The sequence below is a fragment of the Colletotrichum karsti genome (genome assembly GCF_011947395.1).
Source record: "Colletotrichum karsti strain CkLH20 chromosome Unknown Scaffold6, whole genome shotgun sequence".
NCBI lineage: Eukaryota > Fungi > Ascomycota > Sordariomycetes > Glomerellales > Glomerellaceae > Colletotrichum > Colletotrichum karsti.
Window position 1 is genome coordinate 105,771 of NW_024065906.1, and position 269,508 is coordinate 375,278.

A 269,508-nucleotide genomic window follows, 5' to 3' on the forward strand; every position below is an offset into this window, starting at 1 on the left:
CGTCCGTGTGTCTTATTTCGAATCTCTCCCAGCAAAACGCCTGAATGATGATAAGCATTATTCCATCAAGCAAATACTGCAACGATAACATCCTTTACAATGTAGATAGGAAGACTGCCTCGTTGTGTTATCAAGAACCAAGTGTAACCCTCCAGGATGTCTGTTGTATTCAATGGACATCGAACAACGCACCTTCGACAATAGTAGGGATCCCCCAGGTTTCCCCATCATGTTTCGATATCCCGCGACTATGACGTGAGTCGCGAGAGCCTTGAGCAAACCGCCGCAAGGAACAAGGCCCGAGATAACAACAACGATCAAGCCGGGGGCCCGTGTGGATGTTTCAAAACGTGGCCGAACCGGATGAACAACACGCTAGAAGCCCCCAAGGACCATCGTGCCTCCGGACTGCACAGACAACAGCCTGACCCCAGAGGCTCGGACAGACGCGCTCTCTGTCTCTCGCGCGCGTAGCTTGAGCCGCCTGCACGTGTCCCGCATGTACGAAATGAATGTGCGCGCGTGTCTTGTTTGTTTGTGTGTATTTTCATTCAATTGTGTATGAGCTAGCCCAGAATGATCCTTCTATGGATCATCTTGTTTTGGCAATTTCTTTTTGATGCCAGTACTGTACAGAGAAAGCGTGGATTCACCCACGCCGCAATCGCACGATGCAGCTTCCAAGCTTGCAGAGCTCTCCCCAAAAAATACGCCAATGCTACAAGGCATTCCCGAGCAACTGCTTTTCTTCCGCCGTAGCTTTTCCACTTCTCTCTCGCGCTGTTCTGTCCCAGCTACTCCTACAATGTACACGGGAGGTGAAGGTCCTCCAACAAGCTCGGCCACTGACGGTCCGTGAGGCGTTGTTTTGATAAAAAATGTAAAGGGAATGGTGAGGTCTGTGAGTGTGTTGTGCCATCCGATGACAAGGATGTCGGGTATTCGGCGTTTGGATAGAAAGTTTTGGTATCAGGTGAAGGGTCAAGTGACCAGACAAAGGGAATCGAGAAAACAAAAAGAACAGTCCACCGAGCATGGTCCGAAATACTCCCGGATATAGGTGGGAGACCAACAGACCGGACCGAGATGACATAGCGAAATGCTCCCGAGCCCGGAGCTGCGGAGACACGACCGTCGCGATAGACCGCGCTGTGTCGTGTGCGTCGAGACCAACTCCCTCGGTGGACGTCATCCGACCATGTCGTGTCGGATGATGCAGAAATTCTGACAAAGGAAACCAAGGACAATGCTGTAAATGCCGACAGGAGCCACCGCGAGATGCCAGATCCAAGATGGACTCCGAACAACCATGTTGTGGCGATGCGGGACAATATGCCAATGCGTCTAGTGCCGGTTGTTGTGTTGTTGTATGTTCAGGTTGTAGAACAAAGCTCATAACGAGTTCTATTAGCGTAATAGTGAATTCATCGCGGCCGTAAGCGTCAAGCTGCTTTTGGGGTCGGATTCGTAAGGCGGAATTTTGACGGTCGAAGAATAGGGTAGACATGTGCAGAGAAGAGGCGCGTAAAATCGACAATCAGGTTGCTGTGGATCGCCCTATTAAGGATGCCAGGAAGTGGTCGAGGGGGACTGCTTCATTCCTCCAGACGAGGAATGCTCCTCCAGTGTGCAGCAGACAGTTGGAGGAGCATGTGAGGGGTTCTAGTAAGAGGCCATGCGTCTTGCATGGCAGCGTTCGCCCAGGATCGGAGAGTTGCCGATCATGGTGCTGGGATCTTGTCGGAAGCTGATGCTGGGTCTGAGAAGGCTAGGTCTCGAGGGCGCGGTGGGCGACTGGTCCACGCAAGGTTCGCGCTCGCCAAAGGCAAACGTCTGAGCCCTGCCGAAGCCCTTGCGGGGGTTCTTGAGGCGGCCGAGTTCGCGTTCGCAGGTGCGCTGGTGGGCTTCGTCGGACATCTCAACGTAGTTTTGGGGGTAGCACCGGCAGCGGTGCTCGTTGAAGAAGGCGCTGTAGCCTCCTTCGAGAATATACACGTCAGGGTAGGTAAGATGCGGGTAGTGCTCGGCGTTCACGGTTCGGTCCTCGGAGCGAACGTGGCGAGCCATCATCGGGGCGCGGTGGGCTGAGTACTCGCAGTGGAAGATGAGAATGGTTCGTCCCTGCATGGGATGCTGGAACAGTTGGGAGGCGAGGAGGTCCTTGCTGTTGTAGTTGACGGCGCCATCGATGTGGCCACCCTCATACTCGTACTCGAATCGGCAGTCAATGACCATCTTCTGGTCGAACTTGTCACTGTACTTTCCGTCCAAGAGGTCAACCATGGTTTCTCTCGTGATCCGGGGGATGGTGTCGGTGGGGTCGTCGGCCAGGAAGTGAGGCAGGAGAGGCTCTTGGATCTCGTCGTCCATGCCGTGGTGGGATTCGGGAGTCGTGGGAGACGAGTCACCGCCCTCTGACTTGGACTTGACGACATCGCCGGGGTGTTCGAACATGCTCAGAGAGCGGCGGAACTGCTTGCGGGGACGCATGAAGGGATTGTTGGGCCGGCGGTTGTGCTGGCTGCCAAAGGGACTGCTGCGGTTACCGGAGAGGCTGGAGAACTGAGGACGAGAACGAATGGCACCAGGCACGGCGGGAGTAGGGCTGTTGGCTGTCTGAGGTCGACGTTCTTGAGGCGGAGAAGTGGTCTCGAAACATTCGTCGAGGGACAGAGCACTGCTCATATGTGTCAATCGGTTCTCACCAAATCGGAAAGTGGGTAGCTGGTTGTCTGTGTTGGATCGACCGGGGACGCCACTAGTGGAATATCCTTTGGTTCGAGTCAAGGAGGGACGGCGCAGGCCCGGCTTTCTTCGTCTACCCCTGAGTTAGCCACGACCCCTTGAGCTAGAAGGAATGTGGCAATCAAACTTACTCAACTCCCAGTGGCTTGGGTGGCTCCAACGACGCCTGCCGAGGAATGGGGGCCGGCGAATCCAACATCATCTCGTCGTCCTCTCCGGTAGGAGTCGATCCCGGCGTCGGTGACGTTATCTCGATCTGGGCCATGAACGGCATCTTGTGCGGAAGAGGCGAGACATCCATCATCTCGTTGAGAGGAGCGGGCGAAGACTCGGGCAGAGGAGGAGTCGTGAGGACATATTCTAGTCACTTTCATCAGCACCACCACTCTTCCACTGAACGCCAGGTCAATGCTAACCGCGGGTCTCTCCGTCACCCATCATGTTGGAAGTGAACAGGGCACGACGAGGCGTGGGGAACTTGGGACTGCAGGAGATGAGGTCAGCGGATTGGTCCCAAGATATTCATGGGAGATGCCATCCCACCTCGCTTCACAATCCAGACGGAAGTTCTGGGAGAGGTCGGCAGCCAGGCTGGCAGCCGGAGACGAGCCGTGCACATCCTTAATGCTGAAGTAGTCGTTGGACCGGTGAATCTGTTCGCGCAGGCTGCTTCCGCCGGTGTAGTGAGGACGAGGACGGAAGAGATCCTTGTTGCCCCACGAAGGGACGGCCATAGGGCGGTGCATCGCCGCCAAGGGTGAAGTCTCCATGATTGCAAGCTCGGGGTGGGTGTTCCGAAGAGTGCAGTAGCGAGAGTATTACTGGTTGGAGGGTTATGTTTGTGGTGTTAGTGGTAGTATTGTTTCGCGGTAGTGAGCGCTGCGTCCAAGACGATACTCGATATGTCGTGACGTTGTGGTGTAAAATGAGAGTTCGATCGTTGGCGGGCCGCGAGTAAACGAATGCTGCGACTCTTTTCTAAAGATTTTTCTTCTGATCCTTGCCACTCAATGGGGGAACAAGACGACGTCGGGACGGAGGGGAGAAATGTCGAGTATCGCGGGGGTGGGTTGCTGCGAGCAAGACTTCGATCTCGAGTCGAGGACTGAAATTTGCTTGGCGAGATGCGAAATCGTGGCGGGGATGGTTCGGGCGGTAGGCTCGCTGTATCGAAGATCTGGGACGAGGGGCCGTTCGTTATTGGACAGTTGCAAGCAACATGGGAGGCCGGGAACTCGAAAATTGGTGGTGTCCGTTTTCCTTCAAATCGGTGACTTCGTTGATGTGCGTCTCGGGAGTGTGGCTGTCTCGTCGTCCAAGATCGAAGTCGTCGTCTCGTTAGGGAAGAGAGCGGCGAGTCGAGGGGAGGCGAGAAAGGCCGTTCCACGATGCCCTTGGTGTAAAAGGGCAGGTAGAATTGTCGAGGCGGGAGCGGTGCCGCTTTTGTTGCATGGAAGGTCACGACGAACAATCGAAGACTGCGAGGTGACAATGACGGTCTTTCCGGAGGTTTGGGGGAAGCTGGTAGCTAGTCGGGAGCCAGGAACCAGGAGCAGGCGCAAAACGGTGCGGGTGTGCGGTGCGAGGCGGTGCGGTGCAGCAGTGCAGAGTCGGTGCCGTGGTCGATGGTGCGGTTCGGAGGCCCAATGCTACTTCCTCGCTTTTTTTGTGTGTTCCTTTTAGTCTCGCTCGAGCTACGCTTCGGTGGCCGAGCAGAGAGTTGAAGATGATGGGTAAGATGGTGAGGGGATCCGAGACCGAGAGTAGGTGCAGGTGCAGGTGCGGCAGAAAAAAAAGACAGAGCAAAAGTGCGTCTAAGCCTTTGATTCCTTCTCTACCTTTTTGCTACGGGTTTCCTTCTCGTCCTTTTTTTTCTCTTTCTTTCCGTTCCGTGCCCGCTGGGAAAAACGTCACGCTAAAAACGAAGGTGTGGTGGTGGACTCGCCAGCACACGTAAAAAAGCAGTTCTTGATATTTCGTGGATTGATATGGTACTGGGGTACTGGCGGCAAGGTTGGGTTTTTTTTTCTTCCGGTATGGGAGAGGCTGGACCTTCAAATCTGTTCCTGGACCAAGAGACCGAACAACGACAAAAAGGCAATCAACCGTATATCCGTAAAGCAAAAAAAACCTACCGTACCGTCGGACCGTTGGTGGTTTGGTCGGGGATGAGGGGGTAGAGAGAGAGAGAGGGAGGGAAGTGTTCGGGAAGAAGAGGAGACTAGAGGTTTTTGAATGATGGTGAGCGACGACTGGGACGGGAAGCAGAAACATGGAAAGACCAGGCTCGAGATGGATGGTAACCAGCTCACACCAGACAAGACTTCACAGTATGGTACATAGTATCGTAGTAGCGCGAACAGGAACAGGAACAGGAACAGGCATGGGCGTCCCTTGGGGAAGAGGGTGTGTGGATGAGAAGATGAACCAGGTCCAGGTCCTGGTGGGTTGAGACTTGCCGGGATGGGGGCATGTCACTGTCAGTGTTTAGCCTGGGGCTGGCAAGCCGGTAAAGGGAAGGGAACCTTGGGATACTCCGTAGACGTGGATGGATGGATGGATGGATTGAGATGGGATCAGTTCTGATGGCTGGGCCGTTGCCGTTGCCGTTGCCGTCGCCGTCGCCGTCGTCGCCCGTTGGCAGGAGAAGACGTGAGACCACACACAAGCACGGTACCTTGGTCAGTACTAGGCGCGCAAAGAGACAATTCGACTCTCGATCATCAGAGTCCAGGTCCAGATCCAGTTTCTAGGTCGAATGGCACATCAACCAGATTCAAAACCAGCGCCAGTCGCTCCAGTGAGCAGGGAAGCGCCAAACAGGGGGGTGTGAGGTGTGACGGCGTCGTCCCGTTGTCCACCAGACCAGACTTCTCACTTCACGCCCTACTTGAGTACTGCTGCTATGTGAATGTCCGACTTTCTGGGTGGTGTTTCTTGTCTCGGTCGTGGACTGTCCAGCGCAGCACTAAAACCGGTACGTAGACCTTACGTAGTAGTGTGTTAAAAGTGCGGATAAGGTAGCCAAAGTGGGCGGTGGGCGCTTCAAGGAGAAACGACGAGCAAGGAAAGGAAAGAAGAATCCAGTGATACATGAAAAGAAGTACCCAGCAGTACGGTGCAGGTGCAGGTGCAGGCTCAGCATCAGCAGGCCCTGGCCTGGTGATCTTCCCTTTTCCTTCCCCTCTGACGACAGGAGGGGCACCCAATAGCCTCAAAGATGGAAGGTTGTCAGGGCGACTTTGGTTGCTGCTGCAGCTACGGGGCCTTTCTGCGGCCATATGATGCAGCTTCTGGCCCTTGTGGACGAGGGCGACGAGGGCGAGGGCGAGGGCGAGGGTGAGGACTGGGATACAGGATGGATCGAATGCGAAGGCCCTGTTTGGTGGTTGCTTCCTGCTTGCCTTTCTCGGGTTGACGCTGTGCGAAGATACAGAGTACATGTACCAAGATATGGCGATAATGCACCAAGCACCTGCAGATGCAAGAAGCAGACGCAGACGCAGACGCAGATAGATGCAAGTGCAAGTGGGATGGATGCACTTGCCTTGCGCATAACGTTAGCGCGATGCCATGTTTCCTGCATTGGGAGAGGTACGTACCCTATGCCTTACCTAACAGAGATCGAGTACGTACTCTCGTCGAGTCCCGCCAATGGCATGACAGGAATACCTTTCCCAGGTCGGGTGTGTTTCTGGCCTTCACACAGTTCTCACAGGGCCGACCCGGTCTGCATCTTCCTCTTCTCTATGCCCGGCCAAGGAATTGTCAATGACACACTGCTAGTGCCATCTTGTGTCTTTTCATCTTATCTTGTTTCTTACCATCGCATCGTCGCCAACAACAACAATAACACGCATCACAATGGTCGGCGCTTCTACAAGTTCCAAGGCAAGGCAAGGCACAGCGCTGTCCAAGTGCAGCGACCAGACAGGAGCACGTGTCGGGAAAGGATACGTACCCACGGCCTTATCTTGCTTTAGCTGCATCTCGAGAGAGAGCGAGGTGTGCTGTGCATCAAACCCGACATCGAACAACATCGTGCCAATCGTACAATTGCGCAGCCCAGTGCCAATGCGCCCTCGGATCCAGCTCCAGCTCCCTATGCAAAGCACAGCACAGCAAGCAAGCAAGTCAGGCACAGCACAAGCCGAATGGACGAGGCCCTGAGGTGGGCAATCGCCCCTAAGGCAGGAACTGACTCTCATCGCCCACTGTTCATGTCGGTAATGCTGAACCGCCCACATGAGCCCTGCCCTGCCCTGCCCTTCCACTTGGATCCAATCCGTCCCGTCTGACTCTGGATTGCTTCTAGGTACCGCGTACGATGCCAACGCCGTAATTGGCCCCCTAGAGAGTACTTTCGCCTTACGTCCCTCGTCCGTCGCCAGGGCGTTACAGGGGCAGACGTTGACACCGGTCCCCTGGAAGGCTTTTCCCTCACAGGCGGTTGCCGCAACGATTAACGATTCCGTTACCGTGACCTTACCATTTGGATTTCCACCCCCGCTGGCTTGCAGGTGACGGTGCTGACGGCTCCGGATGAGGCGTTCAGGGGCTGTCTTCTGGGATGCAAGACAGCTGCCTACCGTACCTTATGGCGTCCAGTTCAAACGGGAGGCACTTTGGCTCTAAGGCAGGTAGTAAGCTGACTTTACTTACGGCTGGTCTTGTACGTATTTCTCCGACCAGTGCACTAGGAAACTCCAGGTGCACGTACTGCGCCGTATCTCGCCTCGTGGTCCCGTCTACCTCAGTAGTCCCGCTCGTCCGGTCTGGTCTTCTGTTCTGAACTCCGTACTAAGAAGAAGAAAAGAAGAAAAAATCATCCTCGACCCTCACGTCGCCCACCCGACCGGCCTTCCCTTCACCCTGACTGGCGTTATCTGCATGCACCTCAAGTACATGCCCGCAGCCCGCAGTGGTCTGTGAGGTGAGAGCTCCAGGTCTGTGGTCCGTGGTCGCTGGAGCGCCGAGCCGTCGCTGTGGCAGCTCTCCTTTTGCGGTCCACGGGTCCCCTAAAAGTCGGGTACAGTGTCAAATGTGTGCCCCGAAGAGCGGGCGGAGGTGGAGCCCATGCCGAACTTCTGTCCGTACCCGGGCCTCATTGCGGCCCTCTGTGCCTGTAGAAGCGAACTTTTTCCTTCCACATCCCCGCCTGTTGCTCTTCAGTTGCGAGGTGGAAAAATTTGGAAATGGAAAAGGAACACGGGTTGCTCAGTGTAAGGGGTTCGGTCGTCCAGACTCCAGACCTGGGGACGTGGACCTCACCTCACCTCCGTACCTTACCTGACCTAGCATCTTAAGGCAAGGAAGGGACCGGGAGGGCGTGTGATTGAGGCTCCCCAGGCTCATTCGTGCCTTCCGCAGGGAGAGAACACCGAAGCAACGAAGGAAAGAAGAAGAAGAAAAAAAAACGTCGCCTAGCGGGGACCAGACCCAGCAGCTACACTACCTACCTTACTGCTAAATGCGTATTCGATATCCGTTGCGGCGGATTCGCATTGTGCTTTCCATTTTTCTTTCATACCTTATCCAAATCACAAAGACCGCTGATCAATTATCAAACACCGCCTTTGTGTGCTTTGTGCTATGTCTGCACTCGCCTTACCTGCCGACCTTATTCTTCCCAGCTGGCATTGGCATGTCCTAATTCCCGTCACAGACAAAGCTGCCTCTGCCGCACCTCCGCCGCATCGCCTTTCCACGAATACACGCCCGACTTTGTTCGCTAGCTTCTGCCTCTCCCTCTCTCCAGCATTAGCCATTGGGCCCAGCCGGCGGTCCTTGACTTGGCTGATTGGTGCGACGTACGGAAACCAGTCCGAAGAGGACATCTCCATGCCCCGACAGCCACCAACAACGACGGCCCAACGTCAGACGAGACGTCCGCCAAACAACACCGCCAAGATGGGGGCCATGGAGGCGCACGGAGGGGCCCAACGAACCGCACGACTCGTCGTCCGCAGCTATCACAAGCCATCCTGAGTGCTTTTTTACTTTACCCAACGGCTCTATCTATCTCGCACACTCCAGCTGCCCCTCCCCCAGGTCACACGGTTGACCAGCAAGCACCAGGGTCTGTCTCTGCCTCTGTCTCTTGTCGCCGGCCGCGGAATACTTCGTATGGCGCCATCATCTCGGTGGCTGAGGGATCGCTAGGCAATCCGGGAAACTAAGCGCCCTCCATGTCCGATCAGAGTCAACCCAGAGCCTACGAGGGTCCATCGCCCAGAGCAAAAGATGACCAGGTCGTCAGTCCAAATGCCTCCATCAACACTAGCGAGTAGCGACAACGCCTTGGTAAAACTGGGCCTAGCCGCGACGCTTACATCATTGCTCCGCGCCGTCCACCATCCGCCTCACCTTTCCCATCTTCGGCCTAGCTACCATCAGAAAGGATATCCAACTTGTCCGTACCTGACCTCCGGCAGAGCCTTTACGCATGCTGGAAATCAGTCAAGTGCCAGCCCAGCGACAACCGCGCCTAGAAAGGAGCGGTGAGTTGGTCTAGCTATCGCCCTACCGCCGCCCCCTGTCCTCAGTCAGTTCTGACTTGAGGTACGGATACGCTCGTCAGTCGAGACAGACATTGGAGATTACTACAACACAACAACAACGTCTGTCTTGTCTCTCCTGTCTGTCAGTGTCTGTCACCTCACTAACTCCTTGCTTAGCCAACCCGTCCGCGGCCTACCGCAGCACAGAAACACGGCATCAGCCACTTACGCCGTACGCCGCCTTGCCTATTGTGTCACCAGCATCTGCACCTTAATCGTGCCGTTTCCACCTTTATGCCTCCGGACCCCTGACCAGAAACATCCTTTTTCACAACTTCGTCTTCGACACAAGGTTGGCAAGGCTACCTCGAGGCGCAGAAACGGAAACGCGTGATTGCTACCAACAGGGCTCCCAGACCTTGATCTCCGAAATCTTGCCCGTCTCGTCATCCTTTCAGCTCGGCGCCAGCGGGGTTCAGGCCACCGGGCACACCAAGCTCCCTTCTTGGACTGCTTGTTCTGAGTGACACCTGCGGAACGCGGATACACACAATCACAATATGATGCCAGATGCAGCTGTTCACACGCGAACGACACTTGGTGACGAGAATTGAAAATCCTGAGACTTCAGGGCCCAGGCCGTAAGCCCACTGCATTCTTCGGTTGCCGGGACGTCGACTGCGGCGAGGGTCTTGAGACACGTCTGGCACAAAATGGCGTGTTGGCTTTCGAGAGTCATGCTGGGTGTTGCTGTTTGGATGCCAGTTAACAGCCTTCTGCCGGTTATTCGTGGCACTTGCCGTGGTCGCTATCAAATCATCAACCGAATAACAATTAGAATTGTTTGGCCGATTTAGGCCACCGATGCTTGGCTGCAACGCTTTCTGAGGCGCATCGAGCATTCCTGGCACTGCAGACACAGGACCAACTTCATTCCTTCGACATAACGCGGCCGGCCCGTGACTTTACTTGGTCAAGGTCACAGAGATCTCAGTCATAATATGACCGTCCTGGGCCTCCTCCGTCTGCCGAAGTTGATTCTGCTTTTCAAACTTGACGCACCCGGGGCGCTGATTGTCGGACTAGCACTCCGGCCAACCAACGGGGCTTGAACCTCGGGGTAAAAAACCAGTTCTGCCGAAGTGTTCGGCCTAGGCCGCCCGCGGACACAAAAAACGGATAACACACGGCGTCCGTGTCGGTTTGCATACTTGAGCACTGCACATATGTCTTCGAGACTATTCACGTCCTCCACCGTCGCAGATTGCGGAGCTACGAAGCATTGGAACAGTAACGAACGACAGGAGATTCCGGACCGCCGCGGGAGAAAAATGACAGAAAAAAAGAAGACGACGACGACCCAGTAACCCCCCATCGTCATCTTCTCCCCACAGCAACCAACGGGGCCAGCCCTGGGCTGAAGACGTGGGATTTGCTAGGATGTGAAGGGCTTCGACTGGGGACGTGACTGGGATATCGGCAGCTCACAGGGCTTCATCTCCATTTACGCCATCGCGACTGGCCAGAGCTCTCGGCCACTCTCCCTCACTTTCTCTGCCAAGACCCAACCCAATCCCTCGCTTCCCCCCGCTCATCGGACCTGGCCATGATCCTGGTCCTGGTCCTGGCTCTCTTTCTGTTGCCTCGCGAGCGTCTTAGGCGATGCGAGTGCGTGCTGAACCGGGATCCGTTACCCTTGCCCACACCACCTCACGTTGCTTATCGCTACATCGTCCCGCGCAAACTACACTGAGAGCAACCTCGAATAAATAACCGGCAGCTGCCACAGCTCATCTGTGGCTTGATTTTGCGTGCAATTGGCTGTTTGCCGCTTACTGCTGACAGCAGAATCCCAGGTTTGGCAGCGGCTGAGACAAACCCTTGCAGCTTTGGCTTCAGGGCATCTTGTTTCGGAAGGCAAGTGGGCACTGAAGATGGAGCTTTTGTCTCTATCCGCTCGTAAAAAAAAAGTACGGATACAGCACGGCGGTACGCTACACAAAAGTAGCTTCTCTGGAGCTCTCGGGAGCTCTTGGGGGCTTGCAGTTGGAGAACTGGAGCTCCAGCTCGCTCGAGCTACTCCGTACACTAGACCGGAACCCGGAGCTGGGACACCACCAGGCGACAGACCCGAGATGATGACTGACAGAGCAACAGAGCTTCAACTCCCATGACGTCTCCATCAAGCACGGTCTGGGCCCTTAAGCCTTGGCCTTGGCCTGTCTGGCTTGCCCGGCGGCGAACAGACGGTCAAATGCCAGCCTGTTCATTCATCAACCAGCCCTGCCTTCATCAGCGGCGCTGGACAAGCATTCGAATGATGCGAAATTGACGGCGCGACGTCTGAGTTCAAGCGCACGGGAACTGAGAGCTGCCAGGTGCCAGTCAAAGTCTGTCTAAGACCAGCCGGCGGTGAATCGGCAAGCTCAGTTGTTCATCTCCACAATTTATTCCGTGCGTCCATCGAACGAAGCCAAAATCGATGGACCTGTTCTTATTTTCCATGTAGCTACACAGATACGGTCTTACCGTGCCGGCACGTGTATCTGGTTCAGTGGCCGGTCAGCCCGGAGCCCAGTCCCGGATCCCAGGAGCCGGCGGCTGGGGAGATGATGCGAGAAGAAAGCATCACATCAGTCTCGGTCGTGATCGCCGCGACCGGCCGCTGTTTATTGGGGCGACTACTCAAGTTGAAATCTCAAAGATTTGTTCCACGGGGCAACAGAAGCAACGGAGTCGAACAAGAACCAGACGCTAACCCACCTGTTCCCCCGCCCACCGCGCGGCCAGCTGCAGCTATGCTGCACATTGATGCGAGTATGCGAGCTCGGGTTGCAGAAACACAAGTGGATTTGTCGATGGGATGGGGACGAGACGGATGCCGAGCTGCGGTTTTACAGTTGCGGGCAGTCGGCCTTGCTGCATGGAGCTGCAGCAGCTACTGCAGTACCGCCATGTTTCTGAGCTCCGCCATGATGTTGGTGCTGGCCCGAGTTGTCTGCAGTAACAGGAGAGCTTTCCCCGGCGACGGAGGGTCATTAACGATGCGAAGCTCCAGCTTCCCACGGCAACGGGTTTGCGGCGACGGGGCACAGCGGGGTCCTGAGGAGCTCGACGGCGGCATCTCGTGCCTCTCGCCGACTCTGGAACGATATGACAACATCATGAGCATCGTCGGCGACCCCAGCTGTAGCTCCGCTCCACTCGGCATAACACGGTTCAAGGTCATGTTTGTCATGTTCCCGTGTGCACAGAGCTCCGAGCCAGAGAACACCCCTCGTCGCATGCAGCATCCCCAGCTTCCTCGAGACGCCCAGCGTCTTAGGGGACCATTTGTTTACTTTTGTCGATTTTCGGAAAGCTCTTCCCCTCCCTCGGTCGGCAGCTCGATCGACAATCCGATGTCCAGCCTTGATCAGGATTCAGGAACCTGCTCAAGGAGAAGACGAGGGTGGCTCCCTTGTTCGTCTCAAAATAGCCTTGAAGAATTCCTTCCGGTCCGGGATTATGCAACAATGAATGAGGCTCTCTTCGAGAATGAAAGAAACGGGCAGCACAAAGATGTTCAGCTTCGCTTAATTGCTTGCCGTCGTCAACCCTGTTGATATTGACCGGCCCACCCTGTCTCGTTCCGACTGCAATCTGCGGTTGCTTGGTGAGGGAAGAAAAAAAACGGCTAAAAAGCTACGGGAGCGCGCGTACCCAGTTCACCCAACTGAGAGGCCCTTGGCCCTTGAACCCCGCGACGATGAGTGACAGCCCACCTCATCCTAACGATTTTCGCTTCACCCAAGCCACGGTCTGTCTGCCATGCCATTGGCTCACTAACGATGATAACGACTCTCGTCGGTTTGGCGCCGAAGGGGTCTCCGTATGGACGTGATTGCCAACCGACGGCGTCAAGTCCGAGCGGTTAACACAGACAATTGCGCACTTGCACGCGCAAGTCGTGACAGCGGACGGGAAGGTCAAATGACCTGACTACTCACTGACAGCGACTACGCAGACAAGTCTTGATTTGACTTGCCGTATCAAGGGTCATGGTCCTTCGACTTGCGCCTCAAAACCTTGATTGTTGGCGAAGCCGATCTCAGCTGGAAACTATTGCATCTAGTTGCGTCTAAGCCAACCTTACGACCATTCCAACAGATCCCCTGGTTGTTCAAAATGACTCCTTTCGCGTTGCTATATCAATCGCACGAACCTCACACCAACAGCCAGGGTTCGACGGTGTGCCAGCGGGACTGCCTCCTGAACTCCCTTGCAGCTTAATGAAGATGCTCAAACGGCAAAATCCCACTGTCCGTCCAACAGCGCCCGATCACAGGCCAGGCCGACGAGGCGACCGAGACCCCCAATATCGTTGCTCGTCAAAGCGGCCCGGAGATTTACTGACATAAGCTCAACGACAACGACACATTTACCGAATATTGGTGTTGATGTCTGATATTGGTGTCTCCCTGGTTGAATGAGGGTTGAGTCATCAAACGCGACGAACAAATTTTCGACGCGGAGCACTGTCCAACACAACAAAAAATTAAAATAAAAATTCGCAACCAGGCATCTTCCCATGTTGATGATGGACGAGCATGGTCTCACCCGGCACTTGAGCGAGTGAGCCAAAACAAGGTCTCGCCATGCTCAAATGGGGACGAAATTGAGGCGGAACGGTGGACGAACTACGCAGAGGGAGGGCGGTACGAGGAAATCCCATCTCGATGCCAGAATCCTCGATCACTCACACCGGCCCCGATCACTCGCGGCGGCCTAGTCCGGCTCTAAAACAGACGTCATCCTCTCGGAGTCGAGCATGGCAAGTGATCGTCACGGTTCAAGACCCCCGGAGCGCCGCCTGACCCTCCTTTCGCTCCGCGAGAGGGCAGAGGCAAGGCAGAGGTCTCGTCTCTCCATATGTATCGAGATCCTGCTCGCTGGCTCGTTATTTTCATGCCGTCACGGACGGGGCAGAACCATTTCTGGAGCACTCGCACGAATCCGAAGCGTCGATGCCGATGCCATGCCAGTGACCTCAACCGAGCGCCTTCTGCCAGATGTGGCCATGGGCCGCAGAACCGGCCGTGCTACCTGTCAGTCAACCCAAAACATGAAGCGCATAACCAACGCACGCCGCGTCGGTCAGAGGGCGACACCGAGAAATCGGATTGGCTGCTCAGCTTCGAGTGTTGTTTGTTTATCGCGCATGCGTACGGAGACTGGAGCTTGGCTTATCATGGGCGCTACGAATCACGATGAGCGCCCGACGCTGCCTTGAATTGATGAGCCCATCTCACGCTATTGAGGACTGCCTGCATGAGGGGAGATGGCACAGGCGTCACACACAATCCAATGAGGAGGCTCAGCCGCATCTGGAGGTGTATTTCAAGCCGGAGCTTCAGCTCTCAACGGGCCGGTCGGACAGCAAGTCCAAGCCATGCCATGCATCGACGGATCCCGCGTGACGGAGGGAGCTGCGATGGCGTTTTGCTTCCCTCGCCCTCGTCTTCCTCCGACCTTCCGTGCCCCTCCAGAGACACACGCCCTCTGCGCGCACAGAGGTTTTGCAGCTCTACGTTTCCCCTCTTTTCAACTTTCCCCCTTGCCTCGATCAAACGCATGGCAGACTTTTCAGGACCGTTACGGCGCAACTCGGCGGACGGTTCGATTCCGCATGACTCTGCTTCACATTTGAGCGTTTGAGGGACGCTTGAGCCCTGAACTAGGACAGGCGATTGACAAGTGGGAGAAACGGCAGCCGTTGTGGGAATTCTTTCTCTTTGTCCCCTCCACCAACAGTGGAAAAGGGGAAGCAATGGTGAAGCAGCAAGCGGGTGCCGGCGGCGGCGCGCGTGTTGGCGTGTTGCACTGCGGGTGGGAAAAGCCACGGGCACCATCCAGTCCAGCTCCAGCGTGTTCTTTCTACCCCTCGATTTTCGGTCTCGACGCTGGCGGATATCGCCCTTTGGGATGGGACCCCTTATTTCAGCGCGGGTTTTCGCAGGCTACGGCGCGAGTCTTGCTGCACTGTATATTGTTTACAAACTGCGGATACGCGACTCATGTAAACAATGGGCCCCTGCAAACCCTGTTCGCCATGTCTCCGAACCCCTTGTCGGTTCGCGAAGTCACGTGAAGCATCGTGGCCGGGGGAAAGGTGTGCCGAGGGTGTGGGAATCTCAGAATCTGCCTTCGGACGGGACAGCCTACCTAGGACAGGGATGTCACGATGTCACGACAAAAAGTGACGTCCTTTCTTAGCCGCCCGTCATGTCGACATTTTGGCAGCTGCTGACAGGGGACGTGCCCGGGAAGAGAAGGAGGGGCAGAAAACCAAGTTGTGCACGTCCGTCCCACACTCGATCCATTCCTTGAGACCGAAGGTTGGAGCAACAATTCTCTCTCTCTGTTCTCTCGAGCGCCGACCGGCCGGGAACGATAGGAAACACTGCCCGGGAACCGCACGAGAATGAGGCAAGCAGAGTTCGATCCAAAGCTAGGCTGGGCTCCGCCTACCTCGGCATAGGCAACAGGTTCCGTTTACCGCACGAACTCCTCCCTCCTTACCGCACGAACTCCCAATCTGACGGCATCACTCCATTGGAGTGTTGGTCCGATGTTTGGCTGAACCCACCCTCGAAAAGCAAGGAATCCAAACCCGGCTCCAGCTGAATCTGCTGATGGTTTCGTGATGGCAAGGCTGCGAGGATGGAAGAGGGGCCCTCTGATGTCAGCCCAGGGGTTCGCAAAGCTCACCATCTTTTCCCCTCACCTCGACAGAGTATCCGTAGCTATTTCTAGCCCCCCGGAACCTCTGGGTGTTGCTGCTGACGATGATGCCCGCTGCGGCTGCTGCTTGGAACTTTGGCAGACAATGGAAGACTGGGTTCCCCGCTTCGCAGCCAGGGGCTTGCGGCGCGGCGCAGCTCCATCCCGCAGCAGCTTCGAAGCTTGCCGTTTCCATCACGACAGACACCACGGCGATACGAGTGACGATCCGCCAAAATGCTGGGTCGAAACATGCAGAAGCACAGACCGGGGCTGTTGGACGGTTTCTCATTGATTACCTAGGTATCTGGAGGAGACGTGCAGAGCCACGGCTTTCTTTGCTACAGAACCAATCCCTACGACGACAAGACCTGTGTCTTCCCGCTTCGGCAGCAGCGTAACCCGCACCGGTGTCTGAAACGACACGATATCACCCGGTGTGAACTCCCGCTGTCCGCCCCATCCGTTGCCATTGGCACCGCCGCAACGGCAACAATCTGTAGCAGCTGCTTTCCCGCTTCCGAATTGTTTACTTGGCCGTCTCTTGAGTCTGCCGACCGAGGCACCTGACTGGTTGAACTCCATCATCTGCATCGCGTCGTACTAACGGCGGGATTTCAGCATCAGTAGCTAGCACGAACTCAAGTGCCGGATCTCATCCCAAACCATCCGACCTATTCGCATACGAAAGGAACACAATGCCTTGAATGATGTTCGCATGTCCAAACACCTCAAACGGCAGCTCTGTCCGAGACTCGCCTATACTCGCTTGGCCTGCGATCGGCCGCGCCCATGTCTGGCGAGAAGGCAACCCCCTCCCCCAGCCGCAGCATCGCGACAAGCGAGCAAAGAATGCCCCGATGCGCCGCAACGGCTTCAGGAGTTTCAGGGTCCTGCTGATTTCTGTCCGCTTCGCATGTGCCTCGTTGCCCCCTCCCCCACATCCCCGACACCGCGGCGGCCAGATTGGGCGAAACCGCCACGGCGGCTTACACACCGGCCGACGTCCGTCGCCGGCGCCTTTTTCGACCGGCCGGTTTAATCCCCGTGGCATTCCTCCTCCGTCCCGTCGTCCACTCGGACGGCGTGCGGCGCCTGCAGAGTAGTCGTAGCTGTTAAAGGCGTTCAGCCGCCAGACGATGGGGGCGGGCGCCCGTGTTTCTTTGTCTGTTTCATGGGATTTTTTGGAATACAGAGTTTAGGATCGCATAGCGTCCCCGCTGATGGACGACAAAGACGCCACGAGATGCGTTTCTGGTGGCGGTCCAGAGCCGCCGAGTCTCGGGGTGGGAAATGCTCAGCGCCTCCGGGCTAAAACATCAAACATTCCAACCCGCGCCGGATAGAGGTGCGTGACAAAGAGAGGTGGCCCGCACCACGGAGTCGTTTCCGAGCCTAACCTCGTCTCTCCTGAACTAACACGATGCCCCAGATCCGACGGGCAGGGCGTTCGCGTTGGAACGTTCCTAGCTCCCGTTCTTGATCGCCCGTCCGGCTGTAACATGCTCAAGCTTCGTGCGATGATGGTAGAGATGGTCTCCTCTTTGGAGGCTCTCGTAGTAAGGGATAGCGTGGTGTCGGGAGAAAGCCTCCCGTCCATCACAACCCGTCGACCAACGGCTCCGCCTCGTCGAAAACGGCCTCGTACCAGCGTTTGAGGTCGCCACACCCCGCCCGCGAGGTCAACCCGCAGTTGGCCTCGAAGACGGTGTCCCACATCGCCCTCTCGACGTCGAACCCGCTGTCCTTGATCACCTTCTTGTGCAAGCCCCAGAGCCGGCCGAGCCTGCCCTTCTCGTCCAGGCGGAACATGGGATCCGACGAGGCGCCGATCTTGAAGAGGTTCACCTTGAACAGGTTGTGGTGGATGAATAGGGGCTTCGCCTTCCTCGCGGCGGGGGGCTCCTTGGCGTGGTCCGCCGTGAGGTCGGCGCCGGGGCCGGTGGACTGCAGACGGTAGTCCTCGGCCGGGTCGGCCTGGAGCATGGCCGCGGTCTCGTAGGACCCGTTGATCCACCGCCCGACCACGTCGTCCGGCGTCCAGACGTCGTAGAAGGGCTCCGAGAGCGCCAGCGCCGCCTGCACGAAGGTCTCCTTGTCGCCCTCCCCCGGGGCGTGCTGGGAGAGCAGCGGGTAGAAGCAGCCCGGGCCGTACCAGTTGTAGAAAGTCGCGAGCAGCAGGCTCCGCGCGTGGGACCTCTTGTCGTACAGCAGGATGCCCGACTCGGAGGTGCGGCGCTTCAGCAGCGGGGGCGCCTCGAAGCCCGCGACCTCGTTGAAGTGGGGGGACATGGTCGACAGCCAGAAGTCGGGCCAGGTGATGAGGCCGTAGGAGGCGAAGGGCTCCGTGGCGAAGAGGTGGTCCGGCGACAGGATCGGCCAGGCGTCCGAGTCGAGGTAGAGCACCCGCTCGAAGGGGGACAGCAGGATCGAGAGGACCTTGTACTGGTAGTGGCTCACGCCGTCGGCGGGCCGCAGGACGGACGAGAAGAGCAGGCACTCGGCGCCTAGCTTCGGCAGCACCACGCCGCACAGGTGCGGGTCGTAGTCGGCCGGGGAGTCGAGGAAGAGGTGCACCGGCAGGGCGGACCCGGCGCGGCGGAGCATCAGGATCGAGGTCCACGCCGTGCCGAGGTACCCGCCGCCCGCGGTCATGACGATCCCCGCGGACCCCTCCCATGTGGGCAGGCGCCTGGCGAGGGACTTGAGGCCGAAGACGTAGGTCGCGTGGGCGGATTTCAGGGCCTTGAGGGCGGACTCGGACACGGGGGTCACGTCGGGGCGCGGGAGGGTCTCGTCGACGAGTTCGTCTTGGGTCGGGTCGCGGGTCGATTTCAGGGGCTCGATGGAGGGGTCGGACGCGGCCAGGAGGGAGTGCAGGTCGGACCAGTATTTCTGGATCGCCGGGGAGAGAAGGTGTGTAGTTGCGTTCGGCTGGGCGAGGGGTTGAGCAGGTCGCGGGTGGTGGAAGAGGGAGGGAAGGGAGGGGCGGATGTAGAGGAGTGTTAGGAGGATTGGGATCGTGAGGAGGAGGTAGGGCGGTCGGCGGCGGGGGTTGGGGAAGAGCATCGTGTCGAGGGTGGTGGTTTTGGGTGTTGGGGTTCTTTGTGCTGGTCGTCGATATCGCAAGGTTGGCGGACTCGTGGAGATGTCTCCCGAGTCGAATCCGGCTGTTCTTTGGCGGAGAGATTTCTCTTCTTTTCTTCGGGGGGGAGAGAGTCGTGGGCGAGTATCTGGTGATCTCGAGCCTGGATGAACCAAGATGCGGCGCTCGGGGGGAGTGAGTGCTCAGTATCGAGACTTATCTCATCCCTTTCGCCCCTTTTTCTGTTCAAAGTTCGTGTTTGCGAGAGGGGTTTTCGTTTCGCAATGGGTATGTTTCTCAGGTGCGGATATATATATGGTCCCTTAAAAGCTTGTTGTACTGGTATGCAAAGGGATGACGAGAAAGGGGGTATCGTCACGGTTGTCCCTCTCTCGCGTTCCTGCTGATATGCGGTGGCGTTGTACTTGATTTTGCAAGGGAGGAACAGCAATTGGGGAATTTTCGGTGGTTTTGGTGTTCCCGTATGAGTCTGGATCGGTTTTGATGCTCCTCGATTCTTGTCAGGGGAATGTTGGTTGGCTTTCAAGGGCGGGCCCTTCTCTTTCCTTTCAAAGAATGAGGCAGGGTAGAGAAGACGAGGAATAGTCAGGGCGAGATACTGCCGTCTTTACGGTTCTGGATACGTCTTGTTCGGGGTATTGAAGGGGCGGGTTTTGTGAAGAATTCCGTATGACGCTGCGATGGTTGGGTGAGGTGGTGGTGCTTGGGGGGCGATGGAGTTGTTGGTGCCAAGGATCGCGAGATGGGTGCTATTGGCCTCCCCTGTTGAGACTCAGGTCGCCGTGAGGATGTTTGGAGCAGGTCGATAACAGGATTGTGTTGTTATCTCCTTCTTTTGATTCTTGTCAAACGCTGAGAGAGGAGGACGGCGCAAGAACCCTTGCCTTGTGTTCAGAGGAGACGAAGGAGTAGGGGGTTTCTTGATGTCAGCGTGTTGCTGACGTATCCGCGGAGGCGGTGATAGGCAGAAGGAGTCAGAAGCTGGTAGGGCATGCCGCTTGGTCAGAAGGCCCGGAAAGGGTCGGGATATTGATGGGCATGTCGAGCGGGCTTCTTGTCTATTGTTATATAAAGGATACCTTCTACTACTACAGAAGAACGAGGATGGGGATCACTACGGGCATGCGTCCAACCCTGTCCCGTAACGCGGCCAGTTCCCTGGGAATTTGTGCCCTTTTCTCATTGCGTGGCACGGCGTGGGAGATGTGACGATGGGATGGATACACACGAGGGAGGGGCATCAAATGGACAATGAGATGATGGGCCGGACTGGTGGGAGGAGGAGACGGATGTGAATCAATTTACGATTGTCACAGGGGCGTGTCGTACTGGTCGAATCGATTGACGGGCAAACGAGGCGATGAAAGGAACACGAGGTGATGTGGTATCAGACAGTTTTGTGTGAGCAGAGCGGTGGTCTTTGGGATGCGGTTTGTGGCACGGCGCGGGCGATCTTCGTGACCCATGTTTCTGGCTCGTGTACACCTCGTATTTGAGTGTTTAGTGAATTCAGCCGCCCCAAACGGCCAGGCTTGAAGACTTCAACGGTGAGAGGTTGTGCCGATGGTGCGACGCCTGCTTGCCTGGCGTGGCTGCTCATCGTGCATTGTTAGAGCCATGCGGGCTGACAGCTCAACCGTCGCCTCCGATGGCGTTTGATAGGATGGAGGTGGGTGATCAAGCATTAGCGGGGCGGTAGTTGAGAAGGAGCTTTCTGCGCAGCTTTTGTCTACTTCATGTCTCCTAAGCTCAACAACGATACGAGCAGCTGGGTTTCTGGGGAGGGACGACGTTGGTGACAGGTTTCGTTTGTTCCACCACAAAGATATTAAATTGGATTCAGAGACAAATCGGTTTCTGGGGAGGAGCACAGACGACGAAACAACGGACGACGGCGTCTGGACTCTTCTTCGTCTTGGGACGGGAGATATTAGAGGAATACTTGGGATGAAAGCGAAGGCATGCGGGAGTTCGCGGTATTCACTTAGCGGGGAATTAAGCAGTGGATCGCCTGCGCGGGTAGAAGTGGGTCGCACAGGGATCCCCCACCGTCGGTAGCGGGGCACGCTGATGGGGCGAGTGCTGCAACGGGGCGCCGGGGCGGTGATGCACGGCAGAACCTTTTTTTCCGCAACTTTTTGGAGAGGAAGGTCCATCAGTGCGCCATCTGCTGTAGAAACGAAACCGCCTTCGCGGAAAAAAGAAAGAAAATATTGCTGTTATAGCATCTTTCCGAGATCAATTGGAACGAGCATCAAACACAGAAACAGAAGGCAAGCATGACGAAGACGGCGAGCGCGAAGCGCAAGCGCGCCGAGAGGGAAGCCCTCAAGGCCGCGGACCAAGCCAACAAACGCGCAAAGACGACGACGACCACCACCGACGATACGACCAACGACAACACCCCTCGAGCGAACCTGCCCAAGGCCGTCCTCGAAAAGAAGCTCTTCGTCGAGAACTCCACCGGAAAGGACCGCGTGCGCGAGGCCAAGCTGTACGACCTCCTCAGCAGCGAGAACGAGACGGACCGCATCGAGGCTGCCGGCGCCATCATCTCCAGCCTCCTCGACGGCGAGGGCGCCGCCGAGGCCGTCCTCGAGAGGCATCTCGACTGGCGCCTCTTCCGCGGCCTCGCGAGCGGCCGCGCCGCCTCCAGGCTGGGCTACAGCCTCGTCCTCACCGAGATCCTGAGCCAGCTGCTCGGCCCGCCGCGGGACCTCGCCAAGGAGCGCTACCCGGGCCTGACGTTCGACAAGGTGCTGGGCATGCTGCTGGAGAGGACGCACGTGGGCGGGAACATCCCGGGGCAGGAGGAGAGGGATCTGTTCTTCGGGCGGCTGTTCGGGCTGGAGTGCTTCGTGCGCGCGCGGGTGCTGTTCGTGGAGGGCGAGGGGCCGGAGAGGTGGAACGAGATCCTCAGGTTGCTGGTGAGGCTGGGCGACGAGAAGGTCTGGCTGCGGCCGCAGTGCGGATGGGTCGTCGCGCAGGCGCTGGCGCGGCTGGAGCGCGGCCACGTCGAGATGGTCCTGCAGCAGCTCGTCGAGCTCGGCTGGGCCAAGACGCCCGAGGGGGTGGGCATCTGGCTGATCGCGCTGGAGCAGTGCCCCGAGCTGCGGAGCGACGAGAAGTCGGGCGAGAAGAAGCAGCAGCAGCAGCAGCATCACCCGCTGTCGTCGAGGAACCTCGGCGAGCTGGCGGCGATATTGAAGGAGAGCAGCGCGAACGAGGAGCAGGCGGAGAAGGAGAAGCAGAGGCAGCAGCAGAGGGGGAGCAAGAATAAGCAGGCCAACTGGTCGCCGACGCTGCACTTTGTGTGGGATCTCATCGTCGCGCACTTCTCCCGGCTGGGGAGCGAGCATGTGGATGAGTTTCGGACTTTCTGGCAACGGGTTGTCGACGGTGGGTTTTCTGTGCTTGCTCAAGTAGTCAAGGTCGGTTGCTAACCAACGGTACAGATAACTTCTTCGCCAAGGCGGCGACCGAGGGCCAGAAGTTCCGCGGCTTCCTGATCTTCCAGAAGATGCTGCAGGCGTTCGTCAACAACGACGAGTTCCTCGACATCCTCTTCAGCCGGAACTTCATGACCTGCCTGATGAACCAAGCCTCCCAGGTGGACCGGTACCTGCACCGCGCGGCGCTCAAGACGCTCAAGACCATCGAGGAGGCGTCCGCGGCGCACCCCGAGGCCACCGGCATCATTCTTGACAACCTGATCGGCAACAACGGCATGTACAGGTTCGACGTCATGACCAAGACCAAGACCGTCGACAAGATCCTCCAGCACGTCCAGCCTGAGACGGGCGAGGATGTCATCCAGGTGCTTAGCGGGCCCGTCATGAAGACTTGCACGAAAGGGTTCGTCCATCCCTCATTTCTTGTGGTACTTTGGTGGCGATGATGATGCTGACAATTCCACAGAAAGGACATCAACACGGTCAAACAGGACCTGCGTGTTTACATCGAGTACATCTTCCGCTTGAGCACCGCCGCACCCGAGTACGCGCTCCAGGAGTTGACGTCCCTCGCCTACGCCAAGCTGGTGTGGATCCCGGAGAACGCAAACGCCCTCGTGAAGGAGCTCAGCCGGAACCGTCTCCAGTCGGCGTTCGCCAAGCTCTCGCGCAAGGCCGAGGACTCCAACTACCTCTGCACGGCGGTCCAGTCCATCAACCCGGACTACATCCGCATGGAGGGCGACATGAAGAAGGAGGTCAACGCGGCGCGGAAGAGGCTGGAGAAGCTCATGAAGAAGGGCGGCGCGGAGGCGGCTGGTGAGGACGCGTCGGACGACGTCAAGATCGCGCAGGGGCTCGCGCTGTTGCACGCCATCGCCATCTTCCAGCTGTACAACGAAGAGCCGGACGCGTTCCAGCTCCTGGGCGACCTGAAGGAGTACCAGACCCGGTTGCAGGAGGACGAGGAGGGCGCGGCGGAGTTCCTGGTGGAGATCCTCCTCGCGCTCGTCTCGCAGCAGTCGGCGCTCATGCGCGAGATTTCCCAGCGCGTGTTCGGGTACTTCAGCAGCCGCGTCTCGCCCAAGGCTCTCGAGCTTCTCCTCGACGTCCTCGCCGCGGACGAGAGCGCCAAGGGTCAGCAGTCTCTGTTTGACATCGACAACGACGATGATGTCGAGGAGATGGAGGAAGACGATGAGGATGAGGAGGACGACGAGGACGAGCTCGGTTCAGACTTTGAGATTGACTCGGATGTGGAGTTCGTCAACCTCGACATCGGCGACGGCGAAGACGCAGAAGAGGACGAGGAAGAGGAAGAAGAAGACGAGGAAGGCTCCGGCTCCGACGAAGCAGACGACGAGGAGGCTAACAACCTCGAAGCCCTCGACGACGCCCTCGGCAAGATCCTCAACAGCCACCGCCTCGACAAGGACCAGGAGGCAGAAGAGTCCGACAACGACGCCGACATGAGCGACTCGGACATGCTCGAGCTCGACAACAAGCTCGCCGAGGTCTTCAAGCAGCGCGCCAAGGCCGCCCCCAGCAAGAAGAAGGAGCGCAAGGCCGCCAAGGAGTCCGTCGTCAACTTCAAGCGCCGCGTCCTCGACCTCCTCGCCACCCTCGTCCGCAACGAGGCCGCCAGCCCGCACACCCTCGCCGTCCTCCGGCCCCTCCTCGAGCTCGTCCGCACCACCACCATCAAGACCCTCGCCGACCGCGCCTTCGAGCTCATCAAGGACTACCAGAAGCGTCTCCGCAAGGCGAGGTCGGGCAGCAAGGGTGTCAAGATCGACAAGGCGCAGGCGCTCGAGGTGCTCGAGGGCGTGTACGAGGAGCTCAAGGCCGGCGAGACCAAGGCGCACGCCAAGGCCGCGGTGCCGGCCTGCCTCATCGCCGCGTCGAGCGTGTTCCACGCGCACGGGGGAGACCGGGCTGTCGTTGACGGTGTTGTCGGGGATGTGAAGAAGGACGCTTCCGCGGCGCAGGTGGACTTGAAGAAGGCCTGGGACGAGTGGTGCCGGAATCACGAGGCGCTGAAGAAGGCCGGTGCTGGGAAGAAGTAGACGGATGTCGGTGCATTAGAATTCTTTCCAGGGCGTTTTTGGCATGTTGGGGAAAAAAGAATGTCGTTTTCTGTTGATATCACAGGGGCACGAAAGACCTCGAGGTCGTCAAAAGTTACGGTAGAGCATCGTCATAGATTCCTTTGGTAATGTCTAGATGGGGTTACCTTCTATTCTCTACATGTGGTATTGGAACTCATGTTTCTAAGCGTGATTGCTGTCTAATCTCAACTAACTCTTACAAAAGGGGGGGGTATCATATCTTCCCATCATTGCCTTGAGAACAAACCGCCGATCCGCGCCGCCGGAGGCTACTAGGCATCGTCGGCGGCGTAGCGGGTACCGCGCGGAGCAGGTCTCCTACGAAGAGTCTGGGAGTTTTCGAACGCCTCTTCGTAGTCCGACTCCTTGGCATTGAGGATGTAAGCGTAGACTGCTGGCTTTTGGGTCATGGGCACCGGGAGGTTTGGGAAGCGCGCGGGACCGCTGATTGCGGTAACACGGCGCCGGTAGGACATTGACGAAAATACGGGTGGTTGTTCAATATCCTGGACATTCTGAGAGTCCTGATCCTGGGTGTCATGAGTGTCGTGAGTGTCGTGAGTGTCATGAGTGTCATGAGTAAGCTGCTCATCAAGAAACACGCCGATGAGCGGCATACCGTGCATCGTAGTTCTACGACTAGAAGCTTCATCCCCAAGGACAAGTGGCTGGAAGACAACAGAGATCCTATTTTGGTCCGCATATCCATCTTCCTCCGCGTCTCCACGCTCGTTCTCCAGAATCTCTTCCACGTAATACTCAACTCGCTGGGTCTCGCCGTCCGAACATCTACTTGTTCGGCGCCAGACCACGTACGAGGTCGGGTGCATGCCCAGCGGATCCTCGTGCCCCAGGTCTGCCATGATTTTGGCCATGAACTCCTCATCCGACATCTCCGGCTGCGTCGTGCGCATCCTGCCGCGGGCTGTAGGCTGAGGATCGGACGGGACCTCGATGGGCGAACGGCGCCGGCTGAGGGCGTTGAGGGCCTTGCGGACGAGGCGGCGGAGGCTACTTTCCATTGTTCTTGGTGTTTGTTGGTGGTGTTGGTGCTGTGTGGTGATGATCAATGTTGCTGTGCGTTGATGATTAAAATCGGTGTTCTGTCAAAGGCTTGAAAACACCGGTATCTATATATAACAGTACTCTCTCGATGGATGCAAGTTGTCTGGGAGGCATTTCTCTTCGGTCGTTGGCTCACTGGCAGGCTTGATAGTAAGTGAGGTTGGCCATGTTTGAAACTGGGCCCCCGGTGTTGGACAATGACGCTGTTCACGAGGTTGGTGGGATTCATTGTTGTTCGAAGACCCGGCGGCCCTGGACCGGTGGCAATGTGACGGATGTCAAGAACAATCCATTATTGGTCTTCTCATGGGCTTCGGAAGTTTTCTTGGTCTATCTTTTGCTGCTGTTTGGTTCGGGGACGGAAGGCCAACCGTATCGTGACCTTCGGGGCCGTGGCCCGGGCTTCGGTCGCCTCCCACTTTGTGTGGTCGTTATATTGAGATGAGATCTCATATGACAAAGATTTGTGCATCTTAGGGATGATACTCACGTTGCCCGCACACAGCCTCAGAAGAGCTTCTGTGCCTTGGGTTTAGTGACAACAGGTGGTGTATAACGAAGAACGGAGAGGAAGAGATAGCCCGCAACTTATTGCTACTTTGTTCAACTCGTAGGAACTGTATATTGCTATTTAGCAGAGTGATGATTATTTTTGTGCTGCTTGAATTGGATATGTATCTCGTAGGACATGAAGCGGCCGGTCCCGCCTATGTCGGCGAAGGCGGTGCTTTTACTTCACATATGGCGATGACTTGAGCGCCCGGGGACACCTAGATATACTCACAAGTCATTGATTTATGTATGCTACCCAGGGTCTTTCGTAAACGAAGCACGAGATTCATGATCAAACCTGGACATGAGTTCAATTGATCATGCGCCTCACCAGGCGGGCGCCTTGCGTATAGCTTCCAACTGGGATCGGCGGCTAATCATCCAGTATATACCTGGGAAGATAACTCTCGAGAGACATAAAGCATCAAAAGATCCAGTAATATTTCACTTGATCGGATTTTAATGATAAGCAATCAAGGCATTCTCAACGGTGGATTCAACACAAAAATAGTCAAAGGTCCAAGACCAAGGGGTCAGATGCGGTGGCTAAGGTCAAGCATTGGACTGCTGAGCTTGAGAGAATTTGGCATCGTGATGACGGGGTTTCAATTAGTATAGAGAGCTTCGGACTGTTTTCAAGTACTCTTCGAGGAAAGACAGGTGATTCTTTTACGCAGTACTGCAGCTGTCGCAAAAAGACGCTCACCTCAACTACAAGAGGACATAGCCCGTTGAGGTGGGTGGCAGAAACAAACTGGTAAGTAACCTGGAGCTCTTCATTCATCCACAGACTTGGAGAAGAATGGGTCATTCATTGACTATTGCGCTCTGGTACTGACAAGAGGAAGTTAAAGCCGCAACCAGCTCCGGCTTTTAGAGCAGAGGTTTTCTAAATACAGAACAAATTCCTTCAATACTGGATTCTTTGACGATAAAGAGAGAATCACCCACAAAGGCCCTTTTCCAACTTTGAACAATAGCCTGATTCGACGGTGTTGGCTTTGCCTATTCTCCTTTGATAATCTCGAGAAGGAATCGGTCTCTTTATGAGTCGTTTGCCCGTGTAACATGACTGATATCCTCGGCGGCCATATATTCAACCAGGCCTCCATCCATCACAAGAAGAGTTTCTGTTGGATATTCACGCCGCATCATAATCCAGCTACCCAGCCCAAACATCGCACAAAATACCTGCCAGCAAATATCTTCTTTTCGCACATCAGAGTTTCAATATATCAGTACCATAAAAATGTGTATCCAGCTATGGCGCAGATATATCTGCCCCAGAGCCAGAAACCCTCAACCGCTGCAACAGCCAGCTGCTGGCTGGAGAGCCACGCATCCCAGACCAAAGCCTGGCGTGTTCGATCATCATCTGGTGTTCCAAGAGGACAACATCTTCAGGGAAAACGTGCACGACCCCAACGACAGAATCCAGGATGACATGCAGATCCACTGGATCAAGAACATCATCCGCTGCGCCCACCCGCACTACATCCAATGCCACAACCTCGCCGAGCCGATCGGGAAGATCCAGTACATCAACGGCTCCTGCCCGTCCTGCACCGGCAGCATCGACGTCCACGTCGAACAGCACACCCACGTCCTGCAGGAGTGGGACGTACACCCGAGGATCCCCAAGGTGGGCGAGGAGGACATGGACATAAGGTTCAACATGATGTTCGAGGGTTACAAGGAGTACTACCTCCTCGAGCTCATGAAGCTTATCATGTCGGTCCTCAAGAAGCCTTATCCCATCAACCACATCCAGGGAGCCCAATGGCAGGCAATGATCGAGAATTGCTGGCCAGAGACCTTTTGCAAGGTAAAACACAGTCACCTCGGGGACGCCATAGACAGATGCGAGTGCATACAGACCAAGGAGGAGTGGCGCGTCAACATGTCGACTTCGATGCGCAAGAACGAAGCGAATGCCGTGCTGAGCAGGGGCGACCTGAACGCCGCTGGCAGCCTCGACCAGTACTATGCCGACGTATTCTGGGCGCCGTCAGCTAGTAATCCAACTGTCCTGAAGCAATACTGGCAAACAACGGCAAGGGCGGATGCTCTCTACCAGGACTTCCCCCCGGTCGACTTCCCCGACTATCAAATGGCTTTTGTCAATATCCACAGTATCGTCTACGCTCACCGCTACGCCAGGCTCCAGAAGCTTTCATCCGACTGCCGCAGAGCGCTCTCGGAGAGGGGCGCGCATCGGTCACAGAGATACCCGGATCCGCAAAGCTACACCAGGAGGCACATCCGGTGGTTCGGCATAGACGACTGGGACGCCAGCCTCGGCCGCCGCCACGTCTTCCTCGACTGGATCTACCGCTTCCTCGCCCTCGACGCGGGCCTCGACGAGGAGCTGATGATGTACCTCGCCGGCGGCCTCCTCGCCGTCCTGAACCCCTGGCCGGACGTGTGGTGGAAGCCGCTGCCGTCGCACCCGGAGCCCGAGGTCCTCGACACGGAGCTGGCGGCCTACGACCTCATCCAGGAGAGCGTGTACGAGCTCGAGTACCACTGGCCGCTGGACGGCAACAAGTACACCGCGCACAACCTCATCGCCTCCCTGGACTCCGCGTCCAAATTGTACAACGTGATCGACCGCAACCGCAAGATCGTGATAGCGGACGCCGCGGCGCGTAACAGCGCCGCCGACAACGGGCTCCTGAGGGCGCAGGGAGACGCGCGGGTCGCCGAGCAGAACGGCGACGTCAAGTGTGTGATGTGTCTCGACCCGTGGGACGCCACGCCGAACCACGAGCCCGTCAGGATGCAGTGCTGCGGTAATCCCGTCGGGAAGCGGTGCGTGAAGGAGTTGTTGGCCAAGATGCCGATCCGGACGGCGGGTCGGGAGGCGGAGAACCGGAACACGTGGGCGATCGGCTGGAGGTGTCCGATTTGCCGTGGTGATCTGGGGGCGCAGTTCAAGCCTCTGATTACGTATCTTCACGGTCCGGTTGATGTTGAAATGCCTGGGTTGCACGAGAGGATGGAGAGTCGCCCACAGCATCCGAGTTACTGGACCACGCGCCACAGGGAGCGGAATCGGCTTAATGGTGGTAGGAGCTGAATGGAACGTTGTGGATTGCTGGGTATGTAAGAGTATGGTTGATATGTGATGTACTTTATCTTGGTTTTGCGAAATGATAGCAAGAGGGGTCGAGCAGGTCTCGCTTTATACCCTCATGAGTCGGAGTCTTTCTGGTAGAGGAGTTGAAGCGGTTAAAAATACACAAACAGCAATCCAGTCTTTGCTTACAGTTGCGGTCTTAGGCTTCAGTTCGTGTTTTCCCCCAGTCAAACTGTGAGTTTCTAAAAATCCCCATACGTCACTGAGTGCAGAGAAACTAAATGGTTCATTTCACTTTCAGAATTGCTCGTTTCCATTAAATAACAGGGTAGGAGCCGGCTTTCTTTGGAGCAAGCCGGTCTGACTGAGCATCGTACTAGATGAGAGCCCATCTTCAGTGAACAGTAATTGGGATGGAGACTATTACAACATCTGTTGATGCTTCTCTTCAGTCAACTAAGCAGGAAAGTTCAAAACATCAAACCAACTGACCAGTTTCTGTTCTGTGAGTTGAAAGTGAGTTCAGAAAAAGGGTCGACCCCTGGACAGCAATATGCAGCGAGAGCAACAAGACTCTCAATCCTTCTATCAAGCAAAAGACTCTGAGAATTGGAGAGGTCTGTAGATGACTTCTACGATCTGCTATGTAGTGTTTCTCATAAGACTTGAGTTGAGGTTCTCATGAAGACTCACAACGTTGACTGAGTTGAGTTTACCCCAGCAGAGAGCTGCGTGCTTCCAGGTGCCTTACATAAGACATATCCTGCACAATTAAGGGAGCGAGATCTGGATCATTCTAGGCCCAAGAGGGACTGGTGCGATTCGTGACGGTGCAATGATCCCTGCCCGGAACCTTCTCCTTTCGCAAACGGGAGTCCCCTGGGTCCAGTGAGCGAGCGACCCTTTGCGCTTTGGAGTCTCCCCCCCGGTTGAAGGCAAAAAAGTTCCCTTGTCCAACGGGAAATTCCATCTCCTTTGAGATTCTCCCCAAAGAGACCACATTTCCCATTCGCAATCTCTGGGAAAATTTTCCTTTTTTCCTCTAGAATCCCGGGATCTGGCTCTCAGCAAACGGTTTGGTAGGGAGACAAGCTTGTCAACCTTTTTGGAGGATACAGAAAAAAAAGAGGAACAGAGGTACGTTTCATTCATTGGGGCTTGTTGCTTCGCTGGCAGCTCCATGCCACATGCTCCCCACGTCCCCAATTGGAAGCTAAAGCTAATAACACCTGGCATCCTCAGCATCTCGACACCGAGACTGTCCCATACTTCGGCCGATTTCGCGCGCCGTTTTCCGTCAACTCTAGGGAAATTGATTTGGATCTGGTTATGCAAGAATGAGGTTCAGCATTCTGTCTGTTGGCCTCTTGGCCCTGTCGCCGTTGACCGCGGCCTGGAGCAAAGAAGGTAAGCAACAAACAACATGCAACAACACCACGCGTGGTGCGACAGTAGGCTGACAAGACGCAATCAAACAGATCGCGAGATCTTCCGCATCCGTGATGAGATCAAGGCGCACGAGCCGAACCCCGACATGACCTTCTACGACCTCATGGGCATCAAGAACAGCGCCTCCATCGACGACATCACAAAGGCCTACCGCAAGATCTCCCGCTCCCTTCACCCCGACAAGGTGCGCCAGCAGCTCATCGCCGAGCGCGCCAAGGCCAAGAAGGACAAGAAGAAGAACCCCGGCGTCAACGTCAACAAGCCCCCCACCCAGAAGGAGATCAAGGCCGCCGTCAAGATCGCCTCGGAGCGCCAGGCCCGTCTCGGTCTCGTCCGCAACATCCTCAGCGGGCCCGACCGCGACCGCTACGACCACTTCCTCCGCAACGGCTTCCCCGCCTGGAAGGGCACCAACTACTACTACAACCGCTACCGCCCCGGCCTCGGCACCGTCCTGTTCGGCGTCTTCCTCGTCGCCGGCGGCGCCTTCCACTACATCGCCCTGTACATGTCGTGGAAGCGCCAGAGGGACTTCGTCGAGCGCTACATCAAGTTCGCTCGCAATGCTGCCTGGGGCGACAACCTGAACATCCCCGGCATCGACGACGCCCCGGCCCCCGCGCCCGCTCCGGCCGCCGATGAGGACTCAGACGCCCCTCCCGTCCCGAGGAACCGCAAGGAGCGCCGCATGCAAGAGCAGGCTGCCCGCAGAGGCGCCGCCAAGGAGGGCAGGTCGCGCGGCCGCAAGCCCGCCGGCAGCGGCACCGCCACTCCCCGCGAGGCCGCCGTCGTCCAGTCCTCCGGCCCTACTGGATCCAAGAAGCGCGTCGTCGCCGAGAACGGCAAGATTCTGGTTGTTGACTCCGTTGGCGACGTCTACCTCGAGGAAGAGAACGAGGACGGCGAGGTGGAGCAGTTCTTGCTTGATGTAAGTTTTACCACCATTCTTTAAAATGTCGAGCTAGAGCTTGACAAGCACTCAATCCCGAGCTGCGCAAAACCCATGTGTCGGGCGATACTAACTCGAAGTAGCCCAACGAGCTCCCTCAGCCCACCATCCGAGACACCGCGCTCGTCCGCCTCCCCATCTGGGCCTACAACCGCACCGTCGGCCGCGCCCTCAACAAGAACACCGACGAGGTTGACTTCGAAACGGAGGAGCTCGACTCCGACGACGGCGAGGTCCAGAACACCCCCAGCTCCGACTCGGCCGCCGACGACTTTGAGCTCCTGGAAAAGTCCACTGATTCCCTCGGCAAGGCCAAGGCCAGCGGAGCGCAGACCGGCAAGGCCAACAAGCGCAAGAACAAGAAGAGGTGATAGGGACACCGAGGAGAAGGGGCACTGGAACGCAGCCAGACTGCATCTCTGTCTGGCTCTCGAGCACATGGCGGGCTCGGGTGAGCCTCTATTTGCCGCGAGTGTCAGACAGTATGCTGGGAAAGGCTGCATGACGCATTTTGGAGCCATTGTCCTCTCACTCCTGAAAAATATACAAGTAGATTATCCATTCAATGCATATTCACGTTTGCTTTACGCAAGGCCCTTTTCTTGGGCTGCTTCATGCTTGGCTGTCGCTCACGGGTGATGGCGGCATTTGCACGCGGCTGGGCTGCAAGTGCTCGGGCTGACAGCAAGCAACGGGATCATTCCTTTCCGCGCTTCCCGTCCTGCGAGTCTCGGGTCGGAGGTTTAGGGGGCGAGCGCTGCGGCTCCGACAATCCATTCCAAGCAGTGGTGCATGGCAGGCAGGCAGAACAGCCCTGCGTCAAAGTTGAGTTGCCTGAGACCGTTTCCTGCCGCGTCTGCAACGCTCAACTCTGTTCCGTCCCTTTCTTCTCACCTTGGAATTCTCCCGCCATCTCAGATGCCGCAGTATGGTTCGTCCCCCTCGTCTCCACACGTTTTGACGAACTTTGCGTGGCCCGTTGATGATTGACGTCAAAAAAGCAGCATCGATCGAACTGCGAGACATCGTAATTCAGTCAAAGTCAACCTTCAACACGAAGAGGAAGTATCCCGCCCTGCATTATCCCCTCCCCCCCGCGAACTGTCGCCCTGAAACAAGCAAGGGAGCTAGACGTCCACTTGATGCCAAAAACAGGCACTGCCGTTCCTGGGCCTTATCCAAAAGAAACAAAACGAACCCGCTGCTCGACCCCGATCTCTGGTTCTTAGTCCAAAGGAGGAAAAAGGGCGGCTTGAGCGCGCGAACGAAGAAGACAAGCAAGCCCGCCGCCGCACGCACGCACGCACGGCAACGACAGCAGCAGCAGCAGCAGCAGCAGCAGCATCACACAAATCAATCACGCTCGAGCCGCATGGTCGCCCGGTTTACATAGCCTCCGCCGCTGCTGGCGTGTACCTGACGCCTTTCCTCGCTCGTTCTACTGCAGGCTCGGGGTGCGACCTCTAGCGTCTGTTCGCCGACGTCGTCCGCCCACCGCCACACGCCAGCTCACCCGCTAGCTTGGAAACCCTATCTCAATCGAGAAACGCGGCCTGCGCTACTTGTCCATCGTCATTGGCGGGATGGTGTTCCTCGCGTAGTAGTGCCGTTGGAGGTGTAAGGGGTGGTGGGAGGGACGGAAGAGACACACCAAGAAAATAGGGACGGGACGTACTCTTTTCTCCTCCCCTTACACGCCTGGACCGATGTGTGTGTGTGTGTCGAGGCTATTGGACGCGTTCTCCCATAGACTTCGCGACCTGACTCCCTTCGTCGGTGGGATGTTTCTTCGGGGAAGGGGGGCCGTCGGAGATTGGGACGGGTCCTCTGGGCGGACGAGCGAACGACGTTCTCCCGCCACAGTCCACCTTCTTCGTCCGGTCAGGTCTTGGTCTGGGTCATTCGTTCCTTGCCCCCCGGCTCGGCTTCCAGACAAACGGACTAAGGACCGTCAGCACACCGACGGCCTCCCATCGAGATATCAGACCAGAACCTGAACTACCCCTAAATGCTAGGCCGAGCGTGGCTCCCATCCTCTCCCGCGGATTCAATGATATGTATATCCAGGAATAGCCCCCCATGACCCTGACGGGTCTTGTCTCCCCCCCTTCTTATCCCGCTCTCTACCACCCCGGTTCTCCATCCCGCCAACCCGGATCACACTCTGCGCATCTCACGTGTGTCGCTTAATCTCCCGACGATCATATGTCATTTCTCGTCATGATGTATAGGTGAACCAGGAAGAAGCAAGGAAACCAAAACGACGTCGACTGCTCGTCGAGAAAGATCGTAGGGGGCTGGCTGGCCGTCGAAGTGGATGATATTGGCATAATGGAGGATCGCAGCGGGCAAGTTCTGGCCGTCGCGGTCCTCTTCTTCGTGGTGTGCTGGGTCGTTGTTGCGGCAAGGATATACACTCGTGGATGGATCATACGCTCCTTTGGCGTCGACGACAAGTTGATGATTGCCCTCATGGTTCGTCCAGCCTCCTTTCGTCATATGCCCAAATCTCACTAACACCACTCACAGCTCCTCTTCACCGTCTACCTCATAACCCAGATCCAAGGTGTACGACACGGCACCGGCAGACACAGATCCGACCTCACCCCAGAAGACAACCGCGATGCCCTCATGGTAACCACACCTCCTCCCCGGTGTCTCTCGTTCTCACTAACACACCCCGCAGTACTGGTATATCTGCGAACTCCTCTACATAATCTCGACCTGCCTCCTCAAGATCTCCGTCGGCTACTTCCTCCTCCGCGTCTCCATCCGCCGCTCCCACGTCTGGATCCTCCGCATCCTCATGCTCGGCACCGTCCTCTTCGGCACCACCTACTTCTTCATGGTCACCTTCCAGTGCGTCCCCGTCAACACCTTCTGGGACCAGTCCCCCCGCGTCCAGGGAAAGTGCTTCAACGACCGCGTCGTCGTCATCATGACCCTCACCGCCTCCATCATCAACTGCCTCGCCGACTGGTCCTTCGGCATCCTCCCCCTCTTCATCGTCTGGTCCCTCTCCCTCCCCAAACGCACCCGCCTCCTCGCCTTCGCCATCCTCTCCTTCGCCGCCATCGGCTCCGCCGCCACCGTCGTCCGCTCCGTCTACATCCCCACCCTCCTCAACGGCGACGACTTCCTCTGGGCCACCACCGACGTCGCCCTCTGGAGCACCGTCGAGCCCGGCATCGGCATCACCGCCGCCTCCCTCGCCACACTGCGGCCCCTCTGGCAGCTCGTCTGGTATCGCGCCGGCGTCAAGTCCCAGGCGCCCCGCGCCATCGCCTGGCGCGAGCGCCTGCAGGCCAAGCCGAGCTACGTGCAGAGCGACGAGTCCGGCGGCGGCGGCCGCCGGCACCCCCACGCGCGCTTCCGCTTGTCGGACGACGACCCCCTGGGCGATATCGACAGCGGGATCGAGGCGGAATTCGAGGCCGCGGAGCTGCCGCGCATTAACCACCCCGGCGGAGCAGGCGAGGCGGCGACCTCGAGCGCGCCCTCGCGACGGAGCGGGCTGAGCAAGACCTTCGACATAACCTACCCGAGGAAACGCGACGAGGAGGAGGGCGACGTCCTCGTGACGCCCCGTGACGACGGCAGCGGCGGGCAATACCTCGCCGCGACGCCGACCCGCGCTGTAAATTACCACCCCTACCTCCCTTTTCTCCTTTCGCATGTATACTAACAAGTCTTCTTAGGAACACGAAAACCACGAACCAGACCTCGAAGACGGCCTCCACCTCGCCCCGATCATCCCCTCCGCCGCGCCGACCGTGAACTGGGTCTCCCCGCGCATGTCCGCCCTCTCGATGGGCTTCTCGGGCGAGACGCCCCCGCACTCCGCGAACCGGCACAGCCACGACAACAGAGCCTCCGCGCTGTCCTCCACGTCGACGTGGGGATGCCTCAACGACCCCCGCGCGAGCAGGGTGAGCAGCCTCACGGCCACGACTGCCGCCAACAACCGCGACACCTTGCGAGAAAGCAGGATCGCGGCGGCCCCGACGACGACTACGACGGGGAACAGACACAGCCGGTACGAGCGGTACAGCCGGACGACGAGGACGAGCAGCTACCACAGCCGGTTCCTGGCGCCGCCGAGCCCCGGGGACATGCCGCTGCCCAGCCCGCCGCCCGTGTGGCAGGTCAACGTGCCGGGCGGGATGGACTCGGCGCAGTGGCTTTCGAGCCGTATGACGGAGCACCCCGGGAACCCCGGCGGACGGCTGTGATTGGGAGACGAGGAGGCAGTGGCGATGAAAGTCACAGCGTAAGGAATTCGCCTCACACTGTTGTGGTGTTTGGATGTTTCCAGTCACGGTCGTTGAAATATGTCAAAAATCTTCCAGTGTTTGAAGGACGGCACGACGGGGCTCGTGTCTCGTTTAACGGCTGAACGCTCAGTTCATAACATGCCGACAGCGTCTCGACACTCTAATCTAAATATCTCTCGGCAGCTGTTTGATGGCCTTTTGAGCCTAGTATAACTGGGACAAGGACGGGAATGAGAGATGAGGATGACGGAGGACGAAACCTCACGATTGCAGATGGAATAACCACGCAAAAACTACTATTATGAAGGACATATACCCGGGATACCACTTTACGAGGACATTTCACATTAACAAAAAATTAAGTCTAATGGGAGGCAAAGGAGAAGCGGCGTACTAAGGTAATTCATTAGGCGAATAGGGGCTCGCAAAACGCGGCTAGCATGTTATCGTTTACTGATCGGCTAAAATCTTATGCAAAGGCTTCGGCGTAACGAAAAGGGGCGAAACGGGAACGGGCCATATAGACGACAGAAAAGGACACAATCAGTGCATTCAACTATTAATTGATATCATTTTTTCTCAATTTTCGCTGTTCATTCCTCATGTCCTAATGGTATACGTCCAATGCCTATTCATAAAGTGACCAACGAAAGAAAAGCCCACAACGAGGCATTGGAATAGTTGCCTCTTCCGTGCGTGCCCGATCCGTCATGCAGTCTAACTGGTATCTGCCGCTGCTATGCCGAAAACAAAAACAAGGTATGTACTCAAAAACGCTTACAACATCTCCATGTCCATGCTCTCCGTCGCGCCGCCCCAAGCCTGGAAGGCGCCGTACTGGTTCTCCATCTGCATCTGCTGCTCCCGGGCCCAGTCGTCGCCGAAGCCCTTGTAGACGGGGTCGGTGGCGGGCTTGTATGACGAGCCGACGGCGGAACCGTAGTGGGAGTAGTTGTTGCCCGAGGAGCGGAGGAGCTCGGCTTGTTCGCGCTCTCGTTGCTCTCGGTCACGTTGCTCGCGCTCCTGCTCGCGGCGCATCATCTCCTCGTAGCCGGACATCATGTAGGGCTCGACTTGGTGGGAGATGGAGTCGGCGAGCCAGCGGCCATCGCTGGACTGAACCTGGGTTCCGTCCAGGCTCATCATAGCCTGTTGCTGTTGTTGCTGCTGCTGCTCAGCCTCCATGCGCTCCCACCGAATCTGCGCCAGCTGCTCCTCTTGCTCGAGGGTAGTGCTCGTCCATCCCAGGGAGGGGTTGTCGTTGGTCGAGGTGGGCGGGGCGGCGCGCCAGATCTTAATCAAGCGTAGCTGGTGGGATTCCTCGGAAATCCGGAAGAGGTTGATCTGAGCAGGGGAGAGAACGGAGGGGTCGACACCGTGCTGAATGAGGACCGTCTCAGGAGTGACTTGCTCGGTCTGGGGAGGCTCAGAGGATGGGCGCTGGATTTCTTGGAATTCTTGTTGAGGCTCTTGTTGCTGTTGGCGAATGATGTGTGCCGAGTGGTTGTAGTGCTGGGTGATGGAGTAAATGATGGGAGCCGCCGCGGCCGGAGCTGGTGCGGCGTTGGTGGGGGCGGGGTCCGGAGTCTGCTTGAGCTCTTCCTCCACCTTGGGTGGCGTCTGGCTCTCAGGGTGGAAGGTTAGATTGCGGGAAAAGAGCGCAGCAAGGTCATCTTGGGCCTGCATGGTCGGCGGAAAGGAAACCATTGTTCTGCAAATTTGTTAGTCTTCATTTCCTTCACTCATTGATATGCCAACTCGTGATGTCGACGCTTGGTCATCTCCGACAAAACCCCGGCGGGGTTCCGAAAGCCGGCACAGTCATGTCGTAGACGGCCAAGCTGAAAGATGAGGGGAAGGAAACTTGCCTTGTTGGAATTTGCACAATATTGGCCGTAACGCCAAAAGTGATCGTTCGGTCTGAAGCTATTTGCTGTGAAAGTAAAACTGCTGTCGGAGCAGGAGAGGCAGTGATATACTGTCTTGTTCTTGGGGGTGATCGGCTCGGGTGGCTGTAGACAGCTGCGGTAGGAAAACAAAAGCGTTTTATATTGGCTATGCTATTTACTCGAGCGAGATGGTGTTTCTTAGAGGATGGGCTTGTTCTTCTTTTGTTTAAATCAGAAACAGAGCAAGAAAATCGGTAGACGGAAAGAAAAGCGACAGTGGTCACAGGAAGCAACGGTCGGGGGGTCTGGTTCGGTCTCGATCTCCTCTTGGGCAGGAAGACAGCAGTACGGTGGAGGGTTGGGTCAGCGGTGCGATGCAGTGGGTTGATTTTGGTGGGGTGAGTTTTCTCTCAAAGTCGCATGGGACGTGTCGGCCACGGAGGGTAATATCGGTCGGTTCGGTAAGGTGGTCGTCGGGAGGTTTGTCTTCTCGAAGCAGTAGCCAACGGTAGTTGAATTTAAAGAATCCAAAAAATGTGATGTCGTTGAGGGCGGCTTGTATCTTATATTGGAAGAAAGAGTCAACCCTTTTCGGCTTTGTAGGGGAAGGAGGGGAGAGGGAACCTGGAAGTGGAGGGCACGGGAGGGGGAAGGGAGGGACGCCGGGCGTGGCCTGGCAGGGGAAATTAGGAAGGAGGGGCAGCTAGCAGGCAAGGTCATGACGCAGACAGGGCAATGTGACGCAGATTCACGCTCACAGCTGGCCGCTACAAGTCGACCAGCAGGTAAAAACCAGTGGGAAAATACGCTGAGCGCTTTGGCTTTTGGCCAGTTAGCACTGATGAGATGCATTCCCGTACCTGCCCGACCTGCCGGTGCGGCGTGCCAGGTGCCAGACTAGCATCCACACATCACCACCTAATCATTCATCATCACCACCAACACACCACTAACGCCCAATCGCCTGTCTCGTTAGGCCGGAATGCCTGCCTGAAGCCATGCGAACCCTGGCTTTCTGCCTGTTGATGGTCGGGATATAGCTCATTATTGCAATCTGCCGTCGAGATTGACATGAACAGGAGTACCTGATCGTCAGACAAACCGTGAATCCGGTGCCTGGACAAATGCCAGCTAGTCGCAGGCAATATCTGCGACCACATTAGCTGAGATGAAGAGGCCAGGCAGGCCAGCCGGCAGGACATGTCGACTTGAAACATATCCTCTTCCAGATCCGCGCGTGTCGCCCAATCGATCGGTGACACGACCAGTCCACCCAGCTTCTGGCAGACACGGAGGTGTCAAACGAGTTTCCCGTGACACACACAAGTCCACCCGGCATCATACGCACATTCTGTACTCCGGCCATTTTTTTCTACGTGCGCATATACAAATAAAAAACGATGATGGCATCCCTCGGACTCGCTCCAAATCGGCCGTTCCAAAGTCTATCAAGTCTTTGGCGGCAAATCTTCGTTCCACAAGAGGGCTCAACAAGAACCTACCTACAGGTCATGTTTGCCCGGTATCTGGACTTTCCCATACCCAGTCCGGCGCTTCCACACCGCTCCTCAAAATCCCAGTCCCAACATGTTTCGCCGAACCCATCCGGGCCTGGACTTCAAGCATCCGGACTGTCGGTGTCAAGGGATTGAGACAAGCGCATCATGGAAATCTGTCGACACTTTGACGCTGGCAACGAGCTCATAATGATGAGAGACAAAGGAGGGAAAAGCAAAGTAATCGTTTAGATGATTCTGGTCAAGAAATAATTCAGTTGGCGCACTTCGCGATGTGCCTGCCGTGAATCACAAATGCCCCTCCATCTCCAGCGCTGGCAGCTGCGACCCACTGCAGGTTCCAGTGCGGGATGGTGGGGAAATTAAGGCCCCTGTCACCGAACCCGACGGGAAATTCCATCTTCAATGCTGACATAATCGAGGCTCAAGCCTCAATGTACGCCACAGGTGGCTGCTTCCTGTTCTGTTGCTCTCACCCCTCCCAGGAAGCTCCCTTCCCACCCCCAGCTTCCTCCGGCCTGAGGCACCCCTGCCTCTAGCCTCGCCGGCCAGCGTCGACCTCGCGCAGCAACACGCAGCTCTCAGGTTGCCTGAAGCTCAGATCCCAAGGCTCCAGATTCCCCAATTCCAACGTCCCGCATCGTCATTCACCACCACAACCGCCAAATCCCACGAACGACCATCCACGACCTGCCACCTCACGAACCTCGCTCCACGAAACGACCGGCTGCTCCTCCACACGAAATCGAAATCGACAAGACTTCCCAATACCTCAGAACACCCCCCCTCACTAATTCACAATGGTAAGCTTTCCCTTGCTGGGTCCCGGTCCCCGAACCGGGATGTCGAGAAGCTATCACCAATCCCACCTACAACCCCCGACACACTCCATTGACACAGATGAGCTGACCTCTTTCTCTCTCTCCTCGAACAACAGACGTCGATAGGCACAGGCTACGACCTGAGCAACTCCATCTTCTCCCCCGACGGCCGCAACTTCCAGGTCGAGTACGCCGTCAAGGCTGTCGAGAACGGCGGCACATCCATCGGCATCCGCTGCAAGGGCGGCGTCGTCCTCGCCGTCGAGAAGATCATCACCTCCAAGCTATGGAAGCCCAACGCCAACAAGCGCATCGCCACTATTGACAAACATCTCGGTGTTGTAAGTCTGACCCCTTCTTCCAGTCCCTCATACCCATCCATCTCCCCTCGGCAAACAATCCAAGAACTGCCCCTCCCTCGCCTATTACCGATGGTCAGCTAACACCTTACCCCCCAAAGGTCTACTCAGGCATGGTCCCCGACGGCCGCCACTTCGTCGACCGCGCCCGCGAAGAAGCCCGCGCCTGGCGCGACACCTTCAAGACCCCCATCTCCACCGCCGACCTCGCTGCCCGCATGGGCGGCTACCTCCAAGCCTACACCCTCTACTCCTCCGTCCGCCCCTTCGGCATCACCGCCATCGTCGGCGGCTTCGACCCCTCCACCGAGTCCCCCGTCGACGGCGAGGTCGGCTCCGGCCCCAAGGTCGGCGCCGGCGGCAAGGACGCCAACAAGACCCACGGCGGCCCCTTCCTCTACATGATCGAGCCCTCCGGCCTCTACTGGGGCTACTACGGCGCCGCCACCGGCAAGGGCCGCCAGGCCGCAAAGGCCGAGCTCGAGAAGCTCGACCTCGCCGAGGGCGGCCTCTCCCTCAAGGACGCCGTCAAGGAGGCCGCGCGCATCATCTACGTCGCCCACGACGACAACAAGGACAAGGAGTTCGAGCTGGAGATGAGCTGGATCAGCGACGTCGACGGCCCCACCAAGGGTCGTCACGAGGAGGTGCCCAAGGAGCTGCGCGAGGAGGCGGAGCGGTTAGCCAAGAAGGCGCTCGAGGGAGACGATGACGATGAAGAGGAGAAGAAGGACGATGACAAGATGGAGGAGTAAGGAGGCTCGGTCGTAGGCTAAAGCGAGGCGGGGTTTATCACGACACACAGAGAGTGAGAGAGAGAGAGACAAATCAAAACAAAAAAGAGAAGAGATCTTTCTGACGACGGAGCTGCTGCCGAAGGGAGTTCAGACGGGCACTCGAAAGACCTTTTGTGTACTTTGTAAAAACACCATGATGAGGGCTATGGCGGCTGGATCATAGACTAATCAGATCTGATTCGGGTCACGCTATCGTTCCGGCTCGGCGCCCGTGTCCGTGTTGCCGTGGTACGTCTCACACGTCTGGGGGCAGGTCCCTACGCAAGTAAAGTGCATGAGACTCGTTTCCGCTCTCTGTGTAGATACATGTGTTCTAATGGAAAACGCGCACTGCATTTGAGATGGCAACCGGGCTGCGGCTGGTGACGAGGGGTTCTCCTTCCTTCGTGGTTGTGTGTTCTAAAATCGAAAAGCTTGGATGAGATTGTAATACCCCAACCCGGGCAGATGAATACTCGGACGACGACGACGATGGACGATGCCGACAACGGAGACAACGACAATGACGAAGACATCAACGACAACAACGACAACGACGAAGACAACAACGAAAGCGACGACGACTAGGATGATCACCAATGAAGAACAATATCACAGGCCACTATGCACCATACAAGCTCATTCATAACACGTTGATTCTAAGTAACGTCAAGTCAAACTACCAGGTAATCAATCCCGTTCATCGCGCCCCGGACATTATGTCGCTTTCCATAAGTTTCCGTACTGCTTAAATCAAAATTGCCGCTCGCCATATCCCGTTCCCGCGTCCCGAGCTCAAGCCTTGACGATCCTGCACACCAGGTCCGAGCCGTCGACGGAGTCGCCCTCCTTGACCTGGAGGGTGGAGACCTTTCCGTTGTGCGGCGCAGAGATGACCATTTCCTGGGGAAAGAGTTAGTAAAGAGAGCAGTAACTGAGGGAAAGTGCAATAGACTTACCATCTTCATGGCGCTGAGAACAGCAATAGGGTCACCCTTCTTGACATCGGATCCGTCCTTGACACGGAGCTCGACCAAGACACCGGCCATGGGTGCGCCGACCTGGCTCGAGTCGGAGGGGTCGGCCTTGGGCCGGCTGACGTTCTCAACCGACGCCTTGTTGTCGTCGACGGTGACCTGTCTGACTTCACCGTTCATCTCGTAGAACACCTCGCGCTGGCCGGTGTTCTCGCTCAGGGGGCCGATGGCCAGGAGCTTCAGGATGAGGACCTTGCCCTTCTCGAGCTCGACGTGGAACTCCTCACCGATCTCGGGGCGAGACAGGAAGTACTTGGTCGGCAGCACGGAGAGATCACCGTACTTCTGGATGAACTTCTTGTAGTCCTCGAAGACCTTGGGGTACATGACGTACGCCGCAATGTCACACTCGGTGATGGGGCCACCGAACTTCTTGTGGAGGTCGCGCTTGACCTTGGCGAAGTCGACAGGGTCAAGGAACAGACCAGGGCGCTTGTCGAGCTTCCTGCGGCCACGGAGAGCATCAGAGCGGAGAGGCTCAGGGAATCCGCCGTACGGCTGACCCATCATACCCTCAAGGAACTCAAGGACGGAGCCAGGGAAATCGAGCTCGGAAGCACGGGCCTTGACGTCGTCCTCGGTAAGCTTGTTGGAGACCATGAACTGAGCCAGGTCACCAACAACCTTGGAGGTGGGCGTAACCTTGACAATGTCGCCAAGGAGGTCATTGGCGTGCTCATAAGCCTTCTTGGTCTCGGCCCACTGCGTACCAAGACCCAGTTGAGCAGCTTGGAACATCATGTTGGTGAGCTGACCACCGGGGATCTCGTGCTCATACACCTCAGGGTCAGGGCCGGCGAGATGAGCCTCGAAGGGGGAGTATAGCAGACGCAGTTGCTGCCAGTAGGTGTCCAGAGCGCGGACATGAGCAGGGTTCAGTCCAGTGTCGTGCTCGCTGCCCTCCAGGGAGGCAATGATGGCGTTGATACTTGGCTGAGAGGTCATGCCAGACAAGCTATCGGTGGCAGCGTCGACGGCATCGGCACCGGCCTTGGCGCAAGCGACCATAGAAGCAACACCCGTACCGGCAGAGTCGTGAGTGTGCACGTGAATGGGGAGATCGGGGTACTTCTTGCGAATCGCGCCGATCAGAAGCGTGGCAGCGTGGGGCTTGAGCACGCCAGCCATGTCCTTGATACCAAGAACGTGAATGTCCAGCGCAACGAGCTTGTCGACCAAGTCGAGGTAGTACTCGAGGTTGTACTTCTTCTTGGGGTTCTGGAGAGGTATTATTAGTTCGAATACTCACAAGACGATGAAAGACGACGAAGACGACGAAGACGACGACGAAGACGACGAAGACGACGAAGACGACGAAGACGACGAAGACGACGAAGACGACGAAGACGACGAAGACGACGAAGACGACGAAGACGACGAAGACGACGAAGACGACGGAAACGACAACAACAGGAGAGACTGAGAAAACAAACTTACTAGCATGTCGCCACTATAGCACACTGTTCCTTCAACGACACCGCCAGCCTTGTGGACAGCCTTGATACCAACCTCAAGCTGGTCGATGTCGTTCAGAGCATCGAAGACACGGAAGATATCGACTCCGTTCTTCTTGGCCTGCTCGACGAAGTGGTCGATGGCGTTGTCGGGAAGCGAGGCATACGCAACACCGTTGGCACCACGAAGCAGCATCTGGAACGGAATGTTGGGAACAGCTTTCCTCATGCGACGGAGACGGTCCCAGGGGTCCTCGTAGAGGAAGCGGTAAGCGACATCGAAGGTGGCACCTCCCCAGCACTCCAGACTGTAGAGGTTGGACAGAGCGTGGCTGGTCTCCTTGGAGATGTTCAGGAGATCAACTGTTCGCACTCTCGTCGCAAGGAGAGACTGATGGGCGTCACGCCATGTTGTATCCATGAGCAGCGTACCTCTTGGGACTTGGTTAGCACACAGACTACTGACAGAAGCAGTGGCAGTAACTTACTTGTACTGGCGAATGGCCTTGGCGAATGCCTTCGGGCCCTCGTCGAGAATGATTTGCCTCCAGCCCTTCTTGCAAGTCTGAGAAACGTCGAGCTTGGAGCCATCGTCGTTGAGAAGCTCAGGCAGGATAATATCGCCCTTGAACTTGGGCTCGCCGATCTGACCCTTGATGCTGCTGCCGTTGACGGCAACATCACCGAGGTAAGCAAGGAGCTTCTGCGCACGGTTCTGGCTGCCAATGAGGTCGAAAAGCTGGGGAGTGTCGTCGATGAAGGTGGTCCAGCAGTTGCCATCGATGAAAGTAGGGTGGGTGAGCAGAGAAGCCAGGAAAGGAATGTTGGTCTTGACACCGCGGATACGGAACTCAACCAGAGCACGAAGGATCTTCCTGCGGGCAATCTCGTATGTTGAACCGTGGCAAGTGCACTTGACCAACATGGAGTCGTAGTAGGGAGTAATGACTGCACCGGCGAAACCGTTACCACCGTCGAGACGGACACCGTTACCACCAGCAGAGCGGTAGACCTCGATCTTGCCAGTGTCAGGCGAGAAGCCCTTTGCGGGGTCCTCAGTGGTGATTCTGCACTGGATGGCGAAACCTCTGGTGGAAATGCGGTCTTGCGTCAGACCAAGCTGCTGCAGAGTAGCGCCGGCAGCAATCTGGATCTGGGCAGCCACGATGTCGATACCGGTGATCTCCTCGGTAATGGTGTGCTCGACTTGGATACGGGGGTTGATCTCGATGAAGTAGTACCTGTTCTGCTGGTCGACCAGGAACTCGGCGGTACCGGCGTTGCGGTAGTTGACGGACTTGGCCAGCTTGACGGCGTCGTTGAGGATGGCATCGCGAGTTTCGGTGGGGAGATCCTTGGCCGGTGCGATTTCGACGACCTTCTGGTGGCGACGCTGGACGGAGCAGTCACGCTCGTACAGGTGGACAATGTTGCCGTGGTTGTCACCGAGGAGCTGAACCTCAATGTGCTTGGGCTTGTCGAGGAATCTCTCGACGAAGACGGTGCCGTTGCCGAAGGCAGACTTGGCCTCGGATGTAGCTCTCTCGAAAGACTCCTTCAAGCTCTCCTGCTCGCGCACGACACGCATACCACGACCACCACCGCCATAAGCGGCCTTGATGATGATCGGGAAACCATATTCATCGGTGAAGGACTTGACCTCCTCAAAGGTGGCAACGGCGCCTTCGGTACCAGGGACGACGGGGACATCGGCAGCGATAGCGAGCTTTCGGGCAGAGACCTTGTCGCCGAGCGAGTCAATGACATCGGCAGTAGGTCCGACAAACTAAAATGGATGCCGAGTCAGCGTGTTGTCGGATTTTAGGGGGGCTGCAGGATCTCTTACAATCAAGCCGGCCTTCTCGACGTTGCGCGCGAACTCGGCGTTTTCGGACAGGAAGCCGTAGCCTTTGGTGGGGGATTAGCACATGTCAAAAAGAAGGCATTTTGGAGCTCCTACCTGGGTGAATCATTTGGGCGCCATGCTCGACGGCAATCTTGATGATCTCATCTCCAGCGAGATAAGCACCGACCGGGGTGTATTGGCCGCGCTTGCCAATGACGTATGCCTCGTCGGCCTCTGTGGAACAATGGTTAGAGGGGAATGAAGTAGAAGAGGAGCTGCGAAATCAACGTACTTTGTCTGTGCATGGAGAGACGGTCCTCATAACTGCGAGTTTTAGTAGGCGGACATCAATTTGAGCGCAGACGATGTACCTGAAGACTGCAATGGTGTGCAGTGAGAGTTCGTGGGCCTACAGAGAGTCAGCGATGGGTCCCCAGACACAACAGCACAGCGGCGGCTTTAGGAGAGGACTTACGGTTCTGAAGATCTACAAACGCGGACAAGTGAGCATTACAATTCTAAAGCGATACTTTGAGCAGCGAGGACATTCAACATACCCGAATGGCTGGGCGTTGGTTAGCTTGTGTGCATCAGGAGTCGGACGAACGGATGGACTTACGAATTTCACCACGGTTGGCAACTATAGGCATAGAAGACGCAGATTAGCACAGTTCTTGAGTGGAAGCGTCCCGAGGCCTCTCGGAGGCTCCGAACACGGCCTTGGAGCTTCGAACTCACCCAGAATCTTCTTCAGGTGCATGATGCTCGAGTTGGCGCGAATGTGGTGGATGGTCTGGGGGTCCTTGGGGACCTCCTCGACGTCGCCCTCCTCGAAGACATCGTTGAACGTGGGCTGCGTTTGGGCCATGATGGGCAACTGTGCAGCGGGTGTGAAGGTGTGAGAAGGAGGATGTAGTTGGAGAGAGGAACAGCTACGGCCCAATTTGAAGGGGACCGAGGTGTATGGGCAGCTGTTGAGGTCTCAGGTACGAGACAATTGCGTCGGCTGTCGGTTGGCGGGGTGGTTTGGTATGGTTTGGGTCCGGTATGGCTTGGTGGGGGTATCTCCCAGGTTCCCAATCCCAAGCTTTCTTTGGATGCAGCAAGCTTGTCGGAGGTGCCGCTTGTTGCTTGTGGTCTGGTGTCTGGCCGGCTTTCTTTCAAGTGCAGATCAGGCGCAGCAACAGAAAGATGCGGCGGCGGGTACAAGGGCCAGGGGGTGAGCTGAGTCCAGATGAGCCGAAGCACCGAAGTAGAGAGGCGCGCCGTTTGGTGGGCTGAGAAGTTGAGCCGACAGGATTCGATTCGACGGGATGAAGGAAGACTTGAGACTTGAGAGCCGAGGGGTAGCTGTGGAAGCTTGGATGCTCTTTGCCGGGGTTCTGGTAGAGAGCTTCAAGGACAAGCGAGCGCAGCTCTTCTTCTCTAATTCTCTCTTTCCGCTATTACAGCCGTCCGACCGAAGGGAACGGGAGTGGATGTCGATGGTGGTGGGGTAGGTATGACGGTGGTGGATGCGAATAAGCAGTGGTATCTGGGGGAGCACAAACGACGAAGTATGTACGCAACAGCTATTACAAGCAGCAGCCGGCGAACAGAGGACAGGAGACAGAGGACGGGAAGAGAAAGAAGGAGGAGGGACGGGATGAACACGAAGCTCGTGGGATGAGGGGATTTATTGTATCTGAGTTGGTGCCAAAAGTCAAGGTGAGAGTTCCAGTCAGTCATTCTTTCCTCGCGTCCGGTCGTCAGGGCATCTCTCCTGGTAGGTACATCCCGGCCCAAACGGAAAAGACCAGACCAGATCCATCTGAGAGGGCCATGTCCATCCATCCAGGGCAGTTCAGACCAACCTAAAGCTGGGACTGATGCCCGTGAGGTGAGATGAGTACTCTCAGTAAAGCTGGTGGTGGATGGACATGGACCTGGATGAGTATGTGACTGGTGAGAAACCGACTGGCGACGGCAAAACACCTCCCTCCCCTGTCACCCCTCGTCGTCATGAAGGAGGGGACCTTGTCTCCAGCTGCTAGCGCGAAGTAAAAGGCACTCAGTAGGTAGCCAGGGCAGACAAGTATCCGGGTACTTCCATGCGAAGAGCGAGATGCGGCGAGATGAGCTGCGTGGCTGTTGTCCAGGTGCATCAGATGGGAGTTGCAGGCGGGAAGAGGGACCCAGAGGAGGGGGAGGGGTAGAGGGGTGAGACAGTGGACTGCGTACCGCGGTACATCCAAAAAGATACGTACCGCCCCTCCAGCTGGCAGCGGAACCTTCACCTCTGATGGAGCTTAGGCCACCCTGCGATAGCAGCTGCCCACTCAAAACATGTCCAGTCCAGTCCAGTCGCTTTGTCGCGGCAGGAAGAGAAAAATAAAAGATTCATTGCATTGGCATGTCTCGCCGGCATTCGGCGTTGGTCAATATCCCACCTGACGACGATGATCACGCTGCCGTATCCCATACATCACAGCGACCGTCCATTACCGCAAGAGGCAATCCAGTTAGTCAATCTTTCAATAGACTCCCTCTGGCCTCACAGAAACCCCCCAGAACCCAGAACCCAGTACGTGTAGCGTAGCGTGAGGTGCGGATACATGTGAATCCCAACCTGAGATGGTGATACCTCTTGGCTTTGCAATGCCCCGAGGACAGCCCTGAGAATAGCAGCAACCCCCCGCCCATCCCTGGCCGAGAGATACAGCGCGTGTTTCTACCACCTCCAATCCTCTCAGCACGATCGCCTTGACCGCAGCTCCTGAGACAGTTGGCGAGAATGCCCAGAGATCTGCAATCAACAAGAACGAAACAAAACACCCCGTCACCGAGAGACACACCTTGATATCTTTAGATCTTATTGTACAGAGACAGACAGGTCCACGAAGAGACGAGGGTTGAGACATGATCAAACACCATCTGGAAATAATAATTCTAAAAGTAAATGGAAAGGCAACGGCGGGGTCGCAAAACACCGCTAAACCCCCCAAGCAATTGACCAACCAAAACCCGCCGATACAAAACAGCTTTCCTCCGGTTTGACTAACACTCAGCCATCCTGGAAGGAAGGAAGCCAATGGAGGATTAGTGACAACAACAATTGCAGAATGCCAGAGATTGAAGGAAACAGCAACTGGAAGGCACTTGATAGATGCGGTTAATACCTTAGACTCCGGTTATTGGGAAAGGGCAAGCACGTAAAATGTAGATCAGGCTGGTACCTGACTTGTGAAGCCAAATTGCGAGACACGGCAGGTACCTGTCTGCTGCACCTGCCGTAGAATTACATTCTGCAAGAGGTGGCGTGCCTGTCACAAGCAGCCCGTTGCATCGAGACCTCTCTAGCGGCATCATCGTACATCATTTTACTGCGACACACACTCTTCACAACCAAGATGCCGACAGAATCTCCCCAATCCCGAGCCAAACGCAACCAACTCGGCAATCTTCGCAATCTCACGAGGTCTTCACGGGATTCCCCAGATTCCCAGAAGCCTGTAAGGGCTCTTCCGGGCGCCATCACTACCGAAGCCGAGGATAACACGGTTGTCCACCCGATTCAACGGCCACGAATTCGGACGTCCGCCTCGTCCACCCGGCCGCCAGCCAGCTCTTTGTTGCTTCGGGACAACTCGACGCGATATCAGCCATCGCGAACATGAGCTCGGCACCTCGTTCCTGACCTTTTTCGCCCCGCGGTCCAGCTTCCCTCGACCGTCCCAGAATGCGGGGTGACTTTCGCAGGGTTCTGTCTTTTGTTTACCCCTTTGACGTCTTTTTCTTATTCCATCCAGGTCAGAGAATATCCGAATTATCGTCAACCTCGGCCTCTTGCACCGAGGGGCATGCTGCCACACAGACGAGTACCGGCTCCCCTTCCGTTCCAAGACCAATCCCGCCCTGGGCTGAGAGGCAGGCCACGCCGACCTTGGCCCGGACTGGCTACTGGAACCGCCGACTGCCGCCGCCCACCTCACCACACTGGATCACGACTGACCACATGCAACTACAACACGACAGCCATGAAGCCACTCATCAGAAGCGCACCACCCCAGACAGAGAAGCCAGCCCGTCCAGGTTCCTCCGTCAATGGAAGACAAAACCGCGCAGCCCCCATATAACTCGAAAGTTATTCCCGGTCCACTGACTCTTGGGGCGAAATCCCCGGACCGCGCTGGACCTTGGCTGGGTCTGTCCCGTGTTCCTCAAGTGGGAGTGTCGACGTTGAACGGAATGGGGCCGCTTCAACGGCTTTCATCCGGTGCATCAGATGCGACTGCAACTCCTCGCATCAAGCCATCTCGAGTCGTTACACCGCCAAGGTGCCTCTCTGCATCTTGCCTGGGCTGCAAGTCTACGGACACCTCGGCCAGATTATTCTGCGCAACTAAAACCCATACCTTTGGGACGCTACCAAGACTCTTGGCCCCCCATCGAACAAGAGGAGGGCTTTCTGTCGTTTCCTCTTTTTCGTTCCCAGATCAATCGCGCCGATATCCAAGCGGCATTGGCAAAAAGGAGCCAGAAAAATTTGACATCTCAGCCTAAACCCACCATGACACCAATTTCGTGATGATGGCTCCCCGGCCAGATCTGGGTACTCCGACGTCGGCTCTACCGGCATCTGCTTTCTCAGCCCCCCATTCTGTCGAGATAATGCGCAAAGCAAATACCGCGACACGGTGTATCTCCAGTCCGCCACGCCAGCAAGGCTGGTTGTCGATGGTAATAAGAATTAGCCACGACTTCACCAACACTATGCGACATTTATTTCAGCCCGGCCCCCCCAGCTCTGCCTGCCCCCGTCTCCCTGTCACCTTGCGTGATCGTCTGCCGTGTGTGACTCTTTCGAATCGACGGATATCAGAGGTTATTTGAGGCATACGGCGTCTTCGTACCCGCCCTGCACCCCACGATCAATAACGCCGGGCTCCAGCGGCGCATGCGCGGCGGTTCCAAGGGACCAAGGACCAAGGTTGATGGATCTGCACTCGGCCGGCCGTCCGGCGAGATCTGCCCAGCTGCCAACATCGACAGGTGGGGGTCATGTCGGTGCTCTCGCAGTTTCGGAGAGACACCCACTGCAACTGTTAGACCGACCACGTTCGACGAACCTGTGGATGAGATGAGACGACGATACCTATTTTTGACTCATCGAATCTTTGAGAGCTTCGCTCGCTCACCAGAGCAGAGTCCTTGGCCCCCCCTCGACCTCCTGTCTCTGGCCCCGGCCCTTGAAACAAAGCGCGAATCGCCCGAAATAGGAGGGCTCCGCTCCGCTCCGTCCAGCTGTCATGGCACCGACTTGCGCGCAAAAAAAGAGTCTCACGGGGAAACCTTTCCAGACTTCCATAGTTCGGATCAAGGCCCCGAGAACGGCGATCCACCATCACAGCACCGCCGCTCGACCATCATTGCAACCTGCTACCCACCCTATTCAGTTCCAGACCGCCTGGCCAAGACATTCTCATCACTCACTCAACGCTTTTGGCTTTCTACTTCTCACGGTTTAAGCTGGCACGTCTCCAAAGATCCCAGAAACAGTTTCGCTTTTCTATGATACGAAATAACGGGCCCAAGACGAGAGGCCCGCGCCCTTGGATGTTTGCTCCGGGGAATCAGGGGTCCCGTTTCCGAGAAAACACAAAAAAAGGATGACAACAATGCAAAGGTGGTGATGGTACAGGTAACCCCAGCTACCACCCACATCTCGCGCCGCGGCCTTATCAAGGGGCCGTTAACACACTTCACACGCCGTGACCTGTCGGACGGGGATTTCTCCTTTCACGTCCTCATTCACAGCAACCCGCGGACGAAGGACTCGTAGCATCCCTCCCGGGCGCTCCAAGACCTTCGAAACCAGCAGCCAACAACGACTGCAATGTAGGATAAACATCCATCCCTAGCCACCGCACATGTCCCGTCTCTCTCCTCCCCGTCATGTCAAAAGGGCACGGCAGTTTATTTGCTGATGGCCTCCTTGACCTTGGCCTCGACCTTGGCCTCAGCAGCGGCAGCCTTGTCCTTGGCGCCCTCGAGGGCTCCCTTGGCGGTCAGGGCCTCCTTTCCGCCCCAGTAGTTGTACTGCATGTATCGGTAACCCTGGGTGAGCTGGGCGCCCTCGTTGATGAAGTGGCAGAGGAAGAGGAGGTAGTTCTTGGGCGAGACGGCGAGGGAGTAGCGCATGAAGGTGGCAGAGTAGATGCAGAGCGCACCGGTCATCTGGCCAGAGATCCTGTTGTCACCGGCGTATCAGTATACCTGGTCCTTATCGGGGGTTGGGACGTCATCGGTCTCGCGGCGAAGGGAGAGCCGGAGCGGACGGGACCGGGGCGGGACGTACAAGTCGGGGGACTTCTGGGTGTCCATGACGGCCGCCAGAGGGATACCGAAGTTGGAGACGGGTCCCCAGAAGTCTGATTGCGCAAATGATGTCAGCTATCATCTCATCTCATCTTGACTCATTGCGAAGCTATCGCGACAGCTCCTCTCCGGCCGGCACCGGAGCCGCAGCCGGACGACGTCGCGGGGTCATTGACGTCCCAATCAATACGGACAAGCATTAAACACTCGTTCCGGAGCTTCTCAACGCCCCGCGACGGCATCATCGAGCTTTGCAGAGCTTCCTTTCCTCCCTTCCGCGATATCGGATAATCCCCGCTAACTCCGGCCGCGGAGCAAGGCCAGTAAAAAAAGTGCACACGTACGGGTAGAGCAGACATAGTCCGTCACAGGGTTGGACCTGATCTTTGCGTTGATCGCCTTGACGAGAGCGGCCATTTTGTCAAGCTTGTCGGGGATTCGGGGGTTCTGACGGGGGCAAGCGAGCGAGGGACGACAGATGTGGTGTCGGGGACCTTTTTTCTGTTGAGGTTTTTGGCGAAGCTACAGAGGAGGCACGGCGGCTCCGAAATTTCGCGCGCGCGGGCTGTCATTGCGCTCCCTCCCTCTGTGCTGTCCGGGAATAAAAACGGAAAAAGCGGAGGTCGGGAATTACGCGGGAAGTGATTGGTTGGAGCGGTATGGTCACGTGAGGGGCATTGTGTGTACGACAATGGGCATCCGAGGGATGTTGTCGACAAACAATGTCGGAATTGATCTCGACAATTTGACAGAAGCCTTTAGAAAGGAGGGTTTTAGGAGAAGAACTTTTCTTCGAGGAGGACGCAACTAGTGGCAGTTAACCTAGGTCTTTGTCGACTGTTGAAGAGGGACTCCCAGACTTTCATTGTCCCGGCTTGTGGAGGCCTTGCAGATTCAACGGCCGGCTACCGCATCTGGCATTAGACGGATCTCTCACCCCGCGGGCCGTGGTCAAACTTCCTCCAACATGACTAACTAAGATCGAAAATGGAACAATCTTTTTCCCCTTCACGTGTCGTCAATTCAAACTTCCCGAGGGAGGCCCTCGTAGTCGTCGGGACCGGGGGTTGCTGTGTAGATGTGGATATGGCCGGGTCGATGCGGGACGGGGGTTCCCGAGGGCTTGGAAGTTCCGAAGTGGTGGTTTGGCTGCATCCCCCATACCCCCCGATTTCGATTTTTTTGCTCCCCCGGGCCAGGCCGCTTTCTTGCGTAAGTGGGATTTCGGGGATGGATAGGTTCACGCCTGTGGAGATGGGAGGGAGGGATGTTTGAGGGTGTCTTTTGTGTTTTGGGAGGCTCGTGTGCTTGACTTCTGGATATGGGTTAATTCTTATCCTCTGGTCTGGGTCTGGGTCTGGGTCTGGAGCTGGGACTGGGGACGAGGAGAGATTGGAGCTTCGTATGCGGATGAAGTATGACCGGTTTGTTCATGACTTCCTCCTTCTGACGAGTCCAATGGTCGGAGACTTACATGGTTGTGAGCTCGTGGCTGGAGTCCAGGACCATACTGACCATCTACACGACACACGTCACGGTCCTAGCCTTGGGTACGTTTTCATCCATGCTTCGGGGGGTAATCTTCTATTTAAGAAACCAGGTCAGTTCTATGCCCACAGGAAACGCACGAACAGACAGAATTATCGGTCGATATTCCCCCGTCACTAGTAGCCTCTTATGCTGCTCTTCATCGTGGAGGCAAGCGGGCTATGTAACCCAGAGCAGCATAAGGAACGGCGCCCTCTCACGTCTTCTGTTCTTCAGTGTCTCTCGTCGAGTATTCCGAGTTCGAAGATCATAGGAGGCGTTGAATGTGCAGGCCGGGCCTGTGCCTGCAGTACCTGTCACCGCTCACTAGGAAGATGACACATTGATATCGATTTATCGTCGAAAGCGGACGCGAACCGAGGAACTACAGGCGCTGCTTGTTTTGAGCAAATACTTCCGATAGATCGTCGATCTTAAATAGAGACTCCTCAACGGAGTCGATGCTAAGATAACGCCAGAATATACTTTTCACGGTTGACCGCAGTCAGCTTTCATGCTCATCCCCAGACAAAGTAGCAACTGGGACTGGTATTTAAGCTTACATTTTAGTTAGCTGTGGTATGGGCCAAACGATATGTCCTACGTTTGGACTTGTGCACCTTTCCAGGCTGCTTCGGATTCTCTGATGGCACATCAGTTTTCTCTTTGAATGCAAACGGAGCCGGGGGGGACGGCGAATGCAGACTTTCTCTGTCTTTCATCCCCTCTCGGCGGTTATTCTGGGTTTGATTTTCTGGGCTTGATTATCCTGGGTTTAAGAATTGTTGGATTAGCCAGATGTGTAGGATAACACCCTTAGATACAGGCAAGGTAGGCGGCTTGCATGGTACTTGGTGGTTGTGTGGCAGATTGCACTCTGTGTGTTACAGCGTAAACTCCGCTCAGTGAATTGCTTTTATAGACCTCAAATGAATAGACTTGGCAAGGGATTCTATCTTGAAGCACATCATACTCTGTGGCCGCAGTCTTCTATCTGTGCCCTGTCGTTCCGTATCATCTCTACCTGATTATTCGGTCTCAATACGAAGTCCTCATCTCCAGACGTCTACTTTGCTGAGATCAGACGCAGCCTCGGATGCACCCACGAGGCAGGCCCTCAGTATAGTCAAGGAATCGGCCATCTCATTACGCATAATGCGGGACGTTCCACTCAGTGGATTCGGCTTCTATGGCGGACTTCATAAACTGGTATACCAGGTCCTAAGATGTGTGCAGGATGAACTTGTTTTATAGATTGGGCTGGTTGTCTTAGCTTGACGGTCTGGATTCCCCTATCCGCCCTACATACCTCTTGAAGTTGGCAACTACTATTGGTTCGAAAGGTTCTGCTTGGTGACGCTACTCGTCGCAAGAGCCAGGAGCTCGGCGGCGCCATGGCAGAGCTAGATGTGCATAAGGTCCAGAGAATAGTGGTGGTGCCAAAGGTCTTCTTGTTACCCAAGTGCTGCCGTTCCCCATCGCCTCTCGGCGATTATTCCAATAAGAGACTTACCTCGACGGCTCATGGACACGTACATCTGAGATTTCGACGTTGGATCGATGGGGATAACACCGAGCTTTGTGGTGCTTCCCGCCGCCCACTTGAAAGAAGACCTGGGGTATCTACGCGTTGCTTCTGGAAAAGGGCAGACGTACGATTTCTATGCCATATATATGTTCGAGATGAACACAGCTGAAAGAATGAAGCGCCAGACATGTAGGCTCAACCTTAAAGAGATTACGCGGAAGCTAGTGTTGGAGAGGGCTTTTTGTTCTCTTGTAAAGTCATGCTGGGCCGGGTATGGCAGTACAGAGAGCCCGCATAGTCAATGCTTTTCCTCCAATTTAGTCCTTACAGAAGATAGACTGAACTGAGATCTGGCGCGGTGGGCTTCGCGTCCGTCCTCACTACTTCCCGTGTATTTGATCCTGTATCCTCCTGTATCCTCGTCGTGTATGATGGAGCCAGGCGACAAGATGGATGTCGCCACCGAGAAGGCCTTCATCGTCTCACCTGGGAGATATTGTAACAGATGCCCCCGACAAGTAGATAAATCCGGTCTTGAAAGTTCGATTAGGTACCAACGACGCTTTTTATAACGCCAGCATCTGGTCTTCACTCTCCCATGCCGCTTCACTTCTCCTCGCTCTGCGGCCCCCCAAGCTGCCTTCCATCGAGTTCTTCCGGCCCCTGGCTGCGCCGCCCACATGAAATACGATTATGCCACACAATGTGTGCTACGTGAAGCCAACTAACAGTCAATTCTCGCAGTATATTCTCATTCGAGCTGTGGTTTTCTTGGTCTACCGGCCGATATCCTCTTTTCTCATATATAATTAGTTTGAGATGATCACTGGTACGTGGATATCGCGGCGCGAAATGGCATGTGCCTCGTCAAGAATGATCCAGGGTGGATCTGTGTGTTTGTGATCTGAACGCATGCTTGACGCAGTGTGATATTCAGCCTTCATCTTCATCATTTCCAACCAAAACTCGCTGGAGCCTGTTCTTCCTACTTAACCATCATCAAAGTACTCCCCAGGTATGCGATGAATAGGACAAGGGCAAGGATACCGGACGCCGGACGTGGTGCGAAGTGCCGTTGAAAGCTACGTCATGGCGATTTCGTGGCCTAGATTCGCTTGCTCTCCAATGCTCATAGGCTCGCTCAACAAGGAAGATCGACAAACCCCTACATGGTGCTGTGCTCGGAGCGGCTGTACTGAGAAAACTATGCTATGACTTTTATATCATCTCACTGTCTGGTGTGTGTCAAAGATTCTGACAGATGGAGCTGTGTATGGGCTAAAGACGTGTACTGTCCCCTTGCAGTCCATCGGTTGAAGAGAAACCAAACGCTTTCCCAAGAGGAGCACCAGTACCAACGACTGTCCTTATACTGCATCCGAGCTATCGACGCCAGATGTGTACTGCGTTGGTGTTCACTGATCTCCATCATCGTCTGTGACGTATTACTAACGTATTTACGACCAGGCATACGTGTCGGGGCGTTTTGAGAAAGTTGACTTCGTGGACAGCGCCCTACGACGAAGGAGAAGAGATGATGACCAGGCAGACAACAAATGGCAACTTTGTCCCCGAAAGAAATGCTGTGTCGATGCGAAGACGCTGGTTATAAGGAGTACATTGGGCGGAGAAATTCTCACTCGACGACAGTCCAGCCACCAGCGCCGGAATTGGGTGAGCTGGGTTTCACTACTGGGTATGTCGTGCTCGATGTGAATCTACCTTCGATCTGTTCTCTTGAGAGATATAAGAACTTTTTTCCTTCGTGAGGCGCTTGGTCTCAACACCAACGGAATGTCAGGACTTCCATTGTCTCCTGGCAGCGGTGAACTGACGTCGGAATCCTCGATTTCGCCGCAGCGTAGATCGCATCAAACCGGAGTGGATCTTCTTGTACCGAAACGCACTCGAATCAACGCGAATTGTTCCGTCTTCAATACTTGGGAAGCAGTAGAGAAGAAGAAAAGAACTTAATGATGATTACCTCATTTACTGGAGTACGAGTCGAATTATTCCGGCCACATCAGTATGCGTTGGCTGCACCACTAGACACCTCTGACTCTTCCCACAAGATGACTTCCATCCATCCCCAGTCATACTTTTATCAAAAGACCAACCGGTCTCACTAACGTTTATAGACATTCCTTTCGTTGACGGGCTCCGGTTGGCCATATCTTCGTCAGATCGTCAAGGGAATGAGACAGCGGAGAACCTCCAAGCAACCTGCAAGCCTCGATCGTAACAGACATACGCTTCAGCATGTGTCCAAAATTTGTGCATCTCCATCTCTGAGTGGATTCTGGGCGGACAAGGCACGTCGTCTCGCTCCAGTGGATCGTAGACGTCTAGGACTCGCACAACGCGTAGCCATCTATCATGATTCATGGACGCAAATCCTCATTGATGTTCGGCTGATCACCAGCGATGCAGTTGGTGGAGGGATAGTGATGATGCCGGCTCAAGATGACACGGTTAAGCTCCCACGTCGAGCGGAGCCGCGAAGGGACGCAGAACGGCCTATATAATTGAAGACTGCAAGATAGCGAAGCTCATCAACCAATCTATCATCGAGTTTTGGGTGCTTAAAGTGCTGATCCCACGAAGTTCAGAGAGTATTTAAAGCCAGGCGGGATGACTCTCCCTATACTCATGTCTCGATGCGGTGCTTCAGGACATATCATTGTTGTCATCCGTCATCCTCACGGGTTTATTTGGTGGAATACGCGGTTGAAGATATCTCATGGGTACCCCCTCCCTCCAAAAGGTAGGAGAAACGAGGTGTTCGGGTCCATGAAGCCTGAAAGAATCGAAAAACACGTTTCAGAAGAGACCTAGAGATGTGCTTAGATCGACATCAGAGCTCTCCGTGTTGTTTTATATCGGCCAAGAAACCCCAACTTGTTGCTTTGACACCGGTTGATTCTCGCTAGGAACGGATACAATGGACCTGGCTGACTTCTCTGATTCATGATTATTTGTACACATGTATAAACGTTGAACGCTCTTCCTGGAAATCCAGTCTTGCCACGGAATGCTCACCTGCCACCTCACAACTTGGTGGCTCCAGCATTGCCGTCCACCTCTCCGAATAAATGCATGAATGCGCCGTGAACCTCATCCGTGAGATCACTCGCCTGCAGACTGCGTCCCTTCTTGATGAAGGCTCTCCTCGAACATTCCTGATTTCCAAGTTAGCGTCAATCACTCACAGATCCCGCCAACACAACTTACCCTCGTGATAGCACTACCGCCAAAAGCAGCCAACCTCACAAGCTCATCCTCCGGGATCTTCTTGTCACCCGTGTCCCAGAGTCCATCCAGATACGCCTTCCTCCAACCCAAGAACGTCGCAATCGACCCGGTGAGAGTATCACCCTGTCCACCGCTTCTCTTGAGCCCGCCCTCCAAATCAACGATCAGCGTATCCTTGCCATTCGTAATAAAATCCTTCGCGCCCTTCTGTATAATCGTGACACCGTCCAAAGCCTTGGCCAGCGCCTCGACCTTTGCCGTCTCCTTCTCGTCGCCGCCCGATGCGCCCTCCTTCGCCTTCGCCTCATCGATACCGAGCGCCTTGCACAATCGAGAGAACTCAACAACGTTTGGCGTAAGAACAGCAAGCGCGTACCCCTTCACCAGCTCCGGCTCCTTCTGCACGATTTGAAGAGCATCAGCGTCAAGTACCAGCGGAATCGAACGCTCCCGGGCGGCGCGGATGACACGGGTAACGGTGTCCTGCATCAGCGGGTCGCGGCCGAGACCGGGTCCGATGACGAGGACGTGCAGGCGGGAGAGCATCTCAATGATGGGGCCGGAGATCTTGTCCGGGTCCGTGTGGGCGTCTTTGGTGCCGCTAGGGGCCTCGTCGGAGGGGGACTGCCGCATTAGAGGGTGAACCATGAGGTTTGGCGAGTAGGTCTTGATCGTGGCGGCGGCGCCGGGAGTGCAGATGACGTGGGACTGTCGGTGTTAGCGATCTGTTCTATGAGACCTGCTTCATGACTCACCATATCGCATCCTAGCCTGGCGCTCGCCATGGCTGAGAAGTAAGGAGCGCCCGTGTAGTCTACGCTACCACCGAGCACGGCGACGCGGCCCAACTGTCCTGTGTTGATCGTGAGCATCATGAGTAGCACCCCGTAGTAGTTTCACAGACGGAACATGACGACTTACCCTTATGGAACTTTTCCAGCATAGGCGGAATCATCCGCTGTACGCGGCCGAGGATCTCCTTCGTTGCGGAAGACATGGCTAGTGTGGATTCAGATGGCATCGCAAGAGTGAGCAGCCTATGATGGATCGAAAGGACGAGCTAGGGGTGAAGATTAAATAACGCAGTGAGATGCGCAGGAGGCTATGATTGAAAAGTGACGCCGATCGTGGGTTCAATGCAAAATTGCTGAAATGCGAGTGGTTACGAGACCTTGACGTTTGAATTGGGTTGTTGTTCGGTGCGAGTGGCAGGTGTTTGAGAGGGGAGTTAGGATCAGGAGCTCTGACTGGCGGATGATGTCACTTGCCGACAACCCAATTGCAGCTTCCAGTTCCACACCAGCATCTCAGTCCACATAAGATTATGATTGTATCAGCCACAAGAAGCTGATCAAACTCGCCCAAGCTACCTATCTAGATTAATGCTGCTCCTGCCGCTATTATGACTTGCTGCTGTTGCCATTGCCCTTGTACCTGTCGCTGCCGTTGCCTTTGAATCTTACAAGTATTCATATCCTAGTATAATGCCCTCGCAACGCTATCACATGAAGGATTCACGCCGCGATTAAACATAAGGGTCATGGTATTGAAGGACAAAAGGAATCGAGGGCGTTAATTGAGTCTTGAGCTCTATTTTACAAGTGGTTCGACTGGAGATCCTCCCCCAGATCGCGTCCCCTGGTGCTTCCCTCGGACCGGCGCAAACCCTCGAGATTTCCTCACGCCTCTAGAGAAACAGAAAACTTCGGTATAGACAGCTACATCAACCCCATGCGCTCCCAGTCGGACCATTTATTACGTCAGATTTGACTTAAATTTAGCCCAGGAAGCTCTTGGTGAAGTTGTTGACAACGTCCTTGAGGCGGCCCTCAAGCTCCTTGCTGAGAGCACCCTCCTTGTCGATGGTGGCGAGAAGGTCAGACTCGTTGGTCCTGAGGTGGGCCAGGAAGTCGGCCTCCCACTGGAGAACCTTGCTGACGGGGACGGAGTCGAGCTGACCGTTGACACCGGCGAAGATGAGAGGAACCATCTCGTTGACGGCCATGGGGGAGTACTGCTTCTGCTTGAGGAGCTCGGTCAACTGCGGAGTGTCAGATTAATTCAAATTGCAGGAGTGGATGGGTCGCAACTTACGCGTTCACCTCTGCTGAGGGTCTGCTTGGTGGCGGCATCAAGATCGGAACCGAACTGGGCGAAGGCAGCGACCTCACGGTACTGAGCCAAGAAAAGCTTCAGGGAACCAGCGACTTGCTTCATGGCCTTAAGCTGGGCGGCGGAACCGACACGAGAGACGGAAAGACCGACGTTGATGGCGGGACGGACACCCTTGTAGAACAGCTCGGACTCCAAGAAGATCTGACCGTCGGTAATGGAAATGACGTTGGTGGGAATGTAGGCGGAAACGTCACCACCCTGGGTCTCAATGACGGGCAGGGCAGTCATGGAACCACCGCCGTGCTTGTCGCTCATCTTGGCGGCACGCTCGAGGAGACGGGAGTGCAGGTAGAAAACGTCACCGGGGTAAGCCTCACGTCCGGGGGGACGACGGAGCAGCAGAGACATTTGACGGTAAGCGACGGCCTGCTTGGAAAGATCGTCGTAGATGACGAGAGAGTGCTTTCCATTGTCTCTGAACCATTCTCCGATCGATGCTTCATACAAATATTAGCACGGAACACATTCAGAGTTGATCTGAAGTTGTTTGGTGATGTTTTGGTGAAGTTTGGGTGATGGTGTTGTTCGGGCGGCGGCCGACCGGGCAATCGCCGGAAAAGTGGAGACTCCGAACTTTAACCGGCGAATACTCGGGGGACAGGGACGGGACAAAGAGGCAACGACAGCGGCAGGGACAGGGATAAAAACGGCAGCAGGGACGGGGACAGAGAAGGAGCCAGGGAGGGATGGGAGTGTAAACATACCACCGGTGAAGGGAGCAATGTACTGCAGAGGGGCGGCCTCAGAGGCAGTGGCGGCAACAACGATGGAGTACTTCATGGCGTCGTTCTCCTCGAGGGTCTTGACGAGCTGGGCGACGGTGGAACGCTTCTGGCCGACGGCGACGTAGACGCAGTAGAGCTTCTTGGTCTCGTCGTTGGAGGAGTTCCAGCGCTTCTGGTTAAGCATGGCGTCGAGGGCGACGGCAGTCTTTCCGGTCTGACGGTCACCAATGATCAACTCACGCTGACCACGGCCGATGGGAACCATGGCGTCGATGGACTTGAGACCGGTCTGGACCGGCTGGTTGACGGACTTGCGGGGCAGGATACCGGGGGCCTTGAGCTGGGCACGGCGCTTCTCCTTGGTGTTGAGGGGGCCCTTGCCGTCGATGGGGTTACCGAGAGCGTCGACGACACGGCCGAGAAGCTCGGGACCGACGGGAACGTCGACCTATCATGCATGGTCAGCTGTCGTCCGGGTTGGCGGCTACCAGTGGTTCAACTCACAATCTCTCCGGTACGCTTGACGGTCTCGCCCTCCTTGACCAGACGGTCAGAACCGAAAAGCACAACACCGACCTGGCCGGCCTCGAGGTTCATGCACATGCCCTTGACGCCAGAGGCGAACCTGGAGATGGGTTAGACACGGGAGCATCCTAGGGCGGATAAAAGGGCGCTTAACGTACTCGACAAGCTCCTCAGCCTGGACGTTGGCCATGCCGTGAACACGGGCGATACCATCACTATTTACCAGCCGATCGTCAGCAAAAAAAGTTTTTCCCAGTCGTCGGCCATGTTGACATGCGAGTCCTCGTGCAAGCTGATGATGCAATGAAGCTTTTCCGATGGTTGCTCGCGATGCCGAGATGTGCCGCCTAAACGTACCCGACGGAGAGGACGCGGCCGGTCTCGGCGAGACCAGCCTCCTCCTGGACACCACGAATTCTCTGCTCGAGGATGGAAGAAACCTCGGTCGGGGAAGCCTTGTCGGCGTATGAGCGAGACTGCATCGACGTGGCAGTGAAGGCGGCGGGTGCGGCATTTCGGGCCTGAGGGTGGAAAAAACAGGTTAGCCGAAGCCCGAAAATGTTATGGGCTGTCCCCTCCCAAAACAGCAACGCATCCCCCAAGGGAGCTCGATGAAAAGCTCTTCCACGGCAGCACCGCGCGTTCCGCGTCGTCAAAACAGCTCGAGGTGGTGTAATTGACCCATGCAGAAGCGATTGATGATGTTTTTGGATGGAATTGACGTCGGTTCGGTGATGGGGAGGTTGGCGGATGGTTGAGCCGGGACTGGACTTACGGCAGCGACTCTGCCGGCAGCAGAGACGGCGCCGACGGCGCGCGTCGACTGTCGGAGGGCGTTGCGGAACATATTAGGAGATCTTGGACACTGTCTAGATCGAAGGAGAATCAATTGCAACAGATGCAATTGAGTGGAGGGGAGATTGGGGTTGATGAAGGTGCCTTTGAAGGAGTGCAAATCGAGTCTTTTTTGGAAGAAGCCCAGTGGAGGGAAAAGAGAGTGAGGAATGGGTGGACCCGGAGCTGTGCTGACCGGCCAATCACGGTCGGTGATCGAGTTTTGCCTCAGTCCAAACCCGAGATCACCCTAACGCCTCTTAACAATTTCCGACGAACAGTACGCAGTCCCGTAACCCCGTGAATTGCCTTGCTCAGGTGTATTACATAAGACGCTGAGCGCTGTAGCGCCCGGCTGTCAGTGTCGCTGATGGATCTCATCTCAACCGAAAATTTGTGTCAATCTGGCTTTCCAGCGCGCATCGTGCCCATTGAGTTTGCGGCTAATCGCTGCGCAGGTGCACTACCACCAGCTCACTCCCGTCTGCTCGGTCGACAACCATGAAAAACGGGCCAGAAATATGAGTTTATGTTGTCGCGATAGCTTCACAGAGCCGGCGTTCAACTTATAATAAATCGCATGCACGTTGCGGTTAGCCTGCTTCCTGGCAATTGCCCCCTTCCCCGGCTTTACAGCGCAGAGCTCTCCACTGTGGCATTCCCACCCAACCAACTCTTCAAGGGAGGTGTTTTTGTGCACGCGTTGAGAACCTGGACGTCAATTGCATCCGCTGTGGGAACATGTCTCCGGCCGGCCGGGAACACCGAGCCTGAGCGCCTCGGAGGAATCCTGAAAACCGAGTCTCTTTAAGCTGCCGGCCGCAACGGTAAGGTACTGAACCCCACAATCTTACCCCAGCAAGTCGCACTCGCGACAATGATTTCCCGTCGCACAGTGCGAGCGCGACAGCAGGGGACACTGCATTTTACACCCACAAAATTGCAATCACGATTTGATGCGAAATTGTAGAGAAATTGATAAGCTTTATTGAGCCGATAAGCTAGCTAAACCACCAACGCCAAAAGTATCTACCATAACTCCGTTCTCACGAGGTCATACTACGCGACGTCATCACAGCATGTAGAAGATTGTGGTAAGCCGGCATGGGCGCCGGTCGGTCTCTGAGGCCGCAGCAAGACTGAATTTTGATCAAGTCAAGCCTGTCTTATCTGACGATACCAACTGCTGGAAGAGTACATTCCCTTTTTTCCATGTCCCGTTTTCGCCAAATGTCCGTAAACCCGAGCCGTCCCAGTGTCCGTTTTGTGATCATCGTAGAGGTGGTTGACGCATTTATCGGACAATGCCGTCGAAGCGCTGCTTGAACCACTTGACGGTCTCCTCGCGCTTGATCTTGTGGTTGGTGCCGACGCGGCTCTTGGCGCGGTGACGGGTAGCGACGCGCTCACCCTTGCGGGTCATGCAGACGTAGAAGTCCATGCCGTAGATACCGATGGAGGGGTCGTACTTGATACCAAGGTCGATGTGCTCGCTGATACCGAAACCGAAGTTGCCAGTCTCGGAGAAGTTGCGCTTGCGGAGCTCGTACTCCTTGACCTTGAGGCCACGCTCGAGAATCTCCTCAGCCTGTTCCATCGGGTCAGTCCTGCGTTTGCCGTGATTGGAAGTTTGCGAATTGCTGTTATCGTACCTTGGGGCCACGGACGGTGACGTGGACGGAGATCTTCTCGTTACGGCGGATACCGAAGGTACGGACGGTGTAACGAGCCTTGCCTGAAACGTTGGTTAGTCGGCTGTTCCATTGCGTCGGTGAAGGATCATGTTGACTTACTGTAGACGGGGGTCTGACCGGAAAGCTGCTCCAAGACCTTCGCGGCACGGGTCAGTCTGTCACCAGACTCGCCAACAGCTATAGAGATATTAGCGAAGAACGAGAGACTGCTGATACGAGAAGAACGGACAGATGTTCAAAGTCAGCTTGCGGAGGTGCAGCTCGCGCATGGGGTTCTGGCTCTTGTCGGCGGACATGTTGGCGGTTAGTATTGTCGGTGACCGTTGGTGATGTTTTCGGGTGGTGCGAGGTGTAAGAGGGGAAAAAAAGTTCGGGCACTGTAAGTGAACGCAAAAAGTACCTGGGCTTAGCAGCCCTTCCAGCAGGGTTGGCGACGAATGCTAGCCGAGACGGGTCTTAGCGCCGTTGGTTGTGGACCGCTACCTATCCTGTAGCTTACCTAAGGCCATCGACTGGGTTGGCCTCAGCTCAGCCTTCCTCAGCCTCCTCCACCGAAATTTGTCTGGAGAGGCCATACCCACTCTGACCTTGTCTGAAGCTCTGCCTACAGCAAGTATCCAAGGTCGCGCCGAAGTCTATCAAGCTTCGTCACAAAACAAGATCAATTTTTGAAGATCTCGAGAAGCTACGCAAGTAGCATCTCAACTACACATCCGCCAAGATGTCGAACAAACAGGGCAAGATGGTTAGTGCTCCTCACCTTCGTTTCCAAAAGTTTGAAGGTTGACAATACAGGCTGACACGATATGACTTCTCTCTAGGCCGGTTACGTATGTAACGATCCTCGATCACTCCCCGAGCCGTCGACGGCACGGTCGCGCGCAACATTCACTAACTTGTCTCCGTAGATCAACTACCGGATGAGAGTCACCCTCAACGATGGCCGCCAGATGACCGGACAGATGCTGGCTTTTGACAAGGTGCGAAGCACAACCCCCTAATCGCGTGTCTACGCCTTCGCTAACTGTCTCTGCAGCACATGAACCTCGTGCTCGCCGACACCGAAGAATTCCGACGCGTCAAGATCAAGCAGAATAAGCCTGCTGCCCCCGGAAGCTCTGGCTCGAGCCAGACCATCGAGAAGGAAGAAAAGCGCACGCTCGGTCTGACTATCGTTCGTGGCGCCCACATCGTGTCGCTGTCTGTCGAGTCGGAGCCTCCCGCAGACCCCAGCGCGAGACTCGGCAAGAGCGCGCCGGGAGGAATCTCGTCGACTCTTGCTGCCGGTCCTGGTGTCGCAAGACCCGCCGGCAGAGGCGCTGCCCCTGTGCCTCCCTCTTTGGCCGTATGCATACTCAACACCTCATCGCACGAACTCCATGCTAACGTTTCTCGCAGGGCCCTGCTGCCGGCGTTGGAGGCGGCGCTCCCCCCGGATTCCCTGGTTTCCCTGGTGCCCCGCCCTTTGGTGGACGTGGAGGTGAGTTCTCAAGACCATTTAATCCGCGATTTAGATTCTCACACCTTCCAGCGCCCCCTCCAGGCTTCCCTGGCGCGTTCCCGCCCCCGGGTTTCCCTCAGAACGCCTTCCCTCCTCCGGGCTTCAACCCCGGCCCTCCTGGTGGAGCCCCTGGCTTCAACCCTCCCCCCCGAAGATAAGCTACGAACGAATAAGTCGGCGCCTCACATGCTTTACAGTCGGCGGTTGGTTCACGGATACCATTGGCGTTTGGGGATGAATGTCGAGATTACGAACAAACGGGCACAACAAGCGTGTTGATTAGGCCCCCTGAACAAATCACCAAGTCAGCCTGCCAGTCTATAAGTTGGATTGCGGAGAGGAGAGTGGCAGCACGAACTTGAACAAAAGTGTTTCCTGTTGGTTGGAAGCCTGTTTGCAGCTACAGAAGTCAATGACGGGCTGTTTCGCGGTGCAGTATAGACTGAGTTGATCAAAATCAAAGAAGTTTCTCGTAAGCAGCCTACATCTGTTTTCTGTTATCACATGTCATGTGGGTTTTATGCGTACTTCGCAAAATGTTTTGGTGGTTTTGACCTCAGAAGCCTGTCGTGATCTACGTCGTATCAGGCCAAGCATAAGTGCAACAACTGCGGGCAAAGAAGCGATTCTGTTTGATTCGAAGGTTTCCAAGGTAGTAAAACATAATGAAAGAGAAGCCACCCAAGATAGAAGCTGATTGGCATCGTGAGGGGCATTGATGTGAAAGTATGCATAGTCACCGGCCAGCCGCAGATGTGATTGTTTTGCATCTCTGTCATTGGATTGAAGTTTGCAGACATCTAGCAAACACGCTGCATAATACTCCGCATATGGCAATGCAAACGCATCAACTGGAAGGGAGAGTAGTATTGCTCTTAACGAATTCGGCAGGCACCGGCAGCGATTTTGAGTTGATAAAGAGGACCACTGCGCCTGCCTCATTCGTTCGACTCTCTTCACTTCCGACTTCCCAGGCGGGCAATCCTCTCCCACCCGAATTCAGGGAGACTTTGCTACTTTCTTCGCACCAACGATCGAGCCAACTCCTCACACATCGAAAGTTGATACCTCAATCAACATGGGTCGCTGGGGTTTCCGTACAGTCTCCCATTCTCCCACCACCATCACGCCGGTGCTGACATCGTTCCAACAGGTCTCTTCGAGGGCGACGTCGACCTCGACTTCGCCGTCGCGATCAACGAAGACTTTCCCATCAAGGACTTCGCCCTCAGCAAGATGGTCCACCAGACGGACCAAATGGCGGGCCCGGATATGCTAAAGTTCTACAAGTCCGACGAGTACCGCAAGGAACTGAAGGGACAAGTCGCCAACGTCCGCAAGCAGCTCGACGCGGGCCTCTGCGACAAGATCTTCGAGAAGTACCGGCCGCTCGAGCACGAGAAGGACGGCCAGTTCCGCGTCATCCTCGTCGGCGCCCTGATGATGCGCGCTGGGGCCAAGATCAAGCAGGACGACCTGGACCACCTGAAGGAGCTCGCCGATGGCATGGAGGGTGAGCACGGATTCAGTTACGGCAGGGCTTTCGATATCCTTCATCAGGATGAGAAGAGCCCGCTTCGTTATCCCGGGAAGGTGCAGTTCCTCACTGCGCTGGAGAACTACAAGGCCGGAGTCCCGCGAGACTTTGGCGAGCCGAGGTATGTCGGACCCGATGTCTGCGGTTGGATTGATCTCGGCTGCTGACATGGGAATCAGCTGCTTCAACTGCGGTAAGATCGAGGCTGATCTTGGAGCGGTGCCCAAGAAGTGTGGAAAGTGTGGAGTGGCCTGGTTTTGCAATGTCGTGAGTGCCGGACCCAGCATGTCCCAGGGGATTGACGGTCATCTAACAATATCATAGGATTGCCAGAAGGAGGCTTGGAAGAACCACAAGCTGGTGTGCAAGACAAGGAGTGAGAAAAATGGAATGATCAATGTCTAAGATGTGGTCCGGAGAATAAGGGTCGACGACTTGGCTTGCAGTACAGCTCCCTCCGAAATACTGGCATTTGTTCTAGAAGACGTTTACACGGCCGTTAGGATGTGTTTCGAGATGGAGTGTGCGAGGTGTAATGAGATACTTCGCATTTGACCATGGTCTGATGAAAGTGAGATTGGTCATGATGCCACAATGCTGCCTGAACTTCCAACCCCGCCAACGAATGATACATTCGGTAGAGTGATGGTCTAGATGGATCTTTGATCATGACTGGTAAGTCATCAACTTTTGGACACGCATGGCTTCGAGCTGTAAGCTTTGTTTCCTGCGTGGCCAAGAGGCAGCTCACCAACAAAGAAGTTAGAAACATTCACAGATAACCACGGGTTTTTCATCGCGCACCAGGGCCTCCCCCTGTGGCATTTCATAGGGATCAAACCTCAAGTCCTTTTATTCGGACTGTTGTCTCGTATTTCTAGACCACGTTGTCGTGTCAACTTCAACGGTGATCCAATTCAGGTTTCCTTCGACTGGACGAACTGTGATTTCAAATTTTCCAATGAAGACACTGTTGGCGTCCTCGCGATGGATCTAGTTCGCAAACTGACACATATGGCAAAGGAAGGTTTCGTATCTCGACTGATGGATGTTCTGAATACTGAACAAGTTTCAAGGATGGAGCGTAGGTACTTGTGGGTGGCCTCGTTAAAAAGCGTCAAGCTTGGACAGATTTTAGACCAGCAGGACTTGTTGTATTTGTATTTTTTCTTGCTGCAAATCCCTCGCGAGCACCTCACTGCGCAGACCCGCATGGGAATGGTTCTCTGAATACCTTAGCTAGCTTCCTGCACATTGGGGTTGAGCGCCATACCGGTTCTGGTCTTCGTCCTGATCCTTGTGTTATTCAAGCCACGAATTCCATACCCGAGCACAATCTTCAGGTGTTACAGCGAGCCTTTCGTTCTTGTGAGGGCTGTTATCATATTGGGCATCTTGGTAGCCACTCGCGTAACCTACAGATCTAATCAGCGTACATGAAGACCAGACAAGTTGTCGTGCTGTGTGTAGACCACGCAGCGGGCTGTTCAGTGAAGCACATATAATGCCGAAACACTGCCGTTGCCGTCACAGCTGCGCTCAGCCAGGCAATGCGCCTCATGTATCGGTAATCAGCCACGAAGGAGGAGCGTTCTTCATGCTTGTACACTTCGCAGATTCGTGATATACTCGGGGCCTGATATAAAAGACCGATCTTTCAACCTATCTCAGGACCAGAAGCCACAATCAGGCTTTTGTGTGTGATTCCATGAAGATTGTAGGGTGAAATGCAATAACACTCTCTCTTCTATTCTATTCAGTAGCACTCACAGTTCTAGTTCATCTTCGCTCCCTACCTGAAGCCTGTAAGATTGATAAGTCCGCCTCTTATTCACGCGTTCTCGGGCTTGGATACTCCCGCGAGAACAGAGATGACGGATCCCGTAACGTTGATCTGGTTAACGACATTCTGGTGGGCATTTGGAGGTTGATACTCATGCAACTGTAGGGTCTGCTTCAGAAGTCATCTGCTTGAAAATGCAGCAAAAGCCACGGCGCTGGCGCTGCGGAAGATAACTCTACTGTAGAGACATCACTTATACGAGTCGACCTTCACCAACACGTGAACTTCATCGCGCTTACGGGGCTATCAACATTCGAGAGCAGTTCTATGTCAACCTCGGCGACGACGCGCTTTCCTTCGTTCATTCCCCATGGTCGTGGGTGGCACTTCAACAACGTCATCGACTAGTGTTCTCCAACTGACTTGTATTAAGCCCATTCAACCCAAATGAGACCTAGGTACACAACCACGGCTTTAGAGTAAAGATCGACTGTGGTGATGAGGTTTAGCAAGACACCTACGGATGTCAAGCATGTGCTGATGTGGACGTGAAAAGACCAAACCAAAGCCCCGGGGACGACACATCAACCATCTTATTCCGAGACTTTGACCTCAATACTCCGGGAAGGACAGAGATGACGGAGCCCTCTCCGGTTGTGCTCCGTTTGAACCCTAAGGGAGTTGATTAACGTTTCAGCGGTCTATAGCGTTTCCTCCTCCGTACGAAGGGGAACTCGACTCAGTCGATCGCCGTGACGATGGGATTCGATGACGGATTCACCGACGTGGCCTGAACAAGGTCTAGACGAACAAACACTAATCTAATATACTAGACCGATCAAGTCCCAAAACGGGGCCCGAATGTACTGCTTTGGCTAGTTCCAGTACCGATTGCATTTCCTCGCATACTGTCGTACTGGCTGTGTGTCGAAACACCTTGGACCAGACATCCATACTTTATATATAGAGTATCAACGGTGACTACGATCTCGAAACCCCCCAACCGTACTCGGTGTGTCCTCGTCTACTCACTGGAACTAGAGTGGAAGATGCTGCAGCGGTAGCATGTCCCCGTTTGAAAGTCCCAGGCTGCACCGGCTGGCTTGACAATAACCCAGCACTCGAGCCCCCTCCCCTATTCTTCTCTTCCTGTCTCTGTCGGTCTGAGCTTATTAGGATGGTCATAAACAAATCACTGGAACCTAGAACCTATACAAGACCGACGAAACGCTGGCTGCTGGAGGTTCCGTTCGGGGAGGAACGATGAATTTGATAGCGATTGAGTACTTCAAGCACCCCTTACAATGCGGCCGGTGAGCTGATCGCTGGTCATTAAGGTCCTGATCAGACACAAACCGTTCACGAGCACCCTCTATATAGGGACCCGGAGCAACGTCGCAGTCCTTACTACGCAGTAGCCTCTCGACTTCCCTTCTGGGAGCTCATTATGTGGACGAAATATTGTGGAAGATGCGTCTTAAAGATCGACATGTGGCGGCCCAACTCCCACGAAGACTTTGACTCTCCGTAGACCCCTTCCAAAAAGTCGCCTTTCTCGTGAAGTCAACTATCATATCAATCTCCTTCTGAATTCGATTCCTCGTAGCACGCTATCAACGATGTAACATCCAGTACTTTCTACCCACATAATTAACCCTCTATCCACACACTTCTCAGAGCGACTGACCAAACACATCCTCCATCACAACTTCTCACCTCAAACCTCCCACGCCCAACTTTCACGCCATCCAAATACACCAATCTCACAAAGCAAACCAAACCCTCCTCACCTTCCAAACCAAGTACCCCATCCCACTAGCTCCCTCACCCTCACCACCGGCTCATCTTCCCCTAGCCCCAACTCCCGTGCGTCCCGGACGCCTCCATCCTACACCGGTCCAGATTCCCGCACGTCCCTCGGAGCCGTCGCGGAAGATAAGAAACCCTCAGACCTCCGAACTACCTTGGACCATCGCAGTAGCACCAAGAGTCCTAGCACTAGCATCCTGCCAATGACATGTCCCGCCAGGCACTTGACGTCGCCGCAGATCTCCACGCCGTTCGCGCGCTTGCATCGGAGGCCCCTGGAGCCAGTGAGCCTCACGATCCAATCACGATGCTCGACTTCAGGAACAACTCCAGAGGACATGGATGATGGAAAGGCACGATATCACCATTCTCCCACCCGTCGTCTCACCAACACCCACGGCCCTTTCACTCCTCACACAGCCGCGTTTCCGCGTCTCTAACAGCTAGCAAAGAACGCGGACGAAAAACACCAGCTACCCTAAAGCCCTAGCCATCAAATGAAGACACCACCTCCATCACGAACTCACATCCCAACTCCGACATCATACTCCAACCCAAGCCTCACCTATCCCAAAAAGCAAAAACGTGCGTGCGTAAAGTACGCCTTCTGGGACCAAAAGACGGACGATTACCATGCAATGCAACACGCACACCTTCCTACCTGCATGTCTAAACCAGTCCAGTCCAGTCTAGAGTAAGGCACAGGCACAAGGCACCCAGATAAGACACTGACAAGCAAACTCCAAAGGCCATCATCCCATCATCATCATCATCATCCCGCCGTCGCACTCAACCAATGCGACAACAACCCAGATTACTCCCACTCAAATTTCCCAGTGTCGTAGCGTCTGTCCCCAGTCGAAAGAAACCCGCTGCCCACCACCCGGAACCTTTTCCCCTAGTAGGTAAGGGAGGTGCTCCAACCCCAAGAGCATGCAACACTAACGCAAGTAATCCTCACCCAAAAAAAAAAAAACCACTCACTTGGCGCAAGCGAAGGACCCAACACAACGGCAACGACGGGAAAGATATATTACAACATAAGCACCTTACGTACGTACGCCACCCCAGGCAACCCCTTGCAAAATGCCATGCGAGCGAGAGCGAACCACCACCACCACCACGACCCGGATCCCCCACCCCCACCCGACCAGCGTCGCGGGAGGTTTCAACAGGGTTCCCCGGCCGCCGCCGGCCTGCGGCTCGCCCGCCCGCTCGCTCGCTCCAGGTTCTTGTCAGATTTTCGATCGAACCCATCTTGCGCGCTCTCGACTATGATATGTACCAAGGAAGTTTGGTATCGCGGAACGGGGTCTACCCCTGAGGTTGATGCGGCGCTGACAGCTCAGCCTCCCACGACTCACGACGTAAGTGTATTCGAGGCGGGGTCGAGTTGCAACTGCTTTACTTAGTCTCTCTTGGAAAAAACCAAGGTTAGTGCGAAATAGATCGGATCAAGGTGGCATTGGCAGTGAGTGTGCTATTTGGGGTCGGTTGAGCACCGGTAAAGCCGGACCAGGTCGGGTTTCATGACGCATGCACGAGCGCCGAGAATACCAGCGCATGAAGGTGGGAGACAGATTGAGGAATCGTGATGCTTTTTTCCATTCATTACGGACATGTCCGTCAAGCAGCTATGTAGCGTAGTCCGTTGACAGACCGCCAGTCCTCCAAGATCCTCATCATCAACGTGAGCCACGCCTCCGTGACGCGCCTCTCCAGTCCACCACTACCACTACCATCCACGTAAAGTCCAGAAATTTGGTGTCCGAACAAAGAACACCTGGATCGTCATGAAGGACGATAAACTAGTCTCTCTTGAGCTAAATGACGAAGCCGATGTCGTGAATAAAAAAAGACGACGCTCTCCATGTGGTATCATATCGAAGAAACCCGAATCGCAATAGAATGTAAATCCTGACAAAGAAAAGGTGAAAGAATGAAGAGTCGTTGATCATGTGTGGTTTGTTCCACTTTTGCGTATGGCATAAATCGGAAAAACAATCGTAGCTGCAGGGTGCTGTTGCAGGCGCGTCAGGCATGTATGTAGCCTCTGTTGTTGTGATGTGATTTACTCTTCCTCATCCGCGAGTGTCTGAAGAGTCATGGGATCCCGTAAGCGTCTCGTCTTGTGAATGGCGACGAGGTAGTCGACAAGGCCCTCAGCATCGGCCCGGAGAGCCTCCAGTTCTTCCTTGGTGCATCCGGCCGTGGGAGAGTCCTTGCTGGGGTAGCGGTAGGCGGCGAAGACGACTCCGCGGTCGTTTTGAGTAATGTCGTGAGAGCCCGAGTTGCGAGGGCTGGAGTTGGCTGATCCTCTGCGTCCGACGGAAGTGTGGAAAGCGTGGCCATAACCCCGGGCGAATTCGCCAACCTGCGCATCATCGCTGCGATATTCCATCCATCCCTCTTGCTTCAAAATCTTGGATTGCACCGTTGCTGAGATACGGAAAGGGCTGTTGAGATTCGAGAGCCCGTATGCTGCAAGCAGACGTCCGGTCATACCCGGTGCCGTTTCCACAGTCGGTCCATCCATCGGCGCCATGAGCGAGTTCCTCATGCTGGCGGGCCGCGAAGACAAGTCCAGCGAGGCACGGTACGGTGAAGCGGGAAAGTCGGATGCATGCTCGGGCCACAGGTTTACGATGTAGACCAGATCGAAGTTGTGCTTGGCGGCGATCTGAGCGACTTGCAGAGCACCCTCTTTGGCCACGTCGTCGGCGTAGATGGAAGAAGTCCGCCGCGAGGGACGAGGTGAGGACATCGAAGACGGCGTCGGCGGGGATGGAGGGGTTCTGAGAGGAGCAGGGATGATCGGCGTGTCCAGCTCATCCTCTAATTCGGGCTCCTCCAAGATGTCGTCGTCGGAGAGAGCGAAAAAGTCCCCAACGTCTCCGCCCTTGAGAATCTGGCTTGGTGATGTGACGGACCGGTGAGGTCTTGACTGGCCTTGAGGACGGCGCAGCAAAGCGGCCTTCTCTTCTCTCCTGCGGCGTGTTGCGGCGGCAGCGGCTTTCCTCTTGGCCAAACTGAGCTCCGCCGAATCCCTAGATCTCTTGTCGTGTACTGGCTTCATCTCGGGTGATGCGGCTGGTGTGGGCAGGTCGCTGCTCATGGAAGAAGAGGGTCGGCCATACTGGGAGCTCTTTATGCTTGAGTCGTCTTCGTTGTCGGAGGAGGGCGGGGTGCTGGCTCTCAGAGGTAGGATGACGGAGCTGTGGCGGTGCTCGAGGGAAGGTTTATGCGCTGCGGGTAAAGTTTTGGACGAAGCGCACGCGGGCGAAGCCGGCAAGCGGCCTGTGGGAGGAGCAGGAAAATCGAATCCACCCAAACTTGCCACCGGCTGACTGTCCCGACGTTGATTGAGCGACAAGGAGCGGACCGGGAGGGCGAGAGTGGTGGTGCTTCCGGTGCTCGAGTAAGAAGAGAGGTTGATAGAGAGGCGCTCGGACGCGTTCTCGGGGAGGCTATGAGCGCGCCTCTCATTCTGAGCAGCAACTATGCGCTCGTCTCTGGCCTTCATCCGAGAAACACGTGGGCGAATGAACGAGGGTGATGGGAAGCGTTGGTCCAGGTTGACAGTTTTGGGTCCTGAGAGATCTAAAGGTGCCGGCTTGGTGTCAATCGTGAGGTCCTTTCTCTTAGAAAAGAGCCTCTCGAGGCGATCGAAACTGTTAGGCATGGTGACTGAGGTCTCACTCCAGTTATTATTGGTGTCAGGTATCTGTGCGTATAAGTGTTGGTCAGTTTTTCTCATGCAAAGCGCAGAAGGAATTCAGCGGAACGGAATGCGCATACCAGTCGAGAGTATTATAAGTTAAGAGGAGAATGGTCGATAGGTAAAGGTGCGACGAAGGAAGAAGGGAGTAGGAAATATATTTTGTGTGAGGGAAAGTTTGTGGAAGTCCAGGTGAGAGGGAAGGAGCGAGGCAGAGGCCTCGGCCGAAGTGTTGGGATGCCGGCTGATGTGAGGTGACAGTGAGACAAGAAGTCAGCTACCACGACGGAAGGTAAGAAGACCCGGGTAGGATTGATTGCCGTCCGGGAAGGAGTCGAAGTAGAGTCGAAGATTTGGAGTGAGTCGAGTCTCACTGAATCGGTTGGAGGAATCCAGAAGGCCCAATGGTGACGCGAGGGCAAGAGGGTAATAAGGCGAGGTGCCGAGGACAAGGCAAGCTGACTTTTTAGTCTGCGCGACGTCGGTTGAGGGTGAGGGTGGTCGAGGATGATGAGCCGAAGGATGGGTGACACTAAGACCCTGATCGAGAAAGGCGCGGGGTGACTGGCCGATGGAGTTGGTTGTGCGATGAAGGTTGTATGACCTCTCGGCGAGACACTGGTCGAGGTGAGATGGATCGCAATATATATGAGAGGCTCCGTCTGTGTTCTGAGATGGGTAGGTGCGAGTCGACCGAAGGCTGGGTGGCTCGATGGGTTTTAAGAGAGATGGTGAATTGAGGAGGGGAGCAAGACACTAAAGCAAGGTGAAGGTGAAGCCGATGATGAAAAAAGAAAGGAAAAAAGTGGAAAGAAGCGCGTGCTGTGCTGTGTGCGTCGCCGTCGGGAGCAGACAGGATGAAGCCGATCTGTAAGGGCCGAAGGGTTAAGAATTAAGGTAAGGTATGATACCCCGGAGTCTTGTGATTAATTAGAGAATTAAGAATTGACCGAAGATCAGCAAAGAGCCGAAGGAGGAACACGGTCATGAAAGGGTCTGGAGAAGTGAAGGCTTTAAGATACTCGAGGCTTGAAACCAAGAGACAGCCAGTGCTGAAGAGGGGTGTGTGTGAAGGACGTCAACCTCGATTCCTCGAGTGGCCCACGGAGTGAGGAAAAAAAAAGACGGGAGAGAGAGAGACAGAGAGAGAGACAAGGGGGTGTGTGCTCAGATCCAGGTCGGGTCAGAGTTGGAGTTCTGGGTCCAGAGCCAGGCCCAGGTCCATGTCGAGCTGCCAGGTACTCCGTAGAGGCAGCGGACGGGAGCTGCACTTCTGAGATGTATGTGGCTTGCTGTCTTGGGCGTTTTCTGAGTCTTGGAGGTGTCTCTGATGTAAGGTGGTTTTGCTCTGAAGTTTTGGGTGTGGGCGTGGGAACGGGAGCGGAAGCAGTGTGAGCGGGAGTGGACTGGTGTGAAGGCGTACGATGGAAGTACACGCTACGATACGGCATTAGGAGTAGCGAGGTCGAGTTATTAGTGTCGTGCGTTAGGTTAAAGATGAGAAGGGAGGAGACTGCAGTTGGGCAAAGTCCAGTGTCGTAGAGAAGCTGGGGCAGGAGACTGGATTGGATCACGGACGAAGCTAAGGTGAGGTGCGGATACCTCACAAAGATACGTACCCGGGTCCCAGTGCCACATGCATGTCCGTTCCAGGAAAGGCGCCGACCGGGGGTTAGTCCGCGGACGGGAGAGGCGACACTGACACTGACTGGACACTGAGGTAGTGGGGGCGCCAAAATCCGTGATGGAGTCGGGTCGTCGACTTTCCATTTGCCAATGACTGCAAGTGGATGCAAAAGAGACAGGGGTGCTTGGAGACGCACTCAAGCTCTCATGGCTGGGCAGGGATCGTGAAGGGCTCACGGACGTTGTAACTGGCCATGTTTCTTGAGGGCAGTGGCACTGACGCGCTCCATCGTCAATTGCAAGGGAAGGAGCAAGTCCCGTCTCGAGTCTTCCTTCTAAAATTCTCGGGCACGGCAACCACAGAAGACGCTGCAGTGGTGACTGTGACTGGCAGGAGGCACTGCCAATTGACCCAACTTCAGGCATAGGCGAACCAAGATAAGGTGCCTGCTTCTGTCCCTAAATGGCAGCAAGCAGTATCAAAACGCAATGCCCCTCACCAAGTACGACTCTAGAGTTTCCCGTCTCGAGGAAATCAGGGAAAAATCACACGAAGGCATTGAACGTTGGTGAAGAGAGGATTCATGAGATGATTCATGTCTTTGCAGATAGACGTGAACCGCGAACAGGGGTCCTTCCGAGGTGAGGAAGGAACGAGCTTTGAATAAAGTGAGGCAGGAGATACGCAGGAGTCAGGAAGGAGCCGATGCCAGAAGCAGGAGCAAAAGGCAGGAGGCAGGAGGCAGGAGGCAGGAGGCAGACGAGCACGAGGCACGAACCAGGAGGTCTGGTAAGGCAAGGTAGGTACGAAGTACATTGCATTTTACTCTGTACCTTACAGCAAAAAGTGGGAAGGTGCAGCAGCAGCAGAGCAACAGCAACAGCAACGGCAACGGCAGCTGCAAGGCAAGTGACGACCCAGCTCTGACCAGCTCCTGCCCCCAATCACGTCGCTCATTTTTTCTCTCATTTTCGGGCGCTTCTGTCATTTCGCCCAGACCACCCGGCTCCTTTCCCGCAGCGCCTCGCATGCATGCCATATGCCTCGCTGACCATCTTATCACAAAATGTTTCGTTTCGTTTCTTTTTCATCGTCCGCACAACTCGAAATGATTTAGAAGGTTTTTTTTTTCTTTCATCCCTCTCGCTTCGTTTTTTCTCCCCAGCAGGATCCTGCTCCGTCCGTCCCCTCTCTTTGCGGGACGCCGGACTGGGCCTCGGAGGTCAAAGCAAAGAAAAATCACGGAAAATGCTACCGAAGCCTCCATATCCAAGAACCCGATCCAATCTGGATGCAATGTTGGAAACAGCGCCGCTTCCCTCGGGCCTCGAGCCTCGACTAATTGACGTGAGCCCAAACTCCAATCCGTCCATCGTCAATCTGGCCAATCCGAGCCGAGACGCCTGGCCTTGCGGTTGCTTCTTCGCCTTGCTCAATTTTTGTGCAACACCCGTGTACCTTGTCAACCGGCACTGTCAGTGGAGGATGACACCCACCCGCCGCTCCTGACATCAACCACCATCGTCAAATTTTCCGCTGTCTTGCAAGCAGACCCCGGGTTCGACCGCCAAAGACTTGCCGTCGCCGGGGCCACGGAATAAACAACCGGAATAAAGTCAACGAAGAGCTTCCCGACAGCACTATGCGAGAACGTATCCGGCAGCTTCTCCATTCGGTCTCCCGACACGCCATGTACGACATATTTTCTGGTTCTCGCTGATGAGCAAGAGCTGTCGAGTCGGCCAAACCCCCGGAATCAGGAATGGTTCGGGCACTCACTGCACGAGTTGGACAAAATGACTGGATGATCGACCTTCGACCCCGGTTCCTGATCAGTGAAGCCGAAGCTTTGACATAACGGCTTCTCTTATTGACAGCACCACCCAAAGCACCAAAGCACCTCTCGCTTGCATGCAACCGGGCTCGAGCGTCGTCTTCAACGCTGGTGCCACGATGCAATGGTCCTTACATCCCGTCGTGCCGATTGACACGACTCGCCTCATCGTCAGGGCGCAGGGGAACAAGCTGTGAATGCTGCAAATGCCCAACACCATAGCCCAGGGTAAAACCACTCTCGGTGCGCCTTTTACATCAAGTTGGTTGCTCTCCAGGGCCAAGACTGCCAGATACCTTGCCCTCCAAGGCATTGATCGCCGCCACTAATGCGAACATACAATCTTGTCAACAACATCAGACGAGTTTTTCTCCCGGGGGGGTTCATCGCAGCCATTGCAGCCACCATCTCGTGGCGCTGTTTCCAGCACGGAACCTCAACTCAATTTCGTCCTCACATGCCGCCGACGGGCCCAATCTACCGGTCGGCCCTGCCCCGATTCACGATTTACCTACTGGACAGCTTAACCTAAACGCACCAACTCGAGTTGATACAGTCACACGCGACACATCCGGCCATCATCCACTTTCGTCCCTTTGCCGACGCTGCATCGTAATCCTGCGGTAACCGAGCGAGCGTCGAGGCCTTCTTTTTGTCTCCAATTGCAATATTCTGTCAGCAAAAGCCCACCAGGTTGCTACGTTGCCTAGCTTCGGAGCACCTCATTTCTGCCCGTACGTAATTACACGCTGGGCCCTGGAAAACTCCGACTGGTCCTGACAAATTGGACCCTTGACCAGAAAGTCTCCATATCAATCTTCGCCGTGCGAGAGGCTCCGCTTTACCAAAACGGCCACTGCTGCTGCCGAACGCAGTCACGAACCTTCGTTTGAGTCGTCTACCTGGTCCAGCCACCAATGGCTTGGTTCTTGTGACGAGATGACACTACCGTACGGCCGCGAAACGTCCCCCGATGCAGGGTCCAGACTTCAGATTTTAGACCTTCATCGGTTTCGACCAACGCCGTCTGCTCGGGAGCCTAGAGCCCATGTCGATCCCTGCGCGGTCTGGTCCCTTGTGCCGCCCGACGTCAACTCAGACGACCAGCGGCTCTTGCCACACCCGGAGCGTCTCTTCTCTCAACGTTCGCTCGTGCGGCCCAAAGTCACCCCAGCTCGAAGGGAGAGCTGCGTCAAAACTCATCACGAACGGCGAAGCCATCTCCATGTTGCTGCGCGATAAGGGTGTGCCCATGAAGGACACCACAATGCGAGGGACTAGCCAGCTTGACCGGCTTCTTACGCAAGGGGGTCGCTGATGCTGATATCAGAGCCTCAAAATGACCATACACAGAGCTCGAACAGCCATTTGCGGGATACTGCAAGACCCAGAGACACTTACACGGTTACTGTCACTTGCGCTGCAAGGGATATGACAGCACACTAGAAGCACAGGTCGAGCCAGGATTTCCTCTCGTCATAGCCGTTGCATTTGCCTCCCGTTCGCTGGATGCCTCATTCACGCTGCAATACTTTGGCATGGTTGCATCACGCCTCTTATTTCGACAAGATCTTGGAGTCCGCTTAGATGTGTTCGGCTTGTTTGTGGCAATTTCAAATGAATCTCCGCCCTCGCGACCCCGTTGAAGAGTCTAATCAGTGCGGCTCGGGATCACGTCAGTTTCACAGAACCTAGTCACATCGCCGTCCATGATAGGCAGACTTTCTCCCATCTGACGCCAAATCGTAACCTAAAGCCTCGTAGCTCAACGGGTACCTCTAGTCAAATCCCCATGGCGATGTGGCTGTTTTCAGGGTCCTTGCACGGCCCAGAGACGGAAACATCAAAGCTGACGACTGAGACGGCAGCTCCGGACGCTGCGATCACTGCTTCCGAATGCATGCAAGTCGAGGTCCGCCACATTCGAATCGAGGGGACTAAGAGAGCCGACCAATCCGATCCAGGCTTTTTCATCGGGGTGGCTGTCTGATTGGGCCGGCCTGCTCTCGCAGTGTTCGCATAGATGCCGCACGCTTCGAGCCTCTCAACATCATCAACTGAGAGTACACCTCGGTCCGAATTGCTTTTTCTTCCGAATGAAGCAGCCGACCAGCAGAAATACTTTCCAACCACTGACTTTGCCGACACCTACGTTCATGGTGCCCGCAGGCTTCTCGCCCCCTCTCCCTGCGCTTAGATACCTGCCGTCCTGTTCGAGACAGCCAAGTAAAGGGAGGTCGGGCTCATCCACCGATTGCAGTGGATCTTCTCCGGAGCCGAGTGCTTGTGCGGCCCCTGATGGCCGGAGACTGGCCAGCAACTCAAGTTATTGGATCCCGGTGACATCGTTGCTCTTCCGTCCGACCTCCCTCCAGCTGAGATGCAGACGCTGGTCCAATGATAAAGCCTCGATTCAGCCACCCGATGGCGCCAGTATTACCCAATTGGCAGTCGCAAAGTCTACGATGAAACCTGAGGCCTGGCGCGCGAAGGAGAGAAACTGGCTGTGGCGGGAGCTCTCGCGGCCTCATCGTTGTGCATCCGGTGGTTTCTGTGTCTCTACCAGCGCAGCTAAAATCGAGACCTGCATGACGAGGAAGGCGCAGGCAAAGAAAAAGCAATACACCAACCACACTGCACTGTACATTCTAAGGACAGGTTTTGCGACTTCCCACGGATCTCAACTGTCTACCTACAGAAGCGTGTCTCCGCTCACAATCAAAGTAGCCGAGAATGATTGCTGTTTTCACAAGCAAATCACCGTCGACGAAGTCTTTCCGATGCTTCATGGTCTCACGTGGTTATGCGAATGCGTATGGAGCCAAGGCCTATTTACAACTTCGAAGTCAGGTCTGCCTAAGCTGCCGCCAAATGCATCCGTAAGTGGTCTATCGGGTGAGCTGAAACATGACCTTGGCCTTCCTAGAGAAAAAGCAGTTCGATGACCCGCTAGAACCGTTGAGGGAATATCATGATTCAACATGGTCCCTGGAAAAAGGAAGCTTTGGCAGAACATGAGTCTGGACTTGCACCTCGCCTTCTTCCTAGAGGGTTTGCGTCATTTGCATTTTCTTCTTCTTTCGCGAGTTCGAACTGCGACTATCAGCTCCTGAACCTGAATACCAATTGTCGTGCGTATCATAGTTGAAAGGATCGACTCGGCTGTCGCTCACCCCGGATTTTCGCGACCTCGAGGCTTGTTTCGTTGCCGTCTTTTCTCTCAAGTCGATCCGACTTTGTTACCCAAGATGCACGGGTCCTTACGGGCGGCCGTAAGTACAATGTTGCACTGGGTTCACGTCCCACGACAACTCCTCAGCCAATTTCAGGTGCTATTTCCATCCGATCTTCTAACCGTCGTCGATGTTACTCTGGTCCTTATTTGATTACAGATGCAGCTTCCCGAGCTGCATCATTGGTTGGCTCATCCAGCCGCAGACGGTTTTGAGCTAAGAAGCCACACACCCTCACCAGCCAGACCCAAGCCATCGCCGTTTTCAGCACATAGAGATTTACTCAGCAGGTACCCTGAGCGGCAAACTGATACCCCCGTGGGTTGCATCGTGATGCTGAGCGACCATCGTCAACCCCGAGGGCCACGCGGAGGCCTTGCACATTTGCGGCCGTTGATCTTCCATCAGCAAGACCGCAAGGAGAGACATCAAAACGTATGTGTTTCCTCTTGGCCTATGCGAGAGCCTATCATCAAAAGCAAGGAAACTGCACATCACTTTGTGAGGACGAATCATCGACAGCGAATCAATGATTATGACGGTGTTGGTGCTGTCAAGAGAAGCCGACGATGCAAGGGGCACGATACGAAGCATCCGACGTGGGATCACAGAGACGTACTGACGGACCGGCCCAGGCGAAGCACTCCCTCCTCAAGATGACACCGGGTACTCACAGCGCAGTAGCCGGAAGCGAATGGCGGCGCCAAATGGCGGACTACACCCCACATGGATGCAGCCAGCATACTGACAAATTGCTTCTTTCCATCGCAGTAGTGCCTGTCGCTTGTACGGCCGAATGCTGGCCGCTACTTCTGTACTGCGGCTTTCGGATCAGCTTCTTCCATGGACTCGGGCAGGTCGGGGTGGCCTTCGCCGCAAAGATCGGAGTTTGGAAAACTACTAGGCTTCACAGTACGTCGGCCGTACTGCCAAAGCCACATCTATCCAGATCTCTGCAAATCGAAGCCACGTTGTGGCCTTGTGGCTTTTCAAGCTCATTACGGTCCAGGACATTCGATAACCAACACCTTGCTGAGCTAAGACATTGCGATCTTGGACCTTCAGTTACTCAGAATCGGGGGAGCTCATTATCGAAGATGCAGGGAGGCCGTTATCCATGCCTCCTCGTGGGGTCGTATTCGCGCACATGGCATATGAGGAAGCTCGAGAAGCCTCGACAACCGAGATGTCTTTATCTCCACGCGACCACTACGCAAAGACTATTGATTCCTGTGCGCGGGAGACCCTGCAAGGCAAGACAAGCCAACCGGAGCGCAGTTCAACAGGCTTTCCGTGGAACAAAATCAGAGACAATCATCTTCTAGGTTGCAAAGACATCAATGTGGAAATGAGACGAGGTAGCCCGTTGAGGAGCCAATGCAAGGGATTTAACCTGCGACCAGCTGTGCCGCTTCGTTATACGGCGGCTTAAGGCCACGTTGGGAACGGTTGGGTCTCAGACAAATGACCTTCGACCAGTTCCAAGGGTAATTATTCCTACACTCTCAGTTAACGAAGCTGAAAGAGTCTTCAGAACAGTATTCGGCAGCTGACATAGGCTCACCGGCTGCTCAATTGTCTCCTTACTGGCGTCAAAGTGCCGCAAGAGATCGCAGCGCCGCCCCAATCTCCCAGTCACAGGCGTTATATCACCAAGGGTCTGGCCATCTGCGTACTTGCTGTAGCCGGTAGTGAATGGCATCATCGGCGGGCAGCCTCCCAATGCCGATGGACTACTAGGACCACATAGCAGTTTGCGTTCTTCGGAGACGGAAACCAAGTTCAGTTCATGGTAAAATGCTGGCAGAGTACCGTCTTAACTGGAAACATTCACCAACAGTAATCAGCGTTGGTGCATGAGTTGAGAGGCTATACCAAGCCATCAGGAGTCTCATACTGTCGTGTTTGCGAAAGAGATTGAGGGGAGTTCCCTCCAAGCCTAATCAACCAACTTTCAGGGGGAGTGTCGCAGCTTTCTCAGCTGAACCGCCATGCAGTCTGCCTTCCGCGAAGAATGAGCCAAGTGGCCCTTCTTACTGGAATGCGCCGCCGTCTCTTGCTGAAACAGGCGATGCAGGCCCATCAACGGTCCGAAATGGTCAAGCTGAAGTCGCGAGATCATGACACCGGCCGCGCATGGGTGCGTAGCCGCCCGATGGAACCCCGGCCGGGTGGATAGGTTGAGGCCCACTTCGCCGGCCGTCTCCTGTTTGAAGTTAACGCCGCGCGCCGCACCCGCCCGCTGGCGTCGAACAGCCCTCAGCCGTTGCAGCATTCTTGTCGGTGCTTCTGCGGCCGACCGCGCCGAGAAACACTCTCACCGCTGGAATGAAGTCCAATTTCAGCTTGGAGCATCGGCATTCGCGGCGCGCAATTGGGTTTGATTGCCAGCCCGCTCTGGTCGCATGACAATGCAACGGGGGCGCGCTTCGGCCATGCCGCCGGACACATTGCGGAGCGACGAGTCGTGGAATATGTGGGGAGTTCTTCGATCCCTAGGCCGATGATCCCCCAACGACGGATCCGATCACGCAACGTTTGGGAGTCTGTCGGATATCTCGGGATGGATACCCTTGGGTCGCAGCACGCCGTTCTCTGGGTTTTCCCACTAAACATGCGGTCTGGAAGCGTATGCGGCGGCACTTGCAACTGCCAAATCTGGGAATAATCTGAGAATAAGCATTCGTCCCAACGTTGTGGGGAGCCCGCTCTGCAGGGCGAACCCGCGACGTCATGACAGGAGATCCCTTCGTCGGCGCAAATTGGGACGAATGCGCGAGCCAAGTCGTTGCGGGAAAGCCACGGAATGCCGGCCACCGGAATGGGGCGTCGCTCAATTTCAACCACCGATGCCCCGGGCGCTGATAAGCTGACGGGGGGTTCGTCTCACTCAGCTCAGCCCTCAGCCTGTCGAATACATTTTAACCGTATTTCAGCCCAGCCCGACTCTTTTTCTCCTCTTCTTATCTCTGTGTAACTCAAAGAACACAAAACGAACTCTTCGCCAGCATGACGACCGTGAAACACCAGCCCTTGTTATCGGGGGAGGTGAGCGACGAGATGGATTGCCATCCGTTCAAGACACTCCCGCTCGAGCTGCGACTTCTCATTTGGGAGACTTTCGGTTCCGAACCACGAACGTTCGAATACAAAGAAGACACGGGCCTCATCAGACCGTCCCGCGAATACCGCCACCCACGCCGCGTCGGACTAGCCGTCTGCGCGGAGTCGCGGAAAGCAATTCAAGCTCTCCTGAAGCCCTTCGAGCACCCCCACGACCTGGACAAGCGCAGCGTCCTCCCAGCACCGCTCCAACACATCCCGGCGGAAGACCTCTTCTACCTCCCGCCGCTGGTGTACCGCAGCCGCATCCAGGCCTGGGACTCCCTCTGGACGACGAAGCCGGGCGTCAGAAACGTCGGAGTCCACTGGTCCGTCCTCTGCGACGAGCGGCGCATCGCGGAGGCTCTGAAGGCTCTGAGGAGGTGCTTTGTGCACATGCAGAGGCTGGTGGTGTTTGTTGAGTTCAAGGCGCTGCCGGAGCCCGAGGAGGACGCGTGTGCTGGCGGGATCGTGCGGGTGATGGGACCCGTGGAGGATGAGTACAAGCTGCCGTCACTGTTTTCGGAGGCCCATGGGTTGACGGATGAGTTTTGGACCTGGGGAGAGATGAGGTTGGCGATTGAGCGCGTTAGGAGGGGGATCGTTGGCGCGGCGGACGTCGAGGGGGTGCTTTATTGCAGAGAGGTCGAGGACGGACCGGATTTTTGAAGGTGAGAGGATCTGCTCGCGAAGACTTTTCTGGTTTTGGGGATCTGAGAAGGAGGGCTGGGCGACGGATTAGATGGAGACGGACGACGAGGTAATCGATGGCAAAGGGGAAACTGGCTGTAATGATTCATGATACCACGAAGCGCATATATAATAGTATTATCATTATAAGTCCTGCTCTCCGTTGAGGGCATCTTGGATGTTCTCGGACGAAAGTCGCCGTCATGACTTAGTACCGGTCGTATAAAACAGTTAAAATCACGTCCGAATCATCCACCGACCCTGATTCGCCGTGTCCCCAACCATGACGTTGCCCTGCTTGGCTGTCCATCAACAAAAGCACCTATACAATATACAACTCTTGCAGGATAGAGCTTGAGTATCTCGGTGCCCCCAACTTTGTACGGATCCTCCTCCATGTGTTGCTTGATCTGCCTGGGTGAGCAGCGTGTCGAGGACATGTTGCCGCTGGAAGACCGACCGACTTCTCGGAAAACCCAATCTCGGGAAGTGCTCTTGGGCAAAAGCAAGACGTAGAACGTTCCAACCCACAACTCCAGGAGTCTTTCATCTGTACATGCTAAAGACCCATGTAGAGTCCACCTCCTTCCGCGAGGAAGAGGGGGCGCTCCAGCCAGCATGCGATGCGTCCGGGTAACATCTTGGACCAAAAGCTCGGTTGAAGCTTTCAATTTCCATCCATCTTGTCCGTATTAAAACATACTATCAAATTCGTCAGTATTCTCCCATGAAGTCTTCTATCAACCCTTAACTCACCCACACTACTTCCCTTTTCCCTCCGTCCGACGTGCGACTATCCCTGGTCAACCGACCCTGCGATGACACCGGTGCTGCTGTTCGAGCTCCGCTCTTTCTTCAGGGATATGACCCATTCGATTTCGAAGTTGTTCGCGTACCCCATCAACGGCCGCTCCGCCTGCGTGCTGGGTTGCGGGCTGCTGAGGGTTTCTCGGGGCGATTTGGGGACGCTTTGGGCTGGGCTGTTTGATGTGGTTGTGAGTTGTTTGAGTGTTGTTGTAGACGGGGATTGAGACATTAGGGATCTATCTTCTCGTTCGCGGGATGAAGAGGCTGCAATAGCATGGAGTTGACTTTTCGGAGAGCATCTCGAGGAGCTTCGGGGCATGTAATCCTCCTTTATTATTTAGAGCTACCTGGCGTTCGATGTGTTCCACAACATGACATTTCTCGCTATCTTCGAAGGGTCGAAGAATGAATACCAGCATATACCCAAACCGGCAAACCCCAAGGCCAAACTCCAGAAGCCGCCGCCGGTCAGGCACAAACCGGCGGCGATCGGTGTGCGCGGTCCGACGTAAGGCTGATGGAGACGGGCCGCCGCAGCACGACACACGCTGAGTCCTCACCCCTCATTCCGAGATGAAAGAAGTTGTAGCAGGACACACCGCATGTGATGACACGTCCACTCGGCCGACATATGGAGGCGCGAGATATGGATGAACGCCCGCCAGTTCAAGACTCATCGCATAACGATTACCACGTGTAAATCTTATATTTCTAGCGCTTATCCAAGAATATGGTCATCGAGCCGGGCGATGGCGCACAGATGATGTTTGTCGTGCCCTCTCAACGGCATGTCCGCCCGGCCCGGCCCCATTTTCCCCGCAAGATCGGCGTCCATCCGGGGAAGCGCCGAGTGGGGCGCCTCGGTAGGCGTTCTTGCTTTCGTCCCGAACGACGAGTGTGTATAGGAATTCCAATGAGGCTCCTCGGCGCGGCCGAGTTGGGCCAGCCTTACAGGGCTTGAAAAGGCGGGGGATTGAACTGGTTGTACGAGCCGTCGTGCTACGCTGCGCGTCATCGATGCCGTGGATTGATTGCGGCATGCTCACGAGGATGGGTCTTTTTGGGGGTTGAGACTCGTATAGAGGGGGGGATGGTGTCTCCTGTTGGACGGGAAAACGCATTGGATGTCATGTTTCACGGCATTTTGTGGTTCAATTGAGGCTCAAGTGGCGGAGATGGTATTGTGAGATCGAGAGAGATATTGAGTCTATGATGGGCGGGTGCAGACGGAGCAAGATGATCGCGATGCCGTGGAATCGTCCCCCATGGCTAACCCGTACGCCGCAAGCGCGGCTCACCTAGACCCGATGACTCTCCCCCCCCCCCCTCCTACCAAAGCTCACACGTGGGTTTCTGAATCGGACAGTTGAACGCCCTCCTGAACTCCCTCGAATTATCCAGCGGGCCCTTGATGCGTGCGAAGCCGGGCGAGTGGACGTCGCTGCCGAGCAGGAAGACGTCGTACGCCTTGGACGCCGAGACGTCGCACCACGACTGCGCCCACTTGACGAAGAAGAGCTGGTCGTGCGAGAAGCGCTCGAGGCCCGGCAGGTCGAAGTCCTGGACCTTGCCGTCGGCCTGGGCGCGCTTCCACGCGGCGTACGAGGTGGCCACGCCGCCCGCGTCGGCGATGTTCTCGCCGAGCGTGAAGTTGCCCCGGACCGGCACCATGGTGCCGTTGGGGGCGAGGAGGGTGAAGTTCTGGTACTGGTCGACGAAGCACTTCGTGCGCTCGTCGAAGGCCTTGATGCTGCTGTTGTCCCACCAGTTGGTGAGGGACCCGTTGGGGGCGTAGTTGTGGCCCGAGTTGTCGAAGCCGTGGGTGAGCTCGTGGCCGAGGACGGAGCCGAGGGCGCCGTAGTTGAGGTAGGAGGGATAGCCGACGGCGTAGAGCGGCTTCTGCTGGATGCCGGCGAGGATGACGATGTCGTTGTACGTGGGGAAGTAGTACGCGTTGACCTGGGACGGGGTGCTGAGCCAGAGGGCCTTGTCGGCGGGCTTGCTGAGGTAGGCCCAGGTGCGGTTCGTGGAGAGGGCGGCGAGCGAGAGGGTGTTTTCGAAGAAATCGCTGTTGATGGTGGCGCCCTTGTAGTGGTCCGAGAGACTCTTCGGGTTGATCGTCTCTGGCGAGGAGTCGGGGTAGCCGATCTTCTTGGAGATGGCGTTGACCTTTTCCTCGGCGACCTTCTTGACGGCTGCGGAGAGCCAGACTTTGTCGCCGAGGCGCGCGATGAAGGTGTTTTGGATGGAGCCCATGAGGCTTGTTGTTAGCTCGCGGGCTTCTCTAGAGTAAGCCTTGTCGAGGAAGAAGCGGCTGAGGATCCAGCCGAGGCCGGCGGGGAAATTGGTCCACGTCGGACCGGCGTCGACGTGGCTTACGCACCGCTCCCAGCGGGGCTGCTTCCCGATTGCGACGGGATCCAAGCCGCGAAGGGTCGATCTCATATCATTTAGACGTGTCGTCACGTCGGCCTCGACGTAAGACGAGAGCGTGGTGGTCGCTTTCCATACGAAGAAGGTCTGAACTGTTTCTGCAGAGGTGTTGGCGAGGAGCTGGGAGAGGTTGCCGAAGTAAGCAGGCGAGAAGACGAGCTGTTCTGGGGTGTAGTCCGGGGGTGCCAGGGCCTTGATGAGGGAGCCGTGATCCAGTTCTGGAGCGACTTTGGTGACGTCCTCTAGCTTGAACTTTCTTGCTGGTTTCTGGACGAGTGTTAGTGCTGCGACTTTGAAAACGTGCTCGGTTGGTGATCCCAACTTACGTCCTCAGACGGGCGGCTGTCGTCTGTTTGTCTTAGCTTCTGAAGGTCTTTCTCGAACTTTGTCACCGCCAACGCAAGTCTCTGCGAGTCGGCCATGGAAAGATTTGCTGGATGAACTGCCTGGAGGACTGACGACATGACGCGCTGGTACTGCGCAACGGTGTCGTTATCTTCTCTGCCGGTAAGAATAGGGGTTCCACCGGGAAGAATTGAGATGATGGTTTTATTCTGAAATTTTGTTAGCTCAGTATCATCTGCTCGGTTTGAAAGCATCTCACGGTGTCTTGGTCGTCCCAGTCCACACCAACCGATTCGAATGTGTTGATGCCGTACTGGGTGAAGAGCATCAACGTCTTGCCCATCTCCGGAGTGTCATCCTTGCTGATCATCCGCTGAGGGTCTTTTCCCCCGTTCGTCACCGGGAAGGCTTGGGCGATCCGGTCAATGAAACTCATCAGGGGCTTCAGCCCCGCGGCTTCGACAGCGGTACTGTTGACGCAGGCATTGTACGAATCCACAATCAACTTGAAGTTATCCCGATCCGTGGGAATCTGATCCTGAGGTAGGGAAGCCGTGATGTACCCGGCGTTGGCTCCCGATTGGTAGGACCCTTCGAGGATGTTCTTCAGAACCACCGACACCTCCTTGCTGACATCCCCCAACGATGAAGCCTTCCCTTGGCCGGCCGCCGGAGCATGACTACCCTTGTATCCGGCGCATGCCACTGCCAAGAAAGTGTGTTAGCAAGCCGAGAGTCATGTCGTTTCGCCGACGAGCTCATTGGGGGTCGAAGACGAGGGAAACGGTAGCAGGGATTTGGAAGCATGGGGCGCGGGGTAGCTGCGGCTGCACATAATGCGGGCGGGGGAGAAAACAAACGCAAACTTGAGTCGAAGACGTACGTTTGTCAAAGTCTGTGCATGGATCGATGTCGGTGTAGTTGGGAGCGAGGTTCGACAGAATGTCCGAGGCGATCTCAAGACAAACTGGAGTAGTGCAGAAGCTGCCACTGCCACTGGCGTTCACGGCGGTCGGTGCCATCTTGGGCTTCGAGCTCTCTTGTTGGAAAACCTGCCGGCCGTGAGTAGGTGTAGATAGAAAAATGAAAAGTAAACGGACAATTCAGAGAACCCGGGACTTACGCGGCTGGCCCTAAAGGTAGTGGGAGGGAAAACTTCTCTTGCCTCTCAGGGTTCGAGGCCCAGAAATACCTCACTCTTCGACAGACGCGGACGGCAGGTGACGATGGTGAAAGACCGTTCATCCAGTGTCAGCGCGACTAGGAGTTGGCATGGTCTTTATATCGACGAGGACCATGGGCGAGAAATGCAGAAGCGCCGGTTATTTCAGCACACCGGGCACTTCTCCATCATTCCGATACCTTACCCAACTCAGGGCTGCCTCCCAAGACCAGGTTTCGTGAACCTAGACCAATCCAGATTGACCCGTCAATCAGAACTCTGTACGATGACGAAGTAGACTCGGGCGAAGTCTAAGAGTGCATGCGACGAGGTCAGCGTTGTGGGGAAGCTGGGAAACAAAAGTCCCGTCCGCCAAGTGCTGTTGTTGACCCAAGTTCCGGATCTCCCGCCGCATATTCGCTTGATTGGCGGGCCCAGCGGGATACTGCTGATCATGCTTCCCTTCCTTCTTAAGCAGGTACAAGGTAGAATGGTGTTGTGGTCAGGCTTCTTGTGATGGTGACGGGAGGCCGTGGTTTGATTTGCCAAGCCGCCCCATTCCAACGGGTGCATGGTTGAGGTTAACCTTGTGTTGGTGGCAGGGGACCAGGTCTGATCTCAAAAACAGTGAAAAAAGCATGTTTGTTGTTGTGTTTGAAGTAGGTAATTTGGCCGACTCGCAACGCTTCCAGCAAAGTAAAGACGCTTATTCTCGCGTGCCAATCGTTGAGGCGACTCGCGGGGTCGTAAGCATGGTGTTGGTGCCGATGAACTTATGTTGTAATAATGAGTTGTAATAAGCATAATTTTGAATTGGTCGACACAATTTGATCGCCGGCTGGGATGTTTTCTTCGGCTACCCGCATACAACTGTCCAATGCGAATGCGAAGAAGTGGCTGGGGTAGGACGATGGTAAGCTTCGGCTTCTTGGTAATGGTAGTGAGGTGGTACGGACGGAAGCCATCGGTCGGAGAGCTGCTGCATGTATCCGTATTCTCGTCCACCATCCAAACTGGGTAATTTTACGTTCGAAAAGCCCCCTCTTGTCTTTAGAACACCGTCTTAGAACACCGCCATGCTTTGCGACAGCTGGAGAGCGAATGTGCCTTGCGGAGTTCCTGAACCTTGGAATGAGTCGCCTGGCCACCTCATTGAGTATTCCAATGACAAAATGATCTTCTAGAAGAGGCCGTGCTGAGCCCCCTTTCATGAACTTACCCAGATGACTCGGGCTAATGAGTTAGACTGCCATACCTCACAAGTCTAAATGAGCACAGACAAAGCCTCAGGGGCAATCCAACGGTCGTATTGAACTTGCTCGTATGTCAGTATCACAGTAAGTGTCTTGAATCCCTGCGGTTGCTGATCTCACTGGCTTTCGTTTCCAGTTAACTCGAATGCAAGAAAATGGCGCCGAATATTGCTTCATGCTGACAGCTTGGCTCGCAGTCCTTCGTCATTGGGAGCCGTGCCGTCTCATATCCAGACCTATGTCTTTGTACATGCGGCTTTTCATATTCCGCAACGCCGAGAAACCGAGAACACCAGATGGAAGTATGCGATAGATGGGCGAAAGGACTTTGTGTGCGGCAAGTTGCCCGACCACCTAAGACCTAGGGAAAAAGCAAGTTGCCATAATAGCCGAAGCTTCGGCAATGGATCGTCTGTTGCTGCCTGACTTTGAACACCATCATTGAGTCTTCAGGCTGAAGATTCCAGAAGATCAGGCGATCGAGAGATGGACCGCACGCGCATCTCATCTATTGAAGATGTTGCAAGGCGTGGAATAAACCTGCGAAGTGAGACGAGGTGTTCAGCTGAGGAGTTAGACGTGGAACGGACTGCGGGAGGTGGGGACGCAACAAGCTGATGACAGTTGGTCCGTGCAGGCTGACAAAGCTCCCGAGGTCAAGCACGGACCAGGCGTCAGGCTCACAGGTGCCCCGCTGGAAGGTGGATACATGGACCGGGCCCCGCACTCCGATCAAGCCACGTTTCCCAAGTTTCATGCGCCACATGACGTTGACGTCAGTCACGGCAGGTCCCTTGGGAGGCGACTGGCGCAAGCAATACATAGTACTTGATCACCTGGTCGGCTACAGCCTAACTTTGCAGTCTTTCTACCTGTTTACCACCTTTCAGCCATCTAGACTTGAACCTAAGGAATTTCTTTCCGTACTGTTACTCAAGATGGCGAATGCCGGCACTCCTCCCAACTACTGTAAGTGTTCCAGATAACCCCACCATAGCTCCAGGCCAGACCTAACACGGCGCCGCAGATGCGATCCTAGAGATCACCGAGGCGGCCACGACCCAGCAAGTTCGAGATGCGTACAAGAAGTAAGCTCAAGAGACGACATCAACCTCAAAACCGCACTAACATCTAATAGGGCCGCCCTAAAGACGCATCCCGACAGAGTCCCCGCCGGTTCACCAGAGCGAGCATCGCGAACTCGCAAGTTCCAGCTCGTCAACGATGCATACTACACCCTATCCGACACCACAAGAAGACGCGAATACGATGCCCAGCGCAAGATGTTCGGCGCCTCATCCGCCTACGCAGCCAACGACCCCTTCGATGACCCCGAGGAAGAGGTTCCACCGCAAGCCGGACCAAACCCCACAAACGCCTACTCATGGGCCTGGAACTTCTTCACGGGTGGCGGCCAGGCAAACAACGAACAGCAACGCGAGAGGGCAAACAACCAGCAGTTCGGCGATGTGTTCGAGGAGATGCTGCGTGAGGAAGGCATGGCCGAGGAGGGTACCAACCGCCCGACAAGTTCCTTCTGGGGTACCATCGGTGGCGTGAGCGGCGCGGCCCTTGGGTTCATCGTCGGAAACATGCCTGGCGCGTTCGCTGGTGGTGTTGCCGGAAACCGCCTCGGCGCGGTTCGAGATGCGAAGGGAAAGAGCGTCTACGCGGTGTTCCAGGTTAGTGCGAATCTGGAGATATCTACCGGGTAGATCCAGTTAGACTCTCTCTTGTTCGATTATCCTCGAGAGCTTGACTAACAGTATACAGGATCTGCCACAGGGAGACCGTGCGAGGCTGCTCACGCAGTTGGCTGCGAAGGTTTTCAGCCACACTGTTGGAGTTTAGTCTACTTGTAAGACTACTTGGGTTGGGTTTTGGGTCACATTACTTGGTCAGCTTGGAGTTTGGGACGGATTCGAAAGGTTAGGCGCCTCAACATCGATAGGCCACCGAGGCATCGTTATAGTGATATCAATAGATAGTTGCTTTCCAGCACAAAAAAGTCCCGCAACTGGTGATGATTAGCGACTGTACGACATACGAACTGCTTCACAACATGCGTCCGGGCCATGGCAACATTTCAGATCCTCGACAAACTCGGTACGACACACATCTTGATACAAAGACTTCACCAAACTACCACTCCCTTTTGCACGACAGCAAAGCGCATCCGTGCGGCCTGATGGACCTACTTAAACAACCTGAAGAGAGCGTTCTCTTCCGGCAGCAACAACGCTACCACCCAGATAGATCACCATGTTCGCAGTAGTCAGCCCCTCTTCAGCTTTGCTTCTTACTGTCCTCGCTACCGGAGCCCTGGCCAACTTCCTCGAAGAATGCGACTTTCTCAGCTTCAGCCGCGGTGCCAACAGCAAAGACCCCTTCTTGCATTACTCATGCCCCATCAATGCGCCGCCGTACGTTTGGTGCTCGAAGTTGATGCTAAGTGACTGCATCGTCAACGACAAGGGCGTCCTCCGCGGACGTGAGAGGTTAGAACCAGCCTTCCACTAACATCCGATACTTGCTGATTGGAAGGTTACTACAGGGGCAACTTCGGACCTACTTGTGATAAGTGTCAATACAATGAAAAGACTGGCAAGCTGTCGTGCTGGTGCGGTGATGGGGAAGGCAGAATTCATTGGAACTCGGTCAACCTCAGTAAGTCTGCATACCTTTCATGAGAGAACATGTCTGACATCTTCCGAAGAGGATTTCGTCTGGCTTTCAGGCTCAAAGATTGGATGTTACGGGATGAAGTCTGGGAGTACTTGTAGTAGCTGAGGCTGATTCCTGACTGATGTTGAAAACACAAGTCCAAGAAGTTGCCTGTTTCGACTTCGAACTGTGGATATCGCCAAGCCATTTATTACTACCGTCGTACTCGGTTGATGAGGCCCTCGACGATGTTGCAATAGGCTGCACCTGCACCCAATATCAGTGCCATCCATAAAAGTGTTCTTCGTAATTGGAATCATATTGAAATCATGAGAGACTGACATCTCCAACTTATCAATGTGATCATGCCTGAGCCTTGATGACTTTCATTTTTATGGATGCTAGGACGAAGGATTCTCATCCTTGAAGGTCTCAGACTGAGAACAGTGTAAGACGCCAAGATCTACATACCTAAAAAGAGGCGCAGTGAAAAAGGCTTAGTTGAAGGGCCCTAGTAAAATAGGCTGAAGCAGAACCCAGCACTTGCCATGACTCGCAAAAGGACGCTATCGTCGTGAACCTCATCCCCTACACACTGGACAACTCAATTCACGCTCATCGACCACCATGGTTCGACACACGCGCGCCTCGGCTGGTCTCATCAATTCGAATGTCGCGGAAATTGCGAATGTTGAGACTTCAAAGACTCGACGTTCTCATAGAAAGTCCCGCAAGGGTTGCACCGAATGCAAGCGTCGCCATATCCGCTGCGACGAGCGACAACCATCGTGCGCAAACTGCGAGATTGCTGAGCGCACTTGCGTCTTCCCGCCGCCAAAGGTTGGCAAGCAGAAACGGAAGCTGAGACAGAGTCGGAATGAAGAGCAACAATCACAACAAGCAACAGCTGCGTCAACTCCCGACTCCCAAGTGAGCAGTCAAACCAATACCAATAACATCGACAATGCGGGAGGACTCGACGCCAATTCTCACCAGATTCCATCTCCGGCCTCACCTTTACAGCCAGGCGAGGAGCACACTCCACCCGCCGACTGCTGTCCGGGCTTATCAAGTATACCGGGCTTCGTAACCACCAAGGCCATCTTCACGTCTGAACACATGGTTCTGCTGCAACACGCTGATAAAGTGCCAAACTTCACCGGTCCCAACCGCAGCGTAGTTGACATCGCCGTCCGTCGCGCCGTCGACTCACCCTACCTCCTCGATGAGGTCCTCGCCTTCACAGCCTTTCACATGGCTTACCTGTATCCCGGATCAGCCATACAACTCCGCCATCTCGCGACGGAACTCCAGACCCGTGCTCTCGCCTCCTTTACTCGCCTCACGGAAACGGTTCCCAATGACGACAAGGCTACTGCAGTCCCTCGCTTCCTCTTTTCGGGCATCTTGGGCAGACACGTCCTTGCTGACACGCTCACCCACTATCGCTCTGATTTTCACTCATTCATCGACCGCTTCGTTGAATGTTTCAATCTTAATCGCGGCATCAGAGCCGTCACACCACCGGCTCGGCACTTTCTGAACAACTCCGAAATGAAGCCCTTCCTCGACGTTGTACTCAAGGCACATGCAAGAATTACTTCGCCGGGAAACGAGTGCGATCCTCTCAACCAACTCATGGATCGCTCTGATCTCAGCGAGACCAGCACACAAGCCTGTCGCGAAGCCATTGGAGTTCTCCAGTGGTCATTTGATCTCCTTCACGGCCTCGATGAGGACGAATTCCCGCAATCCGCCTCAGCATTCTCCGTCAAGATAGAGGCCAGCTTCGTGGACGTCCTGCGCAAGTACCGACCCGAGGCCCTCATCATCCTTGCCTACTACGGTGTCTTATTGCACCGGTGTCGTAGCTTTTGGGCCTTTGGTGATGCCGGTGCCTTCCTGATTCGCTCCATTTCCAGTTATTTAGGCAGCTACTGGCAAGAGGCACTCGTATGGCCCCTCCATGTGCTCGAAACGGATCCCAATTCGCAGTCGGTAACTCCAGTGCCGAGACACGATGCTCTCGCAAGACCGTGACGTGCGGAACTCAGAAGTCGGAGACTGAAGGTGCACACACTTTGATGCAATAGGCTTTCAACAGAGGTGGAAGACAGAGTGATAGACTTACAATTTGGTATGATGGTAAGAACAAATGTAATGTTACTGTGGTTTGGGGCAATGCAGTAATAACTTTTAATTACCAAGACGCTGTATCCGCAAATGAATGGCTGATAGAGTATAGAAAGCATCATTTGCAATAGAGGCAGTTTTTGTAATTTACAATCTAATCAAACCCAAACATGCGATGGAATTCGCCGCCCAATACAATGCAGCAACTCTTCTATAGCCAAGCATTTGCCAATGTTCTAACTCCTCTCCTGTGATTCTCTCAATAGAGTTATCTCCTCGATCCAGCAAGCAGTCTGTTCTTCATGGCATGCCCACTCTCCAACCCTGTGTCACTTCCGGCATCAGAATCGTCTTCCGTGGCCACTGGAGACATATCAAGCCGTCCAGGATACCACCACGCGAACACGCCGACAGTAAGCAACATAAGCGCGGCGTCAAAGACGTAAAGCGGCCACTCGTTCATCAATAAGTACCCATCCGTCCCCATCACATACTCGATCACCCGGAACACCGACCGGACCATGATCAAAACGCTCACCGCGTACAGCATGGCCAAGATCCTCTGCCACCTCCCCGTGCTGTCCGCCATGGTAGCGCCTGTCGGTCGTCGTAACATGCGCACATGCCACACCAACGCCGTCGCCGCAAACAGGCCGAACCCCACGATCTGCACGATCAAACCGCCGAGGATGATGTACTGCGCGGCCTGCTTGTTGAACTTCTTGCTCGCCTGGAACGAACCTCCCGTCGCTTGTGCGAAGAAGGACACGACGTCTATCAGGACGAAGATGCGGGTGAGCCGAGTCGGGCGGATGATGGAGCGTCGTTCGCCGTTGACGCTGCGGATGACTCGGCCGAGGGTCATGTAGATGGAGGCAGCGAATAGTGCGGGTGCGATGAGGAGAAGGACGCTTTGCATGATGTAGGGGACGAGTGGTGAGTCCTTCGAGTCTTCTGCGATTGCTCGGGCTACGTAACCGACAACTTCGACTGTTTGACCTTGTTAGCTTGACAGAGAGAAGCAAGTAGTAGGAGACGCTTACGAACGCCGCCCACCATGAACGGGATGGCAAATTTAGTCCTCGAGGTGATACTCCTCCATAACACGGCCAATGTGCCAAGTCCAAATAACACGGCCACTATAATCGCGCCCACTTTGGTGGGGATGTAGTGATAGAAAATGTAGCCATTGGGCGATGTCAAGACTGCCATCTTGTATGCTGTCGAAGTCTTGCTAGTGATATTCGGAAAGAGCCCTCACAGCTATGTACGTCTGGTATTACTGATGCGGGTTTCAATGTCTGGGAGTTCTGATATCTGGAAAGCTTGAAGTCTTCGATGTTTGGAAGTTTCAAATGTTTGAGAGTTTGGGTTGTCGATGTGAGAGAGGGTAGATGGTTGAAATTATAGAATGGTCAATGAAGCCTATGTCTGATAAAGCGGAATCCAGAAGCGATTGAAGCAAATTTATCGATGAGTATAAGTATTTGACTCTTCTAGGCACCGATAAATGCCGCTTTCTATTAATACAACTCATCGTGGGAAACAGTTGTGGTTCAATCTACGCGTATTTTACGAAGACAATAATTACGCGTATTTCGGACACCTCAAAATCCTCTAGTTAAGCAACAGCCACGAAAAAGATTGAAGCATTCTTGGCAACGACCTCACTCAGCCACTGCACAGATCGCACGTCGGGAGTCGACTCTCGTTCTCGGGAGCTAGGCAATCATGGGAAAGGCCCTGAATCCTGAATTTCTGACGTGCGGGGCGTTCAATGTTAGTTAGTTCCTGAGCCATTGTGTCCGGTAACGATCTACGAGACTATCCCAATACCGGTGGCCATGCTGCTGGCTGCAGTGCTGTACAGCTTCAACACTGATAACATACACGTATGTGTGCCGCTGCGGCAAGATCTCTGCATCTCCGCATCGCCTCGCACACAGGCTGGGAAGACCTTCAAGTATGCTGCATCTAAGAAATCAGTCACGAATCATCGAGAACCAAGCAAGTAAACCCTAGTGCAAAAAGCACGTCAAGTTGCCAACACTCAAAACAGGGAACGGTGCTCTCCATCAACTGACTTCGGGGTCCTTACGAACTCCCCTTTCCTCCTGACAACATCCTCATTCGAAGACAGCCAGGCACAATCATGTCTCAACCCGATACCCAACAAGACAAAAATACGCACACCTTTGATTTTGGCAAGATCGACTGGGAAGCATATGAATCCCATCGTCCTCCATACCCGGAAGCTCTGTATGATATCATCTTCCAACACCATCGAGAATATGCAGGGCGTTGGGACACCGCATTGGACGTCGGGGCAGGCGGCGGTACCGTGACCAAAGTCCTGCTTCAACACTTCAAGCATGTCGTTTGCAGCGACGCTGCCGCCGGTTACGTGTCGCAAGCCGAACATAGATTCTCTCAAGAGAAGAGCGCCGGACGCGTGAGTTTCGCGCATCGCAAGTTCGACGAGTTCGACCCGGCCACCGATCTCCCACAGGGTCGCATCGTGGATATGGTCACTGCCGGAACGTGCATTCACTTCGGGGATCCAGCGCAGATCACGACGCAACTCGCGAAACTGGTCCGGCCTGGCGGGACTCTGGCTGCCTTTACCTACGGTTCACTGCCGATACTCCCAGCCGACGAGCCAGCGAAAGAGCTCGTTGATACGACGAAAAACAAGATCCTGCGTTGGCTTCACGAGAACGTCAAGGCACTTGATCGGATTGACGCCACGGGAACGGGACAGGCCCGTTATGATAACGTGGACTTCGACCCGGCGCTATGGACGGATGTACGACGGATTACCTCGCTTCCCGATGAGCATGTGTGGCCCGAATGGATCAAGGCCTCTGAGTCACGGGTTCGCGACGACGTCGAGCGGAAGGAGGCGGTTCAGGATGACTTCATCACGAGGCCTGTGGACTTCGATTTCTTCCCAGAGTACTTTAGGAACCTCGCACCCGGTTATGACGTGTCGGATCTGATCAGAGACGACTTGAAGAAGATAAAAGGGGTGATGGGGAGTCGCAAAGTCGTGGCTAAGTGGCCCGTGATCATGGTGATAGCGACCAGGGGTTGAAGTTGAGTATTATGAGTTCTTATCACAGTAATCAATGTTTATTCGCCCAATTAGCAACAAGAAGACGAATTTGGAAAGGCTTTTGATTCAAGATTTGCCATTTTACTCAACGGTTGCCTGTCACTACCGCTCTATCCCAGCCAAGACTTTCAGGGTCGATTGTCATACAGGGCCCGCCCACTGAAAGCTGCTTCCTTCACAGAATATGTCTCTCCTCGCAAATTCTCAATAGCTTGCATGGACGCGACTAAGTTTTTGGATGCCCAAAGAGTAAAGAGACTTGCTGTCGGATGCCATGGAGTCCTTTGGCATCTCAGCGCCTGTAATCCACTGGGTGTAAGTGGAGTCAGAATGGAGCTAATTGCACTATGGATCTTCTCGCTTCTGGAACTTCCATCAATCATCGGTCAAGGTGCCAGAGTGGTTAATGGGCTGCCCTGCTATCAGTTCTTCTGACAGTTGTTCAGGCAGTGGCTTCGGTCGCGCAGGTTCGAATCCTGTCCTTGACGATTTCTTTTTGCTGTCTAGACATTTTCTGACTTTAAACCTGATTTCTGACAGGACTTGCAGTTCTGGTATTGAATTTTCTCTTTTTGTGAATTTTGAACAACGTCGACCTATTTTCTAGCCTCTGGCCAGTTAAGAATGAGCAACAACGGTTACGTTATTAACTATCGTGATTAGGAGATGCAAGTCGCAACGTCACACCGTCAACATTCGTTCACATGGTTTTAGCTTCTGAGAGCTTAATGTTTCGCATGCTTAGAAGTGCTTCCTTTCGCAAAACCGACCGATCTTGAGGGAATCTTATTGCGATTTACCTTATCTGTTGAGGTACTGAATGAAGCTTGTGTGGAAAGAAGAATGAAATGACTTTACGGTGTAACGTCCGTCAACTTTGCCTTCTCACTCTTGGGTATGCAGGCTCAGCAGATGAAGACAGATAGATCAGATTCCTTCGTGGACTAGAAGATTCTAACAGAGACCTACTGTCGAGTCCTTGTTGTGAATCGCTAATTTTCTTTGAGGCATAGGAGGTCGTCTTGCCCTGCTACTTCTCAGTGAGAAGCACGATAAGTCATCTAAGGGCTACGGTCATAAGCTATCAATATCTCCATATCAACTTTATCAATAACAGTTCTTGATTGTAGTATATCGACTCCCGACTCTGTCTAGATCCAAAATAGTCCTTTCACTGCTTATTGACGTATCAATAACTAGATCCACAACAACTCCTAGGATATTAAGAATGATTCTGGCTTGCAACAAGTAGTTACCGAAGACAGCTACATACATACATGTTTCTGCTATCAAATTCCAAGGATTTCGCCCGGATCAATGGACACTCTACGCGACAACCTACTAACTTTTGGAGAGACTTCCTCGTGCCATTTGCTGCAGCGTGCTCAGAATATGACTCTCAAAGCTTTAACAACAAGCTCTTATGAAAAGAGATTTTATCTCAAACGCGCCCAAGAGGCTGCTCTCAAATCTGGGGAGCATAACCAGTCATATTATCCACCAGTGGATTACACGTCACCGCAGCCGACGCCCCGGCTCTGGAATCCACCTTGCGACGAGCAAGCGTTATATGTTACAGATGATGACTTGGATCCAACAGCCGAGACGCAAAATCCGGGGGATTGGAACGATCGACCCAGCAATTGATGCTGTGGTCGGAGCGAACAATTCTAAGTGGGACTGTAAACGAACCCAGTCTGCCGAGCGACCGCAGATATGGTATGGCTTTCTCAAGCCATCTAATGAGGCTCAACCTTCGAATCTTCTATTGAAACATGAAAGTCCAGTCCTACGGAATTTGAACAGACCTGAAGCTTTGCATGCAGAAATAGACAGCGTAGTCTCGTTGCACCCGGCATCAGACTCGTCTACCATGAAATCCCAAACCGAACCCGGTCTCGGCCAAACTCCGCGCTGTACGAGGACGGAATCAAGAATGACCACGGAAACTCACTACCTGGCCAAATTCCATCTATTTTGTTTTATCCATCTCCTCGAACTCAACGAAACGTTTACTGAAACTTGAAACAGACTCTCGGAGATCGAGATGAAGTTGTCGTCTAGATGACGGCGACGAAGAGGAGCAGCCTTCTACACTAAATCCAGGTTCGTCACTAAGCCAGGGTTCTTGTCGAAATTCTGACGAGCCTATTCCAATTTCGCTCCCGATGCTGATAGAGATCAAGGTCCATCGTACACTAACGTGCTGGACGCTGACTCTGGTGGAATTCAACGTGCTTCGCAAAGGAAACAAGCATGAGGGAAGCCTGTGACGTAGATGAGCTATCAAGGCTCGATACTTGTTAATCCGATGTAAATCATGTGGCATATGGCAAATGCATCACGCTTAGATTGAATCTCGATTATTTGGCTTAAAAGTTTCCAATTCCAAAAAACGCTAGTCTACCAAAGAAACGCGCTTCAGATGGCCACCCATATCTATGTTCCGGAATAAGAAACAAGTGTAAGAATTATATGCTTTACTTAAGCCATGACGAAGTCAACGCAGCTCTCGTAAGTCTGCTTAGCGCTGGTACCGAACCAGAACCATTGCATGACACACTGGCCGGCCTGAGCGCATGTTCCAGCGGGCAGGTTGCTGGGCATCGTGACGTCGAAGTTGGTGTTGTTTGCGGGCAGTTGGGCAAGCTTCTCATCGGCGTAGGTGTCGAAGACGATCAAAGGTTCTCCGATGACCTTGTTGGTCTTCGTGTCGACGATCGAAACGTTCATCGGGCCCTCGTGAGGGATGGGCAGCGCTGCGCGCATGTTCACAACCTGACCGGCCTTGAATGTCTGAACATTGGCCTTGTTGTCCTCGAATGTGGCACCACGGCAGAGATCCAGCTGGCCTAGAATGAGTGATTAGTGGGTGAAGCAAGGTTATGAAAGTCCAAGACTATTAGCTCACATGTTGCCGGAGGGCTAGTGAAGTCCTCCAAGGGGATGGTCGGGTCAGACAACACGGTGTTGACGTTCTCCTGTCCACAGGCCTTGATCATCGCCGGTCCAGGGACTCGCGCGGGAGGAGAGGTGATGTTTCCATGGGCGGAGACCATGGCGGCGAGGAGGGCCGTGGCAGCGGTGATCGAAGCGCGCATCTTTGAATCGGTTTATCGGATAAGTGAACAGAAAAACTGACGAAACAAACAGAGGTGTACTATGGACAGAGAATGGTAGTAATATGAAAGAGAGAAAGTTGTGACAGAGTAGGAAACGAGTGACCAGCACAATTGATTGATGAGATAAAGCTGAAGTGAAAGACCGGACGAAAGACGTTAGGACCAGGAGGGCGGCCTTACGACTACAAATACCAGAATCTGGCCTTTGCCCGACGTCCACGATGACACTTCCAACCCCGGTCCGACAGCTTGAACGATGATCAATGATTTGACAATGATGGCCGGCGATCATAGCTTTGGTCCCCTCTCCGACGGCGCGCGTCCGGATGCGCGGGAACTAAGGTTGCTGCCCCATTCTTTGCCTAGTGCGATCTGGGTTTCCTCGGTTTCTCCCAAACCTACCCGGGGATGATCCCTGGGCGAAACGAGGTCGCTTGAGGCTCTTCGAGGGGTGCTCAAGACAAGCTTGGTGGGATCCACGTGGATGAAACGTCGCAAGTTCTTGTGCCGTCCTGCTTCCGGTGCGGACGGATATGGCCATGGTCGCAACCTGCGACAAACCCTGTCTGGGGGTGTTCGTGCAGCGAAGAAGCGAGAACAGAGAAAAAAGCCAAACGCGAGGACGAGGAGAACCGGCACTTACTGCAGAGTTCGATTGAATTACGAGTCGGGCGGATTTGATTTTTAATCAACGAAGGCATGACGAGGCATCTTCTACGTCCGTTGCAATGCCAAGCCGTCAGTTTGGACGCACTTGTACACCTCTCCAATCCCAAAGAGATCGGAAGGGAGGGCACCGAACCAGCGGCGCGGGTCCGCGGAGGCTTCGGCACGCTGATTGGGCGAAACACTCCCGAATTGGCAATTCAACCCCGGCAAAGTGGATCAGTGTTTCCGGAGCGGCGCCGGGGGGACATTTTTTCTTAGAGCACTCGTTACCTCTTGGCCCTGATCTACAGCAGGCACCGTATCCAAAGCATTGGCGCCAAGTCGACTACAACTTCCATCGTAAGGGATCTACGAGTCATAAGACAATCATTAAACAGATACGGGGTTAGACATGCCACTTTGCGAGGACGGAGAAGGCGATCACTCATTCACCAAAACTGAGTCCACTGCGAGGCCAACCTCCTGAGCTTCAGATTGACGGGCGCACAAAAGATAGGGAAGCTTTCGGGTCCCGATGACAAGACCAGCTTCCCTAGGGCGCAGCATGCCGTCAGAGTTAGACTCGACAGGACAAAGACGCTAAGAGGCCCCTGAAGCAACGTCAGTTCGTTGCTATAGCCCCTTTAGATCAGGCCGGAGCCGGAACAAAAGCCTATTTTGTGGGTTCTGTCTCTCGGAATTTTGTTCGGGGCTGAGTGAGTTATGCCACCGCAAAACGATGCGGATTCGTGGGGGGATGCGGAGGCCGATTCGGGCGGATAAGTATGAAGGTTCTTCCATGACTTCGGAATCCTGGCCCGAGTGAGAAAAAGGTTATTGCCCCTGAATCGAGGAAATGAGTGCCGCTTCAACCGCCATAGTTTTCAGAAGGCGGCTGCTCGATCAACTTCTCAGTTCGATGCTGACCACCGTCACAACCACCGGCACACTCAGTACCGAAAAATCGTTCCATGGTTACAATCATCAGAAATGGCATCACGGCCGACTTGATATCAGTGACCACAGAAGCTGTCAAAAGTTTGTTTCTCGGCGTTGAGTCTTGACACGACCCATCGTATCCACACAATTTTGTTTCTCGTGCGCGCTAGTGTGCATCGACCGCCCGCGATGGGCAGTCGGAACATGCAGATGGCAACCTCCAGGTGAATAGTTTGAGTCAGTCTTGCGGGCTCGAACATCAAAGACTTCTCGCTGTACCGACCTAATCGAAGCATACTAACCTTCGTGTTATCGATGCTGATCGCATCATGCGCAATCATCACATGTTCACAGAGTAAATCATACTAATCTGATTGTATGCGAGAGTGACAGGGTCAAACTGAGTGAAACACTAAACCATATCAAGAAATACTCCAGAACTGGCCGATGAAGGGACAGAAGACACGATATTGGGAATCTCGATTAAGCAAGGCTCTCAATTTTGAAAAGGCTCTTATTGTACGCCCTAAGATAATATTATTCATGGTGCAGGGATTGAAGGCATCATAAGTAGAACCAATGTACGCAAGTGATACAGCTTCCTGCAATATAAAGAAGCTTCTGACAAGTAAGTTGCCGAATGACTCACTACATATTCAGTGTTGATTAATGAGACTGATATGTGTTAGCTTCTGTTAGTCGTAACATGTTGACCAGAAGCACGGCTCGTGGTGAGCGGGAATCTTGGGAGTCCTGTTGGAGAACTTGATGTGAAGTGTGCATCTGCTTGTGAAGGCTTTGGCGTCTTTTCGCATTTTATCGTATCACGGTACCTACTTTAGTCTTCATAATTTAGCTAAGGTAAAACACTGCTATGTGTTCTTGTCATGATATCCAGACACATTGCACAGCCATTTGAATCTTAAGAAGTCCCTTCAAGTCCTACGATCATCAAGCCTCACGAAGAACAAACGCATGCTAGCAATATTGCATTTGTACTTCATAAATATCATAATTGAGCTGTTTCTGAGCGCCTGATTATGAATTATTTTCTTGTAATTGGTCGAATATCACGAGTGCATTTCATTGGGCCAGACCTGCATGATGACTTGGCACACCGAAAAGGCCTGGGCCAACGAACCATTGGCTGCCTGATATGCATCTCAGCAGCCTCATCATTAATTGCCGCAATATCTGTTTTCTATAATCTCAACCTTCTTATGCAATCCTCCAAAGGCGTTGTTGAGTCTTCATGGAGTTCTTCTTCGTTCATTCTCAATAGCTTGTGTTATTCCACATCAGTCACACCAACAGTTCAGTATTCGGGATCACCATGGACTTCGTTCAAGACGTGGATAGTTTGAGATTGGACGCTTTCGGTCCACAAACTTACGTGAAGAGTCCCAGATGGGAAGAAGGCCACGACTCCAGTAGCTTCGAGCCTGCCGAAAGTCAGGAGAAGCAATGGCAGGATGTGCTACGTCTCAAAGAACGTTCAATGGGCGAGTATCATTCACTTTGGAAGGCCAAGTGTCGAAATCGTATCAAGGAATGGACTGCATATGTGAGTAATCTCTGGAAGTAATCAGTGACATCATCAACAAGGAGCTTATCAGAGCCGGTTCAGCCGAGTCGACACATCTGGTTGCCTTCGAAGCCACTCGATATGAAGCGACATCTTATCTTGGACAACTCCGACTCAGAAGATGAAATGCCCAATGCCGAGAGAATCATGGGCCGAGACTACGAATCTCTTGTCTTCGATGACGGAAACTACGTGAATTCCAGCGATTTCGATGCGTTCGCTGCCAAACTTTATCAAACAGAACAGTCTAACCCGGCCGTCGCACCCCATTCATGCTCCCACTGCGAAAAATTACAACTAGATCTTCGTCGTTGTAAGTCTGATACCTACTACACCCCGAAGAGGGTCGAACACGGCATTGCAGCTAGGGGTCCCGGCTGGCGAATCGACGACGTTGACATCTGCACACTGGCTGAAGCCAAGGACGCTGGAGCTCTGGAATGCGTTTTACTCGAAAGACTGTTTTCAGCGGCGAAGAAGATCGCCGGCTGCGATATATCACTACAAGGTGAAGACAGCGAGTCCAAATGGCGACACTCAGTTGGGAGAAAACGCATTTTCCTACTCATCTTCGTAACCCGAACCGAGGAGAACCCTTTGATCCAGCTCTTCTTTGAACTCGAGGATGAAGGAAGTATCGCCAAGTATGAGATATTTGCGCTTGCCGGTTAGTCTTGAATCATCATCGTTCTGAGTTCAAATCATGTGGTATTATCCTGACCTTTCTTTCGCAGAAACGCGCCCCTCTCATCGTTCATTCTGGGAACGAGTGACACCAAATCTGCTACCCAATTCGGAGCTACACTTCTTGAAGCAGAAGTTCTGCATAGACAATTGCCACCGAGATCACAAGGCGTGTCAGTTGCCCCAATTTACGACTCTCTTTCGACCGAAGAGGCTGCTCGAAATCATCGGAGATGGTCCAGTGCCCCAAATCCGGTTGTCATCCACGAAGGATCAGGTATTATACGCGACTCTATCCTACTGCTGGGGCGGAGATCAACCTGGAAAGACCCTGAAGGAGAATGTTCGGTCTTATGAAGTCGATATTCCGTTCCCTAAAATGCCTCGTACTATTCAGGATGCCATCGTAGTCACCCGAGGCATTGGCCTGAAATACCTTTGGGTCGACGCCATGTGTATCATCCAAGATGATGATAATGACAAGCAAGATCAGATTGGAAGAATGCACAGCATCTACAAAAGCTCCTTCATAACCATCGCCGCAGCGGTTGCAGACAAAAGTATTGATGGTTTTCTTCATCCCCGTACCCAATGGCAACCGATCAGAATGAAGGCCAGATTTGACGACAATGTCTTCTCAGACGTGGCGTTGGTACCAGTGACCGAAACACTGAAAGATGCAGTGCTCTTCACCAGAGGCTGGACTTTTCAAGAGACGCAGCTTTCGACCAGAATGTTGCTGTACGGACACCGGGAACTCATATATGTCTGTAAGCAGGGAGTGTTCTACGATGGAGGAATTGGAATCAATACAACATCACTGGCTCAGCAAGTTGATCCAGGCAACTACGCTCAATTAAGCCACCCACAGAGCTGGGGTGCCATAGTTGGCAACTACTCAGCACGTAATCTCACCGTCGGACAAGACAAGCTGCTTGCTGTTTCTGCCTTGGCTGAGGAGTATTCACGAACGAAGAATCCCGGGAAATATTTTGCAGGCATATGGGAGTCTGACTTCCTTCGCCAATGTCTTTGGCAGCCCCAATCACCCTTGAAAACCAATCGCCCAATACCATATCGGGCCCCCTCCTGGTCATGGGCATCCCTAGAAGGATCCATCAGAGACTTCGATTCCATGCCGGTAACTCACAAGACCCGGGATAAGAACTTTGACGGCACGCATCCAGAAACTTGCAAGCTCATTTCGGTCAACACAAAATTGGCTGTTCCAGACAGCCCGTTCGGCATGGTAACTGGAGGGCATATGACCGTTCACGGCAGAATGAGGAAGGTCGTTTGGTCCAACACGGGTACTAGAGCAGGTTTTGGAGGCCGCATGGCGGGGGACACGGAAGAAGACTGGCCAGACTCATATGGAGTAGATGAGCGCCTAGCTTTCTATATCGATGTTCCGACGGAATGGCCCACAGGAGAAGTTCATCTTTGGAGTCTAGAAGTTATCAGAACGGGCGAGCGGGAAGGTTTCGGCCTGTTGTTGAAGGAAGTCAATGACAGAGAGGGTACTTTTCGTAGAGCAGGTTTACTGCGGATTAAGTCAGGCTACGTTGGCCTGGGTCGTTGGTTCGACATAGATTACGAATGGCGGCAGGTCGTCATTGTCTAGCGTTAATTCAATTTTTTTCTGTTTTGAACGAGACTAGTTAGTGCGTGATCGCGATGCACCACTAGCAGGAACTTGCACAGTCCACCGTGTGAATGAAAAGCAAGGAAGTGATGCGCAGTAGAAGTACTGTTCACTGGTTTGTATGAGAGTATGTACTTAGCACATCTTTCTCATACAGTAAGGCGAGCAGAATGGAAGGGTTAGTGACGTGAAGAGAAAGAGGTAAGAAGCAATTCGTCGTGTGAAGACGATCAACACATCGGAATCAGGCTAAGAATATTCTCCGCAACAAGTCAAGCAGTGAACGGCCGGAAGGATAGGCGAATGCACATATACAGAGTCGGCTTGATTCACTATATATACTCATAATTTAGGGACTTTATATACGCTCCGGTCTGTCCCATTGAAGTCGCCCATATTGCATTCGCTCAAACCCATCACTCATCTCAATGCGCAGTCCCTTTAGCATCCCTTCAGGGCCTTCATGTATTGTTAGCGTCCGTTAGATGAGACGTCCTGGTCGTGTGTGTGACTTACCGCCTGCTTGTTCTTCGTGTTCTGATCAATGCCACCGGCGAATTCCTTCTTCATCTCGGCAATAGTGTTCAGGTCGCCCTTAGTTCCCTTCAAGCCTTGGGCCTGCTTGAGCTCTGTGGCTTGGGCGTTCTTGACCTGTGACCGGCGTAAGTAAAGCCCAACATTTCTTCCTGCTGTGACAGCGACTTACCTTCTCCAGACCGGCAGCCGCACCGTTGCCCTTGGCGAGCTCCTGGTTCTGGGTCCGGACCTTGATGCCGTCGTCGATGGTCTTCAGCAGTGTCTGCTTCGCCTTATCGAACTGGCCCTTATCCGGGTTGTTTGAGTTGACGATCTTTTCAATAGCCGCGACGTTGGATTGTTCCTTCTTCTGAATCTCGATGTTTTTATCGATGCCAGCGGCCAGCTTCTTCGCGTTGGCGCAATCTTGGGCCTTCGCGTTGGGCTTGCCGTTGTTGGCCTTGGCCTTGGCGCCGTTGTTGGTCTTGTTCTTGTTCTTGTCCTTATTCTTGTCCTTGTCGGCAGCTGCAGCGTTGGTAGCAGCTTCGGCTCGCACGACGAGGTCATCTCCCTTCGCCTGAGGAGGCAAAGCTAGGGCGGACGCTACGGTCATGCCCATGAGGAGGGTGAGGAGAGTCTTGGTGAGCTGCATGTTGAAGCTTGAATGTTGTGAATGGTGGGTGAGATGAGTTTAATGAGCGTGAGAAGTGAATTAGCCTTATTCAATAAGTGCGTTTGACCAGAAGCGCGATGATGATGATGCTGTCCTGAGAGTGGTGGATAGAGCGACAGTCACGACAGTCTTATACTCTTGTCTTCCCGCGAGTCAATCTGGACGCGCCGCGTACCGGTAGCCTTCATCGGAGTCCGTCGTCATCTCAAACATGTTGGGCATACAAACTTTCACCCGAGGACCCCGAAAGAACCAGCTGAACACCACACGAGGAAAAGTCTGTTAGTCGCAGCCTTCATGATTCCAGGGGTAGTTTCGCTTTCGCACGATGCATCCATTGGTGTCCATGGGCGGAGACCCCGCGCGCGTCTTTTTCCGTCCGATGTCACCGTCGCAAGACAAGCTTTTGGGTAAGTGAAGAAAGAAGATTTACCCGCATGTTTTGGGCTGATCTTCTCAGCCAGCCGTTACCAAGGATCGTCGCGCTCGCGTTTCATTATGTAGCCCTAGACCACGGCCGTCTTCTCAATGCGTACCAGAAGCGTCCCCAAATGGCGAGCTTTCTACGGTTAAGGGACCCGACAACACCGAAGAGTTGGGTTGATGATCTTCGCCGCGCGCAACCTTATCACCACATATGCCAGTCACAGTCCTTGGCAAGAACGGTTACGTGGAGCAGGGATCGCATAGTCGGCTGCTTCCTGTGGTCTCGACCTCCCCTACCCCGTCCATCTAGCTTTCATCTTCACCTCAGTGTGGTATCAGAACGACCTCACTTCTGCCGAATTCGCCTGCTCTTGTGACACTCACTTACAACTGATCAATAAGTCCCACGTTGATGTGATGTCTGACTCATGGGAACGGCGCCTCGTAAGACGGCACTGCCCGCCCATTGAGCTGGTTTCATTTTCATCCAGAGATCCGGTGTACCAATCGCTTTAGCAACCGGAACCGATATCAGTTTGTTGTCTTAGTGATGCCAGAGAGATCAGTCAAGACGCCAAGACTGTGAACGCGTTCACCTCAACGATGGCGTCGCCTGTACCTGCCACCCTCAGAACATCGTGTCTCTTCCCGTAGCCGAGCCATCTTTTGTTGCTGCGCTCAAGCATTTGCTTCATGATCAAGAGTTTATGTCATCATTAAAGTCAACTGAAGCCCATCACACCACATCGTCCTTTGGTATTAGCGCCACTTCAATCTTCAACAAGAAAACCGCCAAATCTTCTTGCACACGTGGAAATCGTACTCGGCAGAGTTCATGCATGGCCAGTAACTTGCATCGAAGCATGCAGCGAAGGAGGGACCGTTGGACAGACCGGCCGACACCCTTTCTCAAAATAAAGTTCGCCGAGTCTCGAGTTCGCCGGCGGGCTGATCAGTTGGCATGGGTCAACCCAGAACCGGACGGAAAGCCAGCCAAAAGATGCCGCTTCGGGATACCAGTGTGCTCAACAAGATTGGGTAAGGGGGAGGGGGGGAATCAACCAAACAAGCCCACCGCGGTTACGACCGCACCTATGGACTGCCTCCATGCCTATGATCTCTCTCCTCTGTGCCGCCTTCCCCGCGGCAAGTGGGGTGCGGACTTGAACAAGCTTCTCTTCAAACGCGATTCGGCCGGTCACGGACTTCTCCTGCAGTAGCGCGGTCTAAAGGCCCCTCGAAGCTCGCGACTAGTGGCGTGTTCCTTCAGTTACCGGTTTTAACCTCGTTGGAGGTTGATGATGAAGAAGCTTAAGGCTTCGGGACGCTCATTCCACATCATAATTGACCAAAGGTTGATCCCTAGAAGAAAGCTGCAGCTACCCGCGTTGGTCTACTTTCTGGTGTTGTGGAATAGTCGTCTGAAGATGGTGTGTAATACGGGTAAATTTCCCAGCCGGATCTTCACCATCCCATCACTCTCCCGCCGAGAGGTCACATCGCCAAGTCGTCAGTGTCACTCCCTTCAACAAGCTTGTGTTCGCCGATCAGCACTTGGCTCTCGTCTAACCCCACGAGTCTCTGATCCTGGCGTCAATCATTATGCATTGCTCGGCTGAAAACAAAAAGTGGCCGGTCCCTTCTAACGGTCTCTCTAGAAGTTCGGACTCGGCCTGGTCTATTCTCCATGTCCGTGTGAGCGCGAGGGCTGATGTTGAGCGCACTTGACACTGGTTCATGCTCATCGGCTGAGGTTGCGCTTCAGAACTGAAAACGCGAAAACGTGATGTCGGCGAGAGCGAGCTATTCCATACCAAATTGGTCTCATAAACGCACGTTCTTTGCTCAGCCGCGTTCTCGCGTGTCCGTTCCTAAGCACCATTTTTTCTTATGTGATTACAGGCTCAACGAGTCCCCAACTGAATCGAGGCTTTTTCGCAGATCAAACTGAACTTTCTTATTTGTCAAACCCCGCAACCCCCAATCCGGGTGACGCGCGGTCGGGAATCCGGCAAGCTGGAAGCTCTAAATCTGGGGCTTCCCTGTTATTGATCACTGAGTTGTAGCCTTACAGTCATGAGACGCTTGGACATGTAATCAGTCATAATCTCCGCCGAAGTTGAATCTTTCTGATTCAAGCATTGTGAAGTTTTCGGATCGTCAGTCTCGGGAAGCAGTTTTGAATACATAGCATTTATTGAGACGCTGTTTTCGTCTATATCTTGCACGATACGTAATGGCTATTCTCATACGGCCCCATCTGACACAAGCTTTCACTACGTGGCGCTGTTGTCTCTTATATCAGCAACGTCTCTTCAGCAACAGTTGAGATGTCAGTTCCTTGTCCGCAAACCAGTAAATAGTTTCAGTCACTTGTTGCTGAAGCTCGTTTTCGATTTCGTTACGTTGGAAGGTCGACGACTATGATTGCGGGCGTTCACGGAAACAACAAGAGTTGCTGATCAGATGAAGCAGGCAACGGAAATAGAAACTCAGGGTGTCGAGCCTCCTGTAGGGCACGATGAAAGGTGGGCATACGACGACTTCTATCAGCGAGTCATACGGTGCTCGGAATCATTGGATGGAAATCACGCTAAGAGAGAAACAGCCTCGTTTTTGTGGGATTCAATACCAATATACAACAGGAGAATGTTTCTTCGAATCGTCTGAAGTAGTGAAACCTGCATTCGCGTACAACGTGTCATATAACACAGCCACGTAAAGCAGAAACGCCCCTTTATCCTACACAATCAGCTATCCTGAGCCCCAATGAAGACTTTTAATAGAATGAAAGTCGTTCTGAGTATTCTCTCCGTGAACACTTTCCCAAGCGACAAAATGCGACTGACTACGTTATAGGGGAATCTTGGTTCACGTATACCTTATAAGTCAATCAACTTCGAAGCAAGAGAAGACTCCGGCGTACCAATGCAGCAGACGTACTGCTAATATGTTGAGATCATGATAGAGGACTTCTTTTAGACAAATCGGGTTGCGTCATCCCAATTGACTTCCGCGGCATGACAATAAAACACAAACCAAGTTACCGGATAGCATCTTATAGGACGCTTTCGTTTTGCACACATCAATATGCAATATGCAAGGTCTTGTGGCTGACGATTGCATACAGCTGTTATAGGTAAGAATATTTCAAGCACGGTACCGCACCGTTTGTACGCTTTAGTTTTCAATATCAAATGGGACAATTTCTACATGATGTCCTACAGTGTGCAGAGCGTCTCGTTCTAGCCAATATTACCAATCAATCAAATCGTGCGAGGCATTCAAGCAATGGCCTCCCATTTTTTGACACTCCTCGCATATGAGTACTTGTTGATACCCGATTTCACACTTGGGGCATATGTAGACGGCTCCATGGATGTCTTCAACAGCCGTCAGACAGATATCGCAGAAAGATCCCTCCACCCAACCGACATCTGCTGCTTGAAAGGTTGGTGAAATCGCCATGTCACCAAGCGTGGAATCAAAGTCGTTCGCTAACAACTGTGCTATAATAGGTTCATTGCACTTGGAGGCCCACCACAAAGCCGTTTTACCCAAGCAATCTTGAGATCCAGTGTCGACAAGCCCACTTGCAAGCAGGACCCGGACAGCGCCTACTCGGCCTCTCCTTACGGCTGCGGAAAGAGGGCTTATCTTGAAGGCGTCTTTCTCATCAAAAATGCCAGACTGCGTTGCAGGGAGAGCTTCAAGAACCGATGCGTCGCCCGCGGTTGCTAACCACCATATTCCAGTTCGACCAACAGAATCCTTCGTTCCGATCAGGATCTCGAAGTGGCGAACAAGGAAATTGTGATCGCTACTTTGACCTGAATCAGAGTAAAAGGACACAAGCTGTCGTACTGATAAAGGTAGAGCGTCACGAAGAAATCTTGCCATGTCGAATTGTGTGTGTTTAAAAGCCGAACGTAGACAAGATTCGTCCGAAACAGCTCCCGCGGAAAGAAGCAGCTCTACCACTCTGACATGTCCTCTTATTGACGCTATACCCAGAGGACTTATCTCTGTGTCGAGTCTTGAATTCGGATTCGCGCCAGCTCGAAGGAGAAGTTCAACAACATCGCGGTGCCCATTGCATGATGCCAAACCCAGCGGTGATTGTCCATTCGGGGCGACGGTGTCTGGACTCACATTCTGTTCCAAAATTAGGCTAACTGAGCCAAAGTTTCCTTGTTTGGCTGCCGAAGCTATCATTGTCAAACCTTCGTAACTCATCGAGATGACGTTTGGATTTATGTCAAGCAGCGCTTTGAATAGATGCAGGCTCTGATTTGTGTTCGCTTTCCGTTGCCATCCCATTGAGAAGGATTTTGGTTCGAATATCGCAGAAGCCATTCGTGGCGTCACTTGAATGTAAGGTTTGGCGTGGTTGGCAAGCTCTTGAAAGCTTTCAAGAGGATCGCTCCAGCTTTGAAGAGCCTTGATCAACATTTCCTCGGTGATCGGGAAACTTCGTCTACTCAGCAAAATCTGCAAAACTTTGGTTCCCCGATAGTTGGAAGCGGCCGCGGCTGGCAGTTCTGGTGTAGCTATAATGTCTTCAGAAGCCATGTCAAGTATGAACTTCATCATTTCTGGCGATCCTCTCTTAGCTGTTTTCAAGACAACGCCCGGCGTGATGTCAATCTGACCAAACTCTTCGCATAATATCGGGAAGACGTTTGTAGATATATTTGCTGCTGCTCCCAATACTACTTTAGTGGTGAGGTGGATCTCATTGCCTCGTTTTTGTAATAATAGTTTTAAGGCTTCTCCCCTATACGCCCCAGCAGCTGCCGAAGCCAGAAGATCGATGGTGATGTGTGCTTTAGTGTCTCCCATGCTCAAAAGTAACGGCAGAATATCCATACTTGCTCGATAGTTCCTCATTGCACCCATAATCAGATTGTGGGTGACGTGAACATCCTCGTCTGCTTCGTCGAAGAGAAACTTCAGAAGTTCTGTATTTGAGCTCATACGAGTCGCGGCAGCAAGCATATCCTCCGTGACTTTGATCTTCTCATCTGATCTGTTCCATAGGAATTTCACGTTCTCCACTTGAAGGTCCCGGTATACGGGGAAACCGTCATCGAGGCCCATGAGGTCTCTGATAAGTTGAGATGTGATCCTGACTCTGCCATTCGATAGCTTGAAGACTGTCTCCAGTGTGTTCCTAGGGGTGTATGCAGCAACTGTAATCAGGACTTTTGGCGTTATTTCGAACTTGGGTTCTCGCCCCTCCAACAGTGGCAGGATCATCGCCCCGGCGTCTTTTGCTTGCATGCGAGTAGCAGCACTTGAAATCATCTGCCAAGTGATCTCGATTTCATCGCGACGCTGATCCAGAAGTTTCATCACGTGCGGGACATATGCAAAGTGACGGCACATGACTTCTGCTGTCCTTTGGGAGACCGGAAACTGTTTCCTTCCGCCATGAGCTAGAATGACTTCCGCAACACACGTTCTATATGACCACATAGAAGTAAGGATGTCATCGACCTCGAAGCGCCCTGTTAGGCCTTCCAACTGGCCGTCCAGTATGATTTTCGCAAGCCAGCCGATGTCGGCCCTTGTTGCAATACTATCGGCTCTTCTGGGGATGTCCAAGAAACTTGGTATTTTTGAGAACAAATCACGCTTCTTCGTCGAATAGCTGGTACCTGGACTAGGAGAAAGAAGGCATTTCAACAGTTCTTGGAGTGGCTCGTGATCATATACGTCGTTCTCTGAATCCAAGTGGACGTGCCAATTCAAGTCGGCGTAGTGAAAGAGTGGGTAGTCCTTGTCTAGCAGTCTGTCCTCGTGATCAAGACACAGATACTTCATGAGGGTATATGCTGGGAAGACCTTTGGGCTAATTTTGAGGGGCATAGACAAGACCTCTTCGTTTTGCTGCAAAAAGTCTTTGAGAGATTGATGAAGGACGAAGACCTTGCCCTCGACCACGTCCAATAGTGTGCCTAACACTTGTGTGATAGTTCTCGAGTCGAGCAAAGGCATGTTCCTGACAAGCTCCTTGTAGGTTGCCTGATCAGGAATAGCAATCCCATCAACAGCCATAGCGTGTTGGAGTTCTTGGCACCCAAGCGGTTGCTTTGAATAGGCAACCATGGCCAACATACGAGCGGCTTTGCTAGTTTTCCTTGTAGCTTGATTGATCAACTCCTCGTACAACTCATATAAGTCTTGAGAGCTTTGGTCAATTTCATGCGCGACCTCGATCGGCGTCGGAAGCTCCAGATTCGCAAGTCTTCGGACTACTACATCGAGCCACAAGAATGATTGCTCAGATCTTAAAAGCAGCTGGGATTTGATAGACTCTTTGGTCTCTTCCGTGAAAGCTGAGGCAAGCCGCAAAACTCGTTTCTCGATGAAGGTTGTGATGTCCTTTTGGTCACAGCGAAGCCTACTGCAATCCAATGAGCCCCAAATGGATAAGATCTGTCGAATAGGTCTTGATGTGCAGAACAGATGGGCCCTGATCTCTGACCTTGCCGCACCGGATACCCACATCTGCCTTAACTTGTCCACAAGCTCGATCATATTAGGATCCTCATAAACGTCAAGTCCGTCGATGACGCAATAGATCTGGCGGTGTTTGCCACTGAACAGCAGCTTCTCAAAGACCTGCAGTAGTTTTGAAAATACAGCAGATTGAAATTTGTCCTTGTCCGCTGCCCAGTCTGAAGGTAGCAGTCGGAACAATGTCGTCTGTGCTTCACAAAGCTGAAGGATGAGAGATCGCAGAACAGATCTTGCACTAGGTGCGACCTCGTCACCTCTGATACTGCAGAAGTAATATATAACTTTGGTATCCTGAGACGATTTTGCATTGAGGTGTTGCAGTACAAAGTTGGACAAAACCGATTTGCCGGAACCTGGGGGTGCCGTAACCAGAAGCGAGCTTGATTTTGGTGCGTCTCTCCACGAAAGGAAAGTGTCTGAATGCAAGACCTTCTCACGCTGATTATTGGGGACGTTGTCCGCATTGGTATCTTTGTCATGGTCTATGGTGTCGTTTTCCTCGCGTACCAGCCACTCCAGTGTCCCCTCTTCCGGCTTCGGGAGCTTGGCTGAATTACGAAAAGCAGAATATGGAGGATCGTTCAGGTTGTTCCATTGTCTCTGATCGTCGGGTGAAAGAGCTAAGATTCTCGTCAATCATAACTGCCTCGATCTATTTAGGTGCGAACGTACTATCAAGATGTCGCTGACTCAAGCGATCTTTTGCGGAGTCGACTACTCGTACGAGTCTGTTCAGAACACGATCATAGAGATCGTGACTCCTGGAATCAAACTTAACAAGCCCAGAATGATCGACGTCGAATGATACAGCTGGCTCTCCGGCTTCCCCTACAGCACTTGTTGCGGAGTGACTCGTGACCATAGAAACGCCGGGGCCGGCTTTTTTCAAAGTCCCATCGGATGACATCTAAATCAGTTAGTCTGAGATCAGTGCGCTCGTAGATGTACAGCTCACTAACCTGTACCGTGGATGTAAGTCGAGTCTCGTAGAAACAAACGACTGGGCAGTGGCTACCCCATCTCTCTGAGAAGTCTGTTGAGATCCGCTTGAGAAAAGCTGACGGCTCTAGATGGTCGTCAAGAATGAGATCTCGAATCAGAGACACGTTAGGTTGGTCTTCCACGATACTGAGCAGCGCTCTGTTGTTGAGGCCGTGGCTAGGGACACCGAAGAGAAGTAAGCCACAGCAGGCTTGGAAGATGGCGTGATACGGCTCGAAGTCTTTTTGCTTCATGGCTCGCAAGAGACACTATTGCTCGCTCGTTAGCCTCATTTGCGATGTAAACAATGATCTTTGGTATCTCACCTCTTTCACCAAGAGACCCCCAAGGCTGTGTCCTATGAAGATAATGGGTCGGCGTTTGGACTAAGTCATAATCAGCCACAGCTTTCTAAGACGCGACAGCGTTATCGTACTTCTTGGTCTCTTCGGACAGCCGAAATTAGGTCCAGCAACCCTTCACTCAATTCTTCGATGTTCTGTCGTGAATTACTGCGCAAAAGCTTGGTGTCGTAACCGTAGAGCAGGATCCTAGCGTCGGGAATGTCCCGAGGGAGAAAGTCTCTCAGCCAGACGTTGTTGTTACCCGGTTTCGAAGACCTCCACGTCCCAATCGGGTGGCTCGCAAGACCTGGTACCGCAATAATACTGGGAAAAGGCTATCAGCGGGTTTGAACGTTTGAATGAGACTGAGCTTACTCGACAGCATTGTCACCATCAGCATCCGTGAGCGGCGTAATGCCGTAGAAATCGCAATCAAACTCGTATGACATGCTTGACTCGTAGCTGGCTTCTTTCAGCCTCCTCAGCAACTCCGACTGTGGCAAAGTTGTCGGGAAAATTGCCGTCGCACGCGCGTCATGTTTATTGACTCGGGCGAACGTCAACCGTTCTACGCCCTTCACCGTGGTCTCCAGCTCGGGGTCCTTCGAAGCCAATGACATCAAGTCATTTTGCAGGCCTTCTTTGGACTTTTCTATCGGTATTTCTTGTATCCGGACAACAATGCTCTTCCTCTCTCGCCGAGGCTTCGGTTCGATTGGGGGCGCTTGTCGGGAAAGCTGGAGGTAAGACAGTACGGCGGCTACAATGGTGATGACCAGCGCAACTATCGGAGGCCAGACGGTGTCTCCAAAGAGACCCGACGCAGTCGTCCAAGCCATGAAGTTGTCCGATATCAGCTGTGTCGCATGTGGTGAAGAAGATAATCGCTCAAGCCGCATGCACGTGAATACGCGGGGTTGCGGGTGGACGTTGGTTGCCTGCGGCTCTCACAGCGCAGACATCGAGAGCCAATGGTCTATTCGGAATGGAACAATGTTTCAACGAGTACGGTCCGTCTGGCCATCTCTTCAAGGTGTATGCAATGTGGTGGGTTGACAAGCTTACCTCTTGGCGCGCAGCCTGATCTGAATAGGCAGTGGTTATCTGTAATTTTCTTGGTAGAATCTCTAGTACGATGACTCATGCACGATCTCACTTCCTATAAGGAAAAATACTATAATCAAAATGCATATGCCCCTGGTTTAGTTGGGTTCAAGAATCATGTGTCAATTTGGAAGTTCACTCGGTCAGAAGAACTCCTACTTGGCAAACTGGGCGGACATCTCTGAATAGGAAATATATGATAGATCGATAACAGCTCACACGACCAAATTAGTTCTTTCTAGTATCTGTGGGGTACAGAAGGCCTCAGGTTGCCCCTAACAGCAGGTTACAAGAGCTTCCTTCCTGGAATCAGGGGACACTCGTGAGGTTTCAGTGCAAGACAAGCTCAGGCAAGGGTAAAACACTCTTACAGAAGAGAGATTCTCAAACCATAACAAGAATCATCCTACTTCATACTAAGAACATCTCTTGTATATGATTAACACATGTAGTTTAGCGGGGGCATCGTAGATTGCTCTTCGGAGTTCCGAGTACCCTTAGACCCGTGGGGGAGATATGAGGTTTTCGATCAAGAAGAAAGTCCTCCCTTGTCTCGTCACAACTTCAATCCGGCTTCCTCAATCTTGGGATATAATGGTCTTGGGATGAATAGGCATTCCCTCAGTCTTGTGCCCGCAATTCTCGCCAAAAGAAAGAAAAGGACTAGAGTTCTTACAAAGACACCAGCCTCTTAGAAAAGCCAGCAGCAGCCTATTAAAGTATGTGTATTTATGTAAAAGTGAAGCGTTCTAAGCTTCCCTCCAGAGGTTTATAAACCGGCTTCAGCCGGCCCACAATTCACGATGGCATCAACCAAACTCATGTTCCTCTAAATCCCGACAAACGTGTTCAAGAAGATGGGCAGTGGTATCACTGCTCTCTGTAGACCATCAACAGGAAACGGTTGACTCCATAAGATCGAAGACGACGAAGATGTGACGAGTCTGGCCAGCGCCCAAATCCCGAGGCCACCGACTAGACGTTTCGACCACTCAGGGTGGGATCGACCATCCGATCAGGCCATGTCTCGTCTCTCCAATGAAACATCGTCTCTATCATGATAAGAATCCAAAAGACAAATGGAAACCGGGCATGCCAAACAGGCTCAAAGATCGCGCAAAGGAGAAGGATGCAACTCAATGAGGCCAACAGCGACAGAGCGGCCATGGGTAGTTCAACCGGCCTTGTTGAGCTCATCAGCACCACGGAGAACGCGGAAAACATGACAAAAAGTGGCGAAATGAACAACACGAAAACGATCGGGTGTCTTCGTATCTGGAGATTTCTTCTCCAAAGAGTGATAAACCACAGAGCGACTGCGAAAAAACCAAACCACTTAGAGTATACGGCCAGAGGCAGAACCAAGAATATACCAGAGCCAAGAAGAAGAGAGTACGGCGAGTACACTGTGCTTGTCTCCCAGCCGCGATAAAGCGACCAATAGGCTTTCGGGTTTCGTAACAAAGAGTAGTCCGCCACGAGATCGACCACGTCCATCCCGAGCGCGAAATTCGATTCAACGTGCACCCGTAGATACATGTTATACTTCTGAGATCTTATAACTCGAGATCGTCTGTAGTATTGTGCCAACGATGATACGAATGCTCCGAATGGCAGATAACTTTCTGGGGAATCGTCCATTTGCGCAAGTCGAGGAGGTCGGGAGTGAGACATCGTGATGATGTGCTTCACGCCTGCGCCCTCAAAATTTGGTGTGATCCAGATGAAAATTTGGTGCTGAGGCTCACCGAGACAATAATTGGACCTGATACTTATGACGTGGTTTAAGAAAGAAGGGTACCGTGCCTGCTCGTGAGTTGTCAGTAGGCGTCCAGACGTGGAGGTCCAAGCCTCCCAGCACATCTGAGGAACCACACTGTCTACCGTATAGCCGTGCGGCAAAGAACGAAGCACCACGACGCCTGCGGCGTACTGATTCGACATTCCCGTGGTCTGTGAGCTTCGAGGTGTTTCCGAATACAATTTGCGACGAATAGAACGCAGTGACGACCATTCTCGATCAAACGATCTCAAGGTTGAACAGATGCGACTACATTTGTCCCCCTGTATTTCCACCGGTATGGCTAGAACATTCCAGTATGAAGTTGCTCTTCGGCACATGAGACTTGCGTAAGCCCGCCTGCGTCTAGATGAAGATAAAGGCACCAAGGCAGTGCTGAAGTCGCGCGCGAAAAGCTTAGCGGACACACGTTCGTAGTCGTATACGATTGTCATGTCCATTAGAATACCTGCGTTGCTAAGAGCAAATGGGGATGCCTTCTGTTCCTTTCTGCAGGACACAATATCACCGCAGAGGAGGAAATCGTCTGGTGATGCGGCTAACCAGGATGTGGAACCATGCAGACCACCGTCTGAAGGTTCAACGACGAATGATTCTGCGGAATGCCAGGCGAATATTGATTGATCTTCGGTCGTCCGTATCAGTTCTTCTTGCAGCCGAAAAAAGGAATTCGCTCCACCCTCGCCGTACAATAGAGGCAATCGGATATCAAAGACACCGAGGAGGCTGTACGCCCTTTCCTCTTCCCTGGTGGTCCTTCTTTTTGAGGCCCAAGACATACGCGCTGCGATCGATGCTTCAAAAAGTGGTCGGCCTTTCAGGTACTCCCCGTCGATGCCGGTGATACTGCTGATGACCTCGCCTAGCTGCGACTTGCTACCGTGCCGAGACCAATCTGTCGAGTAGAACTCCAAGTGGTCAGGCGCTAGTAGCTCCTGGAGCGTCCAGCCTCGCGTAAACCACTTGCTGTTCGCAAACGGTGAGCCAGCATCAAAGGTCGTATCGCTCGGCACATCAGCCAGGAAGGCGTAGCACACCACAGCCTCCTTGTACCAGCGGAACATTGCGTTGATGGCCTCTGAGAGTTCGGCGCTGCTCGTTTTATCTATGCAGCAAGTATCGATCCAGATATAATCGAAACCGTTGTTCAGCGCCTCCTTTGCAGAGTCGAGAAGCTTAGCGTAGCCGGCCTTGGTCGAGGCTGTTTGGTTCTCCATGTCTTGAAACGTAACTTCGCCATCCTCCCAAGTGTGCGATAGGATGGCATACCGAGGGATTCTGTTTGGGAGAAATTCCTCTACTTTGAGAGTGGTAGTATTCAGAAGACGCATCGTGAGAATGGTCGAGGTTACTGATGGGCGCAGAAGGTGCGTACAGCCAATTTCATTAACTCAACCTCTCCTGAATGGGGTTTGTGAATGTCGAAGACAACAGCTGGCGATGTTGTGGGAAAGGTAAACGGAGTTTGATTCACAATTGTCCCAGCCTGATCAGGCAGCGTAAGCCTCCCGGTTGCCTCTCTCGTATGACGCTGCATGACCAGAGACAGGCGTGATTGGATGTTCTCTCGTCAGGCAGCTGTGGGCGAACTACCCCAATGCAAGCTGCTGGATGATTCGTCGACTAATGTTTTGCCATTTTTGTGTCTCGAGATATCGTAAGCGACTGCGGGCGACTGAGAAACTCAAGACTCCTACAGTTAAATTCAATGAAGAAGTCGCTAAAGACTCATTTCTTGACTGTCAGCCGAAGTAACGTGCTGGACATTCTGTGATGTCTAACCCCGCCAGGCTGATCAAATTTCGGCCGACATCCTGCAAAAATACCGATATGGAGCATCCGAGCCAAGGTGAGCCCAGGTTGACACCCAGAGCATATCATTGGGAAAGAGATAGGTTGCTATCCTCAGAAATGTGCCGATGACATCCACGTCAGATCGAGGAATAGTGACGAGTTGATCAGATCAAACACGCCATTTTCCACTGCCAAGAATGTCCCCGTGTGTCATCCAAACGGCCTTGTTTCTTGAGGACGCTCAAAACACCAAGCAAACCACGGCGAGAACGATCGTGATGGGAACCGCTGTCGCGTGTTGTTTGGTTAATCCCTTATCATCGAAATAGAGTTGGCTTGGTAAACCGGCATCTGAACGTGCTGTAACCCTGTCAGAGCTCGGGCTTGGCCGTTTTCGGACTGGATCCATGGTGCAATCCAACTCCCCCAGATCGACGATGTATGCCTACAAGGTGCTACTTTTGTGTACTTGGCAACACTGGTTCACTTCGACTTGCTGGCTTTGACATCACCCTCTTCGATCATTTCGTCACTGATATATCGTAGCTGACAGGGACGTGCATACTCGAGGAAATATGGAGCCTTGAGATTGGCAGACGCTGAGGCTTCACCCACCACCTTGGGTTTGGATTCGAGAAGCGCGGGGTAAGAGAGACTGAAGAAGAGACGGCGCGTGACCGCTGCAGCACACGGGCTTTGACCTCAGGGTCCACAGCGAGCCCTGCACCGCGGCGCGGAGCCGGAGCTCCGGGAAGGATCAGAAGCGTCCCATGGTTGAGCAGGAACAAATAGTCGAGATAACAAGCCTAGCAGCGCTGTGTACCCGGAGGCGAATGAAGAAGTGGCCATTTGTCAACGTGGTTGTAAGCAGTACACCAAGCCTCTTGGTGCTAAGCTTTCTCGTGACACAGCGAGACGCATGGCCTCTGTGGGACAGAAGAATCCGAGGAGTCTGGGCAGGCTACCAAGACGAGCCAGCTGCGTGGCCAAGGAACGGTTCACGGTTGTCGTGCGACTAGCGGGAGGGCTAATTTGGCAGCTCGGGAAAGCATCTGGCCAAGTCCCCCGTGGTGAGATGGGGCGATTATGGAGACCCGGAATTTGCGGGGAAGTCGACAGGTCGAAAGCATCGAGGATGGTGATGGATGGTGATCCTTGTGACGAGTCAGGAAGAGAGGTGGATAGTCCGGGGAAGAAGTTGAAGAAAAGGTTGGTCAAGCCAAAACCTGGAAGGTCGGATGTGTTCAGATTGGCTCGTTGACAATAAGAGAGGGGGTGGTATGCGTACTCCGTACTCGTAGCAGAGGGAATCAGCTAAAGGTGTGCTTTGTTGGCCAGGGCCGCACCTGAGTTTGTTATCCTGTCTCCGAGGTGGTATCAAGGAAGCATGAAAACTCTGTGGCGAGTCGTGGAGTTGCGTCGAGAGAAACAAGTCCCCATCATGCGTCAGGATGTCAATTGACTCGCAGTGAATCAGGGCAGCTGCCCATCTTTCCAGATATGAGGTGGAAGGGCAGGCGGGCCCATGGACCTTTTGCTGGCTGCAACCATCAAGTGCCCACGTCCCTCCTTACCCGCCGGCGGCTCAGAAAGGAGGGACGACTTCGCGAATCTCTCGTTGGTGAGATGCTGCGCCGCGCCGTCTATTCACCCTGGCCAGCGAGACAACCTGGAAATGGCGGTTGGTGTGGTGAGCGTGTCGCTGACGGACGGTTTATCTACCCGGGGCAGGACCGGTTAGGGGCCATCTGCATGCCAAGTCGACGCTGTCACTTGGAGATTGCTCCAGCTCTGGGCTGGTTGTGAACGATGCTGGTACAGCACAGGCTGCGTGACCGGTGTGGACGAACGGTGACATGTCCGGTTCGTTGCGGGCGACAGAGGTGACAGACCAAAGTGAAGCTAAGACCGTCGACGCTAGTCAGAAGAGGCAATGGGAATTAGAATGTGGTGTCGAAAAGTCGAGGGATCGGAAAGCTTCAGGTGGACGTCGAGAAAGATTAAGAGCAGGCGCCAGACGGGCCAGACTGAACAGAAAAGAGGGTTTCGTTTGAGGAGGAGGAAAACGGGCGTCGGATTGGGCGAGATGGACTGAAGCTCTCAGTGACATGAGTTTAGTGCTTGACTTTCGTCCGGCCTGAGGTCAAGGTTCTTTTTCGAAGCTCGGGATGTTTTAGGTGGGCAAAACATGGGCAGATGGTGGTGCTCGAGGATGAGCCCATGGTGGTGCTAGGTGGCGAGAGCGGGCATGCGATGGCACGCAAGATGGGACGTCTGTCTGTTCGTCGTGCAGTGCTCAGATGGGAGAATGCATTGAGTTCGGGATACGTCGAGTACGACGGTATGCGAGTTGAATTTGGTGTATTGGTGCAATCGGAGTAGAATGTGTGGATGAATGTCTCTGAGGTGCAGATGGAGATGCGGTAGTGAGCCAGTAGCGCGTGGTACGTACTCGAGGTGGGATTGGTGGTTGCTGCAATGGAACGTAGAAGGAGCAGGGGCAAGGAGGGGAGCAGGGGAGTCAAGTGGGAAGGAAAGAGAGGGCAGGAGCAAGAAGAAGAAGGCAGGCAGGGGAAGGTTACTGCCCGTGTGCCCGATACTAGAAAAAAGGGACATCCAAGGAAGGAAAGACACAGGAAAGGCAAACCGAACATTCAGATTCAGGACCCTTTTCTCCTTCCCTTCGCTTCAGGTTCCCAAGCATTTTTGTAGGCAATGCCAGGCTCTTGATAGGCCGGCTGGGTTGGGAAGGAATGCAGCAGGTGCAGGTGGCTTCCAAACGTCGCTGGTTACCCCGCATTTACATTGGGTGACGTCTTCAGCGAGGATCCGGCCTGTTCGCGAGTGCCTCTAGCGGCCCTAAAGAAGGCTAGCGGTAAAAGGTACCGCCTTCCAGGTGTCTAAGAGAGCTTTCGTGATTGGATGATTTGCCCACGAGCTCTGCAAGCTTGGGGTTAGGGACTTGCTGGGGGTGCCAGCGCTGCCGCTGCCGTAGCCTCCGCGTCAACCTAACCATTCCAGGGCCCAGACGGTCTTGGTCTTGCCTAGGTTTTGGTGCAAGATTGATTTCCTGCGTGCCGTTCATTCCACTTTCCTCTCCACAGATCCCGCATTATCGAGCGCGGGTCAGAGATGCAGGTAAGGTGGGCAGGAACCACCGGCTGGGAAAGAGGGAAAGAGCGAGAGAAAGTGAAGGTGCAGGTGCAGGCAGGTGCAACTGCCTCCTTCAAGCCCAGGGACGCACCTGCCTCAGAACTCAGAAAAGTGACCTGGATGTTTCCTCCCAAGACTTCGCGTCGCGAACATCAGTAGATCACTGCTCGTGTCCGCTTACGATCCATCCTTCTCAACATCAACATCACCGCCTTCTTGCACACTCATCTTTCTCCACGGTTTACGACTGCAATACATCAGAAATCCACTCAACAACCCACGCACAGAGATAAGTGCTTCGCCCGTTTGATCAACCACTCAACCTAGACCCAATCTTCCAACTTTGAGCCACCCTGCCACCTGTTTGCTATACGACAGACGGGCCCTGATAAACGGCTTGACGGCTTGTCGGGCGCTCAAACAAACGCCGGCCGACACACCGACACCGCACCCAATTCGCCTCCTTCCCCCACACGCACCACCGCCTATCATCACTTGCCTGTCCTGGTACGGTACGGTACTGGCACAGTTGCACAGCAAACACCACCACTCAAGTCCAGTCCAGCTTCTGGCACACACCAATCTCAGCCAAACCATCTGAGAACCAGCCATCCATTCCCCCCTATCCACAGGGCACCAGATTGTACGCGCAAACCCTCAGACCCTGCCCCCTACCACCTACCACCATCTACATCTGCCTACGCTCTCAGAAAGTACACCTTCTGCCCACAGACTGCCTGCCCCCAAACCCCGACGTCACTCAATTTAGAGCTTCCACCTGCTTACTGATTGTCCAAGAACACCGCTCAAAGAGTCGATACCCCCGTCGATCTGCCCACCCTTCAGCCCTCACCTCACAAATCAACTCCAGGCACAAAGACGACGGTGTGTACAAAAGACATCCGTCGTCTTGACTCCAACCATCACACCTTGTCTATCTCGACCAGCAAACCCCTTGATCGACACTTTTCTCGACGGCGCACTATCCGTACGCTCGTCCCATCCCTGGCCTTCCTTGTGATCAACCTTTCGTAACCCGCCCTTAGTGTCACCCTAAATCAGTCCATCCGCCATCTCGATATATAACCACCCTGTTCCACACATCCGCACCTGTCGAACCATTCCCCGTTCGATCCCTCTTTCGATTCTTTCTAGATCTCACCCCATGCAAGACACCCGCCGAAACACCACTTGCACTGCACTCTGACGACCCAACTGCCCTGCCCTGCCTCGATTCGACAACTCAACAAACATATAACTGCATTCCCGAATCCGCCCCCAATCCGACTTTCGCCCATCATGTCCACCGACAACGCCAATAACAACACCAACTCCTCCAACAACCCGAACGAAATGCATCGCCAGCGCCGCGGTTCCGTCACCCAGCAAGCCATTGCAGGCTTGTTCCGAAGCAACTCGACTTCGACCGGTGCAGCTTTCCCCACAGGCACCGCCGATGCTCAAAGACGCCGTCTCTCCGTCTCCACCGGCCTCGGCCTCACTGGCACTTCGCCCACCGGCCCCAACGCCTTCAACTCCCTGAGGCGCGGAAGTCTGTCAACCAACTCCAACGACTCCATCGATGAGAATGCCGTTGACGAGGAGGAACTGCCTCCCAACGCCCGAACCGCTCCCACAACTCCCTTCACTCGCAGAATGAGCTTCGGAGCTCAGGCGATGCGCAACCTGCGCAATGGCGGTGGAAGTCCGGGATCAAACGGTAACAACCCACCTGCTTCTGCTTATCCCTTGCCCACGACACCTGCTTCCTCCGACAGACGCAGCAGCGTCTCCCCTTCGGCTGTTGGGACCGGGGCGAATGCCACGCCGCCCAACAGTACTTCGTCCATCGCGGCTGCTCTGTCGTCGGCCAGACGTGGCAGCAGTACTGCCCAGGCAAGCAATGCACACAGGCAAAGATCATCTTCTGACGTTTTCTCGCGCCCAGACCAAGGTTTCAACTGGTCCGAGCAGCTTAGATCTCGCGCCGAGAGCTCTGTCCAGGGCCCACGACCTTCATTCTCCTTCGGCTCCGGCCTTTCAACCTCGCCTCCCCGTGGCGTGCCCAACGGTCAACATGACCGCACCAAGTCCGTCTCCGACATGCCTGCCCCGCCGGCCCAGGCTGCCGCTATGAAGCCCAAGGCGCCTGAGCGACCGAAGCCCGATGCCTTCCAGGAGCGCATCCTGAAGGGCGACTTCTACATGGACTGAAGGGGTTACGGCAGGCTGTTACGTTGTGTTGAGCATTTGCCATCCTGCGAACAGCTTCGTCATAATATGTTCAGATTTCATTGCACGGAAAACGACAAAAAGATCATCAGCGTTTCACGAGTTTCGAGCGTTTTGTTTGTTTGTTTTTTACCTGGGGAATGTTCACCGTCGACTTTACCCCACGTGGCGTTCAGTTGGTTCGGCCGGTTATGGTGGCCCGGTTGCGGTTTCCATTTGGGCGGGGAACACCATACCAGATGCACTTGAGACACGTTGTCTCACATATCATTACGGAAGCGGAATAGGAGTGCAATTTCACGAGGAGTTGACACACGGCGTGTGGAATCTGGAGGAGGATGATGGCAAATTGCAGGATTTCGGGTTGCCAAAATCTGGTCCGGAAAAAGATCTCTCTGGCTATTGTTTGCGGCCCATCACGGCAAGGATTTGATGGTGCCGCCAACCGACATGACTTCATGTCCGGCGTACGGAAAGGAAAGGGTTACTACTGTATCGTTACACCGCTGGCGGCTGCACAGCGAAGGCGTGGGCAAGGGAACTCGTGGTGGACAGACTGAAGCATGCTCATGTTTTATGAGGGGACCAAGACAGGTACAGAGTTCAGAGTAAGACAGGCGGGAATGAGGGGTAGGTTCCCGGGTCGAGAGGCGGATGAACGGCCGGCAGCGAACGCCGAGCTTAGCTACCACGAGAAACACGCTCGGACCCGAATCAAAAGAGTTTCTGGTCCAAACCGCTCTGCTGTTTGTTAGAATGTGACTCTAAGCCTCCGTTGGTGGTGAGCATCGCCGGCCGAAAGACCGGCACGCCAGACCTATCGCCAAACAGGTCTCCGTGGACTTGACGTGGGATATTAAACTGGGACCCCGAGGTATCCCGCCTGGTTGGTAATCACTCCCATTCGCCGTTCCATCCGGGAAGGATTCCAACGTGCATCTTCCAAGAAAAAATAGGTAAAAGAGTGGTATCCATTTGCGCCCTAATGCTTAATTCCCAAACCCCCAGGTATCACGTAACGAATAACTACATTAAAACATACAAGCTTTCCTCGTGTGCTCCGGCTGCTCCACAGGGCCGCGTCTCCCTCCCCCGTTGTCATACTGCCCAAGTCCGGAGATGTCGGTCATCCATCCGCTCGAAGTATCTTCCCGAATTCTCGACCGAGTAGGAGATACCCATGCTTTTTGTTCCTCCCATTCCATCCTTCGTTTTCCCTCTTTCCGAAACAAACACATCTCCTAAGAGAGAGGTGTCACGGAAAAGGTTAAATTTACCGCTGCTCGCGCCGTGTATAATAAGAAGATGAAGTGAGAGAGAGATCGGAGAGTGTACCGCAGCAAGAAGCTTCGGTTTCGGGGGGAGGTGTTGAAAAGTGACAGATGCCGAGAGGCCTCGATCATCCTTGTTCCGGGGCGAGCTGGGCTTTGCTCGGCGGAGGATGAGGAGTGATAAACTCAACCGCCCGAAAAGGGGGTCGGAGATAGGCACGCAACCCCCGGCGGGCCCGGATCCAGGCCCTCCAAAGAGCGGCTCAGTCGGGTTTCCTTTTCAAACTGATGAGAGAGAGGGAAGAGAGATAGACTGTTTGAGTCCCGTCCTTCACATGGGAAACATGGGCGGCCCACCACCCCCCGGCATCCCCTCGAACATATCGCCCAGCGAGCCCAACCCGCTGAGCCACGGGTCCTGCGCCATGACGTACCGCATCCCGTTCGTGAGGCTCCCCGGGCTAGCCCCGAATCCGGATGTGAACTCCTCCAGCGACAGGCCCTCCGCGAGGCCCACGTCGATGCCCATATCCTGCAGGTCGCCGGGCCATGCCTGCGGCATCCAGCTGGCGGCGTTGCCGTCCATGGCTGCTGCCGCCGCGGTTCCTGCACCGCTGGATCCCCCGGTGTCCGGGCCGGATCCGCCGTCCATGGTCGGGGTCACCACCGAGGGGTCGTACATGAAGGACTGCCGGGACGGGGGCGGGTTCCACAGCATGTTGTTGGAGCCGCCCCTGCTGGCGGAGCGATCGTTCGTGGCGATCTCGGAGAGGAGGTGGAGGGGCGTGTTGGCGGCGGGGTATTCCTGCATCGCCGGCGTCTGCTGGAACGCGGGTCTCTCTTCCGCGGCGGCCGTAGCCGTAGTCGCAGGGGTAGGAGCAGGATTGCCCTCCGCGGGCCTCGAAGCGCGATTCGACTCCGCAAACGCCTTAGCCACGGCCTCCGACGGCGGACCGGCGCCGCCGAGCCCCTTGCTCTGCTTCAGAAACCAGCTGCGCAGCATGACCAAGACCACCAGGAACTTGGCGGCCGGGCGGCTACGGTCGTCCGAGGCGGCGGCCCTGAAGCGCTCCAGCAGGGCGTCGAGGTAGTACTCGACCTTCATGTTGTCCTTGTCGATGACCTTGCCGAGCTCGGAGCCGGGCGCGGTGGCGGAGAAGTACATCTTGATGAGGACGACGACGGCATAGGCCACCCTGACGAAGTTGAAGACGGGCAGGCAGCGGATGCGGGGCACTTCCATGGAGAGGAAGGCCTCGAAGATGCCGTCGATGGCGGAGAGGCACGCCGAGAGGGCGTTGATGTGCGAGGTCGTGAGGGTAAGGTTCGGGAGCATCCCGTCCTTGAGCGTCGCCGTGTCGAATGGCGGCCGGATGTCGTCGAGCTGCGTGTGCAGAGCGATCTCGTGCATGTACAGTGACAAGACGTGGAAACTCATTTTCAAGGTAGCTGTGTGTAGCGCATCAGCAAGAAACTTCAACTTCGTCCACTAGAGTGAACTCACCTCCCATTTCCTCCTCGGGCACTGCCTGACTGTACTTTTCCAGATCCCTCTCCAGCATCCTCAACGAGTACTGAGTCCTCGAGTCCGTGATGTTCGGCACGACGGCGGGGTCATCCATCGCAAACTGTGTACCCACCTCCTCCGCAAGCCGGTGCGTCCAAACGAGGTGACAAAAGTAACGATCCGTCGGCGCCGCCTTTACGTTGGTCTGCAACTCCTGCATACAATCGGCCATGAAACCCGTCCACCTCACTAGGTTCGGCCTATGCAACGCCATACTCGTGTTCGCCGCCAGGAAGTAGCACGCGAGCCACGCCCGCCTGCACTCGAGGCTCGTCGGGTCCGGCGGCGGCGCGCGCTTGAACGGGTGATTCCTCCACTGGTACGGGATCTGCATCTTCCTGCCGCCTGACTTCCTGCCGAGCCCGATGTCGAGCGCCATGACGGCGCCGATGTGCACGAGCTGGTAGAACTTGAGCTCTTCAAAGTGCTCTGGCGGCCAGTACCAGATCACGGCGACCTGCAGCGCCTGCACGATCTCGAGGCTCTTCTCGCCCGTGACGATGATTTTCTCCGCAAAGATCTGCATCAGCTCCTTGACCAGCCTCCGCTGCACGTTGGGGCTCTCAGACGAGGCGACGGACATGATGGCGAGGAAGAGGAGCGGCTTGGACCGGCGCAGCTCGTCCCCGGTGGTCCCCGGCGGGAACACCACTGCCGGCATGTGCGGCATCATGTGCGTGTTGTACCGCTCGAACAGCTCCGATGCCTTTTCGGCGCTGAGGATCCCGCGCTCCACGACGTCGGCGTAGTCCGCGCCCATCTGGATCGGCGGCGCCGGACGATTTGCCTCGGGGATCTCGGCGGGCGTGTCTGCCGTGTCGCCTCTGTCGTTGAACTTCCTCTTAATTCCGGCCGCCTCAAAGCTCCTCCTCTCCCCATCGTCGTCATGCGAAGGCCAGGTCCTTGCCATTCCATGGTCCCCCCACCCCCTTCGAAACGGCGTCTCCTCCCTCACACTCGGGGTAGTAGCAGCCACCGTCGGCGGCACGCTCGCCGGCGCAGCGGCCGCGGTGGTCCCACGCGCCTGCAAGCTCGCCGTAAGGGCATCGATCTTCTTTTCCAGCTCAGCGACCCTGCTATCCGTCTTCTTCTGCCTCTTCCTCGTGGGCATGGTGACCACACAATTCCTCCCCGCCTTCTTACACCGTTTACATGGCCCATCTGGTTCGTTCGCATCCGGCTCGCACCGCACCTTCAACCCCCTGCACGCCTCGCAGGCTCGGGGCCGCTTCGGGTCGTCCGTTGCATGGAGGGCGTCGTGCGGCGTTTCGCCGGAGCCGTGCGTGGAGTGCGGCGTCTCGGGGGATTGGGTGTCTGCCGCCGCGTCATGATGTCCCTGTCCCTGTCCCTCGGGGCCGCTTCGCCCGGATGCGGCAGCTGCTGCAGCTGCGTTCTCGTTATCGTGTGTCGCGGGGGCTGCAGGCGCGGCGGCGGTGATTGTCCCACCGTCTCGGCCGTTTACGGGCGGCTCCGCGCTTCGTAACGCTGGATCGAGGACCGACGTTCCGTAATCCATTGTGTGGCGGATGCAAAGGCCTTGGCTATGAGTTGCTGGAGAAAGTGATATCGGATGATCGGGGGACGGAAGTGCGGCGGTAGAACTTGCCGACTTTCGCTGAGGTGAATTCGCGCGGGGTGTGAAGTGCCGACACTTCCGACACTAACAAATATGGATTAGTCATCGTATTTCAAGACAACGCTATTAAGCACTTCCTCTGTCACCTTAGAGTCAAGCTGGAAATGTATGTAGTCTTTGGCAAATCTTTATTGTTCAAGCTAAACATCTTGCGAGGATGCTAATTTCCTTGCAAACAAGCAAAGTGAAAACCAGGAGACAGACTGCAAGTCGCAGTCCAAGCCTTCAACGCCATGCTAAACCCGGAAATGTCATGCATGAACTTAACGACAATTGCTCATCGGCAACCACCCTTGGAAACTAGAGGCCCTATGATACAACTTGTCCCGTGAAATCGTCTGCTCATGCACCCAGGCCTCCATAGCTGTCTTCTCCCATTAATGCCCGATCTCTTCGATTTAAGGCTCATTTCATAACTCAAAAAAAATCGACAAAGGGCTACACTCGCAAAAGTAGCGATCGATATTAGAAGTAAAGGTGCTCTCGGCGCCGGTCCGGAATCAAATGATATGTTCGGGTATATTGGCGCCATCATGTCGTCCGCGCCCACAAGGGCTGGGTTGTATAATAAACTCGAAATGAAAAAAATTCAAGGCATGGTATCAACGCTGCGTATAAACGAGTGGGTATGCTGCTGAAGAATGGTGCGGAGGTGATGTCATCTAGCCGCACCTAGAATCGGGTCTCCTCGCGGAGTCGGCTTTTTGAGCTCTGAGGGTTCAAGCCCATCATATTGCCCATGAAAATGGCACTCTCTCTTCGCTTGTGCGGCTGGTCATAACCGCCAGAGCCGTTGTCGTAGCCACGGGCAACGCCGTGGTAGCCGTTGGTCTCGTATCCCTGTGGCATGTACTGAGGTTCGTAAGCAGTACCACGGTTACCGGGATAATTCGGTGGGGGAGTTGGCGATGATCGAGCGCTGTGCAGATCTTGCAAAAGAGGTGGCGGGGTCCCGCCGGTTCGCTGCTGACCCGTCATGGCTTCCATGAGTCTTTGCCGGTGCGGCGACTGACTTGATCCTGCTGAGGTAGAAGGACGAGCTTGCTGCGGGTCAAATGAGGGTCGGTTTGGAAGACCGCCCACCATGCTCGGCAAAGAGCCTGATCTCTCGCGGCCAGAGTCACCATCGAAAGACGACGGCAGCTCATACTCTTCAGGCTCGAATCCGAAAATGCCCGAGTAGTTCTGCAGGAGCATTGCAAACACAGGCGCCGGTATGTTTAAGGTTGGCGAGAAGACAATACCCACGTTGCGGACTGTCATCTTGTTCATGTCGGCGTTGTTGATGATCTTGATCAAGAACGCAATGAGATACTTCAGCAAGGTAGCGTTGGCTTGGGGTAGCCTCTGTACCAGCTCAGACAGGGCGTAAATCTTCTCTTTCAAGCCGGACATTTCGGTAACTGCCAAGAACTCGAGATGGAGATCGCGAGTGAGTATGGTTGTGGGAAGTTCGCGCAAGTACAGCTTCAGCAGGGAAGCAACAGCGTGGATGTCGTAGTACGTCTCGTCAGTGACCAAGTTCACGTCACCTTCCGTGTTGAAACGCTCCCGAAGCTGCTTGATGACGACGTTGGAACCGCTCAGGCGGAAGATGCCTTCCTCGAGGATAGCGTTCTTGGCGTCCAGGTATTGAATGCATCTGTAAACGACGGCGGGAAGTGGCACGTTGACATCGACAGGATGGTTGTACCGGACCGCCTCAGCCAGTGGAGCTCCAAACGCCTGACGGATGGGACCAGCGTAACCGCCCTGAGGAGGTGTAGATGAGCCGCCGTCGTTTCCACCAAACAACGAGTCCTGACCGTCGGAGGATGATCTTGTCTTAGGCCCAAATCCGAAAAAGCTACGCTTTTTCATCTTCTTTTCCTCGTTGGCTGGAACACCCAAGCCCGGCTTGTTGTTGCCCCATTGAGCTGAATCAGCAATGGGTTGCATGTCTCTCGGGCCCGAAATCATCATTGATGGCTGCGAAGACATGCCCATCGCCTCGGGATGATGGTAGCTGTCTGGCATAGGCCCAGGACCTCTGCGCACCGGAGCGCCGTGTGCTGGAGCAACATGCTGAGGCAGGTCGCCTTGTGACGTGGCATCGTAGCGAACGCCAATGAGGCTTTCCGACTCGGTTGGCTGGTGTTGCGAAACTGTCTTCTTGTACCGCTGCTTCTTCTTATCAGCGCGCTCAGCAGCGGCAGCCGCTTGACGCTCGTGTGCTGCCTGCTTCGCTGCCTGATGTTCTTCCTCTTCGGGATCCTTGTAGTCAATCCATCGGAGCAATGCATCGACCCACTGGTCTCTTTCCTTATCGTTCTCGGCGCAGAGCACGTGCTTCACGTGGCTGCTGGAATCCTTCTTCTTGGGCTCCAAGATGAGGAACGCATGGCGATACTGGTTGTCAGCCTCTTCCGAATTTGCTGACAGCTGCGGTGACTGATTGTCGTTGCTCTGAGACTGCTTTCCGATTTGGGCACTGGGCAACTTAATGGTGCCGAGATGAGCACCGCCCGGTGTCTCGTAGTACTTCAGATGAGGCCCATCGAGGACGAAAAAGCGCGCCTTCCAGCCTCCAAAGTTCTTCCCTCGCTTAGTAAGATAACCAGTTCTGAAGGGACGTCCACCCGGTCCGGATTTGGCCTTCGTCTCTACCAAGGTCTCCATTGAACCAGCATCGTCAGCATTGGGAGGGAGAGTGTTGGTCGAAAGGTATCTGCAAAGCTCTACGGCACTTGCAGTATCGAGAGGGCATTCCAGAAGCTCTTCCAGATAGTGGTCCAGGGCTATGCGTCGAGCGTCCAGCTTGGCCGGTGCGTGGCCGCTGAACAGGGACCTTTCAGGCGTCTTTGCAGTGAAAGAGGCGCACTGCTTCAGTCTTTGATCAAGCTTTGCAAGCGAAGCCGAGTCTTTCTCCACCCGCCACAGCTCTCCAGGGTCAGATCGAGAGTAGATAGCAAGGGTGAAGACAGGGTCCTCTTCAAGTTGGGTGAGAGAGATCAAACTTGCTCTCGAAGGTTTCATACGCGAAGACGCCACCTTGACAATGATCGTTGGTAGAACGTTTGGCGAGAGCAGCAGATCGGGATACTCCTCAGTGACAAATCCCTTGAAAATGCGACTGCGATCACCGCGCTCTGTAGGGCTCATGCGACTCTTCTCGCTGGCACTGGGTGAGTCGCCACCTTTCTTAACGATGTTGAGCGGCTGGGGGCTTGTCAAAACCATTGGCTCAGCTGCCTGTGGCGTCTGAAGAGAGTGGCCAGGAGGAAGTGGAATAGGCTGACGAGGAGGCCGCGGTGAAAGAGGCGCCGAAGGAAAAGCTCCAGCACCCCTGGGCGAGTGAGCAGGGCTGTCTGTGGCTGGGGCAGCACCGAATGGCCGCGGGCTTGATGGCAGGCCGGGGCTCAGCAGCGGAGCCTCGAGAGTTGGAGGGCTAAGAACGCCCGCTAGAGAGGCAGGGGCATTCTCTCGGTGCATTCGCTTGGGTGGGCTTGGCGGCAGATCCGTTGGTGCGGCAGGGACTTCAGTTGGTGTTCCCGTCTGGCTAGACTTGCTCTTCTTCGACAAGCTTCTCCTCTCAATCTCTTGTTGGACCAAGACTTCCCTGTCGCGGTCGTCCTCCTCCCGCGTCCTACGTCGACCGCGTGGCTCGGTGACGATTTCGTCAACCTCCAAGATGTCATCAAAATCGGTATCGCTGTCGTCTTCTTCAGCACCGACTTGACTCTTGTTCTGTAGTTGCAACGGGGCTGGTGGAGGTTTACGTGGAGGTGGCGCTGGGAATTGTGACAGTCCGGCGTCGGCGGCCGAGTCTGCGGACATGTGAGGTGCCATGGGTGGCTTCGGGGGAGGAATGCTTGGCGGCTGGCTCGGTAGACTTCGAGATGGCGGAAGGGATACGTTGAGCGGGAGGTCCATCAACTGTTCCGCCTCCTCCGCTTTCCTAGCAGCTTCCGCGGCTTGCTCCTCCGCGTCGTGGTTGTACTGGTCATACGCGTGTTCATGTGCCCTGGGCATTTCGTGCGAAGGATCCAACAGCTCGCCGACGGCTGACGGAGGCCCGTTTGGCTGGTCAGCCGGAGGAGTGATCGGGTAGGGCGCCATAGCAAGATCCACTGGGGAGTGCTTCTGGCTGTCGGAGTCCAGGGTCGGAGAATCCGGTGCCACGACCTGTCGCTCTTTCGGGGCACTAACGTCCACTGATGGAATCCCCCTGCTCACGGGCATCTTCATCACCTTGCTTACAGTTCTTGACCCGTCGGCACCTGTTGTCTCGGGAACAGAGATGACCTCTTTCAGCTTCTTCCGATATTTTTCCTTGTCTTTCAACGCCCGTTCCAAATCTTTGTTGAGGCCTAGAATCATGGCTCTCTGCTTGTCGACGAGGCGCCATAGTTGGGCGTTTTGTTGGGACTGAGAATGCTTCTCTTTCAATAAGTATTGAATGACCGCCTCTGGACTACCTGCCGTCTTGATCAACCCTGCGATATCTGTAGGGTCGGACTGGCTGAGCTGGGCGCCTCTTTGAGAGTGAGATTTTGTTGAAATAGCTGAGATGGCCGAGTCCATCGAAGAGTTTCGCGGCGCACCCTTTCCCGGGTGGCTCCGCGAGGCGGCGGCCGAGCCCCCGGAGGTAGACATTGGAGATCGAGGCAGGCCGGGAGAAGGCCTCTGAATCAAGAAGGGTTCGGAGGCGCTGCGGTTATCATTCGTAGGGAGCGGCGAGATTCTCGGTCTGCTGTGTCCGACTGTCAGCTATGCTACGGTTGGCCGCGCGGGGCGCGGGGGCTGTCATATCGGGAGCCGCGATGGGGGAGAACACATACCGTGGTGCAGTGCGTTCAGGCGTCGAAGAGCTAGACGAATCACTTTGGTAGTACGTCTGCGGTTCCCCTAGTAGGTCGACGGGAGAGCGTAGTTCGTCAACTGGTGTCGTCACGACCTCGGGGACTGTCTTGGATCGCGGCAAGGAGAAATTGCCGACGGCAGAAAAGAAAGAAGACGACCGGATTGAGAAGGGACTGATCGGCGAAGAAACGGCGGTGCTCTCGTGGAGAGGACTGGGTACCGGGCGGCGAGGAGATCTAGAATGTGGCAGAGGGCATCAGTTATTGTGCTGCCCCGGCCAGCGTCGTGAACTTTGAGTCCCACTAAATAGCAGCGCAACTATGGCGGACAAGGAGGGCAGCGGGATCGAACAAAGCAAAGAGTCAAGAAGTCGTGGATCTGCCAAGATGAACACACACACGATATCCTCGGAAGCCAGGGACCTAGGAAGACAGAGTCTTTTTGGTTCTCGCTCTGGCTCCGGCGGCTGGTTGGGAGAGAAATCGAGGATGTGGGTGGGTGAGCGACTCGCAGGTCTTTTTGGGCTGGTAGGCGTGGGAAGTTCAAGGTTGTAAAGGCAAGGTAGGGTCAAGGAGAGGAGCAGCAGCAAGAAACCGCAAAGCAATGAAAGAAGCAGCACAACGAGTGGACCGCTTCTCCTTTGGTAAGCAGTGCGGTGGAGAGCCTGGTGGAACGTACCTTGGAGATGGAGTCAGAAGAGGGCTGGTCACAGCAGTGGCACCGCTGTAGGAGTGACTGGCAGCAGGAGCAGCGGTACTGATGCTTGTAGTGCCTGTGGTGCTTGTAATGCTTGCAGGATCGGAAGCCGGGATTAGGAGGCCTGTCGTGGGGCTATCCTGGGAGGACTGGGAGGAGAAGTAGTTGGGGGAGACATCTGCAACCTGAAGCCGGTGTAGAGGGTGTTTTTGGTGAGGAGGGAGGCGAGCAGTCTGACCAGTATGACCAGCGTGAACCACAACAGCCCCAGCAGCGGAGGCATTGCCAGCGTCAGTCACGGGTGCAGAAGTAGCCGTCGAACCAGCATCAGCAACACCAGGACCAGAATCTGAAGTAGAGCCCTGGGCACTCCGAGTCTGGAGCGCAAGCTGCGACATGGTGGGCAATGCGACGGGAAGACAACTGGCCGGCGGCCCAACTGGGGGTGTGTGCAGGGTCAGAGCTTAACGCAGGACAACCTCGCTGAGGTTTCGAGATGCCTGGATGACCCTGACTGCCGTTGCATATATTACACCGGCCGCTTTTTTCTGGGTGATGTATTTTATTTTTGTTTTCTCGGGAGCGAGCGAGCGAAGGGGCGTGCCGGGACTGGACGGACGGTACGGAGATGGGGCCCTTTTGACGACGATGGAGCCAGACGACGTCTTCCCTGCACGGCGAGAGTCCACACAGGCTGGCTTTTCGCAGTAATGTAATGTATTGATGGTATCAATAAGCGTGGAGGCGGCTGCGATGCGGGTGGACAGACGGGCGGCTGCGGCGGGTGCAGTTCAAGTTGCAGTTGTATCGCGAGAGTTGGGTAGGGCAGGAGCAGGGCGAGTTGAGGTCGACGTAGAGGCAGAGGCGAAGAGGAGGTTGTAGTCGAGGCCGGCCAAAGCAGATCAGATCAGATGAATGGCGTCCTACAAAGGGAGGGAGGGGCCGTCCTGCTTTGTGGGAAGAATGCGTGAAGCGGTGCCTGGCTGAGACAAGTGCCCGTTGTCTTGGACAGGCGTGTATCCGTGACGGACGCGAGGACCATTGACCTTGAGTTTTGGACCCGAGCGAGGGACTGACTGCGCGACCGTGACGGCAAAGGTCGACGACAGAGTGAGGTGGTCGTGGCCTGTTCTCGTCGACGGTGTGCGTGGCCGGCGAAGGTTTGGAGATGGTAATGCGAATGCAAATACTCGACCACCTCTACACAGGCCTAGGCGGGCTAGAACGAGGTACAGTCGCAATAAGGTCGTCGTGGATGGATGGTACCCCTGAGTTCCCTCTTGCCGTTTCCAGTAACATGCGGAGGAGCGCTGATTCGTGGTGGTAGCAGCGGAACTGCGAGGTGCGAATCAGACGGGAGTTTTTCGACGGTTCAGTAATAATGGTGGGCTCGAGTTCAGTTCAGTCGAATCTCGTCCACATCATCCACCCAAGAACCGCAATGGAAGACCGATAATTAGCAGCGGGGGCGGCGGCAGCACCCAGCAGGAGGAGCAGGATGAGGATGACGACCGGGAGTAGGAGCAGGTGCAGGTGCAGGCGCAAGAGCCCGAGCAGGGTCGTACATCTGAAGGTAAACAGGGAGCCGGGGAATAAGATGGTTGGGACGTGGCCTGGGAAGGGTGTGTGCGAGGAGGAGAGTGTGTATCCGTACTGCGTATGCGTAATACAGAGAGTATCGGTCCTGCGTATGGCCGTCTGGATTTGTTGGTGTGGTTGCGGTTTGGGATGGTGTGTGGTGCCGTAGATGTGGTAAAGTAGCGGAGGTAGATGCTTTGTAAGGCACTCACTCGATCGAGACAGCCTTGAGGTGCCCGTAAAGTAGCGGCCGTCGACGTAAGGTAGTAAGGTACTTAGTGATAGCCGCTTGTTGTGGTTTTTGTTGCTGTTGTTGCTGTAGCCGTCGTCGTGGACGTGCTCCTGCCAGCAAGCCAATCTTCAGCAACGGCAACCTAAAATCAATAGGCAATAGGATGTCAGGATGAGTGGGCTAGGAATGGGATGCAGGAGCTGTACTCCGTAGGTGCTGGACGATGCGAAAAGTGTGTGTGGATTGGAGCTTCTTGTCTCTGCATCTGCCGCTGCAAGATTGGTGCCGAAAAGGGACGGCCGCAGAGGGGGTGGAATTTGAGGTTCCTGGATCCTCAAGTCTGGGGTTGCGAGAAGGAAATTGAGAAAAACATTGTTTGCCTCCTGTCCTGACCTTTCTTTGGCAATGGAAGAGATGGCAAACTGGCGCGATGTATCGGTAGCACTGACCTTTTCCAACATTTGCAAATTGCAATTACCTTTTGTTGTGATGCTCCTTGCCCTTTTCCTCTCTGTCTTTAGGTCCTTCTTGCTGGGTGAGGTACTTTTCCAGGTACCTTACTTCAGATTGGTGTCTTTCACAGAGACTACCTATCATGGAAATAACAGCAACAGGGGTACCTTCAACACCTGGCGGCCCGACAAGTCGCACTATTAGCAACTTGATACCTTGGGTTGAGGGTTTGGTGAGGAAATAGGGAGACGCTGCTAGTAAATAAGGTATTGGGCCCCTGGTGATCGAGACCCAGACTTTTAGTTGTTAGGAACGGGGCGGGGCGGATGCTACCAAGGGCCGGTACCGTTTGAAGTATCTTAGCATGTCCAGGCCCAAGTCGATACCTCACTCTGGTAAGATATGTAGGCCGATACAGAGTACTGCAAGTTACTGGGAGGACAGGTTTGCGGTACGGTACTTCCAAGTATGAAGCATCTAAAGGGGCAAGCGACAAAACAATCTCCCAGGGCAGCCGACCGAAAAGACGAAAGACGACCCGAACGAAGCCCGCGATGTTCAGGAGCGAAACATATGCGGGATGAGGTCCAGCCATTCGTGATGGCGAAACAGTGAAGGCTGTCTCTGGCACCTGCTAACGCGACGGGCCCTCTTCAAACCCGTGGATGGCGGTTTCGCGACGCTGTTGTACCTTTCATGCCAATTCTGGCAGAGAGGAACATTATTGAGGAGAGACATATGACGAGGGTCACTGAAAAGTGAGATAGATGCCTACGAACACTGCAGCACGCCGAAGATTCGTTCTTTCCTGCATGTGGAGTTCCACTGGGAGAATGGAAGGTGCTGAGTGCTGAGTCCGGACCTGCTGCTCCTGCCTTGCCTTTGCCTATCCTTCTCAATCTTAGACTCCTGCCTCAACACAGCCCATATGATAGGTAACGACCGGACGACATTTTTCCTGGGCCAACATAACAGCAATTTTACCACATCAACAACACTGGAGTGATGACGCTTCGCGGAATGGGTCGCTTCTGGATTGCCGTGCCCGCACCCACGCCAACGTTGGAGTCTTGGGTTTCTCGCGTTCTCTGGCCAGCCACGTGTTGCAACAGTTGGCGAACCCACTATCCACTGACGCACTTGAAGGTTCAACGCAATCCAGTCTCTTTGACAAGGCCTAATTTTGCAGCATTCGACGACATCCAGCCAAAGCCCGGGAAACAAAACCTGCTCTTACCGTATTTCATGCAGAGAGAATCTGATGGAACGCAACACAGACGATATTGCTTCGGACTACGGACCCTGCCGTCCACCGTGATGCACTGCATTACCGCTGCTATGCATTCAATTCGATATCTCGCCTGCTCTCCCGAAACATCGGCCTACTCGAAACATATCGGACCAAATAACAACGCCTGTCACTCGTCAGGGTGCGCTTCATTTACAGTTCAAGATTCTTCAACGTCATCATCCGTTGCGCGGACACGCTTGCCCGCAAAATCCGAATGCCAAACATACTGCCACGGCTAACAAGCCATCCGTCCGTTGCGCGATCAGGCATCTCAAGTCTTTTCAGCTCCGAACAACTCTCTGCGGGCTAATCTGTACGGATACCGCAAACCGCTAAGAATGCAGAGGAATCTTACCACTACCGCTGCTCCTCGCCATTTCTCCCCAGGCGCTGCATCTCACACTCAAAGACCGGATGCCGTGGGCCGCTCTCACACCCCAGATTCTTAACGCCACGACCCAAGGCCTTAATTAATCTCAGGACTGGGGTCTTGGGCTACTTCGCTCCAATCAAGCCCCTCGTCGCTTGATCAATTCATGACATTATTCTCCTTTCGGACACCAACCTCCATCAAAGAACCGACATAGTCGAGGGCGAGGCCAGTCACGGCCGGGGACAAAGGATGGCCAAAGCTATCAACAAGGATGGAAACTGCTCGTCATGGGAGAAGACGACCGTCAGTGGGTACTTGGAACGGGTTCCATCCGAACTGGGACCCAGGCCTTTACTGCACGAGATGTGCCCGCCAGAGCCTCTCCAGACTCCAACTCCTCCGTTCTCTGTCGCATTCGACATGCTATTAACAGCTGCGCCGCCGTACGACGTGTCAAACCGCAGAGGCCACAAAGCACCACCGTCCGTCCGGCCTTGACTGGATATCAACCGCTCTTTCTGCCTCAGCGCCAACATCTACCGTCAACTGTCAACTGTCTTTTGTCAAACAGGTGGTTCCAACTCCATCTGCCACGTCGCACAGCACACCGTTGCAGTCGTCTGATCTGTTTTGGGCCTTGCCGTCCTCCATTTCGATCCTTACCGTCCACATTCGACGTGAAGGCGGCCACTCTCCTACCTTCGTCGCCGCGAACAGCCTAGCTTCATTATGTGTCCTGCAGGAGGCATCAACATTTCTGCAGGTACCGACCAGCTTTCACACAAATGCTAGTTCCCCGAGGGGTTGGCCCAGGTCGGCTGAGCATTGGTTTGCCTGAACATCCATTTTGGCAGCTGAGCCCAGCACTTGTTCACCCGTTGGCCAAACGAGACTCAAGTGGTAATGATTTTACCAGCCTCACATCAAAGCCACGAAAGTACCTGCGTCTCAATCTTTCCAGCTGTCTGTGTCAAGTCATCCCTCACCTCCAACTCGAGCGCCCGGGGAAACAACCGCGAAACCTTCCCGTCCGGGATCCTCATCGCCGTCGTCCTGGGAGGTGGCGCTTTGACAGTTGTTTATCACCATCGAACATGGTCTTTAGGCCAATGCTATCAACCCACAGTAATTTTGTCATGAATTGTGGCTGGCAAACTCAACTAGCGTTGACTCTCTCATCACGAGCACGTTTACCTCCAGCGCGAGCAATATGGCCTTCAAATGATTCAAATGAAGAGGCTGACAGTTGGTTTGCTACGGAAGAAACGTTTTCCAACGCAAGCGCTGCGAGTACTTGAATCATCCTGAGCTGCCCACTACCGAAAAAGACAGGGTTTCAATCACAGGAACGCTCACCTTGGCAAGTCATATGCAGACAGGCAATGCTATCCGGAAATCTTTCACTCAGAACGCCATACCATGGTAAATGACCAATTCCGCGCATCAGCAAGAACCGCACGACAACCACCATGGTCTTTTCATCCCAACGTTGCAAACCAATCAAGGTGTTTCGTTCTACCCTCCCCTACGGTAGCCTTTATCGCACGCATGAGCGGTGTGACAAAACGCCGTTCACTTTTTGCCTTGGTTCCAAATTCACTGCATCTTGGTACATCCGATGCTACCGGCAACCTGCTTTTGATGAAGGAACCAGGACTCGCAGGCTATCAAATGCAACGAACCAAACAAGTTCTCCAACCCGGCAGACCCGCACGGAGACCGGCTCTTCGATTTTCGAGCTGGCAACTTAACGTCTCCCCTCGTGGCTCGCGGGCGCAGAGCAGAAAGTCTTTCCCTTAAACGGAGGCTTGCCCCTGATCTCATCGACGAGTCGAGCTTGGTTAAACCACTCACGATACGCGGGATCGTCGAATCGCGGGTCGGTGGCACTGAAGAAAGTGGGACTTTTCAAGGAACGAACGAACATTTTCTGAACATCACGAGAAGGCAATTTAAACGTTTACCTCGCAGAAGCGACGACTTTTCCTGCACTGCAATCATGTTCGACCGGCGTAGTGGAGCAGAAGGCCTCTAGATTCGCAGCGAAAGATCCCGTCTGCCAGGAAGACCCCTCTTCAGCGTCGTTTTTTCCCGTTGCGCCTCGGCGGACTTTCGCCCTGGATTGTCCTGGGTCCTGATTGCTGGTGGATCGGGTAATTTCCATCCACTTCCTTGCGTGCATTAGAGCCACAAGCGCAAGTGGCCGGGAGCCGCTGAAGGCGCCTGCCGACTCTGGGAGTGAAGTCTGGGAGGGGAGCAAGGTCCGTCTAGACCCTCAAGTACCGCTACATACGTCGAACATCAGGGCAGCGGCACGACAGCGAGTGAGGCAGTCGACATTGCGATTACCCATTCGATACTCTCGGACGCCTTCAGACATGATGATAAACGCCTTCAAAAAGATCCTGGAGGCGGGGAGTGTCATCGATGGCCTGTGCCTGCCGCTTCAGCGCCAAGTAGTCAGATCGATCTGGTCACCAATCAAGCTTCGGATGCAGTACGGGGACCTGGACCCTGAGAAAGACACAGGAGGGGAGTTCCGCGCCGTGTTTTACCAGGGAGATTGCCATGATTCCTGTGGTCATTCGGTAGACAGGTTGCGGTGGTCGACGAAATAAGCGCAGAGAGCTCTGAGACTTTGATGGAGGACAGCGCCAGGCCGCCTGTCCCGTGATTCAGACTTGCATAGCCGACGAAGACGAACCTCAGCAAAGTCTCGCCAAGATTCGGGAGTCCTAGAATCCGTTCAAGAGAAAGAGACTACTGCATTCAAAAGCTCTGGCCACGATTGTTTTTGTCATGCTAGACTGCATGATACTTCGACGGCATGCGTTTCGATCAACTGGAAGCAACCTGCAAGTGCTTTGATCTCACAGATACTCCTGTCGCCAAGAAGCGCCACAGTGGCTCACGAAGACATGAAGTTCTGGAAGATCGGTGGCGCGTGTTACACCCCAAGTTCCAGGGAAGTCGCCTCTTGGAAAAAACCAGACGGACAGCTGATTTTGCACTGCTTGCTATTCGTCTGATAGCTTTGCGTGTCATCTTGAGCCTCGTGCTCATCGTTTCTAAACCGTGATAACCCACTCGTTGCGGTTCTCAATTTCTGTTACAAGACAAACACGGCCTTTACGACGTGAAGTCATCTGCAGTCATGAAGACCTTGTCTTTCACTGCATGGAAATGTTAGGTGGCGTCTTCTCCAGTCGAGATTATGCTCAAGCAACTTAGACAAGTGACAGTTAATGCATGTCGACTCAAGAACATGCTATGAAATAAGCTCAAGTTACAGGGGCAACTTGCGGACATCAACGACGGCCTTCTTGGACAGGATTGCCTGTTGACAGGGAATGGTAGAGTTGCATATCATCAATGAGGAGGATTGAATGGTCTGTCACACGGGGGACGACGATAATCGTCAACAACTTCAACAGCCGGGTTTCACCCACCTGGCTGAGTATCGTCTCCTTAACCCGCAATCAGTCGACCGCCTGCGCAGGAAACAGGACCTCCCCAGGATTCAATCGAGCCATGAAGATGGAATCATCTTCGTTCGACTTCCACCATCAATGATCGTTTCAGACTGGTCCATAAACAGCCGGGATGGCTGAAGAACAATTGCGGATTCGGTTGACATGCCGACTCTTCGGGTTTCCTGGGGATCAAATCAATTTGGGACGAAATCCGTCCAAGGGAGTCGGATTCCCGCCGGCTGCTGCAACAGATCGACTGCTCTGCGCATTTTCTGGAATTCGGTTCTGTCGTTCTCGCCCAATGAGAAACCGCTTCTTCTTTTCTGCAAGTACTATGAAACACGAAATCACCCGCTCCCATGACTGCCCGCTGGTGTTCAGCCTGAAGTCCAGCCGGCGTCGCGGACGTGTTTCAGACGCACCCTCAATCTCGCGGGAACTTCTTTGTCGCAGATTCTCTCTCGCTTCACCACCAACGCGCTTCACCTAGAAATTGAGCCGAAGGGCGATTCCCTGGGATGACCACCACGGAGGAATGCCTCACGTGAGCGCAAACGACCCCTTGTTCATGCGCAGCGCGATCCCGCCTATTCTATTGGAAGCACCGCTCTTACACTGAACATTTCTGCCGGACACGTTGCGGAGTTGAGATGACGGGTCTGCCCTTCAGACGTAGTGACGGTTCCGGCTCGCAGCTTCCGTCGGTGTTAGGGGTTGGCCGGGCTTGTTGGTCCGGAGTCATCCCCGGAGTGAAGGTCGTTCTTCTTCGACTTTGAAGCTGTCACGGATTGTCAGCGTCGCAGGATGTTGTTGCCAGGTTGACGCCAGCTCTGGCGAGAAGCACCGTGCCCTCGTCCTCGCAATGCGAAGCGATTCGCCCCACGAGGGTTGCTTTGGTTGATGATGGAAGTATCCCCAATCCACGAGCATCGACGCTATCCCAAGACGAGAAAGATCAGACGGCTTTTCTCACGTTTGAACCTGAAGGTGCTTCAACGTCACAATCGAAAAAGGCCCCACGAGACGCGAAGGCTGATGACGCATATCGTCCAAAACTTATACTGATGCTTCACCAGATGGAAAATATCCAGACAAGACCATGGCTTGAGACGACACGACAGCCTCGCCTTACGACGGACGCTCATCCAGACTGACAAGGCGAGTAAAACGATGTCGTCTCAAGAACGAGCTCATCAGGCCATCTTGGATTTGCCATTCCGGGGTCCGCCACCGTTCATATCGGTATCGGGCGCCGTTCCGGGTATACCGTGCGACGTGGGGTCTCCGGCCGGCATGCCATCCGAAGAATCAAGCTCAAACCGACGGACGACGGACGACAGCCTTACGCGCTGGAATTCGGCCTGTGGATCTTGAGACCGAAGCGCCGAGATATCAGAACTGTGCTTTTCCAACTACGTGCGAGGGCCTCGGAACTCTCTCCCGGCCTATTGTCAACGGCGAGAGCGACGCTACGGAGAGGCGAAGTCCTTAGCTCCGCAAGTATCGGCATTCTGCCCAGTCTTGGTGATTACGAGAGAAACAGGCCCGGACGCGGACCACGGCTGCCAATTGCCGTCTTGTGAGATATCTTGTCTTCTCACTGGCGGTCCGTCTGCTGAAGGCTGTTGGGGCTGGGGTCAAGTGGCCTTACGAACAAGTCACGTAGGGCCACGCGTCGCGCCGCCCCAGGTCTCTTCCTCTATCAGTTCATCCTCTTCTCGGCGCCGCCGCCGCCCGCATGGAGCGAGTGCCGGTGTCCGCGTCCGCCGAGCGGTATCCACATCGTGTATCCCACTTCGGATCTTGCTGTTCGATTCGATTCGGTACTTCCGTGGTGGACTTCACCTGGCGGGTCATTTCAAGGCTAGACCGGTCCATTATTGTCGTTCACCCAACCGTCTACTCCTCCGTCGTCACGTTCTTTCCTCGTCGCCAACCCTTGTGTGTTATCGATATCCTTTGCATCGGCATCACCCGCTGGCTATCGGACAAGCACCCAGACGTCTAACAATTCGACGAGAAGCCTTACCCACGACTTCACAGGCAAGTCAATCCAAAAAGAGATGGCTTATACGCAAAAAGATGGACACTCGGGGAATTGAACCCCGGACCTTTCACAAGGCGCATCACCAGACGAAGCAGTGAAGATGCGAAGCGAAAATCATACCCCTAGACCAAGCGCCCTAATTGTATGGAAGACGATCGCGAAAACACAACTGAGAGGCCCCCAGCGGGGCGGCGGGATGGATTCAGCGCCTGCAATTGAGCTGTGTGGTTCTTTGGTGGGCGGCAGTGGGACCGCAGTAGCTCTGAACTCTGGTTACAGTCAAACCGTCTCCGCAACCGGTGTCCCAAGCGGAGAGTCAAGAAAGAAACACCAAAAACGAGGCTTCGACGGTCATGGAGCAAGAGAGCTATCTATAGATAACATATCTAGTCGAGGCCCTCCGCGGCTGGGGCCGATCACCTTGGCAAAGACGGGGTGTGAAAGTTCACAACCCGGCGATCACGAAACGAAAACCTCACGCAAGCAATCAACAAGAAACAAGCACATCGATCACGCCAAGACGTCCAAGATGGCCTCAACCCGCACAGGAAAATCCGCCTCAGATGCGGCCTGTCGTGATGGAGTGGGGGATGTAACGTCCTTTCTTTTCCCCCAGACCAACTCAGGGGGGGCGTGTCTCGTCTCACAGGAGCAGATCTGGAGGGGGACCCTTAAAACAAGCACGTCTTAAAATAGGATGGTGATCGCGACTTACTCTGTTTCCCTGTTGTCAATCCTCCAGGCGTCGCGGCGATCGATCTTTCTTTTTCAAATCGCGTCTTATTATAGACGCCGCGTGTTGGGTCCTGAGGCGGCGGGGTATCGTGGACATGGCTTCGGTGAGAGCTGAAGTAATTTCCATGAACATTTGCGCATGGTCAAGTCGGGATGGGGCAGAAATTGATCTTCCGCCCCCGAGGCCTCGATGAAGAACTCACGGCTCAAGATCAACTTGAGTGGCGGACGGCACGCGAGATATGTGACAGTGAAGTCTCGCCAGATAGGCACACTAACAAGACGGGAAAGTAAGTGAAGTAAAAGGCCGTTATTGGATATCATAACTCTCTCTCTATCATAACGCATGTCCTAGATCGCTTCGCTGTTGCCGCCCATGTCTTCATCTCGTAACGAATAAGAGAACCCCCTTCTCTGCAAGCTTCATATCAAACGTCCATCAGATAATCTCAGCAAACTCCGGAAAGAAACGAAATGACTGTCCAGAGCCAGCTTCATAAAATAAACCATAACGCGGAAAAACCCTTGCTCAAACCGTCACTCCTCATCATACCAAAACGACTCATCGCCGGTGGACATACTCCCTCTCCCTCCTCCGGTCCGAAATCGTAACCCTCATCCTCTCCTCCTCGGGCGGCGGCGGCGGGAGCATCCTCGGCGGCGGCGAGTACCGCCTCCCCTCGACGTACCGGAACGTCTCGTACCGCGGCTCGACCGGCACGGGGACCGGGTAGGGCACCCTCACGGGCACGAGCTTCTCGCGCTCGACGTACACCTCCCTGATGTCCCTCTCGCGGTCCCGGCTCCGGCTCCCGCTCCCGTGACGCGACCGGCTCCGGCTGTGGCTGCTCCGCGACGACTTGCTGCTGCTCTTGACGCTCGGCTCCACGTCCACCGCGATGACCTCGATCGGGCCCGGCGCCGGCTCGGGGATGATCACCGGAGGAGGCGGCGGCGGCGGCGGGCAGGGCAGGACGACCGGGGGCGGGGGAGGCGGGGGAGGCAGCGGCTCGACGACGACGGGGGGAGGGCAGATGACGGGCGGCGGAGGAGGGGGAGGGGACGGCGTCCGCTCGCGGGCGGGGATGAAGGTGGTCTTGCGCTGGCGGACGGTCACAGCGCCGTTTGTGGGGGGCTCGAGGTAGAGGCGTTTCTTCGCGCCGTGGTGGTGGTGGTGGCGGTGGTGGTGGTGGTATTCGTAGTATTCCTTTGACGATGCTGTGGCGGTGGTTAGTCTTTCGCTGTGTGCTTACGGGGGAGGGAGAGTGACGTCAGGACACGTACCCATTGTTGGTGCGCCTTTTCTTTCTTCTCCAGTAATGAGTTGCTGCGCCTGTGTTGCGCTTACGCTTACACTAGGTGCGACGTCGAAGCGAACCCGAAGAAGAGGGACGGCGGATGGTTGTGTCTTCGCGGACGGGTAGGCGCAGTGTTGGGTACGGTGCGTCGTTGGAGTCCCAGGGATATGGGACGAACAGGAAAGATGCGAAAGCACAAAAATAGGTTTCGAGTTTGTTTGGCGGGACTTTGCGGTGATGAGCGGTGCAAGGAGTGCGAAGATCAGCTTCTGATTCAGAAGAAAGAAGAAGCTGGTGGCGGGGGTGGGAGGCTAAATAAGGTGGGAAAGGACGGGTAGGCGCTAGATCATATAGACTGCCCAGCTTGCTTGCCAGCCAAGAGGCCAGCCAGGCAGTTGGGTGAAGAATGGAAATGTCACTGTCGCTGTCACTGCCACACACACCCACCGCTGCCATGCCCAGCCCGTCTCGCGTACAGTGGAGGGATGGAGGGAGGGGGGTCGGGAAAACACCAAGTTGACTGACCCTACTGCATAGCAGGTAATGTTAGCGCGACGGCGCTGCCCAGTCTGAACGGGACATCCAAGCCGGGCTGGGTTGACGTGCAGGCAGGCAGGCAGTCTGGCTCCATCGCCAGAAAGCTCTGGATGGACGATATCTGGACTCTCGTGCAGCGGGAAGACCGACCGAGACGCAGGCAGGAGGAGACCTGAGGGGACCGCAGCGACATGGGAGGGAACACAGCCGCTGGGTATGGAGCCTAGGCTTATTCTTGTCTATTCGTATTATTTACCGTCTAACATGGACTTAGTACTTCGTACAGCAATGGGGGAATCTCTAAACCTAAGCAACAACGACAATGACAATCCGCAAAACGACAGAAACCACAATCCAAGGATATGCGCCAACTCCCGCCTCGTCACCCCGAACCAAACCGGGACTCCCATCCCTCCGTCCTCCCACATGAACAAGACCCTTCCCTCCTCCTTCCACCGTCTTCTTTCCCTTCGGGTGGTCGACAGGGGCCCGCGATTGGGCAATTAGGGCCGTATGACGCCAGTGGGCACGTCACGCCAAAATCAAGATTCGGGGTGTGTGTGCCTCGTGCCATCCGTCAAGAACCAAGGAGGGGTGCGCCCTGTGCCGTGGTGTAGGTTCTCCGGCTGACGTCCCGCGGTCTCGAGTCTACTTTTCATTCGCCCAGATAGTTATCTGACTGCAGTGTTGATGCGAGCTGCTGCCCGTCACCGCCGACGAGAGAAATCAAGGTTGTCGCGCACGCTCTGCCGTGTGCCGTGCGATTTAGACTGTCCGCCCCCGCGGGATTTCTCACGTACGGCGGTGGATCGCATCGCACCGCACCGCACCGCCATTTGACGACGTGTGCTGTGCGCATCGTGCTCGTCCGGGGACTCGGGGGGACCCCTGATCGCGGGGATGCAGGGCTGAGCTTGTCAGATTGGGTGCGCTGGCAGCTCCATCGTCTTCCCAACCATCTCACAGCGCCGTGTTGGGCGAGAAGGAGAAAACGTTTCTCCCTGGGCCTCTCTGCGTGGCTGGCCTCAGTATCCGTTGGGCGCCGTCCGCGATGCCAAGGCGATGAACGACGCGATCTCATCTCTGGACCCTCTCTGGCTCGAAAGACTGCATGATGCCCTGATTCAGGATCCCGCCGTCTGGTTGGAGCCCAACTTCTAGCCTTTGCTTCTTCTTATCCCGCCCAGATCGAGTCTAGGCCTGCCCAATCTGAGGCCCTCGGGATTATTGATATGGGGAACCTGGCCGAGTCGGGTAGCTCCCAAACTCCCTCGATACGATCCAAGGCTGTAACTGTCTTCTGGCCAGGATGTTCAAGGTGCCGAAATCCTCCCGCGCTGCCGGCGCGATCCGCGGTCTGATCTAACCAGCTTCACCGTCCTCACGTTGTCCTTGGCCGACGGCGAATGCGTGTACGCGGCAGCCGCGAGCGGGAGCACTTCCATCGCGTCATGGCCATCTGGCTTCTCCGAGATGTCGGTGTGCGTAGGAAACCTTGATCCGAACTCTTCATCGCCTCGAAATTTGCCAGTCACCCAGTTGAACAAGTGCGCCAGCTCGCCCATCCACCATAATCCGACCATAATGATCAGGATGGTGACGGGTATCGCGGTAGCCCAGTACAGCCACTGACCCGCTTCCATGTCGCGGATGTCACTTGTGTTCATCCCGAAGATGCTTGAAACAGCGCTCAGGGGAAGGAAGATGATGGTGACGATGGTGAAGGCGTAAATGGCCTGTTCTTGCCGGTCCTTAGTCACCGCAGCGTTGTTCAGATTCTAGCTTGTGGTTAGCGTGTTGTTTACCAGGCTCACACATCGGAGTTGCTGGTCTTACCGTCTGCTCGAGAATATCCGCCTGTTCGGCATACTCGTCAAAGTCTCTCGCCCGCCTCTCCAGCAGCTGCGTGCATTCCGCGGCCAGGAGATCCCTAAAGCCGGCAGCGTCTGTGGATGGGAGCTTGTAAAAGTCAGAGACCTCGCCCACGGTTTCCAACAAGAGATCCGCCTCGTCGTCGTCCGCGTGTCGGTTTCTCACCATGCGCAGATGAGTTCGCAAGGGATCGCCCTCACGCCTTCTCGCCTCGCCAAATCGAGCCCGGTTCAGACGAGAGTGTTTCGGGGCTGCGGATGAACCTTCGTCTCGGGATGCCAGGATAGAGTTGAAGACGGTGTTTTGCGCAGCTATTGTGCGGTTAATCACAGTAACCTCTTGGCGTAGAAAGTTTATCCGCTGCTGGTAAGTCATGTCCGAAGCCCCATTGGCAATCTCGTTCTCCAAAGCTCTGAGATACTCTGAGTATGTATCGCTAATGCCGGCATACTTTCCAGAGGTGTTGGAGAGGAGGCCGTACCCAATCAGGGAGACAACCTCCAGCGGAAGAACGGAGGATCGTTCCAGGAGATTAAGATTTGACAGCCGTTCCATGATGTGCTTCATGCCGCTCTTGACGAGTGTGTCGGCCACGTCGAGGTGGTCCTTCCACAAGTGCGTCTCGTGACTGGCATAGATCAGACCCATGACAAGATGAAGCCACGCCCGGATCAGATCAAGAGGGACATCGATTTCCAGACGGTCGCTAGGCTCGGCGTGAGACAGGATGCTCTTGAATGCCATGACTGGAAGAGCCATTTGTCGCAGGGCTTTTCGAATAGTTGATGCATTGGCGAAGACGACATCGCGCCGTGTCTTGTCGAGTTCATGCTGTACGGGATTGTTGTCCGCAACGTCGGATAGAGGCATCTAGTATGTCATTTAGCATGGTTTCGACGCAAAGAAGCCACGGAAACTTACCCAGACCAAATTCATCACAGCACCCCAGAACCTTTCTGTCGTCGGCCCGTCGAACAAGGGCGGCAGGAAGAACCTGAGCAGGGTATCGGCAGCGTTGAATATGTCAACACGCTCCTCATAGAGTTGCTTCTTCAAAGGCTTGTTCTTCAGCTCCTGGATCGCCGCCCCTTGCCGCTCGAGATACGCGTACACGGCATCACGCGAAGACACTTCCGAATCCAGATAAGCTCTCCGGTCAGGTCCATTCGTCTCGGTGGTTAAGAAATCTTCGACTTCCGAGAGTTGACTTTGAAGGAGGATGAAGTTAGGCCCATCGACCGGGCTCGGAGCATGTCCGTCAGCCCAGCTGAACACGTGAAACTTGTCGTTCGCCTTTCCATGTCCCGGGGGATAGCTCAAATGCTTTCCTGGAGATAGCGGCGCGGGTTGGAGGCCGGTGCCTGGATGTGCCTCTATGCTGCTCACTGCTTGTCCGATAGGTCGCAGTATACCACTGGGTGGAAGCTGAGGCGGTGTGCTAAGTCGTGTTAGACTTTTCCAAAGAGCTTTGAGACATCAACTTACCAAGTCTCCATCATGATGACCACGTTCTTGCGAGAAGTCCTAGCGAATTGCAAGACTTTCCACCAACGGGCCTCGGTGAGCAAACGGCCGTTGAATTGGAAACGCACCGCCTTGGGCCAAAAGTCGGAGAAGTGAGCGATGAATGCGAACCAAGTCTGGCACTCCTGAAGCGGGAACGACCACAGCACCGAGGCGCCGTATTGAATAAGTATTCGTCCAGACTCCACGCCGAGTGTTGGCTCTCTTGCCGGCTCTGACACGACACTGACAGTGTCGCCCCGGAGCGCCGACTCCGTCATCGATCCGCATGTTATCAAGAGAGAGTTGTCCAGCACAATACACCACAGCTGGCGAACATGGAAGCAGGTTCCCTTATCGCCGTTCCCGATTTGACGAGTCGCCTGGAGCATATCGCGCTTCTCGGAGTTGCGGGAAAAGGAAGCTTGAAGCAGGGTCTGAGGCGGGTAGGCGCCTGGGTTGTCCGCGGCCTGGATCCCGGAGTATTCTTCGAGCGAGAAGTAGGGGATACAGAGCCAAGTCGCCGATCGCTTTGTCTTCAGGCCATTTGACGAGTCTCCGCCCTGCAGGGGAAGCTGGAGGTAACTCGGTTCCATGTGTTTAACCGTCGTTTGCCTGGAAGTTCGAACCGTCTTAGAGTAGTTTTTTCTAACATCAGAAAGCAGTTTGCGGATGTCGTTCTGCTCGTGCTCCGAGAGTGATTGCGAAATCTCATTCTGATCCAAGTCAGCTCAGATCTTCGGTAGCGGTAGAATCAGCAGTAAAGATGATGAGGAGACTCCGAGATGAAGTCGACAGTACGCACCGTAAATTCATCAAAATTCATCATATCCTGCTGCACATGCCTGCGAAGTCGTCAGCCCTGAGAATACCCACCATATCGCCGTACTTACAGCCATCTAAACAGCGACTGCCGCCTCCTCTTCACATCATGAACGATTTCCAGCGCCGCGGAGTGCGACCCCCCAAGGACACCATCTCCAGTGTACTTCGACTGATACACGTAGAAAGCCCTGCTCAGCGGCGGCTCCTCCCCTCTCAGGGTAGAGTCATCGGAAAACGGCGTCTCCAAATCAGACCCCTCGTCGTCGTCTCGCGAGCGGTCACCCGACCTGCGCGCGGGGTCAAACGCGTACACCTTTCCCGTCGCGTCCTCGAGGTCGACCCAGTCGTCGCTCTCCCGGACGGGACTGAGATACTCCCTGCCCGCGAACTCGGGCGGCATCGGAAACCTTTCCAGGTCCACGCTCCGCTCCTCTCCCTCTGCGCTCTCGTACACGGAAAGCGGCGAGGGCTCTTTCGGAGGCGTCGACTCCCTCTCTTCCTCGTCCTCCTCGGGGACCGCAAACGGGAACACCGGGGTCTGCTGGCGCGAAGCGGGCGTGCTCATTGGTGTTCTTGATTGCAGTCTCTGCGTGAGGGTATCGAGAGGAGAGGCGAAGCGTACGGTGGACTGGAGCAGCGAGGACCGGCTGGGGCGTCTCCGGGGAGTGATGGCGTGCGGCGGTGGCGTCGGCGGGACGGGCATGTAGATGTCGTCTTGCTGCCGGAACTCCTCCATCATCTGGGCCAGATTCACGCCCCTGTACTGGCTTCTGAGGCTTTGCGCCGAACCTCGCGACGGGAACAGGGAATGGCCTCGACAGCGCTGTTCCCTCGGCGGTTCGTACATTTCCGAGAGAGAGAGAGAAAGCGCACTGTGACCGGTGCTCTTGCTCAGTTGGGTTGGCACAGTGTCAAGTTCTTGGCGGTGGTGTAAGTGCTCGTCGTCGTCTGAGTCGCACCCTAGTATTCTTCTTCTTTTTTCCTCGAATGGCAAGTGAGAATCGATAGTTCCAACGGCCAAACGCCTCAATCTCCATATTGGGTCATCTCAGAGCGCCATCTGCAACAATTAAGTAAATAGCGGACGCTGCAGAAATGTCGCCCAGCCAGCCGGATTGCTGGGCCAGCCACCAAAGACGTCCACCCGTCGCATTCACGGTGGCAGGGCCGGCACTAACACCAGGCCCTCCAAGTGGGCGTGCGGGACCTCCGTGCGCTGTAGCTCCAGGTACGGGACGGCGTTTCCCTGCCATCTTCAGCGGTCAACACGGGACGTCCAGCCACTAGGACGCTAAGACGGTCGTTCCTGGTGCCCTGCCTTGATGCTACGGGGATTGTGCCTGCTTCTTAAGATTGACGACTCCCGCTTATCTCGGCATCGACATGGGACACATGGCTTCACGATTCGTCACGGGAGGGTAAGCGTTGGATGGTCAGATCTCTTCCTTAGAGCCGTCTTGGCCGTGTACCTGAGCTAGAAAAAGTCGTAATCCTTCCTTTGTCCCCGAACTCCAATTGCGAAATGAGACCGAGGGGTATCTTCCCGTGAACCGAACCCAATCCTGGCATCTCAGTGTCCCAATGATGGAGAAGAAAACAACACAACAGAAAGACCCAAAGTTGAGAAACCAAGGTATCCTGACCGTGCATGTCCCAATAGTCAGCCCTAAGAGGTCCAATATGCGACTCAGTCGGTCGAGAAGTCCAAGGTTATTCGTCCAATGGTGTCAAAAAGAAAGCAAGCCAGTAAGCCAGTAAGTTGGCCAAAGAAGTGCGATCCATCGTATACCAGTTGTGGTCCACGAAGAGTCCAAAATCAGCAGTGAACATATGCAAGCTCTTTGCTGAGAACAGAGCGTCGGCGAGGAGACCTTTTCCCTCCTTATCCACGTGGATCCCGATATACTTGTGGTCTTCGAGCCGGCTGCTGTGAACATGCTGATGCGAGTAGTGTATGCAATCGAAAGTCGAGTCGAAAGATGTGTAGAGTGCCTTCGGGTCCCGGATGAGGTAGCAACAGCAACACCACATCCAACCGAAACCGACGCGGTCCGTCTTCCGCTCAAAAGTTGGCAATGCCGGCATCTCTCATCTTCTGGGTCATCTCGTCGATGGACGCAGCGTAGTGAGAGGGCGCAGCAGAAGAGGGTCCAGGGACAGCGGGCCACTCCGGCAGAGGCTCGCTCTCGGGGTCCTCCTCGTCGATCCAGTCGCCGTTGCGGTCGAACATCTGGGCGTACTCGTTGAGAAGGCCTTCCTCGTAGAAACCCTTCATGTCCTCGCGCCACGGGAAGTTCAGAGACGTCCAGTACTGCTTGATCGGGCCCTTGAACGACGGCTGGCGGAGGACGAAGGGCATCACCACCATGAACAGCCGGGCGACCTGCAGCTTCAGCTCGCGCATCTCGGCGGGCTTCTCCTCCTCCTCGTACATGTTGATGTAGCACATGCGCAGGGGGATCTCGAGGCTCTCCATGGAGCCCTTCTTGTAGAACTTGTAGTGGTAGAACTGGCCGCCCAGGAGGGGACCGTAGTAGTCGACGGCTGCCTTGATGTTGCCGAGGAAGTGGTCCAGGCCGCTCTTGATCTCGAGCTTGGCGGAGGTGCGGTAGTTGGTCACGTTGAAGACGACGAAACGCAGGTCCCACTTGCGAGCCGGGTCGAAGGTCATGCCAGGAAGGACTAGTGTTTGTGTTAGAGCTGCCAGATCCCTCACATTATTGACCTGTTGACAGAAACTCACCACCGGTGTAGAGGAAGGACAAAACAGGACCAACCATCGGGGCCGAACAGCCTTCCATGAACAGAGTCGTCTGGCCGTCCTGTGCGAGTGAGAGAAAAGTTAAAAGTTATTCATTAAAGCAGGCATCTGTGACTAACCTCGTCAGCAGGAGGAAGGTGCTCAGCAAACCAAGTCGACTCTGCGATCAAGATCTCTCGATGAGCCAGGGAGCACGTCTTGTCCTTGCCGAAGATGAGGGTGACATCGAAACCATCGCTGGACTCGAACAGCCTGGAACGAAAAATCATTAGCGATCTTGTTGACAAAAATTTTTTCAATCTCGGGTAAGAACTTACTGGCGGCGGCGATCTCTCTCGAGAGCCTCGAAAGCCCGCTTGGCCTTGGCAAGATTCTCCTCTCTCTTCTTGGCCGCGGCGGCAGCAGCAGCGGCCTTCTCCTCGGCGGTGGTGGCGTCGTCTGGGAAAAAGCCGTCGAAATCCTCCTCCTCGGAAGAGTCGGCCGCGATTCCCTTGCCCTTGTCCTCCTTGACCTTCTTCTCCCTCTTCTTCTTGCCTGCGGACGGCGAGGGGGGCTCGACAATGGCAGGAACGCCGATGGCTCTATCGACGGCTTGCTTCATCGACCTCCTAGCCTTGGCCTTGCTGGCCTGCGCAGCCTGGCGCTTCTTGCTGACCATGTCGATGTTGCTTATAGGAGCTCTGGTGGTTGTGTTGGCAGCAACAGTGGAGGATATTGAGGGGCCCGAGGAGGCGGTGGTGTTGTTGGAGGAGGAGGAGGAAGAAGTCTCGCTTTTGGGAGAAGTTGTGAGACCAACTCCAACAACACCACTCTCAGTCTTCAAGTCAGTCTCGCTGGAGGCCAAAGAAGCGGAGACTTCAGAATCTGGGCGTGCTGCCACATCAGCCCAGGTGCCATGGGCAATGGCAAGGGTTGCCGAAGATGTGACGGGCACTGTACTCAAGGTAGATGGGAACTCAGACATGTTGATTGTGATATCTTGTCGCAGCGGGCTGGGTTTCATACCAGCGCCGCTGCCGACAATCTGGGCCCAGGATCTTGGTGGCATTGTGATAGTGATGATGAAAATGACAGTAGCCGGGTGATGAGGAGACTACTAGGAGACAAATATGTTAGTCGCAACAGTGGTCTTGACATGCAGACTGGTTCAACATGTGACAAAGAGAGTCGCAAGAATATGGTGACGAGAATTGCAAAATCTGCGAAGTGAAGAAGGCGTGAGGTGTGCGCGGGAAGAAAAACAGGTAGGATCAAAAATGCTAAGATGCACAAGACCAAGTTTAAGTCTCAAAGAATTGCTCACCTATGGAGAGGCACAAAAGGAAATCTTAGGCTGGGAAAAAAAAAATAGCTACCAGTAAGTTCATGTGAACAATGAGTTGATGGTGAACAGAAGACTTTACCTCACTGCAGTCTCAACCTCACCTCAAATCAGCGCCCGCCCAAACAGGAGGAAAGAGCCAACCTCTCAACCCAAACTGGGCCACTTCTTGGAGTTCTGATACTTTACTCATGACATGCTATGTCTAGAGGGATGTACTGACGAGGTTGATACATGCTGCTTGAAGCTTTCCGATCTGACAGCCGCTGAAAGTGGCATTTTTCAGAGAGAACCATTGCCTTCCTGGTGGGCGGGCTATGAGGCTTAGATAAAGAGTTCTCCAGTTTGAATGAAGTCGCTCGCTTGCAGAATCAGCTTGGGTAAGGTAATGCATGAAGTGACAACCATAACATGCTAGAACACACAAGCAGGAAAAGGAAGGTCCCACTGCTGACGTCTTTCAGGTCGCTTCTTTCCTGCATTTGATTGAAGAAGCCAGGATCCACTGCCCGACCGTTGGTCTTACACAAACAGACATCAATGAACATCGTCTTTGTTGGTCAACCGGCAACTGGGCCACACCCTCCCTGAGAGAAACCAGAACCAAATTCTTCGTAAATGGGTCGAAACACTTTGATACCTTGGCTGATCTGAATTCTAAGGTAGAGCACCAACTTCAATCCAAAGATCTGCTCCCGTTGCAAGGGCCGTATTTGAAGGGCAGAAGGCCGGCTGGAGGTCACCGAGCCGGGTCACCGAGCCGGGCCGCCAAGTCGAGTCAACGTTGCATCGATAATTCTTCGAAGCTGTTACAACAAGCAACGCATCTTTCCTCCAAAACATCCCAAGGCCGAGGTAGACCTTGGTGTCAGAATCAACACCGAATCAGTTGGTGTCGTCGACCGCCTTACATAAGCGGGAGCAGGGGAAAACACCAAAAAGTCCGGCCGTCAAAAAAAGGTGCACTTGTCTGGGGCAACAGCGATATAAGGTGAAAACGACCCCGGTCGTCGCTAGTCATGCCAACTGCCCGTTCGGTCAAGCGATCAGACCCACTCCCGAGCCGATCTTCATGGATTGGACAGCCGTCACCAATTTCGCCCGGCGCCCTGCGGAGCGGCCACGGCAGTGCTCCATCGGAGGTGGACTCAAGCGCGCGCAGTAGCGCAGGATGTCTCAACTCGGGATTCTGTCGAACTTGCCCTTTTTGTTAGTTTTCTCCCGAAAACCAAGACATTGCATGTACGAGAAGAACAGCGCGAGAATTGTGTTTTAGACCTGCGATGGCACCGGAAATCTACCGAGCACGAAAGCGAGCAACCGAAAGGAAAAGCGGAGTCCGTCGACACATCTTCAAACATGACAACGCCGTGGTTTGGTTCGTCTCACGGGCGCCGGACACGAACAGGTGTGCGCTTGTGAGGTCGCCATCTCCACCGTCCCCCGTCTGAACTCGGACTCTCGATCCGGCCCGAGAAACGATGACACTTCCCCGAGTCTTCCGCCGTTATTGAAGGACATTCGACCTCTCCGCGTAGCCAGCAGCTTATAAAGACGAGATCGATCGTCTCATTCCTCTGTCATCCCATTCTTTCAAACCTCAAAGAACTCGGATCTTCAAGATGAGCACCTCAAACGGCACGAACAGAGCCCTCTGGCTGGCCTCCTACTCGGAGCCCGCCGAGGTCATCGACCTACCCATCCCGGAAGCTCCCACAGGCACGGTCGTGGTCAAGGTCCTTGCGGCACCCATCGTCCCCTACACCCACCTCGTCCACGCCGGAAAGTTCGAGGCCATGAACATGCCTCCCCCCTACGTCCCGAACCCCAACGCCATTGGTCGCATCCACGCCGTCGGCCCCGACGCCGTCAAGGTCAAGGAGGGCGACCTGGTGTACGTCGATGCCACCACTCGCGGCCGCGATGACCCCGGCAAGATGATTATGATCGGACATATTGGTGGTCACGGCGAGGAGGGAAAGAAACTCACCAAAGAGTGGCGTGACGGATCGCTGCAGCAATACCAAAAGGTTCCTCTCGAGAACGTGTACCTCCTCGATGAGAAGCGTCTTACCGAACTGGGCTACGACCCAGCTGCCCTGCAGTCCATTGCCCACTACTCCGTCGCCGCCGGTGCTCTTCTCGAAGCGGCCGACGTCAAGGTCGCCGAGACCGTCATTATTGGCCCCTCTGGCGGTTCATTCGGCGGCCTGGCCGTCGAGGTTGCTCTCACCGCCGGCGCAAACGTCATCGCCCTTGGACGCAGCGAGAACAAGCTCGCCGCCATGCGCAAGAAGCTCAACGACCACCCGCGTCTCAAGACCGTCGCCATGACCGGCGACGACAACGCGGATGCGGCCGCCATTCTCGCGGCGACCCCCAACGGTGCCGGCGCCGAAGTCTACAACGACTGGACGCCCGGCGAACTCAAGAACCCCCCTTACCTCAGCGCGGCTTTGCGCGTGTTGAAGCGCGAGGGCAGGATCATTCTCAGTGGCGGCGCCAGCGAGACCCTGACGCTCCCGTATGCGCCCTTCAGTATCAGGAACCTGAAGCTGCAGGGCAAGTGGATGTGCGAGCGTAGGACGCTGGAGCAGCTTATCAGGATGATAGAGGGCGGCCAGTTGAAGATTGGCAAGGAGAGCGGTAGCGAGTTGGCCGTGTTCTCCTTGGACCAGCACCATGAGGCGATCGAGCATGCCAGAGTGAACGGTGGTTGGAGGAACTACACCGTCATCGCGCCCAACCCTTGGTAGACGGGGCGTGGTGAATTGTTGCTGATTGTCTTTCGGAAATATGTAAGCAAGTTTAAGCGATTCCCAGCTCTGCGTTCGACATAGAGGATAGAATAGACATGGTTGAAATGATGAGACTTTCGATCACGCGTGTGTCGATATCTGTTATGCAGGAACCCTGGGCTTGAGGGCTGCATATGTGCAACGCGCTCGGATGCTGATGGGAGGCATCAGCAAGTCAGATCTGTCCCTGAATCTCTGTCAGGTACAGATCAAGCGACAGGTCACATTGCTGACATGGTCCGACTTTAAAATCAACGACATGTTCAGAACGGCGAGGGAGCTGTCCGAAGCTTACATGCTGCGATGTAATTAAACCCACTTGTTTTCAGCATCCTTCAGTCGATCTACCTAGATTAATTCGTCAGGTAGACATGGCCTGCGGAATACTCCATATCGGTACATAAAAATCGCTGCATAAGTTGAGCGCTGGGCATGTGCCGTTCCAGAAGAAGCCGTTTTATTTGTCAACGGTTCCGTGCCGCGTAGCTGCAGTCAGGATTGGCTAGGAAGGAGGTCCTTCCGTTTGCCGGTGTGTTTTGGACACGCTCTTTTATCAGCTTGCCGGCATGGATTCGAAGGGTGGGTGCATTCTTGGATGTCACTGGTCGCTGGTGGTCGGCCGATGTCCGGCAATTACCCAACTCAACAATGAATGTCTGGGATTTGCGAAAGAATTGCTGCATGTAGACGAGCTGCTTGTAATCGTACGGTCTGGCAGCAGATGTCGACTGGACTGCTGGAGTGCTGTATGCTTCAGGGGTGCTTGCTCCAGGTGAGGAACGTTGAGCACGGCATCAACACCGGATTTCCATGAAGCGAACCTCGACTTTAGGATTTATGGCGAGGAGAATATAACATAATAGACACATCATCTCCCATGATTCTACGTAGTAGCAGGCTGATAATACCTGTGATGAGGTAGACTTCCTCACCGAATCATCAAATCAGCCGAACTGAAGGCCCGTGCACCCCTTCCCCTTCCCCGGGCGCTAGCATCGCTCCCGCCGTCGCTGTGTTATCCCTGCCCACCACATGGCGGGGGGAGCTCGCCAAGGTGAAGCACGCCGCAGCGCACGCCACAACGCCTGACCGGTGTGCGGGCTTCAGTGTTCCAGTGTTCCAGTGTTCCTTCCCTCCCGCGCCCTCCAGGTCCCCTTCCAAAAGCACCACCAGTTTAGCAGCTGGCCAACCACAATAAGGCAAGAGGAAGCAAACATCCCTCTAGGTAACCTCAGGCCCCCAATTTCAACTTCACCTCGGTCTCGTCGTCCTCAGCCCGCTTCCACCTCACCTCAGTGCTCCTCTTCGCCTTCCATTCATCGCGAGGCGCCAGGCAGGAAGGCAAGCCGAAGAGACGTCGTCCTCTGCCCGAATCTGAGCGGAGCCGTCATCTGACACACTTCCTGCCTCCAATTGCTTCGACCGCCACCATCGCTCTGCCATCAACGACGCGCCTTGTCTGCACCGTCATCGGCATCTTGCTTCTATTTTGATACAAACAGATCGCCTGGCTCATATCTTTTATTCTCATCGCGACCATCTGTCGATAATTGCACTCATCGCGACTGCCTAATTGCTGGAACTTCACTTCACAAATCACCAGGTGAGCACTCATATAGGTCCCTCGAGGTATCCAAACATCATCACCGAACATAATCTCATCGCATCTAGATACCATCCGGCATCATGGCCGACACCCCGGTCGACCCGTTGGCCGCGGCCACGCAGGTTCTTTTGACTGCCGTTCAGAGCTACGTCCAGGCGGCTGTTGCAACGGAGGTGGGCAAGACCCGCCAGCAACCGACCCCGGTCGCCACTCAGACCGAGACTATTCAGAACCGGCTTGACGCCGCCCTCCGGGAGACCCGGGGACTCACCGATAGAATCAAGAAGATCGAGAGTAAGGATACTCGAACCCGAAAGCGCATGATTTCCTCTTGTCTTTAGCCACTCCTGCCAATGCTAACATTCTAAAGCAGAGCGAGACAAGAAGCAAGAGGCGCTTAGAAGCGTGTTCTCATCCTTCTCCGGCGTCGACGCGCCCGAATCCAGTCGCTCCCGCTCTTCATCCAGAAATGATTTCCACCTCTTTCGCAAGCTCCCGCTCGAGCTCCGGATGAAGATCTGGAAACTTGCACTTCCGGGCGGCAGGATCTTCGAGGTCACCGGTCCCGATGTCCACTTCCACCGCCTCATGCGCACAACCGACCCCGCAACCACCACGTCCCTCGCCAACGCCCGCACCGCCTCCGGGCTCCCGGACATGTGCATCACCGTACACAAGACGCCTAAGCTTCGCCTTGCCTGTCGAGAGGCTAACACCGCCTTTAAGGAAGCCGGCGGTTTCGAGTTCGGTCTCTTCGGCGGTGAGTACAAGGGCGTCTGGTTCAACCACGCCAAGGACGTGCTGTTCCTGCGCGGCGAGCCCACCAACTGGACCAACGTCGACATGTCGCGCATCCTCCGCGTCGCCATCCCGCACACCAGGTTCATGAACAAGGAAAGCTGCACCGCCACCATCGACACCATCCTCAACCAATTCACATCCTGCCGCGAGGTCTTTATGCTGCAGTCCGTCGACTGGGAGGGCCGCTCATGTCTTCCCCACCCGCGCATGCCAGCTAAGCTTTGGCGCCTGCAAGACGACGACGTCATCGGCCACCACGACTACCCCATGGAGATGTCGACGGAGATAGGAAACGTCGCGGTCTGGAGGGACGTCAAGCGCATCGTCGAGCTGCTGTGGAGGGAGCACGTGGTTGAGGTTAAGGGGCTCAGCGAGAGCAAGCTGCCCAACTTGGTGGGTATGGAAATGCTAAGAGCTAGGCACGGTCTCTTTGATTAGGGGCATAGAAGAAAGGCTCAGAAGCGGCTCTTGTTGAGGGAGCATAGAAGAGTGGTTCAGGAGCTGTCCCTGTTGAGGGAGCGCCGGCTTTTCTTGGAACGACTCCCCTTTTACAACTGAGACTTTGGTACGTATATCCAGGCGGACATTAGGACGCGAGGTGTTGGGCTTGGAAGGGATATTATTCGATGCATAGCTTAATAGAACAACAGATGGCTTCTACCAATGTTCGTGTTTTCTTTGAATTGGTTTGCCTAAACTATGGCTGCTGGGAGAAGCACTCCCGACCTCTGGTAAGTTTTTGCAGAGTTTCTCTGCTGATCCGTCTCAGATGTTTTCTACTCTACATTCTTGAGATTCTAATGATGCGGAAATGCAACTGGTCCTGTGCCAGCCTATGCATCTCATCCGACGCGTCCTTCTCCCACTGACGCAGCCCATTCGCTCCAAGACCAGATCGAAGTTGTCCAAGCTGTGCTCGCCACTACCGAAAGACTTCCACCGCCTCCACCTTCAGAGGACCTTGGTAGAAGTCTGTTCTTCCCATCTGAAGTCGCGACTCCTGTCGCTTCTTGAAGAAATGGAGGAGAACTTGTCTAGCTTGGCCCAGTGTGATGTGCCTCGATTTAGCTCCGGCAGGGTAATCATTTCCGTTGAAAGCATGCTTGCCCAAGCAATCATGATCCTGCATGGTCCAGAACTTGGGCGTGGTAGTCATCATCCTGACAAAGCCCACGGGACCCTTGGGATCGAGGGCGATGACCAGACGACGGCACGAATCGAACTCATCATTGTTGATGAAATTCCAGCAGAGTGTAGAGTCCAGAGCTAGACATGCACCCAGGTAGATGTTATGTACGTCAGGAAAGTGGTTGTATTCGAGCTGCTGCGGGCGAGATATGTAGACCGCGTCAGTGCTGTCGTTGAACCACAAGCCTCTGATGCCGCTGTCGTGGTAGTAGCCGAATCGGAAACGGCCGCGGGACATGGTGACTTCGTAGGCTTCCCGACAAGCTGCTCTGATGGTAGGCGGCTTCCAGGTGTTCTTGAACTTGGTAGGTCTCTCTGAGTGCCAGTCGCTGGCTGCCTGACGCTCTCCAACTGGCTGACAGATATTTGGGGGAGGTAGCGCGGCCTCCCAGATTGCGCGCCGAATCTCGGGAGGAAGCTTTGGGAATCCGTGGAACTCGAAGTTGCGGCCGGAAGCTTCACGAGCGGTTAGTACTAAGTGATGTCAAGTAGATGACTGCGGTGACTGAAATTGGAAAGCACTTACATCTGGAGTGACGAGCTCTGACTCTCATTTCGAAAGAGTAGTTGACCTGCTAGGCTTTGAGGTGCGTGAAGTGTGACTTGGTTTGAGATGACGATGTCGTAGCTGAGCTTAGTTGAAGTTTTAAGTTGGCCGATGAGAATGCTAGCTGTTGTTTTTGGGGCCTGATAGAAGGGGAGAATGAGACTCTGTGACAGATGTTATTTAAGAACTCCTAGTGATCAAGTGAGTTGTTGCCTGCCTTGATCAACTCACTTGTTGTTTAGAGGTGGAAGGTTGTAGATGGTGGGTTCCAGCTGCTGTAGCGGGAGGAAGTTTGAATTTATAATAACAGAGAGATCGCAATGAAGGGAAGGAGTCTTGATATCTAAATAGATTGGCAGGCGCTTCCTCCTTCATCTAGGGAAAGGACGTTCTTATTGCTAGAGACCAGAATGTGCAGATATATTAATACATGCAGAATCATGTAAGTTTTAGATTGGTGTAGTGTGAAGTGAGGAACCTCATTGATTCATATGCTCATTTCTGACCGCCATCTGGTCAGGTAGCCTTTTCTTCTTTTCTCTAATTAAGCTTAATTTTTGACTGGCGCTAATACCCTGCTCTCTATGTTATTGAATAATCTCAATGGCTGCCCTTCCCAGGACTAATTGGTTATAATTCTCACGTATCAATTCATCTGCCGCTCCTCTTGTAACCTCTACCTTACATTATGTTCAGGTTCTTACACTACAAGAGAAGTAACTGATCCCCAGGATAGTCCTGGATAAGTCCAATGCCCAAGGTCCTCGAAATGTTTTCTTACATTGATCCAGAGCTCAAGTGAGGTCCAACAAGCGCTTACTTAATTCATCACAGGATACAAGGTAAGCAGTAAAATCATAACAATCTAGGCAATGGAGCACTTTCTGATTTGGTGCTCTCAGTTGGTAGGGCTCTAGAGGGGTGAAAATCCTCACCACCTCAGTTGCAAAATAAAACCAAACGACCACCTCACTTCTACCTTTCACCCGCTTTCTCCTCCAGCAAACCCAGATCTACTTTCTTCACAACAGCTCACATCATCACCACCACAATCAAACTCGACAAAAGCAACAACAATGGATCTCCAGACTGGTGCACCCGACTCTCGCCCACCCGACCCTGTGATGTCAAGCCCCGCGCCTCACCAGCTGTCTCAACAGGCAAAGAAGCCAGCCGCTGAGACCGAGATGAGAAACGGCAACTGCGCGCTCATTGGAAAGTGAACAGGGTCTTTCTTTTTCTGCATATTTCTAACTCATATCAATCTAGGCCAGAAGAACCCCTCAGAATACTTTCAACAGCCCAATTTCACTCTGTTCAGCAAGCTGCCAGCTGAGATCAGGCTGAGAATCTGGGAGCTCGCCACCCCTCGCAGTCGCATCTTTGAAGTTTTCTACACTTTTGGATGGCCCTTTAAAGCTTATCCACAACCGCTCATCCGCGCTGTCTGCTATGAATCGTGGAGCGTCACAGAGCGAATCGGATTCATGTTTGGCGCAGGTGCAGACAAGTACCACTCTCCTGGACTCTGGTTTAACCCAGAGAAGGACTTGTTCCTCGACTACAAGGGACTACAGCAGACCTCTCCCGGCTGTTCTTGGTTGTCGCGTGTGCAAACAATCACGATTCCCATCGACTTCATTGCCGTTAAGGACGCCCGGGATAGGCTTCTGGACCACTTCTGGGACATCATGCCGAGCTGCCACCGCATCGTCATTGCATACAATGACCAGGGCGACTGGCATTTAGAGGGATTTGAGGATGTTGATGACGATGGGGAACTCTATACCGAATGGGAGCTCTGTCTGGAAATCACTTCCACATCCGAATCCTCGAACGTCTCGTCCCTTCCATTGATTCCGCAGACCCATAAGCACCTCTCAGACGACGACCACGTGGGCTTTGCTGGTAGCGACACCGACACCGACCAGTTCGGCATCTTTGATGTGGGGGACTTTGGGGTTGAAGGCGAAATAGTTGAGGTGAAATGGAAGAAGGTGAGAGAGCATTTCGACAAGGAGCTGAAGATCTCTGCTGCCGCCAACAAGGCTGAACGCGGGGACCGGATTCCTTCTGTTGAGGGAAGGATCATTAGATACATGGAAAATGCCGGTCGTCAATTCTATGCTTGATAGGCTGGTCTGGGGTGGACTTTGGAAGGATTGCGGCATGCATCCCAGCATGAGAAGAGAGCTGGTGACTGGAAAGGGGGCAATAGAGAGGAGGGGACTTAGACAATGATGCCCAGCCGCCGACAATGCGTTTGATACTTCTTTCAACAAACTCTTTATCGTCTAAAGCAGTTTGTGTGGAAAGAACAATACAATAAATTCAGAACGATCCTCACAATAACTACATTCCTTCTTTCTTCTTCTTTAATTGTGGTGTTGACGTAATGAAGCTGTTGATTTCAACAGCTCACAGTTGAGCAAGGAATCTGTGAAATCTTATTCTTATATCTGCAGGAAAGTGCAAGAAACACAGAGTAATTATACTGAGCAAGGTTGTATTGTTGTTTTCCCCTCTTTCTTAGTGGTGTGAGAGGGGTATTCCTTTAGGAACGCAAGGTCACTTCCCCTCCTTTTTGTTGTTGACACAAGAAACGCAGGTCTAGGGAGAGCCGGTTCTCAAGCATGTTGTATAATCTTAAGAGGGGAACCCTAACAAAGCTTGGAGACGGTGAAGCAGCTGTTGAACAGAAGTAATCATGGCAGAGAGAAGGGGCGCGCCAACTTGGCATGGCACAAAAGGTCAAAGAGACTGGCGATCAGTGAACAGTAGTGTATTCCTGAATCTAAAATGCTGGCTATGAACTGCCCTTATTGGTCATAAGGACCTCCATTCCCACGATCTCAGGCAGGTCCTTCTCTTCAATGCCGAGGCGTCTGAGGGTATCCTCCTCGTGGTACAGCTGCGTCAGCCCTTGCTTCATGCTTCCCCAGGTCACGCCGTTGTCTTGGACTTCATAGATGTGTGGCCTGTAATCCGTGGACCAGATAAGGTCATCATCCTGCAGACTGAAGAACCGCAAGTTGGAGCATTGCTCATATTCTTCGTCATACCCAGGCCGAGTGATCACCACAATCTTGCGGCAGTGCGTCAACCCCTCCATGGCCAACTCGAGCTGCGAAATACACTTGCCTCGGCTGAAAAACGAATCCGAATGTAATCCGATGTTCTGAATCTTCGGGAACTCCCACGGCGTGTCCAAGTAGTCTGTGAAAACAATGTCTTTCGTCGGGTTGAACCAGATACCCCAGGTCCGAGTCGCATTGAAGCCGAACTCAAAGTATCCATGGCCTTCGGTCACAGACCAAGCCTCCCTGCAAGCGGCTCGCATAGGCGGTGGTCTCTGGATCGGGGAAACCGTGACAGTGTCTTCCGAGTCGCGGTGAAGGTAGAAGAGGCGGGGGCCGGGCAGCGCCATCTCCCATATCATCTTCCGAATCTCGGGAGGCAGCTGAGTGAAACGGGTAAAGGCACCACCTGCTGCATGCATCAAATTTAGCTATGTGATGACCACCGTCCGATGGGGATACGTACGGGAAGGCAAGCTGCTGCCTCTGCTGTCGAGAATCGTCATCCGCTGTCGCTTGACAATCTCGGCCTGTATCTCCATTGCCTTCGTCATCGTTGTCTGTGCTTCTGCTCTTCATTAATATTCTGCGTGTGCTGTGAGAGGACATCTTCGGGGTACTCACCAGAGAGAGCTCGCAACTGAGCGGCTGCGGGTTGCTGTTCGGCACATAGTTCTGTCAATGCAGCAATGGCTTTGGACTGCTGAGATACGGCCGCTGCGATTGCCGTGGTCAGGTCGATTAATTGCTCCATTTTGTGGGTGGAAGGACGACCTGGTCAAGTGTTGTGTGATGAAAATGAAATTGTGGTGTAAAGGTGGAAAAAGTTGGATGTGACGCAGGAGCCGGCCGTCTGTGGAAGGATCTCAAAAAAGGCGGCGCTCCTCGGTCTAGTTTTCAAAACGGTCCCCCTTTCCTGGGCCACAAGTGCTCACTCTCTTCGCCGCAACCTCTACCGATGAATTTCCAAAGTTTTAATCTAAATTTGTACACACTAGAAGATCTACTTGCAAGACGTTTCCGGTAACATTATCTGTGTTCTCGCAGTCTATTGTTTAAGCCGTCAACAGCTGAACGTAATCAACCGTACCTTGAGCACAATTTAGGCAGACAAGATCATCGGTATTGAAGGAGTTGACCAAGATACTGCGGATATGAATACGTGCTACGCGGAAACTGAACAGAGTTCGACCTTTCTAAGGTGCTGTGTCACCTCTTTACTAACTCCCCTGATTTTGCTGGTGTAGACTTTGCCTACCTTGATGAATAGTCATATAAAATCCTTGCATCTGGCTCACTGCTATCGTCATCTTTTTAATCGAGCTCTTCCGACATAAATGCAACAGTGGTCTGATCTAAACCCTCGACGATCTCACAAAAGACTCATACCAGTAACCCGGAATTATCATGACCGAGCAGTCAACTTGTACCCAAAGCGTTCACAAATCTGGGGTGAAAATCATGCCTTTCACTCTGAGAGAAATCACGGACACTGAAAACAAGCTTGCAACCGGCAAGATGGCTGGTAATATATCTCAACAGTTGCGAATTGGCAGTTAAACTAATCTCTCGCAGTGTGCAATGATACCAAAGAATCGGCCACGACAGCATTCACGAACTTCAAAAGCCTGCCTGCCGAACTCAGGCTGAAAGTTTGGGAAATGGCATTACCTGATGTTCGTCTCTTTCGGACATCCTTTGGCAGGTACCCTTACATGACGAGATCGTTCAGGGGATCGTGGGAACGCCCCCAACCACCCAATATTAGAGGAGCTTGCAGAGAAGCCTGGCAGGTAACTCAAACCCACGGGGTATTCGAGTTCTGTGAAGGAGGTTCAACCTTCGTCGGCGTCTGGTTCAACCCTTATAGAGACGTTGTGCTCTTTTCCCACGAAACCATGATACTGAGTCATAAAATACGGCATGCTCGGTTAATTGGATTGATGTGGTACCATCTTTTGACGGCTAAGGAATGCACCCGGCTGCTGAAATTGATAGTCAGTTGCAAACTGTTGGACTTCAGTCGCTTAAGCATAGTGGTTATCGATACGCTGAGAGATGGAAATAGTCATGGCTCAAGGATAAATGAACCGAGAGACGATGATATCGTCTTCCGTATGGCCGAGGACCTGAGATTTGCCAGCAAGAGATTGTTTCCAGGAGACACTATGTTCAAGGACGGGCCTGTTACTTGGAAGCAATTCAGGGAGGGCATTCGTGGGGTTTGGTCTGGCAGCGGTACTCTTCAAAGGTTGCATCTTACTGAAGCTGAATTGCCCACGATTTTATGCCAAGCTCTTGAATCGCATGAGGAATGTAGCATTTAGGACAACATTTGGCCGGAGACAAACACTCTGAGGATGGTAAGGATGAATTGATAGGTCGCCCCCAAGAGCCAAGCGCCTACATAGATACATATAGATAACAGCGAGCCATGACATCCTGAAGCGCTCTCGACGAGGCGACAAGTGAGCATGTATTACCCCAAGCCACAATAACCGGGTTCGCGCCACCTCTCCCGTGATTCCCAAGCCCGAACAATACGGAATTAATCAGGTGACGACCTGGATGGTTGTCTAGGTACAGGAGTATGCTCGTCTCTTTACATAATGCCCGTACTGCACATGCCTCGTACACATCTGGGTGCTCTGCCTTCCAAATTCCCTTCATCTGTCGTCCTACATCTACTTCATAACTACTCTACTTATGAGATCTCGATCCGAACACCTGGATACGCACCTGTATCAATGTTGGATGCTGCTCGCGTCATCCACAGCATGGAAGAAAACACGCTCCAACCACGTACTACACCCGTCGACGGTACCTCCAACAGAACCGAAGCAAAAATCAACTATCGAGACGTCAAGGGTATCTCCGAGAGATTTCAAGTCACGTCACGCGAGTTTCTAGGAACAGATGATCAAAAGCACAAGATTTCACCAACAAATTCCCGTCAGAGCCCCACCAAACATCTGAACACGCTTTTGGCGTATGCCGCAAATTCGAACACACTATACAACCACACGAAAACTTTCGATGACGGATGCCTACATGGCGTCTATGAGAGGCTGGACGCACCTGACCATGCCTACATCAAGCAGTGGCAAGTCGACCTCGATCGAGAGAGAGCCAAGGAAGGAGATAAGCATGATGAAATTGGTAGGATTGAACAAGAAGACGGTTTTGGAAACAACCAGACAACTTTATCGAAAAAGCTGGAGACCTTCGGATTGCTTAGGATGGCGTCGGATAAAGTCGCTGGTTCTCGCCAATCTCGAGGAGAGTATCCTTACAAGGAGGTCATCTCCAGGCACGTACCAACACCGACGAAACCAAGATTGTACAGACCAATCAGAATGCGACGAAGACCACGGTCAAGAAACTAGGTAGATATCTGCTTCGATCAAATCGAAAATATGACGGGGTCTAGGAAACGATGTTGCTGATGGTGACATATTGTGATTGGAACAGGCAAGCTCCTGTCTTATGATCCGTGCGTACTGAGATCTGTGCTAGTCCCAAAGAGGCATGGTGCGGGGTAGGTAAGCTACCTACCTTCCGTCAGTGGTGGTCTGCCTTGCGTCGCGGGGGAGCTTTCTTCCAGATTCCATCATCAACATCATTTCCGCAGTCCACCAACACAGAGCCGCAACCTCTGCCAACTGCGAAGATGAGTACGATTCACATCAAATCGCCGGCAGAGTTCCAGAAGCTCTTGTCGAGCTCCCGCATTGTTGTTGCAGACTGTGAGTCCTCCGCTTTCCCTACCAGTCACCGCGACAAGTGCACCCCTTCCTCTACACGTCGAGACTCCAAGTGTTGGCACGCTGTGCTGGCTTGCCGCAGTTGACTCGATTACACTTTATTCAGTCCCTCGTCAGTGTCTTCGCCTCTTGCTAATCGTTTCCGGCTTAGTTTACGCCGATTGGTGCGGTCCTTGCAAAACCATCGCGCCCCTCTACGAGCAGCTGTCGTCCAGCCTGTCCCGCAAAGATGTCGTCACCTTTGTCAAGATCGATGTCGAAGCTCAGAAGGATATCGCGGCCGCCTACAACGTCACTTCGCTCCCGACCTTCATGATCTTTCGCGAAAGCACGATTATCGAGAAGGTCCAGGGCGCCGACCCCCGAAAGCTCCAGGAAGTCGTCAAGAAGTTGGTGAAGGAGGTCGAGGGCGGATCTGCCTCTGGATCTGGCGAGGGTTCCGGCAGCTCCAGCGGCGGCAGCTGGAGAGGCGCCGCGCTCCCCCGCGGCTACACCGACATCACGGATCAGGTCGAGCCCAAGGGCTGCGAGCTTCTGAATGCCGACGAAGACTTCGGTCCCGTTCGGGTTCTGTTCGACACTTCCAAGCCCAGTGCCCTGGCGAAGAAGACCGGAGTCAAGGACTGGGTTGAGAGCGGTGCTGATGACCAGCTTCTGCTCTTCATGCCGTTCCAGTCCATGCTGAAGTTGCACACCCTTCAGGTAAGTTCGTACAGAAGTCGCTGCAGCTCATGACTAATCAATCAATTCTCAGCTCACGTCTCTCCCTCCTGCCGACGACGATGACGATGAGGTGCCAATGCGCCCTGGCACCATTCACCTTTACCCGAACAGGCCTCACAACCTCGACTTCAGCGAGGCCGACGATACCCCTCCTACGCAAGCGATCACTCTCACCGACAAGGATTGGAACGACGACGGAACGGCCAACATTGGTCTTCGCTTCGTCAAGTTCCAGAACATCAACAGCTTGATTATCTACGTCGTGAGGGGCGATGGCGACGGCGAGAAGGTTCGTCTCGACAGAGTGCGCCTGATCGGCGAGTCTGGAGAGAAGAGAGAGATGGGCAAGCTGGAGAAGATCGGCGACGAGGCCGGAGAGTAGAGTGCGCATGGTTCAGAATACACCGGTAGAGATGCCTTAAAATCTCCCGCGATGCCCACGCAATGAGACATGAATAGAACCACAGCCATAGAGGTTTCCCCCCGAGTACCTAGCCGCGCAGGAAGCATTAAAATTCGAGTATGACCAGGAGCTGCGTTCGCGATTCTTCAGTTTTCAGTGACCAAAAGCTCCATAACCGAAAGCTTTTCACATGGGAGATCACTTCGGAAAGACGCGTAGTCGTCGAGATGGAAGCGCCTATCGCTGGCAACGAGCAAGCTGCTTGAACCTGAGAGAAGATGAACGCTCCTCATATGCTGCTACTCGTGATCCCCCGTCTCAAAATTTTATTCAAAAGTCGTGGTATGTCCGGCCTCTCAAACGCGATCCAGTTGGTGAAGGACCATCAGGATCAATGAAGAAAGGCAGGCTGCAATTAAATTCGATCTGGGGCATGATTGACGCTATGAAATCCATTGATTATGGGATTTGAGCAAACAGGGGAAACTGTAAACTATCATGCCAGCCGCACGAAGAAAAAAAGAAGAAAAAAGGAAGTCTTCGTCAGATTCGCGCTCGAAAAATCTTTTTTATATCGCAACCCGTCGCAGCACGGTCGCCGCGGGTGGGGCGACCCGCGCTAATGCAAGCCCTACGGAAGAACCGTTCTGCCGAAGGTCATCCTGTCTGACCTGGATCTGGTCTGTGCGCCTGCAGTCCCGGCTGCATCCACACCGACGCCCGTCCCCACACTTTTTCACTCAGTGTGCGACGAGAAGCATATCGGTCTTGAGCCAACTAGATGACCCCCGTCGTCATCCAAAGTCGCCCACGCTGACGGCCAGCACCATATGAACACACCATCTTCTGCTTCAGACCTCAAGCCATCGCGTGGGCCTAGCTTCTTCCCCCCCCCTTTCGCCAACCGCCGAACGAAACATGCGCATCCCGGGCTACGCAACAAGCGGAACCAACATGTCGACCAGGGCTGACTCCTGCCACGGGTCTAGGCAAGCCTTTGGAGGGGATTGGCCGGCCGCGCAGGGGTTAAAATGCGACAGATGAGCGGAAGACTTGACCAAATGGTCACGCAACGTCGTCAAGTGGCTGGTTCTGCCCTTTTCAAGTTGATTGAGGTGAACCCACGAAGGGGGCCCAGGGGACAGTTGCGACTTGCGAGGAGGTGCCAGGAGCAGAGCAATATGCTTAAACCAAACTTCTTTGTCCGCATTCGTATTGTTTCTCCGACCCAAGTTTCCAGCAACCGATATCCGGCCCGTATCAGACAAGGTCCAACCTACCTGACAAGCCCCTCTGCCTCCCTGGCCTCCGCCCGTTTGTCAAGTTCGGCGAGCTCTTCGCGACGGCCACCCGCCCCTCTTCCGATGCCACCACTTCCCCGACCCTACCCCCGGCCAACGTCTTGGCACCTTACCCATCTGCCATCTCGTTGGAACGCTGCGGTCACCCTGCAGCAGCGTGGCAGTCCGGCACCGTGCTATGCCGTACAACGGGCTCGAATGATGGAAGAAGACCCGACTGCTTTCCAATCATCGGCAGCTCGCTGGCCATCACCAGCTGATGGGATCACGAAACCCGTCGCCAGAATATTACTACATACCGCATGCCTCGGCCAAGTGCCATAATTAGAACTCCGCGCCGTGTGCATCGCGCCTCCCGACGAATCCAGACGCCCAGTCCGCCGAATGCGTTTCCCAACAATGGAATGCGCTTCCCTCTCGTCAGACGCCCGGAAACCCCTTTCACGTAGTAAATCTCGTCTGCTTGCCCAGCCCCAAGCTCGCCGGATATCGAGGGTGCATCGCCCGCTCTGACAACAGCGCGTCATTCACTGCCGGCACCACTACCTGATGTGGCAGTCATGGCGCCCAATAGCTCCATTGTTGCGGCGTACCGTCGTGGCATCCCACGTTGCTTTTGTCCACTAACGGCACCGCAGGGACGGTAGATGACCATGCCTTTAGACCAAATGTCCAAACTGACAGCCATCAGATGATCGGGACTAGCCCCAGTTTCACCAGTGTGATGGGGAGCCTCCGGACAGCTCACAAAACCAGCTTACATTCCCACCGCCGTTCAGGTAGGAGTTCGGCTCGCCTTCTCCTTTGCGTTTCACTCTCTTCCTTGCAAAATCGGGAGCTGCTTCGCCCAAGGGCTCGAAACTGCCCGCTTCACGTCGTTTTGTTCTCCGATTGGTGCTGCTATATCGTCCCGGTCATCAACCTGGGGGAGTTGTCAGGTCTCAAACATACATCTCGCGCCGCCCACCTAGAACCTCTATCCCGGCGGATCCTCGAAACAAACTCGCTCCCTCATCTATGCGAGATCTCTCGGGCCGCTAGTCGAAACGTTAAACGAGTGGGTATCTCGGTCCTATATTTCAACTCCAATCCTTCGTGCAGACGCGGCGTCGTCTTTGATATTTTGGCCAGAACGTTTTTCGTGCGGTCGCAGTCCAAGTGATTGGACCCGCCGATCATTCGACCTTCCCCAGCCGAGATCATCCAGCCTTAAAGAAGATCGCCCGCCAGGTTCGCAAACCGCTTTACAGGGCCTTGAAGATCTCTTGCTGCGATGCAACCCGGCCTCAGCGTCACACAACGATCATCATGGCGAACCTTTTCCCGACTTACAAGAAGCAGTCCCTCGGGCATGCACGGAGCGGACAACCTTTTCCCGTCATGAAGCTGCCGGTGGAAATTCGATTGATGATTTGGGAATACGCATTGCCCGAATCTCGTGTGTACGAAGTCATGGACGCCCCGAATGCAAGCCAGAGAACGCCTGCTGCGGCGGGGCTCATGTTCGCAAATGTTCGCGATGAACCCCCGCCGGCCTTGGGTGCCGTCTGCCACGAGACGAGGGTGTTTGTGCTGCAGCGCTACAGACCCCTCACTCTCTCGGTCACCACGAAATATGTCGATCTGTCGCGCGATATCCTCCTGCTCGAGCCGTACTTGCTGGTCAAGCGCTTGCTCCGAACACTGCACTTCTTCAGCCAGATCCCTCTCGTCCGCGACAGTCTCAGTCGGCTTGCGTTCGGAACCTCGTACGGCTTGTACACCGGGATCTGCCATCCCGTGCTCAGTTGGAAAGTCTCCAAGACGAATATGGCGACATTGCTGGCCCGCCTAGCAAAGTTCCCGAGGTTGAGGAAGCTGGTTTTCGTCGTCCATCAGGAGTTCCAGTTCGATTTTGACGTCCACTACCCATACTCGGCACCACAGTCGAACAATCTGGGTGCACTGCGCCCGCAGCAGGTTCACCAGGGATATCGCTTCAAGTTTGACATCGAGTCGCATCTCAACTATACGCAACCCCGTCACCCGCACTCGAACGAGTTCCTCTATTACCCGCTGGCCATAGACGAAGACAAAGATGACTGTTTCGACAAAGATGACCTGGAGGACGAGTCGGATATGTACGAATCATGGCCGACCAACGATGACTGGCGACGATTTAGACGAAGATTTCAGAGGTCTATGCATCTGGTGGAGAAAGGACAGCCCGGAAGTCCTCGGCCGCGGGTGATGCCCGCATTGGAGGGTGCGAGCTTGCTCTGGAGATATACAAAGGCACGGCGTCATTGAAGAAGCTCATGTTTGGCATACTCGGCGGCGGGAGATCAAATCATTTTCTTATACCCTTTGTAGATATGGATCGTTTCAACTGAGCACGGCGTAAGGAAGATCGGGAACTGGAGCAATTTCAAGCACATTTTTCTACGGCTACAATATACCTCATTTGCTAGGCAGCTTGCATACATGCAACGTATATACGAGTAACTTATGATGTACGTGCAACGTCTATGCAGGCGCCATATACACAGGTACCGTACATGGGTGCCAACCCCTACGATCTTGACCGCCAGTACTTGCCCTTAGCGATTGCGTTCTCCCAGCTGGCCAAGTGGAAGTTGGCGCCGAGCACCAGGAACAGCACAACCAAGATGCCCAAGAACACCTTGAGTCCCAGATTGTACTTCATGTCGGATTCCCTCCTCAGCGCGTCGCTAAGGGGGACCCTCTCGGCGTTGAGACACCGGTCCCGCGGTCTGCCCATGCGCTTGATGGGGCAGCAGTTGTCGCAACGGCAACACGGGTCAGCGCGGTACCAGACCATCTTCTCGTCTTGTGCCTCATCGTCCCCGTCTTCTTCGTCGGATTCTTCCTCATCAGCTTCTTGCTGATGGGCTTCGGAATCCTCCTCGTAAGCCTCGTGCTCATCCTCTTCCTCATCCTTACTCTCTCCGCTTCCGAGTTCGTCAACCAGTTGAACGCCTTCGCCATCCGTGCTAACATCGTCCACGAAGGTAAACGAGTCTTCACTCCGGGTATCCTGTTCTTCCGCGGAAGAATTACGGCCGTCGTCCTTTGAACTCTCAGGCGAGGAACCGTTGCTGTGACTCGAGACCTGTTGGAAAGATGCCCCGAATGGTCTGATGGCAGGACAACCCAGCCTCAGGGGAGGCATACAGTCGAGCTGCTCCGGCTCCACCACCATGGCCGTCATGAACGAGGCGCCACGATACGAGCTCGGATCTATCTCGACCATACGAGGGCTTCGAATGCCATCATCGAGCTGAATCCACGCTTTTGTGGGTGTGGTATGGGGGGCTCTGATGCCGTCCTCGATCTGAGTCCCCGTCTGCTCGACGATTCTGCTTGCGGGTCTCTCAGGAATTTCGATTCTCAAGCGAGGTCTGTTTCTGGCGTCGGGATGAGTCTGGGTCGAGGCGGAAAGAACCCGGACTATTTTGTTGTGGAGTTCCTGCTCGCGCTGCGACGGCAGGGTCCTCGATCTCGCGGAGCGGACGCGCTCCTTCATGGCCTTTTGGTGCGCGGGCGAGGATTCCGGGGTCCAGCTGACGGACCTGTTCATCGGGGTGTTGGTCTGCGGCTCGCAGGTCGCCACGGGCTCGGGGTCTCTCTTGTCCTGGAAATACGAAGCCATGACTACCAAGCCCTCGGAATCATGCTGATGAGTGGCGTTGCGCGTGTACTCGGAAGAGCGAGTACGTGTTGATGGCTGAACGGGCTCTACGGGCTTGTTTGTCTCTGTAGAGTTGCGGGAATGGTGAGAAGATGAGGCTCCGGGGTAGGGGGAGCGGTCACGCCAGTAGCGGACTTGTTTTGAAATATCCACGGGCATGGTTGTGAGGTTGCGTGGGAAGTACTATAAGATTGTGGTCGAGCACGCAGCCGGACCAGATTGCGTGGAAAGTGTTGTATAAGTGTGGTCGAGCGTATAGCTGGACCTGTGTTGTATTTGCTGGGAGAGTTCGGCGTGTAAGAAGAAACTCGGTTGGGTCTGATCCGAAATTTGTTGATTCTCTACCAGAGTTCTCCTCCAGATGTGGTGGGATTCCCGGTCATTTATGAGAATTGTGAACCCATCTCCGGTGCTGGCAATCACTCTGCAGTGACGGAGAAAGGTCTACAAGAGACAAACGCAGTTTCTCAGGAATGGTAAAGGATATAGACTTTGAAGATTACAGGGTTACGCAGAGCCTGATGGGTTATCCTTAGGACGCAAGGCTCCCTCAAACGCAGTCCATTTTGGGTCGAATCGTGGACTACTCTGACTCTCCTGGAAGACCTTGTTGGATCTTGGGTCGCGGCAGATTATGTTCGAGATCTTCTCCGTCTTCTCTGTCGCATTTCGCTTTGGGTGCTTGTGAAGAGATCATTCGTATAATGCACCAGCCACTGACCACCCTATTCGATCCTACAGTGGGAACCATATCACTCCTTTCTCCGTTGTTGTTAGCTCAACGCCTTTGAAAACGCGTCTTCCGCTGAGAAACTAGAGTATCTCCGGTCTCAACTGTCGAAATAAGGTTGTACGGCATCGTGGCTGAGGACGCGAAAACCGCAAAGGTCACAGGGAGAAAGAAGCTCAACCACAACCGCGAGCCCTCCTCAAGCTTCACATTTCCTATCGTTCTTGAGTTGTCTCCATTGACGTTCAGTGATAAATACGTAGGGCACCCTTGGGTAAGGTACCCGGCTGGTAGAGGACGCCTGGGGTGCCGAGCGCCACGGCCCAGCTCAACTCTAGAAACCCAGTTCGGTTGTAAGAGGATAATGACGAGACTGGACACAGCCAGCAAAAGACCGTATTTTCCAAAGACTGGGAAGCATAGGACTTTTAAGAAGAGGTTCACGGCTACTCCGACGTCTACGGAGAGATTGGCCGTGGTTTTGACGGCCTCTAGTAGCTGCGCTGAAAAGGCATGTAATTCCATTGTGAAAGTCAGGAGAACAATTTTAAACACAACCGTATTTCTTGGTCCTCGATGAACACAGAGAGTCAAATACTTCGTTGCTGTCATCAAGGTTGTTTTTCTCAAATCGTACGTAACCAGCGAGGGGCGGTGCGGAAGGAAGCAAGCTGGCCGTATCCGCGGTCAGACGCGAGCTTGGCCAGCCACCATGACCAACACCCCTGAGTGAGTCACGACAGATGAGTTCAACGGTAATCAGTCATAACGTTTCCGAGTGCTTCTGCAATCAACAGTTGATTCAACATGCCCTTGTAGCTCAGAGGTAGAGCAACAGCCTGCAACCCTTGACGGGACAGCTAGCTGGCGGTCGTCGGTTCGATCCCGACCTGGGGTTGAACATTTTTGTCCAGCTTGCCTTCTTTTGCGAGAATCCTTTCTTTTTGGACAATAGACTTGTTTCTCTGCGTGGCCTACAACAACCCTTAGAGATCGACTTTAACAGGGTGTTACGTAGTCTTATTCCACTTTTGAGGTTTCGTAGTAGGGTGTTGGAACGAAAGATATTTGATGTCATTCTGATATATCGTATATAATAAGAACCTCACTTATTAATGGTATAGGTCACCCTTACGCCTCTCTCCTACCCTATGCCGAAGCCATGAATGCGTCAAGAATCCCTTACTCTCCGCCATCAACCCCTATTCCCCCCGTGTCCCTGCCGTCTCCTTAGCCGCCTTGGCCTTAACAACCTCAGGATCCGGCTCCTCCCCAGAATTTGCAAGGCTCTGCAGACACATGCCGAAGACCCCCGTCACCGTCTCGAGCACATACCCGACGTACCAGCCGCTCAGGGCAAACGAGATGCGGTGCCAACAGTTGTTCCAGCCGTTGCCCCCAATGGCGGAGGACATCATCAGCGCGAACACGGCCATGCCCCCGATCCCCCGGACGTTGAAGGTCCGCGGCCAGACCCGTTCGGCCATGACGATGACGCCGAGGAACGAGCCGAAGAAGCACATGCACGCGGTCATCCCGATGGTGCGCTGCGCGTCGAGCGAGACCGTCGCCTTGCCGGAACCGAGGGCCCGGATGATGAGCCAGCAGACCATGTTGGTCACGAGCCAGTGCTGCAGGCGGCTGTGGTGGAGTTGGATGGGCTTGGGGCCGCCTATGAATGCGTCGTGTGCGTGTTTGGTAGTTGTTTGGCTGGCTGCTGGGTGGGTGGTTGTCGATGAAGACATGTTTTCTGTATGGGGGCCTGGGTTGTCTTTCGGCGGCTGCCAAGTCATCGCTGTCGTTTCAATCGTGAATTCGGTGCAGAATCGTGGTCGAAGAACTTAGATGTTGGAAGCGAACAACTAAAAAGTGAGGTTGATGTCGACAGCTGGACGAGGTGAGGACACTGGCTTCTAAAATAAGGGCGCTGGTGCTAATAAAGTATCAGTTGCCTGCCGTCTCACGAACAAATCGGGCGACAGGCAGGCGCTAGTTTGACGGAATCCCATGAGGCTGACTGGTAGGCAGCATCGCTCCACCAAGTAAGATTTATGAGATGGTCTTGCATAATTTGCCTCCCCATCCGAGGGACCCCAAAATAACGTAGGGCTGGGTCAGAGAGACCAGCAATTGAACCAAAAGACATGGTATTTCCCAACAGTGACAAAAAACTGGCGATCCATAAGCATCGCCTAGTGCACAGCCAACTCCCGACTTGGCGCGTTGAAGAAAATGAATGCCCGAGGAACAACTTGTCATTAAAACGTCTATTTTGTATATTCTACTCATGATTGTGACTTGATCATGAAAATCTGTGTCGGGTTAGCGAAGGGCGCGTCAAAGCGATCAAGATTACAACATACCTGGTTTAGCGCCTTGTCGTCCATAGTCGCCATTCTCTTCTGCGCGATCCACCGTGACCTCACTGCGTGATGACCTCTCAGCACCGGTGTCGAAGTACCGCTTGCTGGCGTTGATGTCGCCGGTGTCGACGAGGACTCCCGAGCCGCCTCCTTCTTGGCACGCTTCTCCTCCTTGCGCCGCCTCTTCTCTTCCTTTCTCGCAGCCTTGTCGGCATCGGTTTCTTCAGACTCAGACTTCTCCTTCCTGCGCTTCTTCTTGGACGCCTTGTCGTCGGAGCTGTCTGCGTCACTGTCCTTGTCGGCCTTTTTCTTGTCCTTCTTCTTGTCCTTCTTCGCCTTCTTGTCCGTATTCTCTTGGGTATCGTCGGATGCGTCCTCCTTCGCGGCCTTTGACTTGCGCTTCTTGTCCTTCTTTTCCTCTTTCCTGCGCTTCTTCCGAGCCTTCTCGTCCTCGGATGATTCTGATGAATCGTCGCTGGATTCCTCGGCCTTGCGCTTCTTCGACTTCTTGCCGGACGCTTCCGCAGCGGGGATATCCTCCATCTTGACGTCGTCCTTATCCTCTTCCTTTTTCGGCTCTTCCTCGGACTCCTTCTTGATCTCCTCGCCCACAAGCAAGCCGCCGCTAACGAACCGCATAGGGCCGAACTTGTTGTCGCAGTACAGCGTGGTCTGCAGGGCCGCGCGGGTCTGGCGGTCCTTGTTGATAGCCTCGGTCGACTTGCCGTTCAGACGGCTCAGCAGGTCGCCGAAGACGTCCATGCCCGTGACCCTGTCATCCCTGGCTTGCTTGAAGCCGAGGCCGAGCATATCGTCCTTGAGGGCGACACGAATGAAGGAGGCATTGGCGGCGGTGTGGTGCACGGCGTGTGCTGCGTCTTTGGCGCCGAGGTACTGGCCAGGCTCCCAACCCTGAGATCGCAGGATCTTCTGGCCGAAGGAGTCGGTGTCCTTGGTCCATTTCGTGTTGTTCGGATCCTTGCCGATCTTGCGGCGGCTGCAAATTACGAAGTTAATGAACTGTCACTTGTCACGATCGAGAGCAAATAGCGTGTCTTACGTCTTCTGCTGTGCCAGACCCATCTTTGCTGTTTGGCGACGGGAGTGGTGACCTCTTGGATGGGGATGGGAGTTTTCGAGGTGCGATAAGATGCACAGAGGGATCCAGTCGCAGAAAATTTTAGTGGGGTCCAGACTGGAATGTGGCGCATCCCTGCATCTTTCAGTTTGCAGCACGGACCAGTCACTTGACCGAGCTCACCGAGTGTTGTTAGAGGCCCACACCAAACATCAACAACGCATCACGACAACAGGAACGTAGCAAAAGCACCGAGAGTAATGAATGATACAGCTGACTTAGATCATACTAACATGATCGTATTGGCTTTAGGAAACATTGAAGAGAGAACTAAAAAAGGCAGAATCAAATAGCAAAAGAGTTCACTCCCACTGTCGACTCGGTGTGGGAGCCAGATGTCTGGCGCTTTATCGATTCGAACTCAGGTACGGTAGCCTGTCATCGATTAGGCAATGGGGGGTAATGGACCACTTCCCTCATGCGACCACACTATCCAGTCTGACCTGACCTCCTACCGAGAGGCGCCTTCTAGGCGAAAGGGTTGGAGTTCATATAGGACCTTCCTCCCCATCCAAGATGGAGGGCAGAAACGGTGCCGCCTCAACCTTCAAAGGCGCCTTCCCAGGGACTGACTCCCATCCGATGCTTCCCCTTTCTCCACATACCAAGTTCCTAACTGTGCTCCTTGGAAGCAGGAAGGTCATCTCCTGTTTTCCGTGACCTCTAGTCACTCTTCTTCGTCTCTTAAATATTCCATAACACCTAGCCACTTCTCCCTGTCTTCTGAGTATTCCACGACGTCCAGACTCCGCAACATTCTTTTTGGAATTTTGGCCCAATATCCTACCATCCGCATCTTTGTAGGAGAGTATCAAAAAAGCAGCAAGTATCAACATGGCCGTCAACTTTGAGGATGCCTTCGCAGCAACCCGCGCGATCGCTGTTCCTGAAAACATGCGAGTGAGTACTTCAACGTCCTCAGATCTGGCTTACACTTACAGTCTGACACTCCCAATACAGGACATCAGAAAGCAGCAAGCCTTCATCGAATACCAGTTCGACTTTCTCCACCGAATATGCAGAGAGATCTTCGAGAACGGTAGCCAAGGTATTGCTTGGGAATACGTCAACGGCGCCATGGCAAGAAGAGAGCTCGAGATGGAGGAGTAGGAACGCCAGCTTTCTGAACGCCTTGACGAGTTCGAAAAGCTGAGAGAGATTGCCACCGGGAAAACCCTCGACAGGATACGCCTCTACACTCGCTTCATAGAACATTGCAGACTCAGCCTCCGACGAAACCGCCAGTGCAGAATGAGATACTCCTACGTCTTTTACACAGCAACCCCATTCCTGAATCGCCCTCTTCTTCAAGCACGCGTGCGGTCTGCCTCCTTCTCTCAAGGGGATACAAAAGACAGCCTGGCGGAATTCTTATCTCGAGGAGAAGCTATCCTAAGAGAAAGGTTCGGTCGTGCGTCCGGGTAGTATTCACCGTAATACATGCCAGAGGATACCCAATGCCCGCAACAGCGGAACCGACAGGACCAGGGGCGACGAGGGCGGACGGGTGTTGTGAGATCGGATCGGTCATTATCGCACTGTCGTCGAGCAGGATTGCTACGCAACGGATGTCACGAAGCGGGGTTGGAAACAGCACAGCGAAGATAGCGTAGCCCCCCTTCCGTACCACATACATACCAGTAACAGCGCACAATCCAACGTACATGGCATCGCGTGTTCGTAACAGAGTCGTGATGGTGCTTTATTTTCCCCAACGCCAGGTTATGCTTCGGTCGTACTGTACATGTATCGTCGCATCGGTGGTTCGCCCCCTTTCTATTATCGTTTCGACCGTCCCTTACACCGTGAAGCCGAAGCCCTTCATGCAGCTCCGGTACTGGTCAATCGTGGACAGGCAGTCCTTGGCCGGGTCGGCGGCCGTGGAGAAGAGCATGCACTCGTCGCGCTTCGCCTTCTCCTCCTTGCACACGCAGCAGGGCTATTCGCGATGGATCGTCAGCAGGGGCTCGAAGCGCCACGTGTCGCGGGTCCGGAATGTTTGTCGTCAATTGCGCACCTTGGGCTTCGAAGCCTGCTGGTCAACGGCGGCGGCAGCCGGGGCAGCGGCCGGCGAGGAAACGGAGGCTGCAAAACGGGCTTTTATTAGCAATTGAGCAGAGGCGCATTGTCGCGAGGGAGTTCCTTACGCAGTTCGCAAGCTTGGGAGGCCATTTTGGACGTGTAGCGAGTGTTTGTCAGCTTGGGATGCGTCTTGCGATCCGGGTCGCGGCGGAAGGATGGGTTTAATCTTTTGACCTCAGTCCACTTTTTTTTTACTATTGGCGTCACCGAGGCCGTCGCATTTGTCATTCGGGAAGCTTTCGGCATCGGGCCAATCACGCCTTTCACAAATCACGTGGAGCCAACGTCATGTTTGCGACTCGGAATGGCTCATTTTACGGAGTAAACGGCGCCGAAAAACAAACAAAATATATCACATTGTTTTCCTATCGTAATATGGTCTCGAGATAAGTTTCCCTGGGACACCAAACATCCCCAAACAAGGCCGTGGGTTGTTTGTATCCTGAGAACAATTGCGGTGTAAGCGAAGGTGCTCGTAAGAACGGATACAGTAGGTATCTACGTTGAGGCGGGAGAGAGGGTCCTCCCGCGGTGTGGTGGTACGGATTGCATGCCCCGATTGGCCCCGCTGCGCCGTGGGTCGGACGGGTTCCGGGGCCCCCCGCCTATCTTGCGGACCGGCGTCAGCTGTGCAGTTATCCGATTTGACAATCCCGGTTGAGACAAGCCTGGCCGGCCTGCATGACAGTCGTAGCACAAGATTGGTGCTGCTTGATCGGGCGCGCTCGTATGTTACCAGGTTAGGAAAATGTACTTGGAAAGGGCACATGGGTGGTGCTCCTCCAACACCGTACCTCATGTACAAGTGGTCACCCTTCAGGCTTGACTAGTTTAGGACGTTGCTCTTTCGGAAAGGGTATGTGTTTCGGTCTTGTTGAATCATCATTGAATGTCTTGCATACGGCCAGTGATAGCGCTGAGCTGGACTGTCAAACAGTTTCGGAGGCGTCCCGCGGCATATAAGATACCCTCTCTGCCGCCTGCTATCCCGTTCGTTGAGCATTGTCGTTCTTTGAGCATCAACATCGCTTGCTACTTAAACCAAATTCGGCCGTATAAGTGAGATTTGAGAATTATCATGTTGTCCATCGAAGAGACCCTCGCCCTCGGATCGCCCTCCCCTGAGTGGGAAGAGGTAACGCAACCGATGATCACTCTGCGATTACCTGGCTAACCTGTATCGTAGGCCATAAAAGCCAATCCAGTCCCTGTGGGCGGTTGGACGATGGAGACTGATATCAATCAACTCAGGGAAATGATTGCCAAAGTGCACGCCATGAAGCGCGCCGCAGCACCGGACGTGTCAGACCTGCCGTACGTGAAAGAGGACATCCAGATCCCGGTGAGAGACGGTGCTCTTCTGGTCGCACGTATCCACAAGCCCAGGGATATACCTGCGGACGGCTGTCCCGTCTTCGTGGGCTTTCACGGAGGCGGATGGCTCGTAGGATCCGTCGAGGAACAATCGCCGCTTTGCCGGCAGTTCACCTCCGTGGGAGGCATCGCGGTGAACGTGGAGTATCGACTCGCTCCGGAGCACCCGTTTCCCATCCCCGTCAACGACTGCTTCGATGCGGTGAAATGGGTAAAAGCCATTCCCTCTGCGAATGTAGCTCAACTGGCTGACTGATGTCCAGACGGTCGAAAACGCAAAGAGCCTGGGCGGGAATTTGCAGAAGGGCTTCATCATCGGCGGTGAGAGCGCCGGCGCCGACCTGGCCCTCGGTGTTGCTTATCTCTGGGGAAAGGAGCAGACGACGCCTCCGCTGACAGGTGTCTTCTCTTGCGTGTCCCTCGCAGTCAACGAGGAGGCAGTTCCCGAGAAGTACAGAGATCACTTTCTCAGCATGGAGCAGAACGCTCACGCGCCCATCCTTACGAAGGAGGCGTTGAAGCTCATCATCAGTAAGACCATTTGACGATACACAGCACTCCGGAGCTGACAGTACGACAGGCAAATACCAACCGGATCCCAAGAGCCCTGTCGCCTATCCCATCCTAGCACCGGACCTTGGCAGTTTGATGCCCAATACGTACTTCCAGGCATGCGGACTGGACCCTTTGAGGGATTGCACCCTCGTCATGGACCAGGTCTGGAAAGACGCCGGCATTCCGACGAAGCTGGACATATACCCGGGCCAGCCGCACGGATTTTGGGCGCTTTTCCCGCAGCTTGAGGCAAGCAAGAAGATTGCGAAGGACACCATAGCGGGTTTCCGATGGTTGCTGGCTTGAGAGTCGTTGCTTTCAAGGATTCTTTCAAACAGGGTGCTTTTATCTTTCTCGAATATTTCCAATAGAATTAGCCGCGAGAGACTAAAGTTAGAACAAGGAGCTGCGGTAAAACGGCGCAACGTCCGTGATTGACAAACACGTTTGCCTCGCTTGTGCCAGAAAGATACCGCCGTGTGGCTGTGATGTTGTAAAAAGAAAGTTTAAACCGGGGAGGCTCGATCCCTGGAGATTTAGCGGCCCAAACCCCTGTAAGCTCCCAGCTTCAGTGGGGACCACTCAACGCGCTCACGCCTGCGAGACGCGACGGGACGAGACGAGACGGGGTCGCCCTCCCAATTGACATCACCGAAATCTTCCTACGAAAGTCCGCAAGAACCACCCAGCGTCAGTTTCGCGAACAAACCGCCATTTCACCATGGCGCCGAAATCGAGACCGCCCGAGAAGCAGCAGCAATCATTGACGAGCTTCTTCAAGCCCAAGACCGTCAATGGACTCGCCGCCGCATTCCAGAAGTCGCAGGCCGAGGCCAAGAACAGTCCGCCCAAGTCGCCGGAGAGCTCGCGCAAGAGGCCGCTAGAGGAGGACGCGGAAAAGGGGAACAATGGATCAGAAAATGCCAACAAGCGGTCAAGAAGCACTAATTCAGGGAAGAAGGATGTCACGGATGAGGGAAAGAGCTCGTTCTTCTCCAGCGCTGGCAAGGAAGCCGATCACGAGCCCAGGACGAAGGCATCTGCGTCTGGAAGTAGGACAGGACGATTCGTCTACAGCCAGGGCTCAGACGAGAATGATGAAGAAGACGATGACGACCCGCATACAAAGAAGCACAAGGAGGATCTCCACAAGAAGTTCGTGAGGAAATTGGGACATCCGGACAGCATGCTACGCCGGCGCCACCGGGAAGAAGAACAAGACGCTGGCGAGGGAGAAGAAGGCGAAGACGAGGATGAGGACGAAGCACCCCCGCCACCAAAAGCGAAGAAGGGCGGCGCCCGAGCGAGCAAGAAGCTCACGCCAATGGAGATACAATTCCTCGACATCAAGCGCAAGCACCTCGACACCGTCCTCATCGTCGAGGTCGGTTACAAGTTCAGATTCTTCGGCGAGGACGCACGCATCGCGGCCAAGGAGCTCAGCATCGTCTGCATCCCGGGCAAGTACCGCTATGACGAGCACCCCTCGGAGGCGCACTGGGACCGTTTTGCTTCCGCAAGCATTCCGGTCCATCGACTACCGGTCCACGCCAGGCGACTGGTTGCTGCGGGACACAAGGTCGGAGTCGTACGGCAGATCGAGACTGCAGCTCTGAAGAAGGCCGGCGACAACCGCAACGCGCCGTTCGTCCGCAAGTTGACCAACGTTTACACCAAGGGTACATACATTGACGAGAACGGAGAGCTGGAGACCTCTGGCGACGGAGGTGCTCCTTCAGGGGGCTACCTCTTGTGCATCACCGAATTGCCTACCAAGGGGCAAGGGACGGATGAGAAGGTGGAGGTCGGCATAGTAGCCGTGCAACCAACGACGGGAGACATCATCTACGACACATTCGAGGACGGCTTCATGCGGAGCGAGATCGAGACTCGATTGCTGCACATCTCACCCTGCGAGTTCGTCATCGTGGGCGACCTCACGAAGGGCTCCGATAAGCTCATCCAGCATCTTTCGGGAAGCAGCACAAACGTCTTCGGCGATCGAAGCCGCGTTGAGCGCGTCCCTCGTTCCAAGACCATGGCCGCCGAAGCGTACTCGCACGTCACGCAATTCTACGCCGACAAGCTGCAAGCTACCCCTGACGCGGCCGCCTCTGCTCTTCTGGAAAAGATCCTGCACCTCCCCGAGCCGGTTACGATCTGCCTCAGTGCCATGATCACGCACCTCCAGGAGTACGGCCTCGAGCACGTCTTCGACCTCACCAAGAACTTCACCAGCTTCTCGGCCCGCCAGCACATGCTCCTGAACGGAACAACCCTCGAATCACTCGAGGTCTACCGCAACGCCACTGACCACTCCGAGCGCGGTTCCCTCTTCTGGGCCCTCGACAAGACGACTACCCGCTTCGGCCAACGCCTGCTCCGTAAATGGGTCGGTCGTCCCCTCCTCGACGTCTCCCGCCTCGAGGCCCGCGTTGCCGCTGTCCAGGAGCTCCTGGACGAACAATCCTCGACAAAGGTAGACCGCCTCGAGACCCTCCTGTCCGGCATCAAGACGGACCTCGAGCGCAGCCTCATCCGCATCTACTACGGAAAGTGCACCCGCCCAGAACTCCTCTCCGTCCTCCAGACCCTGCAGCGCATCGCGATGCAATACTCGACCGTCAAATCCGCCGAGGAAACAGGCTTCACCTCCCCCCTCATCTCCTCCGCCGTCCTCTCCCTCCCCCAGATCCTCGATCTCGTCGTCTCCCACCTCGAAAAGATCAACCCCGAAGCGGCCCGCAAGGACGATAAGTACAACTTCTTCCGCGAGTCCGAGCAAACCGAGGACATTGAGGACCACAAAATGGGCATCGTCTCCGTCGAGCAATCTCTCGACGAGCACCGCGCCGAGGCCGCCGCATCCCTCAAGCGCAAGAAACCAGTCGACTACGTCACCGTCTCCGGCATCGAGTACCTCATCGAGGTCCTCAACACCGACCTCAAGTCCGTCCCGGCCTCCTGGATCAAGATCTCCGGCACCAAGAAGCTCTCCCGCTTCCACACCCCCACCGCCGTCCGCCTCATCCAGGAGCGCGACCAGCACCGCGAGGCCCTCGCCGCCGCCTGCGACGCCGCCTTCACCTCCCTCCTCCGCGACATCGCAGACGCCTACCAGCCCCTCCGCGACGCCGTCTCCTCCCTCGCCACCCTCGACTGCCTCCTCTCCCTCTCCCGCGTCGCCTCCCTCCCGGGCTACACCAAACCCGCCTTCCTCGCCGCCCCCGCCCAGCCCACGATCCAAATCGCCCAGGGCCGCCACCCGATCGCAGAACACACCCTCTCGGACCCCTACATCCCCTTCACCACCTCCCTCTCCTCGCCCTCCCCGCTCGCCCACCTCATCACCGGCCCCAACATGGGCGGCAAGTCGTCCTACGTCCGCGCCGTCGCCCTGCTCGTCCTCCTCGCCCAGATCGGCTCCTTCGTCCCCGCCGACGCCTTCACCCTCACCCTCGCCGACGCCATCCACGTCCGCATGGGCGCCCGCGACAACCTCGCCGCCGGCGAGTCCACCTTCATGGTCGAGGTCTCCGAGACGGCCCGCATCCTCCGCTCCGCCACCCCGCGCTCCCTCGTCATCCTCGACGAGCTCGGCAGGGGCACCTCCACCCACGATGGCGCCGCCATCGCCCACGCCGTCCTCGACCACGTCGTCCGCGAGAACAAGTGCCTGACCCTCTTCATCACGCACTACCAGAACCTGGCCCGCCTCGCCGACGGCATCGGGAACGGCCTCGTCAAGAACGTCCACATGCGCTTCACAGCCACACGGAGGGCCGGGGAAGACGGGAAGGAAGACGTCGACGATGGGGAGGACGAGGCCGGTGTCGACGAGGAGATTACGTTCCTGTACGAAGTCGGCGAGGGCGTTGCGCACCGCTCGTACGGATTGAACGTCGCTCGTCTCGCTCGCATTCCTCGGAGGGTCATCGAGGTCGCTGCGCAAAAGTCGCGTGAGATGGAGCAGGATGTACGGATACGGAGGTTGAGGGGCACTGCACGTCTTCTCTCGGATGTATTGGAAAGCAATCCAGATCAGCTTGACCACTTGGTTTCGAACATAGAGCAGCTGTAGCATCACTGTACAAAACACCCAAAAGATATGATAATGAATGGCTTCTATTACTCTAACAAGCTACCATTTTGCAGCATGACCTGGTCGAAATAACCACCTCGATGAGCCGAAACCGGGCTAAGAATAGTCCCCTGCATCCGAATCAAAATACTCAAGGATAAGTCCTAAAAGTCGGCGAGGCCTCGACGTCTCGCACTCTGTGCCAAAGAACCACCGTATATATGTTCCACCGATGTCAGTGGCCATCTATGTCTTCGAGACATGCCATCCCAATGATAGCCGTTCCAGTCCCAAAGATACCGTTGTTCCTGACGTCCTTGATCTATAAAACCACGAGAAGTCGGGCTCGGCTTCCCAGAGAAACTGGATGACTCGTGAAACGTGGAAGAGCATCCCTCGAACGCGTCTGCATGCCTCAGCATGTCGGTATACTCAAACAGCTGTTCTGGGTTAGAAAGATCTCAGGCCATGAGAAGGTGTGGTTAAAACTTACCCTTGAAAGGAAAAAGGAAAAACGAAAGAGAAAAACGGAGAATGATCCATGGCGCACTTGGGCGCCCTCGCAGCAATGTCGCCAACGACTCATCCATATCAGACACCATCTCTGAACATGCTCATGGCCTGGCTATGGTCATTGTCGGCGAAGGTGTTGGCTGCGATATTGAAAAAGTGGTTGCCGAAGAAAGGCTGTTGGTTCGAGTGACCATTGATGGGGTTGAATCCAGCGGTCGGGCCACGCGAGGCAAGGGGAAGCCAATGGTTGGGGTAGTCTTGCTGGTAGGCGATGTCGGGCGAGTGCGGCTGAGGGTAGTTGTTGAAGTTGTTCATGGTACCCATGGGAAGTCTTCTCTGATTCAAGTGGGTGTTTGGGCCACCAATGTAACTGTGGTTTCCAAGTCCCTGGTCCTGCAAGCCAAGGTTATTTTCATGTCCTGTGAAGTTTCGATACGAAAGCTGCTTGGCAGCAGGGGTAGGGGAGGCCAAGCTCATGCTCGAATTCGGATTCATCGCTTGGAGGGGAATGCGGTTGCGGAGATCGAATCTGCACAAGAGGGAACATTAATATACCGTATCAAAAGAGAGTTCTCGACCAAGGCCATACGCCGACCTAGCTTGCTGCATGTACTCGGGACGGGCTCTCATTTCTGCAAACAGGTCAGTATGAGAAGAAGGCTGGCTGGAACGTGCGACTTACGTCCTGCAGAACCATCGTGGAAGACATCCGACTCGGGGATGGTGAAGGAACGGGTGAAGTTGTTCATTTGCTCCGCAAACTCGGAGGTGTTCATCTCTGCATCAAAGCTGTCGACTTCGGCCTCGTCTTCGGAGTCAGCGTCGCCGCCGACATCAGCCGTCATATCGGCGACAAGGCTCGTGTCGGCACTGGGGGCAGTCTCGGACCCATGGTAACTGGCACCTTCGTTGCTGGCAACCTCGAACCTCTCCGACTGATACTCGTAGACGGGCTCAGGGGAGGGGCTGGGCTCGGGGGCCGCGACTTGCACCTTCAACTCCTTCTTGGCTCGTCCCCGTCTGGCGCGAGTAGTCTGCTTAGGGAGCTCATCATCCGACTCTGGCTCCGGCTTGACGGGACTGCCAAGATCTTCTTCCCGGGCGACGTTGTTACGCCTCTGGCGTCCCCGAGGCTTTTTGGCAGGCTGAGAAAGTAGTCAGTGCTTATCCATGTGTCATATCAGGCACAACGAGAAGAAATTGCATACCGGAGTACCCTCGACAGATGGTGCGTCGTAGACATCACGGGTTCTCTCGACCTCCAACGTGAGGTTGGCTACCAACTCCACCGAAGTCACGGCCTGAGAGTCGAGCTTCATCTGCTGGATAACAGAGGCGTCCTTGCGCTGGTTTCTCTTCTTCCTCTGTTCCGGGGTCGCAGCATCGAACAGACTCATGCCGGGCCAGACGATACCCTTGAGTCGCATAGCCTCCGAAATATACTCCGTGTTATCCGGAATACTTTCGGTGGGTGACATGACCGAGGTTTCGCCATGATCTCCGTAGAAAGTGATGTCCTGCTGGTGCGCGAAACTGCCATTCTTCTTCGCCTTAGACGGAGTCCAAGGAGCATCGCCGTCAATCTCGGTCTTGACCGATGCAAGGGTCTTCTTCTTCTTGAGGGGCTGCAAAAGTTAGCTCATCCGAAACGACCGAGGAAATCTGGGGTGTATGTGTACCTGGACCAGAGGCTGTCCGGCACGCTTGCCCCTCTCCTTTCCATCCTTTGCCGCCTTGAGACGCTCTGCCAGCAGCTGGTGAAGACCATTGGCATCGTACCACTTGTCGAAGTCTGTGATTGTCTGAAGAGCAGAGAAGTCGGCCAAAGAGGTAAGTCTCGTGGTGTTCAGGATGTGGAGATGTCCCTTGGAGCTCAGGTGGGTAAGAAGGTGGGAGACGTCCGAAAAGCGCGGGGTGCTGGGACAAACGCAGCAGAGAAGAGGGATTGGATTTCCGTCTGGATTCTTGGGTTCGGATTGCTTTCGCTGAGCGGGCTTGTAGGCCGGTCCCTTGCTGTCAGCCTTGGCGTTGGCTGGCTTGATCTTCTTCAATGGCTTCAAGACCTTCGCGTTCGCAGCCTTCGGTATCTTGGCCGACTTCAGCGTCTTGGGCGCCGGGACAGGGCTCTCGATGTCGGCCTCTGTGTCTTGGGCCGCAAAGGCCGCCATGTTCTGTCCATGGTTAGTAAGGTCAAGCAGAGTGCGTTTCTGGAAGCCAGTCGTGACTGACTCGATTCATCTCCAGATTTGAAGCGAGTGTGATGGAGAATGGAACCGATGTCCTGTCGTAACCAAAACGCAAAGCCAGAGGGCAGGAATTCCTCGATGTGGTGGAGTGAATCAAGGCAAAGAACGACTGGTGTTTCGAGGTCTCGAGAACACGGGAAAGGTAGATTCAAGCAAGGCAAGCAAATAGATGCCACCGAACTGAGCAGGGCATGTGGGAGGAGGAATGGGACGAGACAATGATTGTCGTTGGAAAGGGATGCAATCGGGGAATCCGACGAAAGAACGGATGACATGAAGTCGAATGACGTTGTAGTCTGGGAGGGACAGAAAACAGCTCTGGGGAAAGAGAGACTTACGGCCTGGGCAGCAAGAGCTGCTCGACGACGGGGCGCCATTCTGGAAAGAGTGATGCAGTAGACTATCCATAATAGCTACTTACGTCCCAATTTCCTGGGAAGTACCAGAGAGTGAGATCGGAGGAAAGGGAAAGAATGGACGACGAGTGATCCTGCTTGATAGCTGCCACGTATCGTCAGTATTTGGAACCAGATTCAAGATGAAGGAACGAAGCTTCGTGCGATGCAGGAAAGAACAGGAGAGAGCACCAAGAGCTCCAGACCAAGTCCAGTACGGGTAAACTGTCAGCTGACTGGTCGGGGACGACCCAGGGCAGCAGAGCCGACCTAGACATTGGACACTGTGCTGCCAGAGAGGGTAGGCACCCCAGCTTCCCGGGCTTCGCGCATTCCCATAAGGGAAGCAGTTGAACCCAGATGGCACCAGTATGTGAAGCTCCAGATGTCCCTCCTGCCCTTTCCATTCGCTCTCCACTGAATTCGAAGTAGACGAGAAGCCTCGTTCCTTCTCGGTTTGGGATGTTCCAACTCACAAGGAAGGCAGCGAGGAAGTTCTCGCTGTGGAATGAATGCCTCGGCTGAAGAATCTTTCGTCGGTTAGTCCTCGTACTCGGTGTTCGTCCGAAGGAAGTTTGGCGTACTTATGGATGAGGACTGATTCGTCCGCGAAAACTTGTCAAAAACTCCTGGGATTGGGCGCCTCGCTGGCGATTGTCGCTGATATATGCTGGATAAGATGCAAGGAATCAATTAGACCCTATTCAGAAGGGTCAGTATGAGTAGACCAAAATTGTCCTGGTGTTGACCAAAAAGATGGTGATGGTGGTAGAGAAGAAGAAGAAGAGAAGGAGAAGGGGAAGAGAGGGAGGAGGGCTCCAAGCCAAGGGAAGGAGAAGAGAAGCCAGTCGTGGCTGAGTCCACCACGATCTGAGTCTCTGCCCTTCTTAAAGCAAGAAGAATCTCACGATCTTCATTCACCTTCCTGAGCAAGGCGTTCAAGGCGGGTGCTATTCCCAGTGGCTCTCACCAAGTCAGGAGAATCAGCCCAGAAAGGCGAGAGCTACCTGACCAAGATCCAGAAGCACTTGAAAGTGCCCACAATGATGCAGGTGCCCTTTTGAGCTTGAGTTGAGGTCGTGTTGATTGGAAGATGTTCAAAGCAGTAGATGCTTTCACGCCCTTTTCAGATTCGAGGAGATAGCCCCTTGAAAACCTGGCAACACCTCCTTGATCTGGAGATCCATGGAGTCTGAGGACGAAGGCCAGTATAACCTCCCACACCGGGAGACAATACATGCACCCCTGAATCTCATTGCCAAAGCGCGGTACTCTTGGAAACCCATCCAAGAAGCACAGTAGAACGCTTCCTAGGTATCCAAATGTGCCAAAGACAGACTAACAAGAACCAAGAGAGAAATTGGCTACATGAAGACCCCTTGATGTGCTGTGGGAAAATGTGATTGACAAAACGATGAAAATACTGGGATGAAAGGCATGATTCTTCCGTCCAGATGGCTTTGGTTGACGATCATCCAAACAAGGCTGTAGAAGCCCGTCAATGGTAAAGACGAAGTTCAGTCTGTCATCTGAAGCCTACCACTTGGTGGCCCATATGATCGCGACCATCCAGATTAGACGGTCTTCAGTGCGATCCCATTCGAATTTCATCCCATCAAGACAGACAGCCGCCAGATGAAAGAAGGAGGGAAAAATGATTGAGACGAAAAATAGTAGAGAACCAGGCCCCAAAAGACCCATCACCACATACCTTGCTCCAAATCCAACACCAGGATCTTTTCTTCTGCAACTGCTTTGAGGGCCGGGAGAAGTAAGGAAGAACTTCTGCTTTGCGTGGGAATTTCGATTTGAACTGGAGGTGTAGAGGCGTTTGTGCGAGCGCGCAGCTGTCGAGCAAATCTGGTACAGGTCGGTAGGCGAGGTCAATCTTCAACAAGTGGCGATGACGAGGAACAAGGTCGTGACGAGGAACTTGGTGTTGTAACAAGGAAAAATAAAAGAACACTGCCTCTTTCAACAGGGAGTTTGCTGAAGAGCAGTGGTGGATGGGAGAGAGGGAGGGAGGGAGAAATACCCAAGTGAGGCCTTGGGTGGGAAGAAAAAGAGTGTGAGGGATGGTTAGAGGAGGAGGAGGTTTGTTGTTGTGGTGTTGAGGGGCAGAGGCAGCGTGACGCGCTAGGTTGACCTGTAGACCGGTCTTCGAACCACCACCACCACCACCACCACCACCACCACCTCAGGGCCCAGGCACGTGACCCAGTTCGAGATGGTGTTTTATGCACCAATCCTGCTCACGACTGTTGTCCGTCAAGGTTCTTACAAGCAGCTGGTTGATCTTCTTTGGGGGTATTAGCCTGTGTTTCTTTGGGCTTGTAGGTAAGGTCGAAAGGGCCGCACAGGGTCTTTTACTCTTTTGACCATTGACGACAACAATCGCCCCCCACACACCTGGGGAAGATGAAAAAGAAAATAAAAAAGACGATGGAACCAGAAGAATAAGGTAGAAGAGTCTGCTGGGCTTCAGCTAATATTTCCCCGAGGGCTAAGGTGGTGGTAGTTTGCCGACGTGGAAAAGATGGGCAGAAACAACCATCACGAAGCAACAATGCCGATTTACTATACCCTCTCGTTACGTGTAGAGTATCCAACGAGTAACATGGTCCACGATATCAATAAGCGTAGCTAGCTGTTGTTGTTCTTCAGCCCGAGGCGTAAGGGGATCATAGTCTGTTGGCATGGAGAAGGGCAAAGCAACACCCACTTACGAAGCATCAATCCCCAATACAACACACCCTCCCATCACGACGTAGAATAGCGAGCAATGTGGTCCACGATGACAATGATTCTATGAGGTATCATTAAGATGTATTTTAGAATTGTATCTGACCTTGCTGGAAAGGCCGCAGCCGTATCTGAGTATGTCTGAAGGCTAGCACAGGGCAAAGCGCAGATGGTAAAACGCAGCCCATGAAAAAGCAAACACTTTCGCTCTTCTCTCGCCTTGTATCCTTGCTACCATTGAGATTGGAATTAGCAGGTTATTAGATGGCAAGAGGTAAGGAAGCCGCGGCTAGCGACGCCAATGGCACGACGGGTATCCCGAGGTCCGTCACCGACATCATCACTTTCCCAGCGCCTTCTTGGTCACCGACCTGGGCATGCAGTACACCGGATCAACCTCCACCATTCCCGGGTATCCAAGCAAGCTAAGTCCTGTCAGCCCGAACAACGTGTGCCATACGTCCACCATGTTCCCAGGCCGGTCCGAGATGCCGCCGAGTTCCGTGTCCTGGCATTTCAAGATGAAGGTGATGAGCTTCTGCCGGTCGATCCAATGCGTACGGTCGATGATGCTCAGGCTGCTCAGCACCCACCAGCTGTAGCACACATCTTCGTCTTTCTCGGGACGTCCATTGAGACCGCCAGCAGCCACTTGTCTCTCGCTCAACCATCGGCCAAGCTTGTCCTTCTCCACGAGGTCCAGCCGGCCAGCAATGGACAGAGCCGCGAGGCAAGTGAAGATCTGACCCGAGTGCGACTCAGCACCGGGACTCACACCGTAGCCGCCGTCGAAGTTGGTGCAAGCAGCGATGTGCGTAACAGCCTTCTCAACATCCACCAGATCAAGCAGTCCGAGAAGCGACAGGGCATTCAGCGCGCCGTACAGGAAGCGGGTGTCTTCCTCACCCCACTCATCACCAGCAAACGTTCCGCTCTCGCGGTTCTGAAGATTTGCGATAACTACCAAGATGTCAGTCTCATGAGAGGAACGTTGGGAGCCGGCATGCAACTTACACTTGCCTACTTGCGCCTTCCCCTTGCCGCGGGCCTCCAGCTCATCCAAGGCGTCGATCATGACGAGGATCTGTACAGCACTAACTGTATACAGCATGTGAGCGTCGTGGCCGGGCGCGGCCCCGAAGCCTCCGCTCTCGTGCCGGCACGAGAGGACGAAGTCTATCGTCTCGGCGCGGGGAAGCGCATCAGGATGGCCGAGCAGGTGAAGCGCAGTTAGGCCCCAGTAGAGACCATTGAGGCGAAGGTGCTCCGTCAGCCAGTAGTCGTACTCGTCTTTGCGGGTATCTAGGCTTTGGATGTACTTCACATGAGCCGCCGTTGCGAGCTTGAGCTCGTCTGGTAGGTTCTCGAACTGGGCCGCCATGGCTGTATCCTCTCGCTCTCCGAGATTTTGCGGTCAGAGGGTTTGGAAGCGTGGCGGTCAGGGAATCGAGAGCTTGTTTGAGAGTGGGAGTGAGCAAAAATTTTGAAGCTCCACGCACGCGAGGAAAGATGAGGTCGTGTTCGCTTAGGTAATTTCATCGGTTGAATCCCGGAACGGCAGGTTCCGCCGTCTGCCGACGCAGCGTCGGCCGGGGTCCCGTCCAGGGCCCGTTCAATTCGTCAGGAGCCACCCACGTTTTCCGAGATCGTTGAAAGAGGATGCGACGTTGAATTCTCCGAAAACCTTGGTGATCAGGTCGCGACTTAGAGGTCTTGTGCTACATCACCGCCTCGCAACTTCTGGATGCGTACGAGACTTACTATCCGGATCCGATCTTGGCTGACTGAGGCCGTGTCTGTTCACCGCAACTGTTGACGGTCAACGGACTTGTCAAGCCGATGTTGCTTACTGACGCCTCAACGTCTAGCAGAGCCTCTTTCTCCAACACTATTGGCCGCCAGCTTCGCTCGCTCGGACTTCGGACCAGCCGCCAATCGTTGAGCGAACGGATCTAGAGCCTGCGGAAAGAGCACCAGGTGACTGATAGAACGGGACAGGCACAGCTTGGCCATGCGACTACGGGAAACCGCGCTTCGCGCCATCCCCGAATCAACGAGGCATGCATGAGAGATGGGCAAATCGCCTGACGCCATTCCTCCGATGAGAGGTGACAGATTGGACGATGCACCGTGATCTCGACTTTTCCAGATGTCGGTCCTCTTATCCGGCTGGTCCCTGAGTCTCCGGCCCTGTTTCTTGCTGCTCGCTCCGTCGGCACCTTGTCCGGAGACGGACGAGTCGAGATGCGGCGGGGACCATATGCTCGGGTCTGCGAGCAGGCGACTTTTTGTTCTCGCAGCAGATGGGTACGGCTGGCATCAAGATGATGAAGGGCCATCTGGACCTTGGAGATCGACGACAGGGAACGATAGACTATGGTGCCTCCCCCGTGTCCATGATTCGGAGGTTACGCAAGACCGTTGGCCTGGTCTTACCATGCTCGAATGCCGTCACTAAAATCTGGAGGCTACTCGGGCGCATGATTTAAAAAACTACTTCAGGAGACGGCAACTGACAGAAGATGCCGCAACAGGCTTCATCCTGACGATAACCTCATGCCCAGGTGCGAACTATGACATATCGGGCACTCTTTTTGAGATGGCGTTGGCTTATGCTGCCTATTACAGCGAAGTGGGAGCTTCTTGGCCCCTATCTGCGCATCTGGACTCTAAAAGATGAAGCCGCAGCTTTGGCACAGGCCATACCCATGATTGACGGCGGGAAATAGTCCAGCAAGATGACGGAGAAGCCACGCTGCCATGTGCGCGTACCATTCTTGTTGGCCTGGGTCCTTCCCGTCTCGCCTTTCTCGGCACCATCGAAGGTGAAGATACAATGCAGCCAGTGTGCCAGCGATCAATCGCACCTTATCCACCTCCCCGGGCTTGGCCATTGTTTTTCGAGGAAACACTACCGAGTTTCAGAGTCAGTGGGTATGTTCCTGAACTAAGCCATTTTAAGCCTTGCTGTCACTCGTAGGGTGCTCGGCCCTGTTGGAATTTCGATGAGATCGTCTACGGCTCAGAATTGACGCAGCCTGTGAGTGAGGAATGACACTGTAATTATTCCCGCAGACTTTGAGAACAGGAACAATCGCTCTTCGCTCCATCACCGGAACCAAGGGAGGCCATGGTGAGGAAACATGCCGTGTCAGGGAAGAAAACCCGTCCATTTGGAGGAGCTAGAGGACAGACAAGTCCTCCTTCGTAGCTATTGGATCCCCACTCGATAGTCCCGGATCGGATGCCGGTCGTGTTAGTACCGCAAACGGCCGTCCATTGTTCTCTCCGCGATGAAGTTGGCCCGGGCTTCCTTATCGTAACGACGACATGCCGGGTGCGCAAATGGCGTGAATTCCACCAGTTGCATTTCGGGGGTTTGGTCTACGTACAGCGGTGCAGAGAGCTCCGCGCTTCCGTGTGTGGTTGATGTGCAGAGTAGTACGCGCTGTAGTGTCACTCGTATGGAGGTAGCCCAGAATATGTTCCGCGGTGAGGGATGCGATTTCATACTTTCCACTGTGTCGGCTTCGGTCCTGTTGGCTTTGCCGTGAACATGACAGCCGACGTGAGGATAAAACAGACAATGTCCATTGCCGGAGGCAACGGAAACGCATACGTTGAGGAAAGAACTAGATGACGATATTGGTCTCGTGTCCTTTCCATCCTGGCCGCGCCGGAAGGATGACGAGAGATTGCGGCATCGATATCGGCAGAGTTTGCCATGTCTTTTGCGCCGTGATCCATCGTCTCGTCCTATCCTAAACTTTGCCCAAGAATAAGTCTCGATGTCAAAGTGTGCGTGCACGTTGCCGGCACGATTGCGAAGCAAGGCTGGTACTGGCACGTTGCAGCGACGGCAGGCTGTCGCCGTCAATCCTGAGCGAAAGTCTGGCAGGTTGGCTAGTTGGCTGGTTTGTCCTCAACGACGCATAGCATGGTGATGTGCTAGAAGACCTCTCGTGCCCGTGCATTGCAGAAGACCGTGCAGTAGCGTGACTCCTTTCCGCCAGACCAGCAGCCAGTCACCAGGTCAAGTCCAACGAGTCGAGCCGAGCCCGCCGTTATTAGAAGTCTTCCAGGTGCTCTGGAAGGGTCTGAACGTGCAGCGAGTGCCGAAGAGAAAGTTGCTGCGTTGAACTTGCGGACGAGCGCGAGATTTGTCACATCATGCCAGATCTGTTCGTTTCTCCGTCTTCCGTCTCCGCCAACTGTCTCGTCTTGTCGGTGTTCTGGCCACGTTGTGTTCCATATCGTCGCCCCTTCATTCCCCCGGAGAAAAGGGGCTTGGTATTGTTGGTATCAACTGAGTGTGTTGCAACTGCCATGGCTGGGAACGGAAATGCCGTCAATACAGCACAAAGTTTATGCCCGAGCGAGGGTATCCACTGACGGCCTCAATATCGAGTTCTCAATGCTTTGTGAAGATTGATAGGTAGCAGTGCCCAACGACGGAGGAGCAGAAGATTCCGGAGCCAAGTGGGCTGTGAGATGAGGTAATGATCCGATTAAAGCTCCCGTGACCCCTGGCAAGGGAGAATTCCCGAATGCCTTACATGGCTATCCATAGAAACGTTTGTGTTTCAGAAGTCTGGTTCGGCGGGCAGCCCTGTAGAATTGAGACGAGGCATCATTTCTCGCCTTGGCACAGGGCATTGTGATAGAGCAACGGAACGTCCTGTTCATCAAAGTGATGAAAGGTCATCAAAGAGAACCCAGCAACGTTGCCGCCGCAATCAAAGCGAGCGAGGCCAACGCGTGTCCAGGGTACGCGTGCTGCCCTGCGTTGCCGTTGCGGTTACGGTTGCGGTTGACCATGGCATCGCCGAGTTCTGAGTCCGGGGCGTCTTTGGTGCTGGTTGCGAATACGAACAGGGTCAAAGAGAGAGGTAGAAAAAGCGTTGACAGTTTTCTGGCGTTTGGGCAGCAGGGCCGAGGAGGGCGTCGTTTATGAATAGGCTGGTTGTCATACTTGATATGGACTTGGAAGCTAAGTCGACTAACGACAAGTTCCTGTAACTTTTGGAACCGAGACGGACTCTAGGGTCGTTCTTTGCATACACGGGTCGTCAATAGGTCGAGCAACGCCAATGTCAAACAGACGTGCGCAGCGCAATCGCTACCGGCCCTGATCTGTGCGCGTCCGACACAGATGGCCGGACCGTTGGTCTAATTCAGGTCGGTCAGCACATCAAAGCTGCTAGACCGCAAGCAGCAGATGTTGGGGGATTCGGAGGCCGTTTGAGGCGATTTGAGGCGTGAGGAAGGCGAGGCGGGAGGATGGCATGCTCACAGGTGTGACTGCGAAGGGGAAAATACGGCCGATGCTGGGTAACAAGCTGACGTGTGCTGGCTGAGATGCTATTCATGGCATCTGGTGTGCTGTAGTGTAGGACGGACGAAGAGAAGTTAGGTTGTTGGAAGCATGGAATCCATAGAATCCGTATCATGGCTTATTGGAGCCGGACAAGAAGGAGCCCACCTCAGGTCATTCAACACAGCCCGGGGCCGCTAAGCCTGAGATGCCCCACAGCTTACGTTAGCGTCATTCGAAGCCTGCCCAGGTAAGGTAGGTGCCCCAAGTGAAGTCGGTTGAAGGCAGTCGCGATCTCTGCCCAATGTTCCCACCCAGCACGTACCTGATTCACACCAGTGAGACCCCTCCACTCCCTCCTGTCAGTCCACGTCCAGTGTCATGGACTCACATTTTATGCTGCAGCCTGCAGGTGAGTGAGGTGGGCAGGGCCGCAAGATACGTACCTGGCGAGTCTCAGATCCGCACCCATATTACCCGCCCAGCTAACGCCCTTCAAGCCTTCCATCTTCCCCTCCGCAAAGTGTCGTCGTCCACCAACATCGGCACCACCCTCAGCCGCCTGCCGCCTCCTCCACTCTTTTCTGCTGCCCGCTCTGAGGGGCTCTCTGAGGGGCTCCAGTGTCGCTGCAGGGCATGTACCTGAACCTTGCATATCGCAGCCACGGCCATTGGTTCTCTGGTACAGAGTACGGATACGGGCAACACGCAAAGACATGACACCGCGACCAGATCTACAGCAGCATCACTGGCATTGAGCGGTGGTACGCGGGCAATTCTAGCAAGTGCTGGACTCCCTTCTCTCGCTCCCTTTCCTTCTCTTTCTTCTCTGAGCAATGATTTTTGCCTGGTCATCATCTTCCACCCCGGCAAATCCCTCCATATCAACAATCACCAACCAAACACTCGATCCATCCGTCATTTTGGACCATTTCCAGCCACTTCGTACGTGGAAGCACAAGGAGGGAATAACCCAGAAGAGTACGCCAAAAGGCCGGTCCTTGGAGCCTAAAACCCCATCACCAATTCTCATAGTTACATCAGACTCCCTGGCGCTTCGCTTCCTTCACGGACTACCTTACCTACAGTCCACATCTACTACCTCCTTACCAACAACAGTCTTTGCTGGCCTCTTACTGCTGTTACCTTCGCCCTCATTTCTCATCTCTTACCTCGTCTTACCCTCTAACTAGTTACACTTCTGTTCTTTATTTCTTCCTTTTTACCTGCTCTCATCACCCACACCCTTATCCAGGAGAGACCATCTCATCTTTTACTCATCACTCACTCATTTACCTTTGTTCACACACACCCTACGCAGTACATCCACTGCACAGGACAGGCCCAAGGCCTCATACCCCCCTTTTTATATCCCCGACAGATGCGTGATCCGTCCGTCCCCATCCCAGTGCACACACCGAAACAGCTACAACTGGCCCTCCTGCGGCAGACAGCGAATCAGGACTGGGACCGTTGCTGGGCTTGCCCGTCCGTCCCCCTTCACATCCCATCCTGATCTGCGTTCTGACTTGCCCTGTGGCCTGTGTTTCTGTTGCTGCCACTGAGAGCAAGAAGGACTTTGGGGGCCGTGGATTTATGACATCCTGCTTTCTTGCTGCCGCCATACAGCTACATACTACAGCCTGGAGAGCCTGGCCTGCCGGTACCTTGCATTGCCTTCAATCTCTCTGCCTTAGCTGGCACACCTCATCTCAAGACTGGAGGTCCCTTACCTCGGATTCAAACGGTACAGATTCCCCTACCTGGACTCTTGCTGCTGGCTTTCGACCGTGCCTCGCTCAGAGAAGCAGCTCCTGGTCCTCCTTTTTGGCGCTCTCACTGCCGCCCGTCACATCCGCCTACCTTACCTCGCCTACCTTACCTTACGCATACGCCGCCTTGTGTCGCCTCCAGTGTCCTTGACCGGGCCCCCAAAACTGCTATTTTACTCAGCTGTCCGCCCGAGGCACATTAATCTCCTGCCATGGGTCGCAAGCATGCACCGCAGCCGCTGACGCTGTCTGAATCTCAACCCCCCGACCAGCAGCAGGAAAACGTTCCGCGCTCTGCTGAAACCCTCGCCTCTGCCGTTCCTCCAAGCGCTGGCTCCAAATCGCAGTCTTCTCCCAGATCTCCGCGCTCTCCCTTTAGGTTCACTCCGAGAAGACCTAGCTCCAGTCGCAAACAGTCTCTGCAGCTGACTGACGAACGTCGAAACTTTGACGACGACGGCGACGAATTTCAGCAGTATCCCCCAATCTCATCTGCACTGCACCGCGCGTCCGAAGATACGCCCCCTCGCCAGCATCACCAACATAACCCCATCAGCCCCGGTTCTCAGCACCGCCTCGACCATCCCTCCCCGGGCAGCTCGAGCAGCAAGCCATCCAAGGGCGGCTTCTTTTTCAATTTCGCAAAGGCCTCCAACAAGTCGTCCCATTCACCCGCCTCGTCACCCTCGCCATCCCACCACCACCACCACCAGAATCAACCGCAACCACCAACGCGCCAGAACAACCTCCAGAACCCGATCCAGAACCCTGACTCGAGAGGCGAAACTATGTCGAGGGGTCCCGACAGTGCTCCCATGAGCACCCAACCCACCCAACCTTCAGGTACGAGGATAACTTTCCTTCTTGAGACCGCAGTGTCCCACTGCCTGTGCTGCCGGGGCCCACCACCTGATCCATCCCCCGTTTCGCCTATCGTGAGACCATTTCTTCAGCCGCTGACCCGTCTGCCATTTTATCAGCGGATGCATCCTATGCTGGAGACGCCGTCCAAAAACCCGCACCCACTCTGCCGTCCGCGTCCGACGTCTCAATAGCCTCCGCTGCCGACTACGACCCTTCCGCCGCACAATCTTCCTCCAAGAAGTCCAAGTCGAAGCCATTCGGTCTCCTCAGCCGCAACAAGTCGCTCCGCGACAAGGACCGCGACAAGGACGGCTCGAGTTCCAGGGACAAGCAACCCAGCCCCGTACCTATAACGATCAGCGAACCCGAGCCATCGCATATTGCCTCCGACCCGAACCCGCGCAAGGCGTCGGCACCCGCACCCGCATCCGACAGGTCCATCAAGGAGATGGTGAATTCTACGGTCCGAAACCGTTCAGAAGATCGCGGGTCGCCACGAGACATGGCCAGCAAGGAAAGCCACAAGGAGAGGGGGAACAAGGAGAGCCAAAGAGAAAAGGACCATCATCCCCGGCAAAATTCGTCGTCGCAAAACGGCGGCTTTTTCGGTGGCCTGAAGAGTGGCAGAGACATGATCAGCAATCGCCTATTCGGAAAGGGCGGACGCAGTGGCAGCACGACAGAGAGGGAACCCGTCATCGACGACGAGCACTACGTGCTCAAGACAATCAACCTACCTCTGGTCGAGCAGACACGTCGCACACGCATCTCGAAGCGTTTGGAGGATTCGAGAGACAAGACCGAGTTCTGGATGCCAGCGTTCCCATGGCGCGCAATTGACTACTTGAATTACAAGGGTTGTGATGTTGAGGGTTTGTATCGTGTGCCAGGCAGTGGTCCCCAGATCAAGAAGTGGCAGAGAAGATTCGACGAAGGTTTGATATCCCCACTACCGACGCCGCAATGGTCGACTAACCACCATTCAGAGTACGATGTGAACCTCTTCGAGCAGCCCGACTTGTACGATATCAACATCATCGGCTCCATGTTGAAAGCTTGGCTGCGAGAACTGCCAGACGAGTTGTTCCCCAAAGAGGCGCAGGAGCGTGTGGCGAGGGAATGTGTCGGCTACGAGACGGTCCCTCCGCTGCTGGTCGAGGAGCTCTCCAACCTATCGCCGTTCAACTACTATCTGCTTTTCGCCATTACTTGTCACCTTAGCCTGCTCTTGGCACATTCCGACAAGAACAAGATGGACTTCAGAAATCTTTGCATTTGCTTCCAGCCATGCATGAAGATCGATGCCTTTTGCTTCAGATTCTTGGTATGCGACTGGCGAGACTGCTGGAAGGGTTGCAAGAACGAGGCGAAGTACATTGAGCAGGAGTATCAGCTTTTCGACCAGCCACCTCCGAAGGGCTTGTCAGAGCCGCGTAAGCCGTCAAAGGAGACAACAATACAGGAGGGCACAGTTCCAGAGGAGCCTTCCATTACCATTGAGAGAGCAGGCTCGTCGTCGGACAACAGCAGCAAGCATTCCAACGCGAGTACTGAGCAACCCACCAAAGACCGCAGGCTAAAAAAAAAGCCCCTCCAACTCTCTGAGTCCAACGGCAGCGTCGCAACCAACACGACGGCGTCGACAAACTTGACGATCGACAGCGGCCGTGAGCCAAGAGGTTCGAATGACTTACGACCTCTGTCACCCATCAAGCCTCTTTCGCCGCTTGGCTTCTAAACCAAGACGTTGGAGATTAACAATACTTCTTTCCACTTCGAATACCCAGGCGTAGCCCGAGCGCCGGCGGCATTCACATCATTGCTACACCAGTGACGACGACATTACGCCGTTAACGACTTTCGTTTTCTCTTTCGAGCGCTTCCGACCTATGGATCATTCAAAAGCAGTTCCGCGCTGGCGGTCACGCCTCACTGACGGACTGCCTGGAGAGACCGGGTCTCGCTTCGTTTGCGACACAGCATCGTGCTATTTGGTATACCCCAGGGCATCGAATCGTATCACAAAAGCCGTTGATTTTACTCCTTCAGGAAACTGTCCGTTGGTCGATTTTTTGCATCAACGAGCAGAGTCCTCGCGTCCGGGCTGCCACATGGAGCAGTTGCGCTATTGGCAGCCCAGACTTGGGTACCTAATTTTCTTCTTTGCGCTCTTGTGAGGTGCTACGAATCTAGCGATGTTTGGTCTTTGGTAGCATAGCAGGCAGGGGTGAGCGAGGAGCATCCACGAATGCTGGTTAAAGGGGATATGGACACAGCTCACGATAAATATGAGGAAGGGGACGGTGGGATCTGTGTACAGTATGACGAGTTTTGTATGTAACAAGGGGACGACGAGTGCGGCGAGCGAAGTCCGCAGTGGAAATGAAAACCACCCATTCACAACCAAAATTCAAAATCGATGTTGTCAGAGCCACAAGTGCGGCCCCTGAAGCCGTTCCATTCCTTTTGAGAATCCGACGCCCAAGCATAGAGACTGGATATGTATAACCACCGTAAAAAAAACGCCGTACCATGCCGAACCTGAAGCATTACACAACCTGGGTCTCGATCCGATCCACTCCGCTCTACCGCTTGCCACCCGCCTCGCGCTGGTTCTTCCTCATCTTCCTCTCGTTGCGCTTGATCCTCTCCTTTCTTTCCCTGCGCTTGTCGCCCTGGATCGTCGTCCCCTCGGCGCGGTTCATCTCCTTGACGGGGTCGACCTCCGTCACCCAGTCGTCCTCGCCCTTCTTGTTCATGCCCTTGTATCCCCACTTGCGCTTCCACTCCTTGGTGTCCTCGTCGAAGACCAGGTTCTTGCGCTGCTCGCGCGTCTTGGGCTTGATGCCGCGCTTGGCCGCGAACCGCTCCCACTTGGTCGGCTCCTTGGCCTTGGGGACCGGCTTCTCGCGCGGCAGCTCCGTCGAGGGCTCCGGGAGCGTCAGGAGGACGCCGTCGGAGCTGCTCTGCAGCGGGCAGGTCGTCAGGAGCTGGTTGATGAGGGCCTGGGCGCCGTCGCGCGCCGTCGCGGCCAGGGACTCCTCGATCGCGGACTTGTCGAGCTCGAGGGGGTTGGGGTCGTTGGCCAGCAGCAGGCCGAGGTCGAAGTTGTACGGCGTGGGCTTGTTGACTGCCACGGGCAGCTTGGGGCGCGAAATCGGAAGCGCCATTGCGTGTGAAGATATCTCGCGAGTTCGTGGTTTTGTTTATGAAAGGTTTGTGTTGTGGCGGCGGCTCGAACCGTTGTAAGTGTAGAGAGTTGGTGGTCGGCTTACAGCAGTATCGCAACGGGCCCAGCAGGTGGGATATCCAGAACTTTTTTTTCTGCTGGAAATTTTGGCGGCGCCCGATAAGCATTCGGATCAACTACCCCCGCAACGCCGGTTAGCCGCACGGCCAATCAGAATCCCAATTGGCTAAGCTGGCCTGCATGGCAGATGGCAGGGGGCGTGTGTCTAACATTTTGAGAATTAAGAAGTTTTTGGAGCTCGGGACAGACATATCGCACGACGACGACCTACCCAAGGGCGACTCGACGAGCTGCCTCGGACGGAACAAACCCAAACGTCCTAATCCGAATGGCCTCATAACACACGACACATCGACATCAAAATCCAGCAGACGCAACCCCGGGCCCGCCCCCCTCCCGCCGACCACCGAAGACACAATGGCCTCCGCCAACTGCGCGCGGTGCCTCACGAGGCCCACGACGGCCGCCGTCCCCCGGATATCGCAACGCATCGTCCCCGTCATCACCTCCTACGCCCCCCTCGCCGCCGTCACGGCCTTCCCGTCCGGCACCGCACCGTTCTCGACCTCCCCCGCCCACGCCGTCAACAGCGCCCCCGCCCGCAGGGTGCAGTACTGGGGAAAGCACATCCGTCGCGGCAAGATCAACCAGAACGCGAAGAAGAAGCGGGACGGCCCCCGCGTGAGGAAGCCCGCGCCGGGAGAGCGTAAGGCGTTCCGCAAGCGCATCACGCTGAGCAACAACAATGCGCTCCTCGTCGAGGGCCTGCAGCCCGTCGCCGGCGAGACGCTGGCCTCGGAGGCGGCCAAGGGAACCATGGTCGGCCTGCCGGACAAGCTCGTCGACCAGCTCCGCGCCCTCGAGGCGTTCAAGACGACGCAGTGCTGGAGCCTCTTCAGGAAACCGCACATGCTCGTGAGGGAGGAGACGGTGAAGCTCGCGAAGAGGCTCGACGGCGCCGTCAAGGAGAGGCAGACGTTGAGGATGATTCTGACGGGTGACAAGATCGCGGGTAAGAGCATGTTGCTGTTGCAGGCCATGACTCACTCTCTGTTGAACAACTGGGTTGTCATCAACATTCCCGAAGGTATGCGTACTCGATCTATATGAGTATCAAAGACACCACTAACAAATTCTCCAGCCCAGGATCTCACCAACGCCAACACCGACTACTCCCCCATCCCCAAGTCCAACCCCCTCCAGTTCACCCAGCCGACCTATTGCTTCGATCTCCTCCAGCACATCCTCAAGGCCAACGGCAACGTCCTGAAGCAGCACAAGGTCACCAAGAAGTACCCCGAGCTCCTTCACGTCCCCGAGGACGGCACCCTCTACGACATCGCCAACTCGGCCAAGGAGCCCGACTTCGCCTGGGCCGCCTTCCAGGCCCTCTGGTCCGAGCTGACCACCAACCCCGGCGGCCCCCCCGTCCTCCTCACCCTCGACGGCCTCGCCCACATCATGCGCATCTCCGCCTACCGCAGCCCCTCCTTCGAGCTCGTCCACGCCCACGACCTCGCCCTCGTCCGCCTCTTCGTCGACGCCCTCAGCGGCAAGACCCCGCTCGCCAACGGCGGCGCCGTCATCGCCGCCACCAGCCGCAGCAACGCGCCCCGCTGCCCCTCCATGGAGCTCGCCCTCGCGCAGACCGCCGCCGCCGCCGCCGACCTGCACGTCCCCACCCCGGACCCCTACAAGAAGGGCTACGACGACCGCGTCCACGAGGCCGTCCGCAACGTCGAGACGTTCGACGTCAAGGGCGTCACCCGCGAGGACGCCCGCGCCGTGATGGAGTACTGGGCCGCCAGCGGTATGCTGCGCGCGCGCGTCGACGCGGGTACCGTTTCGGAGAAGTGGACTCTTGCCGGTGGTGGTATCCTGGGTGAGCTGGAGCGGGCGAGCTTGCTCAACTCGCGTGTCTTGCAGTAGAGGAGGAGACTGAGGGGGTCGGGTGTGGAGGAAGTGTATGCATGTACTAGTGTACCAAGATGTCGGCATTTAGAAGGGGTTTAAAAAAAGAACACCTTTTGTACTATACTACTACAATGATCCAAAGTCATGGGAATTTCCAATCTACGTGGCGGGCATCGATGCTGTGAATACGTCACTCGAGGTCTTCAGGGCACTGAGTCTGACGGTTTTGGAAGTTCATTATCTGCTTCGTCAGATCGGTCGAGAGAAGTCTACTGCTACACCACTGCTCACTCCATCTGTCAACACACCCTTGATAACCCAACAACGCCAATGCCTGAGGCTTTCTTTTCGTAAAGCCGTATATGGAGAATAACATTTCTTTTCAAGAACACACTACGCAACCCCGACAAACCTATCCTCCAACTACACCTATTCGCGGTCTGCGTTGGAGGTGATGAAGACGAGCCTCGTACCGTTGCCGGCCGTTTGCCAGACCTGTTTGATACTTGGTTAGCCACTGCTCCAGACGAATTGTGAATTAATGATGGAAGACTTACATCAAGCTCGTTGTACTCCTCCAGGGCAGCCAGCCACTGGTCCTCGGTGAAGCCCTTGGCGATGACACGCTCCTTGACCTTGCGGAGGGAGAGCTCGACGCCGAGCTCCTCGTCCTCGTCCTCGGCGTCGTCGGCGCGGCAGGCACCGCTGTCGGCGAGGGTCTTGACGAGGTTGTAGATCCTGCTGCTGGCGTTGAGGCGCGTGCGCCCGGAGTTGCTCTGCTCGGCGACCAGGCTCTCCTTGGAGGCCTCGATGAGGCGGAGGGCCTCGTCGACGTCGTCGTGGGTGACCTCGTTGCTGAAGCGCAGACGGGCGAGGGCCTGGGCGAGACGGACGATGCCGAGGAGGGTACGGGCGGTGGTGTGGGAGAACTGCTCGCCCTTCTTCTCGGCGCGGCGCTGCTGCTCGCGGATGCGGACGTACGTCTTGGTGAGGTACTCGGAGACGGCGGCGGGGACGGTGGGGCGGTATGTGCGGGCCTGGGCGACGTAGGAGCGGACCTCGTGCGGTGAGAAGACGACGGAGTCGGTGCCGATGTCCGGGTGGCGCTTGTGCATGTGAACGTAGGTGACGTGCTTGGCGAGCTGAGCGTCGGTCTCGCGGCTGGGGGTATCGAGGAGGAGGAACATGATGTCGAAACGGGAGAGAAGGGCGGCGGGGAGGTTGATGTTCTCAACCGGGGAGATGCGGGGGTTGTAGCGGCCGTAGATAGGGTTAGCGGCGGCGAGGATGGAGGTACGGGCGTTGAGGGTGGTGGAGATTCCGGCCTTGGAGATGGAGATGGTCTGCTGTTCCATGACCTCGTGGATAGCTGTGCGGTCGTTGTCGTCCATCTTGTCGAATTCATCGATACAGCAGATACCATTGTCGGCAAGGACGAGGGCGCCTCCTTCGAGGACCATTTCGTCGGTGACAGGGTCACGCATAACGGCAGCGGTCAGACCAACACCACTGGAACCACGTCCGGAAGTGTAAACGCCACGAGGAGCGACCTTCGAGATATACTTGAGCAGCTGGGACTTGGCCACACCAGGGTCACCCATAAGGCAAACGTTGATGTCACCACGAATCTTCATGCCGTCACCGACCTGCTTGTGAACACCACCAATGAGAAGGAGGAGGAGGGCCTTCTTGACGTCGAGGTGACCGTAAATCTCAGGCGCAATAGACTTGGCGAGGAGCTCGTAGACTTGACCGGATTGTCTGTACTGGTCGATGCGGCGAACCAGACTGGGGTCGACAATCATCTCAGAGTAAGCCTTCTTGTGCTGAACGATGTAGTGCGCCTCAAGGTAGGTGTCTGTCAGGAGACCGGCCTTCATGGCCTTGAAACCCGTGTAAGGAGTAGGGAGGAAGATGCCGGAGATGTCGACAACGTCGCCGGGGTTGATCTTGCGCACTGACGTGCCGTAGCAAAGGATAGTCAAAGTGCGAGGAATCTGACCGATGGGAACCTGCTCAGCAAGCTCCTGTACCTTAACCTCCTGGAACGGCAAGAACTTGGAAGCTCTTGAAGAGGGGTGGAGCTGGCCCTTGGCCTGATTCCTCTTGCAATCTTCGGATGGGCATGCGCTCAAGGGGCCGTAAGACTTGTCGTTGACAGGCTGGAAAATTTCGCAACCGCATCGATCGCAAGTGTAGGCACTGACTTGCACGACAGGCTTGACGTCCGAAACTCTCGTGGCAATGGCGCGCACAGTGATCAAGTGACCAAGCTTGTCGCCGTTGACTTGACGCACAGCATAGGCCTTGACTGGGTGGGAGGGGGTGTCGGATCGAGGCTTGAAGACGAGAGTGTACCGCCGAGTGAGTTCAGCAGGAAACTTGTCCTCCGCAATAGTGGGGTCAGGAACTTGGCCGTCAACTACCTCAGTAGCTGCCCGCTCGATAGCCTCGTTCCTCCTTTGTCTTCGCTCCATGAGCACGTCTAGAACATCGTCCTGGAAGCTGTTCATCGTCAGCTATGAACCTATGAGGACGTTGCGGTCAGGCATACTTGACACCCTCACTAGGCTTAGGCATGAGCTTGTCCACAGCTCTTGACATCAATTCCACGTAGTGCTTGGTGTTGATCTCAATGGACTCGACCAACTTGAGCTCGTCGCCAAGTTGTGATTCAAACTGTAGGCCAAATCAGTCCACCTGGAAACGACGACGAAGACATCCGGGAAACGCACAGTCGCGAGGTCGTCCAAGTCGATCATAACCTCGTTAGTTTTACGGTCTGCCAACTCCTGCAGCATTTCCTTGTATTTGGGTCCTGGTGCGCTCTTGGCCTGACGGCGAGTCTGGCGGGTATCATCATCCTCCATCAACTCATCGTCGCTGAAGTCATTCTCGTCTATCGTGATGTTGCCCAGAGCGTGTGCGATCGTTTGTTCGGGCGACGCCTTGAACTCTGAAAGGAAGGATTCGAAGGCGGCTTGACGTCAACTAGTTAGCATCATGTTGCCAAAGCGGTGTCAAGCTGGATTGACAGTGCTCGCTCACTTTGTTGCGCCTCATACGCTACCGGCGCCTTGAACTGACGAAGCGCCATCGTGACAGTATTTGCGGGGGTCAGAGGTAGATGTCTCTCGAAGCTCGATGACCTATTCTGGCCGGCGCAGCTGTAGTGATGAATGGGGTATAATTCGTTCTTGCGACAGGCAGCGGGGAGGTGTCGGGCTCGGTTCTGCTGCTATCGGATTGAAGTTTGGCACCGGGTGGGGGGCTGGGAACAGAATTGATGAAAATGATCAATGCGCCAGGGGGAGGCATTGGCCGGGCAAGACGCGGTATTACGCGCCTTTTCGCGACACAAGCGTGTCAAGGACAAGGTACATGTTAATTGATTTTACCTAGCCACATGTGGCACAGATAACACCAATATCCGCCCCGGTCCAACGAACTGGACACGCTCGGGAAAGCTACGTATCGTTCCCTGCAGCTACCCCGTGTTCGGACCCAATGGGGGTGGAGGTCCCTTCCATGCCGGGAATGCCTCGGCGTCGGCACATGCCCATTGACAGTCTCGGTTCATCTCCATCTTCAGCTCCAACAGCTCCATTCCCGATTACCCGCGCCGCAGCCAAGCACGCTTTGCGAATACTTCTTGCTCTTTGCTTAGAGCGTGCCATTCTTTTGTCTCTTCTCATGGACTGCTGATCACTCAATTGTTGCCATGGCTCCTAAGCGGAATGCGCAATCGACTCCGGCGGAGATCTCTCTCGCCCACCTCAAGAACTGCTTGGTCAACCTCCCCGCATCTTTGGTGTCGCTCCTAGTCAATGTCAACACCGTAAGTGATGTCGCTCTTCGACGGAGGGGATCAAACTGACTTGTCCGAAACAGCCTGCGCAGAATGTCGTCGTCGAGCTCACTTACCGACCCTCCCCCGCGAGCGCCTCCGGGTCCGGCGCACCACAACAGAAGTCTGTGTTTGTTGGTTGGACAGGCATGCCGAGTAAGCGCAAGGTCGCACCAGCTGTCGGAAGAGATGGCATCAACGGCGGCAGGAGTGGTGGTCGCGACCAAGAAGTGCCCCAGGTCGAGATTGACGCGACACTCGCCAACACGCTTGGACTATCGGACGGACAGAAGATCACAGCATCTATACACGTCGATCCTCCCGTCGCGCATACTATCAACATCGAACCCCTCACTCCGGAAGACTGGGAAATGATTGAGCTTCATGCGGCCTTCCTCGAGATTAACCTCCAACACCAAGTCCGCGCCTTGCCGAACCCGAACTTCCTCTCGAGCTCCGGGACGATAGTCCAACCGCACGCCTTGACGTTACACCTGTCACCAACTTCGACAGCTAACATCAAGGTCGTCTCTTTCGAGCCCGCGCCGGCCACCGATGTACCATTTGTTAAAATGTCCCCTGACGCCGAAGTCATTGTCGCGCCGAAAACCCGTGCCAAGGCGGCGCATTCCCTAGGAGAAAACCGCAGCGTGGCCAGCACCTCAAAGTCTAAAAGGAGTGGCGCGAGCACCGTCCGTAGGCGAAGTGCCCGTGAAGAGCGCAAGCCTGCCTTGTGTCTCAGAGGTGTCGACCAAACAGCATGCAGAGAATGGTTCGATGAAGACATTACCGATCACGACTTCAGCGTGTGGGTAGATCGCGACATTCTCTACACCAAGGATTTTAGAGGAGTCAACTATGTATCAGTCAATATTTTACGCCCGACCCCGCAACCGAGCACCAATCCTCAAAAACCGCAGCAAGACGCCGAGGCAGCATCGGGCGCTTCGAAAGTTGCAAGTAAGGTCATTGCCCACTTGCGCGCTTGGGATGATCCTCCCGACAGCAAGACGATCGCACTTTCGTCACCCCTGTGCGCGACGTTGGGCTTCACTGCCGCCGTTGGTGGCATTGTCAAGATCGAGCCTGCACCTCAGCAATGGCCGCTCGATGCTGTCCAAAAGTTGATCATTCACCCCTTTGCTGTGTCTCAGAAGTCGACGGAGGGTCTGAAGTTTGGCGGAGAGTCAAAGGCCGGGAAAGAAGAAGCTTCAAAGCAATTCAAGCATATGTACGGATCTCGCAAAGATGCTTCGTCCCTTCTCAGTGGTCCTCTGACGGACGGGTCGGTACTTGGCCTTTACGAGGGTTTGGAGGCTCCCCAGGGATGGGAAGGAGGCGTCGTCAAATTCGATCCGACTGCCATGAACAGCGATCCACTAAGATCATCAACAAAGTGGGTGCTGGGTCTGAGCGACAGAATCACTATTGAGTTTCGAGACCCGGTCCCTCGTCCGCCGTGGATGAACGACGACGGTGCAGCAGAGCTCCAGCCCTCCTATGATGGCCAACTTGTGGGTATCGATAAATTACTGCAAGACCTCCGAAGTCACCTCTCCCACCTTTCGTCAACACTTCTTACTGGCGCTCTGGGCTCTGGCAAGACGGCCGTGGCCAAGTCTTTAGCTCATGAGCTTGGCAAAGACCTCCTGTTCCATACTACCTACTTTCCGTGTCGAAAACTTGTCAATGACGAGACAAGAGTTTCCACGATTAAAGACACTCTGAATCAGGTGTTTATGTCGGCAAGCTGGGGCGCCAGACTGGGAGGTAAGGCGCTTGTGGTTCTGGACGACTTGGACAAGTTGTGCCCTGTGGAAACTGAACTGCAGGTCGGCAATGATAACGGAAGAAGCCGTCAAGTCAGTGAAATAATTGGCTCCATTGTTCGCCAATACTGCAACACAGAGAGCGGAGTGGTTCTTCTGGCAACAGCGGAAGGCAAAGATTCTTTGAATAATGTCATAATTGGGGGCCACGTTGTCCGCGAGATTATCGACTTGAAGGCCCCGAACAAGGAAGCCAGGAGGAAGGTAATGGAGTCTATTGTGAGGCAAGACGCGGTTTCCCCGGAGGACCTTCCACAAAAGTCTCATGATGGGAGCCGGCCACCGACCGCCGATGGCAGTGCCGCAGGTGAAGACAGCGCATGGATGGATGCCGCCAGCCAAGGCAGCCGAGAACAACGAAATGGCACAACAGGAGGCTTTGTTTTGGATCACGACCTGGACTTCCTCGACATCGCTGGTCTCACAGATGGATACATGCCCGGGGACATCAGCCTGCTCGTCGCGAGAGCTCGCAATGAGGCAATCATTAGATCGGTTAGCGAGGAGAACGATGGAGGGGCAGTCAACTTGGGAAGGGTGGACTTCGACAGCGCCCTCAAGGGCTTCACACCAGCTTCCCTTCGGAACGTCTCGCTGCAGAGCTCGACTACGACTTTCAGCTCCATCGGAGGTCTGACAGAAACTCGGCAAGTTCTCTTGGAAACATTGCAATACCCGACCAAGTACGCCCCTATCTTCGAACAATGCCCACTCCGGCTGCGGTCTGGTCTTTTGCTCTATGGCTACCCTGGATGTGGAAAGACGCTTCTCGCAAGTGCCGTCGCAGGAGAGTGTGGCCTTAACTTCATCAGTGTCAAGGGACCCGAAATTCTCAATAAGTACATCGGTGCGTCGGAAAAGAGCGTTCGCGACCTGTTTGAGCGCGCGTCGGCTGCCAAACCTTGTGTGCTGTTCTTCGATGAGTTCGACTCCATCGCGCCGAAGCGTGGACATGATTCTACGGGTGTGACGGACCGTGTTGTCAACCAACTTCTGACACAGATGGACGGTGCGGAAGGTCTTTCTGGAGTATATGTCCTCGCAGCAACGTCTCGGCCCGACTTGATCGATCCCGCTCTTCTCCGTCCCGGTCGTTTGGACAAGTCTCTGCTTTGCGACATGCCGACACTGGAAGATCGTGTGGACATCCTCAAGTCACTTTCCAGCAAGGTCAAGCTTAGCGAAGAACTTACCGAGTCCGACGAAGCTTGGACCGAGATTGCGCGGCGGACGGAAGGGTTCTCTGGAGCTGATCTGCAGGCTCTCGTGTCCAACTCTCAGCTGGAGGCGATCCATGATGTGCTGGGCAATGTCGGCCACACTCCGGCAACCAATGGCAAGGTCAATGGCAAATCGTCCTCCCAAGGCTCAATCCCCAGCTTTGTACAATTTCGCTACGGGGAAGACGCCGCACCGACGACTAAGGCGGTCAGTCGGTCGGCCGAGCTGGTGGAAAACAACGCAATCTTGGCCAAGTTGGAAAGCATTAAACAAGCCCGTAAGAGGGTTAAGCATGCTCAACGTCCCGATGGCGAGGCGAAGCCGGTTAACGACAAGGAGGTTGTGGTGAAGTTGGAACACCTGATGAAGGCGCTGGATAGCACCAGATCTAGTATCAGTACGCAGGAACGCGCGAGACTGGGCAGGATTTACAGAGAGTTCGTCGTTGGGCGAAGTGGTGAAATGAGGGATGGTCAAGGAAGCATGGAAATTGGTGGGCGAAGCAGTCTCATGTGAGGGCTTCATTAAATCCCGAGTCTCACGACGGGCGCTTCAGTCTCAAATGTGGCGCCCTGAATATGAATCTATTCATGCCATATAATGTCTGCTGTCTACAGAACTATATATTTCTTCTCGCCTAAAGGCTTCCCTCTTCATCGACCATCTCTCATTTATCATTGCTTTCCCGACAAAATTCTCTTGTGGAAGTCTTCCCAGTGCGCATCACACTGACCCTTAACGACGCTGGCCAGGAACTTTGAGCAGTTGATCTCAACCACCTCAACGAGCTCGCACCCACCGCCGCTCGCGTCCCGGACGGTCCATCGCGTCTCCAGCACGACACTTAGCGGGCAGCTGGTGCGCACGAAGCTGCCGTCCTTGGTGAAGGTGAAGTCGTAGTCGCTGACGGCATCCCTGTCCCAGACGCCCTTGGGCAGCAACGTCGGCACGCTGTCAGTGACCGAGTAACACTGGGTTTCCGCGATCGGCTCGACGTCCTTGGGGATCGTCGGCGGGATCTGGGGGCTGCGCTTGGTGTAGTCTTTCATGTTGGGGTCGCACTTGATGTGGTGCTCCGCGTCGTGGAGGAGCGCTATGGCGTCCTCCTTGGACATTCCCGACGGGACCGGGGTGACGTGGGTGAGAGTTACTGTGGTGTTGAGCATTTTGTTTGCTTTTGTCGGTGTATGTTTGTTTCAAAGCAGCGCTGTTGGTAGTTCGCGGTTGTATGTCCAAAAATTGTGTGTTGATATCCAAAACAATGAAAGGTGATTGAGTGAGCTTGCTGACAACAAACAGCCGCCAAGAAACGTAGGTCCACGACTTCACTTAAATACAAATCCGTCGCAAACAAAGAAAACGTAAAATGTGAAGTTTACTCGGCCCGCCTCGCATTTACGAATTAGAGGCCGCCTGCTCTGCGCGAATCAAGTTGCATGTGACACACTCAACGTATCAGACGACTCCTGGCCCACGGACCCGAATACGCGAGGGAGTGTGGATTGTTTTTTTCTTGGTGATGTTTCTCTTCCACAACCTTGAAGGCATTGAATTGGAGAAACATTTCGTTCTCCCCCGCATTGTCGTGGGTCGGGCCCATACGTGAGCAAGGCGGGAATGCACAAGTACGTTCTTCGAGAAGCACCACCAGACGACCTCCGCTGCCGGAAGCCAGCCCCAGCGCCTCCCCGCAGGTTGGGGGAAAGTTTATTCTAACATCACTTCGGCGTGGAATCTCCGCGGTTGCAGTATGATGGAAGTGAGTGTCTTGGGGGCAAGAACGCTTACGTAGCCGGAAGGGGGCGACGTCATGTTTCGTTTGCATCGGCTGAGGTCGTCGGCGGAGCAGCAGCCTGCGCCGCTTGGTCCCACCGAGTCGAGAGAGGCCCCGAGCGAGGACCGGATCCGGATGCGGATGCGGATACGGAGGGTTCGGCGCTGGATTTCCTTTTGTGGAGGTGTCGTGCGAGGGTTGATGCCGCATGAATGCCGGACCCGACGTCGTTCGATAGGATCTGACATCCAGCTACGGAGTCCCGGCCTGCCGGCTTGCCTCGGGCCCCCATTGAATCGTGTCATTAGTGATACTGAGATGTATATTGGCCGGTCTTCGACATCAGGCCACGACGTCGTCGGCCTCCAGCAGGAGAGTCTCCAAATTCGGGGTTGTAGGGTTGCAGATGGCAACCATTCGTCAGTTGTTCACCACTCATGTTCAAGTTCGACACCAACAGACATGGTCGCAGGATGCAGGCCCATAGCCCACGAAGCCGATACCTGCACGGTGTTCGTGAGCTGTTGGTGCATTTGCAGATAAGCTATCATTGGGCGGGACGCAGCCTCTTGTTGTGAGGCAGGCTGCGGATGAGTAGCGAAAGCTGTTGGCATGAGTTCCCTCAAAAGCACCGCACTATCTATCCCTTCTACTGTCGGCGTATTTCCATAAACTCATCGTATCGTTGCTGAATACTTCCGTAGATATGCCCAAGCGCAAGAAGGCGAAAGGTAAAGGGAAGGCTGCTTCTCTCGTCCCTCATCCACCATCGCCAAAGTTACTTTCGGCCGCCGTCGTTTGCGCAGAAAACATTTCCCTTCTTCATCTCCTAGATTGTATTCAAGATACTCCAACGAGGAACCACCTCCCTGAGGAACGAGTTTCAGAAAGTGGGAGGACATTATCCTTCGCCCGGGAGCGCAGCTTATGCGGCGCGTTTGCCTTCATCGCCAGCATCGACGACGATTCGAATCATATACCGGCCGTTTGTCTTGAAGAGAGACCAGAGAACAAGTCTCTGAATGTGGTGCTTGCGATGAACAAGGAGACGGCAACGGACTGCGCTGAGGTTCTGGAAAGGATCAAGATCGGATTCGAGGAGATCTTTCGCGTATTGTCCAAGATGAACCATGGCGATGCCGGTAAGTCTCACATATCTTCCATCCTTTCGCTGAGGTTTAAATGCCTGATGATCAGCAGATCATGCCAAAGCCTCGAATGTAGAGAACGAAGTCTTCACTGCGATTGTAATCATGTGCGCAAAGCGGATCTTGAGCCGGCTGCGACTCCAACGGAAAAGGGACAGACAGCCTATCCAGGTCCTACTCCAAACAGCCATCATCTATTACAGTCTGCCGCTACATGATGGGCCGACCTATTCAGAGTTTCTCAGAGAAGCCAGGGAAATTGAGAAACTGGTCAATTCGTGGAAACAGTACCAACACCCGTCGTCGGTACAGTCTCTCGTGAATGGAATCTTTCGCCTGTCGCGCGTCAAGGATATCAAACGAATCATTGGCGAAATTCCGAATAGCATGATGAATCCGGATTCTAGAAAAAGCCTGAGAAACATGATAGAGAAGGTCTCGCGTTACCGAGAGGTCTCCCGGCACATATACAGAACGGCGCGAAGACTTCGTATCGTCCGACAGGGGGAAGTTTGCGTGGTCGATCTCCCGAAGACCGCTTTCGATAGGTCAATCGATCCGAGCTACACGCCGAGTCTTGCCATCGCTGCTAGAAGAACTCAAATCATCAAAGGCGGGGAGAAAGACATGCTGCAAATATGCAACAATCTCAAGGACAAGAGCAGAGCATTTGAACTTTTTCAGAAACAGACAAACAGGACACTAACGGAGGCGAAAGTTCACGCCGAGGTTCAAATAGTGTATCATTATCTCCTCAACCCGACAGCCCTTCCTCCTCGAGTTGTTTGCTCCAGCAAGAACGCATGCTATCTTTGCAACGCCTTCCTCAGCCTTGGAAAGACACTCCACACGCCTCGGTGCCATGGGAGACTGTACCCGGGTTGGCGGATACCTTTCATCCCTGGCCTGCAAGAAATAGCGTGGAGATTTAATCAAGAGCTGGAGAGAAGGATTGTTGCTGGCTACAGCCAATTGATGGCGCCCGCGGGTAGGAAGAGTCATCCCCCACCTCAAGAAAGCGAACTTTCGACCTTGACTTGGTCAATATCAACCCTCTCGGCAATGCTGTCGTCGCGTAGCCACTCACAGACGGATCAAACAGTCGAGAACGTTCAGGCAAAATCGCTCGCTGCGGAGGGCAGGTTTCAGCGGATTGAAGAGGAGCAGCGAGAGCTGAAGCCGGAACTCCACAAGTTGGAGCCCGAAGAGGAGAAGGAGGCAGAAGTGGGTAGTACTTTCGGTGCTCAGTACGCTGTTGATGCCAATGAGGAAGCCAGGGGCACCGAGAACCCCAATCCCGTGAAGTCTGTCAGCAGTATCGCGCTGTCTACGATACCTCCAATTGAGCTTTCCCAAGTAGACGTTTCAGGGGAGCTTCTCCCAGGCGAGATGTCAATGATATTCTGCGGGGGACGCCCCGAAATCCAAATCGAGAATCCAACCAACTCAACTCGGCCTTTGGCCTTCAACATCGAGTGGATGGAAGAATCACAGGTTGGAAAGTCCCAAGGAAACACATCTGTCCACATTGTTGAAGCAGAATCGATCGTCGGGGAAGTAACGTACCCACTGGACGGTAGGAGCGTCATCTGCATATCTCAAGGGGTCCAGATCGCTCGAATAACCATCCGATAGATTAATCGTAGGAAGATCCACATACTGTCGGAGAAAGACAAGTCAAAAAGTAAGGTTTTTGTCCCATTACGCTTCACATTGAACCACCTGTCTTTCCAAGAGTCTTGCCATGATGTGGCAGAGGAATATCACCAGTCGACTTTCAGTGTAAGCCTACCTCAAATCCTTCTCAATGAGGTAGCTGGAGCATGATTGCTGAGAACTTAGGTAGCGCCGGGTTGGATCTGCGTAGTAACAGGTATTGCCTACACCTCACGGCTTGCCACTCTGCGCGATCAATCAGACACGAAGTGCCGTGCTAGTTATACTAATCTCAATTTCTCTGCATCCTTCCAGTTCCGTGCTATGGACGTAGACCTTTCCTACGCATGTCTCATCAAGACAGACTATATATACATGGCTCATCCTTTTTGTCTCCATCCTGTGCGTTTCTCATTCTGATCGTTCTCATCCTGTTCGTTCTCATCCTGTTCGTTCTCATCCTGTTCGTTCTCATTCTGATCGTTCTCATCCTGTTCGTTCTCATCCTGTTCGTTCTCATCCTGTTCGTTCTCATTCTGATCGTTCTCATCCTGTTCGTTCTCATCCTGTTCGTTCTCATTCTGATCGTTCTCATCCTGTTCGTTCTCATCCTGTTCGTTCTCATCCTGTTCGTTCTCATCCTGTTCGTTCTCATCCTGTTCGTTCTCATTTTGTCCATTCTCATCCAGTTCGTCTCTCATCTTGTTCATCTTCCAAAAGTCCAAAGCTAAGCGATCCCCATACTCAGGGGAACTGCGACTCGTACTCACAGCGCAACAAGTCAATGTTCACTCTGGTCCTCTGGGACTTGGTGAAGACTTGAATAGCCTCCATGTTCGCACGCTCCTCCTGGGGACCCTCGCCAATGTCCTCCTCCTCGTCCTTCTCGGGCTTCTCAACGCCGAACGCCTTCAGCTTTCCGGCACGGCTCTTGGTGTCTCTGGTAGAAGAGACAACTCCAGTGACCTCGTACGAGTCGAGGCCCTCGGCTCTGTGCTTCCAGACCCACTCTTGGTCCTCGAGGACCTCAAGCTTGCGGTGCATGACATCGGTGCGAACGACCTTCAGGTACTTCTGCTCCATGATCCAGGCCTCGAGCTTCGGGAGAAGGTAGTACCGAGACTGCTGCAGAAGCATTGCGTACATGCCATAATCGAAGCCGGTGCGAGCGTCCCAGAAGAAAGGGTAGCTTCCAGTGCGGAGGTAGCGGAGGATGTGAGCGAAGAGATCTCCGTCGTTGTCGATGTGGATGACTCCGCCGCGGTACCAATCCATGAAGGGGATGGCGAGGAAATACTTGAAGTAGGGGCTGCGCTCCAAGACGTCAATGGAGGAGATGAAGCGACGACCGCCGACCTCGAGGACGACACGGTTCCGGTAGACGGGAGGGTAGTTGAAGCCGGAGGGCATAGGAGGCATGACTGGCATGTTGCTGTAGTCGACGAGGGGCGTGGCTGTGTTGGTGACTGGGGGCGAGTTCGCGAGTCTGCTCCTCTCGGGGGCCTTGGAGCCTCTGTTGTAGGCTGTGTTCGCGCTCGTCACAGAGCTAGACGAAGCCTGGCTACCATCCTGAGAGACGATGCTGTCTGTGTCGCTCGAGGCGTAACGGTTCACTTTGGGATCGTTAGAGAGAATCTCTGGGTATTGACGAGACCAGAGAGGACAGGTGTAGTAGCCGGGATCTTTGGTAGGTCGAAAGAGAGTAGGCTTACCGTCCTTCAACCAGATCTTCGGCTCAGATCCCTCGTCCCAGATGACAGGAGACAGACCAGGGGGAAGGGCGGCCTTCATTCCGCCAACACCCGCCTTCACTGTCTTGTCGGAATCGTCCGAGTCGCACTGCTCGTCCTCAGGATCACTGGCCTTGGCCGCCTCGAAGTGAACCTTCTTTTCGTTCGGCTTCTTCTTCTCAACCGGAGTCTTGAGAATGCCATGCGCTGGGGCAGATGTGTTGAAAGAGGTTGAGGGGAGAAGGGAAGCATCATCCTCATCAGGCTGGGTATTCTCCTCAGGAATGTTGGGAAGGCTGCGAGGAGGGGCAGGAAGAGCACCACTAGCGTAGTATACAGATGGAAGAAAGGTAATCTCCCTCGACTCTTGGTTGAACGAGTAGGCCGCCGGATTGAGATGTATGGGCAGGGTCGCACCTTCCGTTTTCTGGGTTGAGAATGTGTCGCGACCGTACTCGGTAGGAGATTGGTACAGCGAAGAAGGGAGAATAACAGCGTCAGCAGACTCCTGATCGACAATCTTGACGGCAGTCTCATTTCTTTTGTGACGGTGGACTGGCGATTTGGTCTTGTTGGGGGTCAACTGGGTCTCGTCTGAGCTGCCGGCGCCAACATCGCCGCTGTTCTCGGATGATTTGTCGATATTTTTCATCTGGCTATTATGAGCATATCTTTTTTTTTATTGCGTCGGTGAAACTTACCATGGGTGAAGCAGTGGGCTCATTCGTCTCCTTGTCGCCGCCAGTCTCGGCTTGCTTGGGGGCACCATCCGAGGTCGAGTCGCGGTCCATCTTCACAGCTTTCTCGGCCTGACGATTGTTGCCCATGGACAACATCTGATCAAGCTGCTGCGTAGGTGAGATTGGGATGTTGCTGGACTGCGACGAACCTTGAGAGGTGGTAGCTGTTGGCTGCGAAGTGTCTCCGGCTTCCTCGACGCCAGGGCCGAAGAGCGCGAAGAGGCTTCTTCTTCTGTTCTGCCTCGAACCCGCCGACTCCAGAGAATGAAATCTCCTCGTCGAGTACTTCTTGGAAGACATCGAGATCGGAATTGCGAATCCAAGTTCCGGTGTCGGAGGAGGAGTGCAACTCTCGGAGAGGGAGCTGGCCTGCACTTTGTCAGATGGAATCGAGAGAGATGACAATGGTTTGTTTTCTTCAGAAGAGGAATTTTTTCTGACCTCATAATTTTCCTTATCAAGCGGATCTGCCATTTTGTGCCAGGACGGTGAGGTGCTCAGCGTGAAGAGCGGGTTCTGGATGGGCGAGGTGAGGGTTGTCGCCATGGCGATGGTGGGTGTGTTGTCGTGCACCCGGGTTTGAAGGGTGGGTGAAAATCTTTCCAAGATCAATAGGTTAAGTAAAGCAAGCCCAAGCTTGAAAAGTCCATTTGCCAAGCTGGGAAAAGGTGAATTGAAAAACCTTTTTGGTGGGAGGGTGAGCTTTGAAAGATTTTGTGTGAGCTGCAAAATTATCTGGCAGAATTCTTTGAGCAAACTGTTTTTTTTTACCAGTGTAAAGGATGTGCAAGCATGTGCAAAAGCCTTTCTACACCAGCGATTCACAGCTGATGATACTTACTTGCCCTTGATCAGCCTACACAGCTGCAAGATTGTGTATAGTCTTCATAGTGATAGGGGGGCTCTGAGCCTGGAAAAACTAAACCTGACCTGGTGCTCGCCAGAAAACCCATCTTGGTACCTGCTCTTTACAAGACATAGCGACTGATTTGCTTGATTTTGAAAACACATAGGCCGAGTAGCCTCCTACAGGAACGCGTTAGTATCTTCAGACAAAAAGGAAGGTGCTAAATGAAGCTCGACGCCGCCATGTGTCGGAATCGTCAGGATGATCAGAGATGAGGAGACATAAAGCAGCAATACAACAGTAAGATAAGAACGGCTTTTGCGAGTGGTCGACCTCAGTTTCATTGAAGTCAGTACTTGCAATGGGATGCGGCTCCTGGATTCCCGGCAACGCATATCGACGGCGCTTCAAGGCTGCTATCTACCAGAGGCTTGCGTGACGTTAGCAAAACTTATAAGAACTAGTATCTACGCATATCGAGTAACCCTTTTTTCTGGCAGCCTGTCGCCATTGAGGAACCATGAAAGCATAACATGGATGTGGCCATTCGTGAGCCAGTTGAGTAGCCAGCTAGCTCAGCTACGGCAATGTATGATCATGGACTTACGATATGTCCTGCGCATTACAAATAGCAACTCATTGTCGTGGGCGCCGGGCTTGAATTGATCAACGACATAAATCTCACAGTAGAGGCCGATTCCTGAAATTTGCAAAGGCTGCTAACAAGAGGACCAAGCCGCGTAATGGTCATGTGCTGCCACATATAGCCGGCTTGTAAGTTGTAGATTGATCCTGGTCCCGAAGGAACGATGAGATCAGCATGAACTGAGAGATTAGTCGGAGGCTCTGGTTCTTTGCCTCGACTCCCCTGGTCAGAGTACCCGGAACTTTGGTGCGGAGCGAAAAGAAGGCCGAAATATAAGGACAAATATGGGCAACCGCTTTCAGAGTAAGACCCTATGAGGTGATAGAACAATGTCATTCCATTAATTGCAATTAGGGCGAGAGATCATAAGTCCATCTTCGAATGACATGCATGATCATGAATCGAACTCATCGTGGAAGAGAAAGCGTCGCCGGATGTTGTCGTGGTTCCGATGGGTCCGTGAGTAATGCCCACTCTTTCCTTCCAGAAGGGGTGAGTTTATGTCACTGGGCGTGTACGTAAGCCGCGTACTCTCGGTGTAGATAGAGGGGTCCTTCAAAAAATTTCCCAGCTTATCGATCGCAACTTTTCGCAGTTCAGCCATAGTGACACACCACCATGGCGCCCATCACACCCAGTCAAGCCGAGCTGGACCGGCGGAGGGTAAGTCAAGAAGACGCTCTTCCCCATCGTCGGTCTATCTAACCCATTGTGTTCTCCAGATAGTCGGCATCAACAAGGAGACCGTCACCGACGTGACCTCGACCGACTACCCAGGAACTTGGCCAGGCGAAGATCACGCCTGGGACCTCGAGAAGTTCGCGAACAACTTCCGCGTCCAGTTCCACCACAACGCTCAGCACGAGGCCTCGTTCTCCCTCATCGGGGTCGACGCCGCCATCGCCAACGCCTTCCGCCGCATCCTCATCGCCGAGATCCCTACCATCGCCATCGAGAACGTCTACATCGACAACAACACCTCCGTGATCCAGGATGAAGTCCTTGCGCACCGCCTCGGTCTCATTCCCTTCACCGGCAACGCCGAGGGCATTCATCAGTTTCTGAAGTGGTACCGCAAGCCCGAACAGGGCGGCAAGGGCACCTACGACTACAACACCGTCCAGCTGCGCCTGCAGGTCGAGTGCACACGCAACCCGGACGCGAGCCCCAACGAGACCGACCCGAACATCGCGTTCAACCATGCGAACGTCTACGCCAAGGACATCCAGTTCATCCCCTCGGGTCGCCAGGTCGAGTTCTTCACCGGCGACGGCATCATCCGCCCCGTCAACCCCGACATCCTCATCGCGAAGCTGAGGCCGGGACAGTGCATTGAGCTCGACATGCACATGCACAAGGGCGTCGGTTCCGACCACGCAAAGTTTTCGCCCGTCGCGACCGCCTCGTACCGTCTCCTGCCCACCATCAACATCACGCGACCGATTCTGGGCCAGGACGCTGAGAAGTTTGCTAAGTGCTTCCCTCAGGGCGTCATCGGTATCGAGAAGGTTACGAAGAAGGAGGCCGCGACCGCCGGAAGCGGGTACGAGGGACACGAGGGCGAGAAGAAGGCCGTTGTCAAGGACGCCATGAAGGACACCGTGAGCCGTGAATGCTTGCGCCACGCCGAGTTCGAGGGCAAGGTCAAGCTGGGCCGGCAGCGTGATCACTTCATCTTCTCTATTGAGAGCACCGGACAGTGGGACAGCGACGCATTGTTTTTGGAGTCAGTTAAGCAGTTCAAGACGAGGTGTATCCGTCTTGAGCAGCAGGTCATAAACATGGTTAGATGAAGCATCACTGCACATGTACCATACCTATAGATATCCCGTGGTTTCTGATTTGTAAGGGCTGGCTGGCAATGGACAGAAAAAAGTTAATTCATGGCACTGAATGGTTGATTTTCCTAATGCTTCATCTAACTCCTATTTTGTGGGCACACCGCGCGCCATGCTTTGTCCGTCTGTGACACATCGTGCTCTCATTACCGTCCCTCTTTGATTCTCGAGGTCCGCGATACATTATGCCTTCCTCTTGAACCGCAGGTAGAAGTCGAACTGGAGAGGGTAGGCTGGGTCCGTAACAATCAGATTCTGTCCCTCCTGCAGGTCGAGCTCCTTGAGCTTTCTCTTAAGGTTTGGCCGGGTCTGTTCCTCTAGACTGGGTGGAAACTGCATGTAGAGAGACTGACTGTCACCTCGGATAGACGGCTTCTTGAGTTGCGCGTCCGGGCGGACTGCGAATGAGTCCAGAAGCTCCTGAAGAGTGATCTCGGGGTCGACTTCCAGTGGCCGTGAGTTTGATCCGCAAACAGGGCACTCTTCCTTCCTCTCGTGTTTGAAGGTGTAAGTGTAGATGCTGTCGTTGCCCGAGTACATCATGTAATTATCTTCCAAACCAAATGCCGGCGCGGTGGAGCTTGCCAGCTTGAACACTTCGTTGCAGCACGCTGCCGCAATGATGGCGTTCGTGGAGGCAATAGCTGGAATGATGTTCTTGATCACGCCCTGAGTGAGGGCGTAAGTTACACCCGTAATGTTGAACTCCTGAGCACGAGTGAGGGCCTTCTGATAGAGCCACGATACGTGGGTCGGGTCGTCCTTGTCCAGCTGGGGGAACGGCTTCTCCTGGTCCCATGCAATGACATGCGCCCATTCAATGCAATGTTCGGGTTGGCGGGGGATCGAAGCGATTGTGCAGAGAGGAACGGCGGCCCTGGGCGCGTGCATATCCAACTGACACTCGATACAGGATGTCAACGTGGGGATGATCACTCGGGCTTGACCCTTGAAGCCCTCCGTGCCTCCGTCGATGATGGGAATCATAGAATCGGGGTCATCGTCCATCATCGCTACCAGCTTAGCATTGATCCATCTTCGTGCTTCAATGCTGTCCAGCCCGCAAATCACCAACTGGAATTGCTTGTAGAAATCGGAATCGAAGTCTTGGATACGGCAGTTGTGGGCGGTGATCTTGACTCCTTTGACACGGCGCATGACGAATTCAGCCGCGCATTCGGCCTTGTACTTGCCAACGTCGGATTGTCGGAAGAGAAATTGTCGGTTCAAGTTCGATATGTCAATGGTATCTAACCCACTCCAGTCAGTCTCGCCCGCTCGTTCGCAATCAGTTGCACATACCCATGTCAATGACGTGGATATCCCTGAACTTTGACATCGCCAGGTTTTTCAGGATTTCACAGCCTAGACCACCAGCACCGCTGGAATTTCGTTAGTCGGACAGTCTTACAGCAGACCGGCAGGACACGCACATAACCCTGCGGAGCAATGTTAGCAGCTACATAGCCACAATGGACATCTTCCCAACTTACAAGAGCTTCATCTTATCGAACTGCTCGAAAGATCCATCTGTTGCGGCATCGGGATCGGTGAAAGGGCCTGGATTCTTGCGGATGTGGTCGAGGTATGTCCTGGAATCAAGCAGTCGTTAGCAAACGAAACATGCGATTCGTTGTCAAGCTCGGGTCGCAATTACCATCTTTTGCTCTCGTCCACCGTGCTAGTGAACGATGAGCCAGTGGCTACCGAAGCCTCTGCTGCGGTAGCCATGTTTCGGGTGCAGGCCTGTCAGCCTCGTAACGAACGTGATCGGGGTGGTGTTCTGCTGTTTTGAGGATGGGGAGTTGAGGTAGAGTTGAGGGTTGGTAAGGTCATGGACGGGCGGGATCTCCAGTGCCTACCTAGGTAGGTACCTTAGTTGATAAGCGTTATCGGGCCCTTATCGATATCGAGATGGTGGGGTGCCATCCAGGGTGTTCCAGGCGCGGTGGGGTGGGTGGAGCGCCATTCTCCCGGCATCTTTCAGGTCTGCTGCCTGTAATTATCTCGAGCACTAGCAATGACGAGTTCCTAAATCTCGTTTTGCGTGTTTGGTGATTTGAGTTGCAGGTAAATCAGACGCTGAACAAGATCCCAGTACCACGAAAAATACCAGTCTGGGAAATATCGTGTCCCAACACCGAGATAATGCAAACGCAGTAATATTTCTGTCGTTGAAAGGTGACTCAAGCACAATGGACGACTTCTTCACCCCTGTCAGCACAACCTACCTGAAGGCGAGACCTGATGAGCCGCGGCCACACGAAACTGGACCGGCCGTTCAAGATGGCGAAATTCAGTCTGTCGAGGCGGCGCTGGAGACGTTGAAAGGCCAGCCGAACTACGACACCCTCATCGCCGTCTTGAAGTCCCTCAATTACGGACCTATCTTCGCTTCAGGCTTCAAACTCTCGAGACCAAGCCCTGAAGCCGCGCAAATCATCCAGACCATTGTATCGGAGATTGTGCCGAATTACTGGCCACTGTTGAAGGAGGATGCCTCCTCCACTAAGGGGATCTGCGACCTCGACAGTCCAAATGACCTGGAGTTGCTCTTGAAGTGCTTGAGAAACGTCACGGGGGTTAACGCCGTGTTAACGCGATTGAAGGCGCTGATACAAGAGTCTAAGGCCAATGCCAAAGATGTGAAAAGACCAGATCTGGCACTCAACTTGAACATCCTCATTGAGGTTTGCTCAGCTGTACTCGAAAAGGATGAACACCTAGCTACGCTCTGGATAGCGAGCAGCTCCGGCCAAGATGTTCCTGCGAAGAGGCGCCCCATGGCTCATGAGTTTGCTGCTCTTGTAGCAGGAGGAAGACTTGTATCGGTTGCTGCTGAGGCAGACGCCATTGCAAATACGGACAGAACCGCGAGGCAGAGCTCCTGGATCGCAGATGGACAGCAATATAGCAAGTGGCTCGGTAGAAGCATCGCCTACTGGGCCAAGTGCGACATTCCGTCAGAAGATGTCAAACTTTGCGCCGAAGTTTTCACAAGGGCTCTCCGCCTCGGCTACTCAGGTAAGTCAAAGGCATTTATCTCTAGAAACTCATCTGCTAATTCATCTGTAGATAGACTGATGAAGCAGCTCATTGGAGACATGCTCCTCAGCCAAGAAGACAACCGCAATGCCTTCTTCAAGATATTCAGCCAGTTCTCTCAACTAGACCAAAAACGGGTCATATACGCCGTCCTGAAGCACTTGTCCGAAGCTTTCCTCAACAAGCTGGACGATTCTGAACTGGCAAAGCCAAACTCAACCATATCCGCCGCCGCCGGCATTATGGAAGGAATGGTCTCCAACGATGAAAGCCGGAAAACTCACCTGGTATCGTGGTTGACTAGTTCAACCGGCGCTGGTCTTGGAGATGGCATCGGAATTAGACGTGCAGTGCTAGCTGCTTTGGCGCAGGACAGAGAATGTGTCAACCTGGTGTTGGAGAAGAGCATCAACCAATTCGGTGATCAGCTCTACATCAAGCACTCGCCGATGCTACAACAGCAGGCTCATGCCCAAGTCCTCCTTCTCAGCGCTGGCTACGTCAACAAACTCACGCCCCTTAAGCTTAAGATGCTGATGCGGTCTGCCGGGTACCTGAACACAATTTCCAACAGAATCGGGGCATCTCAAGAAAAGGCGAGGTTTCTTGGTCTGGCGGTTGGCGAGGCGCTTTCGGGCCTCGTTGACGGCGGCGACAACAAGCTGAACTTCAAGATGGAAGAAATGGAAACCGATGAGGCCAAATTTTACAAAGACCTCATCAAGATTGCAGATCAAATTGGCCCTATTGATCCCCTCATCACGATACCCGCTGTCGAGGAGAAAAAGCAACCGCCGGCAGTCAAACCAACACAACGTCCAAAGCCCGCACCGAAACCAAAGAAGCAACCAGCTGCTCCGTCAAAGTTCATCATCCAGGAGGTTTCCGACTCAGAGAGCGAGGACGAAGACCTCGTACCCTACGCCAAACCAGACGATGACCCGGAAGACTCGGACGACGACCCGACCCTCATCCGCCGCGACAAGCCCAAGGCCCCGGTCTACATCCGCGACCTCATCGCCTATCTACGCGACACAGACAACTACGACAAGCAGAAGCTCGCTCTAACAACTGCTCCATCCCTCATCCGCCGCAAAGCAAACTTCGGCGTCGAAGTCACCTCCCATGCCGAGGAGCTCGCTACCCTCCTCGTCGGCCTGCAGGATAAGTTCGAGATCGAAGACTTCTGGGATCTCCGCCTCCAAGGCATGGTGGCCGTCGTCGTCGCCCAGCCGCAGAAGATGGGTCAATGGTACGCAAAGACATTCTTCGACGGAGACTACTCTGTCTCCCAGCGCGCTTCGGTCATCATTGTCCTCGGCCTCAGCGCCCGCGAGCTTGCCGGGTTCGATTCTTCAGAGTACGCCGCCGCCGCGTCTTTCCCTTCGAAGCGTCTACCCGAGAAGATGGAAGCGCTCTACCTCGATCCGTCCACCGCGTCAAATCAGCTGCCTTCCTCTTCGAATCTCAAGGCCCTCCCCTCTAACGCGCTCGATACCATCGCCAATTCCCTCACATCCGCCTTCATGGCGCCCATCGCTGCCAATGCGGCAGACGCAACAACCGGGCCGGACGCCCTCAAGCTCTCGACGTTTACCTCCCGCCTACAGAACAAGAACGCGAAGAAGAAAACTGGCCTTCGCTCCATCCCGAACACGACCGCCTCGATGCTCAGCACGTCCTTCTTCTTCCCTCTGACGGCCCGCTTTCAACACGCCCTACGCTCGCCCTCCGCCCGCTCCGGCGTCTTCATTCAGTCCCACCTGCTGTCGCTCTACCTTAAGACCCTAGCAGTTCTCATTCACTCCGCGGGCCCCGCGACCCTCGCTCTCCCGCAGATGACCGCCGAGCTGTGGGATCTGCTGCTCGGTGTGCGCGCCCATATTGCGGGAGACGTTCCCGGAACGCACGCGCTGCTTGTGGCGCTCGCGGCCATGCTGGAAGTTAACGAGGCGACGGACATGCGGCGGCTTTGCGAGGCGCATCCCCGCGAGGTCGTCGAGACGCAGGAGTGGGTAAGCGGCATCTTCAACGGCACGCGTGGCGAGGACGGCGGGGAGGAGAATGATGTCAAGATGCTTGCTGCCGCGGTGCTGATCAAATTACAAGAGGCGACGGAGAAGTACCGCGCCTTGCTGCTCGGCGACATGATTGGGTTCGCGTAGAGAAGAAAGTTTAAACGGTGTTCAAAGGAGTGTATATTGTTCTTCTTCATGACGACGCATGGCAGTGGCTTTTACATTACAATCAGGGGTGATCCCATGCGCTTCAAGCATCCAAATCGTACACGCCTTGGTCCTTGAAAATCGTGAACGCCGTAACCAATGCCCCAGAACGCCTGTCCTTATCCTCGTATATCCCTATACTGCGACGCAAATTTAAAAAATCTAGCCTCGGACCACTTCTTCTTACGCGGTCTCACCAACCACATCTTGTCTACCACCCCTACGCACAGGCAGCGTGGAAAAGTACTGATTCGCGTGGCTCAAGTGCTCGCCGAGACTCATGGCCATCCTTCTCAGCTCCTCCTTCACAGCATCCGCGCTGGCCGAGCCCTGCATAACCTCCACTGACGGTGGCGCTGGAGGGGGCGGCAGCGGCAACGGCACAGAGCCCCTGTTTGTTGACCGCGGGATGCCTGAAGGGAAGGTAGGTTGCGCGGCCTGCTGAGGTGTGAGGAACTCCGGGTCGGAATAGTCTGCGCTGTTGAAAGACTGATGTGTGTTGAGCCGCAGGCCTGCCTGGCCGTTGGAAGGGCGGATAGTGCCGCTGGCCTCGGCCAGGTTGAGATCGACGAGGCCCATATCGTCGTCCTTGGGAATGCTCCTAGCGTAGTCAGAGTCATCGGAGACGTAGATGGAAGGTTCGCGGTTGGATGTCGGGATGTAGAGAGAAGGCTCGCGATCGGATGTCGGGATGTAGAGCGAGGGTTCGCGGTCTCCGGCTGGAACGTAGATAGAGGGTTCGCGATCGCCGGCTGGGACATAGATAGAAGGTTCGCGATCTCCCGCGGGGACGTAGATGGACGGTTCTCGGTTGGATGTCGGAATATACATGGAGGCATGGCGTTCCAAATCGAACGGGTTTGCAAGACCAGCCTCGGAGCCGCTTACTGAGGCAACATCAGAGTTGGCCGTCGATGGCCGAGTGAGGTCCGGCATTGGTTCAGCGAGACCCATGTCGAGGTCAATCAGACTGCCAGTCGAAATGCGGTTATTGTTGTTATTGGCCTGCGGAACCATAAGATCATCGAGGTCGATCAAGCTTCCCGACGATTCTCGGTTGTTCATCTGGGAGTTCGATCGCGGGACCATCAAGTCGCCGCCATAATTAGGGGCGGGAACAGGATCGGTCTGGTGATGGAACATTTGGGGCCGGGATGCCGAGTTAGGCCCCGAACGTTCAGAACGTTCCTCGTTGAAGGGGAACCGGGACATTTCGGGGTTGGCAGAAGCTGGCGGCGCCATGGATGGAAATTTCCAGTCCTGGGTTCTCCTGTTGGGGTTCAGGTCGGCCGGGTCACTCAAGGGCGGCTTGTTAAAGTCTGGCTCATCTCCCATGTGATAATCGACTGAAACGCGTGGTGCACCGGCCTTTATGGTGTTCATATCGACGAAATTAGCAAGGTTGCTGCCATTGAGAGATGCATCAAGGTCGATGAGAGACTCTCTCACAGTCATTGACTGGAGGGAATCATCCCTCAGAGGGAGATCAGAGGTTGGCGGTGGAATCGGTCTCCCGTAGTAAGCCCGAGAGTTGTCTTCGTAGTTGGATATCGTGTTTGGGTCGAACACTTTCTCCAGAGGAGCCTTCATGGCGGCAAGTTGTTGAGGCGGCGGCCTTCTGCGCCCTTTGGGCTTGGCTCTCGACATCTCATCCAGAAATCCAGGATCAAATTCTACGTTTGAGCCATACACATCGTAGACTGCCTGGGCATCTGTGTTTTGGAAGACTTGTTGATCGAATGCCATCGTCGTGCTGAAATTCCACTCATCGTTCGCCAGCGCGGTTGACGAGAAATCTGAATCATCCGTATCGTAGACATTTTGTGCGCCTCCCGGGGCGAAGAGAGACTTTCGACTACCGCCTTGTGACTCCCACAGTTTGAAACCTCTGACCAAAAGTGCAAGTGACGAGGCAGGATACTGCTGAGCTGTGTTGGCGATATAAGGGTGCTTCTGGACGGCTTCGATTGTTGGCCGCTTCGAGGGGTCTTCCTGTAAACAGTAACCCACAAGGTCCTTCAGCTGGTCGGAGTACTGATCACCCTCCAATCGCGGCGTATGAGCTTTGATGTAGTTCCCAAGTTGATAGACGTCGATCCCCGCCATAACGTTCGGCGGTAGACCGGAAGCGATCTCATATACCATCGACCCGAACGCCCAGATGTCCACTTCTGTACCGTACGATGTTGATTGATCGAAAAGTTCCGGAGCCATCCAGTGTGGGGTGCCAATGAATGTTGATCTTTTGTCGAATTTGGTCTCGATAACACCAGCAACGCCGAAATCGCAAAGCTGCACACCGCCGGCCTCGGTGACCAGAACGTTGGCGCACTTGATGTCTCGATGAATGATGCCCTGGCCATGAACCCAGAATACAGCCTCGGCAACCTCCCTGAGAATCGGAATGATCCACTTCTCTTGAAGACCGCCCGGGGCAGTCGGCTTCATGAGCGTTGCCACACTTCCTCCAGCGCAGTACTCGGTGATCATCCACATGGACTGGCCGACAGGTAACGCGTCGATGACATGGTTGATATTCTTTGCGCCACTGTCACTGAGAAGTTTCAAGGCGTTGACCTCAGCCAAAAATTCTTTGAAGGTATCGGCAAGTTTCGGGTTAACAGTATCGCTTTCCTCGATATCGATGATTTTGACCGCGACGAGCATACTCGTATTGATGTCGGTGGCTTTGTAAACCCGGCCGAAACTTCCTTTGCCGATGAGTTCGTTGAGAAGGTAAGGCGGCTTGTCTTGGCCTGCTTTGGTCACCACCTCATCCACCGCGGCTTGCATCTTCTTTGCATCTTCGAGGGCCTTCTGCTTGGTCACCGAGAAGTCGGGACCCCTGACGTACAGCGACATTTTGGCTGAGTTGTCGCCGCCGGAGACGGTGGAAAGATGTAGTCGTTCCTCTTGAGCCGCAATACGTAGAAGGTATCAAAACCGGAGGCGAATATGAGTCGGAAGGAGATTGTCTGTCCTATGTTCAACTTCACGCGCTTGATGAAGGTTGAACGGGGTTGGATAGGTTGGCCACTGAGCCATCTGATACGCTGGAGTTCGGGTCAAACACACAAGGGGCAGGTGTTGGGCACAGTGCAGGGGCCGGAGCCAGGGGACGATCTAGGAAATTTCCGGCCAATCAGACACGCTTATAAGTCAATGCAGTGTATGCATTTATGCGAAACCGCTGCATTTTGGCAGATCTCACTCAAGCTTTACGATCTCACTTCAGTGCAGCATTACAGCTCATTTCCTCAGGTCATCAAAGGCGTATGTATTTCATCGTAGAAACATTATTCTAGGCCCAAATCGAAGCCTGATGCTACCATGATATGCGTACTCATGTGTCTCGTTCGGCTTGGCATTCAGCTGCCGTCATTTCATAAAACCTAGGCGGTCTTCTTCTCTTCTCCTTCGTTGATCCTGGTTTTGTACGCCCTTGGACTCTCATATTCGCTAGCCTTGCCAGCCCAAAGTCCAAGTTTCTTGCCTTGAGCCTTAGCTTCTGCCGCTCTGTATTTTTCTTCGAAGCCTCCCCATTCTGCGCCGGATTTCGCCTCGTAGGTTGTGGCCAGACCACGCTTCAGCATTTCCAGCCCTACGTCCTTCTTAAATAGAAACCGCCGGACGTAGACTGTTGCGACAACACGATCGTACTGGTCGCGCTTGTGAATTTTGGCCCAGCATCGTCGATTGAGAATATAGTCCCTCAGCCACTGCAAAGCTTCCGTTGCTCCTGGTTGACCGGGGCGGCCAAAATGTGCGCCCTCCGGAGCGTCGATTCCAGCAATTCGTACTCCTAACTGTTTAACTTCTCATCAGCAAAGCTTTCCCGCAAGCCACTCAGACGGCTCGTACCGTTTTCCCCTTCAGCGCTGGCCTTTCTTTGGGGACTTTCCTCAGCCAGTCCCAACCAGCCAGTCTTCCGCCCGGCGTATGAAACAAGTGGAAGTTATCGCCATCTCCAACGCTAGTAACTCGGCCAAGCAAAGTCCTCTTTCTGTAGAGATGAGGCCGGATATGGGCGGTGGTGGGAAATCGTCGCAGGCGGGACTGCCAGAACATGAATGCGGCCAGAGAGCCGACGGACGTCAAGAAAACGGGGGCCCATTCTTTCGCTGCCTGTAGCGGGGGATCAGGCTGAGGAAGAAGATCATTCCACGAGGTGGACTTCGCTTCTTCGGGTTTTGGTGGTGGAGGCGCTTTCGCCGAAGAGCTGAAAGGCCATGGCATTTTTTGAGACTCCTTGGGGAGTTCTGAGCCGCTCTTCTCGCTGGCAAGTGTGCGATGAGTTGACTGCGGCTATGAATCAGCGAGTTGTGCGGTGATGAAAATAAGATGTCGCAATGAATTCCGAAGAGTCCTCCATTTTTAAAAAAATGATAATGGCAGTCATCACCATTGCTTGTTGTGCTTTCGACAAAGGAAAAGTTTCCTCACCTTTTCACCGCCAACTGCAGCTTTTGGCGCGTTTGTTGGAGAGCTCTTCCAATCGAGGTTGCATCCTTGTAGCTTAGGCCGTTCTTTACACAGTACGCACTGTGACAAAGAGGGCTTGCGCTCGGCCAATCAGCATTAGGTTTTTTCAAAGGCAAGGTATTTCGGAACGGGTCATGACACCCTCCATCCATCCTAGCCGATATTTCGAAGGCGAATCCCCTCTATACATCTAGCCGGCCATCAGCCATTGGCATTGTAAAGGAGGCTCAATTGGAGGCACGCATCTCCTTGACCTCTTTTGAAGCCGTCTCTCCACTCTACGATCACAATGGCAGGCCTCTACCGACTCGCCGGCCACAGCGCCAAGAGGTTATGTCTGCGCCCGGCAGCTACCTCGTTCAACGCCGTCCGCCCGTTCTCGACGACCTTCCGCCGCCGATACGCCGATGCCTCCACCGAATACCAGGGCACGAGGCTCACGCCTACCGCCGCCGACTTTACCCCATCCGCCGACCCCTACGACATCACCCGGCCGATTGGAACTGACGGCCACACGAAGGTGACCGAGGAGGGAGTCGAGGACCGAAAGATCCGCCACTACACCGTCAACTTCGGTCCCCAGCATCCCGCCGCCCACGGTGTGTTGCGTCTGATTCTCGAGATCAACGGTGAAGAAATCGTCAGAGCCGACCCCCACGTCGGTCTGCTGCACCGTGGTACCGAGAAGCTCTGCGAGTACAAGACCTACCTCCAGGCCCTTCCCTACTTCGACCGTCTCGACTACGTTTCCATGATGACGAACGAGCAATGTTTCGCCCTGGCCGTTGAGAAGCTTCTGAACGTTGAGATCCCCGACCGCGCCAAGTGGATTCGCACTCTGTTCGGCGAAATCACCCGTATCCTGAACCACCTCATGTCCGTTCTGTCGCACGCCATGGACGTTGGTGCTTTGACGCCTTTCCTGTGGGGTTTCGAGGAGCGTGAGAAGTTGATGGTAAGTCGGATATGGAGTTAGGAAATCACTCGGCACAGTCCGGCTGACCCGTTTGCCAGGAATTCTATGAGCGTGTCTCCGGTGCCCGTCTCCACGCCGCCTACGTCCGTCCGGGTGGTGTTCACCAGGACATCCCCGTTGGTCTGCTCGACGATATCTATCAGTGGGCCACTCAGTTCGGCGACCGTATTGACGAGACCGAGGAGATGCTTACGGACAACCGTATCTGGATCCAGCGTCTCCAGGGCGTTGGTGTGATTTCTGCCGCTGAGGCGCTGAACCTCTCCTTCACTGGTGTCATGCTCCGCGGCTCCGGTGTCCCTTGGGATATCCGCAAGAGCCAGCCTTACGACGCCTACGACCAAGTTGAGTTCGACGTTCCCGTCGGCGTCCGCGGTGACTGCTACGACAGATACCTGTGCCGTATGGAGGAGTTCAGACAGTCCCTTCGCATTATCCACCAGTGCCTGAACAAGATGCCCGCTGGCCCCGTCCGCGTCGAGGACTACAAGATCTCCCCTCCTCCCCGCACCGCCATGAAGGAGAACATGGAGGCGCTCATTCACCACTTCCTTCTTTACACCAAGGGTTACACCGTCCCTCCTGGTGAGACCTACTCCGCCATTGAGGCCCCCAAGGGCGAGATGGGTGTCTACGTCATCAGTGACGGTAGCGAGCGACCCTACCGTGTTCACATCAGAGCCCCTGGTTTCGCTCACTTGGGTGGTTTCGACCATGTTTGCAAGGGTCACATGCTTGCTGACGCTGTGGCGGTTATCGGTACAATGGACTTGGTGTTCGGTGAGTATCCCATCCCTTGGACGTGAAGAACTTCCAGCTAACCATGGCACAGGTGAGGTTGATCGGTAGAATGCTTGAGGGGACGGAAACCAAAACGACTGTCAGGAACTTCTTTCCTTTTGTGTACTTGTAGAGTGAAGAGACAGAGCATCGACGTATATACCGCAATGTTCTCTTTTCTAGAAGACTCCCGTCCAGACTTTATGGAATGCAGCCCTTTATTTGTTCAATTCGTCTTCTGAAAATTGCATGTCATCACTGAGTATAGACCTCGGTAGATTTTCGCATTCATGGTGTGGTACATATACACTACGTGGAGTACAGGAGACCTGATCTCTCAGCCGCATCGTACTCGCAATACAGTTGTAATAATACAGGTGATCATAAGTACTTCAGAACAGCTTGGCGCCAGTTGCAGAAGCCTGCTCCATGAAGAATCTCTTCAGGGGGCCCAAAGCGTTGACTGCGCTCAAGCCGAGAGACCTCAGAGGCACCAAAGGGCCACTCTCGACCGAGTACAGCTTGTGCAACTTATCGCAGACACCAAGGACGACGTGATTTGCCACATAGCGCTCCGAATTGTAAGCCTCCAGCGAAAGCGTAGATCCCAGGTCCTGTCCGGTGGAGACTGCGGTCTCGATGGTCTTGACCAGACTCTGGACATCACCCTGACCTTGGTTCAGACCCTGACCAGCTAAGGGGTGGATCGTGTGCGCCGCATCACCGACAAGAGCAACACGCTCAGCGGTGTAAGTATCCGCGTGTCGCAGCTTAAGGGGGAAAGAGGCAACGGTGCCCTCTTGAACTCCGACGACCTGTTGAGGAACGGCCCGGCGGTCAACGAGCGTGTGCTCCAATCTCCAGTTGAGCTCTTCCGTTTGACCAGAAGGTTGTGTGTGCATGAATCCGATGTCGACCGGGCTGAGGCGGAAGGCCGCGTTGACCATGGCGATGAACTCCTTGGGAGGGAGACTCTTCAGGAACGCCGCCCTCTCGGGTGTTGTTGACCATACCAGCGTTGAGTAGTTTCCAGGAAGCGGCAGCATAGCTACTGGCCCAGTAGGCAGAAAACGCTGGTAAGCGATCTGGTTGTGCTCTCCGCCCCATCCGTCTCCCTGCATCTGAAGCGTCGCAACCACGCCATGCCTTCCATAGTCCCAACCGCGTGCCTTGATGCCAGCAAACGTGCGGACTGGGCTGTTCGCGCCATCGGCACCAACCAACAGGCGGGCGTGCAGTTTCTGCCCGCCAGACAGATGAACCACGGGCCACTGCGTAAGATCGAAGTCTTCCGTCTCTTCACCGAAACCAATGTTCTCAACCTTGGCACCATCAAACACCGACACACCTCCCAGCTCTTCCAAGCGACTTAGCAGACCCGAAGTCAAATTGAGGTTCTCGCACATGTAGGCAATGGTCTTCCCCGCTGAAGCACCCACTGGCAAGTCGAACTCAATTCTTGCGCCGCTGACGCCGTCCCAAACCTGCATCTCATTGTAATCCTGAATGCGCTCTCGCTTCAAGTGACTCCATGCCCCAATGGTGTTGAGGTATTCCGCAGAAGTCGGGGTCAGGGAGCTGCAGCGGTTCGAGAATTTGTCGGCGGGGAGCTTCCAGGCGCGGGTCTTTGACAGATCTTGGGCTTCGACGAGGGCCACCCTGAGGCGGGATGTTACCGGGTTAGCTCCTAGAGAATATCAGTACACGCTATGAGGCTTGCAAAAAGCCAATTGAATCGTACGGAGAGCAGTCAAAAGGCTGAGACCTGCCGGTCCACCTCCCACGCAGACAACATCGTAGATGTCTGGTTCGGAAGCTGATGAGCTTGCGCCTGCGCTCGCAAAAGTTCGTAGTGTTTGCGCCTGGAACCGGCGAGAACAGGTCCTGCAAACAGAGCGAGGCCTCCACAGGGCCCGAGGAGTCGCCATGGTTCTCGAGCCGAATTCTGGCCGGTTGAAGTCTGGAACGTGTGGTCGATCACATGGGACGATTAATCGAACGGTAGGTAGCTTCAGACCCGACGTCAGGGCAAGCTCAAAAAAGTTCGCCACATTTCAGCCACATGGTCGGATCCCGGTCGCGGGACAGGCTTCTTCGATGTGGCGGTGCTTCCCTCCTCTCTAGGCGGCCAATGCTTCCATTTGAAAGCCAGCATCCCTGCGACATCATCGATGTTATCCCTGTCTGCCTGCACTAGGCCCCCACACTAGGTGTGTTTTTTCGCACCTGACCCAGCAGGTTGCCACAGCACCCAGAGGGTGGAAGCGGGCGCTTTCGTTGCGTCAGTGGGCTTCTGATTCGGCTTTCCATATCAACATCTGTCCACTGGTCGCGCCCTCTGCACAACTTGCATCTAACACCACCTCATCACTAAGACCTGGTGCCTGCCTGTCAAGGCCGCAGAATTTAGGCCAACAAGCTCAGTGCGACAGCATTTTTCCTGCAGTCCTGAAGTTCCACAGATCAGACGAGAGCTGCAAAGGTGCTTTGAAAGCTTCCTTTGACATCACCGTCGCAAAGTGTCTCAGCCGCACGGATCCCACCAACTTAGCTGCCCTTCCTTGAGCGCGACGTCTGATCACTTCTGCTCCTGCCCCTCAGTCTCTTTTCAACACCAAAAAAAAAAATCACACAACTACCAGCATGGACGAGTACGAATACCTTCAGCCTGGGTTCGACCCCAAGTCGCTGACGGTGCCCCGTTTGCGATCGATCTTTGTGGCGCACGACATTCAGTACCCCGCTACAGCGAAGAAGCCCCAACTCATCGAGCTTTTCAACGACGAGCTCCTGCCCCAAGCCAAGAAGATTCTGGCGAAGCAGGCTAGAGCGAAGCGATCAAGCAAGGGCATCGTCGATATGCCAAGCTATAACGAAAGCGAGTCTTTTGATGACCACGATCTGGCGCCTCCGCCACCGAGAACCACGAGATCTCGGTCCCCTCGAAAGGCCTCTACCCGTCTCAGAAGCGAGGAGTACGAGCCGGTCGAGCCGCCGGCTACTATCAGTCCTACGAAGAGGAAGGTTCGAGCAAGTAGCCGACAGCCTGTGGAACCGGAACCGGAACCGTACGTTGAACAGTACGTTGAGCCGGAGCCGCCCAAGTCCGTTCGGACCAAGCGCGTTGTCACGCCTCACATCAAGACGGAGGAATCGGAAGAGGACTTCTTCAAGAAGCGAAGAGAGTCCGAATACTTCTCGAAGGACAACCCGTTTCAGAGCGGCAGTTCGCCAGCGCCGATAAAGACCCCTGCTACTGGCCGCAGGAGGACTACCGAGCACAAGGTTGAGCAAGACGACTACGACTATGGCACAAGACGACAGACCGACGGCCACTACGTCGAGGACCGACCAAAGTCATCCAGGAAGTCCCAGGCGTTCGAGGTTCCCGTCAGCAAGTTACTGCGCGAAGAGACGCCAGAGTTTCACTCATTCGAGGCTGTTGAGGCGGGCGAAGAATTCACCCCTGATGCTCAGTTTGAAATGGAGCAAGAGATGGCGGCAAGCGGGGAGACGGCTGTGGTGCAGCGTCAGACATCACCAGCTCGACCCCGCAGAAGTCTGGCTAAGCCCTTCTGGGCGTTGGCTGTTTCTTTGCTCGGCGCATATGGCGCATGGTACCGACAAGAAAAGGTCGCTGTCGGATACTGCGGTCTCGGTCGCCCTGCAACACAAATTATTCCTCCTGATGTCCCGGTACCAGACTGGGCCGTGCAACTGGCTGAACCTCAGTGCGAACCTTGCCCGCAGCATGCGTACTGTTACGAGGACTTCTCCGTTCGCTGTGAGCCCGACTTTATTCTGAAGCCGCACCCGCTTGCTCTCGGTGGTCTCGTTCCTCTGCCGCCAACATGCGAGCCAGATGGAGAGAAGGTGCGAAGAGTCAAGGCTGTTGCCGACAAGACTGTTGAGGAGCTGCGAGAGAGGCGGGCACAATTCGAGTGCGGCGACTCCGGCGACTCCGCTGACGAAGAGAGCCAAACGACTGCGACTCCTCAGATCGACGAAGAGAAACTGAAAGAAGTCATCAGCTCGAAGAGAAGCAAGAAGATGAACAAGGAGGAGTTCGACGACCTTTGGGTTGCCGCAATCGGTGATGTCAAGGGCCGCGAGGAGGTTGAGGTCGTTCCGTAAGTCACACTCTCCAGTCATACTCTTCACAAGTTCCGACTGTATCCTATATCAAAACCGTCAACTCCTAACATGTGTACTAACCAGATCGGATGTGCCCGAAACAGAAAGGCCAATTCCACCTCAGTTTCAGACGCCTACTTATCGTCCTCCTCTCTCGCTCGGCTTCCAATCGGCTGCGCCATCAAAAGGTCGTTCAGACTCGGGCTGGCAAGACATAGACTCTCAATTGGATCTATGATCTTCTTGATCGCCACCTACTTCTACGTCCGATCCAAGTACAGATCGCACAAGGCCACTGCAGCCCAGGTCCCGGCTCTCGTTGACCTTGTCTTGTCTCGGCTCGCAACGCAGAAGGAACTCGGCGAGGAGGAGATTGACGACCCTTGGCTTTTCCTGCCCAACCTCCGCGACGACGTACTTCGATCCGTACACTCGCTCGGCGAGCGTGATCGTATCTGGAAGAAGGTCAAAGCCGTAGTTGAGCAGAACAGCAACGTGCGAACCAGTCAAAGAGAAGGCCGTAGCGGTGAAGTCGGTCGCGCATGGGAGTGGATTGGACCTATCGCGGGAGACAGCAGGCGTCGCAAGAGCGGACGCACGTCTTTCGGACCTGGACCGGACGTGAAGATCGAAGACTCCGTTGAAACATCAGAGAAAGCCAACGCCCACTCGAAATGGGAGGAGCCGCGGCCCATCTATTAATCTGCCATGGATAACGTCGAAACGTCCGGGGAAGGGGTTTTACTCGAGTTCTTATGATCACAGATCACGATCGCATGTACCATTTTCTTTGTAATAACTATCTCGCGCTGCAACAGAGGGCTCTGGAGGCTCTTCGTTTCTCAATACCTTGCTTACGAGCTTTGGGATGGCTTCAGTGTGCTTTTGAGGAGGCGTTCAGGCTTGTTGTACATTTCCAAGAACAGAATTTCCTTGCCTCGCTCGTCGAAAGAGAGAACAGGAAGATTGAACACAGATTTTCTACTTTTTTGATATTGCCGCGACCTAAAATGTGAATCGCAGAGTAATTGACTTTCCGGAGTTTGTTTGATTGGATGGCGGGGTTACGGGCCGGTTGCTGTGCACTCGGACGGAGAATGTCGGAATGGGTCGGAGTTAGAGGTGGAGACGGGCGGGCGGAAAAGGACAGCCGCAAAGGTCCTTGGCATTCAACATGTCAATCGAGAAGACGTAGGATAGCCAGATACTCAGCAAATAGAACAATGATATCATCGTAAACTGAGCCCAGGGTTGAATATCGTGACAACATTGTCGAGTAGCTGTTTCTCCTAATTAAACATTTACGCGACACTTAGCAGTTGTCCAGTCGTTCTTTTTCGAAGTTCTTGAATTGGCTAATGCACAGGTGTTTATTGACACGCAAGGGAACCCCTTGGACAAAAGAAATCTTCTCGCTCAGACTCTAGGTTGGGTGATCTATTGGGCCTTGGAGGAGACGATCTCTGGAAAAGACAAGAGGCGTTAGCAAAGGGACGTCCGAGACGATATCCCGATCACGGGGATAGTGGGGGAGGGGGCGGCGGCGGCCTCTTACTCTCGACATCGGCAACGGACTGCTGGAGGATCTGCTGAAGGACCTTGGGGTTCTCGAGCTCCTTGGTGACCTTGGCGATGATGTTCTGGGCCAGCTCCTTCTGCTGGCGCTGCTTGACCTGGCCCTCGTAGCGGACCCAGGAGTCGAGGACGGCCTTGGCCTCGGCGGCGAGGGCGGTCTTCTGCTCCTGCTCGTAGGCCTCAGACTCGAGCTTGGCAGTCTCCTGTAGACGTCTCGGTTAGCCATGCATCTTGCTCCGAGCCATGTTCCGTCCTCTCTCTCCAACCCGGTCGTCCGGTCATCGGAACCCCTCTTCAAACGTCATCACTCATTCCGCGGGGCCGTACCTTGGAAACCTCGAAGAGAGACTTGGTGATGTCGACAACGCCGGCCATCTGGTTGACGTCGCCGATGCGTCCCTTGACGGCCTCGGTGTGGTCGGCGCGGGCCTGGTTGAGGATGCCCTTGATCTTGTCGGCCTGGGCCTGAGCCCACTCGCTGTACATGGGGCCTCCGTACTTGATCAGACCGCCCCAGACGGCGAGCAGGCAGAAGGCGACGACGGTCTCCTCGTTGACGACGTAGTACTCGTTGCTGATGGCGTAGACGCTCAGGGCGGCGGAGGAGGAGAGGATGGCGGTCTTGGAGAGCACCGAGTTGCCGGGGAGGGCGTCGACGATGGACTGGGCCTTCTTCTTGGGGTCCTCGGCGGGGACGTTGGAGGCGTTGCGGGCGCCGGAGACGGAGGCCGAGATGGCGGGAAGGGCCCGGCGGGCCAGGGTCGGGCGGAGGAGGTTCGCGCCTGTTTCTCGATCGAGGGAGGTCCTGCGCGTTAGCCGAGTTCCCATTGTCTGTCTGCTGCTCCCAACTGCGACTTTTTTCGTCGTTCGGACGGCCAATTGGCACGTCTTACGCTCGGAGAAGGTGTCTGGACGTACCAACGGCGCTTCTAGCCAAGCGGGACGCCATTGTGAGATGATCTGGGGATGCGGGTATTACGGGTTGACACTCGGGAGCTTGAGAGATGAAGATGAATTAGCGCAGCATGTAAAAATCGGCTACGGTTCTTGCGAATCACGTGATACAGCCAAGCTCGGGATCTCGAAGGGCGCTTGGGCCATCCGCCTTCCGTCTTGGGCTGTCACTGGACGGCCGAAAATTCAGACCCGCTAGAAAACTAAAATTCGAGAATCGACATCGGTTCAGAGCATCGATATCAAACAACATCAACTCACACGGAAAAATCAACAAAAATGCCCTCCAAAGCATCAGGCGAAGGCCTGAAGAGGAAACGAGTCCCCGTCAAGGAAAATTCGAAGAAGCGCGCCAAGTCCGAGTCCGAGTCGGAAACTGATAGCAGCGGCGATGAGAGCGACCCTCAGGCCGACATCCTGCTGCTTGAGAATGAGATTCTGGAGTCCAAGAAGAACTATAACAACATCACAAAGCTGATTCAGATCGCCAAAACTTCCGACGATGAACCCGAGTCAGCAACCCTGGCATCCGTTGCTCTTTGCAGAGTTTTCGTGAGATTACTTTCCGCCGGTGCTCTCCTTAAGAAGAAGGGCATGAGTGAGAAGGAATCGGTTGTCGCACAGTGGCTCAAGGACCGGTACTCCGAGTACAAGACGCTGCTCATCGAACTTTTGGGCGATGAGGACCTGGCGTCGACGGCGTTGACTTTGGCTATGCGGTGCCTCAAGGCCGAGGCGCAGCACCTGAATGACAGAGAGGAGTACACCTTTCCCCAAAAGTTCCTCCAAGACATCCTCGCGGGTCTTCTGAGCTCAGACAGCGACGATGCTCGTGTTGAGTTTGTGGAAAAGTATTTGGGTGGATACGACGACATCAGATTCTACACACTAAAAGCCATCAAGTACGTCCTTAGAGGCAAGGTTTTTTTTTTCGGTACTGACAATAAGCAGGGCCATGGCCGACGAAGCTGGCGATGCGTCAAAAGAGGAGCTCTTTGACGATGCATTTGAACTGTTGTCAAACATTGGCGAAGTGCCAACAGAACTGGAGAACTACTACATCGAGAAGCCCAGCAAGAAGTCACACAACCTCAACTCCCTGCACCAGCACAAGAGGCAAGGCCAGGACGCCTGGCTCGCCGTTTTGAAGCTGGCGTCGACCAGGGAACAGCGTAAGCAGGTCTTGGACGTCATGTCCACTGAGATTGCTCCCTGGTTCATCAGGCCGGAATTGCTTGCCGATTTCCTTACAGACTCATACGACGCCGGCGGTTCGATCTCGCTGCTTGCTCTGTCCGGTGTGTTCTACCTCATCAAGGAGCGCAACCTCGATTACCCCTCCTTCTATACGAAGCTCTACTCCCTGTTGGACCGCGACATTCTTCACTCGAAGCACCGCTCAAGATTCTTCCGCCTCATGGATACCTTCCTCGCGTCGACTCACTTGCCGGCGGTGCTGGTGGCGAGCTTTATCAAGCGGCTGGCGCGACTCAGTCTCAACGCGCCTCCGAGCGCCATCGTCTTTATAGTGCCGTGGATGTACAACATCTTCAAGAGGCACCCGCTGTGCACCTTTATGATCCACAGAGAGACGAGAGACCCGGATGTCAAGGCTCTCATGGAGACGCAGGGTCTGGATGACCCTTTCGTGGAGGATGAGATGGACCCGATGGAGACACACGCGATTGACAGCTGCCTGTGGGAGATCGTACAGTTGCAGTCGCATTACCACCCCAACGTCGCGACGATTGCCAAGATCATGTCTGAGCAGTTCACAAAGCAGTCCTACAACATTGAGGACTTCCTAGACCACTCTTACAGCAGTGTAAGTTATCTTCACAAGGCTTCTTTCAAGAAGACCGACTAACAGTTTGTGCAGTTGCTCGAGGCAGAGATGTCCAAGATGGTCAAGAAGCCGCCCGTGATTGAGTACCAGATTCCCAAGAGGGTGTTCCTGCCGAACGATCCAGAGTCTGGCGTTCAGGACAGCCTACTGACGAAGTTGTGGAGCTTTCAGTGAAGGAGGCGTAATAATGTGTGAAAGAAGAGGTGGAGATAGGGCATTGGTACGGCAATTGTCGGACTTTTCTTATGTGTAAATTGGCATTTTTGATATCGGGGCGTAGTATGGACAAAAGCATAGACGGTACCCCAAAAGTTTAGATGTTCCAAGTCGTCATTGCGCATGGCCCTTGGACCTGGAAGAACAAAGGCGCTTTTCGAGGATACTTGACGAGTCGAGATTCGTTCGATGAGTTGATGTATTGGTGAAGAATTGCCATGACTTAAACAGCTACACATTCGATGGTCATGAACCATTGCTCCCATCCGCTTGCTGATAACAGCCAAGCTATTCTCTTGACATGTCTGGAATGGCAAATTAAACGAAGGAAGAGTGCCCCGGTGGGTTAGGGTAGTTGTATTTGAGTTTCTGTGCCAAGTCATGTCGTACCATCGATCTGCCATTTGGAGATCGGTTCTGACGGGTCTCTGCATTAAATCATAACATCGAATTGCCGTCTTCCGATGTAAACACCTTTTACAAACGTCTTCTATCCTGGAATTCATAGTCTACTTTCTATAGTATAGCCAAGTCTGTCATGATTTAGCTCCCGCCGAAGCCGCTCCTGTCCATGTGGCACACCCATAGCTGATTGTGAAATCGGACGACTTTGGTTCAGGCACATTGTCTTCCGGAGGTGTAAAGAATCCTTCCGTCTTTGGCGTGTGTGCGAGCTTAGCTTACCTAGGTAGAGCTCGAGTGTTGTCCGGTACCGGTCGATAATTCACATGGTTCCAAACGGTTGGTGGGATGGTACCGGCACTCAGGCCTTGGACCTCTGGAATGTCGTGTGCCCACCTGCCTGAAGCATCCATCTCCGAGCGGTGAGGCAAAGTGCCGTTCCAGCCACGACCAGAAGAGGTCCAGTTTAAGACGGACGGATTGAAGGCTGGTGGATGCAAGTTAATGCGTCAGGGAAGACTGTGGGCAGCACAAGAACACCTGGAGATCAGCGATGCGCAACACTGAAGGGGTGCCCGGTTCAGAGAGCCACAGTGACTCCACTGCTGAGTGCGGGGATGACAGCTCAGTGGCTCTCACAATCAGCTTCCTTGCTGCAGGCGGGACTGAATCACCGACAGGCGAATGCTCAGAGGTGGCCGGTTGTGAAGCCAGGGAACTTGGAAGCTGCTCTCGGACCTCTGAGAGGCCAATGGAGCCAATGAGGCGGGGTCTCAGCCATGAAGGTGTCGGGTCCCACGGTGCCACGGGTGCGCTGGGTCCTGTCTCCGCTAAAAGCAGCTTAGCCTTTGGGCGAGCCACAGGCGCTGGGTTGTTCCAGTTTCCCACTGACATCACCGAAAGCAACGGATGCATCGCCTTTATCTCCAATTCCCATTCGATCGGCAGACTTTTCTTCCCAAGCTGCCAGCCGCCAACCCGCGCAAAACATCCATCCTCGAGGAAGTCCAGGTCTCCAGTCTGACGCTCTGTGCCTTACATGCTGCCGCTCTTCCTTCCCGTCTCTTCGCCTTCCAATCGCTCAACTTCCACCATTTCTCATGTCAACGAATCCTTCGACTTGGCTCCACTGCCACGTATTACCGCTCGCCTCACACACACGTTTTCCACCTTCCCGACCCTTGCAAAGCCTTGAAAACGATATCGTCGCTGTTATCTCCCTGACGAGCTCCTTTCCCAGCACGCTCCACTGAAAAGCAAACACGGCTGAGGTCGACCCCCGTCAACCGGAGTCCCGTCGACGCAGTCACACCTCACCTTCACGTGGAATCAGCCCCGTCGCCACCAAAAACCCCAGCAGTAGGCCGACGGCCTAGCCTGCGTCTGCTTGACGCCGACCCACGGCACCACCGTAATCGCGTACATAAGCGTTCCAACAAGACGGTGTGACATTTTGCTCCTCCTTCAACATGTCTGGCAACCAGTTTCAACCTTTGGCTGCTCATCTCCACCAGCAGCAGCAAACACCAACGCCCCGGAGGCAGTCCAATGCCCTGGGTTCTAGCTCGACGGCACCACCACCCGTGACACCTGGGAATGCGAATGGTAATGACCAGAACGGACAGCATAAGCCTCGACGGCGAAAGAACCACCGCGGCGGACAAAAGAAGCGCAACCGCCGCAAGTCCTTCGCTGTCTTGCCCGAAGAGTCGCACGACGAAGCTCAGGAGCACTCGACTGACAGAGACGACTTCTACCTTCATCGCTCTAATCTGAGCAACACCAGCATTGAGAGCGAGGCGCTCCTGGATCACAGGTAAGCTCGCACCCTGTCCTGAGGCGCGAACCGTGCTAATGCCAAGCTCTAGAGAGCAGCAACCGCTCCGAATTCGACGGCCTTCTATCATGACGCCTTCCGGTCCGTACCCGACTGCGACACCGCAGACGAGCAGCCGGCTGCGCAACGCCTACGTCGGTGAAAGCGGAGAGGATGGAGAGCAGTCGTGGGATGAGGGCGCTCCGCTCTTGTCCAGGTCAATCCAGCGCACCGCAACAGCTCCTGTATTCTCCGGATATGGCTCGAGCGACCCTCGCCAGCGCGTAAGCCGTCGCGGTTCCAGCAGATCCTCTCGAACGAAGCTTGCGCCGTCTTTCCCTGGCGACAGCTACAACGTCAACTATCCTCCTTCCATGCCCGGGTCGCCGCAATTCCGACCCTCCGACCCGTTGAATCTGAGCTTCGGCGACGTTATGATCCACGATGACGAGATCAACATTCAAGTATCGCCCCGCGGAAGTCGCAGGAACAGTCATGCCTCGCACTCGGACCACGAATCTCGAATGGAGCAGTCGCCGGATTTGGCGCGGAGGAACACAATCGCCTTGACCGCTCAGGAGGACGTCTGTTTCCCGAGTGGGATATCCGAGATCGGAGAGGAGGAAATGCACTCCTCTCAGGACCCGACGGCCAAGCCTAGGCCCAGGCGACGTCGTCGCCGCTGGCCTGATCTGTCTATCCTCGAGGAATGGAGCAGATTTGAGAAGGAGGGACGTTCTGATGAACGACGGGTCAAGCGAATTACAGAGCCTCAGCTCATTAACGGACGTCTGCGTCCCGTCACTCGAGAATGGTACCGCTCAGAGGAAGAGTCGCCTTACCGATTCACATACTTCAACGAGGAGTTCCAAAGCACCATTCACAGCCAGACTATCTCAGAACTCGTGCAGCCGGGCGGAAACTTCCAAGAGCTGTTCATCCCTGAACCCCGCCTTCTCTCCGACGACGAGAGTGAGGACAGTGACGAAGACGGCGATCATGTGCCATTATCCCATGCCACTACTCAGCACTCACACAGTGGCCAGAATGGAGATTCCCGAGCGCCGACTCGACAGCCATCTCTTGCCAGCACTCAGCCAATTCATGGCCATATATCACCGGAAAAGACGTCTGGTGGCAGTTCACGAGCTGGATCCCTTCACCGTACACCCACCGGGGTGAGGTCGCCGGTCGTGGGCAATCAGACCACTCAAACCCCAGAACTGCTCGTCAAGACCCCTAAGTACGGTGAGCGACCAGTATGGTGGCTCGACGTGCTCAGCCCGACCGAGGCAGAGATGAAGGTACTATCCAAGGCGTTCGGTATTCACCCGCTTACCGCCGAAGATATCATGGTTCAGGAGGCTCGAGAGAAAGTGGAGCTATTCCGACACTACTACTTCGTCAACTACCGATCTTTCGATCAAGACCAGAACAGCGAGGATTACTTGGAGCCTGTCAACATGTATGTCATTGTGTTCCGTGAGGGCGTCATCAGCTTTCACTTCTCCATGACACCACACCCTGCCAACGTACGCCGAAGAATTCGCCAGCTGAAGGACTATCTCATCGTCAACTCCGATTGGATTTCCTACGCCATTATTGACGATATTACCGACGTTTTTGTTCCCTTGATTCAGAACATCGAAGATGAGGTCGACGACATTGATGATGCTATTCTGAGACTCCACTCTCATTCCGAGGATTCCAAGGATGGTCACTTCGACGAGAAGGCTAGCAGCGCTGCGACTACAATTGGATCCGAAGGAGACATGCTTCGACGTGTGGGCGACTGCCGTAAGCGTGTCATGAGTCTTTACCGCTTGCTTGGCAACAAGGCAGATGTCATCAAGGGCTTCGCGAAGCGCTGCAATGAGCGCTGGGAAGTCGCTCCAAGGTCTGACATCGGACTGTATCTGGGCGATATCCAAGATCATATTGTGACAATGACATCTAATCTCAGTCACTACGAGAAGTAAGTGCTACATATCTAAGCTGTCGGGAGCTGATGCTAACCACTAACCCTCTAGGATTTTGGCCCGGTCTCATGGCAACTACCTCGCGCAAATTAACATCCGCATGAATGAACGGCAGGAGCAGACGGCTGATGTCCTCGGCAAGCTGACTGTCTTGGGTACTATTGTGTTGCCCATGAACATTATCACTGGTCTCTGGGGTATGAACGTTTGGGTCCCTGGTCAGGAGTACGAGGGTGACCTGAAATGGTTCTGGGCTATCACGGCAGGCCTACTGGCATTCGGCCTGGCGTGTTACATGATTGCGAAGCGGGTTTACAATATTGTATAGAGAGGAGGGCCCGCGCTCAGGGTTCTGGTGTTTCTGAAGCTGGCGTTTAGGAGGGCCAAAAAGCATACGATGCCTTGAGTCTAGATTGGTACATCCACGGATGGTAAACGGAACAAGTGTTTGTACACCAGATTTTTATAATGTCAAATGACGTATCTCTAACAAGGCTTCGGACACTTTACTGCAACATGAGTAGTTGTTATTCGATTTAAGAAGATGAAGATTAGTGTCGGCGTATTCCTTCAACGTCAAGACCGTTTGGGGGTAAAATCGAATCCCATGCGGCAGTAACCTTCCTCGGCCAACATTATGTTCATTGCCAGCGGATGACGGGCGGATCGCGGCTCCGGTCAGAACCCCTCCTAGGACGCCGCCTTATGGAGGCAGCTGCGCTCCGATGCGCCGACACTGGGCTCGGCTAGGCTGTGTAGCCACGCTTCTCGCACGCGGCACGCCCAGTCCAGCCGAGCCAAGCCAACTACCTACCATCTGGTTCAGTTGGAAGAAAAAGTGTCCAAACATTGTGAATCGCTGTTGGTCGCAGCCTTGTTGATGAACGCAGATGAGTGCAGGTCCGGATGGCATCAAAATCCTCCTCATCCATTGCCGCCACCTCCCCTCCCCCGGGGCCACCAAGCATGTGTGGTCATTTTCACTTTTCTCTCTTAGTCTCAACTTGCAGCTGTATCCGCACTCCGTACAGTGTCGGCTCTTTATGAAGATTCTCAGTACGAGGATGCGGCCGCGGTCTGTGATTGTAGCTCTAGAAGAGACGCTGCAGAGACGCTGCCAGAGACTGTACCTCACTCCACGCCTCCACAGCTCCCCTTATCCCCTGCTTCTAATCCTAGCAGTCCTAGTAATCCTAGTGCCAACCACAATTCTTACAGCACGTGAGGTGTGACCAGTCATTTTCGTCGTTGTCTCTACAAGTTCCTCACAGCTGCGGCTACCTCCGTACCACACACTTACGCTCATATACCTACACATCTATGTTCCAATCTTGTTTGAGGCTGCAAATTCTAATTTTCTTCCACGACCTCATTGAGTTCAGACCATCTTGAAGAAGCATAGTCTCGTTTCTTAATCACGATGACTTCCAACCACTCTTCCGACCTTTTTTTGGACGAGGCCCCTCTATTAAAGAGAAGTGAATCTTAAATTTGGCTCTAAAGCTCCAATCCATGGCTAGAAGTTCCTAATGATGTACCACAGACGAACTACTCAAGACCTTTCGCATCAAGGACGGCACGGATTCTGGCGTTCATTACCATGTCCTCCAAGAGGATGAGGTGCTGTTGTACTCCAATGGACCAGATTTGCTTCATGCGAGCTCTCACGATCCTTCTCTACCACATAAGAATCTAGTCTCAGTTACTCCAACCACTGCACGAGAAACCAGCACTCAAATCCGTGACAACGGCAATTCCAGAGTCTCAGACACGGGGAGAATCCTACCGCAATCCTTCAGCAGCCTCAGTCAGTCAGCCAGGAAAAGAAAGAGGGTGCAAGATGACCTAAGTGATGGAAAGGATGACCACAGCCACAACAACACCAAGACCAAAATGAGATCACATACCACAGAGCAGAAACATCAACTCAATTTCGGATGTCCCTTCTACAAGGTCAACAACATGACGCACCAAGACTGTCTCAACAAACTCAGTCTCACAAGGATCAAGGACGTCAAGCAACACATCAGAAGGAAGCATGTGCAAGGTCGCTTTTGTCCCCGATGCGGCCTTGCATTCAAATCCCAGGATGAAGAGAAAGCACACCACTTGAACGATAGACAATGCCAGAGACGAGACTTCACTACACCTGAGGGGGCAACAGAGGACCAGATCTTTGCGCTTTCGAGGACCGGTCGTGGTCAAACAGAAGAGCAGTGGTTTACAATATGGAATGTGCTCTTCCCCGGACGGCCGAGACCATCTTCGCCCTATGTCGATTCGCCTGTCCTTGAGATACTCTCCACTTTACAAAAGTTTTGGAGGGACAGAAGAGCCGAGATCATGACATACCATCAGCATAACAATCATTACCCGGCTGGATCGGGTGAGAACAAGGGGCCTACAACACTTGGGCCGGGCTTCACAACTACTCATGACACTATGGAGGCTCTCCTTGAAAGCTTCATCCAAGCTTACTCCGCTGTCGCTGACCAAAGTCGGCGACAATCCTCAACTGAGTGTTGTCCACTTAAGAGTATGTCAGAAGAGCCCATTGCTACAGACCAGGGCAGCCGGCCTCCAGCTCAGCCCTCCTCCCTCGAGAAGCACCAGGCGTCTTCCACAAACGATATTCCGGTTATCAGCACCGCAGTGGCACAAGCCAACAGTTTCGAGGCGAGCTTGACATCTGACTTGGGCATAGGCTCTGAGCCGAACTGGGATGCGTTCGTGGATTTCGATATCAGTGAGTTGGGAGATATTTTGATACCTGAGGCAGTTTTCCAGTAGGGAGCCGGAGTCAATGAATCGGAGAGTTGGGAGTTGCTTGACTTGGAGTTGATTTATGAGTTAGAAAGAGCATGGGATGAAAGGTTGAAGATGATTCTTGTTGGCGTAATTACACCACATAATCTCACTTACATAAATAAAAGGCTCAGCGACTACTACTTCTACTGTTAATTGCCGACGTGCTCTAGCTGGTCACAAGAACGATTTGAAAGAACCCATGCAAACCACATGGAAGCAAAGAATATTCCTCAATCTGCGGAAGTTTTAGTTGACCAATGCTATTCTATGAATTGTCTCTTAATACTCATTCGCCGCAGACACATCAGCGGAAGAGAAACACAGGGGTATCATGCATGCTGAGGCGCATGAGACAGATCCAATCACAACCCTCGACCTCAATGTAGAAGCGCACAATTGTGCCCCAAAGACGTACGCAGGCTCGACGCTGTCCAAAACCGAAGCTGAACCGGTTAGTGTCTTTTGGACTAATTCACCCCCTGATTTTAACATTGAACCTCCCCTCCATAGCTTTTCACGGCTGAGCGCACTCGCCTGCATCTTACGCCGGAAAATATAGGAGAAAACGCTACCCCTCCCCCATAACATCCATTACGATGGCCACGCTCCAGAATGAGAGGAGCAACGGACGTCTGAAGAGGAAGTTTGGAGAGGATAACGATCTGTTGTCAAGAGAGAGGGCCGTGGAAGCGAAGCCGAATGCTCGCCGACATCCGAAATCAGATGATGACAACACAGAACGTCGTCTCGCCTGTCCTTTCTTCAAATTCGACAGGCTGAAGCATTTAGACTGCCTTCAGTTCAACTTGAAGAGAGTGAAGGACGTCAAACAACACCTCGTTAGAAAGCATACTCAGCCGCATTACTGTCCAAGCTGCGGAGAGGAGTTCACCACCCAGAAAGAACAGCTGGAGCATTCGAGGGTTCAGAAATGCCAAATCCAAGATTATCCCAGACCCGGAGGAATCACTCTCGACCAACAGAAGAAGATGTCCGCGAGAACGCCTAATGGCATGGGCACCAGCGACGCATGGTTTTCTATGTGGGACTTGCTCTTTCCCGAAAGGCCGCATCCCAGCTCGGTTTATATCGATACCACTATGAAAGAGACGCTGTCGATCTTTCGGGATTTCTGTCTGAACGAAGGTCGAGAAATCATCGAGGGCCAGCCAGAAAATCATCACGGCGAACCGACTTCATCAGACGAGCTGCGAAGTAAATCTCCGTTGCGACCGTTGGCTACGGACGTCATCAGCTCCATCGAACGGCTGATTCAAGCCTTCTCTACGGCTATTGATCAAGCCCTTGAAGCACCGAACGCGGAGTTGGAGCAGCCTCGTCGGGGTCCTCGAGCCAAAACCTGCTCATCGACACCACATGAAGCGCACGCTGAACCTGCGGTCGGCCTCGGGGACGCTGCACTGTATGGCCTTGAAAACGCCGGCTGGACGGCACATGGATTCGAACCATGGGATTTTGATTTTCTGTCAGAAGGGTCGGTAGCAAGGTCGGTAGAAGGATCGATAGAAGAATCGATAGAGGGATCGACAGAATGGTCGGACCCCTTTTTGCTTGATTCAAGCCTTGAGTCCTTCAATGGCCTTCACCAAGACTAGAGGTACGGAGGGAACAGCTGAGAGGTAACATCAGGAAAAGACATCGGACACTTATATGCTGATTCGGAGATCTATGGTGGCAAGGATGACAAGCGACGACATATTGTCTGTTTCGAAGCCCGGGGATTCCCAAGGCGTCACTCTATCTGAAGTTATCATTTCCTTAGGGTTGAATTAGGACTCATCGATACTAGAGGCATATGAGCATATCATAAAGCACAAGCAGGAGGACATGCAGACTATGGAACGCCCATGGCGCATGTGATATTGATCAACTGTAGTAACCTCTTTACCAAGCCACCCAAACTCCACTTTTGATGCACAGCGTGTAAGAAATGTCAACACATATAAACTACATACAACCACATCTCCCCCCTACTGGTCCTTTGAGCGCATCTTCTTAAGGCGCATGCCGCCCTCAAAGACACCACGGTCAACAGCAGCAGCAACAGTAAGAGTACCACCGATAATAGCGCAAAGACCAGTCAAGAAACCAGTGAAGGTCTTGGCACGCTCTTCGCGGTTGATAACCTTCATGGGGGAGATGTCCTGAAATATGTTAGTTGTGTGTATGGAAACAGGGGTAAATAATACTCACGTAGGAGAAGAAGACGCCCGGGATACCACCGCGGGAGTGGAGGCGCTCCTGGTGTCCCTCAGCAGAGTCATCACCACCGGCCAAGCTACGCTTGTGGCTCGTCACGGAGTACTGGTGAGTCTCGACACTGCCATCGCTCAAGTGGCCAAGAAGACCCAGGCCAGAGCTCTCGTCGTCCTGGAAGGAGGCAGTCTTCTGCCAGTTGAGGGCGAGGTACGAGGTAGGGACGATCTTGACGAAGTACATGAAGTTGTAGTTCGGGTCGTTGGTGTCCTGGTGGGTGTTGTCCAAGGGGTTGCCGTGGTGGTTGGTCCAGGCGTAGGCGCGCTTCGTCATCTTCTTGGTGACGGTGTCAGGAAGCTGAGGACCGAAGCGGAGGGTGTGGATGGTGTGGGTGAAGTCATGCTGAGCATCGTCGGGGGTCTCCCAGTAGTTCTTGAGGTCGTGGACGTGCATGTTTCCATTGCTGAAGCTGCGGCCGGGGGCAAGGTGGAAGTTTCCGACGACCTTGTTGACGCGCAGACCACCCTCGATACGGCAACCCTCCCTGCGCTGCTCCTCCAGCTTCTCGGCGTAGTGCTCGCGGGTGCACTGCTCGACGTTCTCGCCCTTGCCGAAAGCCCACGAAGCCTGCGCGTACGCCTCTCTAACCTCCTCACAGGTGTTGCAGCAGCCGGCCTTCTGCGCATTCGGCGGGGCCGGGGCGCCGTAACAGGGGCCGCAGTAGTTGGGATCCAGGTGCTCGGCAGCCTCGTCGCTGGAGTGGCTGGGTTGTGTCAGTTTCGCGATCTCGCGCCGTTGGCTGAAGTCAGGGGTAACTTACAGGCTCAGCGCCTTAACGTCGATGACGCCGCCTCCCTCCTTCTGAGGGCGGAGACGGACCTTGTTGACACCGTGCATGACGCCGTGCTGTTGCTCGCCAGATACATCCATAACATCGAGGGTGAGGAGCTCGCAGGGCATCTTGGGGAAAGTGACGTTGAGATGGATTTCCATGCGCTCGCCTGCAGAAGTGCCAATTAGCTTCCGAATTCCTCACAAACGCAGTGAAAAGGCTCAGTAGTATTCATACCTCTTCCTTGATCCACAATCAGCTCGGGGTGAATCTCTATCCTCCGGTAATCGACCCATTCTCCCCACGCCAGCCAAAGGACGACAATCAGCGACACAATGGTGACAATTCCGCCCGAGGTGGTCCGAATGCGCGCCTCGTCCACCGTCTTGGTGAAGGCGTCAAGCCTTGTAAATCTCGACTTCGCAGGCATTGTGAAGGTCGGTTGGCGATATGCTGCTGTCGATCTTTGTCACAAGTTGCGTACAGCCTCGCGGGCCCTCGTGAAAGCGTCAAGCAGGGAATAAGCAAGTCTCGGATGCGCCAAGGGATGGGAAAGGAGTGTGGGCTTCTTTTTTTGGGAGAAAAAAAGATGATGTCAAGAAGTGAAGAACCCCGCTTGAACCATGAGAAGAGAACGGAAATTCAAAATCAAGAGGCTCGCACCAAAAGCTGTTGCGGCTGTCAGAAGGAAGTCAGTCAAGGTGAAGCGAAAGGCTCTGGGCGCAAGTCGTAGAGGCCACCTTCACTTATTTTCTGGCCACGCAGTCCCTCAGCTGCCACTTGCGCTAGGAGACGCGGCTTCAGGGGTCTGCACGGGGCAGGGTGGATGCCGCCCGATCAGCCAATGGGATGGAAGAAGCCGAGCTTACCTTGAGCTACCGCGCCCCACAAAAAACTGCAACCTCTGGAAGACTGGAGTGACTTTCTCAGACACTATCAAGAAACCGACTCTTCGACAACCAACGTCGAAAAAGTCGCGTCACGACCTCGAAACCGAACCGAGTAACGGGCCTGCACAGGAAAGAGCACAGATATCACGACATTCGGCGCGTGATATTTCCCTACCGATTACATTCTCACGGATACTGAAGAGCGAGTCACGAGCGAGTCCATACATCTCCATCCTCGGCTTCTCGAATCGACGACACGATGTCGAAGCCGCCCTCCAGAGTGGTCTTCGTGGGAAATATCCCCTACGGTGCGTGCGCATAGCGAGTATCGAAAGCGCGGCGCTAAACGTTTGACAGGCCTTTCCGAAGAGCAAATTAGCGACATCTTCAGCAGCGCCGGCAAAGTCCTTAACTTCCGCCTCGTTTATGACCGCGAGACCGGCCGACCTAAGGGCTTTGGTTTCGCAGAATACCCCGACAATGGTAACACATCCGCGCCCTGATTAGTTGATCAAGGCTGACACCAACCACAGACTCCGCTGCGTCGGCCGTCCGTAACTTGAACGACTACGAGATCATGGGCAGGAAATTGCGAGTCGATTTCTCTAACGAAGGAGGAAGCGACGAGAACGATGGACATAGTGGTCATGTGCGTTTGATCCTACATTTGAGTTATAAAGACTCACGCTGACATTGCGCAGACTGGCGGCAATGTCTCCCATCCTTCCAACGGATACAACCCAACTCCCATCCCCGCGTCGTCGGGCACCCTCCCTCCTCTGCCCGCCGGCAAAGAGCTTCCGCCCAACGTCACAGCCACCGACGCCATTTCTCGTACTCTCAACACCCTGCCTCCTTCCCAACTCTTGGATATCCTCACTCAGATGAAGGCCCTGGCCTCCAGCGACCCAGCCCGCGCGACGGAGCTGCTTCAACAGGCACCTCAACTAGCATACGCCGTCTTCCAAGCCCTCCTTCTCATGGGCCTTGTCTCCCCGGAGGCCATTCACTCCGTTCTTGAGGCCGGTGGTGCTCCCGCTCCGACACCAGCCCAAGCCGCCCCGCCGATCGGCTTCCCTCCCCAGCCTGCTCCCGGCTTTCCTCCTGTGCCGGTGCCGGGTGCTGACAACACTCCTCCGGTAGCTGGCACGCCGTACGCGCCGCCCCCGCAGCAGGCCGCCTATGGAGCGCCGCCTCCCGCTGCCGCCGCGGCGCCGATGGGACAAGACCCGGAAGCGCTCATGCGCCAGGTTTTGGAGCTGCCGATGGAGACGATCAACATGCTTCCCGAGGCCGAGAGGCAGCAGATCTTGGCGTTGCGGGCACAGTTCGGTGCCCAGAGACGATGAGAACCGTAGTCGTGTCACGCACGTGCAAGGCTAAGCTTTTCAGGTCCACCATGCTGCCAAGTGGCATCTTGAATTGGCATAGGACCATTTAACATGAGGGAAAACGAATCCTCGACTCTGTTTGGTCACATTAGCGATGAACCAACGAATGCTGTTCTAAAAACTACACAATCACGGAGATCTCTTTCGAAGACGAGGGGTTCCGACATGGAATCGCCTGGCCATGATAATACCGGGCTTTTGAACATGGGAGTCTAAAGACAGATTTCAGCACGCGAAGTCTACAGTCACGGCCTCGTGACCGAGGGGCTGGCACACGAAGCTATTCTTGGAGACGAAGTGCCACTGAGGGGCAAGCTCTATCTATCGAGGGGCACCAACACGAAAGTCGCCAACGAACAATGACGCAACTTCCCCACGTACAGACAGACCACCACCGAATCTCGCGATAGCCTCACCGGGCAACCAACATCACAGGCACTGAATGCGCCTTATCATACGGGCGTGTGGGGAAGTCGGAAGGTGGCGTTGACGATGGATGGCGTAGTTTTTCTTCGCGGCTGCGCCTCCAGGAATGGGGCCTGTGTGGGAGGCGGGGCCGCCGGTCGACTTTTTGGGTGGAAAGCCGGGATCACGAGGACGATAGCAAGTCTAAATATACCACACAAAAACCTGGGGTTCTTTTTTACTTTTTCAGCTGGTCCGGCTTGATGGCGTTTTTGAAGAATGCGTGATGTATGGCTCTCATGAAGATAAGGTTGGTTGTGGTGATGTCGCGGCGGCAAAACCGTTGACGACGTTGACGCGAAATGTCCCCGCTGCTGCGGCTGCGGCTACGACGGTGAGTGCGGCTGCGGCTAGTTCAACCAACAATGGCAAAACCAGCAGCAGACCCAACCCAAACCCATTTTTAGAACGACATCTCGGAATCTCTGTTAGATCAATGGAAAAAGCTTTCCGAACAAAGATCCGTCTTAAACGGCCCTTTTTCAAGGCTGCCAGGCAGGGTTTGGGGGACCTCGACGTGATCGTGGCGATGTCCATGCCCCTACCTACCTACCTGACACTGACAAGCCAACTCTAATCGAGGGAGAGAGAGAGAGAGGTCGGTTTGCCCTGCCCTACGAGGCGATAATGCAAGTAAGGGGTCGCGGTGTTTCCGGGCGGCGTGGGCAAGGCATGGCGATTGTGGCGCGTGCGCGTCTCGGGCCCTGCTGGGGGATTGCTGGGTGAGGCTGTATGTTGGAAACGTGGGAAAAAACCTGGAAATATCACAAAAAGAGGATGGATGGCATTGTTGGGATTGGATCTTTTGGGGGTCATCCTTTTTCTGGCGGAGGCTTCTTAAGTCGCCGGTAGGATGGAGTGTGGCTGAAGGAAGATTGGCTGCCCGGACCCGACACCTACTGTTCACCTAGCAGTTGGAAATTTGGTGTTAGTAGGAGATATCACGATTCAAAAAAGTGCCCTGCTGCGGCGGATGGGATGGAGGAGTTTATGCTGCCAAGAGTGCGGCTCCCGGTGTAAGTTCTGTCGGCGGCATGCGGTGGGCAAGTCTGTGAGTGCAAAGGTTCAGCTGCGGCCTTGGCGGGATTGCAGTGCAAGATCAGACGGTCATGCAGACGGGATGGGATGAGGTCGGCGGTTGGGGCGTGAGGTACGGAGGAGGCCATCGTGCACCCGCCGGGACGCTTTTCTTGGGATCCGTATGTACCCCACACTCTGAAGGCAAGTAACGGGGGCGATTGGATTTGCCACTCAGATAGCCTCATTGATCGTGTACGGAGTACGAGAAAAACGAAGTTTGAACCTCTCTCTCGTATCAGAAGACACCCAATAACTGTGGCACCTTTATTTTATTTTTTCTCTCTTTAGTGGATGGCCCCATTCGCACATTTGAGTCTGCACGAAACAGCCACATGTCTCACTGAAGCTAGAAGCCCATTTGTAGAGTAACGTCGTTCCTGAATCTGGGCCTTCTTCTGTTTTCCGGTAGCCAGGGGTATGTGGAGGCGGGGCGCAGGAAGAAAAGAAGAAAAGAAAACGGATTGGAACGGATATGATTGGGGTTAAAACGGTTGCGGCGTTGGTGGGCAGAATATTGCATTGTCGCGACACCTAAGAAATTTCGGACTCAGATTGATCCATGAGCAATGTCAAAGCTTCCACACAACGACCTTGGGACTAGGCAGTGAAAGGAGCGCGCACTCGTCTCGTCATTGGTCGCTGCTTCAACGACTTGTGGTTCATCTGAGAGAGGCCTCGAATGAAGGCAGGACGAACGCCGGGCGGGAGGGATGATGGCCGCGGGCTGAAACAATTTGACAGTTGATGCGAAACTGTACGGTTGGGGTGATGCTGGGCTAGTGACGTCGCGGGGCCCAGAACTGAACGAAGGCATAGAAAAGAGATAGACGGGCCATTGATCTTGGGCCGTCAATCAGCCTTGCCAGGTTCCTTGCAGCTGGAGATTTCAATGGCGTGCTGATCTTTGTCCTGGAAGAAGCCAATTCGATTCAAGTGCCGTTGACGCGTCGTCCCCCATCCAGGATCGACGTAGGAATCGAACTGGGCGTGCAATTTCCCCAGGCGAGGGGAAGGTTGAATTTTGCAATTTTGCGACCTTGGACGCAGGTCACTTGTTTGCTCAGAGATTTTGGCATTTCCCGGTTCGGCGACATCTGGTCCATGGCACGCGGCCATTCATCTTGATTTGCCTGGTTGCTTTTGATGATTGATGCCGGGGAAACAAAAGAAGGGTCCCGGCAATATTGTATTGTTGCAACGTCACACGAATAAGGTTGTGTCGCTTGTACTTATTGTGTATCCATACGGCGCTCGAGGTAACAGAAAGCAGAAGGTCGCAAACTTGCAATAAGGGCAAGAAAAGAGGCGCCCTCAATTGGGCACCGGGCCGGCAGCTGACAGCACGAAACGGGCTGGGAGCTATTCAGAAGAAGGTTTCTGTGATGATATTTCGTGCTGCTGGTGATGGGGACAGCCAATGAAACGCGGGGATGACTTCCCAATTCAGGGGCTTTCATGCTGCAAGAGCGGGAAGCGAAATCATTAGAGCCCGCTCGAGGTGGATGCCGGGAAGGGGAAGAGGAAGGGTACCATGTGGACGAAGGAAAGAAGTGGTAGACTCTCACTCGCCACGGATATGAGATTCGGAGACAGAGACAGAGAGGAGGGTTGTCCGTGTGAGGGCATCGTCATGTGCGACGTTGATTTTTTCTCCTCGTCCCTCGTGTCCTCCTGGTTCATTGTTTACATTGCCCGGCAAATTTGTTCTGGACCGCCGTCCGTGGCATGTGGTTCCGTTTTGTTTTGGTGCCGTTCCGTTCCATTGTTAATGGAGAATGCAGATTGAGAGCCGGCAACGGGTGACGGGGGGACGTTCCAAGGCGGTTCTTCCCCGTCGACAATGACCGACGACGATCAAGACGACACATCGCCATGTCTCGATGTTGGATGAATGGCCCCGTAGCTCCGTAGCGGCTCCGTAATTCTGGAGAAGGAGGCATCAAAACGGTTGGACCGACAGGGAGGTCGAAGAAGGACCGTCGCAGAGTCGTAGCAAAGAATGATTGAAGGGTTCTGAGGGCCTCTGGGGGCCGTCTTCTCCGAGTGTCTGACGGCAGTGACTGGATGGACATCAGCGAGCCTGGACCTTCTGGGCGCCGGGATGAAGGGACCAAACGGAGGATCTGCATGGCATGGCGTTGGGAGGAGACGTTTGTGCATAATAATGCTCGAGTGCCTGTCTTTGGTTGTGTTGCACCAATGCGTTGATCACTCCACGGTTGGTCCAGATTTCTGGCGAAGCGTGTTCTAGGCTGGTTTTTTTTTTTCTGCGCCCGTGTTAGTGCCGCGGCAGTGTTGCTAAAGTTAGGTCTTTTGGCCATCCGCTAAGGAATTTGGGTGTTGGGGAAAGCGGTCACCGATCTTACCTTTTACTTTTGGTAGGGCCTTTGATTTGGGTCTGAGTGAGATATGTATGGCGTCACGAGAGAGGCAGCAATGAGAATGTTTGCTGAGAGGGGAATTGATTGATGTAGGTTTATTGGGGATAGACGAGAATCTTAGGATCCGGAGACAACGACGAGGCAGTGGCAGAAGGCAGGAGGGACGGGAAGCAGGTGCGTTCCTTCCTTTTGCTGCAACGCTCAGAGCATCAGCAATTCAGATTGGACGGCAGGTGCTATTCTCAGTGACGGAGGCCCGTTACTGCCGCAGGATGTCCGGGGCAAAGAAAGGAAGGAAGCGGGACAGAAGCCGGCCAAGACCGAGTTTCCATTTTGTTCCTGCACCTGCACTGAGGGAGCCAACTCTCAGTCTCCTGTTCCTCTGAGTCCTCCCGTCTTCTGGGGAAATCAGATCAAATGTCTTGGATGTTGGTTAGGGAAAACAGCAGCAATCCTCCGACTCCTTTGGGCGGTACGCTGTGCAACTCCAACAATGGAACACACAGGATAAGGTGAGGTAAGACAGGCAACCTAAGGATGCCGGTTCATCGTGTTCATCTTACCTAGATGCGAAAAGGGACGTTTTGCATCCGTTCCCTACCTTACCTTACCGTCAAATCGTGTCAAAGCCAATACAGGGCCACCTGACGTGCTTCATGCCCACCGCATCTTACACCATCATTATAGTGGTGGTGTTGAGGCACGGATGGCGATCCCCTTCCATCGTATACCAGGCATCTCAACCTGAAGTTGACCGATCGTCAGAATCCATGCCCGTGGCCACAACCTGACGAGCGACTCGTGTTTGGAGACCGAGCATTGGATCGTTATTCGTACCTTTCGAGCTAGACGATTGCCACTGGTTCAAAAGAGCCAAGCCACATAGCTCATAGGTGGTGTGGTGGCCTGCGACGGTCCAGAAGGAAAACGGATTGTGTTCCGTAAGTAGCGTAGCAGTGTTTTAGCACCATGCTACGGGTCTGCGCATTGGCATTGACATTGACGAGCGAAACTGGTGAATGGTTCCGTTAAGGTGAAGGTGAGGTGACAGCAGGGCCACAGAGAGCCACCAAAGGGCCACACCGGGGGAACGCCGCCCGGGGACCGCCGCCCACAGGGCTTGAAGGTTGAAGGGGCGTCCCAGGGCGTCGCGAGTGGTCGAGTGGGCACATTTTGTGTCCAGAGTGTGTGAAAGGTGCTGGGAAAAGATCCAGGGTCGACGGGACGGGAAAGAAGAAAAGGGGAAATTGGGGCTTCAGATGTTAGTGCATCGTGTCGCCATGCAATGCCTGCACCCCGGACTGCATATCGTCTGGACTTTTGTCGGCCGTTGCTGTGCTGCTGCACCAATGCATCCAAAGTGCCTTACCTAAGGTAAGGTAAGGACCACCCAACGGCATCGAGGTAAAATCGCGGTACGTACCTCTCAAGACACCTTACCTAAGGAGGTACGGGTGTTTGATTCACCCTGAAGTTTGTTGCGGACCTGCAGCTGGCTTTCTGCTGTGTTCCGTGGGCGTCTCTACATGAGCTGCGCCTCACCTTTACACTTTCGCAGTCAGCGCCATCTGCCATGTGTAGAGGTTCGTACGCAAGAAGAGGTAGAAGGTCTGCAAGGGAAAAACACCCTGCTTCCGCAACTGCATGGGGCCCTGGGCGACGTCGTGACTACATGTCGTGCTAACTTATCCCTTGCGGTCTAGCGCTCTGGTCTGCTGCCCGTGCTAATGGAAGGTCCCCTTTTAGCGTGCTCTGATGCTAAGCCCAACTCAGTTTGTCCCCACGATTGGACCACTTCGAATCGACCTGCTGACAAGCCGCTGTAAGGTCCCTGAATAGGTGTTTTAGTGGTCAGTACCTAGCTAAAAACGGTACGTACCTGGGCGTCTCCCGTCAACTAAACGGTGCGAGTACCGTACCTGACCTTCTTGTCCACCGGGCTCTCTCCTCCTCGTATCCGATTCTGGGAGAAACAGAGAGAGATCGCTTCGCTTCTGATTCTCCTTCTCTTTTCCTTCCTTTCCCTTTCTCTTTCGACCTTCCCCCCCTCCGTGCCCGTGTGTCCTAAATCTGCCTCTTGCGACAGATCGGTGCCAGGCATCGTCGAGAAAACGTCCCGCTCCTTTCTCGGGTTGAGACCACCACCAAGGAATCAAAACGTCCATCCGATCAAACTGACTTTGCCGTCAAGGAACGAACCCAACCCTTTTCTTTTAGCTTTCTCCGAATCGAATGTCTTTTTGATACATCTTTCCACACCACATACAACTACCATTCGAACACTCTTTTCGTCTCGACTTCCTTCTTGGCTGCTGCGCCTTCCTTCTCCGCCGTCCACCAACCACACCAGATCAATCCAACTGCAGGAAACTAAAAACGCACACGCGCCCTTTCACTAGCGGCCTGCCTATCCTGCTTTGACCTCTGCATCTACACCATCTACCTGCGCCTTACCTTTCGCTTTCAGTCTGCCAAACAAGCTGGAAGTTCTGTTTACATCCGCAGCTCAAGAGTCGACGACGACACTCGTTTCCATTATTGACATCCAACTTCGAACCCGACTTCCATCCGACGTCGATCACCACCTCATCTTCAATATCGCCGGCCTGTTACCGCGACCTTTCTACGCCTGACCTCATCGTTCATGCGCCGCCCGTAGCATTCCCGTCAGCCACACCACCATCTGGCCATCGACCTGTTATTCGACCTTGATGCCGGAATCCTCTAGTCTGGACTGACGCCATACTCGATCCTTCCACCGAGACACGACTTGCACCGCCAGGATTCCAACCACCAACCTCTCCATCGCACCACCCGATCTGGTGTCGACCTTCCAAGCCCACTCCAGTCCGGACGCGCACCACAATTCCATCGCCTTGCATGGAAAACGCAGAGCAAGAGACGGTACAAAACCGACCGACCATGTCGCCCAATCGCCCGAACTTCATCGACCTTCGGGCCCCCTCGAGCATGTCCAACGTTTCAAGACCGCTGCGATCCCCAAGACTTCATGTTGCAGGCGAGGCACCTCCCGAATTATCGCCTCTCGATGCCTTCGCCTTGCAGAGTCGCCTCTTGGCGAGGCAGTTGCAAGCTGCTGCCAGTGGCGACGGAAGACGAATGAGCCGACTCCCACCTCTGACGACTGAGAGCCCTCTCGTGGTCCAAGGCCGATCAGATTATTTCCGCTCAATGTCCAACGACTCTGGCTCCGACGAGATGGCGCTTCCTGAGCTTCAGAACCCGGGATTGGGATTGAGAACAGAGATGGAGGATGCTTTCCCGTCCGAGAAGGACCGCCCGAGATCAGTTCACCCGCGAATGAGTCGAATCCCGCCTACGCCCGACGAGAACGTTCCTTTACCTTCGCACCCACAGCTCGACACGATGCGCGGACGCCCGATTGATGCTCTTGATGAAGATGAGGACGAGACTACGTTTGGTGCCAGAAGGGAGCAATCTCCTACGCCCATGGAGCAGCCGCTGAGCGACTCCCACCTCCAGGCCTCACCCCCGCGAAAGGACCTTTCTCTGCCTCTTCGCTCGCCTGCCCGCTCACGCGAGAACTCATTAACGGGATCCCCTGGCAAGCCGAAGGGACGCTCTTTCGACGGCCCCGGTCTGGCTCCTCCGAGACCCAACTTCATAGCACGATCAACGAGCTCCATGTCTTCGCCTCTGGACAATGCCACCGACGACAACTCGATGAGCAACTCTATCCAGTCTCTTCCTCCACGCAAGCTCTCGAGCAGCAGCGCCTTCGCAATGGCAGGTGTGTCTCCCGGCCTTGGTCCAGGTCCCTTCCAGCGTTCTCCATCGGTCAGCTCCGAAGCTTCTATGGCTCTGCCACGGCCTTCTTTCAACTTCTCGCGACCGATGAGTCGCGCAGGTACCCCCGGACTGGAAACACCCACCCGCCAAGCTTCATCAGATAGCCAGCCTTCATTCGTCTTTGCGAATGACGACTCGGCCAACACGCCTATCAGCATGAACAGCGAGGGTTTCCCCGAAATGCTGGACGATGGAAAGGCGGCGCCCTCGTACATTTACTCGAAGTACTCGCTTCCTAGAGGCAAAATCATTCAGCGATCAGTTCCTCTCGATCCTCACCCCCAAGCTTCTTACCACTGGGAGCAGCCCATGACGCAACCCAGCAACGTCCAGGCCATCGCCCACGGGGCGCCTCCGTCTCCTCCGACCCGGCCCTCCAGCTCAGCGGAACCTGGTGCTCCGGAAGACCTCAACTTGGCCAAGTCTGGCATGAACCGCGGCGGTCCCGCGCCGCAGCCATCCCCCAACCCTAGCCGTCCGTCTACTGAAAGCCGACCCTCGGAGGAGAACCCGAGAGGCCGTGGTCTGACTTCACCCGCACACGAGGCCGCCCGTGGCCAGACTGCCATGTCTATGGCTACCACTGATTCTAACAGCACGCTCAAGGGTGCCCGATCTATGGCTTCGGGTGCGCCTACCACCTCAGACATGACTCCTGAGGAGCACTTGGCCAAGGGCATTGAGTGCCACGAGAATGGCTCAGTCAAGGAGTCTACTTACCACCTCCGCCACGCTGCCCGGGGCGGCAACCCCACGGGTATGCTGTTGTATGCGCTTGCCTGTAGACATGGCTGGGGCATGCGACCTAACCAGCGCGAGGGTGTTGAATGGCTGAGAAAGGCGGCTGAAAGTGCAAGCCTTGAAATTGCTGATGACGAAGACCACGTCAAAGAGGGCAAGTTTGTGGATGCCACGGAGAGGAGGACGCGTAAGGCACAATTCGCACTCAGCATTTACGAGCTTGGTGTGAGCCACATGAACGGATGGGGTATCGAGCAAGACAAAGCACTTGCCCTGCGTTGCTTTGAGATCGCTGGATGTAAGTTGCAATCGCACATGCTGTGAAAGACTCATTTTGCTGACAGACAACCAGCTTGGGGTGATGTTGATGCGTTGGCTGAGGCAGGTTTCTGCTATGCTCAGGGCATCGGATGCAAGAAGAACCTGAAGAAGGCTGCCGGTTTCTATCGGCAAGCTGAAGCCAAGGGAATGAACATGGTTGGCAACAGCTGGTATGTTTTATCCCTAATTTCCTGAAGAAACCAAACACTGGCTAACCCTTCACAGGATCCACAAGTCAAAGTACAATGACGAAGACAGCACTGCCAAGAAGTCACGCAGCAAGTCCAGAACACGCACCATGTTTGGCAAGAAGACCGGCTAGTGATTGAGTCTTTTTGGAGTTGTTTCTGCGCGCAGCGTCTAGCGGCATTTCACGGATCATGACCTTTCGCATCAACACATCACCTTCATACCCCGCATCTTCGGAGTTCTGGGAAGCCGGCTCTACGGAGCGCGGCTGTTTTTACTGGGCATTTAAATTTCATGGCTGGGAATTGTGCCATTTTCTGCATTCAACAAGGTACGCTATGTGGGCGGAGGGAGGACAGGGCTGTCCTAATACCCATACAAGGGACGAGTCCTTTGCTCTGAGCTACAGGAGGAGGTAAAAAGTGTTGGTTCCGTTTAGCGTGTACAAACCTTGATTGAACATACCCTTGGGTTCCTATGTATATACCAATTCTACTTGAGGGAAGACGGTAGAGTCTTCCGTAGGGGGGTTTCCCTTTGTCGTACAAAAAGGGCCTTGCCTCGCATAATAGTGGCGAGCAGGCGAATGGAAAACATTTCCACACATACAATGACCGACACAATGCCACGTTTTGTATGACAGGAGCAACTGGGTAGAACCTGTCTCTGCTTTTTGCCCTCACCTAGCAGCCATGTGTTCCGAATTGACGGACGACATATCTCCGCTTACTAAGTGTCTCCCGCCTTGCCTGATCCCGTCCCCAGAAAAGGTAAAACCAGTGAGCTTCCAATGTGTCAATGCTTCTATTGCCATCGTCTTGTATTGGTACAAATGCCTCCACATCTCGGGAGCGTTCATTAGCAAGCCCCTTAAAACCCGTCCTGTCATAATCCCGTCATCAACCGCTTAGGTATCAACCTCCATCTCCTCGCCGGCCGGCACCTCCGTTACGCTCACGTAGCGACCGATCTCGTTCTTCTTGATAATCTTCTCGTTGAGCACGGCGGTGGTGCCCTTGGGGAAGGCGTAGCTCTTGAGCTTGGCGGTACGCTCATTGGGCTTGACGAAGCCGCGCTTGAGCGTGGTCTTGTCCTTTGTGATGATGGCGACGTCGACGTTGCTTCCGGAGCCGAGATCGTTGAAGATACCGGCCTGGATGGCCTCGCTGGCGAGCTTGACGGCCTCCTCCTGGTTCAGCTGGGGCTTCCACTGCGTCTCGAAGACGGACATGGCGGCCAGGGAGCCGGAGCCCATGGTGACGTAGGGGAGCTTGTCGGTGGAGCCGTGGGCGTGGACGGTGAAGAGGTGGGTGCCCGTGGGGTCGACGCCGGCGACGACGAGGTAGGCGCCGATATGGCCCTGGTATTGGAAGAGGTGCTGCTTGAGCATGGTCATGCAGGTGACGACGCGGGGCTTGCGGCCCGTCGAGAGGGCGTGGAGCTCGAGGTTGGACGAGATGATGGCCGTGGTGAACTCGGTGTCGGCGGCGGTTCCGGCACCCGCGCACCAGATCTGGGGGGCGATGTAGTGCAGCTTTTCGCAGTTCTTGTCGGCTACGATGGGGCCCGATGTCGCTCTCGTGTCGGCTGCGATCTAGATAGCGTAGATGTGTTAGCGGTCGGGAGTTCGTCGAGGGGTTCGTTCGGTCTGGTATCGATAGGGCGGTGCAGAGGGGGCGAGCTCATTGAGGGGATCCTGAGCTTGGGAGTACTCACCACTACGCCGCCGTCGAATATGCATCCCACGATGGTGGTACCTGTGCTCGTCGCCTTGGGAAGGGGGACACCTCGGGCGTGGAGGGCCGCATTGCGGTTGTAGTTCGAGAAGTCGAAGCCAG

The 269,508-nt window shown here is 54.5% G+C and overlaps 71 protein-coding genes across 71 annotated transcripts in view; 33 read left to right on the forward strand and 38 right to left on the reverse strand.

The window, feature by feature from the left end:
- Positions 1-1,662: 1,662 nt before the first annotated feature.
- Positions 1,663-3,515, reverse strand: CkaCkLH20_02496 (rhodanese-like domain-containing protein; the record flags this gene model as incomplete). Its single annotated transcript, XM_038885215.1, has 4 exons — positions 1,663-2,818; positions 2,877-3,105; positions 3,162-3,229; positions 3,289-3,515. 4 exons carry the CDS (start codon positions 3,513-3,515, stop codon positions 1,663-1,665), a joined length of 1,680 nt encoding a protein of 559 aa, XP_038749146.1.
- Positions 3,516-17,606: 14,091 nt separating this feature from the next.
- Positions 17,607-19,076, reverse strand: CkaCkLH20_02497 (uncharacterized protein; the record flags this gene model as incomplete). Its single annotated transcript, XM_038885216.1, has 1 exon — positions 17,607-19,076. One exon carries the CDS (start codon positions 19,074-19,076, stop codon positions 17,607-17,609), a length of 1,470 nt encoding a protein of 489 aa, XP_038749147.1.
- A 2,316-nt stretch (positions 19,077-21,392) lies between these two features.
- Positions 21,393-24,631, forward strand: CkaCkLH20_02498 (DNA polymerase v; the record flags this gene model as incomplete). The annotated part of the gene is made up of 3 exons (XM_038885217.1): positions 21,393-22,512; positions 22,569-22,968; positions 23,032-24,631. The coding sequence occupies 3 exons, from the start codon at positions 21,393-21,395 to the stop codon at positions 24,629-24,631; spliced, it is 3,120 nt and encodes a 1,039-aa protein (XP_038749148.1).
- A 314-nt stretch (positions 24,632-24,945) lies between these two features.
- CkaCkLH20_02499 (uncharacterized protein) lies at positions 24,946-25,695 on the reverse strand (the record flags this gene model as incomplete). Its single annotated transcript, XM_038885218.1, has 1 exon — positions 24,946-25,695. One exon carries the CDS (start codon positions 25,693-25,695, stop codon positions 24,946-24,948), a length of 750 nt encoding a protein of 249 aa, XP_038749149.1.
- Positions 25,696-27,539: 1,844 nt separating this feature from the next.
- CkaCkLH20_02500 (uncharacterized protein) lies at positions 27,540-29,369 on the forward strand (the record flags this gene model as incomplete). Its single annotated transcript, XM_038885219.1, has 1 exon — positions 27,540-29,369. The coding sequence occupies one exon, from the start codon at positions 27,540-27,542 to the stop codon at positions 29,367-29,369; it is 1,830 nt and encodes a 609-aa protein (XP_038749150.1).
- A 1,337-nt stretch (positions 29,370-30,706) lies between these two features.
- On the forward strand, positions 30,707-32,138 carry CkaCkLH20_02501 (DnaJ domain-containing protein; the record flags this gene model as incomplete). The annotated part of the gene is made up of 3 exons (XM_038885220.1): positions 30,707-30,776; positions 30,848-31,746; positions 31,851-32,138. 3 exons carry the CDS (start codon positions 30,707-30,709, stop codon positions 32,136-32,138), a joined length of 1,257 nt encoding a protein of 418 aa, XP_038749151.1.
- Positions 32,139-34,098: 1,960 nt separating this feature from the next.
- Positions 34,099-35,999, forward strand: CkaCkLH20_02502 (uncharacterized protein; the record flags this gene model as incomplete). The annotated part of the gene is made up of 4 exons (XM_038885221.1): positions 34,099-34,242; positions 34,297-34,401; positions 34,454-35,404; positions 35,466-35,999. 4 exons carry the CDS (start codon positions 34,099-34,101, stop codon positions 35,997-35,999), a joined length of 1,734 nt encoding a protein of 577 aa, XP_038749152.1.
- Positions 36,000-36,818: 819 nt separating this feature from the next.
- On the reverse strand, positions 36,819-37,748 carry CkaCkLH20_02503 (uncharacterized protein; the record flags this gene model as incomplete). The annotated part of the gene is made up of 1 exon (XM_038885222.1): positions 36,819-37,748. One exon carries the CDS (start codon positions 37,746-37,748, stop codon positions 36,819-36,821), a length of 930 nt encoding a protein of 309 aa, XP_038749153.1.
- Positions 37,749-40,408: 2,660 nt separating this feature from the next.
- On the forward strand, positions 40,409-41,382 carry CkaCkLH20_02504 (proteasome component c1; the record flags this gene model as incomplete). Its single annotated transcript, XM_038885223.1, has 2 exons — positions 40,409-40,609; positions 40,729-41,382. 2 exons carry the CDS (start codon positions 40,409-40,411, stop codon positions 41,380-41,382), a joined length of 855 nt encoding a protein of 284 aa, XP_038749154.1.
- An 816-nt stretch (positions 41,383-42,198) lies between these two features.
- On the reverse strand, positions 42,199-46,608 carry CkaCkLH20_02505 (pyruvate carboxylase; the record flags this gene model as incomplete). Its single annotated transcript, XM_038885224.1, has 13 exons — positions 42,199-42,306; positions 42,363-43,658; positions 43,708-43,890; positions 43,950-44,328; positions 44,383-45,680; positions 45,741-45,802; positions 45,855-45,974; positions 46,033-46,064; positions 46,112-46,149; positions 46,216-46,227; positions 46,298-46,305; positions 46,360-46,380; positions 46,479-46,608. The coding sequence occupies 13 exons, from the start codon at positions 46,606-46,608 to the stop codon at positions 42,199-42,201; spliced, it is 3,687 nt and encodes a 1,228-aa protein (XP_038749155.1).
- A 5,087-nt stretch (positions 46,609-51,695) lies between these two features.
- CkaCkLH20_02506 (uncharacterized protein) lies at positions 51,696-52,514 on the reverse strand (the record flags this gene model as incomplete). The annotated part of the gene is made up of 3 exons (XM_038885225.1): positions 51,696-51,969; positions 52,078-52,150; positions 52,442-52,514. 3 exons carry the CDS (start codon positions 52,512-52,514, stop codon positions 51,696-51,698), a joined length of 420 nt encoding a protein of 139 aa, XP_038749156.1.
- Positions 52,515-58,199: 5,685 nt separating this feature from the next.
- On the reverse strand, positions 58,200-59,401 carry CkaCkLH20_02507 (uncharacterized protein; the record flags this gene model as incomplete). The annotated part of the gene is made up of 4 exons (XM_038885226.1): positions 58,200-58,331; positions 58,384-59,112; positions 59,160-59,257; positions 59,326-59,401. 4 exons carry the CDS (start codon positions 59,399-59,401, stop codon positions 58,200-58,202), a joined length of 1,035 nt encoding a protein of 344 aa, XP_038749157.1.
- A 780-nt stretch (positions 59,402-60,181) lies between these two features.
- On the reverse strand, positions 60,182-62,676 carry CkaCkLH20_02508 (uncharacterized protein; the record flags this gene model as incomplete). Its single annotated transcript, XM_038885227.1, has 7 exons — positions 60,182-60,445; positions 60,499-61,016; positions 61,284-61,752; positions 61,809-61,929; positions 61,988-62,044; positions 62,187-62,350; positions 62,605-62,676. The coding sequence occupies 7 exons, from the start codon at positions 62,674-62,676 to the stop codon at positions 60,182-60,184; spliced, it is 1,665 nt and encodes a 554-aa protein (XP_038749158.1).
- Positions 62,677-63,957: 1,281 nt separating this feature from the next.
- CkaCkLH20_02509 (60S ribosomal protein L11) lies at positions 63,958-64,653 on the reverse strand (the record flags this gene model as incomplete). The annotated part of the gene is made up of 4 exons (XM_038885228.1): positions 63,958-64,251; positions 64,316-64,398; positions 64,457-64,534; positions 64,587-64,653. The coding sequence occupies 4 exons, from the start codon at positions 64,651-64,653 to the stop codon at positions 63,958-63,960; spliced, it is 522 nt and encodes a 173-aa protein (XP_038749159.1).
- A 624-nt stretch (positions 64,654-65,277) lies between these two features.
- On the forward strand, positions 65,278-67,800 carry CkaCkLH20_02510 (SMB protein; the record flags this gene model as incomplete). The annotated part of the gene is made up of 6 exons (XM_038885229.1): positions 65,278-65,337; positions 65,394-65,702; positions 65,756-65,837; positions 67,012-67,516; positions 67,575-67,662; positions 67,720-67,800. The coding sequence occupies 6 exons, from the start codon at positions 65,278-65,280 to the stop codon at positions 67,798-67,800; spliced, it is 1,125 nt and encodes a 374-aa protein (XP_038749160.1).
- Positions 67,801-73,058: 5,258 nt separating this feature from the next.
- On the reverse strand, positions 73,059-74,669 carry CkaCkLH20_02511 (uncharacterized protein; the record flags this gene model as incomplete). The annotated part of the gene is made up of 1 exon (XM_038885230.1): positions 73,059-74,669. One exon carries the CDS (start codon positions 74,667-74,669, stop codon positions 73,059-73,061), a length of 1,611 nt encoding a protein of 536 aa, XP_038749161.1.
- Positions 74,670-84,408: 9,739 nt separating this feature from the next.
- On the forward strand, positions 84,409-85,170 carry CkaCkLH20_02512 (uncharacterized protein; the record flags this gene model as incomplete). Its single annotated transcript, XM_038885231.1, has 1 exon — positions 84,409-85,170. One exon carries the CDS (start codon positions 84,409-84,411, stop codon positions 85,168-85,170), a length of 762 nt encoding a protein of 253 aa, XP_038749162.1.
- A 2,157-nt stretch (positions 85,171-87,327) lies between these two features.
- On the reverse strand, positions 87,328-89,798 carry CkaCkLH20_02513 (peptidase family M13; the record flags this gene model as incomplete). Its single annotated transcript, XM_038885232.1, has 4 exons — positions 87,328-88,698; positions 88,758-88,985; positions 89,036-89,481; positions 89,660-89,798. The coding sequence occupies 4 exons, from the start codon at positions 89,796-89,798 to the stop codon at positions 87,328-87,330; spliced, it is 2,184 nt and encodes a 727-aa protein (XP_038749163.1).
- Positions 89,799-91,955: 2,157 nt separating this feature from the next.
- Positions 91,956-93,042, forward strand: CkaCkLH20_02514 (chaperone protein; the record flags this gene model as incomplete). Its single annotated transcript, XM_038885233.1, has 4 exons — positions 91,956-92,160; positions 92,219-92,279; positions 92,330-92,873; positions 92,965-93,042. The coding sequence occupies 4 exons, from the start codon at positions 91,956-91,958 to the stop codon at positions 93,040-93,042; spliced, it is 888 nt and encodes a 295-aa protein (XP_038749164.1).
- Positions 93,043-93,453: 411 nt separating this feature from the next.
- CkaCkLH20_02515 (uncharacterized protein) lies at positions 93,454-93,974 on the forward strand (the record flags this gene model as incomplete). The annotated part of the gene is made up of 3 exons (XM_038885234.1): positions 93,454-93,689; positions 93,746-93,858; positions 93,910-93,974. The coding sequence occupies 3 exons, from the start codon at positions 93,454-93,456 to the stop codon at positions 93,972-93,974; spliced, it is 414 nt and encodes a 137-aa protein (XP_038749165.1).
- A 508-nt stretch (positions 93,975-94,482) lies between these two features.
- CkaCkLH20_02516 (Upc2 protein) lies at positions 94,483-95,895 on the forward strand (the record flags this gene model as incomplete). The annotated part of the gene is made up of 1 exon (XM_038885235.1): positions 94,483-95,895. The coding sequence occupies one exon, from the start codon at positions 94,483-94,485 to the stop codon at positions 95,893-95,895; it is 1,413 nt and encodes a 470-aa protein (XP_038749166.1).
- Positions 95,896-96,256: 361 nt separating this feature from the next.
- On the reverse strand, positions 96,257-97,200 carry CkaCkLH20_02517 (putative RTA1 domain protein; the record flags this gene model as incomplete). Its single annotated transcript, XM_038885236.1, has 2 exons — positions 96,257-96,978; positions 97,032-97,200. 2 exons carry the CDS (start codon positions 97,198-97,200, stop codon positions 96,257-96,259), a joined length of 891 nt encoding a protein of 296 aa, XP_038749167.1.
- Positions 97,201-98,140: 940 nt separating this feature from the next.
- On the forward strand, positions 98,141-99,082 carry CkaCkLH20_02518 (uncharacterized protein; the record flags this gene model as incomplete). Its single annotated transcript, XM_038885237.1, has 1 exon — positions 98,141-99,082. The coding sequence occupies one exon, from the start codon at positions 98,141-98,143 to the stop codon at positions 99,080-99,082; it is 942 nt and encodes a 313-aa protein (XP_038749168.1).
- Positions 99,083-101,587: 2,505 nt separating this feature from the next.
- On the reverse strand, positions 101,588-102,204 carry CkaCkLH20_02519 (chitin binding protein; the record flags this gene model as incomplete). Its single annotated transcript, XM_038885238.1, has 2 exons — positions 101,588-101,955; positions 102,015-102,204. The coding sequence occupies 2 exons, from the start codon at positions 102,202-102,204 to the stop codon at positions 101,588-101,590; spliced, it is 558 nt and encodes a 185-aa protein (XP_038749169.1).
- A 3,274-nt stretch (positions 102,205-105,478) lies between these two features.
- On the forward strand, positions 105,479-106,069 carry CkaCkLH20_02520 (uncharacterized protein; the record flags this gene model as incomplete). Its single annotated transcript, XM_038885239.1, has 1 exon — positions 105,479-106,069. The coding sequence occupies one exon, from the start codon at positions 105,479-105,481 to the stop codon at positions 106,067-106,069; it is 591 nt and encodes a 196-aa protein (XP_038749170.1).
- Positions 106,070-108,197: 2,128 nt separating this feature from the next.
- Positions 108,198-108,894, reverse strand: CkaCkLH20_02521 (uncharacterized protein; the record flags this gene model as incomplete). The annotated part of the gene is made up of 2 exons (XM_038885240.1): positions 108,198-108,377; positions 108,433-108,894. 2 exons carry the CDS (start codon positions 108,892-108,894, stop codon positions 108,198-108,200), a joined length of 642 nt encoding a protein of 213 aa, XP_038749171.1.
- Positions 108,895-110,520: 1,626 nt separating this feature from the next.
- On the reverse strand, positions 110,521-121,313 carry CkaCkLH20_02522 (uncharacterized protein; the record flags this gene model as incomplete). The annotated part of the gene is made up of 9 exons (XM_038885241.1): positions 110,521-110,591; positions 114,213-115,750; positions 115,832-116,486; positions 116,539-116,773; positions 116,826-117,116; positions 117,174-117,233; positions 117,284-117,515; positions 117,567-117,975; positions 120,878-121,313. The coding sequence occupies 9 exons, from the start codon at positions 121,311-121,313 to the stop codon at positions 110,521-110,523; spliced, it is 3,927 nt and encodes a 1,308-aa protein (XP_038749172.1).
- A 5,029-nt stretch (positions 121,314-126,342) lies between these two features.
- On the forward strand, positions 126,343-127,257 carry CkaCkLH20_02523 (uncharacterized protein; the record flags this gene model as incomplete). The annotated part of the gene is made up of 1 exon (XM_038885242.1): positions 126,343-127,257. One exon carries the CDS (start codon positions 126,343-126,345, stop codon positions 127,255-127,257), a length of 915 nt encoding a protein of 304 aa, XP_038749173.1.
- Positions 127,258-128,877: 1,620 nt separating this feature from the next.
- On the reverse strand, positions 128,878-131,629 carry CkaCkLH20_02524 (uncharacterized protein; the record flags this gene model as incomplete). Its single annotated transcript, XM_038885243.1, has 2 exons — positions 128,878-129,995; positions 130,051-131,629. The coding sequence occupies 2 exons, from the start codon at positions 131,627-131,629 to the stop codon at positions 128,878-128,880; spliced, it is 2,697 nt and encodes an 898-aa protein (XP_038749174.1).
- Positions 131,630-132,421: 792 nt separating this feature from the next.
- Positions 132,422-137,685, reverse strand: CkaCkLH20_02525 (RhoGAP domain-containing protein; the record flags this gene model as incomplete). Its single annotated transcript, XM_038885244.1, has 2 exons — positions 132,422-136,481; positions 137,270-137,685. 2 exons carry the CDS (start codon positions 137,683-137,685, stop codon positions 132,422-132,424), a joined length of 4,476 nt encoding a protein of 1,491 aa, XP_038749175.1.
- Positions 137,686-148,031: 10,346 nt separating this feature from the next.
- On the reverse strand, positions 148,032-154,351 carry CkaCkLH20_02526 (uncharacterized protein; the record flags this gene model as incomplete). The annotated part of the gene is made up of 7 exons (XM_038885245.1): positions 148,032-148,676; positions 150,672-151,082; positions 151,141-152,046; positions 152,098-152,614; positions 152,662-153,395; positions 153,485-153,524; positions 153,573-154,351. The coding sequence occupies 7 exons, from the start codon at positions 154,349-154,351 to the stop codon at positions 148,032-148,034; spliced, it is 4,032 nt and encodes a 1,343-aa protein (XP_038749176.1).
- Positions 154,352-155,566: 1,215 nt separating this feature from the next.
- Positions 155,567-157,313, reverse strand: CkaCkLH20_02527 (uncharacterized protein; the record flags this gene model as incomplete). The annotated part of the gene is made up of 4 exons (XM_038885246.1): positions 155,567-156,186; positions 156,248-156,326; positions 156,385-156,517; positions 156,583-157,313. 4 exons carry the CDS (start codon positions 157,311-157,313, stop codon positions 155,567-155,569), a joined length of 1,563 nt encoding a protein of 520 aa, XP_038749177.1.
- A 1,895-nt stretch (positions 157,314-159,208) lies between these two features.
- CkaCkLH20_02528 (isopropanol dehydrogenase) lies at positions 159,209-160,342 on the forward strand (the record flags this gene model as incomplete). Its single annotated transcript, XM_038885247.1, has 1 exon — positions 159,209-160,342. The coding sequence occupies one exon, from the start codon at positions 159,209-159,211 to the stop codon at positions 160,340-160,342; it is 1,134 nt and encodes a 377-aa protein (XP_038749178.1).
- Positions 160,343-162,070: 1,728 nt separating this feature from the next.
- CkaCkLH20_02529 (uncharacterized protein) lies at positions 162,071-163,229 on the forward strand (the record flags this gene model as incomplete). Its single annotated transcript, XM_038885248.1, has 2 exons — positions 162,071-162,284; positions 162,364-163,229. 2 exons carry the CDS (start codon positions 162,071-162,073, stop codon positions 163,227-163,229), a joined length of 1,080 nt encoding a protein of 359 aa, XP_038749179.1.
- Positions 163,230-163,713: 484 nt separating this feature from the next.
- CkaCkLH20_02530 (uncharacterized protein) lies at positions 163,714-164,533 on the reverse strand (the record flags this gene model as incomplete). Its single annotated transcript, XM_038885249.1, has 2 exons — positions 163,714-164,435; positions 164,506-164,533. The coding sequence occupies 2 exons, from the start codon at positions 164,531-164,533 to the stop codon at positions 163,714-163,716; spliced, it is 750 nt and encodes a 249-aa protein (XP_038749180.1).
- A 1,069-nt stretch (positions 164,534-165,602) lies between these two features.
- CkaCkLH20_02531 (uncharacterized protein) lies at positions 165,603-166,658 on the forward strand (the record flags this gene model as incomplete). Its single annotated transcript, XM_038885250.1, has 2 exons — positions 165,603-165,745; positions 165,848-166,658. The coding sequence occupies 2 exons, from the start codon at positions 165,603-165,605 to the stop codon at positions 166,656-166,658; spliced, it is 954 nt and encodes a 317-aa protein (XP_038749181.1).
- A 674-nt stretch (positions 166,659-167,332) lies between these two features.
- On the reverse strand, positions 167,333-168,357 carry CkaCkLH20_02532 (uncharacterized protein; the record flags this gene model as incomplete). The annotated part of the gene is made up of 3 exons (XM_038885251.1): positions 167,333-168,015; positions 168,070-168,171; positions 168,228-168,357. The coding sequence occupies 3 exons, from the start codon at positions 168,355-168,357 to the stop codon at positions 167,333-167,335; spliced, it is 915 nt and encodes a 304-aa protein (XP_038749182.1).
- Positions 168,358-171,273: 2,916 nt separating this feature from the next.
- CkaCkLH20_02533 (thioredoxin domain containing protein) lies at positions 171,274-172,472 on the forward strand (the record flags this gene model as incomplete). The annotated part of the gene is made up of 3 exons (XM_038885252.1): positions 171,274-171,349; positions 171,519-172,069; positions 172,122-172,472. The coding sequence occupies 3 exons, from the start codon at positions 171,274-171,276 to the stop codon at positions 172,470-172,472; spliced, it is 978 nt and encodes a 325-aa protein (XP_038749183.1).
- A 2,630-nt stretch (positions 172,473-175,102) lies between these two features.
- CkaCkLH20_02534 (uncharacterized protein) lies at positions 175,103-176,024 on the forward strand (the record flags this gene model as incomplete). The annotated part of the gene is made up of 2 exons (XM_038885253.1): positions 175,103-175,914; positions 175,970-176,024. 2 exons carry the CDS (start codon positions 175,103-175,105, stop codon positions 176,022-176,024), a joined length of 867 nt encoding a protein of 288 aa, XP_038749184.1.
- A 321-nt stretch (positions 176,025-176,345) lies between these two features.
- Positions 176,346-177,644, reverse strand: CkaCkLH20_02535 (uncharacterized protein; the record flags this gene model as incomplete). Its single annotated transcript, XM_038885254.1, has 1 exon — positions 176,346-177,644. The coding sequence occupies one exon, from the start codon at positions 177,642-177,644 to the stop codon at positions 176,346-176,348; it is 1,299 nt and encodes a 432-aa protein (XP_038749185.1).
- Positions 177,645-179,417: 1,773 nt separating this feature from the next.
- Positions 179,418-179,960, reverse strand: CkaCkLH20_02536 (uncharacterized protein; the record flags this gene model as incomplete). Its single annotated transcript, XM_038885255.1, has 1 exon — positions 179,418-179,960. The coding sequence occupies one exon, from the start codon at positions 179,958-179,960 to the stop codon at positions 179,418-179,420; it is 543 nt and encodes a 180-aa protein (XP_038749186.1).
- Positions 179,961-180,500: 540 nt separating this feature from the next.
- Positions 180,501-181,772, reverse strand: CkaCkLH20_02537 (g-patch domain-containing protein; the record flags this gene model as incomplete). The annotated part of the gene is made up of 3 exons (XM_038885256.1): positions 180,501-180,527; positions 180,579-181,575; positions 181,639-181,772. 3 exons carry the CDS (start codon positions 181,770-181,772, stop codon positions 180,501-180,503), a joined length of 1,158 nt encoding a protein of 385 aa, XP_038749187.1.
- Positions 181,773-182,550: 778 nt separating this feature from the next.
- On the forward strand, positions 182,551-182,826 carry CkaCkLH20_02538 (uncharacterized protein; the record flags this gene model as incomplete). The annotated part of the gene is made up of 2 exons (XM_038885257.1): positions 182,551-182,616; positions 182,677-182,826. 2 exons carry the CDS (start codon positions 182,551-182,553, stop codon positions 182,824-182,826), a joined length of 216 nt encoding a protein of 71 aa, XP_038749188.1.
- A 688-nt stretch (positions 182,827-183,514) lies between these two features.
- On the reverse strand, positions 183,515-184,026 carry CkaCkLH20_02539 (cytochrome c oxidase copper chaperone; the record flags this gene model as incomplete). The annotated part of the gene is made up of 3 exons (XM_038885258.1): positions 183,515-183,655; positions 183,734-183,801; positions 183,864-184,026. 3 exons carry the CDS (start codon positions 184,024-184,026, stop codon positions 183,515-183,517), a joined length of 372 nt encoding a protein of 123 aa, XP_038749189.1.
- An 850-nt stretch (positions 184,027-184,876) lies between these two features.
- On the forward strand, positions 184,877-186,033 carry CkaCkLH20_02540 (uncharacterized protein; the record flags this gene model as incomplete). The annotated part of the gene is made up of 4 exons (XM_038885259.1): positions 184,877-184,933; positions 184,985-185,383; positions 185,436-185,703; positions 185,753-186,033. 4 exons carry the CDS (start codon positions 184,877-184,879, stop codon positions 186,031-186,033), a joined length of 1,005 nt encoding a protein of 334 aa, XP_038749190.1.
- Positions 186,034-186,448: 415 nt separating this feature from the next.
- CkaCkLH20_02541 (uncharacterized protein) lies at positions 186,449-189,808 on the forward strand (the record flags this gene model as incomplete). The annotated part of the gene is made up of 1 exon (XM_038885260.1): positions 186,449-189,808. The coding sequence occupies one exon, from the start codon at positions 186,449-186,451 to the stop codon at positions 189,806-189,808; it is 3,360 nt and encodes a 1,119-aa protein (XP_038749191.1).
- Positions 189,809-190,399: 591 nt separating this feature from the next.
- On the reverse strand, positions 190,400-192,944 carry CkaCkLH20_02542 (uncharacterized protein; the record flags this gene model as incomplete). Its single annotated transcript, XM_038885261.1, has 6 exons — positions 190,400-190,850; positions 190,911-190,953; positions 191,004-191,466; positions 191,530-191,946; positions 192,001-192,492; positions 192,906-192,944. 6 exons carry the CDS (start codon positions 192,942-192,944, stop codon positions 190,400-190,402), a joined length of 1,905 nt encoding a protein of 634 aa, XP_038749192.1.
- A 3,100-nt stretch (positions 192,945-196,044) lies between these two features.
- Positions 196,045-197,085, reverse strand: CkaCkLH20_02543 (prenyltransferase and squalene oxidase; the record flags this gene model as incomplete). Its single annotated transcript, XM_038885262.1, has 2 exons — positions 196,045-196,664; positions 196,719-197,085. 2 exons carry the CDS (start codon positions 197,083-197,085, stop codon positions 196,045-196,047), a joined length of 987 nt encoding a protein of 328 aa, XP_038749193.1.
- A 5,917-nt stretch (positions 197,086-203,002) lies between these two features.
- Positions 203,003-205,392, forward strand: CkaCkLH20_02544 (RhoGAP domain-containing protein; the record flags this gene model as incomplete). The annotated part of the gene is made up of 3 exons (XM_038885263.1): positions 203,003-203,633; positions 203,771-204,589; positions 204,641-205,392. The coding sequence occupies 3 exons, from the start codon at positions 203,003-203,005 to the stop codon at positions 205,390-205,392; spliced, it is 2,202 nt and encodes a 733-aa protein (XP_038749194.1).
- An 847-nt stretch (positions 205,393-206,239) lies between these two features.
- CkaCkLH20_02545 (ribosome biogenesis regulatory protein) lies at positions 206,240-206,824 on the reverse strand (the record flags this gene model as incomplete). The annotated part of the gene is made up of 1 exon (XM_038885264.1): positions 206,240-206,824. The coding sequence occupies one exon, from the start codon at positions 206,822-206,824 to the stop codon at positions 206,240-206,242; it is 585 nt and encodes a 194-aa protein (XP_038749195.1).
- A 497-nt stretch (positions 206,825-207,321) lies between these two features.
- On the forward strand, positions 207,322-208,833 carry CkaCkLH20_02546 (mitochondrial ribosomal protein; the record flags this gene model as incomplete). The annotated part of the gene is made up of 2 exons (XM_038885265.1): positions 207,322-207,991; positions 208,046-208,833. 2 exons carry the CDS (start codon positions 207,322-207,324, stop codon positions 208,831-208,833), a joined length of 1,458 nt encoding a protein of 485 aa, XP_038749196.1.
- Positions 208,834-209,247: 414 nt separating this feature from the next.
- On the reverse strand, positions 209,248-211,915 carry CkaCkLH20_02547 (DNA replication licensing factor MCM7; the record flags this gene model as incomplete). The annotated part of the gene is made up of 5 exons (XM_038885266.1): positions 209,248-209,313; positions 209,376-211,323; positions 211,373-211,497; positions 211,554-211,798; positions 211,867-211,915. The coding sequence occupies 5 exons, from the start codon at positions 211,913-211,915 to the stop codon at positions 209,248-209,250; spliced, it is 2,433 nt and encodes an 810-aa protein (XP_038749197.1).
- Positions 211,916-212,539: 624 nt separating this feature from the next.
- On the forward strand, positions 212,540-216,231 carry CkaCkLH20_02548 (peroxisome biosynthesis protein; the record flags this gene model as incomplete). Its single annotated transcript, XM_038885267.1, has 2 exons — positions 212,540-212,656; positions 212,710-216,231. 2 exons carry the CDS (start codon positions 212,540-212,542, stop codon positions 216,229-216,231), a joined length of 3,639 nt encoding a protein of 1,212 aa, XP_038749198.1.
- Positions 216,232-216,389: 158 nt separating this feature from the next.
- On the reverse strand, positions 216,390-216,881 carry CkaCkLH20_02549 (uncharacterized protein; the record flags this gene model as incomplete). The annotated part of the gene is made up of 1 exon (XM_038885268.1): positions 216,390-216,881. The coding sequence occupies one exon, from the start codon at positions 216,879-216,881 to the stop codon at positions 216,390-216,392; it is 492 nt and encodes a 163-aa protein (XP_038749199.1).
- A 2,818-nt stretch (positions 216,882-219,699) lies between these two features.
- CkaCkLH20_02550 (uncharacterized protein) lies at positions 219,700-220,272 on the forward strand (the record flags this gene model as incomplete). Its single annotated transcript, XM_038885269.1, has 1 exon — positions 219,700-220,272. One exon carries the CDS (start codon positions 219,700-219,702, stop codon positions 220,270-220,272), a length of 573 nt encoding a protein of 190 aa, XP_038749200.1.
- A 401-nt stretch (positions 220,273-220,673) lies between these two features.
- CkaCkLH20_02551 (uncharacterized protein) lies at positions 220,674-223,309 on the reverse strand (the record flags this gene model as incomplete). The annotated part of the gene is made up of 4 exons (XM_038885270.1): positions 220,674-221,020; positions 221,064-222,675; positions 222,725-223,132; positions 223,205-223,309. 4 exons carry the CDS (start codon positions 223,307-223,309, stop codon positions 220,674-220,676), a joined length of 2,472 nt encoding a protein of 823 aa, XP_038749201.1.
- A 1,565-nt stretch (positions 223,310-224,874) lies between these two features.
- Positions 224,875-226,049, forward strand: CkaCkLH20_02552 (RNA polymerase Rpb3/RpoA insert domain-containing protein; the record flags this gene model as incomplete). The annotated part of the gene is made up of 2 exons (XM_038885271.1): positions 224,875-224,919; positions 224,979-226,049. The coding sequence occupies 2 exons, from the start codon at positions 224,875-224,877 to the stop codon at positions 226,047-226,049; spliced, it is 1,116 nt and encodes a 371-aa protein (XP_038749202.1).
- A 228-nt stretch (positions 226,050-226,277) lies between these two features.
- On the reverse strand, positions 226,278-227,825 carry CkaCkLH20_02553 (nedd8-activating enzyme e1 catalytic subunit; the record flags this gene model as incomplete). The annotated part of the gene is made up of 5 exons (XM_038885272.1): positions 226,278-227,344; positions 227,397-227,476; positions 227,528-227,533; positions 227,588-227,686; positions 227,752-227,825. The coding sequence occupies 5 exons, from the start codon at positions 227,823-227,825 to the stop codon at positions 226,278-226,280; spliced, it is 1,326 nt and encodes a 441-aa protein (XP_038749203.1).
- A 464-nt stretch (positions 227,826-228,289) lies between these two features.
- CkaCkLH20_02554 (telomere length regulation protein) lies at positions 228,290-231,304 on the forward strand (the record flags this gene model as incomplete). The annotated part of the gene is made up of 2 exons (XM_038885273.1): positions 228,290-229,118; positions 229,170-231,304. The coding sequence occupies 2 exons, from the start codon at positions 228,290-228,292 to the stop codon at positions 231,302-231,304; spliced, it is 2,964 nt and encodes a 987-aa protein (XP_038749204.1).
- A 243-nt stretch (positions 231,305-231,547) lies between these two features.
- On the reverse strand, positions 231,548-234,226 carry CkaCkLH20_02555 (uncharacterized protein; the record flags this gene model as incomplete). The annotated part of the gene is made up of 1 exon (XM_038885274.1): positions 231,548-234,226. The coding sequence occupies one exon, from the start codon at positions 234,224-234,226 to the stop codon at positions 231,548-231,550; it is 2,679 nt and encodes an 892-aa protein (XP_038749205.1).
- A 530-nt stretch (positions 234,227-234,756) lies between these two features.
- Positions 234,757-235,600, reverse strand: CkaCkLH20_02556 (uncharacterized protein; the record flags this gene model as incomplete). Its single annotated transcript, XM_038885275.1, has 2 exons — positions 234,757-235,170; positions 235,226-235,600. 2 exons carry the CDS (start codon positions 235,598-235,600, stop codon positions 234,757-234,759), a joined length of 789 nt encoding a protein of 262 aa, XP_038749206.1.
- A 535-nt stretch (positions 235,601-236,135) lies between these two features.
- On the forward strand, positions 236,136-237,628 carry CkaCkLH20_02557 (nadh-ubiquinone oxidoreductase 49 kda subunit; the record flags this gene model as incomplete). The annotated part of the gene is made up of 2 exons (XM_038885276.1): positions 236,136-236,801; positions 236,861-237,628. The coding sequence occupies 2 exons, from the start codon at positions 236,136-236,138 to the stop codon at positions 237,626-237,628; spliced, it is 1,434 nt and encodes a 477-aa protein (XP_038749207.1).
- A 366-nt stretch (positions 237,629-237,994) lies between these two features.
- On the reverse strand, positions 237,995-239,530 carry CkaCkLH20_02558 (ubiquinone biosynthesis mono0xygenase COQ6; the record flags this gene model as incomplete). Its single annotated transcript, XM_038885277.1, has 2 exons — positions 237,995-239,289; positions 239,344-239,530. 2 exons carry the CDS (start codon positions 239,528-239,530, stop codon positions 237,995-237,997), a joined length of 1,482 nt encoding a protein of 493 aa, XP_038749208.1.
- Positions 239,531-240,245: 715 nt separating this feature from the next.
- CkaCkLH20_02559 (uncharacterized protein) lies at positions 240,246-242,438 on the forward strand (the record flags this gene model as incomplete). The annotated part of the gene is made up of 2 exons (XM_038885278.1): positions 240,246-241,732; positions 241,955-242,438. The coding sequence occupies 2 exons, from the start codon at positions 240,246-240,248 to the stop codon at positions 242,436-242,438; spliced, it is 1,971 nt and encodes a 656-aa protein (XP_038749209.1).
- An 812-nt stretch (positions 242,439-243,250) lies between these two features.
- Positions 243,251-244,139, reverse strand: CkaCkLH20_02560 (ATP synthase subunit mitochondrial precursor; the record flags this gene model as incomplete). The annotated part of the gene is made up of 2 exons (XM_038885279.1): positions 243,251-243,514; positions 243,639-244,139. 2 exons carry the CDS (start codon positions 244,137-244,139, stop codon positions 243,251-243,253), a joined length of 765 nt encoding a protein of 254 aa, XP_038749210.1.
- Positions 244,140-244,544: 405 nt separating this feature from the next.
- On the forward strand, positions 244,545-246,285 carry CkaCkLH20_02561 (uncharacterized protein; the record flags this gene model as incomplete). Its single annotated transcript, XM_038885280.1, has 3 exons — positions 244,545-245,167; positions 245,217-246,090; positions 246,145-246,285. 3 exons carry the CDS (start codon positions 244,545-244,547, stop codon positions 246,283-246,285), a joined length of 1,638 nt encoding a protein of 545 aa, XP_038749211.1.
- A 1,913-nt stretch (positions 246,286-248,198) lies between these two features.
- Positions 248,199-250,852, forward strand: CkaCkLH20_02562 (CorA-like Mg2+ transporter; the record flags this gene model as incomplete). The annotated part of the gene is made up of 3 exons (XM_038885281.1): positions 248,199-248,545; positions 248,598-250,520; positions 250,576-250,852. The coding sequence occupies 3 exons, from the start codon at positions 248,199-248,201 to the stop codon at positions 250,850-250,852; spliced, it is 2,547 nt and encodes an 848-aa protein (XP_038749212.1).
- A 4,471-nt stretch (positions 250,853-255,323) lies between these two features.
- On the reverse strand, positions 255,324-256,811 carry CkaCkLH20_02563 (copii-coated vesicle membrane protein; the record flags this gene model as incomplete). Its single annotated transcript, XM_038885282.1, has 4 exons — positions 255,324-255,497; positions 255,547-256,312; positions 256,370-256,550; positions 256,619-256,811. The coding sequence occupies 4 exons, from the start codon at positions 256,809-256,811 to the stop codon at positions 255,324-255,326; spliced, it is 1,314 nt and encodes a 437-aa protein (XP_038749213.1).
- Positions 256,812-257,530: 719 nt separating this feature from the next.
- Positions 257,531-258,620, forward strand: CkaCkLH20_02564 (RNA-binding protein; the record flags this gene model as incomplete). The annotated part of the gene is made up of 4 exons (XM_038885283.1): positions 257,531-257,579; positions 257,629-257,754; positions 257,805-257,920; positions 257,973-258,620. 4 exons carry the CDS (start codon positions 257,531-257,533, stop codon positions 258,618-258,620), a joined length of 939 nt encoding a protein of 312 aa, XP_038749214.1.
- Positions 258,621-265,510: 6,890 nt separating this feature from the next.
- On the forward strand, positions 265,511-267,803 carry CkaCkLH20_02565 (uncharacterized protein; the record flags this gene model as incomplete). Its single annotated transcript, XM_038885284.1, has 3 exons — positions 265,511-267,458; positions 267,513-267,651; positions 267,707-267,803. The coding sequence occupies 3 exons, from the start codon at positions 265,511-265,513 to the stop codon at positions 267,801-267,803; spliced, it is 2,184 nt and encodes a 727-aa protein (XP_038749215.1).
- Positions 267,804-268,577: 774 nt separating this feature from the next.
- The window catches only part of CkaCkLH20_02566 (putative proteasome A-type and B-type), a gene marked incomplete at both ends in the record, with an annotated part of 935 nt that continues 4 nt past the window's right edge, over positions 268,578-269,508 (reverse strand). Inside the window, 2 exons of the mRNA XM_038885285.1 lie at positions 268,578-269,264; positions 269,387-269,508. The exon at positions 269,387-269,508 is cut by the window's right edge and continues 4 nt beyond it. Coding sequence (XP_038749216.1) covers positions 268,578-269,264; positions 269,387-269,508 — 809 coding nt within the window. The remainder of the gene's footprint in view (positions 269,265-269,386) is intronic.